Source organism: Orcinus orca, chromosome 16 (genome assembly GCF_937001465.1).
Source record: "Orcinus orca chromosome 16, mOrcOrc1.1, whole genome shotgun sequence".
Lineage (NCBI taxonomy): Eukaryota > Metazoa > Chordata > Mammalia > Artiodactyla > Delphinidae > Orcinus > Orcinus orca.
In genome coordinates this window covers 26,398,832-26,682,435 of record NC_064574.1, presented here as the reverse complement: position 1 = coordinate 26,682,435, position 283,604 = coordinate 26,398,832, and the positions used below count along the sequence as shown (strand labels likewise).

The following is a 283,604-nucleotide window of genomic DNA, read 5'->3' as shown; positions in this document are numbered from 1 at the left end:
GGAAACCAAGGTTGGCACTGCCCAGGCCGCAAAATATACGATGGCCCGGAGGAGAGAACCTGGGGCCCAGGGTAACCCAAATAAAGCCAGTGAGCTAAGCCCTGGCCTTGGGCTCAGCCCTCTAACCTCTCCTGCTGCCTCCTCTCTCTCTCTGCATTTTCGTGATGCCGTGTCCCTGGACCCAATCCCTCCTTCCCCTTCCGTCTGCTGGGAGCCTGCCATTTATCCTCCTGGTCTTCGTCTGCTGCAGGTTTGGGGCCCTCCTGGTAGGCCATGTTTCCCCACACTCCGCACACACACCCCAAGGAGTCCAGGCAAGGATTCCTCCCCTTACCCGAGGGGCTAGGATAAAGTCATGAACCCCCAGGCTCCTTCCCACCCCACATCCTCTGCTAGGGACCGCCCGCACTGCGTGGCCAGCCGGGGTGCTGGGCTCGGAGGGGGAGAGCAGGGGCTTGTCTCAGGTGAGCTAACGGAGGGGCCCACCGCTTGCCCTGGGGACCAGTCCTGCCCACCCAGCGACAGGAGGCGCGGACGCCTCCTCACAGGACCCAACCACCCACGAGCTACTCCGCCTGAGTTTCCAGGTGCCCAAGGGGCCTTCCTCCTGCCCCTCCCCCGAAGGCTCGGTGTGCCTCCTGCAGCCCCGTCCCCCCCTTCCCGTCCCTCACTTCTCAGTCACACTGTGCGTCAGGCACCCACCCTGGGGCCACAGGGCCGCTCCTGGCCCGTTTCCGGCACTGGGAGGGCCTCTCTCTGGGCCTTCTTTCCCCGTCTAGAGGATCCCCGGACCCCTCTCAGCTCAGTTTCTCTACCCTCAGTGCAGTAGTTTTTCATTAAGCTCGTCTTTCAAGGAGGAATTAAGAATTAAGAATCTTTTTCCTGGCCTCCAGGCTGCTTACAATGACAGTTCATGAGGAGCTGCGCTCTGAGCTGAAAAAGATCTATTTTGGAAGAGGTGAAGCCTGGAGGAGGAGGGGGCAAAGAGAAAAGCGGCAGTGACAGCCTCTAGTCTGGTCTCCCAGCTCCCTCTCTCCTCACCCCTCACGGGGTGACAGGAAGGCTCTTTAACAACACAATTGTGGTCCTGTTGTTCCTGCTTCATTTAAAATCCTTCCAGCCTTTGCCACCTTCCAGGAGGCCCCACGGGATCCAGCACATTCATTCAACAAATATTTATTTGGTGCCAAGTTCTGGGCTAGGGAGAGAAAGACAAGACAAGGGGCAGCACATAAACATACTGTTGCACCTGACGCAAGTGTCATAAGAACAGTGGGGTGGGAGGAGGCAGAGGCTGGGTGGTCAGGGAAGGCCCCTGGGAGGAGATGACAACTTGAGCTGAGACTCGCCTAACAGGAGGAGTTGGCCCCCCAGAGGCCTCAGGAGGCCAGAGCAGCAGAGGGGGCGACGGAGAGGCTGTCAAGATATGACACAACAGGAGAAGCAGGGGCTGGATCGTGCAGGACGGCCTGACAGATGGGGAAACTGAGGCACAGGACCAGGTGACGCACGCACGGCCCTGTGGCTAGTTGGCTGTCCCCACTCAAGGTACCCAACCCTCTCTTCAAACGGTTCTGAATCACCAGCGTTGGGTCCTGTGTCCGCCCTGGGGTTTCCCAGGACAGGGCTGCATCAGCCACCTCAGAGGACCAGTGCCTGCTGTGTAGCAGATGCCCAGGAGCGTTGGTTGGATTGGATCTCGGCATCTCCAGGAGGCCTGCAGAACAGCAGGGGCTCAGAGAGTATACAGGCTGTCCTGACACCGCCCTAGGCCACACAGGAGGCTCCCAAGTGCAGCCCAACAGGCAGAGTCAGCCATGCAGCAGCTGCATCTGTACCCACGGTCTGTCCTGGCCCTCACTGCTACCTGCTGATTAGAGCTGTCACCAAGGTGCGGGGGCTTGGAGGCGCTGAGAGCATTGTGCACCCCCAAAGAGTTCTGAACCCAGCTCCTCACCCCGATTTCACCTCTGATCTGTGTCCCTGTAAGCCCAGTACTTCACACCTCAAGGGCGGAAGCCGGCAGAGCTGCATTTCAGGATGTCTTCGGTGATGTGGGGGCTGTTACTTAACCGGCTCTACTCTCTACCCTGTTGGTGCCTGGGGAAGAAAACCCCACCCCATAAGCAGGTATCCAGCAACCACATACCAGGCACCTCCGAGGTTTGGGGCCTTCTACAAAGCTAAGCTGGGGGAGGTGCGATGGGAGTGGCTCACAGGTTTATCAGCTCTCACAAAGGAACAGAAACCACGGCTCAGGATGTGGCAGGTGTGAAAGGAAGAGGAACTGCATGAGCTGCAGCCCCGGCCAGCCCGGCTCGGCTCCTTCCCAAGGCCAACATTCTGCTTCTCCTGGTGCTACAGGGTTTATGAAGTGGCCACACCACCTGGAAGAAGAACCCAGGTAGCGGGGGCAGTGCAGAGGAGTCCCAGCTGGACGAGCCCTGCCTCCTGTCCTCCCCCTGCTGAGACTGTCAAAATGTCCATCCAGGGGCTTCCCTGGTGGCACAGTGGTTGAGAATCCGCTTGCCGATGCAGGGCACACGGGTTCAAGCCCTGGTCTGGGAAGATCCCACACTCCACGGAGCAACTAGGCCCGTGAGCCACAACTACTGAGCCTGCGCGTCTGGAGCCTGTGCTCCTCAACAAGGGATGCCGCGACAGTGAGAGGCCCGCGCACCGCGATGAAGAGTGGCCCCCGCTCGCCGCAACTAGAGAAAGCCCTCCGCACAGAAACGAAGACCCAACACAGTCAAAAATAAATAAATAAATAAAATAAAAAAAAAAATTGGATCATATATTCACCTGTCTCTTTAAAAAAAAAAAAAAGTCCACCAACAAGAATGGGTGTCGGCTGTGGAGTGCACAGCCCCAGAATTCTAGGACTGCACCATCTAGGAGACAGACGTAGAAAGAAGCACGTACAGTTCAGGTGCTCAGACAGAAGACCCGTCAGGACACTGTCGGTGGGTGGGGGGGACGAGGGAGGTGGTCGTCTCCATTCCAGAGCAGCAAGAGGGGGACTGGGCGAGGTGTCACGCCTGCCACAACAACAGCTACCCCAGCAGCGATGGCTGTCACCAACCGGCTCACCATGGGCGCCAAGAACACACACTTGGCTCCATGTACTCCTCCCACAGCCCCAGAATAGCCACTGCCCCCATTTCAGAGATGAGGAAACTGAGGCAAGGAGGGGTGAGCGACTTGCCCACGGGCCCCCAGGCAGTAAGGGTAGGTCTGGAAGGAGGAAGCTGGCACGTTGGTTCCCCCAAGGTAACAGCGACAGGAACTAGAGATGTTCCCCCAAGGTAACAGCGACAGGGCATCCAGCCACCAATGTGTTTAAACCTGCCAACTGGTTCCATCTTATTTCCAGCATCACCGGCCACCCTTGCTACTCTGCCCACTCTGGGCTAGCAGGGTGGGGCCTCTTCCTGGGGTGTGACACAAAGACCAGGACCAGGGGGCAAGCCTGACTCGGCCTGCAGACAAGCCTGGGAGGAGGAGACGGTGACCCAGATGCTTCTCAGCAGCTAGATTTCCTCTGCCCTCCAGAGGCTGCCTGCTCCCCTCCGCCCCCACTGCCTGCAGTCAGTAGCCTGCAAATTGCCAAGTGTTAATGATTACAGGAGGCCCAATCTAATTAACACCTGAGAGGGAGGAAACAGTGTGGGTGCGTGCGTGCGTGCGTGCGTGCGTGTCCCATCACCCCGAACCCTTAGGACAGAGGCAGAACGTGGGTTATGTCCAGTTCTTTGAGGCCTGGGCAGGCCAAAGTCGCCAACCCTTCCAGGCCAAGCTGGGGTTGGGGCCAGCAGCGCCTCTCCTTCCCTGAACTGAGTGAGCCTCGCAGGGAAAGCTGAAGACCCACGGGGAGGTAGGTGCCCTGGTGGCCACAGCTGGCCAAGACTCTCAGGCCAGCCAGCGTCCAGCCCCTTTCACAACTCTGGGCCTTGGCAAGGTGGTTTCAGGAGGAAAACTCTGGCACAGAGCAGGAATCTCAAAAGCAGCTAGTTTAAACCTCTCCTGGTCCAGATGGCGTAACAGAGGAGCACAGACAGGGCACAGTTTACCCAGTACTACAAGGCAGGTTAGACTCAAGTCCCTGACTCCCGTATCCCCAACTTCTCACCAATAAGAGGGACCCTTCCTCCCAATTCACTTTCTTCACAGGCTTTCTCTCCAAGAGGCTGGGAGTAAGTCTAAGGAATGGCTTTGGGGCTGGGCAGACTGGTTTGAAGCCTCACTCCCCCACTTAATTGCTGTGTGACTTTGGGCAAATACATTTCCCTCTCTGAGCCTATTTCCTCATCTGTAAAATGGGGGAAATAATAGATGCTTCTTAACACTGTAGTAGGAATTCAGTGAAATAAGGTGTCCCTGGGATGGAAAGCTCCTCCTGGGCCCCTGACAGGCCTTCCTGATGCCCTGTAGGTGGTCAGACACTCGGTGGACTCCCTTCCTGTCTCCCTCTGTGATGGCAAATACACCCTAACTCAGAAACACACATTCTCTGCCAGCCTTTGAGACAGGCTTGAAAATCCTCCCCAACGCTGGCCACAAGCACAGGGCTTCTCTCGGGATGGTTTCCCTGATGGGGCGGCGGGGGGTGGGGGGTGCGGCGGGGAATGGTAGAGAGAGGGATGGAATTCTCGGGGCAGAATCCCTCCTCACTTCTGCTGCCCCGAGTTTTCTGAGAGCTTGGCCCCCAGCCCCACCCCCCAAGAGCCTCCTGACTGCAGGGGCCGCTGGGTGGAGGGGTGCTTGGGAAGCAGCCTTCACCCCTTCACCCCTCCTACTGGTGGGCGCACATCTGCTGCAGGCAGTGAGGCGGGCAGTGTAGATGAAAGCTGCTGACGGCAGGCCTCTGAGGAGGAGTGTGGAGGGGAGGAAATGGGGGGAAGGAAAAGGAAGAGGAGGAGGAGAGAGACCGGGTGAGGCCTGCTCCCTCCCCACGACCCACCCCGGACAAGCTAAGAAAAGCTCTGGGGGAGAAAAACCGCCAAAGATGCACAGTTGCCCTCCCCAGCCCACTGAGCTGGAGGCCCTTCCTTCCCTGGAGCCAGCTGCCCCCGGCAGATTAGCATTTGGCTCCGGAAAAGCAGGCCCCACACACCAACCCACGGGAGGCTGCCAGCTGAGTCAGACTCTCTACCTGTCAGGAAATCATTCATAAAATACGACACCTGCCCAGCGCCCGCCCTCACCCCAGCCACTGTCAGCCACCAGCTCCACAACCACAGTGCCTCCAGCCCACCCTCCCGCCCCCACCCCCCAGCCACTTCACACATTTCTCCTGGGATAGCTTGAAATAAGGCCGGCTCAGCCTCGGTAAATCAGTATTTACGGGTCGCCTGCCCTGGGGATGACAGCTGAGTCTAGAAGAGCGACAACTTCACTCAATTATGAACAAATGACAGTGACACAGATTCCAAAGCGTTTTCAGTGTCACGGCCATGCCAGTAGTCGGCACTTCTTTATCTTCAGTTTATGTACAGACAGCTGGAGGCTCCCAGGATACCTCACTAGACATAGCTAGACAAGGACCATGTGGCCAATCCTCCCACAAAGGAAAACTGGGGGCCCCAGGGGGAGGTGACTTGCCCCAGGTCACATGGGAGTTCAAACTCAAAGCCCACATTTTCAAAATGCAGATGATATTCCATGTTCTTCTCACTTTCCATCACTCAAACCCTGATGCGGCCCTCCTGCTGAAGAACTGGATTCTTTATCACAGACCCTTGTGCCTGGGCCCTGCTACCCTCGGCCCTCATCACACTCCCCCTTGCTCTCCTTCTGCAACCACTCTGGCTTCCTTGTTTCTCAAACACACCAAGCATGCCTCAGGGCCTTTGCACATGCCACCCCTTCTCCCTTCCATTCATTACATGTCAGGCTCCCTATCACCCTGCAAGATGAGGTTCCTTGTCACCTCAGAGAGACCACGAGAACCACCCCCCCCAACATTCTTTCCTATCCTTGCATGAAAATTGTTCCCATCCTAACCCATATTACAAGTTAGTTGTGTACTTCTTCACCTGTCTACTGCCTGTCTCCTCAGGGAGAGTAAGCCTGAGAGGTTGGTTTTACTCACCATGATGTCCTCAAGTCCTTGCACAATGCTTGGTACAAAACAGACCCTCGGTAAATATTTGTTACACGAAGAACTGAATGATTTCTCGTTGTGTGCAATCAGAACCCCTCAGGCTGTCACTCGAGTCCCTTTATCCTCTGACCATACCACTAAGTTGAGCAGTTAAATTATCAGAATACGTCTTCCGAGTTTATCATTCTTATTCAGTGTTCATGACAGAGAGGCTCAGAAGAGCCCTGGAGTGTGAGAGTGGTGTCCAGGAGTCGGGAGCCAAGGTAAAGGGCCACTCGGCCCCACCCAGCCAGGTAGGCGCCCTGACAGCAGGACACTGTGGGTACTGTAGGATGGCGTTCTGTAAGACACTCTGAAACTGCTCTTATTTCTATTCTCTATGCCCCCAAGAGTGGCAGAGAGTCATCAAACAATCGCTGCTTCACGAGAAGGGTTTCAAGCTGCACCTGGGTCACCCTTCTGATCAATCTCTAATCAGTACTGACCCACCAGGACTCAGACCTACTATAGAAGCCAAGGCAAATATATCCAGGTGACAGGATCAAGGGTTCTCAACATTACATGTACATTAGAATCACCCAGGAAACCTGTGAGAACACACAGATGCCTTGCCCGCTCTGTCCCACGCTGAGTTCACAGGTCTAGGCTGGGGCAAGGCAAGTGCCCAGGGAGATTCTGATGCACAGTGAAGGCTGTCAGTGATTCCAACCCTGGCCAGACACTGCAACGATTTGAGCAGCTCTCCCCTCTGCTGCAGAGATCCTGACTCAAGGGCCAGGGGTTTTCAAACATTCCCCACGTGCAGCCAGGGTTAAGAACCACTGCCCAGATGCTTGCTTTCTAGACTGTTCTAGCTGACTCAAGTCAGGGGACCTGGCTTTTCTTGTGGGTGGTGGATGTTAGGTGAACACTGATTGAGTGCTTGCTATGGGCTGCACTGGACACACCCCTGCCCTTAAAACTTCCACTCCCACTCGAACTGGGAGACCGCTGTGAGGGGGGCCAGGCTGGGAGGCAGGGCACAGATGCTCCTGTCCCTCTCCTGCCTAACCCCTGTCCATGACTCCCTTTAGAACCAAGTCCTAAGGCTCACCTGGTAGGATCTGGTCCCTGACTATCTTCCTACCTCCTCTCCTGCTGTTCCCGTTCCCAGCACCCACCCAGGGGCTCCTTCATCTTAAACTACATCCAGTTCTTCCACAAGCGCCACGCGACTTCCCACCTCCCTGCAAAGGGGGAGCGCCGTTGCCCACAGCAGTGCCTTCAACCCCCACTCACCAGACTGCTTCACTCCTGCTGGGGCCTCACCCACAGGGCCGAAGGCTCCATCCGGGCTCCTAGGGCATGTACTGCCCACCTCCTCCAGTGGGCATCTATCACACTGCCCTGGAGTCGCTGCCCATCTCCCTGAGAACAACGCTGTGCGTCCCTAGCATCTAACACAGGCACGTAAGAGGCTGGGGGAGCAGAGGGTAAGCAAGGGCAAGTTGTGTTTTTGGCTTACCTTGGCTAGGTTCTAAAGACTTCTTAGAGAATGGACAGCCTCGGGCAGAGAGGAGACTATTCAGTACCAACCCAGGAACTAGAAAGTTGCCACAAGAATAGAAACCTAGGAATTGACAGGCTAGAAATCACCAAAAGATGCCTCATCACTTGGTTAAAATCCAGACTCTACCACATACCAGCTGTGGGCATTTGGGCAAGCTATTTAACTCTCTGAGCCTCAGTTTCCTTATCTGTACAATGGAGATAATTATAGTGCTAACTCAGGGCTGCTAAAAGCAATGAAACAAGCCAAGGTATATAAAGCCCTTAATGCAGCAGTGCCTGGCATAAGGAATCACTCAGTGAAGGTTGGCAATTATCACCATTATTATTACTCACGGAACACCCGTGCTGAAAACGCCTTTAGAGATCATCTACATTAACTCCTGCATTTTATAGTCAGGGAAGAGGAAGGTCTCACTGGCTCTTCTGCCCAGGCTTGCAAACCCAGAGCAGGACCAAGCCGATGGCGTCTCCTCCTGGGCCACTGAGGAGAGCCGGGAGGGGCTGCTGGGGGTCACTCGATGTGCTGGCAGGATTCCAGCCGGACTTCCTAAGGACTTGGAGCCCGACGGTCCCAACATCTCAGCTCTGTTTCAGGCAAAATCACTGAGCGTATTTTAGGATCAGCAAAAACCCACAATGCCTTTGGCTGCGCACTTTCCCTCTTCTTGTTGAAGCCCAGGGGTATTTTCTAGGAAATTGAGTCCATCTGTTTCTGATTCATTTGTACTTAACTCATCACCAGGCTGTTTTGTAATAGCCCTTTGATGTGAAAGCAGCCTTATTCCATAAGCCTCTCTAAGCCTTTATTTAGTCAACAGTAGGTAAACGGGGCTCTCCAAAGAGGCCAGAGGCAGCTTCTTCATCTCGCTCAACACACAGGCCATGTGACGGGGAGGCGCGGCCCTGAGACCCCCCTCTTTGGGCCTGTTAGGGCAAAGCGACCACTCCCTGACGCCGGCCCAGCCCCCAGCACCTGGGGCGTCCTCCTGCTCCTCCGCAGCTCACAGCCTGTCCGCGTCAGTTTACGACTTCCTGCGTGTTGCTGGAGCTGCTTGGTCTCAGTTCCTCAAGGGTGAGCGGCCGGTCTCCCCCTTTACGGCGCCCCCACCACCCGGCCCTGTGCACAGTCACAGGGACCAGCACTTCCAAACCAAAAACCCACGGGAGAGGTCTAACACGTGTAAGGGTCCATCCCCAAAGGGACAAAGGGGCGGAATATTTGAAGGTGGGGCTGCTGGAACTTAGCCGGCAGCTCAGAGAACCGCTGATTGAACTGCAAGTCCCAGAGTACAAAGGGGAGAGTCTGTCTCCCCTTCCCTCTGCCACCCAGACCAAAGTACCCGTGAAGTCTCAAACCTGCCCTGCTTCATTCAGCAGGATGAAAAATCGAGGAACCTCCCAATCTAAGGAAACGTGCGTACGAAGCTCTTCACTGGGTTCGAGGCTGAATCACAAAGTGCTCCTGAAGGGAAGCCAGGATGTTTTAGGGGATGTCCCTAACTTCGGGCTGGCTTTCAAGGCTCCACAACCCAATCCAGAGGCATCTCTGTTAACAGAGGCAGGATCTTGGAGGGGCCCAGCGGGCTGGCAAGACCCTGTGTTTATTAAAGACGTAGTAAGCAGTCTCTCAAACGCAGGGGATGGTGTAGCCCAGTGGCTCTCAAATGCAAGCGTGCATCACAGTCACCCTCCAAGGGCTGGTTACCACGTAGAGCACCGGGTCACACCCTCAGAGTTCCTGACCCAGTAGGTCTAGAGCCGGGCCCAAGAAACTGAATTTCTAGTGGGTTTCCGGGTGATGCTCATACTGTGGGTCCTGGGACTGCACTTTGAGAACAACTAGTCTAGCCACTCATTGAGTCCCGGGGTGAGAATATCATGGGTGGAGGCGGCTACCTACTGCCAATGAATGTGTTTCGTTTCCCCTTTTCTCTGAATACCGGGCTTAGTACTAAGTTAGTGAGGGGATGACAGTGCAGGCTGTGAAGCAGGCCTTGGGCTCCGTGCCCCACAGAGAGCACCTCATTCAGTCCTCACAGTTACCCTGCGAGGTCGACACTATCTCCATTTTACAGATGAACTGGAGAGGAGAAGGGAAGCGACCCTCCTCAGGGCCACACACTACTTAGCCCAGGAGCTCGCGCACAGCAAGAGGTCAAAATATTCTCACCCGTGAACACAGATGGTTAAGAGACGGATTTGAAACCAAATCTGACTCCAAAGCTCAGACTCATTCTACCACATTAGCAGGAAGTATCAAAGGAGGTAATGTAAGCTCTGGGAGAGAAAGGACTAAAGTTTTTCTCTATTTCCTTCCTCCCTCCCTGCCCACCCCCCTTGCCCTCTCTCTTTCTTCCCTCTCTTTATGAAAGTAGTGATCTGACTAAAGCTTTTCTGAACCTCCTGTCAGGGCTCAGGGTCTGACCTAGTGCAGCAGAAATGAAAAGCAGTGTTGAGGAGCTGGCCCCGGAGGGGCCACAGGTGAGAAGTGGGACCACCTGCCAGAGGAGTGAAGACAAGGCCCAGGTTATGGGCCCAGATCAGCCCCAGGGAGTCACCAGGGCCTCATTAGGGACAAGCATCTAGAAATAATTCAGGTAGTTGGGGTGGAGGAAGTTTAGTTGTTTTGGTTGAAAAAAATATATTTTTACCAAAAATAATCGATGTTCTTAGCAATCTGGGCAGGTAGAGAAGTTCTCTTGGAATTTTTTAACTGTGCACCTTTCATGTATTATCTCTATAAACAGAGCACACTAATGGATGCTTACACTGAAAAACTTGGAAACTACAGATAAACAAAAGAAAAAATTCAAAAGCTGTAACTCCATGACCTGGAAATAACCACTGATAATGTTTTCCCTTAATTTAAAATTTTTTTGAATTAGTTTTTATTGAAGTACAGTTGCTTAATGTTTACGTTTATACCCATTTTATCTACTTACTAGTTTATTTCTATGTAGACATTTTTTACAAGAGTAGGTTCACCTTGATCTTATTGTTTTGTAGCCTGACTTTTTTTTTTTTTTTTTTGCGGTACTCGAGCCTCTCACTGTTGTGGCCTCTCCCGTTGCGGAGCACAGGCTCCAGACGCGCAGGCTCAGCGGCCATGGCTCACGGGTCCAGACGCTCCGTGGCATGTGGGATCTTCCCGGACTGGGGCACAAACCCGTGTCCCCTGCATCGGCAGGCGGACTCTCAACCACTGCGCCACCAGGGAAGCCCATAGCCTGGCTTTTTTAAGCAACACATGATGACCATGATCCTTTCATTGTCTTCAATACCCATTTCAATGGCTACATGCTCCTCCGTTACATGCACACACCATAATGTATATAACTAATCTCTTATTGCCTGATACTAGATTATTTTCAATTATTTGCTATATTAATTTTAGTTTATTTTGGACTAGTACATTGTATTCATCATTGGGTTACCCATGGTTTGAAAGAGCCTCATTTGGATCAAGAGATGATATTTTAAGATTCCTCCTGTTTTAACACAGGCTGAGAAGTAAAACATTCATGGAGATGTTTCAGTGGGGGTTTGATTTTTGTAATACTTCTTAATTTAGGTAAGTTCTGTTAAAAGCTTTCTAATTGGAACTTTATGGAATATGAATTGTATCTTGGTAAAAACCAAACAAAAATCCTTTCTAGTTGGGAGTTAGAAGACCAAAATTCCAATTGTTGCCATGTGACTTCATGCAGTGTAACCCTTGATGTGTCCTTTTTCTCAGATACTGGTGTAACAATACCCAACTCTCAGGGTGTCCTGAGCTTCAAACAAGATGGTGTTTGTGAAGGAATGAATGCTGTTCTCTATGCATAATCACCAAAGCAAGAAACAACCTACTCCATTGGTCACTGGTAAACAGATTTATAAACTGGGATGTATCTATACTATGGAACACAAGCCACGGATAAAAAGGAAAAAACTACTGACATGTCAATAACATAGATGAATCTGAAATACATTATGCTAAGTGGAAGAAGCTAGCCACACAAGGCTACATACTGAATTATTTCATTTATACAACATTCTGAGGAAGGTAAACTGTGGGGAAAGGGATCAGGTCAGTGGTTTCCAGGACTAGGAGTGAGGGGAGGGGACTGACTATAAAGACTCATGAGGGGATTTTCTGGGGTGAGGGAAATATTTTATATGTTGATAACAGTCGTGGTTACACAACTGTATACATTTTTCAAAACTCATTGAACTGTACACTTATAAAGGGTGAATTTTACTGTATGTAAACTATGCCTTAATGAATTTAACTCTTCGGCTTCCGTGGTGGCACGGTGGTTAAGAATCCACCTGCCAACACGGGAACATGGGCTCGAGCCCTGGTCCGGGAAAATCCCACATGCCGTGGAGCAACTAAGCCCGTGTGCCACAACTACTGAGCCTGTGCTCTAGAGCCCGCGAGCCACACTACTGAGCCCGTGTGCCACAACTACTGAAGCCCCCACGCCTAGAGCCCATGCTCCACGACAAGAGAAGCCACCACAATGAGAAGCCTGCGCACAGCAACGAAGAGTAGCCCCAGCACAGCAACGAAGAGTAGCGCCCGCTCATGGCAACCAGAGAAAAGCCTGAGCACAGCAACAAAGACCCAACACAGCCAACGAATAAATAAATAATTAAATAAAATTTTAAAATGAAAAAAAATGAGTCCCCTCAAAAAAACAAAACATAGGGAATTCCTTGGCAGTCCAGGGCTTTCACTTCAGAGGGTGCGGGTTCAATCCCTGGTTGGGGAACTAAGATCCCGCAAGCCACGTGGCATGGCCAAAAAAAGAAAAAAAAAGTATAGTACTGTCCAGGTATAAGGTATCATCCATCAGGCACTACCTATAGTACTTTTCACAGAAATTCTCAAATGCCTTTGTGAAACACGGCAAACGTAAAAAAAAAAAAAAAAATCTAGAAAAGACCAAATGTGCTGAGGAAAATATGTGTTGTTAGGCGGTCTTTTGGAACGGCCATTTCTACACTCTAGCAAATGCTCATATGTGAGGCAGCTGGTCCCACTGCGGAGCAGCTGACCACTTGTACTATTTGGGGGTTCTCCTTTCATCACCTGTTTGTTTGCTTATTTGTTTTTAACACCACCAGAGTAAAAAGAATCAACAGTGTCAGAACTGAACAGTGAACGCCTCCCCCAACCCAACCAGGACAGCCTTTGTCCCCCAGGGAAAGAATACAGGTATTTCTGGTTGATCTCCTCTTGGCCTGACCACTGCCATCTTAATGAACACCATGCTCCAAAAGTAAATAAAATATAAAATAAGAATAACCTGCAGCCAAAGACTAGGCTAATGGACAGCAGATTTCTAAGCAGAATAGGAACAAGAGGGGATCAGTACAAAGATGAAGTGCTAACAGTGAGAAAGAATCTGCTCAAACCTGCCAGCATTGCGTCAAAATCCCTGCCCCGCAGTCCATGGCCCTGATCAATGCTGACAAAATTCCAATACAACCAAGGGACCGAAGTAGTTCCTGGAGTTCATAATGGGATCTGAACTACAGCAAATGGAACTGAGGATATAACCTCCTCTTGCACAGAAATAAGGTCGCTGAAAAGAAAGGGTCATCTATCTGTGTGCACAGCTATCACCTGCTCCCACAGGGCCCAGCGGAGCTCCGGCCCGTAGGAGGCGCTCCAAGAATGTTTGTGAGCAAGGCATTCAACTGCTCTTGGAAGACGGGTGCCCAGCCCAGCCCCCCTCACGGTAAAGACTTATCTCTAATCCATGTTACAATTTACCAACAGTCAAACCAACTTCCCCAGATTTATTCTTCTAAAGCCGCGCAGGTTTGTTAACAGTCCTGCATGGAGGGTCTACTCAGCCTCATTTCAAGTAACAACGGGGCCTATTACCCTGTTACCCGCTGGGGGTGGGGAGGAGTACAGCTGACTGATGCCGGGTGTTGGGGTTATTGAGTTGAAAAGCTTCTTACCAAGAAGCTCACATGCTAGTGGGAAAGAGAATTCTGGAAACAATTACAATAATTTGATAATGAAGAGCTCACCATTAGTTGAGCAGACATTGTGCTAAGTGATCTGTCCAATAACCTTGTGAGGTGAGAACTATACCCACTTTAAAACGAGGAAACTAAGGTTCTGAGAGGTTAGGCGCTTGCCTGAGGTCACAGAGGCAGTGAGCAGAAGGGCCAGGAAAAGAACCCAAGAGGTCTGACTCCACAGCCTGCTCTCCTGGCCCCTGCCGCAGAGATATGAAGAAGACCTGAGACCTGGAGCTGTCAGAGGAGGCCCTCAGACCTGTCCTGGCCGCTACATCCTGAAGCATGGGGGAAGCACTGCAGCCCGAGGGGAGAAGAGGCAAATGGCCTCATGGTGGACCAGACGCTGCGGTACAACGGGATGCCGCCAGGAGGCACAGGACGCCGCCAGGAGGCACGGGACGCCGCCAGGAGGCACGGGAGATGGAGCCCTGGGAGACACAGGCAGGGCCAGACCATGGGGCTTGGTGTGCAGGGAGTCTACACTTTACCCGGGCCCCCAGCAGAACCATGAGCCTTTCGATCTGTCGGCCGACATGAGTCTCGCCCGTGAGAATGCTCATGTAGGCCCAGGCCACGCTGTAGAAGCTGGGAAATTGAAGACTGGGGACGGGCCATCACAAAGCCACTGCGCCGGTCCAGTTGGGCAGGAGAGCCTGAACTGGGCAGGGCCAGGAGCTCCTTGGTCAGAATCCGCCCAGGGGAGCCAGGTACAGCTCTCACAGAGCATCTGACACGGACCAACCCTGGACTGCTTGCTGGGCTGATCCCCCTCAGGTCTTTCAGGACCCCGTTTCTGAACCAAGCAGACCCCATGGTTCACAAGGCAGCACAGACCACTGGCCAGCAGCCAGTTTCGATCTCTAGTCTCAGTTTCCCCATCTGTAATGCAAATGGATTTAACTAGATTGCACTTTAGGTAGCTTCCTGTCCTGACATTCTGTGAATTCTTTTTATATTAGATTCCCATGGTGTCAGGCAAACGAAACCTCATGGACACATTTGGAAGTTCTGTCCAAAGGCACTGATTTGCTCTTCTTTGGGACGTGTGGGCAGTAATCTTATATAAATTGGAACAATCTCTGAAGAGGTCAGTTTGGCACTGTCACGGTTTGGTTTGTGCGTTAACTTGGCTGAGCCACTGTGCCCAGATGTTTGACCAAACATTACTCTGGATGTTTCTATAAAGGTGTTTTTGAGATGAGATTAACATTTAAATCAGTGGACTTTAAACCAGAGAAAAGCAGTTCCCCTTTGTAATGTGGGTGGGCCTCATCCAATCAGTTGAAGGTCTTATTAGACCAAAGATGGACTCCCCCACCTCCTCCAAGCAAGGAATTCTGCCAGCAGACTGCCTTTGGACTGGATCTGAAACTCTTCCCTGGGTCTCCAGCCAGCCAGCCTACTCTACAGATTTTAGATTTACCAAGCCTCCACAATCCTGTGAGCCAATCCTTTAAAATAAATCAGTCCTCTCTCTCTCTCTGTCTCTCACACACACACACACACACACACACACACACAGAGCTGGTTCTGTTCTCTGGAGAACACTAATACCCACACTATTTATCAAAATTGTAAATGCTGGTTATAACCCATCCACATATCAGAATATATTGTAGCCACAGAAAAGGATGCAGTCCCTTTATGTACTGACATGGAAAGATCTCCAAGATATATTAATAATAATGTGTATAGTGTATAATCATCTGTGTAAACAACAAAAAAAGTAAAAATTAAAATTCGTATTGCTTACCTGTGGGGGAAAAACTCTCTGGAAGGATAACTAAGAAACTAACAGCAGGGGTTACCTGTTGGAGGAGGGCAGTGGGGGAACTGAGTAATGGGAGACAGGGCAGAGGGGCTTTTTGCTTTACTCCTTCTATATTCTTTGATAAATGCACATATTCTTTGACTCAGCAATTCCACATCCACGTTTACCTTATAAATACACTCCCCCACATGTAAAATGGTATATAAAATTCAGTTGTAGCATCGTTCATAAGAAAATAAGAATGGAGGGACTTCCCTGGTGGCGCAGTGGTTAAGAATACACCCTGCCAATGCAGGGGACACAGGTTCGAGCCCTGGTCCAAGAAGATCCCACATGCTGCAGAGCTACTAAGCCCGTGTGCGCCTGTGCTCTACAGCCCACGAGCCACAACTACTGAGCCCACACGCCTAGAGCCCGTGCTCCGAAAAACGAACAGCCACTGCAATGAGAAGGCCGTGCACCGCAACAGAGTAGCCCTCGCTTGCTGCAACTAGAGAAAGCGCACACACAGGAACGAAGACCCAATGCACTCAAAAATAAATAAATAAAATATATAAATTTATATATTAAAAAAAAGAATGGAAACAACCCAAACACCCATCAGCAGGAAAGCGGTTAAATAAATCATCCATTTGTTCAAAAAATGAGGCTGCTCTCTCTGTTCTGATGTGCAATGATTTCCAAGTGGGAAAAAGTAAGGTGCAGGACACGGTGTGTATACAGTATGCTACCATTTGTGTGGGAAGAAAAGTCAAACTCAGTGCCTGTGTATTTGCAAATGCATGAACACAGAATAAACTCATGACAGGTGTTCCCTCTGGGGAGGGGAACTAGGTAAGTGGGGAGTGGGGCGGGAGAAGGAATTACTCTACAATGTATTTTTTGAATCATGGGCATGTATAATCTACTCAAAAGTTTGGAAAATTTCTGAGGGGAAGGGGAGAGGTAGGAGGAGGAGAACTTACGTGCCAGGGTGGTACTGAACACAAAGCATTCATCCACTCCGCTTTTTATGATGTTTTTAACCTCAGTTTTCCCTGAACTGATCTTACGAATTCCCACTTCGGACCACGGCAAATTTCACTGAAGACCCAGGGCCCTCACCAAAATCAGGAAGATAATTTTTTTTTTTTTTGCGGTACGCGGGCCTCTCACTGTTGTGGCCTCTCCCGTTGCGGAGCACAGGCTCCGGACACGCAGGCTCAGCGGCCATGGCTCAGGGACCCAGCCGCTCCGCGGCATGTGGGATCCTCCCGGACCGGGGCACGAACCCGTGTCCCCTGGATCGGCAGGCGGACTCTCAACCACTGCGCCACCAGGGAAGCCCAGGAAGATAATTTTTGAAGATAAGAGCACTAGCTCTCTGAAAGGCAGGTGACTCTTTAATCCATGCATAGAGACGACCAGATGCAGACCTGTTCTTCAGAACCTTTTTTATTCTTCTAACCACCAGAGAAGGTCAGCTTGAACCGAAACAACCTGAAATCGCCTCAAAAGGCCCACCTCATTACACACAACAGGGCAAAACCTGAAGTGAAGCCTCAGTTTTTTTCAGAGCAGACCCAGCATGTATTCTTACACAGGTGTCCACTAAAGACTGATCAGCAAAGCACCACCACCACAAACTTACAAACTCCGCTGGGGGCTCCCCCGTGTGTCATTCACGGAGTCCACCTCTTCCTCAGCCATAAATAAGTCCTCGTTCTTTTGCGGGGGAAGGTCATCAGTGCGTATCTTGAGCGATAGACCATTTGTTTACTCTGGAACTTTGAAAGGGAGGTGACTCAACTTATTTCCTCCCCTGCATCTGAGATGCAATCGCTTCTCTGAATATCTAAACCGTGACCTGGGAGATAGGTCGTGGAGGGTCCCTCAACAAAGACTCTTCAGGACCAGCCTATCAGGCTCCTTAAGTACTTAATCCTTTGTTTTTCAGAAACCTTTGCACCTGGGCTCCCAAGAGGCAAGCAGGCCCAAAGGAGCGGCCACAGGCCTGGGAGCGAGCGGCCTCTCTGAGCAGTCACCGGGGAGGAGGAGGGGGCAGGGAGGGGGCGAGGTGGAGATGCAGGGGGACAGAAATCAGCTGAAACACTCCATGCTGGTTCTGACTCGCTCCATCTCGTGCAGGAAGCTGTAGAACTGAGGCAAGGTTAATTCTGGGGAGAGAAAATGCAGCTTCAGGTGAGTGTTTCCAACTCCACAGAATCATCCAAGAAAATGAATTTCCACCCAGAGACTTTTTCTTTTTTGGTTTAGTACCTCTAAGCAGTTCTTGACAGGTAATTGATCATAATAAAGAACTGAAGCCTTAAAAAAAAAAAAAAAGAACTGAAGCCTTGAACATAGAAAGTTCTCAGCTCCACAAAAAAAAGGAAGGGGGGGATTTAAAATGGCATTAACTCCCCGGCACAAAGGGATGAAAGGGGGTCATTCAGGACAGTAGACGTGGCTCTTACAGCAAGAGCTTCTTGCGCTTCGATACTCGCCGTTCCTACCTTACCCTTTCCCTTTTGCAGAAAGGTCTAAAAGTCTTCAAACTGTGGGGTCTCCAACCTGCTGACGGCTTATTATTTATGAGAGCAAAGGCAGCAGAATGGTGACTCCACAGCTTGGTTATGACTTTTTCTTCTGGAAAAATGATTGGTGGCGGGCTTCACAAGCCCAATGACTGAAGAAAATGTGGGAAAAGGGAAAGAGCTCTAATGGGAATTTGGACTCACCTATGTATAAATTTTCAGTTTGATTTCCTTTCTTAACCACCAACTTTAACTGATCCAAAAAGGAAAAAGAGAAAGAAAACATTTAAATTAAAATGATGACAACTGGGCAAAGAAATTCCTGAAACCTGAACTGTCACGTAAACATCAAAGCATCCAGCATCTCACTTGAGAGTTACTCGGGAGCAGTCTGGATCGTCCACCACCAAAACTTCTAACAATTTCCGCGATTACATGAATAATCAAACTTTCAAGAATCATATCCCGATCCTATTAATCTGAAAGTAAGCGTGTTAGTGACTACATCTTTGGCTGACCACATTGCTCTGAGATACACAAGGCACTGGATATTAAAGAAACCCAATGTAGATTTAATACCAAGTCAAAAATCTCCCAATTTTCAGAGATCAGGAGAAGACTTACTTGTAAAAAAATACTTCCCACTTTTTCCAGTTCGCTGCTCCCAGACGTCACTGTGACACAAAAGAGAAAACCAGTAAGTGACTGGTTGAGGACTCACCCTGAAGACCCCAATCTTGTAAGTTGTACAGCAGAAGCCATGTGGGGGCCAGTATGAGGACAGCAGAGTGTGCTTTTCAGGAAGTGAACTTCTTGAGACCCGTGGATAGAAAGAGCTGCCGAATGTTGACAGCGACACAGAGAAGCAGGTGCTGGACCCAACAGTCTTGGGGGACCAAGGACACCTCTTCCCCAGCAAAGTCATCTGAAAGCCTCTGCCACCCAACCCTACATCACCCAAATGACCCAGGACTGGCTCTAACTAGTTACCTCCAAATGTCCACTCCATATCTATAAGCTGGTTAATCATCAGAGTCTGACCTATGGCCCATCGAGCAAGGGTGGGGGCATTCTGTTTCCACTGGAACAAAAGCAAAAAGCCAAAGTCATAACAATGGGAAAAAATCCCCCCTCTTCATTCCGCCCCCAACACAGCATGTTTAGTCTTTGCACAGACAGTGGTAAGCATGCAGAACGAAGGGCTCGGCCTATGTGCACAGATCTGGGGGCTGGGGGGAGTCAAGAGGGGCAGGAGACAATTTAAATGTTTTCTTTTATTCCAAGATTTAATCCAGGTTGGAACAAAAACTGTATGACATTTATATTCAGTCAAATCAGAGGGAAAAAGTTAGAGATGCACTGAATAGTGCTGTTTAAAAGCTACATGTCTGTCATTTGCATGAAACCAAATGAAAAACATTAAGCTGGGAGACGACACATGATGACTGACGGTTTTTCCTTAGTCAGCATTTTCCATTTGTTTCTTTTCATGAAATAAAAGCAAGCGATCTTAATTAACCTTGATTAGGAGGAATTATGATACCTTTTCAGAAAAGTAAGTGGCTTTCTCCTCACTGAGACCTATAAGAGAACAGAAGGAGACATGAACACAGTGAAGGGCTGCAGGACCTGTCACCCTGAGCAGCCTTGGTGGTCACCTACCCAGAGTTATGAAATCAGCCCGGACCTGCTCAGCTGTGAGACTCTTCTTCAAGGCACCTAGGAGGGAGGGGAGAAATCAGTCAAAGAGGGCAAATCAATCAATCAGCTAGCAGTAAGTATTTAATGGGCACAACCTAAGTGACCAGGATGACAACAGGAATGAGCAGACTCAGCTCCATCTCAGTCCAGTCGGGGAGGAAGGAGCCCCCGAGACCCGGGAGAACGAGGCAGCACATTTTGGGTTTTTTTTTGTGCCACACACGTGTTGGCCCCTCCAGAAAGGGGATGTATGGATGAGGTCAGAGCCAAAAGAAAAGACTGTATGGACTTGGGGATGGGGCACCTGATCTGAGGAAATAAGGCCACAGACTCCTGGAGCCAAGTGGGGGAGTTCAAGGTCAGACAGGGTGCAGGGGTAACAGCCCGGAGCTGCGCTGTGTGATCCATAACCACTGAACATACGTGGCTCTTCTTATTTATTTTTCTGTTTTTGGCCGCACCACGAGGCTTGCAGGGATCTTGGTTCCCCAACCAGGGATGAAACCTGGGCCCTCGGCACTGAAAGCGCTAAGTCCTAACCACTGGACCGCCAGGGAATTCCCCTCTTTAACTTTTAATGAATTAAAATGAAAGAAAATGTACGATTCTGTTCCTCAGTGCTCAATAGCCACACGGGTCCAGGGGCCACAGCACTGGTCAGGGCAGATCACACACCGTTCCCATCTACATACTGGCCAGCCTGCCGCAGAAGATCAGCCCTCAGGAAGTAAACCCAGGTGGACTAAGCGGTTTGGCCTCTACAGTTCCCAAGTCACTTGCAGAGGGGCTATCAGGACCTCCCCTCAGGAGCCCTGGGAACCCCCCACCCCGTGGGAGCCGCTTTGTTCTGCCTGCAGCCTCCCAGTTCCTGAAAACAAACTGCTGCCAGCCATCCGGGCTTCTCAACGTTTAACCTGCAGGCTACAGCCTCGAGTCACGATCTGGCAGCGGCTTTAAAATTTTCCACTTCTTAGTCTTCCAGAAGATGACTAATCAAAGAGTAAGAAGACATCCACCACCATCCAGGGAGGGCCCTGAAGTAACACCCTAAACCTGAGCCTCCGCCCCCATCGCACTCCAGAAAAACAATCCTAAAGGCTGTTGTCCCCTGCAAAATAAACCATGTCAACAAAGGGAGGAAATCTTTTATCTGCAAAATCAGACGGAGCAAGGAAACCACCGGGAAATAAAAAAGGCAAGACCCCAGGAAACCTTGGCCATAAAAGCTCTCCAAGAAGGCGGCTACATTCCAGACACTCCAAAGAACTCCTGGCTACCACGGGCGCTGCTCCTTAGTTTATATCCAGTTCAAATCCAATATTCTGTTTGATGATCCCAAAATACTCTGAAGTGGAGACTATTATTGTAACTTTTAATTTACCAGGAAGTTAAAGATCAGAATGATCAAGCTTTTGGGGGAGAAGATTTGGCAAATCCATAGTCAACGACTGCACTGCCAAGAACTCAACTGCAGCTATGCCCCCAAATACACTGAGATCTATGGGGGCAGCTCTTCAGCAACGTGGGCAGGAGAGATGAAATGTCAGCAACAGTACGTTGGTTTTGGTGCATCCACATAACCGCCTGGGCGCCGAGGTGATTTTGTTAAAACTTAAGTCAGACCGTGTCTCCCCTCTGCTCAAAACCCTCTAATAGCTCCTGTTTCACTCATAGGAAAATCCAAAGCTCTCACAATGCCTGGCAGGATCTGGCCCTCTTTAGAACCCTATGCTCTCTCCCCTCGCTTAGCTCTTCTTGTAATTTGCTAGGCAGGTTCCTACCTCCAGGCATTTGCCCTTGCAGTTCCCTCTGCTGGGAACACATTTCCTCAAATACATACATGCTCACTCCCTCACTTCATTCTGGAATCTGCTTGAATCGCACCTCCTCTGAAAGGATCCCTGACCATTCTTCAAGTATACTTTTCTGCATCGCATTTACAACTACCCAACTTTATGTTACATATTTATTGTCCATTTTCCCACTAAAATGTCAGTTTGATGAGAACAAGGACATGGTCCATTTTGCCTACTGCTGTGTCCCAAGCTCCTAAAAAAGCGCCTGGCACCGTTCATTGGTTGGCACTCAGTAAACACATACTGAATGAAAGGATCCATACAATGGAATACTATGCAACCTTTAAAAAGAATAAGGTAGCTCTTGATGTGCTATATTTGCAAAATATAATTTATATATTTTAATCTATATTTAAATTATTATAAATTATATAAATATTATAAATAAAATATAAATTATATTTTAATCTATAAATTATTATATATATAATTTAAATATAGATTATATTAAAATATAATCTATATTTGCAAAATATAATTGAAAGAAGAAAAGGAAAGGTAAGAACAGTCTGCACAGTGTAATCCCTTTTGCATAAATAAAGAAGTATATATTATCTATTCTTATTTCTAGCTTTAATTATATCCTTATCTTATAGCTAAGTAGACAGATGTGAGGCATATTTTTTCTGAACATATCCACAAAAAACTTAAGAGTGGACATCTTTTGGGAAAGGGACTGGGTGGGACTTTTTCTTTGTGTCATTTAAAAATGTTCTAGCTGCACGCTGGTTTTTTTATGTGAAGACAGTGAAATTGTGAGCCATTTTTGTTTTCTTTCTTGTACTTTCTATAATTAAAAAATAAATGTCCCCCACGCCAAGAAAAAAAAAATTATATGAATTGCTCAGGGCCACAACAGCTGGCAAGTGGCAGAGAAAGTCGCTTACAGGCCAGAGGGTCCCCAAACCCAGGCTCTTTCCACTCCAGGTCATTCTGAGATGCTGTCGGGGAGGCGGTACCAGGCCACGCCTTGACAGTGACTGACAACAGAGGCTACCAAGCTGCAGGGGCCAGAGCAAGCTCTCCGTCCTGATGTCACCTCATTACCTGGGGCAGGCAGGAGCCATACTTTAGAAATATACATATGTATATATATATTTGCATTGTGCTAGGCCTCAAGCCCTTAGCTTCTTTTTCAGCTTTTTCCTTTGGTGATTCCTTTGTCCTAACCACAAGACAGGCCTGCAGCCTTGACCCTATGTCAGATAGAAAACTCTGAACTCCAGGCCTGGAGTCACTAGGGGAAATCTGAGAATGTCCTTTAAACACAGATAACCATCTAGGATGGTTTATAAAAGTCCTTGAGCTCCACTTTTCACTGGAACAGTTGCCTTAGGCAAACCCCCACTGCCATCAAATAGGACGGGTGACAAGACAGAAGTGTATGTGAGGGTGAGGGTTTCAGGAAACAGTTGGAAAATTAGCAAACACTATTCTTCCAGCCAAAATCTATGTAAGTTTATTCAGTATAATAAGGGAAGCCCAAGCAACAGAACTAAGCCTTGGTGAAGAGCCCTGGAGGAGGAAGCAGATGGGAGAGCACAGTGAGCCCCATTCATTCAGTCATTACTGACCCTGAAGGCTGACCAGCTGAATCCACCCCTGCGAGGTTCACGGGGAAACAGAGGTCACGGTCACTGTACACAGATGTACCTGGACCCTGGAATACATCAACGAACTGAACAGGCAACAATCTCTGTTCTCCTGAGGCTCACAATCTTTTGGGAGGAGAAAGACCAAAACAATACTGTAACAAGTAGGTAAGCCATATAGAGTGTTATTGAAAAGTGCCACAGAGAAAAGGAACAGAGCAGGGCAAGGTCAGGAACCCTAGGGAACTTAGTTCAACATTTGATTAAATACCATTTGTGACTATTGTTCAGTGCTGATTATTCCTCTTTTGGTCCAGCCAGACAGACTCCTTTAGGAGTGGGGAAAGGGAGTTATCACCTTTTCTTAAAAAACAACCAGTTACTGAGTACCCACAAGGGCCAGATATCTTGCAATGTATTAAAGTAAAAACCACTTAAATTATGGCCCTACTGTGAAGTTATCTGTAATCTTTTCTAGGAGACAACTCATGATGATAATGACAATCAATCATCGTACCAGCGGCAGTGTAGCTACCACTCATGATTGAAGCAAGCGCTTTACATTTATCTTTCTCCATTTTTGGGGAAGAAATTTTTTTTTTAATTTTAATTTTTAAATTATTTTATTTTAATTTTTTTGGCTGCGCCACACAGCTTGTGGGATCTTAGTTCCCCGACCAAGGACTGAACCTGGCCCCGGAAGTGAAAGCGCGAGTCCTAACCACTAGACTGCCATCTTGCTCCATTCTTGCAACAACGTATGAGCTACTAGTATCAGCTCCATTTTATTCCTGAAGAAACTGATTGTCAGAGTGGTTAAGTGATGTGGCTCAAGGTCTCAGAGCTGTGAAGGAGCCACAGTGACAAGTGAGCACACAAGGGCCACCTAGGAACCGAATGCAAGGTGGGGCCCTATTGGGATCCTGATGAGAACGCCACTTACAAATAAAATGTACGAGACAATGGGGAAGTCTGAACACTGACTGCATATTTTAATTTTAGATACGATAATTGCACAGCGACTTGATAAGGGGGAAAAAGTCCTTTATCTTTTAGAGATACATAACTAGGAACTGAATGAACTGAATGAAACGATATGATATCTGAGATTTGTTTAAAAATAGTCCAGTTTGGAGAGCAATGAGGAGAATTAGTGGGGCACAGATGAAGCAATTCATCCATGGGATGATAAAGGTTGATCTCAGGTGCTTTTAAGAATTACATACTAAAAAAAAAAAACAAAAAACAGAATTACATACTAAGTAGTAAAAGAAAAACATTAAAAACAACAACAAAAAAACCCAAACCAAAAACCCCACAAGCTTTGAGCTAATCAAGGGAGGTTCTAGCAGCAGCTTTTCCACTGTAAGATCTTAAGTAAGTCACTTCCCCTCTCTAGGGCTCTGTTTCTTTATCTCCAAGACAAAGATCAGACTAGATCAGCACTTTACAAAGCTTTTACTTGACCCTCCCCCTGCCCCCCTCCCCCCATCCAAAAGAAGAAGAGGTCCATGGTTAACTGTTTCACAGATACTGGTTAAGCAGGTTGCTTTACTGCAGGACTTTTCGGAGCCTGAGATATGTTAATGTGTGTGTGAATCTCCAAGATTCCAAGGCTGGGGGGTGCGGGGACAGTATTTTATGACCCTGTCTGGCCACTGAAGTCTTTTCTGGATGAAAACACCAATCTGGGGAAGACTGATCTGGAGAGTTCTCGAGGTCCTTTCAGCTCTAACAAGGCTGCACTTCAACAGTGAGGTCTTACTGCACAAGCAGGACCAGGATGAGAGAAGGGGAAGAGAATGAAGGCCTTACACTTCAGACTAGATTGGGGAAGGCCTTGAATGTCAAGTTAAGGACTACAGAATTTATTATGCAAAATAAACAGCTGAGAGGAACAGCAGGGTCCAAGGATCCAAGTTGTACTATACTCCAGGGCAAACTGGAATCTGGGATGGGGGAACAGAAGCGGAGATGTTGCTGCCGTAACAAGGCATGAAGGGCTAAGAACTTGTTCTGGGATGGCAGCCTTTGGGACTGAAAAGAAAATGGCACATTGGGAATCCCCTGGCGGTGCAGTGGTCAGGGCTCCATGCTCTCACTGCCGAGGGCCCAGGTTCAATCTGTGGTTGGGGAACTAAAATCCCACAAGCCGTGCAGTGCAGAAAAAAAAAAAAAAAAGGAAAAGAAAATGGCACATCAGGCCAAGGGATGAGGAAGAGGCCAAGAGACTTACAAGCTACCTCAGGTGCTTAGGAGATGCTCTGGAAGAAATGGAGAATTCAAGCAGAAAAACTCTGCAGGAAGAGAAAAGTCAGATTGCATGAGAACAAAAAGAAGAGTAAAAGAAATTCTTGAGAGCTACTGAGAAGTACAGCAAACCTGAGACTTCGATTCTAGAACTTGAAAAGCTTGAAAAGCTTTGGGACATTAAATAGTCAAGAGGTGAATTCAGATCCTCTCCATTAGATGAAGGAAGGAACGTTTTACCTGATGATCTGATATCGAGGCAAAGGACTGAAATTAACTGAACAATCAATAAATAATGTTGAAGTTCGGCAAGCACTGTACTAACTCATTTATTCCTAATGCCAACACCATAGACTGCTCTTATTATTCCGTTTTTCAGATGAGAAACTGAAGTGCCAAGAGGCTGATTTGTCCAAGGCCAAATAGCTACATTAGGTGATATGACCAAGACTCAAATCCAAGTGAGCTTGCAAAGCCCATCCCTGGAACTCAGCATACCTCAGTGTTCTCTGCATCTATAGAAAGCAGTCTGCTATAAACACTGATAATCAATCCTGCTTGAAGAATATACACCCAGCATCCCCTGGGAGGATCACAGGGTCTCCCAAGTTCAGCTCAACTCACCTAGCATGTATTAAAAGCTCCTGCTCTATGTCTTCACTTTACTTGTGACTGTGGCTTAGGAAAGTAGTACAGACATGCCCCTGACTTCAAAGAACTGTGTGTTAGGGCCACGAGACAGACACACACAAAACAGCACGATCAACAGAAAACAAAATGATTACAGTCCAAAATGAGAGCTTCAGATAAAAGAACCTATCTCGGTTGTTGAGAGGAAGGGGAGCTCACCACGGACTGAAATGGTTTGGGAAGACTTTCTGAAAGAGGTAGAACAGAGGCCGGAGTGCTAGGATTAGGAGGGATTAAGGCAGTCTGGCAGGATGGAATGTGGTGGGGAGCAGAGATGAGAAGGACAGGAAAGAATGGAGGCAGGGACACCAGACAGAGATCTCCTGAAAAACCAGTATCCACAACAGCTCACAGGTTTCCCCATTCCTACAGGTGTAGGCTAGACAATGAGAATAAAGAGAATAAGTACTCCTGGTTCTGCACTCTGGGCACCTGTCCTACGAAATGCTCACATAAGTTGAGAACATAGATTTCTAAGGACGTTCACTGCGATATTGTTTCTAAGAGTGAAGAGTCAGAACTAAAATGTCCAGCAACAGGAAATGGATTAACTAAAAGATACATTCAGTCCAAGGTACACTGCAGTCATCAGAAGAATGAAGTTGATGTGGAGAGATCTCCTTGATGTACTAGGTATGAAAAAATGCAAGCCGCAGAGCAATTCTATGGTTTATTACCATTTTATATATAAAAATATAAAAAGATATACACTGGACTTCCCTGGTGGCACAGTGGTTAAGAATCTGCCTGCCAATGCAGGGGTCACGGATTTGAGCCCTGGTTCGGGAAGATCCTACATGGTTCAGAGCGGCTAAGCCCGTGCACCACAACTACTGAGCCTGCACTCTAGAGCCTGCGAGCCACAACTACTGAGCCTGCATGCCACAACTACTGAAGCCCACACGCCTAGAGCCCATGCTCCACAACAAGAGAAGCCACTGCAATGAGAAGCCCGCGCACCGCAACGAAAAGTAGCCCCCGCTTGCTGCAACTAGAGGAAGCCTGCACACAGCAACAAAGACCCAACGCAGACAAAAATAAATAAATAAAATTAAAAAAAAAAAAAAGGATATACACCAAAATTATACTCTGATTATTCCTAGAGACAAGAGTGGGATGAGAGTAAAAGGGGATTTTCCCTTTGACTCTCCAGAGCTCTGCAGTTTTAAGTTTATAATGAAAATTTATTCCTGTGTTAAAAAGACTGCAAGTTCCCATCCCGCCTTGTGGTTCTCATTCTTTAACCTGCCATGAGGGCAAAGAATGCAAGAACTGCACAAACAGAGGATCATAAAATTTCACAGCTGGAAACCTCAGGGATGTTCTGATCACAAGACACGGCAAAGGAAAGGATCTGCACTAAGATATAACAGAAGGCCCAACAGGAACAAACAAATCAAGCACCCAACTTTTAATGCACCTTTGCGCTGAGATCTTGGGAAGATCAGCTTATTACTGATTTTTAAATTATGCAAACTGGGGATGCTGTTTTATCTCTTCTCAGCCCGGCTGACATTTATTCATTCCTTAAGACTGGGCTCAAAGGTCATGTCTCTCTTTAAATAAAATTAACTTTTAATTAAATTGCCAAATTAATTCTTGCAACATTTTAGACAAGACATAGCTAAAAATAAACAATTAAAACAACCTGCAGTCCTACTACCCAGATAGAGCCACAGTTAACTTTTTTTTTTAAAGCAAAAATAGGACGGTGGCAGACAGTATTAAACAGAATACTGTGAAAGGTTTTCCATATCATTACATTTTCCTCAACAGCATCTTTTTAAATTACTACATAAGTTGAAAAATAAGAACAACCTTTTGCTGAGGTACTGTGCTAAGCATTTTATTTACGTTATCTTCATTAATCTTCAAAACAACTCCATGCGCACACCAAAAACAAGCTTAGATGGAGGGGAACAACTGCTGGGGGACGGTTGTTGCTAGGGGTTCAAAGAGATCAGGTACTTAGCCAAAGTCACACTGCTTATCAAGGCCCAGACTCCCACTCAGGTCCTACTAACTCAAACTGAATTCTTGACCACCGTGATGCTCCCCTCTAACAATGGACCTCAACTCGTTACACCAATTTCCAGCTGCTGGGTAATTTGATTGCTTCTAATTTTTCTCTGTCATAAACAGTGCTACTATGGACAGCCCTACAGCTCAACCTTTGTGATCATCCCCCTTCTGACTAGAAACTTTCTCTGATTGCTCTAAGGCAAACCCTGCTTCTCAAACTATCTGCAGCAAAAGACCTATCTTTTAAATTTTTCAATCCATCATGGACTGATATTTTTGTAAAATACAATGAAAATTAATTCCTAGAACTATGAAATGAAAAAACACATACAAAATATACGGCCCAAATGGTTACAATGGTCAATTACATGTTTATGTATTATTTTACCACAGTTTAAAAAAAGCCCCATTTTAAAAAATTAACAGACTGAAGAGACTTCGTCAAATTGTCATAAAAGTTTCTAAATTCTTACTCTCAGTTTCTGCACCTATCACGCAGAGGACCAGATAAGTCTGGGCATGGAAGCTGGGATGCAGACCACAGTTATACTCTCCTATGGCTATCTGTTTACCTGGCTTCCCTTCCTAGACTGCAGTCCCGCCCATGTCTGGTTCACTACCAAACGCTCTGGCTCAGTGCCCAGAGCACACTTGCCAACTCGGTGGATTGAGGGAATGTTCAAGTAATGTCTCTGGCCTTGGCTGCCGGGAGAGGCTACTCACCATTTGGAACCAGGAGAAGGCTCTTCACGATGCTTCTGAGGGGCCCGAGACTGATCTGGTTGGTGGTGGCAAATTCAGAGAGCTGAGCCAGAAACCTTTCCACCTGCAGAGAGGGGACAACACAAACCAGGCCGTCACTTTCTAAGCATCTCAGGACTGTAGGCCCACACTCGGGAATGCTCCTTAACACAAGATACTTTACCTCTTTTGGCTCAGTTAGGAAGTGGAAGAGTACTTCTGTCAGGGCTGAGAACTTCTGTGAAGAGAACACAGAACATCAGTAAAATTCTACTCCTGGGTCAGTGTTCCCACATCCCATCCTACTACAGCCCCTTAAGAGAGAAGAGGAACACACAGATGTTGATACCTGTTTTGATCATCTTAAAGTTACAAACATTCATAATTTGAAAATATGTAAGCACACCAATGTTCATTGCAGCACTATTTACAATAGCCGAGATGCGCAAGCAACCTAAGCGTCCGTCAACAGATGAATGGATAAGGAAGATGTGGTACGTATATACAATAGAATATTACTCAGCCATAAAAAGAATGAAATCTTGCCATTGGTAACAACATGGATGGATGTAGAAGGTATTATGCTAAGTGAAATAAGTCAGAGAAAGACAAATACCATATGATCTCACTTATATGTGGACTCTGAAAACAAACAAAAACAGACTCACAGATACAGAGGGGAGAGGGGTGGGGTATGAAGTGGGCTAAGGGGATTAAGAGGTACAAACTTCCAGTTACAAAATAAATTAGCCACAGGGATGTAATATACAGCATAAGGAATATGGTGAATAATACTGTAATAAGTTTGTATGGTGACAGATGGTTACTAGACTTACGGTGATCATTTCATAATGTATACAAATGTCAAATCACTGTGTAGTACACCTGAAACTAACATAATATTGTATGTCAACTATATTTCAATTAAAAAAAAGTTACAAATATTCACAATACCCACCACCAGTGTCAATCTATCTATAACACTATATTGTCTGAAAAACTCATATATCTTACTGGGATACTTAGGAGATACATATTGAGAGATGGTGAGTGTATGCACACATGTTCACACATACATCTCAACGGTCTAAATACCACCCCTCCAACACCTCCCCCCACACAAGACCTGAAAGGGAAAGTCACTGGAACATTCATAGCAGTTACTTTTTTTTCTTTTCTCTTTTTGTTTATACTTTCACATACTTATTATTCAAACATGTCAATTCAAATATATAATTTTCACCCTCACAAATGGTAACATATTATATGAACTTTTTCTCTACCTTGCTTTTGAAAGCAGTTACTTCTGTGTGGCAAGATTTTAGATGATTTTTATTTTCTTCTGTTTTGTCTATCCATGTTTTCTGGGTTTCCTTCTCCCACAATAAACATCTTGTTGACTATATGACAAAACAGTAAAGTTTAACGTGTTATTATACACTGTCTTAGAAGAGTCTCTTATTCTTTTGTGCATGTGAACCTCTTTATCAGTATCGTATTATTAAGAACTGAATAGATGTGTCCCCAAATTCATATGTTGAAGTCCTAACACCAAACACAGGGTATTACTGTATTTGGAGAGAGGGGCTGTGAGGAGGTGACAAAGGTTAAATGAGGTCATAAGGGTGGGGCGCTACTCGCATAGGGCTGGTGCCCTTGTAAGCAGAGGAAGACACCCCAGAGCTCTCTCTGTGAGGCACAGGTCATGAAGGCACGGCGTGAAGGCAAGCCAGGAAGAGAGCTCTCACCAGGAACTGAATCTGGTGGCACCCTGATCTTGGAATCACCAGCCTCCAGAACTGTGAGAAATAAATCTCTGCTGTTCAAGCTGCCCAGTCTGTGGTATTTTGTTACAGCAGCCCAAGCAGACTGAGACACATGTCATTACTTTCCCATGTTCCCTCCCAATGGACACAGTGTGTGTGGCATAGTGGGGAAAATCAACACACAAGCGTTTAAAAGACCCAGATGTGAATCATTGTTCTGCTGACCACCCAATGTGATCCTGGGCAAGTCACTCAGCCTCACTGTAATTCAGTCCTCATTGGGAAAATGAAGGTAATAGTACATAGCTTCCAGAACAGTACTAATTGGCACATGCAAAGCCTCTAGTACAGCGCCAGGCTAGAGGCTAAACCAACGGCAGCAATTACCACAGCTACAATTAAAGTCACTATGCCAATAGAGTCACCTTCCTGAAGCAAGATAACATTTAAACAAAGATTAGATACTTCAGCTCAGAGCCCCCAAAGCTATACGTGTAATATGACTGTCAAATGCATCTGCCCTTTTTCCCATGACACTAAACTCCGCATAAACCCCTGGCAAGGCTCTGTATTATTTTATTCTAAAATGTATTCTATTTTAAAATATAAAACTAGCATTTGAAAATATAAAATATATGCAGAAGGTTTTAAAAAGACCCAGCTAACATAAAAGAATATAAAATAAAATGTCTTGCTCCCTCCCTGCCCCCTCCCACCTTAGTCACACTCCCCAGGGTAGTTACTGCTAACACCTCTGTGGCCTTCCCATCATTTTATTTTCATTTAATTTCTTTTAAATACAAATGGGATCATACGGAACCCAATCCCTGCACCTCACCTTTTTTTCACTCAATTACATCTTAGAGATCAATCATGTCAGCAGATATAAATCTACCCAGTTCTTTTAACAACTGCATGACATTCAACTGGTAAAGACTTAGCATAATTTATTTCCCTAGAAATGAACATTAGTGGGTGTGTTTGTTGGTGTTATGTAAACGATGCTGCAATGAATATCCTCCCACATATTTCTTTGTGACATGTATGTCTATAAGATATATTCTTGGGAATTCCCAGGAGGTCCAACGGTTAGGACTCTGAGCTTTCACTACCGAGGGCCCAGCTTCAATCCCTGGTCAGGAAACTAAGATCCTACAAACCTCACGGTGCAGTAAAAAAAAAAAGATATATTCTTAAAATGCACCCTAGGTCAAAAGGATATATGCATTTTTTATGTTGAGGTGTAGTTCAAGTACAACATTATATAGGTTCCAGGTGTACAACACAGTAATTCATAATTTTTAAAGGTTAGATTCCATTTATAGTTTTTATAAAATATTGGCTATATTTCCTGTGTTGTACAATATATCTTTATAGCTTATTTATTTTATTTATTTTCATTTTTGGCTGTGTTGGGTCTTCATTGCTGTGCACAGGCTTTCTCTAGTTGCGATGAGCGGAGGCTACTCTTCGTTGCGGTGCGCGGGCTTCTCATTGTCGTGGCTTCTCTTGTTGCAGAGCACGGGCTCTAGGCGCACAGGCTTCAGTAGTTGTGGCATGTGGGCTCAGTAGTTGTGGCTTGCGGGCTCTAGAGCTCAGGCTCAGTAGTTGTGGCGCACAGGCTCGAACCCGTGTCCCTTGCATTGGCAGGCAGATTCTTAACCACTGCGCCACCAGGGAAGCCCTTTATAGTTTATTAATTTTTTACATAATAGTTTGTACCTCTTAATCCCCTACCCCTATCTTGCCCCTCCCCCCTTCCCACTGGGAACCACTAGTTTATTCTCTAAAATATATGCATTTTAAATTCTGAGAAAATATTGCCAAATTGCGTTGCAAAGAAGTTGCACAGATTTACACTCCCACCACCCAACAGCATAGAGGTGTCTGCTTTCTCAAAACTTCATGGATATTCCATGGGAACACTTTAACCAATGCTGGTCCAGGGGCTGTTTTTCGGCAGTATTTGTGATATTGGGTATCAGCCTTGCCCAAATGCTGATATAGTGAAAGCAAGAACAGTCAAGACTGGCTTGAGAATGTGTCCTCAAACCGTGTTTTCCTCTATTTATTTCATTTCTATTTTTATTTTATTTATTTATTTTTTTTGCTGCAGATCTGTGGAACTGTCAGATCTTTGGCAAACCGTGTTTGCTATGCCACCTGGGGCCTTTTAAAAAATGGGGTGACTGAGAAGGCCTCCAGTTGCTTTTCCATTTCCAGGCCTCAGCCTAGCACTCAGGCTCGGGCTCCTTGTGTGGTCTCATCCCAGCCTCTCAAGAGGGGCCTCAAGCTACTGTGGTCTGTAGGCTGTTACCGACCCCCATCCCTATCTCCACTCTTCCAAAACCTTCTTATCCTCAAAGCCCTGCCAAGATACCAGGACACTCCCAACAAGAAAGGGACCTACCCAAATTCTTAAGTTCTGAGGCTCCCTCTTGGAACCTCACCTGGGGGCACTTAGAATTTTCAATCTTGATAAGGAATACAAACCTGTCTTAACAGAGAAGGTTCCTCCTCCAGCTTTGTATGGTAAACTGCACCTTAATTATTGTAAGTGCACAGTAAGTATTTGTTGAATAAATCTTCCCTAAACACCTTCCCCATTCTTTGCCTTTGTACCTGCATAGCTGTCTCTCCCTGGAATGCTCACCTGCTCATGAATATCCATGAAATCAAAATCTTAACTACTCTTACCAGTTAAACATATGAAAAGATTCTCAAGATCATTCCAGATGAGAAATGCAAATCAGCAAAACAAGGAGATACCAATTTTTCACTTATCAGATCTTCAAACTAATAGTCTGATGACACCAGTGTTGGTGAAAGTAACAGACATGCTTGCACACTGTTGAGAAGATAAACTGGGGCAACCTTTCTGGACTGTAACTTAGCAAAATCCATATCTACTTTTTTTAAACAATCAGACCCTTTGACCTAGTAATTCCACTGCAAGAAGTATACCCTTCAGAGATGTTCTAAAAAGTAAACCCAGACACACACAAAGCAGTTTGTTGACAGCATTGTTCTTAAAAATAAAAAACTGAAAGCAACTTAAGTGTCTATTAATAGGGGACTGGTTAAATTATGTTAGATCTGTTTCAAGGAATATCACACTCCCTTTTGTGTAAAAAAAGTTTTGAAAGGATACCCATACATACGATGGCAGATTGCAGATTTTTTTTTTCTATAAAGATACATGAGAAACTATCAAAATGATTTCTGGAGACAAGAGAAATAGGTGTTTTTTAATTTTATACCTTTGAATACTGTCTGAATTTTCTAACTGTGTGTGTTGCTAGGTGAGAGACCGTAGACCATTTGTTTTCTTCTTTATATTTTTCTGAATATCCTCTCATAACCACTCTAAAAGTGATTTTTTTTTTTTAGTGATTACGTTACCTAGGACTGTCCACGGCATCAGAGAGCACATGCAGATCCACTCAGTGCTGTACCATGTCTCCATTTTCTGACCTGCCCCAGCAGATCACAACTTCCCCAGCACAAGAGGCCTCATTCATCAAGCCTTTGTAAATCTCACTGGGTTTAGTGGCTATTTGGTGCACAGTAGGCATTCAGATAAATACCCACCGAATAAGCAATAACTGGTGATGCCAACGTTAATACAATGATTCTTTTTCTCCTTGAGGCCTGGGCCTCCGACTTCAAAGTAAGTTCAGCTAACAGAGTGGCTACTCAGAGAAGTTTGATCACCCAAGTAAAGGGGGAAAAATGGCCCAAAGGACTCTGGTAAGTTGCTCATCAGGAAAAAGCTTTCTGTATTAAAAACAAAGGTAAAGGTTTAAAGTGCGTTTCAAGGTTAGAAAATGAGTCCAGCTCTGACCTTAAAGGAGGTGGATTATCTTTAGAATACCAAGTTGGAGGTAACCTTAGAGATCATACAATCCAGAAGCTTTAAAAAAAGTTTTTTAGCAGCAGAATCTTTTTTATTCTCCAAATGGAAATCTTTCAGAAAGCCCCAATACATAAACAAGTAAAAGCTAAACTACCTGATTGGGGAGATCACCTACAAAGCTCTATTCTAGTGTGTTTAATTCCCCAGGATCTGAAGTCAGGTGTCCGGTCCTGAATTCCTGGCTCCACCACTTCCTGGTTGACCGCCCTTAAACAGGTCAATTGATTTCCCTGAACCATTTTTTTTAATCTGTGAAATGGGAATGGTAATAGTACCTGACTCCTAGGGTGGTTGCAAGAACTCGGTGACTTAATACACATAAAAGCACTTAGAACTGGGCTGTAAAATACAGTGGCTGCCAGCCATGTGTGGCTACTGAGCACTTGAAAAAGGCTAATTTCAGATGCGCTTTAAAATACACACTAGAATCAGAAACCTCAGTACCAAAAAGTGAAATATCTCACTGATATATTTTATGTGGGTTACACATTGAAATGATAATATTCTGATATAGTGGATTACAGAAAACACATTATATTCATTTCCTGTTTCTTTTGAATTTTTAAATGTGGCTGCTAGAAAATGTAAAAGTAGACCTGAGGCTTGCAGTTCATTTTTCTTGGACACTGAAGCCGTAGAACATGACTGGCATTACAATTAGTGTTACTTCATGAGAAAACAATAAGTTGTGAGGATGCTGAGATGAAAGACAGGGGCCCCACCTCCTGGGAAGTTACAACCCAGTGGGGGAAATAAATGCACCTTTGCTGTGGTGGTGAGAAGTGACATTTTAACTTGCTTAATTTGTCTGACTTAGTGGTATGAAAGGGACATCCCAACCAGCACAGGAGCAGGAAGATGTCAAGGTTGACTGGAGGGCACCTGCAGCCTGAATAGTGAGAAAAAGCCTTTGCCAGTTCCACTACCATCAAGGAACCGCCCTCTACTGTGTAGGGTACATGGTTTCTTTCCTTGGGGACTACCAGTATCTCCCTTAATTGGGGCGGATGGGAGTGGCGACGAGGACAGGATGTCATCGCTTGCCCACAGAGCCATTCTGGCCTGGCCATTACCTACACACACATCCCACCCCCTGATGACCTGCCCCCACTCCAGGCTCCTTCAGCCTCCTCGAAATGCTAAGACCCCCCTGGCTAAGTCTCCCTAAGATCCCCGGCCTTCCTACAAAATGTCTCAGTCCCTCGCCTGGCCCACCAAATTCCACGGCTCCCCCAAACTCCATCAGCCTCCCAAGGCCCTTAGTCTGTTACTTCGGTTCTCCCAACTCCCTTCGGCCTCATCAAGACCCCCCTCAGCCCCCCTTCCAGGACCCTGCAAACTCTCCTGGTTCCCAGGACTCCCAGAAGTCCCCCAGTCCCATTTCTGGGTCCCCGAGATCCCCCTGGGATCCCTCAGCTTGGCCTTAGGCCTCCCGAGATCCTTCGGCCCTCAAAACTGGCCTGAGACCCCAATTCCCCTCAGCCCCTCCCCGAATGCCCCGCTACCGCCACAAAGCACAGCGGGCGGCTGCGGCCTAAACCGCCATTCCCTCCGGGGCCCCCGCCCGGATCCCGCGCCGCGGTCGCCCGGCCCACCTGCGCGCCCAGCTGGTTCAGCTGCTGCATGTCGCCGCCCACGGCCTCGGGCACGGGGTCCTGCGTGCAGTGCAGGCGGCCCATGGCGTCCGCTCGGCGCCGCAGACCCCCAGCTCCCGCGCCTCCCCGGACTTCCTCCTTCGCGCCGCCGGCCTCGCCGCGCTTCCGCAGCCGCACTTTCGCCACGGGCCGCCGCCGCCGCCGAGCTCCTCTGGGACCGGTTCCGGGTGCGCCCTCACGAGCCGCTGACGCGCGCGGACCCCGGGTGGGGCGGGGCAGGGGCGCCCTCGCGGAGCCCTGGTACCCGCGACCGCTATGCCCCGTCCAGGGCGCTGAGCAGCACAGCGGTGAAACGCGGGATTCCCTGCGTGATCTCCCCCTGGGCTCAGAGCTTGGCCTCTCGGAACCGGCTTCACTATCCGTAAAATGATCCCGGGGGTGGCGCCTTAAATGCGCTCACCCTCTTAAAATGTTTAGAAGATAGCCTGGCACACTGGAGGTCCTCAACCAATGGCTAGCTGCTATCATTAACATCGTTACTATGCATCAGAAGATATTTAGGGCATGCCTCCTAGATGCCAGGCACTGGGGATGGAAAAGTGAACAGGCAGGCCAAGTGTCTCTGGGAGAGCTTGGGTCAGAGCAGAGCAATGAAAGCTCAAACTTGGGCTTGCACCAGCATCATCTGGAGGGCATGCCAATTTCTGGGCCCCACCCCCAGAGTCTCTGATTAGAAAAGCCTGGGATAGAACCTGAGAATTTTGCATTTCCAACAACTTCCCAAAGACCAGAGTTGGAGAAACTCTGGAGTGAAGGAAACACTGACCCAAAGAAGTGCAAGGAGTGTGATAGTGCCAGGCAGGAAGGTGGTCAGGTTGGTGGGGGAGATTATTGAGACAGTGATAATCACTGCAGCCCCTGAAACATTTTAACCCCCATGCTCTCTTCCCAAGGACCCCTTGCAGCCCGAGATAAGTATTAATTACCCCGATCCCCACTGGACAGATGAGAAAACCAAGACATGCTCCTTGGAATCTAAGACCTGAGCCCTGCAAGCCCCAAAGCATCTTCACTTACCCCTGAGCCCAGCCTTGAGGGTAGGGAGAGGGTTCCTAGATACCTGGGGTGGGGGAGTGTGGGGAGGATTGGCTGGCTTTCTCCACCAGGCTTTTTTCTCTACGCTTTCCTAAAAATCCCTTCGGAAGGGTATGAACAAATTCCTTCATACATTCATTCAACAGATAATCCTGAGTACCACCTGTGGGGCAGTTGCCCTGACAGGTGCTGGGACACCACAGTGACAAAACCAGATGCAGTGCCTGGCCTGGGAGAAGTCAGAGTTTAGTCAGGGAGGTAGACACACACATGTGAAAAATCACGCGTGGGTGAAATTATGAAATGATGCCAAAAAGTACAAAGTGCTTTGAGAATGTATACGGGGCACCTGTCCAAGTCCAAGGTACCTGGAAGAAAGTAAACCTTCGGGTGACTGACAGACAGGGACTGAACTCAGACCCCCTGACTCACTGTCCAGGAATTTAATTTAAAAATAGTTTTAACCTATTAAAAAAGATCCCTATCAGGGACTTATATTTCTTCATATCTTTAAGTATTAAATCAACTTTGTTCAGGTATAAATTATATACAGTGAAATGCACCCATTTTAAGTGGTTTATTTTTAACTTAAAAAAAAAAATAACCTTGAGGAAACCACTGGATTTCCTTCATTTCTGCTCCCACAGTGACTGGTGCTGAGACACTCAATAGATATGTGTGGAATTGAATGTGACAGAAAATAGAGGAAGGGAAAGAAATTCACTTGAAACTGCAGCCCGACACCGCAGTAGGACAGTAACTGTATTGTTTTCCAGTCTTTTTCCACATCATTGGGACTGCTGTGATTTGTTTGGTTTTTACATATTCAGGGCTCTCCCACTTTGCCAAGCTATTTATTTATTAATTATTTATTTATTTATTTTTCTGCCAAGCTATTTAATCTCTGGTACTCAAAGTGTGGTCCTTGGACCAGCAGCATGGACATTACCTAGGAGCTTGGAGGAAATGCAGACTCCCAGACTTACCGTAGACCAGCATTTTAAACAAGATCCCCGGGTGATTCATGATCACATTCAAGTCTGAGGTACAAATAATCACCGTTTTAAAATGCCTACCACATGCTGGGCTTTATTTTATGCACCCAAAGACACCCTGTGTATAATGTTAATACTTTGCATTGTCTCTCATATTATTTCTATTTTAATGTTTATCACATTGTGTTTTTGCTGTCATTTACACGTGTCTCCTCTGCTTACTAATTATGTTGTCTTGGGCAAATTACTAACCTTTCTGTGCTTCCATTTCTTTTTTCATTTGTAAAAATGGAGACAATAATACAACCTACTAGAAAAGATGAAATGAGATAATGCTTGTAAAACACTTAGCACAGCAACTGGCCCACGCTAAGTGCTCAATAAATGCTTGTTATTAATAGTATTCCAAATTTTCAATCTTATAAAAAGAAGATGGCAATAAGAACCCTGGTACACAATTCATTTTCCACATCTGATTATTTCTTTAGGAGAAATTCCTAGAAGGGTTAAGGATATCATGTTCTGACTTTCAGGGTTCAAAATAGCACTAGGATGACAAACTTTCAAGTTAGGGAGAGACTAGACCATGATTGATCTGAGAACACCCAGAAATTAGCATTTCAGCCTGAACAGGAACCCGGTGGCAGGTTCATTTCCCTGATGAGGACCCTGCTCTCCTAACCCACACATTCCTCAGCCCTGAGAAGAATTCCAAGTCCTCTAAGAGAAACTTCAAAGTCTCACACAACAGCATTCTTGGTTTCAATTATAAATGCTACAAAAACCTCATCATAAAATGCGGCATAATATTCTACTAAGCAAGAATATATTAATGCTCATAATGAATCCCCATTGGTTGCCTATTCAGATCTTTACAATTTTTCAATTTTATTATTAAGAAGTTGGCAACTAGCAAGGACAGTAGATAAAAATTATCTTTCCAATGTTGTCCTTCACAATCCACTCTCGGATAGAAAGGAGTCGTGATTACTGTTAATGAGATAACTTTGTAGCAGGAAATGCAGACCTGGGGCCAAGCCTCCTTCTAGAGAACCCCCGCCCCCAGCAGCTCCCATTTCAGCCTTAATGAGGGACCTTGCTCCCTTCATTCACTTTAAAATGTCCCTGCAGAGGGCAAAGGAGGCCCCCTCCCCCAACCCCTGCAAGTGAAAGGAGTTCATTAAGAAGTCCTTTCTCAGGCTGGAGGATTCCCACTGGGAATTTCACCAAGGGGCTAGGTTCTCCCTGGGAGAATTGTTGACACTTCGGGCTCTGAAATGCCAAAGGGCATCTTTTAAAAAATTAAACTTTTAATTCTGAGACAACTGTAGATTTACACTTACACTTTTAAGAAATTATACAGAGAGGCGCCTGTACCCTTTTCCCAGTTTCTTTCTATGCACAGATCCCATCTTGCAAAGCTAGAGTGCAATCTCCCAACCAGGATAATGACATTGATTCAGAGATACAGAACATCTCCATCACCACTGGGATCCTGCATTTTAGCAGGAGGGACAAACTCCAGATGCTCTTTCTACCAAAAACTAGGGGAAAAAGTACTGTGGATATTTTTATGTTTCCATTTGTGACTATCCTCATCATACCTTCAATATTATCTCCTTTATTATAAAAGATAACAAAAGCCACAAAATTACAGTTAGCCTAGACTCTTCAAAACACCTATGTCATGAAAGTCATTAACAAAGGAAGGCTAAGGAATTTTTCCAGGTTAAAAGAAACTGAAAGGATAAGGTGACTACGTAAATGTAATGTGTGATCCTAGATGGAGGCAAACAATTGCTATAAAAGATACTATTGGCACAGCAATATGAATATCCTTAACGCTACTGAACTGTACGCTGTACACTTAGGCAAAGGGAATTCCCTGGCTGTCTAGTGGTTAGGACTCCGCACTTTCACTGCCTAGGGCCCTGATTCAATCCCTGGTTGGGGAAATAAGATCCCACAAGCTGTACAGCATGGCAAAAAAAAAATGAAAGGAAAGAAGGAAGGAAGGAAGGAAGGAAGAAAGAAAAAGAAAGAAAGAAAGAAAGAAAGGGCTAAGATGGTAAATTTTATGTGATATATATATATTTTTTAACCACAATTTTTAAAAAAGACATTATTGGGACAATTGATGAAATTTGAACATGACTTTAGATTGGATATAATATTGTATCAATGTTTAATTTCCTGAATTTTATCATTGTACTTGATTTATGTAAGAGAATGTCTTTTTTCTTAAGAAATATATGCTGAACGTATAAGGTAAAGAGGGATAAAATGGTTCAAGAAAAAAATGAGGAGGGGGTAGTGCAAACATGGCAAATGTTAACAATTGGTAACTCTGGGAAGAATATACAGGGATTCTTTGTATTGTTCTTGCAACTCTTTTGTCAATTTTGATTTATTTGCAGAATACATTTTAAAGGTTTTCTTTTAAAAAGTTAAATGATCTTTGTTCCCATCCTATGATGAGAGAAATGGTTTTCTATTTTAACTCATATATCTTTGAGTACTCACTCTGAGAGAGGTGCCTGACATTTATATGCATTTTCTTCCTTAATCCTCTCAGTAACCCCACCAGGAGGTCATAACTCATCCTTGTTTTTATAGAAGGGGGGATGGGCTTAGAGAGGAAAGGTGCTAATCAAGGTCACTTGCTGGTTAGGGGCAGGACTGAGGTTGGAACCTCCCAAATGTGCTCTCAGGATCACTCTGGAATGGCCTATTAGACTTCTTTCTCCGTGTTATTTATTTATTTATTTTGAACTATGGACTCATATATACACTGTTTACACTATTTAGCATCTTGCCTTTTCACTTAGAAGCATGTCTTGTAGCCCTATTTCCTTTTCAATAGCTGTATAGTCTGGATGAATTCTATCTGATTTAACCAGGCCCCTATTGATGGACACTTAGGGTTTTCCCATGTTCGCACTGTTACAAACAATGTTAGAGGAAACATTCCTCCCTGCACAGACACTTGCACTCTTATGAATGGAGTTGCTGGGCCTTAGAATGGAATTGCTGGGTCAGTACCTTTTTTTTTATTTTTTCTTTTTTTTTTTTGGCCATGCCACGGGGCTTGCGGGATCTTAGATCGCTGACCAAGGATCAAACTCGGACCCTGGCAGTGAAAGCACCAAATCCTAATCCACTGGACCGCCAGGGAATTCTCCCTGGGTCAGTACCTTTCATCTGGGGAGGATTTGCTTAATGCCCAAGAAGATTTGAAGTCAGCTTTGTGGAGACATTTGTCCATTCATGGGACACGTCTTTATTGAACACTTATGCCCCCATCATCGTGCTAGATGCTAGTACAGAGCAGTGAACTAGAGACAAAAACTCCTCTGTTGGGAGGCTGTTAAGGGCAGAGGAAATGAGATGCTTAAAATAGGAAGATTTAAAAAAAAGAAAGATAGTAAATCAGGACCAGGTCGGAAGCAAATTCACCAACACATGGGGCAGCGGAGAGATTACTGATTAGTTTTCAAATTGGCTCTGAGCTTGTTTGCAGCCAGGGGAAAGGAGTCAATTCCACTTTTAGTTTTTAATCCTTATACATGTAAATGAATGTAAACAATCCTCTATTGTTAGACTCCTAGGACAGTTCCTATTCTCTGATTTTTGTATGGGATGTGGTGATGTACTTGCTTGTCTGTTCAAAAATATTTCTCCAAATCTCAAGATTTTTCCTTGAGACAAATTTGAGAAGTGGAATTCCTGGGGTAAAGTTTAAGCCTGTTTAAGATCCTTGGCCTAAGCTCCAATGGACATTTACACCGTCCCCTCTAGAAATTTGCTTTTTAAAGGGCCCTTTGGCAGTTCCTAGTTTTGAGGGTGGGGGTGATAATGCCTCCACCTTTGGGGAATCTCACCCCTTATTTCAAATTCAAGGCGGGATTCACTTTGCCTGAGAAAATGAGGGCTTGGATCCCTATTGTCTGCTTTGTTTTTCTCCTCAGGACTATTATAAAGTGAATGCCTGCTCTGGGCCCTGATTTAGGACTGCAATGCAAATTGCTGCTGGGTGTTGTGAACACAACCTGGGTGTAACCTTGGAGGAGTTCCCCGGGGGAACTTTCTCTTCTAGACCATTTTGATTATCTGAAGGCTGGAGGAGTCCATTGACTCCTTCAGACAGCAGATACTTATTGAGCACCTACTATGTGCCAGGCCCTGTGCTAGGTACCGGGAACACAACAGTGAACAAGACAGGCTACTGTTCCGCCCCTGTGCAGCTCCCAATCTGATGGAGGAGATACGCCATATCTGAAGAGTCACTCAAAGACATTACAAAGGGATAATGCTAGGAAGAGAGTGGGGGCTTGTGAGCAGGTTCAGTTGGGGTAGGGGTAGAGGAAGCCAGGCATGAGTAGACCTGAGAGATGAATGGAGGTTAAGCCGAGTCGTCAGGCCTTGAACATAGGAACTAAACAACCCAAGGGGAAAGCCCTGGGGTCTTAAGCATGTCACCCAGCCTTCTCCCACCACTCCCCAGGTCAGTACAACTCACAGTCATTTTCCAAAGCCCAGCCTGCAGGCAGAGTTATTGGCATGCTGTGTATATGGACTTCTTGCAGCTTGGAGGGAGAGGGCCTGCCCAGAAGAGATCAGGGAAGGTCTGGACATGGGGGAATCCATCCCCTCTATGCTTATCCTGAAACAAAAGAGGAGGCGGAGTCCAGATGCAGAGCAAACTCAGGAAGTAGAATCCTTCCTTTCCAGTCCCTCAGCAGCAATAACAGTTGTTATTATTACTACATATCAGGCACTGTGTTAAACACTTTCCACATGGCTTCTTGTTTAACCCTCAATAAACTTCTGAAACAGAGATCAGCAGGGCCAGGGAACTTGAGTGGCCTGCCCGAGGTCACACAGGTGTCTGAAGCCAGTGCCCTGAGCCACAGGACCTCTCCCTCTTCAACCTGTGGGCAGCACTCTATAACAGGCATCCATGTACCATCTCACTTTCACAATGAGGAAAACATTGGGACCCCCGCCCTTTTTAAAAAAAAAAGAAATCTATTTATTTATTTATTTTTGGCTGCATTGGGCCTTCGTTGTTGCACGCGGGCTTTCTCTAGTTGCGGTGCGTGGGCTTCACGTTGCGGTGGCTTCTCTTGTTGTGGAGCTCTAGGTGAGCGGGCTTCAGTAGTTGTGGCTCACTGGCTCAGTAGTTGTGGCATGCGGGCTCTGGAGGGCAGGCTCAGTAGGTGTGGCGCATGGGCTTAGTTGCTCCATGGCATGTGGGATCTTCCTGGACCAGGGCTCGAACCCGTGTCCCCTGCATTGGCAGGTTGATTCTTAACCACTGCACCACCAGGGAAGTCCCGGGACCCCTTTTAAGGGAGGAATCCAAGCCTTAGAGAAAATGTGCTAGAGGTATGTCCCAAACCCCTGTTCCTGACTTAACCAAGAAATATTTCCTGAGCACCTACTAGGAGCTAGGCCCTGTTCTAGGTGCATCAGGAACAAAATATAGCAGTAGTCAAGCAGACAAATAAGCTGTCCCTCATGGAGCTTACACCCTAGTCGGGTAGACAGACAATAATAAGTAGGTGAATACACAGCAGATTGGATGATGGCAGGTGGAAGGGAGGTGCGGAGTGCTTGTGGAGGAAGGTGGAGGTTTGCTCTGTTAATGGTGGCAGTGAAGGAAGGCATCTTTAATAAAGTGACATTTGAGCAAAGACCTGAAAAAAAATGAAAAAATAAGCCACGCAACCGTATAGGGGAAGAATTCCAGGCATGGGGAGAGAAACTGCAAAGGCCCTGAGGTCAGAGTATGCTTGCTGTGTTCCAGGAAAGCCATGAGGCCAGTGCGGTGAGAGCTGCGAGGACGATGCAAGGTGAAGTCAAGGTCGGATTGGGTCAAGATCATGGGGGCCCTTGTGGGCCATCAGAAGCACTTTGGTTTTTGCCCTGAGATGGGGAGTCATGGGAGGGCTTTGAACAGAGAAGGAGGGTGGTCTGCCCTAAGTGTTGCAGAGACCCTTCTGGCTGCTTCAGAGGAGAACACAGGGGGCAAGTTGGAAGCCAGGAGTCCAGGAAGGAGCCTGGTGTAGTCTTCTAGCGAGGAGGACGGTAGCTTGCTAGCTTGTACCAAGGTGGTGGCAATGTAAGAATGGTGAGGGTCAGGTTTTGGATCTGATTTGAGGGAAGAACTGTCAGATTTCCTGCTAGATCCAGTGTGGAAGCATGAGACAAAGGAGGCAAGAATGACACTAAAGTTTTTGGCCCCATTCCACGCTCTACCATCTGCCTTCAGTGGAGGAAGCAAGTGCCCAGAGGGGGGAAGACCCTTGCACGAGGTCACTCAGTGGGTTAATGGGAGACTAAGACCAGAGCCCCAGGCTGCCGACCTTCTTACCCCACCTCAGGAGTCAAGCCTGAGCTTCCAAACATAAGGGAAGGCCCTGGGGTACTTGCTGGTCTGTCTGAGAGTGGGAGAAAGATAATAATGAGTCAGAGCACCTACTGTGGGTAAATGGGGTCCTTGCTCTCAGGTAGCTCAAGGCCTAAATATGTGTATCCCAGAGAATGAGCAGTTAATTGTTTATTGGAACTCAGAGAAGGAATGGAACTCATCTGGCCAGGAAGAAATAAATTCCTTTAGGCATTGGAGAGGAGGTAGGATATTTTTTTCTCCCACTAAAATACAGAGAAAAAAAATACGTGAGTGTATAGGGAGTATTTTTTTTTACTTCTCTTTAAAAAAATATAAAGCTCTAAAACAGGCAGTCCGTGATGGAAAGTATTAGAACACTGATTGTCTCTGTAGGAGTCGGGGCAGGGATTGCCTAGGAAGGGACACCAGAGAACTTTCTAGGGTGATGGTGATGTTCTATATCTTGATAGGGGTTTGGGTTACACAGGCGTGTGTGTATATGTGTGTGTGTGTGTGAAGGTTTAACAAATGTACATCTAAGATTTGTGTGTACTTTTGTATGTAAAATTTACCTTGAAGACAAAAAAACTGTAAACAAACATTAAACTTTAGTGATATGCATGTTGAAATGTCTAAAGGGAAGTGTATTGATGTCTGCAATTTACTTTGAAATGTTTCAAAAAATAAGATGGATGGATGGATGAATAAATGGATAGATGTGTAACTTGGGTGGTGGGTATAAGAGTGTTCCTCATAATTTCTTTCAACTTTGCTGAATGCTTGAATGTTTTCATAATAAAATGTTGGAAAATTATAAAAATAATTAATTAATTGTTATATAGTCATCTGGGACAATTTAACAGTAACTCTTAAAACTGAAAATATCTGGGAGTTCCCTGGTGGCCTAGCAGTTAGGATTCTGGGCTTTCACTGCCAGGGGCCAGGTTCAGTCCCTGGTTGAAGAACTGAGATCCTGCAAGCAGTGCAGCTCAGCCAAAAAAAAAAAATTGTAATGGATTATAATGGGGAGAAGTTGCAAACACACTCATTGTCCATTAACAGGATAAACTGTTAAATAACTTGCAGTTCATTCATACTGTGGAATTCTGTGAAACAGTTTCAAAAGAATGACAAAGAGTCATAAGTGCTGACACAGCCATTTTCCCTTGGGTTGACCAAGGAAAGGGCAAAATGTGATACACACACAACATAACATGGCCTTCACCCTACCTCCGGGACTTTGGTTTTTGCTCTGAGGGCAACCGTGTACGAGTTCTAAGCAGAGGCTTGAGGGTAGTGGGGTAGGGGGACTAACGCTTTATAATTCAGCAGGACCCCTAGGCATCTGTCTGGTGGTAGCAAACAAATGGGAACTTCAGATGGCAACCCTGGAACCTGGACAGTGGACGGGGGAGGACAGACATCTCCTGGAGGCCCCAGAATGCAGCTGGAATGGACACTAGGGCCTGGAACTTGCAAACAGTGAACATGGCCTTGTTCCTCGGCACCTGTATTCCCTGTCCCCATCACTACTACCGTCTCAGCTGACGTTTCTTCAGGGAGGACTCGAGGCTGAAGTCTGTGCTGCTGTGTGTGAGGACATATGTGAGGCTGTGCATCATCCCCTTCAATCCTCACCAGCCCCTGTTTTATAGATGGAGGGAGTGAAGCTCAGACAGGTAAGCTCGTCAGGCCAGATAACAAGCGGCAGAAACAAGACTTTTACAAAGAGCTTCCTAACACTAGAAACCTATCAACTGTGGATGAATCAAAATCAATGTTACCTCATTTCATGATCATCACAAAACTTGGAGGGGCCGTGGGGCACTCTCTAAAGAGTAAGGCACCGGATCTGTTTTTCTTTTTTTTTAAAGATTTATTATTTATTTATTTATTTCATTTTTATTTTTGGCTGCATCAGGTCTTAGTTGAGGCTTGCAGGCTCTCTGGTCGTGGTGCGTGGGTTTAGTTGCTCCGCGGCATGTGGGATCCTAGTTCCCCAACCAGGGATCGAACCCGTGTCCTTGCATTGTAAGGCGAATTCTTTACCACTGGACCACCAGGGAAGTCCCCCTATCTGTTTTAAGGCTCAGGATGGAGAAAGCCATCAGTGGTTTAGGCCTGGGCTCCCAGTCAAAAGCCACAAAGACCAATTACGGACAATTCTGCGGGAGTTTCTTTTCACAAGGGCCACTATGAGGGGTGTGTTTCAGGGCAGTGGACAGTAGGGCTACGTTTCCTAAATCACATCTATACCTTTAAAAAATCATCATCTTGGGTAATTCAGGGGAGGCAAGTTAGGAGTAATGTTATCATTGCTACTACTACTACTAATGAATAACTTGAACATTCATTCATTTGATGTCTGGCGAAATGGGGATAAAATGTTATCTGGATCCAAAGACTTGCAGAATGAAGGGAGGGCTTTCTTTCTTTCTTTCTTTTAAAATTTTCATTGAAGTATGGTTGATTTACAATGTTTTATTAGTTTCAGGTGTACAGCAAAGTGAGTCAGTTATACATATACCCACTCTTTGTGTTTTTTTTAGATTATTTTCCCATGTAGGCCATTACAGAGTATTGAGTAGAGTTCCCTGTGCTATACAGCAGGTTCTTATTAAGTTATCTATTTTACATATAGTAGTGTGTATATGTCAGTCCCAATCTCCCTATTTATCCCTCCCCTACCAAGGGAAGTCTTTCTTGCTTTCTGCTAGCTCCCACTGTGCCAGACACCATGCAAAATGCTTCATTCATATATGATCACATTACTAACCCGCCTGCTGAAAACCTTCCAATGAAACCGCATGACCTGGCCCTGCTTTCTTCACCAGATTCCAGCCTCCTCTCCACTGCTGCAGCCACGTGGGCATCCCCTCAGTTCCTTGTGTGGACCAGGTTCCCTGTGCTCTAGGACATTAGCAAGCGCTGGTCTCACTCCCCCAAACACTTTCCTCTCCTGTAGCCTCCTAACTGCTGTGTTCCCTCAGATCGCTGCTTGGCCACCACTTTCCCAGGGCGGTTTTCTCAGGCCCCATCACTGAAAATCCTTCCTCTTATTATACCCTGTGCCTGTCTTCTTAGCATTTAACACAACTGTAATCTCATAATTTCTCATGAGATAAATTTAATTAATGTCTGTTTCTCTTACTCACTCAATTGTAAGCTCCAGGAGGGCAGGACCAGGAAGGAGTCTGTTTTTGTTCTCTGTTTTATCCCCAGTCCTACTACAATAGATTCAATAAATATCCACACCCCTCCTCCTCCAAGGCATCCCATTCAGTGAGGGTAACAAGGAAAGAATTTCTAAGCTGGCTTTGCAGGGGATGGAGAGGGTGGGCTGTCAGGACAAGGAGGCAGGGTATCCCCCACTTCTTATCCCAACCCCCATCCCCACTCCAGGGCACTTCCCTTTTTTGGAGGAGGACAAGGAGGAAGAGAAGGGAGATGTCAGCAGCAAAGCCGCAGGATAGTTTTCCTGGCTCAGAAGATGGGGCAGATTCACCTCCCCAGGCAAAGGAAAGTCCTGGAGCTGTGCATTGAGCAAAGGGCTCTAGGACCTAAGGAGACTCAGGATCCAACCTCCTGCCCACCAGTGACTTGCTGTGTAACCTTGGGCAAGTTACTGCTTCTTTCTGAGCCTCATTTTCCTAAGTAAAGGGCCTCCTGCTCAGTAATAAGAATACTAACAATAGCTAATATTTAAGGAGCACTTACCAGGCACCATGCTAAGCCTTTTATGGGGTAGCAAAGTGGTTAAGACCACAGCTTGGCATTTAATACGAGTTTGCAACACACTTCCTGGAAGTATGACTTTGGACAATCGCTCTACCTGTGAACCTCAGTTTCCCCATGTGTAAAATGCAGATACCACTCCTTCCTACTTCATAAGACTGCTATGAAAGTCCATGTGTAATACGTGTAAACCCCCCAGCTCAGGGCTTCCCCGGTGGTGCAGTGATTGAGAGTCCGCCTGCCGATGCAGGGGACACAGGTTCGTGCCCCAGTCTGGGAGGATCCCACGTGCCGCGGAGCGGCTGGGTCCGTGAGCCATGGCCGCTGAGCCTGCGCGTCCGGAGCCTGTGCTCCGCGGCGGGAGAGGCCACAGCAGTGAGAGGCCCGCGTACCACAAAAAACAAAACAAAACAAAACAAAACAAAAAAAACCAAAAAAAAAAACCCCAGCTCAGCGTCTGGTACACGGTTATTTTCTCGATACAATAGCTACTGTTAATGTGATTACTTATTTATTTATTATTTTTTTTTGCCACACCACGCGGCTTGTGGGATCTTAGTTCCCCGACCAGGGATTGAGTCCAGGCCCTTGGCAGTGAAAGCGCAGAGCCCTAACCACTGAACCGCTAGGGAACTCCCCCTAAGACGCTTATTTAATAATAATTATTATAAAGAATAATACCTGGCCAGATGCTGTGTACTCATCTAAGCAGGTATATTTAAAGCAACTATTTCAATGGCCAATTGGGGGATTTAAAAAAGCAGAAAAGAATTCCTTCCATCGTCAACTGGGGCAGAAAGGAGTCTGGGTGTTCCTGTTGAAAATGAAAGGTGAGGAACCCACTTTGCAAATGAACGTGGCCTATAATGACACTGCAATTAAGACTGAGTACCTTACAATGGGGTTCTTTCACATACATGGGCTCTGCGAATCCCCGCAGTCACTCCGGGAAGTAGGCATCACTATTATTATTATTATTCCAATTAGAAGGGGAAGACGACAGAGGATCAAACTCCTTAGCATAGTATATGTGGAGTGGGGGGGGTCACAGGTAGTGGGGGTCGAGCCAGGAGTCTAGTCCCTGAGCTGCCACCAACCAGCTGTGGCTCAGACAAACCGCCTCACCGTGCAGAGCCTCAGTCTCCTCGACTGTAAAATGGAGCTCATTATGCTAGATGTGGCTTGTTGAGGTGAACTGGGCTGGCCTCAGCAGCTGGGAACCCAAGGGACAGGGTTATGTCCCTGAGAAGGCAGGGAGAATGCTCATCTCTGCACCTGCCGTGAGCTGGGACGGACAGGAGCGCGGTGAAATAAGTACTCGTTACCAATAACAATGTATTTTTTTAATTTAGCAAGCACTTTTATGGTGGTTTCCATGTGCCAGGCACTGTTCAAAATGCCTCACATGTATTTTTTCTTTTTTTAAAAAATTTTTGGCTGCATTGGGTCTTCATTGCTGCGCGCGGGCTTTCTTTAGTTGCGAGGAGGGGTGCTACTCTTATTTGCGGCGGGCTTCTCATTGCGGTGGCTTCTGTTGTTGCGGAGCATGGGCTCTAGGCGTGCGGGCTCAGTAGTTGTGACACGTGGGCTCAGTAGTTGGCCTCACATGTATTAACTCATCTAATTCTCACAACAACCCTACAACGTGGTACTATTACTACCTCCATTTTACAGGTGAAGAAATTGAGGCACAGAGAGGTGAAGTCACTTGCTCATAAAAATACTGACCATATATGGAGAAGTTAACTGCTCATCAGGCACTTTTCAAGTGTTATTAAAAACCTGTAGCTGCTCTAAAAGCTGAAAAGATGATGGTATAATTCTATACAAATATAATATTTAATCACAACACAGGCAAAAGCCCATCAATGTGTTGATTTATTAGCATGAGGGCATCAAGGATGTCTGTATGTATGTGTGTTTTTTCTTTTTAATGTTAATCTTTTTGGGGGGAGATAATCTTTTTATTTGAGATAATCTCTAATTTACAGAGGAGTTGTAAGACTAGCACAAGGAACTCATGAATGTCTTTTTAACCAGATTCTCCATTTGCTTACATTTTTGCCCCATTTGCTTTCCATTCTCCCTCTCCCATATACATGCATATTATTGTTTCTGAACCATAGAAGGGCAAATTGGTGACATTGTGCCCCTTTATGCCTCAATACTTTCGTGTTTATTTCCTAAGAGCAAGAACATGCTCTTATCTATGGTTTTTTGATGACAGAGCAAATGTCCTTTAAGCACAGAATTTTTGTCGTTTCCTTAATAAATATTGATTACCATCACATCATGATTGTGATCTGTTACAATAAATTTTTAAGTAAGCACTGTTGCACCTGTATGCAACCAGAGGAAAATCTGAAATCAATCTAGAAAAAAAAGTTTGTGTGCATGTAGTAACATCTATATATATTTTTTAAATATCAAAAAGAAAAATCTTGGGGGTCTGGGAGAATAAAAAGCAAAATCTTTCTTAAAAATATTTCACTGGGGGCCAAAGCCTTGTCTGCCTAATCCAGCATCAATGTGTTCATTTAAATGCATTCAATGGTCCCAGCAGCAATCCCCTGAAGTCTTCTCTCTCTGTGGCTGAGGAAAACTGAGGTTTGGAGAGACCAAGTGACATTTATCAGATTCACATGATCTTAGAGGCTGGATTCAAATCACAGTATCTGATGAAAGGTCCCCCTCTTGGACATGGGGCCAGTGCCTCTGAGAATGGATGCTGGGGGTGAGGGTGTGGTGTGGGAGATGTATATGGTACACGCTACCACCCAGACAGTGTGAAGAGCACTGGACAGAGAGTTGGGGGACCTGGGTGCCAACCCAGCCCATGCTATGACTCCACATTCACACGGCCAAGGCAGACCCACTGTGCTCCCCTCCAAATCCACAGTCTGCAAGCCTTCCTCATTTAGGTAAATATACCACCCTTTGTGCTGGTGCTCAGGCTAAAACCCCAGGGGTCATCCTTGATGTCACTCTTCCCTTTACCCACTGGAGCCAGCAATACCACTTGGCTCATCCTCTACAATCTATCCCAAATCCAGTCACTTCTCTCCACCTCCTCTGCTCCCACCACCGTCCGTAGTCTTCCAGATCAGGCACCAGACTTCTCCCCATCCACCTCCCTACTCAGGTCTGTTTTAAACATCTGAGTCAGAACATGGCTCACGTGGTGACATCCCCGCCATGGCTTGCCAGGTCTCACAGGACATGGCCACCCTGTTATTTTTTCCCTCCTTACTTCCTGTGCTCTGGCCACACTGGCCCCCTGGCTGTCCCTCCCACATGCCAGGCTGGATCCTGACCTGGGTCTTCCCCTGGCTATGTCTTTCCAGTCTCCATTTTACAATATCTTCTTCCCAGATTTATCCACACCCGACTTTCTCTTGTTTGTTTATTTGTGTTTCTTGCCTGACACTCCCTAACCAGCGTGTAAGCTCTGAACCTTCCTGTCTGAATTCCTAGCCAGGTAGCCGCCACATAGCAGATGCTCAATCAAGGTCAGGCTGCATGGCTGACTCACTTTGCACAAGCCCTTCTCTTCTGTGGGCCTCAGTCCCCTCATCGGAAATGGGGCTCCCAATTCTCCTTGCCCTGGCTCCTCGTGGAGTGGCTGAGAGGCTCAAATGAGGTGGTAAATATGACCAAGGAACTTTGCAAACTATAAAGTCCTGTGCCATGGGGAAACATGCCGTTTTTCTTTCACCTCCTTTCCAAATGACAGGACAGAGACCATTTGCTTATTCAGACCTTATATGTTTTTCTTCCTGGAGTTAGGTGGTCTGCTGTCCCTAGAAATGCCTGCCATGTCCCCCCAAACCCTACTCTTTGGCATCTTAACTACACCTTCCAGGCATTCCTGGTGGTACACAGACATCCTTTGCCATGTGGCAGGTCTTAGCTTATGGATCAGAAAACAGAGACCCAGCAGCCCTCTCCACAGTCCCACGAACTTCATATAATTTCTTTCCTCTGAAGACTTACCACAGATGGTGGGCACAAGCCACAGGCCCTCTTGAGAGATCTTCTTCCTGCACCAACTGACTGGAACCCAATTTTGGATGTTTGTGCCAGAAGGTCAAGGAGTTCCTGCCACTCATTCACATGAGGCTTTCCTGGTTGCTGAGTCCATTTCACTTTCGAATCTCCTTAGCCTCTCTCTGGGTTCCTAGGTAGAACAAGATCCAGTAAGTTTAGAAACGTTTGCTGCTTCCAGAGAATTTACCATTTACTCATTTGCAAATACCTGGTAAGAGATGAAGGGAAAAAGCTGTGGTTTTCGGAGCCCAGGAGTCAGGAAACCCGTGTTCATTCATTCAACAAACTTGTATTGAACTCCTCCTTGTAGGCACTAGAAACACAGCTTGGAACAGGACAGACAGATGCGGTTTCTGCCCTCATGGAGTAGAGTTCACAGTGTGTGTGTGTGTGTGTGTGTGTGTGTGTGTGTGTGTAAAACAAGAATAAGAAAGATGTAAACAAGGAAATATGCAAAGCAATTTCAAATGGCTATACGTGCTACAAAGCGAATGAAATAGGAGTGAAGGAGGGGAGACTGTTCAGGCAGGTTGGTCAGAAAAATCTTTCCAGAAGGTGACATTTTGGGAGAAAACTGAATGGTGCAGAGATCTGGGCAAAGAACATCCAGAAACATGCTTGATGTATTTGAGGAAGAGCAAGGAGGTGAGAAGATTAGATGAAGTGAGGGAGGGGTGAGGCTAGGAGACGCCTGGGAAGGCAGGCTGGAGCCTGCTCACCTAGGGCCTTTGTGGGCCATCTTGTCATCATTCATTTGTTCTTTGATTCATTCAACATTTATTCAGCATCTAACTGTGTGCTGAGACACACTGAGACCTTGCCCTCACAGTCTCATACCTGGAGACACACAATATGCAGGTAAACAAATACTGTCAGCGTAAATACCAGGTATGAGAAATATCAGGAAGTGCTGGTTTCCAATAGTTCAATGCCCCTTTAAGGGCAGAGGCCGTCGAGACCTCTAACAGACTGGGGCTTCTCCTTCGAGTGATGCCAGCTGTACCCCAGAACCCAGCCAGGGACCTGTCTTCGCTCCTCTGCTCTCCCTCCCCTCCCCTCAAGATGGCCGACAAAGGGCCAGCGGGGTAGGAGGGAGGGAGGAAGGACTAGTCCGAGGGTCCAGAGCGGGATGACTGACCCGCGGGGACACCGCAGGGCCCAGGTGGCACTGCGGCTGGAGTGGGGGTAAAGGGGAGACCCGGCTGCTGTGTGACTCCGGTGGGGGCTCTTCCTTCTCTGGGCCCCCGCATCCAGACCTGCGCGTCTGTGTCCGTGGTCGGAGTGGGGGCGGGGAAGACGGGCCCTGGGAGGAGTCTTGAGGGTTGGGGGACGTCGGCGGGGTCCCCTTGAAGGCCTGTTATCCCGGGGGTGATTTAACCTGCCGGGGGGCCGGGAGGCGGCGCCTGTGGAGGAGGAGCGGAGGGGTGGCTCCGGAGTGATTTCAAATTTCCCTCGTCCCCGCCCCCCGCCCTCCGCGCCCGAGGTCCGGCTCTGAGTGGCTGCGGCGGGGGCGCCCCCGGGCGGGGGCGGGGCGAGTGTCGGGCCGGGGTTACAAGGGGACTCGGCACCGCCCCCTCCCCACCCACTCCAGCTGCCCGGTCCTGCCCGCGCCGCTTCCTCGCAGCAGCCGCCCCTCCCACGGCCCGGCGGCCGCAGCCCGCGTGGACGCCCCGAGCGCCCCCCGACGGACGCCACCGGCCCACCGGCAGGCGGGCGAGCGGGCGGCCGCCGCGCCCGGCCGGCAGCGCGGGGGTTAAGTGGCCAAGTAAACGTAGCTCGGCGATCGGCGCCGGAGATTCGCTAGCCGAGCGCCCTGCGCGGCCGCCCGCCGGCCTCCCGCCAGCCTGTCCGGATCCGCGGCTAGACCGCGGAGCCGCGCCCGAGCCAGGCTCTCGGCAGGTGAGCGCCCCGTGGCCCCGGGGAGGCTCGCCAGCCCGAGGATTCCGTGGGCTGGTGGGGGAGGGCATAGCGGCGGGGTCCCGGGACTGCAGGGAGGGAATCCCGTTCCGGGACCTCCTGGGGAGGCGGCTCCCATCCGGCTGGAGACCAGGCATGCTTGGGGAGGAGAAGTCCCTGATCCTACTTGGGGGAAACGGGCAAGAAGGATAAAATGGGCGGGGAGCATGTGTCTTACAGCGATACGAGTGGAAGGGATACTTGCTGTGTTCCCGAGACGCAGAGGAGCAAAGAGGTTCGTCCCCAGGGAGGGCGATGGGCGGCCTTCCTGGGGTCTACAGCCGAGGGGAGGAGGTCTCCCACTGGAGAGAAGTGGAGTTACTGGGGAGGGGTATTCTTACCTGACCTCGGCTAGAGAGGGAGCCTCCTTGGGGAGGGGCACGGAATAGAAGAGAGTTCGGCCAAGGAGGTGAGCGTCCGTCCTTTATGACTTGTACCTGGGGGTTCTTCTGAGGGACTTTTTTTTTTTCTTTTCCGTCCCAGGGCTAGGAGAGAGCTTGTGGATGGGTGCGGGCGAACAGGTGGGCCGGGGTGTGCGCGCTTCTCGGGGGCGTGTGCCAGAGGGGCGGGCTCGCGGGGTACTCCCTAGATGAGCTACGGAGAGCGAGGCGCTGCGGGGCTGCAGGGATGCCCTCGGGAGAGGCTGCCTTCTCCCTGTGCACACCTGGCCCGGGAGGCGCCGGTCCGGGGCGGCGCTTCCCTGCCCCGGCCACGCTGCCTGCCCTGGGGGCTCACTTTCTATTTTCCCCTCTTCCAGAGTCAGGCTGGTCCCACTTCCCAGACTTGCAAACTGAGCCTGAAAACTTCCAGCAGTACCTCCGTGCCCGTGTCATTGGTTCGGCGAGGGAGGGTGGGTGTTGAGCCCCACTTCACAGGGGAGAAAGTGGAAACTGGGAAAGAGCCGGCCGATTTAGCAAGTTAGCAACAGAGAGTTGCTCTTGGGCCTGGGTTTTCCCCGTTGGAGTCACGCACCTGTGGCGGGGAAGGGCTGCAGGAGTTCTGGGCCCAGCCCCAGGCCTGGGCCTCCACTTGGCCTCCTTCCCTTATCTGGGCTGAAAGAGGCTGGCTGGGCCGTTGTGCTTCCCCATCCCCTCAAGCTGAGATGTGTATGAATTAAAGAGAATTAAGGACAAGACTATGATTTCTGACTTTCCGCCTCCTGATTTCTGGATGCTGTGAGTTTTGGTGAACTGGTGGTAACTGTTTTTGGGATCCCTGGTGGGGCCCTTGCTTCCAGGGCCCAGGATGCCGACCTGCCTCTGCCCTCCGCCACCAGGACTGCTGTGACTTCTTGCACCCCAGCCATTGGAATCCCCAGGTGCAGACTTAATTCTTCCAGCGTTGAGATGACGCTACCTGTTTTATAGGGCTGGCATACAGTAATCCCTCAATAAAGGCTTGGCATCATTATCTAGTGTGTGGTCTAAGCAGGCTGCCCTCTTTTAGGGGAATGCATAGGTCTTTGGCATGTGTTTAAATCTGTCCCTGTAAATCTGTTGCCCTGTGTTCCCTAGTTATTACATCTGTGAAATAGGAACAATCGTGCTGATAACCCCAATTTGTGTAAGAGCGAAACTAGTTTTTACATGATTTAACCTCTAACTCTCAGTGTTTCCTCAGATGTCTGACAGAGGTAATAACCCCTATCACATTAGGCTTGGGTTAGGACTCAATGCGATAGTGCTTGGCATAGCAGGTGGTGAACGTTGACATTGTACTAATTAACCGCTAGCCCTTCTTTTTAGGGTGGCCATTAATGAGAATTGGGGATGAAAGGAGGTACCTCCACTGGCCCCTCCTTTCCTGCCTTCCTCCACCAAGGTATTCCTCTGAGCTGTGAAACCTTTTCCAAATCATTGTCTTCAATTTGGGAGTTGGCAGGAAGGAGTGCCTTTGTTCCTTTTTGAAAGGAACATGTTTTTGTTTTATGGGTTGGGGCCATTTTTACACCCCCGCCCAAGTTTGGGGCCTACCTTGAAGGTGTAGAGCTAAGTGAGATCCTTTCCCTTTCCCCATTGGGGTGGAGAAGGCTGAGACAAAGGGCCCAGGGCTGGGGCTGGCTGCCTCCCGCTCCTTAGAGCCATAAGCAATACCTCCACCCCTTGCAATGTTGGCTAGGAGGGGAGGAGGGTATCTGGGAGCTGCAGGGGGCGAAGGGGAGGAGCAAGGGAGGTGGGGCTGGGAGAAGCTGCTTCCCCTCCTTCCTCTCCTCCAGCCACGTGGGGCCTGCAACCCAGAGGGGCCTGTCGCGCTTTCTTACTGCAGCCCCAAGCTTCCTGACTGGGGGGTGGGGGGTGGTTTGGGGCAAGTTCTCCTTCCCAGAAAACTTGCCGTGGGACTGACTTCTTTGTCTCAGACTAGCACTCCTGCCAGCTGTCCCACCTCCAGGCTCAGATACTTGGAAATTTCACCCGAGATGGTCCTCACTAAATCTGAAACTCCTCTTGGTCCAACAGCATGGCAAGCGGCCCCACCTCAGCCTTTGAGAGGTACAGGATCTCACGTTAGGCACACTCTTGGTGTTGAGCGAGTTTTAAAATCATGAATTTAGGGTGATTTTTCAGTTTCATGGTGGACGACTACAGAATTCCTCGTGTTGTCAGTACCCTCTTTGTAAAGTGATGGGCTGATGTTCTCACTGGGCTGAAAATTTGCAGCTGATGGAACTCAGGGAGATCCAGGTACTTCGGCAGCTTGGTGGTTAGTGCTTTTCAGAACTTTCATATCTGCCAGTATCCCAGGACAAGAGTTTGTCCTTCCAGAAGGGAACAAGCCCAGTCCAGGTGTTCAGATGTGTCTGGCTGTGGCTGGAGGGAAGCGGCCTGGTAAATGCAGAGGGAGCCCACACATGGGGCTGCTGTGCTGGATTACCTTTCTGTGAAGTGGGTACAAGTACACACACACCCAGTAGAGTTGGTAGGAGGACGAAATGGAATCCAGGGACCTTTTAGCTTAGCAAGCCTTAGGGTGCTCTTTCACAAAATGAGTTAGGTGGGGGCCCTAAGTATTGTAAAAAGCCTGTTATGCTCTAGGTCATGTTAGTCATTGGAGTCAGTACACTCACGGGGCCTGGGCTTTGGAATCAAATCTGGATTGGTATTCCTGTTCACTCAGTTTATAAGCCGGTGGTGAGCCCCAGTTGCTCCATCTGTAAAATAGGGATACGTTGTTGGCCAGTTCCAGGGGATGTTGAAGTCAGTTGAGACGCTATAGATTAAAAAGTGCACATACTGAGGATTCAATAAATGTCGCATTATGTGGTAAATACTGAAATATTAGCAAGTGGTCATTATTTACGTGTTGAGAGAAACAATCCTGGTTAGCATTCCTGAGATTTTCCTCAGGGAATAAGCAAAAAGTGAGGAGGACCTGTTTTGTGTAGGGAATTGGAATATTTCAAAAAATGACTTTTATTGTGTTAGATACAAATGAAAATCAAATTTACCATCTTCAGATGCCAAGAAAAAAACGGGTCACGGCCTATAATCTCACAGTCCCAACGTAATGAATGTTTTGCTTTCATTGGGGGAGAGGGTCCTCAATTTCTTCTAGAAGTGGAGAAAAGCGTAGAGAGGACCAGCAGCCCTTCCTTATTGAAGGGATGAGAATGCAAGGAAAGTACAGAGTGGTGAGGAAAGGTGCTCAATTGGGGAAGGTGCCCACTGTGGTCACCTTTGGGGCCGGCTTCCCAAGCAGATGGAATTAGCCATTGAAAGATAATGATGAGCGGGAAGTTAGAAGTGCATTTTCAGAAACGACTGATAATTGATGGGTGTGAGGGATCCGTGGGGAAATGTTCTTGACCAACAAATTTCCTTTTGGGGACAGTTTGATGCTGACCAGGTGTGTGGGAGGAGGAGATAACGGGAGAAGTGGGCCCAACATTGTTGGGGACTCTTCTCCTGAAGTTGAGGGAATACATTTCCTTGAGCCATTATATCCCTTGTTTTTTTCTACTCTTTCTATAACTCTTATTTATCAGACGTGGTTCCTCCTGGCCTGGTAGAATTTTGGCCATTTGTCCTTAAGTTCTGCTTTCTGGTGTCCTCAGCTTTTATGTTTTGAAGGGTTCTTGTCCTACAAATTCCATTTGTAATGATGTCTTCATCTTGTTTTTTGGACACATCCCTTATCTCCCTGAGAATCTTCATTTAGCTTTCAGTGCTCCCTCCAATGTTTCTGAGTATGTCTTTTTGTTTGTTTTCACTGTTTTCATTTCTCATATTTAAGTTTTGAAACTTATCTCCATATTTGAGAGAGACTGAAATTATCTGTGGGACTTAAACTGGAGGGTTTCTTTGTGGGATAGGGACTTGAACATGTCTTCAGGTCTCCCAAAATCTGAAGGAAGTTCTCTGATATATTGGTTTGTCTTATTCCCTGGAGCAGAGGAATCTTTAGTGCCCTGCCTAGAGAGATGTACAGGCCTGGCTGTGAGAAAAAGGTACCAGGGAGTTCTCAGTTTGGTGTTAATCTCTCCCCCTGATCAGGTCTCCTGTGTTGCAGCCCGGGTGGAGAAGTGGTTGCCTACCTGTTTCTTTTCCATCCCTCCCTGCAGCCCCACCTTCTGAGGTTAACTGCGCTTCCTAAGCAGCACTTATTTCCCATTGCGTTTGCTTCCTGTAGCAAATGGTGGCATGCTGGGGCCAGAGCCAGGGCCTTCCACTGCACTTCAGCTCCCGGGAAGGGATGATGCCTTCTTGGTCAGTGTTCCCATTCCTTAGCACGGTGCTGGGGCCCCTGATGTCCTGGCTCCATGAATGTGTGCTGTGTAACTTGAGTAAAGCAACAAAAGCTGGCCTCAGTCAAGCCTGAATGTCCTGTAGCTGCGGCACTGAAACCCAGAGGGGACACCGCAGGTGAGCAGGAGACCTCACCTGGGACACAGTGAGAAATGCAGTGGTAGGCGAGATGCCTGAACAGGCAGGTGCTGTCCGCAGGGATTTTATGGGTTGTTCTGGGTTATATGGGAGGCAGGATGATAGGATTTGGAAAATTCTGAGCAAATGTACATAGAGGTGTGGGTGAAATCTTGTCCTCTGTAGTGTAAGAGCAGAACAGGTTTTGGGGGTGAGCCTACCTTGTTGTTATCTCCACTGTCCCCTGGCCCTCCCTACCCCCCAATTCCTAACCTCAACCCCATGAGGGCAGGGGCTGGCTGGCCCTTGCCTGCCTTTGATACTCCTGCTGAATGAACATAGTTCCTGAAGCATAGCAGGAACTCCTATCTGAATGGATAAGAGTGGCCTTTTCCAGGGTCCTGATCTGTCCTAGGATGTTATGTGTGTTGGGCTGAAAGCACAGTACAGAGTAACTGCTCAATATTAAAATTGTCGCCCTTACCTAAGGCCACACAGCTAGCAGGGAGTGGACTCTGCATTGAAATGCTGTGAAATTTCTGAGCCCTTTGCCTCCTCCACCTGGCTTAGACCCACAGAACTGGCAGGATGCAGTTGGGTTAAGATGCTCTGGAGTTACCTGTCTGCTGACTGCTTGTCTGCAGGCCTGATTCACCACTTTGTTGAGGTGGGCGGGCCCAAACCCCTACCAGGTAATTGTGGCTGGTTTTTCCAAAAGCCGTGTATGTGAGATATCATGGGCTTTTATGAAAAAGCCAATTTAGTATGCAATTCCATTTTAACCTCATATAGTTACAACTTTTTTTCTTGTGAAAAAAGACCTTTTTTTTTTTTTTTGGCCTCGCTGTGTGGCTTCAGGATCTTAGTTCCCCGACCAGGGATTGAACCCGGGCCCCCACAGTGAAAGCCCCGAGTCCTAACCACTGGACCGCCAGGGAATTCCCGTGATGGGAACTTTTAAGATCTACTCTCAACAACTTTCAAAGATACAATACAATTTTGTTAACCACAGCCACCGTGCTGTATGTTACATCCCATAGTAACATACATAGGGACTTAGTTACATGCATAGTAACATACATAGGGACATAACATAGGGACGTAGTTATAACTGGAAGTTCATACCTTTTCATCACTTTCCCCACTTCCCTCATACATTGTACCTAGTTTTTCTTTTTTGTCTTTTTTAAAAATAAGTAATGCTCAAGGACTAATTTTCTGATTAATCTGTAAGTCCTCTCACGGAAGCAACTAGGAATGATGTCTAACGTGCATGCTAAGCTCCCTAGAAAAGAAATCTAAGGGCCAGAAGAGGGAACTAGAAACAAGAAAACCCAAACTGGGGCTTCCCTGGTGGTGCAGTGGTTGAGAGTCCGCCTGCCAATGCAGGGGACACGGGTTCGTGCCCCGGTCCGGGAGGATCCCACATGCCGCGGAGCGGCTAGGCCCGTGAGCCATGGCCGCTGAGCCTGCGCGTCCGGAGCCTGTGCTCCGCAACGAGAGAGGCCACAATAGTGAGAGGCCCGCGTACCACAAAAAAAAAGAAAACCCGAACTAAGGGATGTTCAAGACCTTTAAGGAGAAAATCAATGAAACTTCTCAATAAGTTTGGCAGGCTTGTCCTAGCAGGTATGAGCATTTATTATAAAGCTACCACGATTAAAAGAAGTTGCAAGGGGTAAATACCAAAAAAGAGAAGTGAACCCAGAGACATCCCATTTATATACAGGAACTTTATAAAAGAGGTGGAGTTGGGACATACTAGTTATTATATCTGTCTGGCTTTCCTTATAGGGAAAATTGAGATCCCTACCTCAAACCATATACAAATAACTTCTGGTTAACTAAACTTGAACATTTTCAAAGGAAGAGATGTTTCTTGGACAGTGACATTTTTAAGTTGACATTCTGATTGTGAAAGTAACATGGGGATATGGTTGTCCATTCCCCCACAAGCTACCTTCCTGAGATACCTAACTTTTTACAGTTAGAGGAAAAATGCTGGAGGAACTTTGCTTAATGCACACGGTAATGAATTAACAAATGGGATTGTATTGTGGGGCAGACTTTCACTTTACATGGCTTCATCTAGCAACAGTTGCCCCATTCTTTGCTTCTCAGTGGTCTCCCCGGTGTGGCTGCATATAATTTAGTCAGTCTCCTATTGATCATTTGTTTGCAGCTTTTGCTACAGCAAAGAAAGGCAGTGCCAATCCTGCCCACAGGTTTTGGTGAGAGCTTTGCGCTGAGTCAATTCCTCGCAGTAGAATCCTGTGTAACAGGATGCAGACACTTGGCATGTGAGATCATACTGTCAGATTGCCATTCTCAAGGCTGAATCAATATCCCCATGGCACTGGTATGTGGATGGGCTGAGATTTAAGGCATAGGCTGAAGCAACGGGTGCAGCCTGCTGTGAGGGGCAGAACTGAGGGGGTAGCTTTCCAGAATAGTGATCTCCTTTCTTCCCTTACCCCTTGGGAAGAGGGCAGAGGGCGCTTTGGCTCTGGTTTTGCCAAGGAGGACAAGGCCACAGGAGTGGGCATGGCAGCTCCCAGAATCCTCTGCGTCTCATCATGCCCCACCTGTCATTCTGGGTGACCTGTGGCTTCCTTGTCCACATCTGCACGTCCTTCCTAGGGCTTCCCAAAGAACTTGTAGGGGAGGGGGCTGTTTGCTTGCATTTTGTTTACATAGGGTAAAAAGTTTGACTCCAAACTCCAGTTTAAGCTGCCATATCTTTCGGATCTTTCTGTACGTTCCTAGGTTTTCCTGTGAATTATCTAAAAGGTAATGATATATGATTTTACCACAATCCATTGGCAAACATCCAGGTATTTGTTAGTATTTTGCTATTAATGAGCAATGCTGCAAGGAACATCCTCATAGTCAACTTTTTTACTTGTCCAATTTGACCCCTGCTGGGATCAATTCTTATGATGATTCTGATAAATATGCCAAGGACCAGCTATCACTGTACAGTGACAGTGGTGCATGTAGCCATGACCCAGAGGCACTGAGCAATTCTCCAGACTTTGGAATCATCATGGATGAAGGGATGCTTCCCTTTGTGAGGCAGAACTGGGACGTCTGGGAAGACAGCACACGAGAAAGCGTAATATCCAGGGTTTTTTTTTGTTGTTGTTGTTTTTTTTTTTTTTTTGCAGTACGCGGGCCTCTCACTGTTGTGGCCTCTCCCGTTGCGGAGCACAGGCTCCGGACGCGCAGGCTCAGCAGCCATGGCTCATGGGCCTAGCCGCTCCGCGGCATGTGGGATCCTCCCGGACCGCGGCACGAACCTGTGTCCCCTGGATCAGCAGGCGGACTCTCAACCACTGCGCCACCAGGGAAGCCCCATCTCCAGGTTTTAAGGTTTTGTCATCTACTTTGGGATCTGTAGCACCAACCACCTAGGAATTAGGTGGGGTCACTTCATTTCACAGACTATAAAACTGGGGCTTGAGGAAGACAGGACTTTTTCTTCCCGCTTTCCTGTGAATCTGATCTCTTAGGAATTTAGTGGAGATCCCTGATCAGGCAAAGGCACTGAACTGGGACCCTGTGCTCTGTGTGCAGCCAGGTGGGCAGCCTATTTCTGGCCTCCTTGACTTGGTACTGTCCCTGCTGCCTGGCTGCCTCCCTCTCCACTCACCTGGGTAAGCTGTCCCTCCTGGACTTACCTTTTATAACTATGCTTACTGCATCATTTTAAAATGTCTTTAAGATCTGACTTCTGGACTAAGGCCTCAATCTCCATCACTTAGTCACTCTGGAAGCCTCAGCAAGGAATCTGCTGATCTGTTTCCTCTGAGCTTGTTTACGCATCTGAAAAATGGGGATCATAAGAGTAGCTCTTTTTGTGAGGTACATATTGATTGCTCCATCTCAGCTATTTCTGGGGAACAGCTAAGAAAGGCTTGAGTAGTTCAAGGTCAGGAGTCAGGAGTCAAGATATCCCTCCCACAGGCTGAGAAGGAGTTTGTTGTTGTTTTTTTTTTTTTGAGAAGGAATTTTTTAAACAGGGGAGGTGGGATTATCTTTCAGCCTCTCCCTTTTTACTTCACCAAATCTCTAAGCCCTGGGTGGACTAACCATGGGTAGGGATGCCCAAGTGGCCTCCCCGCTTCCACCACTTCACCATCGTGCCCACCTTCCCCCACTTCCTGCACCGTGAGTTTAATTAATGCAATTAACATTTACAAGGTGCCAGGGAAATAGTTCTGCTGCTGGTGCCAGCCTGGAGGAAGTGAGTGACATCACTTCTCAGCCTTATAGCTGGATTGGGGAGTCCCTCCCTGAGTCTAGGAGGCTCAGGAGCCTCCTCCCTGAGTCTAATTAGGGGTGCCACCCACCCTTCTGTCTGCCACATTGCATTTGGATACGTCTGACCTGGTTCATTCGGGACACAAGCACCCTGCACTAATGAGGCAGGGCCTTGCAGGGGGAGCCTTGTTGGTGAGCCCACCCGGCACTGCTGCCCACCCCCAAGTCACGTGCTGGACCCCAGCCTCTGGGAAAGGGTCAGAGTTCACCTGCATCACGAGGACGGACCACTACCTCCTGTGAAGGTGAACGCTCAGCTGGTGTATCATGTCCCTCAGCCATAGGGCTCCCGTAGCCCCTGGGATAGATGGTGCATTGTTCATAACTTGTCTTGGGCACAGCAGTTACAGGCACGTGCCCAGGGCTGCCCGGACGTGAGTTTGGTGCTTCCACTTTGCTGGGTGACTTAATTCATCTGAGCCTGTTGACAGCAGGTTGATGAGAGGACTTGCCTCAGGATGGGGTAGGGGTTAGAGGTTTGTGCTGCCTTTAGCGTACAGTAGGGGCCTGGGAACTGTTAGAACAGCCAAGCGGCAAGGCTGTCCTGAAGCTGGTATGTGAGCCCCTCTGAAAAATCCCTTAGGAAGGCGCCACCTCCGTCAGGGAGGTAGTCCGGCCAGTTTATCCTCCAGCGCTGGAACCATCAATCTAGATGAGGCAGCTAACTTGTGTTGGCCATGTTATCTGGGAAATGCCAATTTTGACTCATTACAAGCCAAACAGCTTCATGAGGGAGATTTGTATCTACCATTAGAAACCAATGCCTGGTGCTAATTTCTTCCTGTTGCCAAGAGCATGTAGCTCAAATTCGTGTGTTCTTATTTAATTTCCCTGGACTCTTTGAGCACCTTTAAACAAATCTCACTGGTCAAGTATGTATTATGTTGCCTAACCTCAGTTTGCCCATCTGTTATACAGGGATAATAATATGTACCTCATGTAAGGATTGCATGAATTAATACAGGTAAAGCACAAAAAGGTGCCTGGCATATAGTAGTAAACGCTGAAAAAAATGATCAGGTGAGAGGATTCGTATGTCTACATGGAGAGGGCCAGATTATCACTTTCTGAAGCAGAGACCTATGAGAGAACCCTTCCTGGCTTTTTAACTGTGGTTTTTGAAATCTGAGTATGTGATAGGGAGAGATGGGGAGGGCTTCCAGGCCCAGGACCAGCAGCAGCACACGCCTGGAGCTGGATCTCTTTGACCTTGTGTGTAACCTGGACGGGAGAGAAACCGAGCTGGGCATCTTTCAGTCATGCCGGTTCTGGACGCTGGTGCGTGTGGTGAAGCTAATGTCATTGCAAATCCAGGGTAATGAAAACTACAGGGAAGGAATTTTTAATGAAATCACATTGAATTATTCCACTAGAAGTAATTATTTTACACGCCCAGCTCACCCCAGGGCACCCAGGTAGCACCAACCACCCAGGTTGGTTTCCTTTCCTGAGTCTTCCTCCAGTGCCCATGGGTTTGGTTCTAGGGGCAGGATTTTTCCTGAATGTTGAGATCTGGCTTTGGGAAGGAGCTCTGCTCACTTGTCCATCCCTCTTGGCAGGCTGGTGGACAAGTTAGCACTGCTGAGGCCCTGGGGAAGCCTGAGGGTGGTTAGTCATAGTTAATCATTGTCAGCTCCAGGCTGCAGGCCCCAAATGGGTCTATCTAAGAGGGAGACTCCCATTGATCCGGTTGGGGGCTGTCTGAGGGAATCCTGGGTCCCAGATGAGAGAGAAGTCTTCTCCCTTGATTTCAGCCTCTAACCTGATACCAGCTCCTCACTAGAAGCCCTGTCTGCCCCTCCCCCGTCTACAGAGCTCCCCTTGGACCCTCCTGGTATCTTGTACCCCATGGCCCAGCCTCCCACCCCCTGCCAGGCCACCCAAGTTATTTAGTTCACTGGTTTGGCCTGAGGCGAAACGCTGGAAATTAATCATTACTTTGAACCACACTCCAGCAGTTTTCCTGGGATACTGGCCACTTGGACTCACAGGAACTGGCCATAGGTCAGACAACGTGTTCTTCCGGGTCAGGGCTTGAGAGTGAAAGGGGCCTAGAAGTAGCTGGGTCAGGTGCTCCTCCTTTTCCCTGGGGCTGGTGAGAGTCCTTAACATGTGTTGAGAGAAAACACCAGGAACTATGAACCTGCATACATACCCTGGACCACATGGCGTGGTTAAACTATATCAGTGTATACGTTTGTGACCCAGGCAGTGTTTCTTTTCTTTTCTTTTTTTTTTTGCCGCTCTGAGTGGCTTGCGGGATCTTAGTTCCCCTACCAGGGATCGAACCCAGGGTCCCGCAGTGAAAGCGCTAAGTCCTGACAACTGGACTGCCAGGGAATTCCCAAGGCAGTGTTTCTTTAACGTGCATATTGATCACCCAGGGATCCTGTGAAAATGTTGATCATGATTTAGTAGGTGCGTGATATTCTGCAGTTCTAACCAGCTCCGGGGTGATTCCCTGGTCCTTGGTCCATATGGGGACTAGCAGAGGTCTAGTTGCCCCACACCCACACCTGGGGGATGGACCGGTGCAGAGGACTGAATTGAGAACCCACGTGACATCGCAAATCCTCAGTGGGACACTGCAGGCCACATCAGTGAGCCCCACAGCGCCCCCTGGTGGGTATGGTGCCAGTGTCACCACTGCAGCTTGCAGCCTAGACGATACTTCTGGAAGGTACCCTGGAGGCTAGCTTGGTCATCAGGCACCATGTGGTGAGTCTCCAAGATGGGGAATAGGGGCTGGCAGTGATCAGGCCCCATAGACAGCCGGTTGCTGGGGAAACTTTTCCCAAGCAGGGGTCCAGGACAGGACAGCGTGGCACCAAATACTGGAGCTGTTTGGGGGAAACAAAGGAATGGGAGCCTGGGGGCCTCACCCTTCCGATTACATGTGGTTTCTTAAAAAAATTTTATTTTATATTGGAGTATAGTTGATTAACAATGTTTCAGGTCTATTACTGTGATTTTTTTGACTTTGGAGACTAATCAGGTCTGTGTGTCAGTTTTCCTTTTCTATAAAATGGGCCCACAGTCACATTAGGAGGAATAAATGAGAGCAAGGTGCAGGTTCTTGAGGCCAACATGTCCCAGGCAGTGGGCCAGGTCGAAGGTCGCACAGCCCTCCAACGCATCACTGAAGACCTGGCCCATCCCTGAAGACCTGGCCCAAGCTGGTCTTAGCTGAATAGCCTAGTGATGTTGCGGATACCAGGGTGGGCAGCAGTGGGGAGGCAAAGGCCCAGAGGTGGGATGTGGCTGGAGCAGATGGGGAGCATGCCCCTTGTTAAATGCCCCAGTCCTTCCTGCTGTGTCTCCTCCATCCCTTCCCTTCTTGGGAACTTGGGACTCTGAGCCCCAGCTGGTAAGGGAGGAGGAGAGTGAGCGACAGGCCAGCAGACCAATGGGCCCCTGAGGTTGGGGTGGGGCGGGGCTTGTGCTGCCATGGAGAGGAGAGAAGCTGTTCTGTGGGGGAGGAGGGGGCGGGTGGGAAGAGGACCTGGAGATTGAGGGGAAGGGAGAGAGCAAACAAAGGGGTCAGGAGGGAAAATAATGCACTGGCTTCCTGAGGCCCTGCAGAGGCTGGGCAGGGAGAGAGGGCCAGGGGCAGAGGGGACCAAGGCTGGCGGCAGGCAGGCCGGGGCAGGCGGGCCCTAGATGGCATTGTTTGAAGTGGCCGGCTAATTGCACAGAGCAGCCTGAGCCTCATACCACGGCCCAGCCCCCTCCTCTGTCCTGGGTGCTGGCTTCTGAGCCTTCAGGTCGAGTGGCCACATGGAACCAAGTCCCGATCCTCCGAGTTTGGTGAGGGGGCCAGGCTATGGGGGGCAGCCTGGGCGGGGTCCTTGGGCGGGAGTATCACCCTGAGGACAAGTCATGGGGCCTCTCTTGGCCTGAGGACCTGGAGCCATTGGCGGGAGGTTTGGGGGCGTGCTGCCCCCTTGTGCCCTTGCTTCCCTGCTACCCTCCTCATTCTGGCCCTCCCGCAGGAAACAATGAAGGGAGACACCAGACAGCTCAACGGAGAGGAGGACGCCAGCAGGAGGGAAGACTCCATCCTCACCAACGGGGGCTGCAGTGACCAGTCTTCCGACTCCAAGGACGCGCCCTCGCCCCCAATCCTGGAGGCTATCAGCAGCCCGGACATCAGAGGTGGCAGAGGTGGAAGAGGTGGCCTGGCCTGTGGGGAGGACGGGTGGGCAGGCACTGGGGACCACAGCTGGCACACGAGCCTCCGAGCAGACTCAAGGCAGGTTGTGGGGCAAGAGCCTCATACCACGGCTCTGGGGAAGCTCCAGGGAAGGGAAGAGGATGGAGGCAGAGCCCCTGGCCTCCCTATTTTCCAGTCACCTCAGCTGAGACTCTGAGCAAGTGACCCCAAGGCGATGACCCTTGTTCTTTTCCTGACACGGGGGTGGTTGTGGCATAGACAGACTGAGGTTTTTCGCCCTTTTACAGGGGCACCCCTCTCCCCTAGCAGCTGGGCCTGTGATTTTTATGGGAAGAAATACACTCGGGCAGGGAGCGTCTAAGGCTTGCTGCCAATCCCACCCTCTCCGCCCTTCCCCTATGCTGCTCCCAGATCAGATCCCTTGGGATCCTCCCCACTGAGATTTTCTGGCCCAGCTGATTTGGAAATCCCTGTATTGTCCCATCCTGCTATTGAGAACTCCTCAAATTGTGCTGTCCAATAGCACTTTCCAGAGGGTGAAAGTGTTCTATTTCTGCATTGTTCACTACAACAGCCAGGAGCCACGTGTGAGCACTTACTGTGGCTGCGATGGCAGGCACTGGAATGCTCATTTAAGTGGAGTTAGTGACCACTGACTGGGGCAGCACAGTTCTGGAAGGAACGTGTCAGGGGTACCATCAGTAGTGTTTCGGGTTCTATATTTCATGCAGGCCTTGGGTCCTGTTTCCTTACTAATACATTGAGAGGACTATGGGTCCCGAGGGGTTAGGAGTTAAGCCCTGAAGATGCCAGTGGGTTTAGGGAGACCCCAGGCCACAGCCCAGAGAAGAGACAGGACAGCCTGGCGGCTGCCCCTTCCTCAACAGACTTCGGTTCTTTCCTCCACAGGCCGCCGCTCAAGCTCACGACTGTCTAAGAGGGAGGTCTCCAGCCTGCTAAGTTATACTCAGGTACCCGCTCCACGCTCGCTTTCTGGGATTCGGGGGACTTCTCTTTGCTTTGCATCAAATAGGATACCTGAGGCCCACTTAAATTGGTACCCAGTAAATACTTGTTGAGTGAGGAATTTGAACATTGCTAGGCACACAGAAGACTTCCAGCAACCTCACTTAGGATGCCATTTGCTGCTGTGATTTGCCAAGTTTTTGAAATTATTTTTTTCTCAATCTGGATGATCGATTACATTGATAAATTCCTACTGTAGTAAGCTGTCCTTTTATTCCTGGAATGAGACCAACTTGCTCATGGTATGTTTTAGATTGGATGTACTTTAGCATCTATTCATGAGTAAAATGAATGTATGATTTATTTCTTGTAATAATATCTGTGTCCGGTTTGATAGCAAGGTTGTATGGCCATGTGGCCTCAAGGATTATTTTTTTCACGTTGGAAAGAATTTGCCTGGCTTGTTTTAGTGGATTTGCAACAATCACTGAAATATCTTTTACCACTTGTTGCAATATCAGTGTTTCTGCTTGATTAGTTTTTTCCAAGTTATAGTTTTTCCATGTTTTTTCCACTCTTGACATTATTTACGCCTTCTGTTTTCCTATTAATCATATTAGTTTTGTCCATTCGGTTACTTTTTCAAAGAACCAGTGTCAGGCATTGGGACAAAGTCATGGACAAAAGTTGTGGACCAATGAAAACCTACCCTCATACAGCTTCTGTTATCCTCGTGGAGGACAACAAGTGGGCACCCATATGATGAGGAATGAGAGCTGTGTGGGGAACTGGGAAGGGCCAGTGCTGGATCAGAGGCTCAGAACAGCTGTTTTAGCCTCTGAGCACTTCCTCTGTGCCCTGCCTTGGGCAAGCATGCATTATTTGATTCTCATTATAAGCCTGTTGTTCCTTTATAAGGGAAGAACCGTTGTACCCATTTTAAAGAGAGGAACGGACTCACTAGAGGCCTTAGTTGGCAAGTGAAAGTCAAGTTCTTAACACTCCGGCAAGACCTCGAGCCACTCACCACTGCTCTGGTTCTCATGCTCAGTTTTTGTTGGGTTTGGTGTGCAGCATGGGACATGCACTTGACACAGGATTGGCACCATTTCTTCTTGGTCACTGTAGCAAGAAGCATCTCCCTTGAGCCTGTGATTTCTCCCAGACACTGTTAATTGTGGAGATTACGTCTCCCTAGGTCTCCCTGCTGTGCACAGCGAGCTAGTCTAACCATGGTGTGGGCACGGAAGGCTTCACGACGCACTTTGCATTGACACCATTTCTTTGGTTTTCTAATTCCACCAAGGTTTCTCTTAAATTCATGATCATGTGGTAAGCCACTGCAAAATATCTTTTGAACAAAATGAGGTTGAAAATCTTTTTAAGTCACTCAGACCAATATTATGATTGTTTTCTATATGATTGGCTCTTCATTTTAAAACTATTTTGGTTATATGACATCCTAAAATTCATAATGTTTCATTTGTAAAGGATCTGACGGGCGATGGAGATGGCGAAGGGGAAGATGGAGACGGCTCCGACACTCCAGTGATGCCAAAACTCTTCCGTGAAACCAGGACTCGGCCAGAAAGCCCAGCTGTAAGTGCCAGCCCTAAGCCAAGGCACTTCAGCCACACGTCAGCCTGCATTAAAGACCTGGTCCAGGGTCTCCCAGGGGGAACTTTTTTGTTTTTGTTTTTTGCGGTACACGGGCCTCTCACTGTTGTGGCCTCTCCCGCTGCGGAGCACAGGCTCCGGACGCGCAGGCCCAGCGGCCATGGCTCACGGGCCCAGCCGCTCCGCGGCATGTGGGATCTTCCCGGACCGGGGCACGAACCCGTGACCCCTGCATCGGCAGGCGGACTCCCAACCACTGCGCCACCAGGGAAGCCCTCCCTGGGGGAACTTGGAACAAATGTTTTGAAATTGGAAAATGATAGCAAAGCTAATGAATTATCATTGTGAAGGTTTTCACATGGCAGTTCTCTACTTTTTTGGGAAGCACTCTAAGAAGAGCCCAAGGGTGATAGTTTGCAGGTAGATGATTCAACTGCCCGTTACCTTTGGGAGTCGCTTCTGTAGGTGGATTCTGTGACTTAAAAGCTAGAAATGGGAAGGCAATTACTGCTCATGGTCACCCAGCCTGTTAGAAAGCAGGCTGACACTTGGTGACCATGGCAGGTGCAGTTGATAATCTCACCCATGCGATGTGTATCATCCCGTTTTTTTACAGATGACAGAAGACGCCGGTAGTTTACTCAAGGTTAAACATTAACTCTTGTGTGCAGGATTTGAACACAGGTCTGCAACACCCAAGTTCATGCCATTTTTGAGAAGGAAGCATAAGGGCTTCTCATCCGTCTTGATGATCCAGTACCTTTGGGAGGAATGCAACAATAGTAATAATGCTTTTGGAAAAGAAAAGTGTTTGATTGAGAGTAAACTTGGATTTTATTTTTCAGTTCAATTTGCAGGTGCCAGTTTCAGCTGTGCCAGGCAGAGTGGGAACTGCTGTAGATTGTCAGGCAGCCCTGCCGGCCACCCTGATCCCTTATCCCACAGACTGGGGAGTTTCTAGGTGGGAAGTAACCAGTCCAGAATCCCTTCCTGCTAGACCACCTTGTTCACTTCTGTTGGCCTGAGGCTGCCTCCCAAGCCCAGTCCTCTGGGCCCCCTGTCTAAGACCCCAGCCTCCATTCACCAAAGGCCTCGTGCTTATCCTCTCTTGCTTCCAGGTCCGAACTCGAAATAACAACAGTACCTCCAGCCGGGAGAGGCACAGGCCCTCCCCACGTTCCACCCGAGGCCGGCAGGGCCGCAACCACGTGGAGGAGTCCCCCGTGGAATTCTCAGCTACCAGGGTTGGTTCCCCGGACACTCAGACCCCTGCCCCCGGTCTCTAACTGGAAGATCTGCCCCTCTCACCACACCACGGAAAGTGGCCGCTGTTATAACCTGCTTCCTTTCTTCACACTTACCACCCTTTCAGGGTCTTACCTTTCCTTTCTCTCCCGGGTGCTGGGTAAGCTCTTCCTAAGCCTGATGACTTCTCTCCTGGCCTGATCCCTGGATGGAACCGTGGTGGGAATGCAAGAATTCCCTGTTGACCTGGTTCTTACTCCTCCTCGGAAAAAGCTCAAACCACTGATACCAGAACTCTCTTGTCTCCTTAGTATCTTCAGTGACTCTCTTGAGGCAACCCCACGGGTTACAGCAACTCTCGACTCCTGTTGCAAAGCTGGGCACCAGGGAGCCCTCTCTGAGCATCACTTGTTATCCTGACTTGGTCCTTGATTCTGTCCTTGTCCTTAAGGAAGTTGCTTTCTCTCGCCACTTAAGGGACACTTACTTGTTCCTGGAAAACCATCCTTGGTGGTCTCTGTTTCATTAACTTACATCTTCACTCTGCTTCACTTCTGCTTGCTTGGGAAGCCATTGGGGGTACCACTGGTCTCTGGTCACCCACCTGGTCTGCTGTGGCCCAAGCTATGTGTCCTTTTGTCGACAGTCCCTGAGGCGGCGGACAGGATCATCTGCAGGTGCGCCATGGCTGTCCCCTGCCAGCCCCTACCTCACTATTGACCTCACAGATGATGAAGTGGTGCCCCAGAGCAGCAGTACGCCCTATGCCCGCCTGGCCCAGGACAGCCAGCAGGAGAGCATGGAGTCACCGCAGGTGGACGCAGAGGGCAGAGATGCAGACAGCACTGAGTATCAGGTACCACTGGGGAAGGGCTGAATATAGGGAAAAGGGAACACTTACCCACAGGTGACTTACTACGGTTCTTGTCACTTTTATCATATTTGAATTCGCTCGCCAAGTACATTTTTCATATGCAACATGGTCCTTGCTGTATCCTTATCTCCTAGACATAACTCAAGCACCAGATTAGTTTACCATCGGATTACTGATTTTCTGAACATGACATCTTTGTACCTAGATATATATACCTTGTATATATAATTTATAATTCTGTTCATCATGTTTACATATACAATTGTTGATCTGCTTCTTTCCCTTATTAGGAACTGGAGTTGCCTCACTTTCATGTCTATAATCCATTGTATTGTGTAATCCTTCTAGGGTTGTTCATAATTAACCAGTTGAGCTTGTTGGTTTCACTCAGGCTTTGCTACATACGCATGTGTATATGTATGTACACATATCATGTAGAAATCCTTTTTTCCGTGTACATGACTTCAGAGTAGATCTTTTTTTAAAAATTAATTTATGTTTGGCTGCATTGAGTCTTCACTGATGCATGGGGGCTTTCTCTAGTTGCAGCAAGCGGGGGCCACGCTTTGCTGTGGTGCACAGACTTCTCACTGTTGTGGCCCCTCCCGTTGCGGAGCTTGGGCTCGAGGAACGCAGGCGTCAGTAGTTGTGACATATGGGTTCAGTAGTTGTGGCTCGCGGGCTCTAGAGTGCAGGCTCAGCAGCTGTGGCGCATGGTCCCATTTGCTCCGCAGCATGTGGGATCATCCTGGACCAGGGCTCGAACCCGTGTCCCCTGCATGGGCAGGCGGACTCCCAACCACTGCACCACCAGGGAAGTCCCAGAGTAGATCTTATAGATACATTTTAATAACCTGCATGATTCCATGGGCATCTCACCTTTTATGGCAAGCTTTTACGTGCAAGCGGCCAAATTTTTTTTTTTTTTTTTTTGCATTTTAACGGCTTTGTAATATCCCATTTGATGGCCTGTGGTGGGAATATCCAGGTTTTTTACTCTCTTACTTCCTGTGAGTTTTCAGTTAATATCTTTCCAGATACTAGGTTACATGTTACAGGTTACATATTATAGATCCAATATAAGAAACCCCATGTTCCTGTCAAACAAGCAAGCCTGCCCACGCTCTGCCCCTTATTTTCAAGCCATTCTCACTGAATTTTCAACCAGGAAGTGTTGGAGGTAGGGAATTTCCTGAGGAACTCTGCCTGCACTTGCAGGAAGCCCTGTGTTAGACTCCGAGGCAGTTGCCATCGGGGTCAGTGGGACAGGCAGGGCTTTTCCTTGGCCCAACTGGTCTGTCTCATTGCGATTCCTTCATGTGGTTTTTCTTGCAGGACGGGAAAGAGTTTGGAATAGGGGATCTCGTGTGGGGAAAGATCAAGGGTTTCTCCTGGTGGCCTGCCATGGTGGTGTCCTGGAAGGCCACCTCCAAGCGTCAGGCAATGTCTGGCATGCGGTGGGTTCAGTGGTTTGGCGACGGCAAGTTCTCCGAGGTGAGTCCAGGGCAGGGTGAGCTTTCATGAGCTTACAGACCCACAGTGTTTTCCTTCCCTTCCTGTTACAGTTGCCTTTTAAGATAACGGCCTGCTTTCTGCAGATGGATGAGACTCTGTGACTCTGTGTGTCCAAAAGGAGGACAAAAACTTCCCTTGCTCATTGGCTCACACAGGCCCAGAGCTCTGGATCCATGGCCACCTGGGCTCTGTTGGTCCATTTCTCTGTGGCAGAGTCACCAGTATGAATTCTGAGGGGCAGGAGTGGCCACCTGGGAAGATACCCTCAAAGTATTCCAGCGGAGAAGCCTGGAAGAGACAGGAAGGGGTGTCTGACTCAGTCATTTAGTCCTAGGGGCAGAGTTATGGAAAAGTTCTTTGAGTGGTGATTTCAATGTTTCTTGATTATTGATATTAGCCATTTAAAGCTCACCTTTTGTGTGTGTATATATATATATATATATATATATTTTTTTTTAAATACTTTAAGATAAAAATTTGCTTTACAGTGCAGTGCATAGATCTTAAATGATCTATGATTCAATGAATTTTCGAAAATGTATGCACATATGTAAACAATATCTCAACCCAAATATAGAACATTTCGACCTCTGCAGTACGTCCCCTGTACATACCATCCCCATAGGTGACCGCTGTTCTGATTTCTATCACTATAGACTAGTTTGGATTATACACAAACTTATGTAGATAATATAATATATACTGTTTTGTGTCTGGCTTCTTTTCATGTACATATATTTTTGAAAGTTGTCCTGTTGTAAAACTCATCTTTCTTTTTTTTGTCTTTTGCGGTACACGGGCCTCTCACTGCTGTGGCCTCTCCCGTTGCGGAGCACAGGCTCCGGACGCGCAGGCTCAGCGGCCATGGCTCACGGGCCCAGCCGCTCCGCGGCATGTGGGATCTTCCCAGACCAGGGCACGAACCCGTGTCCCCTGCATCGGCAGGCAGACCCTCAACCACTGCGCCACCAGGGAAGCCCAACACTCATCTTTCTTGATGAGAGTCTATGTTGGGGATGAATCAGGCTATTTTGATTCTTACACCTTTTTGAAGACACCTTCGTAGACCTCCAGGTTTTGATTAGAATGCGGCAAACAATACTTTTCCTGTGATGTTGTCTTTAGTGCATCCCTCAATGTGTCCAGAGGTTAGGTGAGGAACAGCAGAACAAGTGGGCTGGGGTGGAGGCAGGTGTGGGAATGAAGGGCCAGCTAGTACATCTGTGGGACTTGGCCTCAAGTTGAGATTCTAGTTTTCCCATAAATTGGGCCATTTGCCATTAACACATTGAAGTTCTCAAAGGGCAAGAATAATATGACCTGGAGTATCCCTCATGGGGAGAGTCTGCATACAGAGGTCCTCCTTGGCCAGCAGAGGGAGCTGAAGGACAAATGTCCTGGGCCTGTGCTCTCCCTGAAGCATCTAATTGCAGGGCTATGACTTGTGTGCAATGCAATGAAAAAAAACATGGAGTGTTTGTAATTGCTTTGGCCCACTGAGACATGAAATGTGCTTAGCAAGACTTAGCAAGACTGCGTCTGATGCTAATATTTAAGATGCTGTTATGTTAGCATTATGGGATGGGATTGCAATACGGGGCCTGGTGCTTGGGCCGCTTGCTCTACTGAAGCAGTTTGGCATTGGGGTAGCACCTGCATTTCCATGCACAACCGTGTTGAATCCCAGTCCCTTCTCACCAGTAGCGGCAACACTCCTATGGGTGGTTGGGCTTAGAGATTGAGAGGGGAGCATGAGTGCCAGCACTGGGGAGAATGAAATATCACATGTCTTGTCAGCTCTGAAACCTGAACGCCCAGTTTCATCTCATAATTGGCAACCCAAGTGGTTCACGCACGGCCTGGGGACTTGGGGATGAGACTTGTGGCATATGGATCTTTAGCCCCAGTGGAATTCCTGTATTACCAATTCACGATTACTAAAAAGAGCGTCGTCTGTGCCAGGCACTGTTCTCTAAACACATCCGTTAGCTCAATTAATAAAAGGCTAAAGTAAGTAGACAGTAACTAGTAATCACAGCTATCTGTCATGCTCACGAAGGAGGAAAGAACATGTGCAAAACCCCTAAAATCGGAGCATCCGTGGTGAATTTCAAGACTGAGCTGCAAGGGGGTCACACCAGGGATCATGAAAGTCATTTGCTCTGAAAATATCTGTGAACCTGATCCCCAGGAATAAGCTCATGAGAAACCCAGGGCACCCGAGACACAGGCTGTAGGTGAATGTTGACGATGGCTTTCTCTTCTAGATACCAGCAGATAAGTTGGTGGCCTTGGGGTTGTTCAGCCAGCACTTTAACCTGGCGACCTTCAATAAGCTGGTCTCTTACAGGAAGGCCATGTACCACGCTCTGGAGGTAACATGGTGGTGGGTGGCTAGGGCCTGGCCCCAAGAATGGGGTTAAAGCAAGAAACATACAGAAAGCCAACTCGGTGTGGCCAAGGATGGGTTGGAGGGGACTGGGGCAAGCAGGGAGGAAGGAGGTTGAAAGACAGTGGCCTGACAGGCCGTCCTGGGAAGGGAAGGAAGGGATTTGAATCTGCCCATGATTTCCCAGTGCTACCCCAGCTCCCCGCTGGTCTCCGTCTGAACTGCCCACTGAATGAGGAAGGAGGAGCCCTGGGAGGTAGGAGGCGATATTCGAACCAGTGAGCAAGCTTTTCCAGAGCTTGTGGTTCAAGGCCAAGAATGGGCAGCTGCTGAGGGTCAGCTGCTTCCTCCCCTTGTCCGTGGGATCCGTCAGGCTCTGTCCTTCCTCTACCTTGACTTGCAACTGAAAAGATCAGTGTCCTCTGTCCAGCATTTATGAGATAAGCTCTGTGCTTAGACATGTAAGTCCTGGTGCTTCTGAAATAGGACTTAACACCTCCGCACCTTCATTAGGGAAATTAAACAAGAAACCTGGAGCTTTCTCAGAGGCCATGAGACAGTGCTGGCTGATGCTTCTCCTATAGCTAAAAGTGACGCAGCTAATTCTGACCCTCTACCCTCGAGAGAGAGCTGACCACTCCAGTTCCCTACAGGGAAGAGATCATATTTGGTGCCTGTGTGGGGAGACTTAATGCTCTCCCCATGGCCTGTCCTTGCACAGGGCGTTCCTCGCTGTCACATACCACAGCTCAGGACAGCTGTCTGGCTATGAAAGGGCCCAGTGTAAAGGGGAATGCAGGCCCCAGCAAGGGGCATCCCTGGGTGGGGCCAGGCAAGCACCCGCCCCTCCTGTTCATCAGATTCTCTCTCTGTCTCGGCAGAAAGCCAGGATGCGGGCTGGCAAAACCTTCCCCAGCAGCCCTGGAGACTCGCTGGAGGATCAGCTGAAGCCCATGTTGGAGTGGGCCCACGGGGGCTTTAAACCCACCGGGGTCGAGGGCCTCAAACCCAACAACAGGCAACCAGGTGGGAATGGCTCCCTGTGGCAGCACCCCTACTTCTGCTGGTGGGAGCACCCTGGGGAGATGCAGTCACCCCCTGCTGCCTCCCATCCCACCCCGGCTTTACAGCAGCCGGTCGGCCCTGGCCGGCTCCTTAGTTTAGTGAGTTTTTTCCAACAGCCTAGCCTTTTCTAGTTTCACTGGACACTTTCCTGCCAAAAGGTCAAGTACCCATAACCGGGATTGAATCTGTTCTTTGTTTTTTATTTACTTTTTAATTGTTTTACATCTTTATTGGAGTATAATTGCTTTACAATGTTGTGTTAGTTTCTGCTGTATAACAAAGTGAATCAGCTATAATGTATACGTATATCCCCATATCCCTTCCCTCTTGCACCTCCCTGAGTCTGTTCTTAAAGCTTGAGTAAACAGAGTCAAGATGGAATCTTCACTAGCATCTTTTTTTAAAGGAAAAAATAATTAAGCTCTGCATATTGGAGAAAACTTGGAATGTGTTTTTAAAAAAACCCTACAAACTCCCAAAATCTATAAGTCACCTCCATTCAGAAACGGGCATCATCTATCCTCACGTTGACCAGTATTGCATTTCCCCCATTATTAGGGATCTGTGGTTTCTTGTTGTCACTCTCCGGAAATCCAGGATTTGTCCTACAATCCTTATATTTAACGCAGTGTTTTCTGTTTTGTTTTGTCCCTCCCCGCCAAAAGTGGTTAATAAGTCGAAGGTTCGTCGTGCAGGCAGTAGGAACTTAGAAGCAAAGAAACACGGTATTCCCTCCCCATCTTTTGACTATGCACTCTTTCTCTGCACTTTCTTTCAATTTCTTTGCATACACAGTGGTCACTGGAAAAGAATCAAATCTGTTAAAAGTCAACCTGAGCTCTTACCCCTGCCCCTTCACTCCAACCTTCACAGCTGCCCTTTAGGGCCATATTTTTGGGTGTGCACGTCCTTCCAGCTCTTTCTGTACACTGGTTGGATTCCTGCTTTCCCTTTATTTCTCTATTTATCGTATAAGCACTGTCAAATGTCATTTTCTCACTAAAGGGTCCTTATGATTTTTAACGGCTGTGTAATTTTCTCTCCTAGGGTCAGAGTCAAACTTAACCATGTCCCTTATGGATTATACTGTACAGGTTGAATAAAAATACAATGGAATTTATAGACATATAAACAGTAGCCACCTAATATAATTAAATGTTTTCTAGTAGCCACATTAAGAAGCTTAAAAAAAGAGTAAAATTAATATTCATCATACACTTAATCTATTTCCAACATTGTAGCATTTCCAACAGTCAGTATAAAAAAAATTAAGATATTTTACATGACCTTTTAGCCCTATTTTCAATATCTCATTTTTGATGTGTCTTAGAACATCTCAATTTGGATTCTAAATTCTCATTAGAAATACTTGATGTCTATTTTCACAAATGTCCAACTTGTTCCAAATGAATTAGTTAATTGGATCAATTGCAGTTTTTAAATTCACATAGAAGTTAAATGTAGAATGCAGTTCCTCAGTCATACAAGTGACATTGCCAGTTCTCAGTAGCTGCATGTGGCCATCAGCTCATTGGGGATCATAGACAATGTCAGGGTTTCATCTATAGACTGAGCTGTGTCTAATTGTCTTTGTGCTGGGTCTAGAGCATGTATTTTGCAACTACAGCTGTTGAAGACCCTGTACGTGGGTTAGCTACGTGAGGAGTTTTAAATTACATCCTCATGCAAATTTTCCATAGAGGGGCCTGAGACACCCAGGGTAGACTCATGTCATGGCCGGATGCAGCCGGCACCCAGGCATAGCAACTAGGGTCCTGTCCTCCCAGCACCCTCCTCCCACCCAGCCATGGCTGCCTTCTCCCCACCTTTCACAGAGAACAAGACACGAAGACGCACAGCTGACGACTCCGCCACTTCTGACTACTGCCCCCCAGCCAAGCGCCTCAAGACAAATTGTTATAACAATGGCAAAGACCGAGGAGAGGAGGACCAGAGTCGAGGTGATTGTGGGGCAAGGAGGCTGGGGGGCGGTCCATCCTCAAGTGGAGTGGGCAGGTAGTGACCACCCCGCAAGGGCGTAGATGATCAGTAAGAGGCTCCCCGACCTCATCTCACCCCTTCTTTTTTCTAAACAGAGCAAATGGCTTCAGATGTTTCCAACAACAAGAGCAATCTCGAAGGTAAGGCCCTATCCCTGGTTGGCTTCCCTGCCTGGGTAGTGCTCCCAGCCTGTGCTCCAGGCCTGCTGGTCTGCCCGGCGGAGGTCCACCCCCAACTCTGCGTTGACCTCAGGTCGAGGCGTGGACATCTTACTCAGATGCTACTTAGAATGAGTTGCCTGATTTTCACTGAGGCTGATTCCTAAGATCAGTGAGCAGGAAGTGTGCCTGGGGACAGAATGGAAATGAGGATGCTTGGGCCGGGAGAGCCCAAAACCTGAAACCATGATCTATGGCCTCGTGAGCCCCCTGAACAAGCACTGCAACTGGCTTTGGGGTGAAAGGCAGGCACACTTCACCACTGTCACTCTCCAGCCAACTCTGGTTCTTTGCCCTGGCTGGGAATTGCGCTGGGATCGAAACTGCCCAGTACTCATCTAATGGAACTCGGAATGTGTGAGGACAGCTGTCTATTGCTTCCTCAGCCCGATGTCCTTTAGTCAACAAATATAAGTGGTTAGTCAGTGCTGGGTAGGAAAACAACAGAGCTGTTGACCCAGGGAGCCCCGATTGGAGCAGGCCCTTTTGATTCTGGGAACCTGGACCCATGATCCTCCTATCCCCCAAGACTCCTTCATCTGTCTGCTTCCTGGCAGGGGGTGCTTGGTATTTATTTTGCAGGCCCGGTCCACCTGGTCAGGGATGTAGATCAGTAAGACCTGCTGATGTGAAGGGACAGGATAGCCTATAGTAAAAGGACCCGGGCTCTGAAATTACAGCCATGGCTCTGTGTAGGATTGGTCACGGGCAAGTCCTGTCATGATGAGACAACAGGCAAACTGGCATCACCACAAATTCTCCAAAAGTCCCAGTCTGTAAAGAGTCTTTAAAGATTTTTCATACCAGACCCTCCAAGCTTGGTTCCTCTGCCGGCACAGCTGCTCCTTGTTCTGTTCTGTGGACACCACCCTGCCCCCCCACTTCTGGGTCAGACCTTTGCCTGTCTTGTGGGACCTTCTGCTTGGAGCTGTCGATTTAGCCTCTCCATCTGTGGAACAGAGATGGCAACTTTGAAGCACAGTCAAAGGAACAAATGGTGGAGAATCTCTGGCATATTCCTAACGTGGAGTCAATGAGAACAAAGAGACACAAGGCTTCAGCAGCTGATCTTGGGGCTGTCATTGCCACAAGCTGCATCCCTGTCTTTCTTACAGATAGCTGTTTGTCCTGTGGTAGGAAAAACCCCGTGTCCTTCCACCCTCTCTTTGAGGGTGGACTCTGCCAGACATGCCGGGTAAGACCAATCCCCGCCCTGGACTTTCCTGCCCCTTCCCTTCTTCTCAACTTCCCTGCACTTCCCTAGGATGAAGCACCTGCGTGTAGGCGGTCGGGAAGGCTCTAGTGGGGCCGACCGCCCCACCCTTCACTCCGAGGGGCGGTGCCCCGCAGACCCCAGCCAGCTGTCCCTGTAAAGAGCAGGCCGCCCATGACCTGTTCTGTGGCTGCGTTCTAGGGCCTCCGCCAGTGAGCAAGCGAGCGGGGCCTGGAGGTCCCTGGTCTCCGATTTCACAGGCATTTCTCTCTGGCTGCCAGGACCGGTTCCTTGAGCTGTTCTACATGTACGACGACGACGGCTACCAGTCCTACTGCACCGTGTGCTGCGAGGGCCGCGAGCTGCTCCTTTGCAGCAACACGAGCTGCTGCCGGTGAGCACGGGGACTGGAGCCTCGCTGACCTGGGGACGGGGCCCGGAGTCAGTATTATATCTGTGGGGCCTGTCCTTGAAGTCTCTATGTCCCTGAAGTAGAACTGGGATGTAGGGATGGGTTTAAGAAAGGCAGGGAGCGGGCTAGAGAAGGATCCCCAGAGCTGCCTGTGGACTGAGGGTGCCCAGGTTTCCAGGGAGAGGTTGCTGTTCCTCACACACAGGGCCTTCCCGCCCATGGCCAAGGGCAACTGGGGGCCCGAGAGGGTTTCAGCCAGCACACGCCAGCTCCGTGGGGAGGGTGGGGTTCGCAGGAGAGCCGCCTGATGACGGGCACCCCTCCTCCCCGCTACCCGGCGTAGGTGCTTCTGCGTGGAGTGCCTGGAGGTGCTGGTGGGCCCGGGCACGGCAGCGGACGCCAAGCTGCAGGAGCCCTGGAGCTGCTACATGTGCCTGCCCCAGCGCTGCCATGGCATCCTGCGGCGCCGCAAGGACTGGAGTGTGCGCCTGCAGGCCTTCTTCACCAGCGACCCGGGGCTCGACTACGTAAGCCTGGCACCCGCCCCAGTCCGTGGAGTTCACGGAAACAAAGCTCCGCTGTACAGAGGCGCGTCTGAGAGCCTCAGACTGGAGCCCCGGCTAATTGTCCCGTGTGCGCTTCCCAGGCAGCTCCAGTGTTCTTCCCTCCCCTCCTTCTTGGCTTCGCTTTTTCAAGGGCCTGCTGAAGAAATAGGAATGGAACGGACCCAGCCTTAGTCTTAGTGGAACTGCAGAGGGGAGGGAAGCCTGTGACCTACTCCCAAGTCTTAGTGGGCATATATGACTTTTCCTGGGCTGCAAGTTCATGGAGGAGCACGTGTCTTTTTGTGGGTGACTTTGCACCCGTGTCAGAGCCTCATCTGTTCCGTGTCTAAGGGTAGAAGGGCCATCTGTGCCAAAGCTCCCCAGGGCATCCCAGCGAAGAAAGGGCAGAGCTCAGGGCTTGTGTCCCTCAGAGGAAGGCCAGCCCTTCCTCCTCCCAGAGCTTGAGTCACTCTCCCCATACCCACACCTTGACCTCCATGACCTCTTTATTTAACCTGGCAGGAAGCCCCCAAGTTATACCCTGCGATTCCCGCAAACCGAAGGCGACCCATTCGAGTCTTGTCCCTGTTTGACGGAATTGCGACAGGTGAGTTAGGAGTTCACCTGGGGATGCTCACCTGATCCAGGTGTCCGTTGTCAGTGTCAAGAAAGACCCCTGGGAAGTACCTGTTGGTCACCTGTTCTGAGAAATCCACTGGCTCCTTGTTTCTCTCCTCAAACCTCTCCACCATTTCACCCACCTGGTCCACTTTTGGTCCTTTTTAAAGGCATGGATATTTTAACCTCTGCATTTTATTTTTTATTATGTACAGGAATTTTGGAAAATTATTTTCCGTTCCATAAGCATAGATATATTGGGGATTATTAATTGGGCAACTCTGCTCCTAACATCTCTAATCTTGTACCCTCCCGTTTCCTCTAGGTTTCCCGTGTATAGAATAAGCATAGCCAACATGCATGTTTGCCCCTGGACACTTTGCCTGATTTAACTTATTTCATTGTCAGAACTGCCCTGTGATGCATTGTCGGGAACATTTCCCTTTTCCTAGAGCAGGAAGCAGGGAGAATGAGTTGCTGTGCACTTAGCATCACTTGTACTTCTATTTGTTCACCAGTGTCCGCCTGCCTAAAACACTGACAGCTTTTAAAGTTTTTTTTTTTCTCAGCATGGTTTTGGAGAAGATACCCATTCATGTATCTGACTCTGCTGGGGCGGTAGATGGGGGGCCTTGGCTATGTGCCTGTCAGTTTTAATAAATGCTGCCAGTGGGCTATACCAGCTATATATACATATTTTCTTCCTGAAACTCCACAGAGAGCCTGGGGGGCCCAGTGTGCAGTTAGGTAGGGTTAGACCCTGCCATCTGCAGGGGTCCACTTGAGGACAGCCATGGCCTTGCTGTGTCTGGTCTGAGTTCTGGAGATGGCTTAGAGTCACTGAAAGGAGGGACCCTCGGCCGGACAACCCTGATGTCTTTTCTCTCCCCCTCGATCCCCCCCCACCCCAAACAGGGTACTTGGTCCTCAAAGAATTGGGCATCAAAGTGGAGAAATATGTCGCCTCCGAAGTATGTGAAGAGTCCATCGCCGTTGGAACTGTTAAGCATGAGGGCAATATCAAATATGTGAACGACGTCAGGAATATCACAAAGAAAAATGTGAGGGCAGCCCCCCTCTTCCTCCACTCCCTGAGTCCCCCACGTCCTCAGAGCCACGTTGCCACCTTCTCCATGCCCGGGGTTGTGGCAGAAGAGAAGGTTTGGTTCCATCAAGCTGCACTGTTAGACCCGCAACTTGGAAATCATTCAGAATGATTTAGATCTTAGCGTATCCTGAGCATTTGGGTTTCTTGGGTCAAAAGTAGAGTTGGGAGACTGAAATCACCAAGCAAGACCTAGAAGTGGGTTTTCTTCTAGCTGGTTACCTGGAACCCAGGCTGTTCATCTCTCCATCCTCACCCCCATCCCGGACTCTTTTTCTCTTGCAGATTGAAGAATGGGGCCCCTTTGACTTGGTGATTGGTGGAAGCCCATGCAATGATCTCTCAAATGTGAACCCTGCCAGGAAAGGCCTGTATGGTGAGCATTCCTTCTTTCCCGTGGTCCCAAGAGACCCTGTGTCCCCTGAGTGCTGGTCCAGGAGGAGTGGGCTGAGAAGGAGCTGTTAGCTTCTGGCCAAACTTACCTGTTGTCTCTGTTCATGCCTCATAGTGACTCCCCAGTCCCCAGAGATACAAATGAGTACCGCAGTGCTGATGCCTGTCATTGCAGAGGGTGGCAGGGAGAAGGGACAGTAGGGCATCAGCCTTAGCTCGTCATCGGGAACCCATTGGTCTCAGTATGGAGGGGTGAGCTGAATGGTTTGAACCTGGCTCTGCCGTTTTCTTTTGTGGGCTCAGAGGGCACAGGCCGGCTCTTCTTTGAGTTCTACCACCTGCTGAATTACACACGCCCCAAGGAGGGTGAAGACCGGCCTTTCTTCTGGATGTTTGAGAATGTGGTGGCCATGAAGGTTGGCGACAAGCGGGACATCTCTCGGTTCCTGGAGGTGAGGGGACCCGGGGTCTTGATTGTCAAGATAACATGAGCATGAAGGCCCTGCTGGCACTGGGGGTGTAGGGTATTTCCAGTGTTGGGAATGATTTCCAGGTTCCCCATGGAGGGCATGGCTAGGTCTGAGTAATGGAATGGAGTCGGTTGGTTCTCTTTAGTACTTGGAAAACATTTGATCTCTCACCTCACCCCAAACCCACTGAAATCAGATGATGAAACCATCACCTACTTTTGGAGGCATCATGGAGATTTTTTACTCTAGAGAGTTTTTTTTTTTCTTCTCACCCTTGTTCCCAGAAACTCTGCATTAGGGACCATGGGCAAGTTAATTATTTACCGTTTAATATGCATCAAGCATTGTAGTAAATACTTTATGTACATACTTATTTCCCCCCAACGTTAGAGCTAAAGTTCTGCTAGTGAGGTTATAGAACTGGCTGGTCAGTTCCCTCATGCCCTGTGAACCTGACCAATCAGTGGCAGAAGTCAGCTTTTGCCGACACTGCACTTGCATAACAAGGACCTCAACCTGCTGGATTTCAGTTTTGAGTTGCTTTCACCACTGTACACAGTACATTCTGTAATAACATGGCGTGCCCCAGGGGATACGTTCTCTTATAACCTGCCGGTCTGATCTGGTCTCTTTCCCCACCATTAATATGGGGGCACTAGCTATGTCCTTCAGTCAGATTCTTGAGGGGAATTAGTCTGTCCCTCGCCTGACAGGAGCCATGCCTCCTCCACAGCCAGGGGACTGCCATGTCACCTGTCTGCCACCTGCATTCTGCCATGGGCTCCCAGCAGCTGCCCTTCTCTCTCCCTGCAGTGTAATCCAGTGATGATTGATGCCATCAAAGTGTCTGCTGCTCACAGAGCCCGATACTTCTGGGGCAACCTGCCCGGGATGAACAGGTAACAAGGGGCTCCGAGTGGGGCAGGTAACAGCCAAGTTAAATATAACTAACGGTATGAGCCAATAACCATCGACTCTTATGAGAGAGACACATTGGAACCTTGTAGAAAGAGCTGGCTCTGCTGAGAAAAGGCCTCACCCTCTGCTTCAGACCAACCCCTTCAACCATAGGGTTATGGTTGAAGCCTCTTAGGCTGTACACCAAGTACCTGAGAATCTCAGGCCAGGATTCCTCAGTACATTTATTTCTGCTCTGCCTAGGGAACCTGGTGCTTAAAAGTGCCATGTGTTGGAGCAGCTTCTTCCCAGCGAGGGATGCTGATGTTTCTACACCCCACCTCTCCTCCCAGTTACGGTCCATTGGGAAATGAACTTAATCTCCCCGCCCCTGAGAGGAAGTGATCCCTGGACCAGGCCTGTGGTGACCAATCAGGTGGCAGAGCTGAGATAACAATTGGTAGCCCAAAGCCTGTCTCCCTTGGATTTTCTTGACTGAGATCTTTCCCCAACTTTTCATTAGTCCTTTCATGTTGAGAGCCACAAGGCAAGTGGCTTGGCTGTGGGTTAACTCTCTCCTTTATGTGGCTTCACGGAGGCCAACCTTCTAATTAAGATACCAAATGTGACGGTAATATAACTTGCAAATGAGTTAGCTTCAAAAAAATTCTTCTTTAAAAGGGAGTGTTGGAAACATAACTTTCAGACATTTAGCAAAGTGTGGACAGAGGTCAGAAGGTACTGGAATAGCTTGGGATTTCTGTTGGGTGTCTTATATTTTCATTATCAGCCCATCAGATGGTGCAATGTTCATGTGTGGAATGAACTCCGCTCATTCACTCCGTTCCTGAGCTGTCACCCTGCCAGACACTTCTGTCCCTGCTGCCAGTTCTGTGGTGACTAGATGTCAGTCTTGGCTCTCACAGAGCCAGTGAGGGAGGCGTAGAGAAGACAAATGATTTCAGGGTCAGGGTTGGAGGGGGCACTGGAAGAGTTGATGGGGAGGCTTCTCATCGAGCAGGACCCAAAGTGATGGAGTGGAGACATGCAGTTGAGAGCAGAAGGGAGAGGATCAGGGAGGCCAGTGACGGGCATTCGCAGAGCAGCTCGGAGAACAGTGTTCCAGGGGTGGGGAGTGGGTTGTGGAGTGGGTGTGAGAGGAGGGCTGAGAACTCCGAAGTATGGGCCAAATTATGTGAGGCTTGTAGTCATGGCAACACATATTTACTTTGACCCAGGAGTTCACGTGAGATTTTAAGCGGATGAGATGAGTTGTGTCTCTGGTTCTCAGGGTTTCTGGTGGAAGACTAGACTATCACGTGGTGAATGCAGAAGTGGGGAGGCAGCTGAGGTGTTGTTCAGAGGAGGAGGGCTCTGACTTTGATTACTGTGTTGTGCTCAAGAGGTACCATCCACTTGCACTGAACACAATGAGAGCAGTGGCTCCAGGAGGGTGTCCTGTGGGATTACAGGGAGGGATCAGATTCTAGATAATGGGATTTGCTGAGCATTATCTGAGTTGGGATGAGAAGTGAACTGCTACAGGTGGGCTGTGCAGGATCCATGACTCAGCCAGCGTCAACCTCGGGTCACAGACCCAAATCCAGCCTTTAGACCAAACATCTTGGTTGTTAAGATTTCAGTCCTAGAATCAACAGAAGGTAGGGCAGGGCTGTGAGCCCTTAGCTCCCCTGGGTCCATGGAAGAGTTGGGAATGGAGCGAGGGTGAGGTCAGCGAGGCATTATTCTGTGTTCGATGGCCCCTCTTGCGGGCGCCATATCCAATCTTACGTCTGATTTCTTTTTGGCCTTGGAGTTCCTCACACAGGGATGCTGTGGCATTCATCAACTCTGTGCATTCAGACCTTTTGCTGGTTTTCTGGTCTGGACCTGCTTAACCACTTCATTTTCTGAAGTTCTATCCATTCTCCTTCTCAAGCATCTGTTTTCCTCTCTCTGCTTTTGCAGGTTTCAGTGGTGACAGTTACAAGGGGGAATTAATTTTAGTCCTTTTGTGAACCACCTTTTGTCTTCACTTGGACCCATTATTAAAGCCTCCTGAGGCTGCACTCCAGCAATAAGCAAGCAGTCATGGCTTTGATGTGCTAGTTGGAGTGAGCAGACCCACAAAGACCTAATCCAAGCTCCTGAGGCCCAGAGAGGTGGCAGAACTTGTTCAAGGTCATTCACTCAGCCAGTGAGCCGTGGGGCTGAGACTGAGGCATCTCCTGCCTCCTCCAACAATGTGCTTCCCCATCCTGCTCCCCTCAGTGAAGGAGCTTTGACTACTGTTAACATTTGGGAAGGAGGAGCATTCACTCCTGGACATTGGGCTCCCCGCCCCCCGGCCGCCATCAAGGGGCTAGTCTGTCCCTGGCTCAGCACACAGGCTCGTGCTCATGCCAGGGCCATTTTTATCATGTATTTGTAGCAAAGTTCACTGCCAGAGCACATTTTGCAGCTTGGGCTCTCACTCCCACCTTGGGAGGCACCTAGCCAAGGCCCCTTTCCAGGTGGTAGGAAGTAATGGGTTTTGGATGTTCTCAGGCCTGTGATAGCATCAAAGAATGATAAACTCGAGCTGCAGGACTGCCTGGAGTTCAATAGGACAGCAAAGGTAAGATGTGCTCTGTGCCTGGCCCACTGGGAAATGCACTTGGTGATCTCTAATCGGGACTTGACCTTGGTGTCCAATTTGTTCCTGCCCCTACCCCCACGCGACTCCCTGGTGCTGGGCTTCTTTCCCCACATAATTGTTCTATCCTGTCTTCAAGTACAGCGTAGGAGAGGTTCTTGATAAACAAATCACTATGAGAAAAGGCAAGTAGACTTTCCGATTGTGAAGGCACACTCCACAGAGACTCAGCTCATCCTCCCAGTGAGAAATGAGTACACTTTTGCAGGAAAAAAAAAAAAAATCTACGGTTAAGTCATGGATAATTCTATTAAGATCTCCATAAACTTACTTTTCAATGTTTCCATTAAGCTAAGCTCCATTCATTCAAACCCTGGTTGACCATCCTTTACAGTCTGGGTGGACTTTTAATTTTGCTTAATCTTGCTTGATCAATAACTCTGTTTTCTTGGCCCCCATGTGATCTCATTTGTGGTCATTTGTTGTTTATCTCTTGTTCTCTCTGAGGCTGGTCCTTCCTGTTCATTAATTTCTTGGTGTTTGTGGGAAGCACAGAGTGTTCTTGTCCTTCCAACTTTCCTTTTCTCATTCCCTCTCAGAGCCCGGCCCTGACACTCTCTCTCTGCCACCCACCCTCCCTCCTCCTTCCCTTACCTGCTTCTGAGCCTTGACCCAGAACCCTTCATTCTGTGCTCACTCCATGATGTCGTTTTGTTCTCCAGTTAAAGAAAGTACAGACAATAACCACCAAGTCGAACTCGATCAGACAGGGGAAAAACCAACTTTTCCCTGTTGTCATGAATGGCAAAGAAGATGTTTTGTGGTGCACTGAGCTAGAAAGGTGAGCAAGGCTGTACGTGCAAAGGGGAATCAAGCAGATAGAGAGAAAGGGGAAGAAAACATGGTTAAGGCCAGCAGTGCGAATGGGCAAGTGCTTGCCTTAATTCCACATGGTCTCGGTGACCTATGTTAGCAGGGCTGGGAGTAACCTTTTCAGTTAGTGCTGATTTCCTAGCAGAAATGGCAAAAGGGCTGTGGTGGTGAGGAATCCAGAACATGAGGTCGTGAGACGGCACATCTGTCTATGTTGGCTGTGTTGCCCTGGCATTTGCCCGCCCCACCATGCTGGGACACTAGGATGCATGCGGCTCCAGCTACAGGACACCCCGCCGACATGCCATTGCTCTTTCTCAGGATTCCTCCTGCCAAGTCGCTTGTTCTAAAGCTGATTCCTCCTTAGCCACAGTCTGTCTTCTCCCTTATCCATTTATTTGACTAAGTTGGTAGTGTGTCTATTTTGATTCAGGGAAGCAGCTCTGAGATTTCATTTCTCCTGTTCTGTGTTTAATTTTTTTTCTCTCACTCCTTTTGTTTTATTTTGTTATTGTGATTAGAATGCAGTAAGGGCTACGAGTATTCCTCTTTACATTTTTGGCTGTGTTTTGTGGTTATTTGATAAGAGTATTTACATTCCAGATATGTTAGTTCTACAACTGGATTTATTTCTTGGTTTCATTTGTGGTATTAGATTGGAAACCTGGGAAAGAATGAGGTCCCGTGTATCTGTAGCCTCTTCCCAGGCCTGTGGTAGAGTTCCATTCAGGAGGCTGTTGGTATATTGGTTGCCATCTACCGTTAAGTCCAGCTTGGCCCTTGATCCAGCAGTTTGCTTTGAAGAAGGAAACAAAGTGCAGGATGCCTCAGTTTACTCACAGTAAATTATCTGAGCATCTGATGATTGGAAACAGGTCCATTATGTGAGTGTCCTTATTCCTTACTAAGGCAATTTGCCTAACTTCTGTCCTTGTGTGGTTTGAAAAGAGGTCTGTTTCTGTCTGCTGGCTGGCCGGCCATCTTGGCATTCATTCATTTGAGAAAGGTCCACTGAGCACCATCTATGTGCCAGGAGCATCGTGCCAGTCAGTGTAGGGGCGTGCACAAGACAGGTGCCCTCAGAGAGGGACCATGCCCTCATGACAGTCATTTGTGCTGAAGAACTGGTGGGCCTGGCCTCTGGGGCTCAAGAGAGGGCTCATGTGAAGGCCTGGTGGGCCTGGTGGAAGGGACGGGTCAAAGGGCAGGAAGAGCAGCGCCACGTTGGCTGCCGAGGCGAGGATCTCCCAGAGGCGTTAAGCATGCTGGAGGGGGCACATCTGACTCCCTGTGTTTTCACTCTGGTGCCCCCCTCCCCACCCCCAGGATCTTCGGCTTTCCCGTACACTACACAGATGTGTCCAACATGGGCCGTGTTGCCCGCCAGAAGCTGCTCGGGAGGTCCTGGAGTGTACCTGTCATCCGACACCTCTTCGCCCCCTTGAAGGACTACTTTGCCTGTGAATAGTACCCCAGGCACCAGGGCGTGTGGGCAGAGCCACGACCCAGGAGGTGCACCCAGGCTCTGCCCTTCCCAGCTCAGCTGTGTGGGGTCGGGCCGAGTACCTCGTCGGGAGCAGAGCTGCCTTGTCCCCTCCTGGCAGGGGGACCCCGAGGTGCCATCTCCTTGTGCACAATTCAGACCTGGCCGCTCGGAGCGGCCAGACACGGTGCTCATTTTGTCTTCTAAAATTTTAAAACTTGAAATAGGTAGTAAGATGGCTTTTTTTTCCCTCCTGGGTTTACCGCTCAGAGAAACGATGGCTAAGATACCAAAACCACAGTGCCGACAGCTCTCCGATACTCAGGTTAATGCTGAAAAATCACCCAAGACAGTTACTGCAAGACTTTAATTTTTTAAATGTCTGCAGCTCCTTGTTTCCAGGAGTGTGTGGCAGTAGACATGTAGCTAAGGGACCTTTTAAGGGCCTAGGATGGTTTCTTCTAGGGCTAGCAGAAGAGGACATGATGTCCATGTCTGTCTTGAATTTTCCCCGGCACGTTCCCCTGGCCTCAGTATAAAGGGCTGGGATCCGGGGCCCATTTAGAGTATTTTCCACAAGGATGGTGATTTCAGCCGGGATGACATCATCATCACTTTCAGGGCTATTTTTTTTCCCCATAAACCCAAGGGCAGGGCTACCCTTAGCTAAATCCCTCCCAGTGACTGCAATAGACCCCTCTGGAAGCTCAGGAAGGGGTGGGCTGGGTTATAAGCTGCCATGTATTGTGTAGACAGGTATGGCTTCTCACTGTCTTCCCCCCTTCCCCGTGTGAGGGGGGAGAAGGAGAAGGCTTAGGTAAGATGCCCCCCACCCATCCCCCCACCCTCCAGACTACTACGCAGGCACAGGTCCCCAGATTAGAAGTATGACACCCCAATTCCTTAGGCTTCTCTAAACTCAGCAGTGACAGCCAGGGGCAGAAGCACATTCCTCGCACTTTCCCCTCATCTAAGAGACTGCAGGGGGAAAACTGCAATAAAAGCTCGACCCTCCCTCCAGAGATTTTAAAGTCCTTTTTTATTCCATGATAAATCGATAAATCGTTTTTAGGGGGAGTGGGAGGTTGGACAAGCTGCATTTCAGAAATGCTGTCGTAATGGTTTTTAACACCTTTTACTCTTCTTACTGGTGCTATTTTGTAGACTAAGGAACAATGTTGACAGGTTTTGTGGGAGGTTTTTTATACACTTTTTTTTTTAAATCTCAGACATCTATTTTTGTTTTAACATTTTCATAATTTTTTTTTTTTTTTGTAACTGGAGCCATGTAACAAAGTATGGGGAAAAATTGTGCCTTGTTTCAACAGTTTTGCTAATTTTTAGGCTGAAAGATGACAGATGCCTAGAGTTTACCTTATGTTGAATTAAAATCAGTATTTCTCTAACAGTCTGGTGTCCCTTTTGTTCTTTTGCAGGTCAGATGGGTGGGGTATGTGAGGGCCTGGTTAAAGTGGAAAGGTGGGTGGTCGCAGTAGGTCATTCATCAACAAGCCCAGTACATAAGTACCACGGTGACCCCCAAATCTAGTGCCATGGTCCCCAAACTCCAATGTATCAGCGTTCCCTGGAAGGCTTGTTCAGTGGAGATTTCTGCGTCCCATCCCCAGAGTCTGATTCATTAAGTCTGGAGTGGAGCCTGAGAATTCCATGCTTCTGGTCCAAGAACCAATCTCGGCTAGTGAATGGGTTTCTAAACCTTGGTTCCCCAAACAAATAACTGGAGTGCTTGAGTTCATTTAAAGCCTTGATGTCTGGAACAGCCATCTCCAGATTATTACAGCTCTTGGGTAGCTGGTCCAGATGACTCAAGAATCCCAGGGCTGATCCTCCCGTTCCTTGTCCCTCTGTAGGCTTTCCCTGCACCCTGTTCCACTGCTCCCAAGTTGCCATATCACAGTTCAGCCACAGTCAGTGAGGGGACTTGTTGGGAGTGGCCCATGGTCCGAGATTTTAGCATAGCTGCCAGTGGCCCCAGCTCTTTGGGTGGAATGTGTATCTTGCTTAAGCTTAACATTGCAACTCCCTTCAGTAGTTCCATCTTAGAGTTTACCTGGGGCCACCCAGCCAGGTGTCCCAAGCCCAGAGCCCATCATGCCATAATCCTCATATTTCACTATCTCTAAGCATGGGTCAGGGCAAAGGAGCTGATTTCAATAGCTCTCCAGAGGTTAATATCGGTCAGCTGGTGTGTGCAGAGGGAGAATGGTGTGTAAATGGGATGCACATAGTGTATCAATTGAGCCTCAGTTGGACTTGGCACCTCTGAACCTGTTTCTTCACATAAGATAGGTTATAATCATGGCCACCTCCATGATTAGAGTTATGGGCCTTAATAAGGCCAAGTTCAGAAAGGGTCTGGTCCAGGGTTGGAGAATGAGAAACCAGCTATTTTTTTAGGCACTTGCTGGGCTAGGACAGCTCAGGTGGAAGTTGCCATAGTGAGACGATTGTCAAGTAGCAAACCAAGCCAGGCTGGCGCTCTGCTCAGGTGTTCAGGCCCCAGGGGCCTTGGCTGCCCTATTAAGCCATCTTGTATACAGTACTGCACCAAATGCCAGGCCAGGATGAAGCAAAATAAACAGCCTCGGCCTCAAAACCCCAAGAGAGGAGATGAACTAGCTCTTCAGGTGAGGGGCCCTTGGGTGTCCTGGCCTCCCTGTGGGCAGGCTAGCGGGGAGACCTTGTTGGGGCTGCCAGGGCAGTTCTCTGTGTTTTCTCAAGATGGGGGCCAGGTTTGGATAGCAGTGATCCCAGGTCTGGGGCCAAATGGAGAATGTAATGAAAATTCTGATCTTGGGGAAGTAGTTGGTTTGCACCACAAGTAGGCCTTTTCTGAAAAAGTCTTCCAGTTGCCTGCGGCTGTATCTGGGGTCTGGCATGTTGTATCACTTGGGCAGGTGACCCTTGGAATTTTTCATCTCTATAAAAGTGGGAATCATAAATCCTACCTACTTCCTAGGCCTGCTGTGAATGTTCAAGGCTGTGATCTGGGTAAATTGCTTTGCCTGGTGTCTGGCACGTAGTAAGCCCTCACATGTATTGAATGGCATTGTGATAACGAAACCCATTAATCAATGCAGTGTTAATGACGGTGCTGGTAGTGATGGTAACATCCAATATTAATGTATTAAAGTCTTACAAAGGAAGGACAGGTAGTATTCACCTAGGTGTTTCAAAGGAGCTGGGCTCAGATGCTAACTATAGCAACAGCAGCATCTGGCATTGAAACTGTGTCCATCACCCCCCTCCCCTCCATCATATTGGGGTCCCCGTGCTCCTTGTTAGGGAGAGTTGATGGGGGTGGCTTTGGCATCCGGCACCCCAGAGACCTGTGGAAGGGATCTTGCCTGGGGGTGCAGGGACTGACCTCTGGACAGTTTCTCCATGGCTGTTTGGTGGGGGATGAGCACTAGATAGAGAGGGTGCCCCACTCTACCTCAGTCCCTCTGGTTTTCCAGCCAACTGCTTCTTGAGGGATTCTCTGTTCCAGGCCTGTGTTTCATCCTTGACTCCTCTCTGCAGCCAGACTGGATGCCTCTCCTGGCTTCACCCCCTCCTTATTTGTGACGTTGGATGTGCTCCACAGCCACTCTGTGCCTCAGTTTATCCAGTGTAAAATGGAGATAATAACCTCATAAGGTTGACGTGTGGATCAAATGATTCAGTGTGTGTGAAGCACATGCAGAGTGCTTGCGGGTAGTGAGTGCTGAGTAAATGGCGGCTGCTTTATTGTTTACTGTTAGAGAATCCTCCCAGCAACCCTGAAGTGAGGCAGTGATTATTGTGATCATAGGTAAGAGAACTGAGGCTCAGAAGTCTAACATACCCAAGGCCACACAGCCAGTGGCAAAGGAGGTGTAAGTTAGAATCTGTTCTGTGAATCCATTGGTCTCACCTGCATCTGTGTGTGTGTGTGTGTGTGTGTTTGTGTGTGTGCGTGTGTGTCTGTATGTTTGGATCCTGAAATTACCTGCTGGCCTTTGCAGCCTGTGGTACAATTTACCTTTCTTGCTTCCTTCCCTTCTTACTTTTTTCCAGCTTACCTTCCCTCCCTCCATTCTGCCTTCTTTCCTTTCTTCCTTCTTTCTGTTTAACTTTATTACTGGAGTTGGGACTACTTACTCTGAGTCTTTGCATGTGCTGTTCTCTGCCTGGAACAGCCTTCTCCACTTTGCCAGACAGGTCCTCCAGTTTTCACCTCTTCCAGGAAGCCTCCTTTGCCTCCACTCTAGGCAGCATTAAGACACATCCCCTAATCTGAGCCCTCCTTCCCTGTGGACAGATAGAAGAATCCATCTCAGCACAAAGCACTCTGCATTATCATTTCTTACTTTTGCAGTCCTCTCCTCCATGAGCTTGTGAGGTCCTCAAGGCAAATGAGACCTGACACCATTTTTTAGTTCAATAATCTTGTCATACATTTGGAAAACTCGGGTCTTGAAGTTATAGTGTTTTGGTTTTGTTTTCGGAGAGGAGACTCACGATTTCTATCTGGGAAAATGAGATTACCTCATACTTTAAAACGGTAGCTTAAAGACTCATAGTAAAGTCTCCCAAATTTCACCTGCTGGATGGAAGTTCTTTTTTCTGTTTACCCTCTGGCCTTTCTCAGTCAAAGCTTAATCTGACCCAGACAACCTTGGCTAACTGCCTCAGGGAGGAGGGTGGAGCCTGAGGAGATCACGTGACCCTCGCTCTTTGGGGAGCTGTCTCCTGGGAGGGTAGATGAGTTTTATTTCAGAGGCCCTCGCTCAGAAACCTGTGATGTCCTGTGTCTCCAGAAACAGGTTCAAACTCTAGACTGGCACTTGAGGCTCTTCTTGACTTGGCTTTCATTCCCCACACCCATTCCTCCCCCACCCAAAATGGCTTTTAGGTACTGCTGACAACAATCAGTTGACAGTAATTGAACGTTGACATTAATCGAAAGGGACTTCGAAATCACTAACATTTATTGAACACACACTATGTGCTAGGAGTGGTCTAAGAACATTACACACATCATTTGATTCTAACTCCTAGCAGAGTCAGGATTTGAACCCAGGCCTGCTGGCTTTGCTACTTATGAAATTCACTGAAACTGTTGGAAACTTAATGTCCTTGTGTGTAAGATGATAACACATTATATTGCCCAAATCACTTATGAATATCTTTACTCAATTATCCAGACTTCGTATCAATTCACTATAGTGCTAATATTACTACTACTGCTGTAATCATATGGTTACAGGGCTCTTTGCTGCATCCTCTTGTTTGTCTGTTCCTACCCTTACTCTTGTGCTGGGTTAACGTCTCATATTTTAGGGCAACTATCAACTCTGGGAAGCCTTCCCATACTCCTCAGGTGAGGTCAGGTCTCATGCTGCACTCTTGGAGCGCTGCATACCAGAGAGACTACCCAGCTGTATACTGGTGGTTAAAATATTGAAGTGCCTCCTGGCCAGTTGATAAATAGCTCCTGCCCCAAGCTCCCCAACCTATTCTTCCCTGAACATCTCTCCAGGCCTCAGGGGAGGGAGAGACCCAGCCCAGAAGAGGCCTCCAGGACCCCACCTCTTGCAATGCAGGTGCCATCACTCCTGCCACAGCCTCCTCCTGCCTAACACTAAGTCTGGTTTGTAATTAAATAGTGATGCGTAATTAGCTATGTGCTTTGCCTTCCCTGCTGGACTGGAAACTTTAAGAGCTCAGAGGCTATGTCTGGTTCTTGGTCATCACCAAAATCCTAGGGCCTGATTGATCAGGGAAAATAAATATTTGTTGAACACAAGAATAAATGATATTTGGACAAGGAAACCAGCTAGAAACCTGGATCAGTCTTTGTGATGCTGGGCAGTTGACCTCTCTGACACTCAGTTTCCTCTTCTGTAAAGTGGGTGTAATTCATTCTTTGAGCAAGTCTCTACTAAGAACCTATGTATCAGGCTCTGGGACACGGTGGGAACAGGACTGAGAAAAGCCTTGCTTCCGTGGAACTTACGGAAAGGCAGACAATAAAGGCATAAACAAGATGACTATACTAAGAAAAAAACGGATGATGAGGTTGTAGGGTCATTCTAGATAGAATAGTCACAGAATGTGTCTCTGAGGTGACTTTTAAGTCCTTCCTCAAAGCCCGTATTGATTTATTTTTTATCCAATAACTCATTTTTGTAGAAATTCATTGTAAAACCAATTTTTTTGGCTCCTAGGGGTGTAGAATTTGTAACTGGATCCCGCCTTCTAGGCGGAGTCACACCGGCACGAGGAGGGATCTCATTGGTTGCGGCAGACCACGCGGCTGCATTGCCCCGGCAGCCGGCGCCCCGCCCCTTGGGCACCCCAGCCGTCGATCAAGTGTCGGGCTCCGCCCCCGGTGCGCGGCTTAGTCCCTCTCTATAAAAGGAGCCGGCGGGCGATGACGAGCCTTTACGTCGGCGCGTAACGGGGGGGTGCGTGTGAGGTCATCGCGCGGGCGGGCGGGCGGGGTCAGGCGGTTTGAACGAGACGAAGACGGAACCGGAGCCGGGTACGGGCAGCGGACGCGGTCCAGCCGAGAGCCGGTGAGCCGGCTAGCGGGCACGGGGCGGCGGCCGGGGGCGGGCGGGCGGGCCTCGGGGCGGGTAGAGCGCCGGCGGGTTCTGCGAGCGGTGCTCGGGCCGCTCCCCTCAGCGGTGCCGTTCGGGCCGGGTGGGGGAAGGGCGGGGCCGTGACCCGGCGCGCGCGGGCCAGGCTGGGGGAAGCGCGCGGGCCAGGCTGGGGGGCGCGCGCTCTCCGCTCTGCTGGGGGGCGGGGCCTCGGGCCGGAAGTGGGGGCTGCTGCTCGGCGGCGTGGGGGCTTATGGGCTGCGGCCGAGGCGTGGAACCCGGACGGCGGAGGCAGGAGGTTCCGGGGTGGCTGTGCCGGGTAGGGGGCGTGTGTAGTTGAAGTGGGTCCTGCTGGGAGCTCTGAGGACCCCCACTGTAGGAGACGGTGCTGCCTGATTAAGAGTTCGGGTTTTGGATTCATACCTGTATTGAATTCCCTGCTGTGCGATCTTGGGCAGGTGTTTTAACCTCTCTGGGCCTCAGTTTTCTCATCCGTAAAACGGGGGACAAAGATACTACATGCAGAAAGCTCTCGTCGTGGTACATAGCAAAAAAGCAAAAAGCAGGCCAGCTCACTGGACTTCTCCTTTCTTCATCGGTATTTGTTGAGCGTCCACTAGGTGCTAGGCACTGTGCTAAGCGCTGGCTATACACCCAGGAGCAGGAGGGCAAAGACTTGCTTTCTAGGAGTCTACATTATGGTGGGAAGACAGGAAATGAGAAAATTAATACTTGGAAAAGATAATTTTATATGCTCACTGGGAAGATAATATAACAAGGTGACATGAACAGTGCTTTTTCAGTCCCTGCTTCACAGCTGACCTGGGGTGCTGCAGGGCAGAGCTTGGCCTCTCCTCCATTTTGGGAATGAGACTCCTGAGGCCCACTGAAGGAAGGTACACCGGCCCTGCCATCCACCTCTGTAATGGGGTATCTCTAAGAGTAGTAATAATAGCTGTTTGCTAATTGGGCACTTGCTGTGTGCCAGGTGTTGTGTGGCATTACGTCATTTAATATTACACTCTCTAAGAGTTATTATCTTCAGTTTACAAATTAGGGGACTGAGGCTCTGATAGATGATTTGCTTTATGGTGTCCAGCAAGTGGCTGAATCCACGTCTGTGACTTTTTTTTTTTTTTTTTTTTTGCGGTACGCGGTCCTCTCGCAGTTGCGGCGTCTTCCATTGCGGAGCACAGGCTCCGGACGCGCAGGCTCAGCGGCCATGGCTCACGGGCCCAGCCGCTCCGCGGCATGTGGGATCTTCCCGGACCGGGGCGCAAACCTGTGTCCCCTGCATCGGCAGGCGGACTCTCAACCACTGCGCCACCAGGGAAGCCCGTCTGTGATTCTTGAGTCCAGGCCCTTAACCTCTGTATTATGCTGCCTCCCTGAGGATCAGATCTAGAGGGCATGTTTTATCCAATGTGCCCTTTGCGGTGGTGTGTCAAAGTGTGTAGTGGTTTCTGGCACATAAGGAAGCTTAGGACATGCTGTGCTTTCACTGAGAGTCTCATTTAATCCTCACCACCACCTTGTGAAGATATTGTTCATCTTTTACAGGTGAGCTCTTTGTGATCCGGAAAGGTGAAGTATTTACTTAGGGTCACATTGCTTTTTTTCTGGTGGCACCTTCCTCCCCCTCTTTCCATAGGGCTCAGTATGGTGCCTTGAAAGTAATAGGTGCTCATCAGCCATCAGTGAATCAAAGTGGGTTTGGGGGCCTGCTAGGAGACCTGCTGAAGGAGAAGAGATACCTGGAGAGGCAAGGGGGAGCTTTTTTCAAGGCACTTGAAACATGGATCAAGGAGCCTTTTAAGGGGGTGAGGTTTGCGTGATGGTCATGGGGTCTTCCATTGAGGCCAAGCAGTGGGATCCTTGTAGAGGAAGAGTGAGCTGTCACGAGCTGTAGCTGAGGCTCTGAGAATTGGGCTCTGTTTTGATTGCCTGGAAGAGCCAATTAAGTAGTTGAGTTAGTGGATGTTTACTGCACATCTACAGGGTGCCTAACCCCATGTATTTAGTGGCTGCAGAGTTTGCAGAGCACATGGGGCCAGGTATTAATGTACTGCTAATGAAAGAGTTTTGAATTATATGATGATGAAAGGCCATTAATGTTTTCTGAGCTGGGGTGTGGTCAGGAGACACACGTGGCTTAACCAGCTGCTTACACTTTATGGCAGCTTGACACACACATTACCCGATGTATGTATATATGAATGTCGCCAAAATAGATTACAAGTGCTCAGCCTGGGACTGTGGTGGTTTTTGTTTGGATGTGTCTCACCTTGGTACCTGATAATAGCATTTTGCGCACAGTAAGCATTTCATTTATTCATTCATTTGGGGATTTTAAACAGAGGAGACACTTGGTCTGATTTTTGATCCAGAAGATTCTCCCTCGCTGCTGTGTAAAAACAGTTTGAGTTAGAGACTAATTTGATGGCTGTTGTGGTGGATGGAGATGAGAGATGGTGGTGGCAAGTCTCAGGCACTGTTTTTGGCGCTGGAGATAGGAGGATGAGTGAGACAAGGTCCCTCCCTGCCCTGGCGCTTGTTTAATACGAAATAATTTTTTGTGCATTATCTCATTTAAACCTCACCTCACCCTTTTCGGATAGGTAGCATTAACTCACAAGATAACTGAGGTGTATTGAAGTTAAGTAACTTGCCCAAGGTTATACAACTAATGAGTGACAGCCTCACGTTCAAACCCAGGCTTCAGATACTCAGCTCTTGGTATGGAGCAAATTGCCTACTGGTCCAGATCTCATCCGGGAATGATTCAGAAGTGAAGAGGTAATGACAGTTGCAGAGGTTTGAATGAAGTGCTGTGGGATTAATTTCCCAGTGGAGTTAGGAACTAAATTGTATTGGCTCCTTGTATAATGTGGTTTTCTCATTTGAGTTTAAGAAATAGTGTTGATAGTTTGCTTTCTGAAAAGAGTTTACACAGACACATTTTTCTCTCTCCTGCCAGTCTGAAAACAGGTAGCATTTACTGAGCCCGTTGTGTGCAAGTCAGTGTGCCGAGTGCTGCGGGGAATAGGGGAATGTGGGTTGTGAGGGCACAGACCTGCCAAGTCATTTATCTCTCTAGACCGCAGTCACCTCTGTTCATAAAAAGGGGATTGGATGGGAGATGTTCATCTTCTGGCTCTCACATTCTGTAGCTGTGTGACTCCTGAGGCGTGCAGGAGACACGTGGGAAGTCTAGCTAGTCGCTAGGTGAAGGAATGAAGTGCCACAAGAGAGCATGGCGACCCATGGTGTTTCCAAATTTGCTCTGAGTTTTTTTCCTCCTGTTGGTCATATTGATGTCACATGAAACGAGGAAAATTTAAATGTCAAGATCATCTTGAAATTTAATATTTTATAGTCATGTGTCCTCATGGTAATTGCCCAGGGATTTCATTTAGATCTGGATACACCTCCCCAACTCAACTCATATTGCTTGAGTCTTCCCTTCCCACTGTCTGTTCTCCACCAGCTGTCAGGGTGATCTTTTTCTTTTTTTTCTTTTTTTTTTTTTTAGCCACACCGTGCCAGCGGGATCTTAGTTCCCCGACCAGGGATCGAACCCGTACCCCTGGCAGTGGAAGCATGGCGTCATAATCACTGGTCTGCCAGGGAAGTCCCAGGGTAATTTTTTCAAACTTAAACGAGAGTGTGATTCTACCCCACTTAAATCCCCACAATGGATTCCTTAACAGTTAAAGAATAAAATCTAAACTCCTCAGCACAGCCTGCAGTCCTAACAGGATCTGGCTTCTTCACTTCTTTTCCCACTTCTGTTCCTGCTATCCCTCTGCTCACTGGCCTGTAGGCACCCTTCTTCCACATCTTCGCGGGGCTGCCTCCTTCTGATTCTTAAGCTCAAACATCAACTCCGAGAGGCTTTCCCTGACCACATTCCCCTCCACCCTCATTACGTAAATGGTTGCCTGAAATGACATTTGTGTATGTGGTCAGTGTCAGACTTATACTAGAAAGTGAGCTTCCTGTGGACAGGCAACTTGTCTTTCCTGCATATCTGTTTCCCCTAGAACAGTGCTTGGTAAACATTTTCAGTTAATGTGTTTCTCTGTGCTTGTTGTTTTGAATTGGAAAGCCTGGCAGAAAGGTGAGGGGCAGATTTTCTAGGGGAGGGGAAAGAATGTGGATGATGGGGCCGGGCAGACTTGGCTGCCACTTCCTAGGGCTTCCGTGCTGCACCTTTTTCCTTATCTGTAAAATGAGGAGAATAAAGTGAGCCTTGCAGTGAGTTGTTGGGTTAAGTGACAAGTGTCTGCTAAGCTCCTGGTGCTTAGTAGGCCCTCAGATGCCCTGTCTTCAGGAGGCTCAGCAGAGAATTGGTACTAAGGTCTCTTCACTGTGAGGTCATTGCCAACACCTTGTAGTACTTAGGTTATTGAAAAGGTTATTTACTTTTTTGATTATAAAAGTGGACATAGTCTTTAAAGAAAATTTGGAAAACTTTATAGTGGAAACTAAAGAGAAATTAATACAAAAGCCCACCATCTGAAGAAAACTGGTGTAAACATTTTGATACGTTAGTGGATAAACTTGGATTGACGTTTTTTAAGCAGAGAAAATTTTTGCTTGTGCATCAGCCTCCCTTCATAAAACAATCATTCCTTTACTTAGTGTCTTTTGTAGCTTAAAATTTTATGCCAATCACATTAAAACGGGGCCTGAATTTTAGGCTGGCTGATGTTGGGTATTTCATTTCAGGTCATGTTTATTCATGGAAATCCAGGCTTGTGGCTGGAATCCTAGTGTCTCTGGTTTGGCCTGTTGGGGAAGAAGGTGAGGCTTATAAATGGAGTGTCCCCACAGGTCTGCCCTGGTGACTCCAGGAAATGCTTGCTCCTTCTTGCTGCCCAATAACACGAGTCCTTCTCTTTTCCTCACATGTGTAGAAGATGGCAGTGAATGTGTACTCAACGTCGGTCACCAGTGATAACCTCAGTCGACATGACATGCTGGCCTGGATCAATGAGTCTCTGCAGTTGAATCTGACAAAGATTGAACAGTTGTGCTCAGGTAAGAGAAATCAGTAGGCCCCTTTTCCAGGAAAGTCTGCGGGTCCTTCAGGGATGCACAGGCCCGTATCTGATTGCAAAAGGTGCAGGTTCAGGTTCTGTGTTGGGGCTGCCCGGTTTCTTTCAGCTCTGCCCTGATTCCACTTCTGAGAGGAACTGTGCTTAAAAAGAGCGTGCTCTGTTCTGGCCTGTGTGTCCACCGTCTCCTGCTGTAGAGGCTCCATTCTGAGGCCTGCAGCTTAGTCCCAACTTCTCCATCTGCACTGTTGTGCATCCAAATTTGAAGTGACTTATTTAAGGACAATAATTATAATTGTTCTAGTTCTATATTAGTTTATCAGTGGTGTTTCTTTTTTTATTTATTTATTATTTATTTTTGGTTGCATTGGGTCTTTGTTGCTGCGTGTGGGCTTTTCTCTAGTTGTGGCGAGTGGGGGCTACTCTTCGTTGTGATGCGTGGGCTTCTCATTGCAGTGGCTTCTGTTGTTGCAGAGCACGGGGTCTAGGCGTGCAGGCTTCAGTAATTGTGGCACGTGGGCTCAGTAGTTGTGGCTCACGGGCTCTAGAGCACAGGCTTAGTAGTTGTGGTGCACGGGCTTAGTTGCTCCACTGCATGTGGGATCTTCCCGGACCAGGGCTCGAACCCATGTCCCCTGCATTGGCAGGCAGGTTCTTAACCGCTGTGCCACCAGGGAAGCCCTCAGTGGCGTTTCTTATTCCCAAGTAGCACAAGCCCAAACTCAGGTAAGTTTGCCATTTCAGCCACAACTTTATTGACCTACTGTTTACTAAGAATCTGGCAGAGAGGTAATGATTTAAAACAAGAACAAAAACATGTTCTGTTTCTGTCTATACTAATTGTATAACCTTTAGAAAACTAGAGAGAAGAAAATAAAAAATGCTGGTGGTTTCATTTTGAGAAAGCCACTGTTTGGGTGTTTTCTGTGCACATATATATTTGTATATATCCCAGCTTTTTTTCACTTAACATTAAATTGTGGATATTCTCTAGTGTCTTTCACTGTCTTGGAAATAATTACGTTTAATGGCTGTATACTATTTCTTTCTGTAGATATGGTGGAGTTGTTTAATATCTTCCCAATTTTTGGACATTTAGGTTATTTCCAACTTTTCTTTCTTTTTTCTTTTTTTAAAAAATAAATATTTATTTAGTTTTGGCTGAGTTGGGTCTTAGTTGCAGCACGCAGCATTTTTTTTTATTAAGTTTTGTAAACTTTCAGATGATTGTAGAAGTGTACAGGCATACCTCGTTTTTTTGTTGTTTCTGTTTTGGTTTTTTCTTAAATTTATTTACATTTATTTATTTAGCCGCGTCGAGTCTTAGTTGCAGCACGTGGGCTCTTTGCGACACACAAGCTTCTCTAGTTGCGGCACATGGGCTTAGTTGCCCAGCGGCATGTGGGATCTTAGTTCCCTGACCAGGGATCGAACCCGTGTCCCCTGCATTGGAAGGTGGATTCTTGTTGGTTTTTTTGGCTGCGTTGGGTCTTCACTGCTGCATGTGTGCTTTCACTAGTTGTGTCTAGCCGGTGCTACTCTTTGTTGTGGTGCGCGGGCTTCTTATTGTGGTGGCTTCTCTTGTTGCAGAGCACAGGCTCTAGGCGCGCAGGCTTCAGTAGTTGTGGCATGCGGTCTCAGTAGTTGTGGCACATGGGCTTAGTTGCTCTGCAGCATGTGAGATCTTCCTGGACCAGGGGTCGAACCTGTGTCATTGGCAGGTGGATTCTTTTTTTTTTCTCTCTTACATAAGTTTGTTTTTTTTTTTTTTCCTTGCGGTACGCAGGCCTCTCACTGTTGTGGCCTCTCCCGTTGCGGAGCACAGGCTCCGGACACGCAAGCTCAGCGGCCATGGCTCACGGGCCTAGCCGCTCCGTGACATGTGGGATCTTCCTGGACCGGAGCATGAACCCGTGTCCCCTGCATCGGCAGGTGGACTCTCAACCACTGCGCCACCAGGGAAGCCCTGGCAGGTGGAATCTTAACCACTACGCCACCAGAGAAGTCCCTGGAAGGCGGATTCTTAACCACTGGACCACCGGGGAAGTGCTCAGGGATCTTTAGTTGTGGCATGCGAACTCTTAGTTGTGGCATGTGGGATTTCATTCCCTGACCAGGGCTCGAACCTGGGACCCCTGCATTGGGAGCGTGGAGTCTTAGCCACTGGACCACCAGGGAAATCCCTCCCCTGTGAGATTTAATCTCAGTTTTATAGATAGTCAGAGAGGCTAGATGTGAAGTTGTACAGTGAGACAGGGTTGCCCAGGAGTCATGCTTATTAAACATCAGTTGCTTTGTTAGTCTTAGGCACTGGCTGTTAGTCTTAGATCCGTGCTGCTTTCCCCCTGCTTTCTGTTAATTTCCTCAGTTTCACTGCCACATCCCCATTTGTTGGAGGCTTTTAAAGCACTTGTTTGCCTGGTGATTAATGGGGGGGATGAGGTCATCTTAGTTTTCTTTGGAGCCAGCTTTTTCACCAGCAGTTTCTCCCTAGAAATTATCTCTTTCTATTATAAATATACTCTAAGATGTATTTCACTTAGTTAATTCAAAAATGAGATCTCTTTTCACATGTAGATAAGTTGTATATGTGCTGATCTGGCTCCAGATTTGTCTCATTCAGACAGGGAGCTGTCATGAGTAGTCAGGACTTGGCATGAAGAGACTTCAGTCTGCACTGAGCCATGTGACTTTGGACGGGCCCCATAACTTTAAAAAAAAATTATTTTATTCTTACTTATTTATTTTTATTTCTTGGCTGCTCCGTGCAGCATATGGGATCTTAATTCCCCAACCAGAGATTAAACCCACACCCCCTGCATTGGAAGCACGGAGTCTTAACCACTGGACCACCAGGGAAGTCCCAAGTCCCATAATGTTCTGGTTCCTCATCTATAAACTGGGGTAGTAGAATCTGGTTCACCTTTTGCGCTGTTGTGAGGCTCACCTGTAAAAATAGCTCTCAGATACTGATTCTGCACCAGACCCTTGAGGTGAACCTAGATCTCTCAAGGGGCAGGACACATTCTCGTTTTACACAGGAGGAGACTGCGCGGGGCACAGCTTAGACGTTATAGAGCCTGATTTTGAACCCAGGATCTTTCTGACCACACAGCCTCTACTCTTTCTGCTGTATACATGCTGTGTCTTTTAAAAGAAGCATTTGGAGGAGAGTTGAACAAATGTAAATTACATATTACCAATTATAGTGATATTGTCTCATTAAAAATCTGTGAAGAGTTTCAACTTTGCCTGCTGCCTGCCATTTTTCTTATCCTAGATAAAGGGCTTTTCCCCAGTAGAACGTGCAGAATACTTCTTTTTTTTTCTTTGAAAATTTATTTATTTATTTATTTTTGGCTGCGTCGGGTCTTCGTTGCTGTGCTCAGCCTTTCTTGTTGCAGCGAGTGGGAGCTACTCTTCATTGCGTTGAGTGGGCTTCTCATTGTAGTGGCTTCTCTTGTTGTGGAGCATGGGCTCTAGGCTTGCGGGCTTCAGTAGTTGTGGCACGTGGGCTCAGTAGTTGTGGCTCATGGGCTCTAGAGCACAGGCTCAGTAGTTGTGGTGCACGGGCTTAGTTGCTCTGTGGCATGTGGGTTCTTCCCAGACCAGGGCTCGAACCCGTGTCCCCTGCGTTGGCAGGTGGATTCTTAACCACCAGGGAAGTCCCAGTGCAGAATACTTATGCACGTGATTTATAAACAAACTTGTGTTCACAGCTAGTTCACCTCTTGAAAGCCGTGTGGGACTTTTCTCAGAGTATGTAGAAGGTTATGTTGTGTTTCACATTGACGTTTAGGAAATGGGGTCTCAGCTTCCAGTATGAGACCAAACAGGATGAGCCGCAGACACCGTGTCCCTGAAAAAGGTCTGCTGCCTGGGGATTGGAGTCAGAGAGAAAGTGAGGCTCCTCAGATTCTCGTGTTTACTGAGGCCCGAGGAGAATCCGAGTGACGTTTAACACTGGAGCCTGGTCCCTCCTCATCTTACCTCTGATGAGCAGGGAGTCATGCAGATCAGAATTCTCTACCAAGCCCAAGCTTTGAAAGGTAGGAATAGGTTTTTCCCTTGAGAGGGCAAAGCTCTGAGCTCGTACACTATTCATGTGCTGGCTGCCTGTGAAATGGCTGAGTTTTATCAGCATTGTGGGCTCCCTGTCTCCAACAGTGAAGTGAGCCATTGCTTAGCCTTGTAGTGAGATAAGGTGAGGATGACTTTCAGTGATAGAGTGGCCGCTTGTTTCAGGATTCATTACATTCCGTAGTCTCTCTGTTTTGGAGAGTTAGTCAAGTATTTTGAAAAGATAGTCATCAAGGGAAAAACCCTGATCACAGAAAAAGATTCTGATGGGATCGCTTGTGTCAGAAGGGGGATGCTGAAAAAAAAAGGGAGTTCCTTGGTGGCCTAGTGGTTAGGATTCTAGGCTTTCACTGCCGTGGCCTGGGTTCAATCCCTGGTTGGGGAGCTGAGATCCTGCAAGCCAGGCAGTGTGGCCCAAAAGAAGGGGTGGGGGTGGAGGTGTCATTTGCTTTCCATTCCTCTCTTCCTTCGATTCCAGTCCACGATCGGGACCCTCTGCGCTTTTCCAAGGGCCCAGCATGGTGCTCTGAACATGTCAGGTGGCCCTCACTGAATGTTCTCGGATCCCCCTTCCTTGCCTTCTCCCCTCCATCCTGGCCTCCTTCACAGTTCTGTGCTGTACAGAGTAGAAGAGGTGTTTGGATGCTCCCAGGCAAAAGCTAGGTTTCTTTTTTTCTTAGCTCATTGTGGGGCCTTGCCAGCCCTCAAGTTGATATAAAATAGCTTGTCAGTCTTGCTCCCAGAGCTGCTCTGAGAGTGAGACCAAGAGCCTGGCCAGGCCTCACCCATTTTGTTTTCTCCTCAAGTTGGCTCCCTTTTCCAGACACTCCATTTTGGGCCATAATTCCACCATTCTTCTAGTGTCGCAGGCCTGAGAATCATCTTTTTAGGCTAACTCACAAAATTCTCTGTGTCTTCTGCAGGGTCTTTTGCTGTAACCCCTTCTCAGTTTGCAGGCTGCTGCCATAGTGGCCTCCTAACAGGGCCCTACGTTCCCTGCAGGCTCCCCTCCCCCACTCTTCTTTTACTGTATCAGATAGTCTGCAGCCTTTCAAAGAGACCATTTTTTATTGTCACTTCTCTGCTCAAGGAAGTACCTCTTTAAATTATTTTGCCTAATTCTTCAAGTACCTCTTGGTGTTAATTAAAGCAAGAGACAAGAAACTTATTTTCTTCTGATTATAAGTAATTAGGTCTTCTTCATAGAAACATTAAGAAGAAAACCATAATCTGCTGTATTGTCACAAGTGATAGTTATTGTTATCTTTTAGCTGTATTTTTTCCCCCTAATTATGGTTTAATTTATTGAACTCTTACTATAGGCCAGGCACTTTCTAAAGTGCTTTACCTATATAACCTCGGTGCGGGGGGTGGGGGGGAGGTAAGAACTGTCATCACCATTTTATAGATGGAGAAACTGAGACAGAGAAGTTAAACAGCTTGCCCAAGGTTACTCATTTTAGCTGTACGTTCAGTATTTTCTATAATTTTAAAACATAATTGACATACTTTTTGAATAACTGAAAGTCTTAAATGGTTTACAATTCAAAAGGAACAAAAAGATAAACAGCAAAAAGTCTCCCTGTGAAAAGTAAGCCCATCTACTAGCCACCCAGTTCCCCAACCCTGAAGTAACCAGTGTTATCAGCTGGGTGGCCTCCAGAGAGAGTGTATACAAGCAGAAACATCCATCTGTCTGTGTTTTGTATGTGTGTTCTCTTCCCCCCTTTTACACAAGTGGTAGTGTTTAATTGCACTGAACACTCTGGAGAGTGTTCCATATGCATGTAGCAGGTGCCACTTTCTTTTATGGCTGTGTAGTGCCATAATTTCCTTGGATCAGTCCCCTATTAATGGACATTTAGTTTGTTTCCAGTCTATTGCTATTACAGACTGTTGCAGTAAGTAACAAATACAAGCACACAATGTTGTACGGTTTTGTTTCTTGCTTTTAAAATTAAAATAGGATTATGTTTCACTTGTTAAAATGTCTCGAGGCCGACTTTTTTTTTTTTTTTTTTTTTTTTGCTGTACGCGGGCCTCTCACTGCTGTGGCCTCTCCTGTTGCGGAGCACAGGCTCCGGACACGCAGGCTCAGTGTCCATGGCTCACGGGCCCAGCCGCTCCGTGGCATGTGGGATCCTCCTGGACTGGGGCACGAACCCGCGTCCCCTGCAATGGCAGGCAGACTCCCAACCACTGCGCCACCAGGGAAGCCCGAGGTCGACTTTTAATGTCTGCATTAATGACTCCTCACAGCCTTCTATTTCCAAATTTTATTCATCCTTTAAGATGACTTAAGCCTCACCTACTTCCAAAAGCCTGAACACTTTTACATTTAATAGAGTGTTTCCTTTGTGTAAAACTTTGAGGACTCTTAATCTAGAGTTTTCTGATAGGAAGGCATTTATCCTTTTTTTTTTTTTTTTGGCCGTGACGGAGCATGTGGGATCTTAATTCCCTGACCAGGGATCGAACCCATGCCCCCTGCACTGGAAGTGCAGAGTCCTAACCTCTGGACCGCCAGGGAAGTCCTGAAAGGCATCTATCCTGTGTAGAATATTGACTTCAGCTTTCATCTAATTCTCCAAGGGACCCTTGACCCAAAAGGGTTGAGAGCCAGTGCACTTGAGATATTGCAAGCTTTTGGAGAAGGGGCTGCATTGTGCCCTTGTGTGTTCTGTGCTTGTAGCACAGATCCTGGCAGAATGGGGCTGCAGTCAGCGGAGACTTGGTGGTTGGTACCATGACACAGCTGGTCCAACCCTAAGTCTGTCTGCATTTTCCAGCCACAGATTTTACATAGACCTGTTCTCCTTCCCCAGATCATTGGGACAGCAGCCATGTAAGAGGGGTCCTCTTCTTTTTTTTTTTTTTTTTAAATTTATTTATTTTTGGCTGCATTGGGTCGTTGTTGCTGTACATGGGCTTTCTCTAGTTGTGGCGCGCGGGGGCTACTTTTCTTTGAGGTGGATGAGCTTCTCATTGCGGTGGCTTCTCTTATTGCGGAGCACAGGCTCTAGGCGTGCAGGCTTCAGTAGTTGTGGCTTGCGGGCTTCAGTAGTTGTGGCTCGCGGGCTCTAGAGCATAGGCTCAGTAGTTGTGGTGCACGGGCTTAGTTGCTCCGAGGCATGTGGGATCTTCCCGGACCAGGGATTGAACCCACGTCCCCTGCATTGGCAGGTGGATTCCCAAGCACTGCACCACCAAGGAAGACCTGAGGGGTCCCCTTCTTACCCTGCTTATGTTGCCAGCCTTTGTTATTAAGGCAGAGACTGGAAGGAAAGCCCCTTTTAACCTCTTCTGAAACAAGCTGAGACATCTACAGGCCAGGAGTTTTGAGCCCTTTTGTAAAAAAGCAGCTGACAGACTTCTTTGTAAAAAACATTTACCTTCTTTTTTTGTGTTTGATTATAAAATAATATTCATTGTAGTACATAATTAATATATTAAAAATAGAATGTATTCAGTACCAGTCCCCAGAGATGGCCACTGTTCAATCATTTTTGATCTAAAAAACAATAACTTTGTATGGTTTAATGTAATACATTGTGTTTTCTTTCTATTTTTTAATATTTATTTATTTAATTTATTTATTTTTGGCTGCATCAGGTCTTAGTTGTGGCATGCAGGATCTTCGTTGAGGCATGCGGCATCTTTCCTTGCATTGCGTGGGCGTCTCTCTAGTTGTGGCATGTGGGTTTTCTCTCTCTAGTTGTGGCACACGGGCTCTCTCGTTGAGGCACGCAAGCTTAGTAGTTGTGGCTAATGGGCTTAGTTGCCCCGTGGCATGTGGGATCTTAGTTCCCTGAGCAGGGATTGAACCCACGTCCCCTGCATTGGAAGGTGGATTCTTTACCATTGGACCACCAGGGAAGTCTCCACATTGTGTTTTCTTCTAGTCTTTTTTTTCCTATGCATACATATTAAGATGGATATTTTTACATATATGAAGACATTTTATAGATATGTTTTTGTATCTTGCTTTTTCTTGTAATATTAAATCTTGAGCTTTTCCCCCCACAATTAAAAAAAATGTGCTTTGAATGCTTGCATAATATTCTCTTAGGTGATGGTGTGCAAATTACGTAATTGATTGCTCCAATTTTTGGACATATAGGTTGCTTCCATTTTTTACTCTTGTAAATAAAGTTACACAAGTTTCATGTGTAAATCTTTGCTCTATTTTTTTAAAATTGGTATTACTTTATTAAATTCACTTTTTTTTTTTTTTTCTGCACTGGTGGCTTGTGGGATCTTAGTTCCCTGACCGGGGATTGCACCCAGGCCCTCGGCAGTGAAAGTGCAGAGTCCTAACCACTGGACTGCCAGGCTATATTTTCTTAAAAATTCATTTCCTTAGGTTGGCTCCCCATGTGTTTATCAGCTGTTTACATTTTTTTGTGTGAATTGTCCAGTTGATTTGTCTATTTTTAGTGGGGTCTCAGCGTTTTTCTTTGTTAAATCTTTTTCAGTCAGAGTGTAGCAGCATGGTATACCTCTTTCTTCCCTGATTCGGGAAATGCTTCTTTATTCCAGGGTAGGGTGTTCTAATATGGTGTATAATGACATGGAAAAGAGCAATGGACCGAAGTCAGGATACCTGGGGTCTGGTTCTAAGCTTGGTCTCTTGCCTCTGTAGTCTTTGGCCACAGTTTTTGGTCCTCAGTTTTTACATTTATAATGGCTATAAGGATTCTTCTATCACTAAAATAAAAACAACATTCTTCAAGCAGGTTTTTTCTGAGAAGCAGACATGACTGCCATTTTGAATGGAAAGTCCCACGAATGGCCTGAGAATTTAGTAAATGCACATTATTTTGCTGGTTCAGAAAGAATATCTTTCATGTGTAAAGCAGTGCTGTGGGTATAGATGCTTAATAGATTATCTTCTGTGTGTGTGTGTTTTAAGTTGATTTGTATGCATCAGGATTCAAACCAGATCTGTACATTGCAATTGGTAAATTATGACTTTTACATCTCCTTTATTTTATTTATTTATTTTTTTAAAATTTATTTATTTATTTTACTTATTCATTTTTGGCTGCGTAGAGTCTTCGTTGCTCTGAGCAGGCTTTAGCTAGTTGCGGCTAGCGGGGGCTACTCTTCGTTGCGGTGCGCGGGCTTCTCACTGCGGTGGCTTCTCTTGTTGCGGAGCACGGGCTCTAGGTGCGCGGGCTTCAGTAGTTGTGGTGCCTGGGCTTCAGTAATTGTGGCTCGTGGGCTCTAGAGTGCAGGCTCAGTAGTTGTGGCGCATGGGCTTAGCTGCTCTTGCGGCATGTGGGATCTTTCTGGACCAGGGATCGAACCCGTGTCCCCTGCATTGGCAGGCGGACTCCCAACCACTGCGCCACCAGGGAAGCCCAGTGCCTCCATTTTAAGAAGCATAAATATTGCTAATTCATTGCCTGGTACATAATTCCCACAGTATATTTCTGTTGGATGAGTAAATAGCCACCTCAAGAATCAGGCTTTCACTTTCTGGTGCTCTTTTCTACTAAGCATGTCACTCTGGTCATTGAAATGCTTCTGCTTTCTTTGTATCTTTCCAAAAATAATGATAATGGCACTGTTTATGCCAGATCTGGCAGAGAACCAATTTGGCCTGATGTAAAATAAGTTGAATATGCATATTAAGATGGCCTCGTTCTGCAGAACACCTGTTGCTTAGTCGCTGGATTTCTTGCCTCCTTTCCTGAAAGGGCAGTAAGTGCACATGAAGCCTGCCCTGTATTAGGAGAGTGTATTTTGGTAGGCATTAGAGAAGTAACATTCCTGGAAATATTAAGTGCCAGGAAAACACTTTTGGGGGTGGTGATGGATAAAAATGGGCAAGTGGAGGAAGGAGTGAAATCGGGGAGCAAATGAGATGAAATATATGCAATAATTTCTTATAGTGGCCTTTAAAATTGAAAAAATTTAAATGGAGGAACACAAAAATGTCTTCTATTCAACTTTGTTTATAAAAGGTATAACTTTATTTAGGTAACTTTATTTAGAGATGTAAAAAGCTCAGGGAGGCAAACATCTTAGAAAAAGCTTTTTTTTTAAACCTGTGTCAGAGGATGGATCTTTGAAATACAGGGGAAATCCCTCCTCCCGCTGACATTCATTTTTCTTTGTAGTTGTCATTTTATTGTCATGCTGGTTTTCTTATAAAGAATAGTTTTAAAATTTCATGGGAACATTCCTCTTTTCATCATGGGGTTCCAGGTTGCAAGTGTGTTGTAGAACTTACCAGCTAAAACCACAGTCCTATTATCAATTTCGAAGTCAAGTGGTAATGAAGCTTTGGGGTTTTGTAGGTCCACTTCACAACTTTTAAAATTTAGTGGGTTAAGCAGGTTTGGGTAAATTTTCACTCTGCTGCTTTAATAGCTACTGCATTTAATGACCTAGTGTGTATTTTCTTCTGTTACTCATTCAGGGGCTGCCTATTGTCAGTTTATGGACATGCTGTTCCCTGGCTCCATTGCCTTGAAGAAAGTGAAATTCCAAGCTAAGCTAGAACACGAATACATCCAGAACTTCAAAATACTACAAGCAGGTTTTAAGAGGATGGGTGTTGACAAAGTAAGTAAACTTTATTCTTTCATTTAGGGTGTTTCTTAACTAGTGGTAATTACTAAGGATACAGATTCTGGGCCATGACTTTGGACATTTTTGTTTTTCTTTTCCCAATTTATATGGTTATCTTTTTTCCAGTTAACAGAATTTACTGGGAGCAAAGTTTCCCTCTGCTCTCCTACCCCCGGTTCCCTTATGGTCCTCTTTCTTCATTATGAAGTTGGTAACTGTCTGAAAGATCAATCTGTAAATCTCTACCCATGATTTTTTAAAAAATTTTTATTACTGTTTACTCTCTATTAGTCTGAGGTCTAACTCGTTTAATCTCTGAATTTACTTCTGTAAAGCATACCATATGGTAGAATAAGTAGCTCTAATAGAGAAGATTCTAGAACTACTTGATTTTTATAGTAAAGTACAAAGAAGATGGCTGGCAGGTGCTGGAATGTTCCCTTTTGCTCCCAAGGTTATTTGAAGCTACCAGAAACACAGACCACCAGGCTTCATTAGGGTAAATAGCTTTGTTTTGGTAGATAACAGATTATTGCAAAATTAAGTAGTTTCCCCCCATTAGAAGGGCTTATCCTTTAAGCCATTTGGGGGGGGGGGCATTTTTTTTTAGTAAAGCTTGTAATCGTCCCCTGATTATCTTACTGCTGTATCTGGTTTTTATTTACTTTGAAATCAGTCTTATTATTTTAGTTTTGTCTCTGTACAATATATAAAATACACATTTGTGTTGGAAGAATATCATTTAGTTATCAGGCATAATTTAAACTAGGTGTAGCTTATTATATGCAGTAATTTTTCTTTTTATGGAATTTATTTTTTGAATAAGGAAAATTTTTGAAGTATGTAAGTTAGAATAGTGCAGTGATCTCCCATGTACCTCAGTGATTATCAACTCAGGGCCAATTTTGTTTCATGTATACCTCTACCCCTCCCCCTGTACTCGTGGATTATTTTGAAGTGAGTTACAGACATAACATTTTATTTGTAAATGTTTCAGTATCACACAGAGAAATTTTTAAAAAATTATTTGCTCAGATGGGTGGATATAGTTCAGATTGTAACTGGAATCCTTGAAGAGTTAAAAGATAATTAAGCTCTGGCCAGCAGTCCCACCAGTTGAAGTAATACCTGATAACACAGTATTCTTGTACAATAAAAAACTTACAGGTCCTTTGAAGTATGTTTAATAGGACTGGAATTACTTGAAAAACATACCATTTTGTAGAAGTCTATCCCAGGACTGATTCCGTACGTTGACCTATTTTTAAGACAGAATTTTTTTTAGCACAGTTCATCGTGGATGCCTGTGGTTAGTTTGTGCTCTGGATTTCATACCTTGTGACAGGCACCGTGGCCGTGCAAGTTCCATGGGAGCTTTACTCTTTACAGTGGAATGACATATCTTAGGATGTGTTTGGATGTGTATATGTGACTTAATGTATGATACTTGTTTCTTTTGCATTTCTGATTTCTTTTGATGGACTTGGAGGGGGACTGGCTGTTGTTAAGTTCTCTGTGGAAGGCAAATTGAATGAAACTTGCTCTACAAACTTCCAGGGGCTTACTTAGCACTTAGTTCTTGCCTCTAAAATATTTTTTTCTCCTTTGGCAGAGCTTTATACTGATTTGATGGACATGTTTGATGCTTGACAGAAGCTTCTTCTTGCTTTGGGCTAAATAGTCTTTTGTTTCTCTGCAGATAATTCCTGTGGACAAATTAGTAAAAGGAAAGTTTCAGGACAATTTTGAATTCGTTCAGTGGTTCAAGAAGTTTTTTGATGCAAACTATGATGGGAAAGACTATGACCCTGTAGCTGCCAGACAAGGTCAAGAAACTGCGGTGGCCCCCTCCCTTGTTGCTCCAGCTCTGAACAAACCGAAGAAACCTCTCAGCTCTAGCAGTGCAGGTAAAACAAATGAACAAACAAACCAAAAAAACCCCAAAAACCCCCACACAAAAAATACCATTTCCAAATACATTCATTCTTATAGTATTCAGTCAGAAGGGTTTGGGTAGCCATAGGCTTAGGGAGCTTAAAGAGCATAAGCCCAGCCACATGGCCGAGGCATGGATTGTGGCATCAGGGCCCTGTGTTTGTTCTTAGATCTCTGGAGCCCTGTGTAATCACTTCACCTCTACCCTGCTGTTTCCTCCTCTGTAAAAGGGGAATTTCAGTACTTGCCCCTAGAGGGCTGTTCTTGAGGCCTGAAAGAGTTACTGTATCGATTTGGCCAACACACTTTAGTTGGAATAGATGTCCCTCAGGTTAGCTCACATAAAAGAGAGTTAGTTTGAACACAAGGGCATTTCATCTTAGAGCCCTCGGATGGGAAGTTGCAACCATACCTGAACTCCCAGGAACTGAAGGAGCTTTCTAGGTCTCTTGGGGACTGCTCCTGGCTCTGTGTCATTGTTCTGTCTGCAGACCAGCTTCCTGCGCTTACTCACGGCTTCCCTGCCGTCCCTAGAGTGCTAAGTTCTGTGCTGCCAGCAGAATCTAGGAGTCAGAGGGAGGCTGTTTTTAGACACTTTCTTTAAAAGTCTTGTCCTGGTAGGTTTCCCCAAATTGTTTGCAGTAGTACACTCACAGAACATATACTTTGGGGCAGGGTGGATGTTCTGCAGATGCTAACTCCTCCTCAGAAGGTGGCAAGAACGTTACTTAAAGTCGTGTAGTACCTTGAGAGAGGCTGATCCATCTGGTAGGTAGAGAGGGACATTGAGTACTTTGTAATTTTGATAGCTTTATTGAGCTCTGATTCACTTACCATACAATTCACCCATTTAAAGTATACAATTGAATGGTTTTCAGTACATTCATAGGTGTGTTCTACTATTGCCATAATCAGTTTTAGAACATTTTCATTACCCCCCAGAAGAAACCTCATGTGTGCTTAATAGCAGTCACTTCCCATTTTCCCCCAACTCTCCTCCTTCCCTGCCAATCCTAGGCAACTACTAATCCACTCTCTGTCTATGGATTTACTTATTCTGAACATTTCTGAGTGGGATTATAGAATACATAGTCTTTTGTGTCTGGCTTCTTTCATTTAGCATAATGTTTTCAAGGTTCATCCATATTGTATCATATATCAGTACTCCATTCCTTTTTATGGCTAAATAACATTCTATTGTATGGTTGTAGCACATTTTATTTATTCATCAGTTGATGGTGATTTGAGTTCTTTTCAGTTTTCAGCTCTTAGGAACAATGCTGCTATGACCATTCATATACAAGTTTCTGTGTGGGCGTATGTTTTCTCTTGGGGTATATATCCAAGAGTATATACTCTTTTTTTAAAAAATTTTTTTAACGTCTTTATTGGAGTATAATTGCTTTATACTGTGTGTTTCTGCTTTATAACAAAGTGAATCAGCTATAAATATAGATATATCCCCATATCTCCTCCCTTTTGTGTCTCCCTCCCACCCTTCCTATCCCACCCCTCTAGGTAGTCACAAAGCACCGAGCTGATCTCCCTGTGCTATGTGGTTGCATCCCACTAGCTATCTGTTTCACATTTGGTAGTATGTATAAGTCCATGCCACTGTCCCACTTCGTCCCAGCTTATCCTTCCCCCTCCCCGTGTCTTCAAGTCCATTCTCTACGTCTGTGTGTTTTTTCCTGTCCTGCCCCTAGGTTCTTCAGAACCATTTTTTTTTCTTTAGATTCCATATATATGTGTTAGCATACAGTATTTGTTTTTCTCTTTCTGACTTACTTCACTCTGTAGGACAGACTCTAAGTCCATCCACCTCACTACAAATAACTCAATATCGTTTCTTTTTATGGCTGAGTAATATTCCACTGTATATTTGTGCCACATCTTTATCCATTCATCTGTCAGTGGACACTTAGGTTGCTTCCATGTCCTGGCTATTGTAAATAGAGCTGCAGTGAACATTGTGGTACATGACTCTTTTTTTTTTTTTTTTGCGGTACGTGGGCCTCTCGCTGTTGTGGACTCTCCCGTTGTGGAGCACAGGCTCCGGACACACAGGCTCAGCGGCCATGGCTCACGGGCCTAGCCGCTCCATGGCATGTGGGATCTTCCTGGACCGGGGCACAAACCTGTGTCTCATGCATTGGCAGGCGGACTCTCAACCACTGTGCCACCAGGGAAGCCCCATGACTCTTTTTAAATTATGGTTTTCTCAGCGTATATGCCCAGTAGTGGGATTGCTGGGTCATATGGTAGTTCTGTTTTTAGTTTTTTAAGGAACATCCATACTGTTCTCCATAGTGGCTGTATCATTTTACACTCCCAGCAACAGTGCAAGATTCCCTTTTCTCCACACCCTCTCCAGCATTTATTGTTTGTAGATATTCTGATGATGGCCATTCTGACTGGTGTGAGGTGATACCTCATTGTAGTTTTGATTTGCATTTCTCTAATGATGTTGAGCATTCTTTGATTTGTTTGTTGTCAATCTGTATCTCTTCTTTGGAGAAATGTCTGTTTAGGTCTTCTGCCCATTTTTGGATTGGGTTGTTTGTTTTTTTGTTACTGAGCTGCATGAGCTGCTTGTAAATTTTGGAGATTAATCCTTTGTCAGTTGCTTCATTTGCAAATATTTTCTCCCATTCTGAGGGTTGTCTCCAAGAATATATACTCTTGGAGCAGAATTGTTGGGTCATATGGTAACTCTGTGTTTAACCTTTGACAGAACTACCTGACGGTTTTCCAAAGTGACTGAATCATTTTATTTTCCCATCAGCAGAGTATATGAGGGTTCAGATTTCTCCAAATATTGAGTACTTTTATTCTTTAGCTTCTTAGAATGGGGAACTGCATAGATAACCCTGTGCATTTCATGTTTCAGATGCTGCTAACAGGCATGTGGAGACTTGCATTAAGTATTTAGTCTTCAGGTTAAACATATGCTAGAGATCCTCCAGCGGAAATGCCTGTTACTGTGGGTGAAAGGCCTGATGGTTATTGAACAGTTTGGGATGTCAGGAAAATGAGATATTTTTAAGCCTGGCATAATGTACAAGCTTTACAAAATACTTGCTGAATGAATAAAATCATGAATGATAAATTTACCTTGAGGTAGCCCATTCTTGATTATTCTTAATTATTTTAACTTGTAGATAGATTGGCTCCTTGTCGCTTTTTCCTCGTCTTTGTCTGCTTTGGCCATTCATACTGAGAGAAATCTTTAAGTACTGGTCAGTGTGCTGCTTTTCTCTCCTAACCCTTCTAAACACCTTTTAAAAGGGAAGCAGGATGGGGTTTTGAAGTCATTAGTGGTCAAAGCAGGCTCTACCCCCTCATCTTCCCAATCCAAGGAGCCTGAGGTTCTGAGTTAGGAGGCACCTTACTTTCCAGATGGGGAATTGTGGGCGCCGCACAACAGCTGGGATTGTGAGCTCCTGGCCTGAAGTTTTCCTTTGCTCCATAAAGCTGCCCCGTCTGTGGATGTGGTTGGAGCTGGGTTAAGGTAGATCATCTGTATGTACCAGGATGACTTTGCCTCTTTCAGATGATAGTCCTGTCCACCCCAGCGGAAAAAAGGCCACGCCAAAGGACTTACTCCCAGCACGAAAGATCGTGGCTAAAATTGGTACTTAAATGTGCTGCCAGGATGAAAAACCACTTTGGGCAAACATGGGGTTCAGTCTTGCATGCTGGGCTCTCTCTGTTGGGTCTCCTCACTGCATAGCTGTGGAGGGCAGTTGGTCACAGCCTCCTTTTGTTGTCTGGTGGGTTCTTTTTTGTCTTGAAATTTCTCCTCTTAAAAAAAAAAACAACTCTGCTTCTCTCAGCTCCACAGAGGCCCATTGCAACACACAGAACTACTGCAACCCCTAAGGCTGGCCCGGGCATGGTGCGGAAGAATCCTGGTGTGGGGAACGGGGATGATGAAGCAGCCGAATTGATGCAGCAGGTAGGCACCTCTTGTGTCCAAGACAGGAGCCACCTTGGGGGAAAGGTGCTTGCTGCCCTGACCAGGGAGGCTTGTCCGTGTTCTTGTGGGAAGACCTGCCTTGTGTGCATACCAAAGCAGTCTTCATGACACGTGTGAGCACTTTGGAGGTGGTGGGCACTGCGAGCCTGGAGGTGACGATGGAAGAGAGAGGGACCCGGCATTTTTGAGTGCTGTTACATCTATTTCTGTTAGAAACCCATGTCTGTTTGGAAACCTGCCCATACGATGGAACCCTGTTGAAAGTCTTTGGAACGCTGTCAGGGTTCTGTGGGATTCGGAGAATGTCTCCTGAATTTTGGCTCTGACAAAAGATAGATTTCCCTTCTAAATGATAATTTAAAAAAAGATTCCGCAGTCTCTCTGCTGAAATCCTGGGCCACTAGAGTATCAAGTTGAGAGTGGAACTGGTATGCAAAGCCTATTGCTTTTCCGTTCTTAATAGGTCGATGATTTGAAACGTCTTCAGGATTAAATATCCTGAAGGTACTTGGGAGAGGTCTCTGTAGATCAGAACAAATTTTAGACTTTTAGACATTTTCTCACTAATTCTTATAGTTTTATTTGTTTGTTTGCTTTTGGATGATTCTCTTGATTAATTCCAGATTTAAAATCAAGGATGCTCTGTGATTCCTGTGACTTCGGGATTGAACCCTTTTACTTTCCTTTTAAAAGCCAAGTCTTAAAGCCTGGAGGAAATGGCCTCACTTTAATCCAGAAGCTCTTGTGACCCAGATCATACTTCTAGGAAATCAGGACACAAAAGCCTGCTCAAAGATCACATTTGGTCTTTTTCATTCTTTGATTTGTGTGTGCCTCATGGTCACAGGTGCCTTGGGAGCGTGGAAGTGACAGGGTCACCATCCCCATTGTTGTGGCAGCCTCCAGCACCCTGTGGGCACTGTCACTGTGAGTGCATAAGTCCTGGAGAATAAGGAGCCTTCCCTGTAACTGTTGGTGTCCAGGCACAGGTGTACACAGGAAGCAGTCTCAGTGAGAAATAGGGTAAAGAGGTGTCATTGCCGAGGCCTGGCAGCCAGCACTGGGTTGGCCTTGTGCTCTCCAGGAGAAGATGCAGTGGGTTCCATGGGACTGCTGTTCAACTGGTGTCCAGTGTGAGGGAGCACTGACTTTGGGTTGCGTAGATTTGGGGCGCATCCTGGCTCTGCCACTTAACTTCTACTTGGGGCAAGTCAGTTAACCTCTCCGAATTCACTGCCTCGTATGCAATGGGGCTAATACTTTGGTCACGGTAGTTGAGTGGATTTCATGAGCTGATGTTTTGCCAAGTACCTGGAAGGGTGTTTGGGATAAATGGGGTAAATGGCAGTGGATGAAAGACAGTTGTGATTGTTACGGTTCTTGTCTATGGGCTTGATAGAGTGAAATAGGTTCTGAAGTATGTTTTAAAAGTTCATAGGAGTTAGATTTTTTTTGGTGAAACACACAACTGTTAATAGCAAAAACAAAACTACCATTTTTAGAGTGTGAGCGCCAGTGCTCTTCTAAGCATTTTCTTTCATTTTTGCAGCAGCCGTGTGAAGTGTTACAGAGGACAGTGCGGCTTGGAGAGGTTAAATAGCCTGAGTTGAGGTTTGGACCCAGCTCACAGCCAGCTGGTCCAGCCCTGCCTCAGAACTGATTTGTTTGGCCTGAACAGGGTTTTGATTTTTATTATTATTTTTTTTAATGTGAAGGATTTTAGATTCTTTCCAGGTTGCCAAAGTCCTGAGCACACCCTGTTACTGACTCCCATGGCTCATTTACATGATGTCTCTAACCCTGGAAGTATTTGAAGTGGTGACCCTTGATAAAGGTGTGGAGGTCTGGGGGACATGACTGATGTGGGGAAAGTAGAGCCACATGGGCTTGGTGGGCTAAGAGGAGAACAGTGTATTCTACATAAATTACCTTGTGGTGTTCATAAACTTTGGGAGATCTGCAATGATTCCACACTGTTAAGTCATCCTGGAGAGATGTTCTTTTAGTTGATTTTAGTCCAAAGCACTGATGTTCAGTAGAAATAGAATGTAAACCAGAAATGTGAGGCACATATAGAACTTCAAGTTTTCTGGTAGCCACATTGAAAAGAGTAACAAGAAACAGGTTAGATTAATTCAAATAACACATTACCCAATATATCTAAAATATTAGCATTCTGACATGTGATCATTACAAATAATTATCAGTGAGATGTTTTACATTTGAACATTATACTAGGTCTTTGTAATCCAGTGTGTGTTTGATCTTTACAGCCTGTCTCAATTGCACTGGCCACATTTCAAGGGCTCAAAACACCACATGTGGCTCATAGCTACCTTATTGGCCAGTGCAGGCCCAAAGCGTTCTCCTTGGGCTTCTTAGATTACAGCTGTTACTTAACTATAAGAGAGTGTTCTAAGAGTGACACTGATTACTAGCCACAGATTTTTAATAACCTTATAAATAAGCAGTTAGAGGAGTGCCAAGTGAAAGCTGATGACTTAGTCTATGCGTGTTGTTTCTTGTGGATTCATAGTTATTGAGTGATGTCAAGGAGGGCTGCTGCTTTGGCCTTGTGGGTGGGACCAGTCCGGCTGGGTTCTGGTGCCCTTGTTGATTTGTAGGCCAGAGAAGTGTTCAGTGGGTTTGTGAGGGAGGCACTAGTGTAACGTGTGTGTACAGATGGACTCCAAGCCACCGTGCCTCGTGAAGCTGTTTTGACTTCCCTTTCCTTCTCTTGTGACTAGAAGGCCTCTTCCCTGGCTCATGGACCTTGGGCTGAAGATCCAAGGCAGCTTCCACTACTGGGGATAGTCTACTCTTGCCCTTTTGTCCCCTTCTTGTACTCATTCCACTTTGGGAGTGACTGATAGTTTAAGGAAAGGCAACAAATAGCAGTTAAAGCAGGGGTGGGGAGGGTGGGGGCAGATGGATGATTTCGTTTTGCTGGTGACTAGGTGGTGTTAGTACTTTATTAAAACTTTCAATTATTTTTATTTTTACTTATTAAAAAAATTTTTTTTGATTATTTTTTGGCCGTGCGGAATGTGGGATCTTAGTTCCCCCACCAGGGATCGAACCCATGCCCCCTGCATTGGAAGCGCGGAGTCTTAACCACTGGACTGCCAGGGAAATCCTTTCAGTTATTTTTAAAAGTGATTTCTGTGGTTGCTAAAGGAATAGTGAGAGGGTGTCTAGAACCTTGATTCTAATTTGGTCTTTTCAGGCCTTTGATGTTGAACATTGAAATTAAGTCTTTGACAGAATGGTCCTGGTGGTTCCAGTCACCTGATTCTGGATCATCTCTGGATGCTTCTCAACTGCAGGTTACGAAGGGACAGGATTTGATCCCTTCAGTTGGGTCTGGCTTCTTCATCAGGGAAGCTGGATAAGCTGTTTCCTTGTTTTTGCAGCTAGAAGTTCAGAAGGTAGACTAGATTTCTCTGGTGTTTCTGGCTCTCAGAATTCCCTGCTACCCAAATTGTTCTCAGCAGCTGCACCTTTGATTCCCTGGCTCGGCCTTCCACGGGGCCCTAGCCTGTAAGGCCTGTGAGGACTTTATGCTGCACCCTATGCCATGTATTTTGCATTCAGTGAGAGTTAAATTGAATTCACATTATAGATTTGAGTATACTGGAACGAAGACATACTGTGCTTAAAATACACAAAGGGCTGTGAGAGTTGTTACGACTTCTATTACTTGTGGCTGGATAGAGTCCTGGCGCAAGCACTGAGATTTATTTCTTCATTGCCCCTTTGTGGAAATTAGAGTCCCTCAGTGGGGCTCCTGGACAATCCTGCAGCACAAGTGGTGTGAGCTGACAAGATGCTCAGGGGAGCTAGCGGTGGAATGTGGTGGGGTCTGCTCCCTGCCTCTGCTGTCTTCTCTCCCTTTTGAAACTCTCTTGGGAGAGAGAGTGATGCAGGGATCCTCTCGTCAGAGGATGCTTTTCTTTTGAGTCATGGATCGCCCCCTAGCCCCAACATACTGGGGGGAGAAAGAACCATTGAGTTTCCATGCCCAGGCCTGCCTCAGTGCTAGCTGTCTTTGGCTAGTGTTAGTCATCTTTAGATAGTTTTCCCCTCCTGGCTTATCATTTCTACCCTGCTCCCTTGGACCAGACCCTCTCTTACCATTGACTTCAACTTGCAGAAAGACCTGAACTTGATTGACCAAGTGCCCTGGTAAGGACTCAGTATATGATGGGCAGCCACTCTGCTGGGCCAGGTTGTGGATTCTGCTTCTGTATTTGTCTCAGGCTCCCATGGGTTTTTCTCTTTGATCTTGTCTTAGTCCCTGAGAAGTTCCTGCATGTTCCATGATATAGCCTGTCCTTTCCTGGGAATTGTTATAGTCAGGGTGCCATGAACAAGCCCATGTTATTTATCTGGGGCTGAAGAAAATTGACATTAAACTAAAGTGGGGTTTTGTCCTTGTTAGAGAGTTTGATGAAAGCCCACATCTCCTTTTGGGTTAGAAGTTTATCTGATGTGTTGTTGGTGCATGAATGCCAGGTGTCTAACCCTTTCTAATGTTTTGTGCAGGTCAACGTATTGAAACTTACCGTCGAAGACTTGGAGAAAGAGAGAGATTTCTACTTTGGAAAGCTAAGGAACATTGAATTGATTTGCCAGGAGAACGAGGGGGAAAACAACCCTGTATTGCAGAGGATTGTGGACATTCTCTATGCCACAGATGTACGTGTTGACATGAGGATATTTTCTTGCCATTTTGCCACCTAAGAGAAGATAGAAGTATTTTTTCTGGTTGGTTTCGGCAAACTCAGTACTGATGCTTGCTGTGTTTCAGCATAACATTCATCAAAATTCATCTTTGACCCTGAAAGTCAGCCAGAGAGGGCACCACTGCCCAGCTTCAGCCTCTGCCTTGAGGTCTGTGAGCCTTTGAGGCAGGCATAGGACACTCAGGTGGCTGGCTGCCCTGCTTCTGTAGTTTGTGACCACTGATAGGTCATGAGTGCCACAAGGTGCTCTTAACCCCGCTATCCCCACTCCACCCCTTTCAGCTTGGACCCCTCAGCCTGAGGTGCTGCCTTCTTTTTAATAGGGCCCTAGGCGTACCCTGGAGAACCAGGCACATGACCCCTATTTGATGTCTGCTGCCCACAGCTGTCAGAGTGTACCTTTTTCCTCCCAACCTGGAGTGTATCTGGTTCCTATTTCCCCAAAGTGCTTTGTGGTCAAGTTTCTTGGGATCCATGTGTATTACACAGCCATATCTGCTGATATTAATCATGCTGTGTTAGCTGAACAAGGAAAACTGATTTTCCCTAGATTTAGGATTTGACATCTTGCTGTGTCCACTGTTTAATGGCTGCAATTATTTATAATTCTTCTGCATGCCTAGCAAGGTCTTTAGGATCAAACTACAGTATATGTCTACGTGTTTCGTAGTATGTGGCAGTATACAAATATAAGGCAGCATTAATGCTGTTACTAACAGTGTGCTCTAAACATATCAAGTGAATTTGGGGGGATTAAGACAGATGACTGAAAAGTTGATAATTTGTTCAATAAATCCTTATTTCGGGCTTGCTCTGTGCCAGATAATACAAACAAAGGGGTTGAAGATATAGGTGTCCTCGATCTAGTCTGAGTATTATTTTAGTAGAGTCATAGCTTAAGTAAATTTAGCCATAGATATTTAGTTAAAAAAAAGATGGGGGTTGAAGGGGAAGTCTAAATTCTTATGGCATTGTGGCCATTAGCACATGCCAGATGCCCTGGAGTAAGTTTGAGGTGGGAGCCATGGGTGTGATGTTTTCCCATGCTTCTGATGTTGGCTCAGCCTTGCAGCTATTACGTGTGTTGTGGGTGTTTTGGGTAAACAGAACACCCACAACACCTGCAGTAGCATGTGTGCATGGTTCCTAAGTGCAGGCAAAAGAATGAATGAAGGAAAAGCTGGCTGTGTGGACAGTTATTGAGAGGGGATGGTATGGCACCATTATGGTGACTTCAGGGATTTTTGAGGGTAAATTTTCTTCAACAACTTTATTGACATAATGAACTGCACATATTTAAGTACAACTTGATGTGTGAGATCATCACCATAATCAAGACAGTGTACACATCCATCACCCCTGAAAGATTGAGAGTAAATTTGTGCTCAGTTTTTGCCTTTTGTGGGATGTGATTCCACTGCCTAACTAATAAAATAGTGGTCACTTGGCCTTGTGCTATTAAATGCCAAGTGTGTGGTAAAGACAGGACGAACCGTTGACTTTGAGAGGCTTTAAATATGAGGAAAGTGAACCCACAGTAGAAACTGATCTTTCATTCAGCGTTGAGTAATAGCTTTCCCCTCTCATTTTCCCATTTCAGGAAGGCTTCGTGATACCTGATGAAGGGGGCCCGCAGGAGGAACAAGAAGAGTATTAACAGCCTGGACCAGCTGAGCATCATCCGAATTCTTCACTCCAAATCATGTGCTTAACTGTAAAATATTCCCTTTTATTATTCTTAGAGGACTCACTGGTTTCTTTTCATAAGCAAAAAGTACCTCTTCTTAAAGTGCACTTTGCAGAAGTTTCACTCCTTTTCCAATAAGTTTGAGTTAGGAGCTTTTACCTTGTAGCAGAGCAGTATTAACATCTAGTTGGTTCACCCAGGGAACAAAGAGGCAGACCATGGGGCTCACTGTGTGGATGCTGGTAGCACTGATGGCTGGAGAAGGGGGAGACCTCAGTAGAGAAGTGTAAAGACTGGTTTGAATTTTAAGCTAATGTGAAATCTTGACAGAGAACGTTTTAATAAATAAATGCCTTAAGAGTATTTAAAAGATGCTTCCATATTTCAAAATGTAAAATGTAACATGACAGGAGCTTCTGTGTGTTTGACATTGTGTCTGGGAAGGAAGGGCCAGAACCTGGAACCTTTGGGACCTGCTGTTCCCAGCCCTCACGGGGCTGCCTGATCCTCATAGGCCCAGACCTTGGCGCAAAAGGAAAGTTTGAAAAGTTGCTTTGTAAAGCCATTTAGCGTCCTTGACCAGTTGCATCCCTGATAAGAAGCAAGAGGCATTGTTGCCTGGATGAATAGAGGGGTGTGTTTCAGCCCTGAGACGTGTTGAGTCGAAGAGCTTGATTTTCATAGAACATTTCTCTGGTGATTTTTCCAGTTATCCCTGATATTTCTATGTACTGTGTTTTGTTGTTGTTGTTTTGTTTGTTTTTTTTTTTGAAATGAGGTGTGTCCAGTTTTTAAATCTAACAACTACTTTTGAGGACTTGCCCGCATCTCTGGGATTTGAATGGGGGTTGTGTCCCATTTTACTGTCTTTTAAGTTTACATTTAACATGTTTCTCTTCTCTGCTCCCCTTGCCCACTGGGGACTCCTCTTTGGCTCCTTAAAGTTTGCTGCTTAGAGTGGAAGTTCAGCAGGCAGGTGATCATGCTGCAAGTTCTTTCTGGACCTCTGGCAAAGGGAGTGATCAGTGAAGGAAGGCCACTGCTACCTTGGGATCTGCAAGGCTGGGTGTTTTCGGTACCTGCTGTCCACAGCCCTCCACTGTTATCGGAATACTTTGCCAGTGCACTAATCTCTTCGGAGATAAAAATGTTAGCGTGTTACTAAATGTTAATTTTCTTTTGCAGAAAATACAGTACCATGTCTGAGTTAATTATTAATATTTAAAATATTTCATTCCTTAACTCCCTCATTTGCTTTGCCCGCAGCCTATTCAGTTCCTTTGTTCGGCAGAATTCTGCAAAATGTGTTACCCACTACTGAGATTGTTCTGCCCCTGATGTATTTGTATTGATTTGTTTCTGGTGGTAGCTTGTCCTAAAATGTGTGTAGCAAGCAGGTATTTTATGATAAAATTGTTGTGTAGTGCATGCTCTGTGTGGAATTCAGAGGAAAACCCAGATTCAGTGATTAACAATGCCAAAAAATGCAAGTAACTAGCCATTGTTCAAATAACAGTGGTGCTATTTCTCTTTTGTGGCCTTTTAGACTTTTGTTGCCCTAAAATTCCATTTTATTGGGAACCCATTTTCCACCTGGTCTGTCTTGACAGGGTTTTTTGCTACTTTTAAACAGTTTCTAAATAAAATTCTGTATTTCAAGAGTGTCATGTCTTCTGAAATTTGTCTTGCCCTGGGTATATTATTTTAGGTTCAAATGATAAGGTACCCACGCTTCCTTCTTAAATTAGGACTGATCTTTTGAAATCCTTCACTGTTTTTTTTTTTTTCAAATGTGCTTATTTGTAAGGCTGTTTCTTTTTTCTCCATTCTTCACAGTACATTTCTCAGCCTCCTGCTGTTTCACACTCTCATGTTACTGTGAGAGGTCTTTCAGAAGTCCAGGGCTTGGCCTAGCAACCGTGAAACCTTTTCAGGCTGTTTCCTCCAGAGGTATATAGGACAGAGCTTGGTGGATACCATGGGGCAATACTTTTTTTTCCTGAAAGTATGTTTCAAAGGCAGTGAACACAGTCAATCTGTAACCTGAAGTCATCACCATTTTTCTTCCCTTTTAAAATTCTGTGCTGTAAGAAACGAGTTCAGAAGGCGACGTGCTGCCATTTTCAGTATAAAAGAAAGTTAAATGGTCAGAAGGTAGTTTTCTATATGATCTTTAGGGTACCCACCACAATCATGGATGCTCTGTAAACCCAACTTGATGATGATTTTGACTAGGGTTACACCCACGTTACTTCCTGTAGAAGTTAACGGTATGAAACCTTCCTTAAAATGTTACACATCTTCAAGAAGGAATTGGAAACCACATGTGTTTGTAATTTACAAGAGGCTACCTCCAGGAGTGCATGGAGTTTGCAAAGATAATTTTGGGTAATGTCAGCTGAGACGTTGCCTTGGGAAGAGTGAAGCTGTTAACTGTGTGTATCTCTGACCTAGTAAGTCCATTGGCCTGACTCTTTAGGCTGAGGCACAGTCTTCTAATGTGACTAATTCAGGTTAGGTCACTGGTGCGGTGAACTTGAATAAGCTGCTTAGTTTGCTTGGCAAGTTCTGTGTTGCATGCAGTATAGGTAAACAGATGGCTGGATTTAGGATTCACTCGTGCTGGTGGTCCTCAAACTGATGGGCTTCAGAATCACCTGTAGAACTTGATTGACATTCATTTCTAAAGTCCAATCCCAGAAATTCTGAGTCAGGAGATTAGAAATCTGCATTTTACTGTATACCTCAGGTGACCGGGGCTTAATGTAGTCCTCAGACCTGTACTTTTTGGCCTAACATTTATGCCTGCAAGTTCAAGTCTAATTCTGGCAGGGGGGATATCAGATTGGAGTCCTTGTAGGTCCCTCCTAGCTTTGTGACTTTTGAGCTAATTGATCCCTTTTCTTGTTCTGACCTGCTAAACAGGGATGATGGTGTTGGCTGCAGTGCCTCCCTCACTGGGTGCTTGTTGAGATCAGAATGAGCTGAGAAACAAAAGGTGACCACAGCGTTAGGAAGCGCTGCACGGGTTCTTGATCCAGTCTGAAATTGTTTATAGATCAGAAAAGCTTAGGGCACAATTCAGGAGGGTGATCCTTAAGATAGACTTGGAGTTATTTTGTAAAGTAAGTAACAAGTTCTTCTAATGTTTCTTTTTCAGCTTGCGGGGATTGATGAGTCCAGCTCCTTTTAGTTTTCAGACTATGATTTTCATCCTGTTTTTCCCCCAGGTGAAATCGTGTTCTAAACACACACCTTTCCCCTTTTTCTTTTAAATGAAGATTCATTGATTCAGTAATTGATTCATTGATTTAAAGATAGGTATTTCTTCAGGGTTTACTCTCTAGAATATAATATGGTGTTGGAAAGGAAGCAGTTTTCTTTTGCTATAACCAAAATGAGTCTAGGGAAGTTTTTCTTTAAGGATTGTTTTGTGAGATTTGGTATGAGGAGCTCCTTTTGTGATGTTTACCATAGTTCACCATAGTCTACAAACAAAATCTAGGCTTTAAGCCTGATCAGCCTAATCAGATTAATTTGCTAGTATGTGGGTGACCCAAATCTGACTGCTGTCAACAGAGTGGAAGTAATTGCTTTGCAAGCTGAACCTGAGCCTTCGGTTAGTGTTCGTGAATCACCAGTCATTTTGCTGGTCTGGCACTGTTGCTGTTGTTTTAAAATTAGGAGTATGTCGTACTTTTGAATTCATACATTCCAGTTATAAAATTTTAAAACCCGATGAGTTCATATTTATTTCTTACACTTGCAGCTTTTTTCTCAGTTTTCATGTGTGACAGTATAAATGAATATGCAGAGTCCTTGTCCGAAAGAAAGCGCACAGAGGAGTTCTGTGCTTTTACATTGAATTTGACTATGCTTAGAACCATTATCCCAGACGCCTTCAGCCAGATTGTTATGCAGGTATAATTTGTGAAGGTCTGTTTCCCTTTTGGCTTAATCTGAGTTGGAAAGCAGTGTTACCTTAGCCTGGAGCACAGAGCTTTCTGTTGAGGTTGTGGTCAGGTTGCCTCATTAATTTCGTTATCTAGGTAAGCAAGTCCAGCCCTACACACACATTTAAAGTAACCTATATTTCTTTTGTATTGGATGCTCTGATGTTCTGAATTGTAAAATGTAAGTAGCCTTCACAGACATGTTTCTGCAGGTAGGGAGAGGCAAATCTTTGTCTTGTGATCAGTTGAAAAGCAAAGCAAGTTAGCCATCAAAGCCTAGAACTTTGTGAATGGTATCAAGAGATAGATTTAGAATTACAAAGTGATCTGTTAGCAGTTTGGAATTCTGTAGGATGTCTTACCTTAAAAGTTAAAAATTTTTTTCCTTAACTTTTTCCTGGTTTACTTTGAATATTTTTCGCAGTCTGTAGGAATTGGTGAGGATAGGCTTGATGTAGGTATGAGGGAAAGGAGGAAGAGCGGTTTATTCCATTTGCTGATGTCTTTAATTTTTAGTTTTGGTGGGAGAAGGAGATTTGGGAAGCTGTAGTGAGATTCAGTCCATCGGTGTAGGTCTTAACAAAGCTGGCTTTGTGGCTCTTACTAGTTTCCAGCGGGGACAAAGATGAGTTTCTAAGATTCAGCTTTCATGGATGATTCACAAATTGCAGTTTAGACTATTAAAGTTAAGCCAAGGTCAGGCATGCAAGTGGGTAGACTGAACATATAAAGGGGAGCCCTTCTCCAAAATGAACAAGGGAGAAGTGCTGTGATCAGGAGGCCAAGGATCAGGACCAGGGTCCTTCCCAAGGCCCTGCATCCTTGGTCTGCAGAGCATGGCTTTTCATTGGCTCAGTGAAGAGATGAGCGAGGATGGTTTCCCTAGGAACCTTTCTGAGCCAGGAAAACTTACTTAGGTCTGTAAAAGCCAGTAGGATACCAGAGCCAGAAAGAGTGGGAGAATGCCCAGTTCCAGCAAGTGTTGCCTCTGGAGGCCAGTTTTCAACAGTTGAGAAAGTTTTGGTTCAGAGACGAGCACAATGTTTCTCAGCATCAACTACATACATTTTGCATGTGAAGTTTTGAAAAAATTTGCACTGACAATGAAATGGTTTGTAAAGCGTACATCCTTTTGTATTTTAATAAAAGTTTTGACTCTAAAAGAAGAGATTTTGACAGATGAAGTAAAAAGTGGCTCAACACATGTGTTTGGCTTTTTTTCCCACAGGCTGCAAGCTGCAGGGAGAGCTTTGCAGGGAGAGCTGCAGGGAGAGCTTAATACATCCATCCCTGAACCACCGTTTAGTGCAAGAATCTAAATATATTGCACCCAGGATCTGTCACCGTTTATCCTAGGCTAAGCTTGGGTGACCTTCAGATTTCTTTCCTGTCTTGCTTCACAGTTGTTTCATCACGTTCATATTTGTATTTCTCCGATTGGGCCCATTTATATATTTTGGAGTAGTTCTAGTGATTTTAAGATCCAGCATACCTGAGGGTCATCTGGATTTTAGCATTCTAAAGGTTTCTAAACTGATATTGCCTTTTTTTTTGTATTTTATATGTTTTTTTACAAAATAATGTGAATTAAACGTGTAATTATATATGACTCCTGTTTTTACTTTGAAATTTTAAACCCTACTAGGAAGAATGGAATAACCTGTTTTTTACAGGTAGCTATAGGCTAATCGCAGCTTGCCCCTGTGTGTGCGCCTCCCTCCCTAGTAATTTTAAAGGCTGAGAGAAGAAACAATAATTCAACGTTGAATGAAATAAAAATTATTTTTAGAAATTTCCTAAGAATTTGTAACTCTCTGACTTAATTTCTTTTCTTTCTTTTTTGGGGAGGAGATGGGTAATTAGGTACTGAACCACCCCAAGAATCTGCTGTTTTTCTTGAATCATGGTATTTTGAAATCTTTGGTATGTGAATCCTGAGTACTCTTTGGCAGTGTGGTAGGAAGAGCATTGTTTTAAATGTCATGTGAGTTGAGTTGTTAGTCTCAACTAAAGGTGTGATCTTGACATTAATCCTCAGGGTCCCCTCCAGTTCCAATGGTCATTGGCTTCTGTCTTGTTTATTCGATTTTGAAAAGAAAAAAGCCTGTCTTCTTAGCTATCAAGTTGCGCCTTAAAATTTTCAATAAATTTTATAAAGCTGAGAAGAATAATTGCAGCTTTACTGAAGACTAATTCACACATATAAATTGTATGTTAGGTTACAATTTTTGACGTTTTAAATCCCACAGTGGTAAAGCTGGCGAGGACAGAGTTGGCGCTGCTGCTGAGTGGAGTGGAGCTGCCTTCCCTGGAGCAGTGACTGTGACCTTGAAGCCTTCCGGCAGCATTCCATCTCCGCTTTTAGGGAGCAGAGTAGAATCTCCTTAGGATCGGCAAGCGATGCCTGAACTAGTCTCAAGTAGGACTTTGAACTTTTTTCCAGAATTATTTTGTGCAGAGGTTTATCTACGAGATTTTTTTCTTCTTAAACACCTTCCCTCCTGCTTCTTGAGTTAATAAACTTGAATTATTGATGATCACGATTTTATTCGTTTTAGATGTGGGTTTTCTGAACTTTTCCTTACCTAAGAAGTGGAATGAATGCATCTTACTATTTCCCCTTTGTTCTCATGTTTCTTCTTTGGGAAGGAAAGTTACATTTATTGTGATAGAATTTAGCATATTTTGGCCCATGTAAAAATGTTGATAAACGCAGGGGCTGCTGTAAGTAGAAATGATAACATTGGATTGGAAAATGAAAGCCCCAAACCAAGACAGTGGGGAATAGTCAAATCAGCCTTTTCTCTGTTTTTTTTTTTGTTGTTGTTATTTTTTAAATAAACCCTTCTAGTTTATTAATACCTAGTTTAATAAAACTCTGATTTAAAAGACCTGCATCTTTTATGACATTTCATTTCATTGAAAGTCTTTTGTCTCCACTGTTGATGAAATGGGAGCAGAAATTTTTTCTCTATGTGGGTGCTCTCTTTGTGGTGAAGATATGGGGAGGGGTCTTGGCTTGGTGAACAGTTAACATTTTGGTAACATCTAGGTCATCGTGAAATGTGATTCAGCTGGGTATCTTTAAGTCTGGAATCCATGTCCCTGGTTGAATTCTGCCCAAGAGATTTGCCTTTGGCCAGCTCATGCTGCTGAATTGTGCCAGGGGCAAGATTGAACAGTGCTGTATCAAGTCCAGGCCTACCATGAAGTCTGGGTTTATAGGACTCCATCTTACACACAGTGCTCTTGTAGTCTTCCTCTTTTCAAAGAGTTGCAGCTCACGCATCTTATGTTGAGAGAGCTGCTGTGCCTTCCACTGTCCTCCAGCTGTGGGGGCTAGTTGGCCTTTTGGTTTTAGTGAACGCTGCTTTATCATTAAGTTCCCAGGCATTTTCCACAGTTTCCATGAGTTGTGGGCGCTCTGTGCTGTATTTGTCCTATGGGCCGTTCTCCACTCATATTTGTCCTGGCTTTGTGTGCTGTAGCTCCTCCTGTCACTGTCTGCTGTAAGTTCAACTTCATCCGTAAAAAGAATGTCTCAAATTAGATGAAGCATGGCTGTGTGGTTATGGTTTGTGGGATGGATTCTGCTGTTCCGTTTTGTGTTCTGCGTATGGAATTCTATCTCATTTTCCTGGTTCTAAGTGTGGCCAGCTGACCCTGCAGTCAGGTTGAGGCCCTCGGAGTTCACAGAGACTTCATAGAGGAGCTACTTTGGACTTGGGGACAGCTGTCAAGATGTCTCTGTCGAGAAGAAAGTTGAAAACCAGTAAGCCTCTGTCAGATATAGCCAGCAGTGTTAACTGGGGAGAGCAAATTGGGTCAGGGTGAGTAAGGGTTTGGGGTTAAAGTCATCTCCAAAAGATTGGACACCTGGGCCCTAAAATCCATTTGCCTGAGATTAAAGGCCGAACAGGAGAGCTGAGCCTGTCTGAGCTAGATTTCCAGGACAGCTTTAACTGCATTTGGCCTTAAGTCATCTGCCCCTGTAAATTCTTACAAACGAATTACTTAGCAAACCAGTTTTTCTCCCATCCTCCGACTACCTCCCTAGTGGCAGTTCTAAGCTCTCACCCCTGTTTCCAGGTTTGTACCGAACCCCACACCCTGGCCCCCTTCCCCTCAGAGGAGGCTTCCTCTGATCTTACCTGCTCTCATTCCAGATAGATATTTAACTCTACAGCTGAATCTTCTCTTCCTTCCAGTATCAGAGGACTAGTACTTCTCTTTGCTTCTTACTCTTGCGCTTTGCTCTTGGGTGTCTCTGTTGCCCTCAACCAATATTTTTTCCCCTTTGTGGCCTCAGTCCACGAACATACAGAGCTCCTCCCTTTCTCATAAAACTTGTAGTTTTAAAATAATTATTGTAGTTTTAAATAATTATTGTAGTTTTAAATAAATTATTGTAGTTTTAAATAAAATAATTATTGTAGTTTTAAAATAATTATTTATAAAATAATAAAAAGATTTAAATAGTTGTGAGAATAGTATAAAGAACTCCCCTTTGCCCAGACTGACTAATATGGTGAACATTTTGCCGCATTTGCTTTATCATCGTATGCATTTGTTGAACCATCTGAGAATAAATTACAGATATTGTGTCCCTTTACCTTTAAACACCCAAGTGTGTATTTCCTAAGACCAAGGGTGTTCTCTTGTATAACCACAGAACAGTTGTCAAAAGCAGGAAACAACATTAATTCAATATTATCTAAGAACGTAGTCATGTTTAAATTTTGCCGATGGTCCTAATAAAGGCCCTTAGACCTTTTCCCCACCCAGTCTAGGACCCAGTTCAGAATCACACATTGCCTTTAGTTGTTAGCTCTCTCAGTCACCTTCAATCTGGAACAGTTCCTTAGTCTTTGTTGTTCATGACACAGATTTTAAGAGTAAAACCCAGTTACTTTGTAGAATGTCCTGCAGTTTGGGGTTGTCAGGTTACGTATGTTTGTGGAGGGTACCGCGGAAGTGGTGATCTTGAGACCAGCGCTGCAGGAGGCAGGGCCTTCGGCTCCCTCATCAGTGATGTTAACTTTAATCACATGTTAACCAGGACCTTAAAGCAAAACAAAGTATACTTGATTTCTGTATACATACCAGTGCTTTGCTGCTTAATATAATTGTGGTGATACACGTGCCTTGTGTTAGTGCACCTTTTTGTATTCCTTTATTCTTGGCCTACCTTTTTTTGCCACATTGGCCCCCAACTCCCCATAATCCATATGTACTCATAATTTTGTATGTACTGACAGTACAGTACCCCCTTAGACCCAGGCAAGAAGGGCCTCTGCCCCGGGCTGAGCTTCAGGGCATCCCACTCTGTCCCTCCTCTGGCCATGTCCCTCTCCACCAGATGAGGTAGGTTCGAGGGGCTAAGCGGATGGCCACTCAGGCCCCACCGGTGTGCTGCCCGCTCCCCCCACCCCCCGTCCCCTGCTCTAAGTACTGGAATTCCCCACCCAAATCACTTCGAAGCTGATTCCAGAGTCTTTGTAGGCCTGTTCCTCAGAGCGTCATTTTTGAGGGCAGCCTTGCCAAGGCTTGCAGTGACCGTGGAGCAGTGGAGGCATGGGGGAGATGCAGCCTGGGTGTATGGGCTGGGGTGTCCGTCCACATGCCACCATCCACAAGCCCCCTCAGCAGGATGGAGAGGACATGGGGTTGGGCAGAGGGCTTGGAGACCACACTGCCAAATTCTGTCAGTGAGCTGAGGAATTCAAGAGTTCTAAATTTGAACCTGGCCTTCCAGCTTGTTATGAAAGTGTATTTGTGAAGGTAGGAGAATAGAATGTATTTTATTTAGCAGTGTAATAGTTTATAAACATTTTAAATAATTAGACTTGCTATGTGGACCAATATTTGTTCTTTTGCCCTTGGCCCCATAATTATTAAGGGTAGTCCCATTTACAGATGTGTGTATGTGTACACACGTACTTAAATGTATAAGCATGTACCTGTTTGTCATTCTTTTATAAATATTGGCATCATTCTGTGCACTCTTTTTGTATCTCATGGAAATCCCTCCTAGTCGTCTGCCGAAGGTCAGATTCATCCTTTTGATTCCTTGGGTAACGTCCTGAGTGCAGGTGTACTGATTTATTCAGCCATTCCTCTACTGATAGTCATTCACTTTATTTTTTGCTGCTCTGAACGATGTTGCAGCAACGACTTTTTTTTGCTGCACTGCATGGCTTGCAGTATCTTAGTTCCCCGACCAGGGATCGAGCCCGGGCCCCAGCAGTAAAAGTGCCAAGTCCTAACCACTGGACCGCCAGGGAATTCCCAGCAACCACTCTTGTACAACGGTCTTTCACAGATGAGTAAATTGCTACCCACCATTCACTCCCTTGAAATAAATCTTTTTTTTTTTTTTTTTCTGGTACATGGGCCTCTCACTGTTGCGGCCTCTCCCGTTTCAGAGCGCAGGCTCCGGACGTGCAGGCTCAGTGGCCATGGCTTACGGGCCTAGCCGCTCTGCAGCATGTGGGATCTTCCCGGACTGGGGCACGAACCCATGTCCCCTGCATCGGCAGGCGGACTCTCAACCACTGCGCCACGAGGGAAGCCCGAAATAAATCTTAAAGATTGGTATGAACCTTTTTTGAATTAAAAAAAGAATAGAGAAATGCATGATTTTAGACTATAGAAATTCTCTGTAATCTCACCTGCCAGAAATAATTGACATTACATTTGGAGTTTATTTTTCCAGGATCTCTTTCCATGCAGGTGGCAACATATACAGGTATATATTCTGAACAGAAATGGACTTACGAATACACCTCTGCAGCTTTCTCACTGGTGACCTTTCATCGCCGTGTTCAGTGGCCTTCATTTCTTATCATCTTGGCTCACTCTGGAGCATCCCAATCTTCCTGGTTGACTCATCCTGTCTTTTGTATGTTTCCCCTCCTCTCTCTATGCCCTAAATGTAGCCACTCAAGTTTCAGTCCCCATATTTCTAGGTATTTGTTTTTTATTTCTAATTGGACAGCCCAGCATCACATGCATTAAGCCACTTTCCCTCATTGCTCCGTTTTCTGGAAATGTTTCTGGCATTTCCCTCAGTTACCCTGGTTCCTGGCTTCCAAGTCTCCTTTCCTTCGGCTCTTCTCTCTCCTTTGGTCCTTACAGCTGAGCTGTCGCCAAGACACGGTTAGGTTAGGACACCATGGGCCAGTCTTCCTCCTCCTCTCTTCCTCCATCTTATGCTGATGAGTTTTCATAGTTGCCTTCATGAAAGTTTTCATGCCATCTTAGAGTGCCCTCTTGATTCCTGCTGGTGATACTTGCTGATGAGGTGGATTGACACTCCAGTAATCCTAACACAATGCTGTCTTCCATCATCTGTGGAGGTGCCATTGACCCAGTGGAAATGTGCCCTTTGTATTCTCATAGCAGAGCTCCATGGAATGGACCCCTCCTCCACACTCACACCTGACCCCGTGCTGCGTGAGGAGAAGTCCTGCCTCCAGGGGCACTGAGGGCAGGTGCGTGCACACAGTGGAGAGTCAGGGGCCCATCTTGCCCCACCTTTGGTGCATGTGTTTGACCCTTTGGAAATGTGCTTGCCCCAGACCTTATTTCCCTAATCTGTGAATTACAGTTGGACCCCGACATGGCCTCCTAAGCCTTTTCTAATTCTGAAGAAAGGGTGACTCCCTTTAGGAAGCCTCTGGCATTAAGCCAGGAGTATAGTAACCTGAGAAGCCTCAGGGCCTCAGGACAACTCTTTCCCATCAGAGGAAAGGCGGCTCACAGGTATAATAAGCTCTAGAAAAACTCCCTGTTGGAGGATCCCCTATGAGAAGAGGGGTGCTCATCAAATACGGGCTGGGGGTCCATGGGCACGGGGCAGCCATCCTCTCCCTTGACCTTGACTTTTTTCCCACCCTCCTGTGACTCAGCTAGGTCAGCCTCCCACATGGTCCTTACGAAGACTGGAGTTAAAGCAACTATGATTCCCTATTCTAGGTCAAGACCAGTGTCTTCTGAGGACTTGAGAGAGAGCTCTTTATCTCAAAAGGTAAGAAAGCCATCAGAATTGATAACGGGAGGGGGTGTTCCAGAGCCACCAGACATCACTCATGGGCATCCAAGTCTGTCGGTTATCAGGTTATCAGCCTCTGCACGGGGAGTTGCAAGCTGAGATATTTACAAAGTAACAAGTCTACTGCAGTAGGCTGGTTTTCCCTTTTAAAGCATTGTGTGGGCCAAATGCAGTAAAACTGAGGCCACCAATTTGCAGTCTCTGCATGGACTGTACTTAATTTTGTCCAGCTAAGTTGTGATAATGGTGGGGTGGGCTGTACAAAGTATTATGAAGCCAGATGAGTATTTAGTGTCCATTATGTGCTTGGGGCTGGGGAAAATAGAATTAGTATAGATTAAACCAAGATAATTTTAAAATGCCCTGGCCTTCAAAGAGCTCACTGTGAGATGGGGAGTAATAACAGGAGTTCTCATTGATTGTGTAATACAATTTGTTGGGGCTTCACATGTGTTCAGGTGTCATTTCATCTCACCACAACCCTTCAAGGTGGATACTGAGGAGAGATTTTGCAGATAAGGAAACTCATGGCTCAGAGAAGTGGTGTGATATGCCCATGATAAATTAGCTTGGGAGCAGGGAGCCAGGCAGAATTCTAGCCCAGAGAGCTCTGGGACTTTACAGCCGTGTGTTTCCCATCACACCTTGCTGTCACACATATGGATAGACATGCACAGGTGTCAAGCATGCATGGCAGATAGGAGCAAAGAGTTTGGAAGCACAGAGGTGGCAATGATGACTCTCACCTGAAAGTTATTGAAAAGCTCCTTGGAGGAGGTGTCATTTGAGCCAGAGTTTGAAGCATGGGTAGGAGTTCATCTCTGGGGATGATGGTCTGTGTTGCATAGAGGGGAAGACGTGAGGAGAAGTGGAATGCTGTCTGTGTGTTGGGGGGTGGTGGAGAGCAGTTGGCGTGCCTGGACCATGGTGTCTGCATTACAACTAGAAAGACAGGTCAGGGCTACATTGCAAAGGGCTTTGAGTGCCACACTCAGGAGTTGGGGATGATGGGAGTAGCCTGGAAAGTGTCAGCTGGGGTCGAGTCATGATCAGATTTGCCTTCCAGAAAGATAATTTGTGCGAGTGTTTTGGGAGGTGGATTTGAAGGGAAGACCAAATTCTGGTCCCAGTTGGGGAAGGTCATTGTACTTGTTCCAGCAAAAGGCTAGGGTTTAGGGTGGGGCAGGGATGTGGGAGAGGAGGGTTTAGATATAGGAGATGGATCATAGTAAGAATCAATAGGAAGGACAGTAAGAATGCAAGGGAGGCAGAGGGAAGAACCAAAGATGGTGGTGGGATTTCCAACCTCGGGGCCTGCGTGGCTGGTGAGAGCATTAACTAGCTCATCTGTTGGGCTCCATGAAGGCAGGTCTCCACTCTGTTCGATGGTGTGTCCACAGTGCCTGGCACTCAGCGAATGTGCGTAGACCCTGAGGGAATGAGGGAATGTTCACAGTTGGAGGAGCACTGCGTTTGGTGCGACTGGGGTGGGGAGAGTGAGTAGTCCAAACTCCACCTTGTCTTTTGACTTTCTGAACCGAAGTCTTCTTGACTGCCCAAGGCCCGAAGCAGTGCATTTCAGTGGGCAACACCCAATGGTTATCACATAGTCCACACCTGGAGTCTTTTGGGGGAGGTGGCCTTTGATGACCTGAGTCTTCAGGAACCTGCAACACTGTGCTAAGGGTCAAAATGAGTCACGTGTAGGGGCGGCAGAGGGGAAGCTTTGTTGAGGGCTGGGGGGATGGGGAAGGCTGGGTGGAGAATGCGGTAAGGTGAGCAGGAGGTGGCGGAAGCCGAGAGCCCCCGATGGAGGGGACTGCGTGAGCTTGGCTGTCGTGCACAGGTGATCTGACCTGATCCGGGGTGTCTGGGCTGGTCAGCACAGAATCACATTGGCTGGAGAAGATGGAGCTGGATTCCTTGGGCTCTTGAGTTCTGACCACTGAAGATTTGAAACTATATAGTTACTCAACTGAAGCACCTTGTCGAGTCCTGTGATGTGTGAGGTGGGACCTTGGCTGTGTCTGCTAACCTCGCTGAGCCTCAGTTGTGGCATCTGTAAAAGGGGAACAGTAGTTAACTCCCCAGAGTCAGGAGAAGTGGTCTAGATCTTCCTTGGGCTTCCTAGGCCTAAAAGTGGTTAAAGACTTACTTGTTTGCATCAGTAAGTAACATACCACAACACTACCTACCCCAAAGGTGTGCTCTTTCAATAAGATGTGCTGAAACTGTTCAGCTCAGGAAATCACCCCTCTCAGGGCCTGGTTCCTATAGTCAGCTGTGTTCCAGGTGTCCTCTGCAGGTGGGTCCCAGAAGAACAAGGAGGTTCTCAGCTCCCCGACACCATCCGTCTCCCTTAGCCAGACATCCGACTTCCAACACGAGTCTCAGCTGTTCACTGAGCCACACCTGGCCCAGATGGAGAAAACGTTTCAAGATGAGGTCGACTCGACTGGAGGTGAGGCTACGTCATGGGCTCAGTCTCTGGCTTCTGCACAGGGAGGGACCCAGGACCTGGTGTAGGTGAAGGGTGCAGACTTGACAAGCGTTTTTATATCCAGTATCTCCTTTAAAACTTTTCATCGTTATACTGTGTGGGTATTGTAAGCCTACTAGAGGCTATTTGGGACCGAGGAAAAAAATACCCCTAATCCAAACACTTGGGTAATCTCTACCAGCATTTCAGTATGTTTTCTTCCAAACGGTTTCATATGTATGCTTCATTTTCTATTGCTGTGTAGCAATATTCCCACAAAATTAGTGGCTTAAACCAGCACTTGTTTATTATCTCACCATTTCAGTTGGTCAGGAGTCTGGGCACAGCTTAGCTGGCTTCCCTGCTCAGGGTCTCACTAGGCTGCAGCCAAGGTGTCAGCTGGGGTTGCAGTATCATCTGGGGCTTGACTGGGAAGGATCCACTTTTTTTTTTGCTGCGTCGGGTCTTAGTTGCAGCAAGCAGGCCCTTCGTTGTGGCACACGGGCTCCAGAGCGCGTGGGCTCTGTAGTTTGCAGCACGTGGGCTCTCTAGCTGAGGCGCAAGGGCTCAGTAGTTGCAGTGCATGGGCTTAGTTGCCCCTCGGCATGTGGGATCTTAGTTCCCCGACCAGGGACTGAACCCGCATCCCCTGCATTGGAAGGTGGATTCTTAACCACTGGACCACCAGGGAAGTCCCGGAAGGATCCACTTCTGAGTTCACCAGGTTGTTGGCAGAATTCATCTCCTTGAAGCTGCAGGACTGAGGGCTCTTGTTTCTTCCTGGCTATTAAAGGGCCACTGTTTTCAGCTCCTGGAGCCGCCCAGTTCCTGGCCCTGTGGGACTCACCAACACGGCTGATTTCAAGACTCAAGTCAGGCAGGAAGATAGCAACTCCAGCACGATGTGTGCTACAGTCTCATAATCATGCACACACAGTCCCGTATATCCTGTCACCTTTGCCATATTCTGTTGGTCAGGAGCAAGTCACAGGTTCTGCCACACTCAAAGGCAAGGGATCACAGGAGGGCATGAACGCCAGGAGGTGGCCATCATGGGGCCACCGTCAGCCTCTCTGCCCCAGATGGCTATGTGTGTTTCCACATGTCTGTAATTGTACTTTATGTAATTTCAGACCCTTCTTTTTCTCTTAATGTTAATTCCTTAAGGGTTTTTTCATACTTTATGTGGTCTTCTGAATCATCATTAGCAGTGAATGCAAGTGCTCTACTGGTTGACTAAGCCATTTCCCTAAATGAAACATTTAGGTTTTATTGAGTTTAAATAACATTGTGAAGAACATCCTTTGTGCATCAAACTTTTTTTCTCTTTAGAGCTTGATTTATGCCCTTGGGAAGATACACATAAACTTAAATTATTCCTATTGGAATACTTAAAGTCATCTTTATTTCTGTCCACTAGACTCTGAGCGCCAATGCTGGGGCCATGTCTGCTTGCCCCATCAATTTGAGTTTTACAGCCACACCGTGTTTTGGCAGGAAAGGGTAACAAATGGTCAGTTTAAGAAGAGCAAAGTGAGGTGGGGGAGGGACAGTTTGTGTCTGACCTGAAGCTGAGATTGTCCCTAATCAGAGTTCTTCGGGTGTCGGTATTTGGCGGCCAGGAGGTGCCACCACTGTGTCTTAGAGGACCCGACAGCCCCAGCTTTAGCCACAGTTTTTATTCTGTTTGTCTTTTGTTTTGAACAGGTAATATAGGCACACAGTTCAAAATTCGAAAGGTGCCGTTATCTCTCCCTCTTTTCGAAGCAGACCACCATGCAGTATTTTTACAATGCTGCATTACAAACGTTTTCCAAAAAAAAAAAATTCAAAAGGCACTTTTCTCATGATACCTTTTCTTGGTATACAGAGAAAATGTCTCCCTGGGCCAGACTGTGCTGCTCCGTCCAGCATGCAGTCCCTGCAGGCGTTACTGCCTTCTGTTTCCTGTGACCTTCAGAAGCACAGAGTGCCTGTAGTTGCTTCCCCCTCCTTTTCATATGCACTACTGTCTACACTGCTCTATTCCTTGCTTTTTTTCCTCCAGCTTTATTGAGGTATAATTGACAAATAAAATTGTAATGTATTTAAAGTGTGCGAAGTGATGATTTGATATCCGTATACATTGTGAAGGATCTGCACAATTGTCTACTCCTTGCTTTTTTAAAAAATAATTTTTATCTAGTTTCCCTTCTTGAATATGTCTTGACCTAATATATCTTGAAATCTTTTCCTATCAGTGTAAAAAGAGCTTCCTCATTTTAAAAAACAAAACAGAAAACTGGCCGTGGTTTTAAAATGGAGGAAAGGAAAATTCACTCTTAGCTGATGGAGGGTAAGGGAAAATAGGACCCTTTTTCAGAAACCTTTAAAAGAGGTGAATTCTGAGCATGGGCTTGAAACCGTTTCTCGGGAACCCTGGCCATTTGTGCTTGCCTCGGAGGGAAGAGGGGAGATACATGGTTCTCTTCCCTGTTCTGCAAGTTCCCTTTTTGGGCTGTAGTGGTTTTGCTGGTCTTGAAAGTGTCCACGTACCCCTGGCCCACTGCCCGGTGGGGCCTGCCTGGGGGAGGCTGCAGGCTGCTCAGGGGTCGTGGGAGAACCATCGGGCTAGGGGGCCCTGCAGCTCGGCCTGCAGGCAGGGGGAACTTACCTTCTGCTCAGGTGCTCCTGGGTGGACGTGGGTGGCACACAGTCTGAGTGCCACCCACCCTTTATGCCAACAGACATTATACCAAGCTCTGCCGGGCCTTATGGTTTATATAGGCCTCTGCTGGATTTTATTCAGTTCTCCCAGAAGCCCTGTAGCAGGGGTCCTGACTGTCCGCGGGAGGCACCTGGGGGCTCTGCGCAGACAGGCATCAACCACAAGCCCCGACAGAGTGGCCAGTCCTGTGGCACCAAAGCCTGTGCCTTCTCGGGCACCCCCACCATGTGGAGCACCTCAGATGCTAAAATAGATGAAAGAAGGCCCCTTCAGTGAGAGCAGGGCTGTAAGTCCAGTGTGCAGCATCATCCTGTCCTCCATGATCTGTGTGCTGAGAAGGGCAGGCATGCGCTCTGGACAAGCGTGGGGAACAGGTACTTATTTCCCCTGGAGGGCAGAGTGGAGGCTAGGAAACAACATTTTTCTTTTCATTTCTTTCTTTTCTTTTTTTCAATTGAAGTATAGTTAATTTGCAGTGTTGTGTTAGTTTCAGGTATACAGCAAAGTGATTCAATTACACATATATATTATTTTTCAGATTCTTTCCCATGTAAGTTATTATAAAACAACATTTTTCTTAAGTATTTTTAATTTAGCATTTATTTTTTTAAATGCTTATAAGTATATAAAAAACAGATAAATAATCCATTATCCTACCTCTTGGCATTACAAAGAAAGGAAGAGAAAGGGGCGGGGAGCTGGGGGCACTTGGCACTGGAAGAGTACATGGGTAGAAAGTTCAGACAACACAGAGAGGTGTGGGTGCAGCGGGAGCCTCTCCCCCTTCCTCCACCCCTGACTCCTGCCCCACTGTGTTCAGAGGAGGTCATCCTTGACCTGCCTGGAGAGGTGAAGTGGGAGTTTCCCAGGAGATGGGGAACAGGGAGGGTCAAGGCAGGGGCCTGGCATAGGAGAGGTGTTGCTGGGCTAGAGGGCGAGCGGGGCATCCTGGAGCAAGGCTGGGGAGCCAGGTGGCCCTGGGGGGCTGGTGGGTGCCCTCGGGTCACAGGGCCCTGAACTCCGGCAGTGGGGCTGATGGGGAGGTGGCACATCTAGGCCTGTTTGAGAAAGGTAAGTGTCATGGTGGCCAGGAGGTCGGGCTGGATGTGGAGCCTGGGGGGGTTGTTGAAAGAGCTCATCATGTGATGGCCTCACATGGGGTCCTGGAGATTATAACAGAGAGGAGAAAGTCTTCTGGTTTCAAATCCCCGCTGCACCACTGTGTGTCCTTGGGCAAATCCCGCACCTCTTGTGCCTCTTGTGTGCTCATCTGTAAGATGGGGAGAATGACAGTGCACCATTCTAGGACCACAGGACTCACCCCTCAGGTGTTCTTCTTGGGTGACTGGGTGGAGGTGATGCCGTTAGCAGAGATGGTAAACACAGGAAATGGGAGCAAGTTTCGGGATAAAGATAAGAAATTGGATTTTAAACATGCTGAGTTGAAAGGGCCGGGGGGACACTTGGAAATATTCAGGGACATGGAGAGAAATTCTCTCCTGAGATGTAGAGATGGGTGAATAGATGAGGTCGTTCAAGGAGAGTGTCCAGCAGAAAAGAAAGGGACAGTGATGGGAAGAGCTGAGGCACGTGACGAGTGACAGGACAGAGCAGGTGACGGAGCCTGGGGGAGACGCAGCAGCCCGGGGAGGCGAGACTGGCTGGTGCTTGGCTGCCAGAAGGGAGGAGGCCCCGAGGGTGGGGTTCGAGGTCACTGGGGCCAAGAGGAGTGAGCTGGCAGGAGTCAGGGAGCCGCCCAGAAAGTCCCTCCTGCCAGATTCTAGGGAATGTAGGGTCCCCCTCCGCAGGGACATGATATTTCCACTTTTGTGCTTCGAGAGCTGTTAGTGAACCATTTGGTGTGAGGGGTGAGCACTTCCTTTTAGCCGTGATGAGCAGGGGACCTGACTGGCTCCCACAGTGTACATTTCTTTTCCAGGACACCTTTGTGTCTATTCTCTTGTTATACTCAAATTTTTTTCAGTAAACTGTTTTTAAGAAGGATATTAAAATAATACAGCAATGGACAATATATACAAGTTCTTAAACACCAATGAAAGGGACTCTCCCTGTAGTGTTGTCAAGAGGAGTTTGTTCATTAAACCCGCACAAAGGCCCTTGACTGCCAGCTCTTTCCAGAGGGGACAGCTCTGTGCTCGGGGACTGTCCCCTGACATCCATCTGATACACGGAGGGGCTGTTACATGTCACTCAAATGTGTAAGGCTCTTGGCTGTCGCTTCAGGTCAGCAGGATGGCTCCTTCTTTAAGCAGGGCAGCTTTCGTTCAGGCTTTCATTTGTTCCTCAGTTTAGCAGTAAATGTTGCTGTAGTGCCGTGCTGGGTGTTGTATGAGGAGCGTGGAATAGGGTGAGAGCGTGACCCCAGCTTGCTGGGGATGGTCTGGGTGCCACCACTCACCAGCTGTGTGACCTTGGGCACACGATCCCACCTCTCTGTGCCACAGTTTCCTCACAGCACCCCCACCCCGCCCCCGCCCCCACCCGCCACCATCAGGTGATCAGTAAGAATAAACGCAGATGGTAGTGGTCCCCAGTCATAGTCATCATGTCCCAGTGCCAACAGAAACACTCTGGGAACAAACATTTGCTGCGTGCTGAGGACCCAGTCAGAGAGGGGACAGGCTCAGCCCTGCACTGCCCGAGCTCATGTCCAGGCTGGTAAGGAGGAAGGTTTGGGGGGAAGTAGGAGCCAGGCATGGGGCTGGGCCGCCCCCTTCGAGAGTCCCTGGGAAAGGCTTCCCTGTGGAGGAACCAGATGGTGCAAAGGCCTTGAGGTGGCAGGGTGAGAAATGGTGTGGGGACATGGTGGCTGGAGCAGAGAATGAAGGGGATGGTGGTGAGAGGTGAGGTCCGAGAGGAGCAGCCTTCAGGCCATGGCGAAAGCTCCAGATATTTGGAGGGGGTTCTAGAAGTTCTTTTTAAAAACTGTGATTCTTTTTAAAAAAATCTAGACAGGAGTAATTGATCCATTTGCAGACAGATACCCCTGTAGCCACAAAACCCAGCAGGGGAAGAAATTTTATCCCAGCCCCTCTGCCTCTCCCCTGCCCATCTTTCCCTCCAGCCCAAGTTTGTATTTTCATTGCCTCTAAAAGATATGTTTCACCTCTTCCTCTATAGCTTTGAATTTATTTATGTCCGTTTGTTGCCATTGTTTACTTATGTTTTTCTTCTTTCTGTATTTATTTATTTATTTTGGAGTTTTCATCAGTTTTCTTTGTCTCAATGCCTGGTCTGTCTGATTTGCTCAGAAATGGGATCTGATCTTTTCTAGTACCCACCCCCGTCACTGCCGTGGGACCAACATGGTGCTTTCACGCGGCAGGTGTGCAGCCAGTATTTTCGGGTGATCGCATGTTGAACAGATGAGATGCAAAAGATGACCCGGCAACGTGATCCTCTGTGTGTTCCCCCTCAGCACCCAGATACCCAGGAACGCTGTGGCTGGTGATGGGGCCGAGGGACTTTTGGTGAAGTGGACGGTGTTCTTCCTTCTCTCTTTTGAAGCCCTGGACATGAAGACTTTCGTTAAGGCTGTGAAGAAGATTCTGAGCAATGCGTCCATCGAGATGATAGAGGCGCTGTTTTTGAAGGTGGACATGAACTGTAACGGCCTCACCTCCGCTGCTTCAGGTGGCTGGAGGGTGCAGTCCTTGGCTGGTCAGTGGGGCACGTGGAGGGCTGAAGAGGGGGGTAGACTCGTGGGGGGCTTGCTGGATAGAGGGAACACTTGGAGTCTTTGAGGGGGCCCTCCCGAGACCCCTGTGAGCTGGGCTCACTGCAGCTTGTTCCCCTGCCAGGGTACAGGAGGGTATGTGACAAACGCTAGTGACCCCTGCCCGAGACTGGCTGAGCACACAGCAGTGAGCGGCAAGGACCCCCGCCTGCCACGTGGCTCTCCTGCACACCAGCGTCCCATTTGGCTCAGGGGATTCCAGCCGGTGCCACAACCATCTCTTAGCCCTTTATGGTCACTCAGTGGCTGTTAAATCAAAAAATGTCAGGGTTGGGCTTCCCTGGTGGTGCAGTGGCTGAGTCCGCTGCCGATGCAGGGGACACAGGTTCGTGCCCCAGTCCGGGAGGATCCCACGTGCCGCGGAGCGGCTAGGCCTGTGGGCCATGGCTGCTGAGCCTGCACGTCCGGAGCCTGTGCTCCGCAACAGGAGAGGCCACAACAGTGAGAGGCCCGCGTACCGCAAAAAAAAAAAAAAAGTCAGGGTTTTAGAGCATATTAATAATAATGCTTTTTACCCCTGATTTTAAATGTTCTACAATGAGCATGTACAGCATTTAAGAATGAAAAAGAACACAGTAAAGTACAAAAAAACAGTCTGATGTATTGATGTAGCAATGCTGACAACGATAACTAGCATTTACACCAGACATTGTGCTAAGCAGTTTATATATTATTATACTTAAACCTCACAGGAATCCTATGGGGTAGGTGCTGGTAATGTACCTCCATTTGACAGATTGGGAAACTGAGGCAAGAGAGGAATAAATTGGGCCAGGGTTACAGAGCTAGTTAGCAGCCGGGCCAATCTTCAGACCCAGGGATTTTGCCTCAAGAGCCCATGTGTTAACAGCTCTGTCATACCTCCCCGTCAGCATAGATGTACATTCTGTTTCTTTCTTTCTTTTTTTTTTTGCGGTACACAGGCCTCTCACTGTTGTGGCCTCTCCCGTTGCGGAGCACAGGCTCCGGACGCGCAGGCTCAGCAGCCATGGCTCATGGGACCAGCTGCTCCGTGGCATGTGGGATCTTCCCGGACCGGGGCACGAACCCGTGTCCCCTGCATCGGCAGGCAGACTCTCAACCACTGCGCCACCAGGGAACCCCTACGTTCTGTCTCTTTATGTGTGTTTTTTGCTTTCATTTCTCTTAATACTCTATAATAAATATGTTTCCAGCACTCTGTCATCTACACAGTGATCTTTCTTCATAACTCCCTGGTTTTTTTAAAAATTAATTAATTAATGAATTAATTTTTGGCTGCTTTGGGTCTTCGTTGCTGCGCGCGGGCTTTCTCTAGTTGTGGTGAGCGGGGGCTACTCTTCCTTACAGTGCATGGGCCTCTCATTGCGGTGGCTTCTCTTGTTGCGGAGCACGGGCTCTAGGCGCACAGGCTTCAGTAGTTGTGGCATGTGGGCTCAGTAATTGTGGCTCACAGGCTCTAGCGCGCAGGCTCAGTAGTTGCAGCTCGCGGGCTCTAGAGCTCAGGCTCAGTAGTTGCGGCTCGCAGGCTCTAGAGCGCAGGCTCAGTGGTTGTGGTGCACAGGCTTAGTTGCTCTGCAACATGTGGGATCTTCCCGGACCAGGGCTCGAACCCGTGTCCCCTGCATCGGCAGGCAGACTCTCAACCACTGTACTACCAGGGAAGTCCCCTGTCTCTTGTCATAGCTTCATATGGTGGCCCATTTCGGCCTTGGCCATATTTTCGTGAGGCTGGTCAGTAGAGTCTAGATTTGCCCTCGTGGCCTGGCTTATGGGTCCTCCCCAGCTATTGACTTCTTGATATATGAGCTGGGGCAACTCATCTATACTTATATGGGCCTTAGTCTTATTATCCATAAAGTGGGGTGAATAAAGAGACTCAGATGCAATGGCAAATGTGGAGCGATGTGAGGATTATCTAGGATTACAGAAACGTGTTGAGGGAGCGCTGCTGTGCTGTCTTCACAAATGCACGCACAGAGGCCCTTTGCCGATCCAGATCCAAGAACAGCTCTGGTGCTTGGCTTCTTCCCTCAGTCACAGCCTCTGGGGGCTCCCGGAGTCCCTTGGAAGGGGCTGGGAGAGACGGGCGAGGCACTGGAAGCCGGTGCTCAGCCAGTTTGGCCGACGCCCTCCCTGCTGGCGTTTCTTCCTGAGGCAGCAGGAGTACCTGGACTACGTGATGCGTGAGTTCAAGGGGAAGGAGAAGATGATGAGCCAGTGCTGCCTGCGCTTCCACCTTCCCATGAGGATCATACCCCTGTAAGGAGCCTCTCCCTGGGCTCCCTGGACTGAAGGGTGTGTCTGGACCAGGCTGGGGCCAGCCCCGCATCGCCCCTTCCTAAGTCCCCGCGCCTGTCTGTGGGGCCACTGTGGGCCTGGCACCACGCCTGCAGCTCTGTATTCTTTAGCTTGTTTCAGCCTCACAACCCCATAGGTGGGCTTGAGCAGCCCCTCATTGTGTCCCCATTTTTCAGACAAGGAAACTGAGGCTCAGAGAGGCCAAGTGACAGTGGTGGGGTTGCTCTGTTGGACCCTCCGTATCCACAGCATAGACGCTGCTCCCACTTCCTGCTCTGGCTGGGGCTGAGCAGGTCTGTGGTTTCATCCACAGGGTACAGATGGCTCACATAGCGGGGACAGGGCTTTCCCTTGAGGTGACAGGAGTGAGGGCCATCACAGGAGACTGCTCAAGCCCGCACCGGGCCTCGGGAGCAGCCCCTGCATCACTCCTGGCGCAAGTGGCTCCTGTCCCTGCCTTGATTTGTGCCTGACCCGCGGGCGCTCTCCTCCATGTGGCTCCTTCTCTCTCTGTGCCCTGGCCCTGTTTGCCCCCACCCCTCCAAACTCCCTAAGAACGAGGAACATTCTAGTGGATCCAGCCCGTGGGCCCAGGCTTCCTGAGCTGGGCTGCTGCAGGCCTCTTGCTCTCCTCCCGGAGTCTGCCTTGGTTGGGGCACCAGATGCCCCGTGCAGGCGGCCGGGGCCTGGGAGCCAGGTCCTGTGGTAACAGGTGTGGTGGCCTCCATTTGTGGCCTGGTTATAACCAGAGGGGCTGTGGGTGAGTTTGTCTCTGGGGACCACACCCAGAGCAGGCCACGGAGAAGACCACAAGGGTGTCTCTGCCCTCAACCAACCTGAAGTTTAATAGAGAAGATGGTGCGATGAAAACCACGGAAGGGTAACTTTGAAAACAATTTGGTCAAGATTTGAGGAATAGCCAATAAATATGAGTGATGACACACTTTGCAACCGTAAATTTCTACATGGAAACTTTGCTGGGTGTCGTCATTCCTTTGCTGGTCTATTTCCTGGGACGTTTGATTCCCCAGGGTGATCCCAAGGGCCTGAAACAAGAAGCTTGTCCCTGTTTTCTCCTGTTTATTTGCTCAACCTCCTAACCTGGAGGGCATGTCCAGCTTGGTGGAGAAAATAGCCAAATAATATTTCATCACCATCAGGAAGGGGTAACTTTGAAAACTGGCTCACCTGGACTGAGCCTGGGCCAAGCTCACCCAGCGCACCATCTCCTTGATCCCGTGGAGGTGCTGTCACTGTGGAGATGAGGAAGCTGAGACCTCAGGAGGGGACAGCTTCCTGGGGCACTCTTCACTTCAGACCTCTCACCTCTTGGGTCTGTTCCCTACAGTCCCTTGGCCCTGACAGAGGAGGCAGAATTGGAAGGGACGGCTAGAGAGGTGACTGAGAAAATTGATCAGGCTCTGAGCAGAGCCGTGGGCTGAGGGCAAGAGAGAGGGGAGAGCCGTGTCCAGATAACGCGTCCCGTCTCTCGTGCAGAGTCTGTAACACAGTAGAATTTCCCAGTGACGTGGGTTATCCTTAAGTCACGGCTCAGCTCACATCCATGGCAACGTGTGGAAAGGGCTCTGGCTGGAGTCGGAGTCGAGGTGCCTGGGTTCTAGTCCCAGCTCTGCTGGGAACCAGGACATAACTCCAGGCAGTTAGCCCCTGGCTCCCTGTAGGGTGAGGCAACATCACCTGCCCTGCTGGGGCCCAGAGGTGTGGGCACATCGAGTGGGAGAGAGTGTGCTGTGCTGTGTCTGGCCCTTTAATAGCCAGTTGGCTTAGCCAGCTTGGGGACGGGAAAGAAGCCACTGGAAGGTGGCGTTGAAGTTCGCTGGGAAGGCTGTTCAGTGGCTTCCTGTGAGGCCAGGCATGCCCCAGGAGCTATTAGCTATGCTCAGGGCATGATTTTGGAGATGAAGAGTTGGGTTCACAAGGCCCTGATTTCTCACTGTCCCTTTATCTACTTTTATCTCGTTCTTGGACCCTATTCCCCCCTCCATCTCTAAGCACTAGAGTAGTTGCTGGAAACACTGTTATTTTGCAGTTTTCCTCACAAGCCCCACTCCACTCGCCTCCTGTGGGCTGTTTTTCCTGTGAAAGGACATCTGGCCCATCCCATCATGAGGAAGCTGACTGGCTATTTCATGGGATAAACTTACTGCTCTGGGAGGCCCGTGTCACCCCAGCATCCCATGTGGGTCTCCTTTCCTTCTGGCCACGGTTGTCAGCGGTGACAGTCCCCTTTGGAGGAGGGGCAGAGCCCACGTCTCACAGAAACTCACCCGAGTTTCTCATGGTGCCTGTGAGGGAAGCTGTGTCCTTCCTCCTCTGTGCTCTTTGCTCTGGTTTGGTTTGGGCTCCTCTCTCTTATCACCTTCCGCAGGAATCATGGGTGTGAGATTGTGAAAGTGGAGTTCTTAGTCCAGCGGCGCAAGAAGATCGGGCATTTCCTGACTGTCACCAAGGACGGGATCCTGCAGTTCTGGTCGGAGTCCTTCTCGCTGACCAGCTCCTTTAGGGTGAGTGGGGCCCACGTGGGTGGTTGGAAAGTCTCTGCCTTCATGCCCTGGACCCGAGTGGGCTCCTTCTCTGGACCCGTGGGCTAGACAGCCACACTTGCTCCTGGGAGCAGGTCCTGGCTTCCCCATGGGACCATGAGCCTCGCATTTCTTTTCTGAAAGCAGGATTCCACCTGGATGTCCATTGCACTTAGATGTCCAACAGATAACCTAAACCCACTTTGTTCAAATTGAATGTCACTGTAGCCCTCCCTGCCCACCAGGCTTCCTTCTCCTGTGCCTCCAGGTCAGTGAATGGCATCGTCATCCACCAGGGTTCTCGTGTTGGAGATCAACCTCCTTTCCTTTCTCTGTCACACCCATTCCACCACCAAGTCCTGCTGGTTCAAATCCTCTGCTTGGACCAGGGAGGAAGTCGCAGTGACTGTGAACATGGGCTCCGGAGCCCAACTGCCAGACGTAGAGCTCTGACTGTACCACCCCCCAGCTCTGTGACCTTGGAAGTTACTATATTGCTCTCTGTGCATCAGTTTCCTCATCTGTCAAGTGGGGTTAATAATAGTATCCCCTACAGGCAGGGTTGTTGGGAGGATTTAATGACATAATCCATGCCTGGTGCTGGGAGCAGGGCAAGGCACGCAGCAAGCACCCGATAAACATAAGCTGACATCGTCATTGTCATGGTCGTTTGTGCCGTCAGCTCCTGGCCAAGCGCGGTAAATGATAGAATGCTCGGGAAAACCCCTGTGTACTTGCCTTTGCCAGGCCAGGCCAGAGTCCTCCAGCAGATGAGGAGGGCCCAGCTCTGCAGAGAAGGCTGAGTGAGCATGCTCTGTGCCTGCAGAGTGTTTCCTAATTGCATCAGGGGTCATCCTTTGGGGCAGGAGGATTCTGTATCATCCCCCTGACCCCAGTTGCCAAGGGAGAGAACCAAGGTGTGTGGAGTTCTAGTGACTCTCTTGGGTGCACTTGGTAGCCTAGGATCAAAGGGGATTCTCACCTGTACTCCCGAGGCTGGCGTTTCTGGCACATTCCACCCTCTTTTTCTCTGTGTGCTTATCAGGGGGGCACATCATAGCCTGAGCTCCTGCTTGTGGCTACAACATGGTCACCTCAGCTCTCCTGAGGGCCAAAGCCTGGGAGGGCCAAAGAGGACAGAGGGAGGCTCCCCAAGAAGGCCCACAGACCTGGGCATCCTTCCCTGAGGGGCTGCTTTGGCAAGTAGATGTTGGCAAGAGTGAGCCGCCAAGCACCATCCTCGGGCACTCACTGCATGGCCATGGTTGTGCAGCCGGAAGGCCCTGGAGTCTGGGCTTCGCTTACCAGCTGTGCAACCTTGGGCAAGTCTCTGAGTCTCCCCAGGGCTCTCAGTTTCTGGTGTGAACGTGGGTCTTGGGGGTGATGAGCATTACCATCACCTCCACTGTGTGTGGGTTAGACCCCAGCCCTGGGCCAGAGGGGGGCCTTGGGGGCCCTGGTGCATTGTTTTCCCTGCCCCAGCCGTTAGCTCAGGCCCCTGCTCTTGGTGCTCTGAGCTCTGATGGGACAGCTCGGAGCCCACGTGGCGCTACTCAGGGAGTAAAATACAAGTTCCACCGCTGGCCACACCTCACTCATGGCCCGTCCTCTCCAACCCAGACCTGTCGGGCTGGCCCCCTCTTCCCTGGGCGTGGCAGCTCATTTCTGCTGACTTGGCTTTGCTTGTGGTGTCCCCTGCCTGGAGTGCCGGCTCAGATTCTGTCTGTGTAAGGGTTGTGTGAGGTTGGCACCAGGGTGGGCGGCACCCATGCCGGCCCAGCTCCTCCCAACGCCGGCAGCACATGGATGCTTTAGCTGTCACGGTTCCATTCGTTCCTCACAACCTGGCAGGACGGTTTCTCGTTAATAAGCCACTTGGACCAGGCAACACTGGCAGGTGGTAAACAAGATTTGGACAAAACAAACAAAACGAATACCAGTGTTATACGTCCATTACATCTCAATAAAAATCAGAGAAAAAAGATTCAGGCAGAGAGGGGCAGGTCGTGGAAAAGTCGGTCTTCCTCTCTCAGACCCTAATTCCTCTCTGGAGGCAACTGCTGTGGCCACTTTGGGGGTGCTTTTCCGTGGACAGCCTGTACATACACCGACCCCTTCTCTTTAAATACACAGATGGTAGCACGTTATAATGCTGCTCTTTACCTTTGCTTTTTCACTAATAACAGGTCTAGGCAACTGTTCTGCATTGTATGTACACAGCTCCCGCGTTCTTAATGTCCGGGCCGTGATCGGTGGTGTGGGTTTGTAAGGCGTCATTTCCAGGCAGACTCTGGCCTGTTGCTGTTGTAGCTGGGCAGCAGTGCCCGTTCCTGCTTACACTTCTCTGTGAGTACCTGCAAACACATCTGTAGATGCCTCTTGGAATGGATCCTGGGATCACAAACTATGCACATTTAAAACTTGATGAGCTTGTCAAACTCCCTAAAGGGTTGTGAGGATGAGTGTCTTTAAGCTCATTTTACAGATACGGAAACTGAGACTCAGAGAGGTCAGGGAGTTTAGCCAAGACCCCACCATTGGTAGTTGGTGGTAAGGCTGGGCTCCACACCAGGTCTGTGCTTGGCTCCAGGGCCTTGGGTGGCAGGAGAGGGTTTGCGGGGAGGCTGTGCTCCTGGCGTGCTCTCCCGGGGAGCCTCCGCAGCCCAGGTCTCTTCTGCTCTCCCTCTGGCAGCTTTAGCAGATCCATCCGCTCCACAACCAGCAGATGCGGGTCATCGACATGGTGTGTCTGCACAACATGAACCTGGTTGCGATAGTGTCGACCGACCAGAAGATAGGTGAGGCCCCGAGGTTCCCCAGGCTGGTGCCTGGCCACTGGAAGCCATGCCTTTGCACTTGGAGAGCCCTGTCACCCAGCCAACTGTGAGCATGAGTTAGAGTCCCCTGGGAGTATTGCTGGGTGGTGAGTAGTGAGGCTTCTCACTGTCACCAGAGACTCCTGAGGCCTGGGACATGGCTTTGGGTTCATGTGTGCCTCCCCTTCTGTCTCTTCCCCAGAGTTCTTTGATATCAGTAACCGTAAATGTGTCTGGGCCTTCACCTTCATCGATCTGGACAGTTGCGTCCTGACCTTGAACTACTGGTGAGTCTCCTGGGAGACCGGGGCAGGGGCTTGGCAGCAGTGGGGCTGGGACCCCCAGAAAGCCTCTCTGGAAGCAGCACTGGAAAGATCCCCACCCTCTGTGCCTGTGTCCTCTTCCCCTCAAGCTGCTCCTCTCTTGGGTCCCCTTTCATGGTCACTCAGACCTCAGAGTTGTTGTCGGCCCCTCTTCCTTTCACCAAGTCAGCCATCAAACCCAGCCTGTCCCGCTGTGTCTCTGGGAACATCATGGTCCATCAGTAGGGTGACTTGACAAAGAGCAGCTGAAGGACCAGGGATTCATTTATTCTGGTTAAGAAAAAGTGCTGATTTCTCTTGGACCTGGTTCACCAACGGTCTGGATCTGGGCGGCTGGGCCCACGTTTGTCAGCTGTTGAGGTCAAGGCTGGAAAGTTGTGTGGGATCTGCCCTCGCTCCCAAGGTGGAGAAGGGCCTTGGAGGCCGGCGAGGGGCGGAGGGTTGCACTGGACACACCCAGCCGGCTCCGTGGCCTCTTCTGTCTCCTTCTTTTCCCAGGTCTGACTATCACAGGGCTGTGTTCTGCTATGGGGACACCAAAGGCAATGTCATCGTCTTCACCTCCAACGATGTGACCCATGGGCTGTTCAACCCCTGAATCCTCCCCAGGACCTCCAGATGGGGTAGCGGAGATGTGGGGAGTGGGGGGAGATGGTCCTGCCCTGGGAGCTCCTTCCCCTCCCTGCTTCCCGGTTCGAGAGTCCCTGGGAAGGCGGTGCACCCACATGCTCAGCTCAGAGCCGCCTGTGGGAGATGGGGTGATGGCGTGACAGCGGGACACGGGACGGGGCTGGGGAGATGGGCAATCTCTCTGGAGGTGGGAAGTAGTGCACGTGAGGGCCGGGGCGGAGGTGGGGGCGCTTCAGGACCCTCCTCATACCAGGAAGAAAGAACCTGTGGCAGCTATGTGACCCGCTCTGGGCCCTGGGGAGGTGGCGCTAGCTTCCTCCATGGCGTGAGGAGGGTTCTGCTCTCCTTGGCTGGGAGCTGCCTGTGGGTGGGTGTTGGGGTGGGGCGGAGAGGCTGCCCAGGAGGCTGCGCTTCCTCGCAGCGCCTGGAGGAAGGCCCAACTCCGCACGAGCAGCGTGAATCAGCACAGGGACACTTGCGGAGCCCTTGGATGCTGAGCGCTTTGGGCAGTCACCTCCTGCAGTTCCCGCCTGCTGCCAGGAGGGGCTGCTGTCGTCACAGCCTGTTAAGGGAGGAGGAGCAGGGGGTTTAGGGGGAGAAGCGCTTACACTGGCCCCACGGTGGCTAAGCGTGGCTGAGATCTGAGGCAGGCAGTCTGCGCCAGAGCCTGCACTTGAACCACTTGCTAGGCTGTATCCCAAACCGACTGAATGCTGGAGGATGCTGTCTGGGGCTGCTCTGCCTAGGGGCACGAGATCCCGAGGCCTCGGGGCCTGGGGCTGTCGGGGACATATCTGAACTGGACCCTGCCCGGGATCGAGCCTTCGACCCGCAGTGTCAGGCCTCCAGGCCGCACCGCATCCATCTGGAGGGGGCCCCAGCCCCCAGGGACACTGACTCCTCTCCATCCAGGACTCCAGAATGGCCACTTGGGCTTCTAGCCAGAGTTTCTGAGCAGGGGCTCCAGGGGCCCCCAGGCCTCAGTGATACCTCCTGCCCAGCTTGTTGGGGCAGCATCCGCCGCTGGCCGGACAGAAGGTGGATCCTGCCCTGGATGCAGCAGGGGGCTGGCACCCTGCTGTGTCCTGTCTCGTCTGCCTCTGCCCCTGGTGCCCGACCTGCCCTGACCCAACCCACCGTGGTCGTTCTGTGCCACCCTGGGAATTGGCACAGGAGTTGGTGGTCTTTGAGCTGAGTGGTGGACAGGAAATTGGAGGGGAGGCAGATGAGGATAGAGTGTTGGATGGGAGTCCTTCCATGCCACATGCTGACTGAAGGCTGGGGACAAACAGGAAGGGGGGCCCAGCAGCATGCTGACTTGGGAGGGGCTGGACAGACCAGCTCTGTATGACCTAGATCCAGTTGCTTAACCTCTCTGTGCCTCAGTTCCCTTATTCAAATGGGGTAAGCACAGTCAGTTCATGGATTTGTTAGAAGGTGGAAGGAGAGAAAAGTGGGAGGGCAAGGCTGTGCTTACTGCGCCAGACACGCTTGCTTTACGACGCATGCGTGCAACTTCTTCTTGGAACTTGTATTTGCCAGACAAGGGGGGGCATGTGTTCAGTAGTTTGAAGCATGATGGCAAACTCCCAAATGATTATTTTCAGAATGAATAAGAGCCCAGGATCTCAGTTCATTCTCCACTCCAGCAGAGTCAGAGCTCCCTAATGGAGACTCAACCAGTTGGGGAGAGTGAGGAGCCCCGAAATCTGGTTCCACCTCTGCTAGGAGCTGGCAGGGGGACTCTGGGCAGCAGTGTTTATTGGCCCCGGTCTGTTTTCTGGGTGCCGAGTTCACCCCACTGAACTTACCAGGACACAGGGAGGCTTGAGTGAACGTTTGGATGGGAAAGCCTTTTGGGGTGCATGGGAGTTGCAAACCAACTCAAGGGGTCTTCCGAGGTCTTGCTTGTTCTACAAACGAGGAGAGCTGGTGACATGGGCCTTGATTTTCTCCCCTATCAGATCACTGGACCGATGTTTCCACACGGAAGCTCTTAAATGAGAAGTCCCCTATGTATAGAAGTTACCGGCTGAGGGTAAGTGGGATCTTTCCTTGGCTGTAACCATGGTAATTAGCTGTACACAGGTAAAAAAAAACAAAAATGCAGCAGGTGGATCTGCCCTTCGGTTTCTGGCCTTGGGGCTTGGTCTCTGGGGATGGGGTGGAGGCAGCTGCTGGATCCCGTCCGCTCTTTGTGCAGAAGCCAAACCATCCCAGGTGTGACTGGTCTCTCTCACTGCCTTCATTGCTCAGGCACCGGCCCTCCTGGGTGGCTGCAGCGGCTTCTCGCCGTTTCCCCACGTCCTTTCTCTATGCAGTGCTTTCTCCATTCAGCAGCCTCAGGAATCCTGAGCTAGAAATACAGTCATGTCACTCCTCTGCTCAAAATCCCCCAGTAGCTCTCTTGTCTTGCACAAAATCTCAAGTGCTCCCCACGACCATCAGGACACGAGCGGACCTGGCCCCTGGCTTGTTCCCAGTCTCGCTTTCTACCTTTCTCCTCCTTTCTCTGACACAGAGACGCCAGCAACCTGGCTGTTCTCTGAACACGAAGCCCTTTCCCACCTCAGGGCCTTGACACACGCTGTTCCTTCAGGCTGCTGTGCTCTCCCCCCACATACTGTACACCTCCCTCTACTTCCCTTGGGACCCCAGCCAGCCAGCCTGGAACAGCCCTGCTCCATCAGCCTCTGCCTTCACCCCTTCACCTGCAGTGCTTATAGGATTCTGACACCCATTACAGCGTGTGTTTTTTTCCCACATCTCCACGCGATTCTCTGACACGAGCTGGGTGTCCTACAATTCAACTCAATTCTGACACTGTTTACCCCAAGATAGCGTCAGATCCCGCAGTTTAAGGGTCCCACAAGACTGCCCTCCCCTTCAGATGCCAATCCCAAGTTCAGGTTGTTACCTGTGCTTCTGACCCACTGGCATTAATCAGAGGTTTCCACGACCCCCTCCTTGGGTTCGATTAATTTGCTAGAACAGCTCAGAACTCAGAGAAACGTTTTACTTTACTAGATCACTGGTTTATTAGAAAAGAATATAACTTAGGAACAGCCAGATGGAAGAGATGAGGATGGCAAGGTATGTGGAAGGGGCACGGAGCTTCCATGCCCTGTCCGGGTCTCCACTCTCCCTGCACCTCCACATGTTGTCCTGCCCAGAAGCTCTCAGAACCCCACCTTTTGGGTTGTTATGGAGGCTTCATTACACAGGCATGATTGATTATGTCATTGGCCATTGGTGATCAAATCATCCTCCAGCCTTCACCACGACAGACACTTGGTGAAACAGCTCATGCAAAACCCAGCTCACCTCGCCTCCATTCTTGTCTTGGAGAGGAAAATCTCCAGATTGGGAGGCCAAGCACTGGGCCAGAACACGGAGCCTGTCCAGCCAGGCCATGCCCTGTGGGTCCCAGCCTTTATTTTTTTTTCGCTACACCACGCGGCTTGCGGGATCTTAGTTCCCTGACCAGGGATCGAACCCGGGCCCTGGCAGTGGGAGCGCAGAGTCTTAACCACTGGACCGCCAGGGAAGTCCCAGTCTCGGGGAAGTCCCAATCTCGCCCAACTTGTACCAGATAACATCCTTGCTCACTGCAAACCACTTCCCAACAAACACGGACAGCGGTGGGGCCGGGAAGCGCAGGCTCACCCATGGTGGCCGCCCCGTGGATGACAGCGACTGTGGACTAGGCGGGCTTGGATCCATCCTCCCTCCCACCTTGGCATGGGGCCACAGACAGTGGCATTAGGATGGGCCAGACCTTGCCTGTCCTCTAACTTATAAGCGAGAGTTCACCTGACAGCAGATTTCAGTGCTTGTAACCTGTTCCACTGATAAATGGTGGCCACACACCCCTGATCACATGACCTGGGCTTGGACTGTGGGGCTGGAGCACTTTGTCAGAGCTGTGATAACTAGAGGGGCATAGACTTGGGGATCTTTTGGCCCCTCCAGCCCGTCTGGTGGCTGGGCCTGGATGACCGTCCTTGGGTTGGGTCTCCCACCACCACTGCTCTCTTCCCAGGCTCTCCACCCCAACTGGTGTCAACAGGTCAAGTTCATCCCCCAGCTGAACCTGGTGGCTTCCTGTTCAGCCATCGACAAGTCCTCTCTGGTGCTGACCATATTGTCGCCCGAAGTCCCAGAGAGCCTCAAGTAAGGAGCACCTGTCTCCAGGCAGAGGTGGTGGGGCTGGGAGGGGGTGGGTGGTGACAGTGACTCCGGGACTCTGGCTTCACTTCAGCCACAGGTGGCCATCCCTCCTGAGAGGGGACCTGCCTCCGGGACAGTGGCATCTCCTGTGGGCAGTAATACAGTGTCCCGTGGATCATGCTGGGTCCAAGGAAGCACTGTGTGTCCTGTGGGCCAACAGTGAGGTGTGGTGGTTAGAATATGGGCTCTGGAGTCTGTTTTTTTTTAAATTGAGGTTGTCAGTTTTGAAAATTGACATATAACATTATATTAAGTTTATATTAAGACGTATAACATAACGATTTGATGTTTGTGTATATTGTGAAATGATCACAAGTCTAGTTAACATCTATCACCACACACAGTTGCGCATTTTTTTTCCCTGTGATAAGAACTTTTATGGAATCTGGTTTTAATCATTCTGGCATTGCCACCAGCAGCAAAAATATGAGGCCTCTGTTATCCACCAATTTATACACAAAACTCAGCACAGAAGGTAGCACATAGTGTAAGGATACAGTCAGAAAAATGTTTTCTGAATGAAGGAATGAATGTGAGTTGCTTCACCTCTGTGAGCCTCAGTTTTCTTGTCTGTAAAAGGGGGTGATAGCCCTTCACTTACCTCAGGGCTTACATGAGTGAGTGTTGTACATAGCATGCGTTCACTAGTTGGCCACATTAATTCTTTGGAGATGGTTCTAATCTATTTCCTTCATTCTAGATTCCTCTACCCCAGGGTGCATATTTTCAGCTTCTGTCTTTTTTATTTTTTAAAATCAGCTGTTGGGAATTCCCTGGTGGTCCAGTGGTTAGGACTCTGCACTTTCACTGCTGGGCTCGAGGGTTCAATCCCTGGTCAGGTAACTAAGACCACGCATGATGAGTGGTGCGGCTAAAAAAAAAAAAACTCAACTGTTAGTCACACAGGTATACGTACATATGTAAAAAATTCAAGCACTATAAATAAAGCCGGAATCCTGTGGGCTTTTCTCCCCGTTCCCTTATCCAATCCCCAAGTCCTGGAACTAACTGCAGGTTGGAGGAGGGGTGTGTATGCCTGTGGCGGTGGGGAATCTTCTGTCTTGGTTTTTGTGCTTTGAGTGGGGCGGTGTGGTGGGATTTTGCTTGGAGCTGGTTTGCTGAGGTCCATCTCTCTGCTTTGGTGGGAGTATTACCTCATGTCTGTGATATGTCTTTCAGCTTGTTTTATTGGGTCTCAAGGGCAGGAGGCTATGACAGGCTCCTTGGTCTGCCTGCCACCTTCCCACTCCAGCCACACGGGGCCCCCTTGTGGCTCACACATGTTCCTGCCCCCAAGCCTTTGCATTGCTCCTCTCTGCCTGTTTTTTTGTTTGTTTTTGTTTTTTAAACATTTTTATTATGAAAGATTTTTAAACACACAAAAGTAGAGAAATAGTATAATGCTTTAATATCACTAGTACTAGTCCAAGTTAATCTTTACCCAAGTGTCTCAAAAATATCTTTTTATGATTATTTGAAATCAGATATAGACAAGGTTCTAGGATGGTTCTGAGCTGAGGAATGGTGTGCTCTGGTGTGTGGGAGCATCCTTCTGGCTGCTCTATTGCAAGTGGAATGTACGTATGTGGGCAGGAGGGGAGATAGGGACACCAGTGAGGATGCCATTGTAATAATCCAGACTACATGTGATGGTGGTCTGGAGTCTGCCTGGTGTGGAGACGGAGAGATTTGAGATATATTTTAGGGGTGGGTTGTAGAATATAGTTATACACATGAGCACACACCCACTTCTTTCTTGTCTGTATGAAGTACACACACTGGCCAGCAGGTGGCACCATTGACTGCTGGCTGGTCTCTTGTTCTGGTGATGCCCTCTTGGGGCGTAGCCTCTGCAGGTGGGGCCTGGCACTGCCAACCCAAATTCTGCCTCTGGAGTGGCCTTGTAGACCTCTTCCCTGCGTCCCCTTTGACCTTCCAGTCCCTTCTGTGCACAGCAGCCATCTGTGCAGAGACCTGGTCTCCTCCAGCCAGCTGTCCTGTCAAAGCCACCTGCTTATTTCCCTGCAGGACTTGCCATGATGTGTACATGTCCGTCTCCCTGTCCCTGTGTTCCTTTACTTGCACAGGCTGCTTTCCTCTAGAAGAAAAGCTCCAGTGAAGGCAGGGGCATCCTGCCTGCGCCTCTGGTCATCCTGGAAGGGCATAGGAGCCAGGAAATCTTTGTTGAATAAATGGGTGAATCAGGCTGAAATGATTTCTAGTAACGTTCTATGACTGTTCTTCCAGAACATTTCTCTGCACACATAAGCATGGAGGGAGACTTATCTGGTTTGACAATACAGGTGTTTGGTATGCTCTTCTTGAAGTTTTCTAATGTTTTTTTCTTTTGGCTGCATGGCACGTCATTCAGGATCTTAGTTCCCTGACTAGGGTTTTTTGGTGAAGTTTTGACTTTTAGAGGAATCCTTCTGGCTGTGGAGTGGGGAGCACAGGGGAGTGGGAGCAAGGCGGGAGGTTAAGAGGCCCTCCTGGGAGGCTGATGCAGAAACGGAGGGGCCCTGGGCTGTGGTGGGATGTGAACAAAGAGGATTTGGGGCCCAGGTGAATAATGAGAGCGCAGGAGAGGGAGCCTCTAGGGTGATAACCAAGCTTAGTTCCCTGGGGAGTAGCAGAGGTGCAGTTCAGGGGCAAGTTCAGTGGAGAGCATGCTGCGTTAGAGGCCTTGGAGTTGAGTTTTGAAGGGAGAGTTTGAGTGGAAAGAGCTGGCGGGGCAGGATGTGTGGATGTGAGGGAATAGCACACGCAAGGCACAGAGCTCCCAGGGCTCTGGGGCCTGTGAGGGCTGTTGGGCCTGACCTTTCCCCTGATCTTCCCAGAAGCCCTGCCTGGGTCCCCTGGCCCTCCTGAGCACCCCGACGGCCTCCTGGCTCCCCATCGCCCATCCCCTGGGCCTCCAGCCCTGCCACACCGTTTCCTGTCCTGGAGCTCTGGTTCCTGAGCCTACTGCCTCTCCCTGCCACGCCCACCCGGGGTCTGAACACTGACCCCCCCCACCTTGCCAGCCATGGGACCTTGGGCAAGCTCCTTAATTTCCTTCTGTGGCCTCATCACGGCACAGGGCTCGTGACAGTCTTCAGGGTTGTGTGAGGGGTCCAGGTGACTCACAAGACAGCACCCAGCACAGGGACCAGCACGTAGCAGGGACACCTTGTTCTCTTCCCCTAGCCTTTGGGGGATCCCCTTCCACCTTTCGGTCTGTGTCATGGGTGGGAGGACAGCCGTCCCGGTATAGTGAAGGTGCAGATCGAGTTAGGTTCGCCCTTGGAGCGAGGCGAGCATGGTGCAGCTGCGGGAGTTGCTCCTGCTTCGCGGCTGCTTTCGCCTTCATGTGCAGGCGAGAGGTGGGCGTCTCCTCCAGGTACTGCTGGTTTCGGGCTGAGCGGGGGCTGCCGCTCTGCTGGCGGTGCTGGCCCTGCCTTGGGGGCAGGGTGAGCCCAGGGCAGGGTTCTGGGGGCCGCTCTCTCCTTGGGTGGAGACGTGGTGACGTCTCCCTGGCCTCCCGGCGGCCCTGCCTCTAGCTCCTCCACACCCCAGCCTCAGAGGCTCTCCGAGGCCTCCGGTCACAGCCTTCCCCCTGTGCTGTTGTAGGTTTTCAGTGCTGAATTTAAGAAAAGGGATTCTTTGCTTTGATTACTGCCCAGAAAAGAATGTCCTGGGTAAGTAACGTTTGTATCACGTGAGGCTGCTGGTCTGGCAGAACTAGGGTGAGGGCTGCTGGGGAGGTGGGGCCCATCAGAGCGGAGGCGGAGGCCCTGCAGCGTCTGCCGCCAGCCACTCTGGTCCCCGCCCCTGGGCACCTGGGGTGGAGTGGTGACAGGGGCTTGCTTGGCATGGTGGCAGAGGGGGCGGGACGAGAGGGGCAGAGGGATGGATCATAGCAACGCCCCCCACCTGCCGAGCCTGGCTGGAGTCCGAGGCCTGGCCCCAGGACAGGGTCCCAGCGCAGGCCCCCAGGGGCTGATACCCGGTTTTCAACTTCAGTAACTGGTGGCCATGACCCCCTCATCTGCCTGTGGAACCCCTTCTTCTCGAAAAAGCCTGTGTGGCTGATGAAGGGGCATGAGACCTCGGTGACACACAGTCTCGCGAACAGCAAGCACAGCAGCATCTTCCTCAGCATCTCCAAGGACAAGGTGTCCTCAGGGAGCTCGGGCCTGACGCCCGCCACTAGCTCCTGTTCCCCAGCAGAGATGCTGGCCCAGGGAGAACGATCGCGCTCAGCCAGCCAGGGAGCTGGCTGCAGTTGGCAGGAGCCTGAGGCCCAGGGCAATGGTGTGACCTCCCTGTCCATGGTCCCACCCTGGCCTGAGGCCTAGAGGCAGGTACCCCAGGTGGCACCATGAAGGGGCCGTGGGTCTCTGACCACCCCCATAGGGACCTGAGCCCAGCTCTGAGCAGCCCACCAGAGTTGGGCAGGGCCCTTCCCTTTATGGGGTCTCAGTCTCCACATCCAGAGAATGGGTGTTGAGTGGTTTAGAGAAGAGCTGCTGGTAAAAGAGCAGAGGAATGTCTGGCGCATAGTAGGTGTACAACAGATGTGAGCTTTTCCCTCCCCACAGACCCGAACTTGCTCCTCTCAGCTCTCCCAGTGACCACTGCTTGGCTGCCCTGGCTGCAGGGCCTGACTAGACCTTTTTCAAATGCCCGGGGTTCCCCTGATCAGGCCCGCTCCTCTGCTCCTCTGAGCTGTGGGTTTAGGGTCTCTCCCCACCTGCTGGGGGATGCAGGCCAATGGTTCCAGGTGCCCTCCTTCAGGGGACAAGTCTGTGTCTTCTGGGACTCAGTAGATCAGGAGCTGGCAGGGCCCTGGTTCACCAGGCCACGCTGCCCACACATCCCCACACTTGGTACTGTCTGGAATTCTCCTGGCAGCGCTGGGAGCTGGGCATCGGCACCTCTGATGAAGGCTCCGAGGCTGGAGGGGTCGGGGACAGAAGTAGACTTGCCCTAACCTTCATGGGCAGCGATGGGCAGAGCCACGGTGTGGACGGGGGTCTGTGGACTCCACGCCCATGCCGTGTCCAGCTTGCTGCTGGCGCCCCGAGTGAGGAGTGTCCTGGAGGGACTTCCACGGGGCCCCTCTGGGGACACTTCCTCAACCTGGGAAGAAGTCGAGGGGGACAGGTGAGCCTTTGGGGCAACGATGTTGGCAGCTCTTTCTGTGCCCTGCCTGGCTTTACTCGAGGGAGGCTGGGGTGGGAGCTAGTGAGGGTCTGCAGGGGCAAGTGCTGCCTTGTGAGGTCTTCATCCTCAGCCGATGAGCAGCAGCTGCTCGAGCAGGGCAGAGACCCTGGGGGAGGCTGGGCGGGGGGCGTGCCTCGGTTTCCTCATTTGAGCATAAGCACAGCGTCTGTCTTAGGGCTGCGATCCATGGCAGTCACTTAGCGTGGTGGGTGTGTCTTGGAAGTGCTTGCACTGGGTGCCCTGGCCCCGCTCCCAGGAGAACCCCAAGGCCTCAGGTGCCAGCTGCATCCCCGAGAACCCACTCTTGGCCTCTTTGCCTGTTTCTCACCCCCGCAGAATATTCGCGTGTGGGACATGCAGGACTACGAATGCCTCCAGTCCTTCTGCGGGAAGCATTTTGCCGTGGGACACTGCCCCATCACCAGCGCATACTTCCACAAGGATGACGACAGCCTCACCTGTAGCACCTACTCAGCGCTGCACAAGAGGGAGGTGGGACCGTGTCTGCACCCAGAGGGGAGGGGCTGCAGCCGCGTTCTGCAGTCCCATGGGACACCGAGGGGTGGTCACATCCCGTCCGTCCTGAGACTGCTTCGTGCCATGAGGACAAAGCTGCTAGACTCTGTGGCCTGGTCCTCAAAGCTCTCGTCTCCTGGGATTTCCTGGGGGACTGTTGCTAGGCCCTCAGTGGTCACCCTCTACGCTGCTGTCCTCCTGACCCGTGCAACCTCCAGACTCTCCTCAAAGCCCACCTTGAGGCCCGGGCTGGCTTAGAAGACCCCCGCCCGCCCCCACCGCTCCACGCTCCCTTGCCTCCCCTTGATCACGGCCCTTATAACTCTGTCCTGTCGTGGTTACATGCCTGTCCCTCCTGCCAAATCGTGAAGCCCAGGAGGGTAGGGCCCACCCCCGAGCAGCCCCTCTGAAGGAGAGAGCCTGGAGGGACCTGGCGTGAACACCGTCTATGAGCCATGACTTAGCTGGTGCCCACGTGAGGTCTGTCCTGACTCTGGAGGACAGGACAGCCTGGGAGAAGCACAAGGGGCTGACTGTCCAGGGTGACAGGAGGACCTGTGACAAGATGGGAGCTGAGGGGACTGCAAGGACAATCAGCAGCCAGTAGAGGGGGAGGTTCTATCTAGAAAGGGAGGTGAGGGTGTCATTTGTGGTTGGGAGGAAGGGGAAGCCCCACTGAGACCTCCTTCCCTCTGTTGGCCGGTGACGCACACGCTGTCCTTGTGCCCTTGGCTGGCTCTCCCAGGTGGCAGGTTTCTCTTGAGAAGGGAGTTGGTGGGTTCCTTCGTCTCTGCTGAGTGTCAGACTGGCTGCCAGCATTTGTTGAATTAAATAGACCTTTGAAGTTCATTTCAGATCATCACACATTATCAGCCCTCTGCTCTTTGTCAGGAGCAGAGAATATATTAATTAGGCACTGTCCCATCCCTAAAGGAGCTTATGGGGTAGTAGGAGAACACATAACTTTAGTAGAAAATGCTGTGTGTTATGATGGAGATGTGTGCTAGGTGCTTCATCGAGCACAGAGAGAGGATCCTTAGCCTAGCCTGAGGCAGAGGTAGTCAGGGAAGGCTTCCTGGACAAGGGGACACCAGATTGAGGCTTTATGCTTTTCAGAAGTTATAAAAGGGACCTTGGACTTGGATTTTGATCTTGTGGGAACACGAGGCTTTGGGAGCCCTGATCTCAGGAAGTGGGGGCCATGGAGTAGGGGTGAGCTATCAGCAGGCCTGTGTGTAGTTGAGGATATCTTGATGTCTCAGTTTACTGGAAGTTTCTCCCTGGGGCAAATCACTGAGGGCAGGCCCCTTCTGACTGCCCAACTGTCTGCCCCTCCTCACCTGTAGATTGGCATCCTAAAAGGGTACCTGGAGACGGAGGGGCCTGGGAGAGCAGAGGAGAAGACCACGACTTACAGCACGCCCCTGTGCGCCATCCTCTACAGCAAGGTTTTCAAGCAGGTAAATGGTCAGCAGCTCGTCTCTGAGGCCAGCAGGGGGTGGGGTGGGGCAGGACGCTCATAGCTTGGGTGGTGGTGCAGGACAGTGGGAGGTGGGCGAGCAGCAACCCTGCAGAGGGGTCACCCCGGGTAAGATAGGAGCTCCACCACGTGGTCAGCGGGTCACCAAACTCCTGTAAGCCTGTGCGCCCCTGGCTACCGCCCCAGGTCAGTTCTGGACAGGCAGCCTTCTTTATACAGTGTGAGATGGAACACAAGGTGTGAGCTGCTCTTCGAGGCTCCATGGGTGGGTGTGGGTGCTGCTCCTGGGGGCCATTTCCAGGGAAGCCCTGGTTCAGCATTGTCCATCGTGGGAGGGGAGGGAGGCCCAGGCTGTGGACAGCCCCCTGGTCCTGAGTAGAGATCTCTGCATTGGGCAGGGCAACTGGGAACGTGGATTCTGAAGTGTGGGGACAGATGGGGCTCCTGGGCCCTCTGCCCACTGCCACTGGGACCCCTTTCCTGGCCCCACTGCGTCTGCCGCAGCATGGCCTTGGCTGCGCGAGGCCAGAGCTCACCTCTTTGGGTTTTCCTCTCATTCGGACCCCTGGCACCACCACCCCTCATACCTTAGGGCTCTTCAGTGCCTTCCAGCAGTTTCAAAAAAATCCCCCTTCCCCAGCTCTTCTAGATGTTCTCATCAGGAAGGTTGGTCTGAAGTAGGCTCACCTGTTACTGTTTCATTGTAATAGTTGTCTCCTTAGGTGGAATGATGTACCTTTACTCAACATTTCCCTACTTAGGGGACAGTTAGTGTATTTCCTGTTGTTTTTTTCTATCCCCCATGATTAATGACTTTGCAGTAAATTTTTTTTCTGAATTAGAGATTATTTTCTCTGGATAGATTCTGATAAATGCCATTTCTGAGTTGAAGGGGATTTCACCAGACTGGTTCCTTCTGAAAAAACTGTGCCTGTTTGCACCGCCGTGGGCCTCAGGGCCGAGGAAAGCCTGTTTTCAAGAGTGGCTTATCCCGCAGCAGGAGGGCCCAGAGCGCCTGTCTTCTCGGTACACAGAGTGGCAGCGGAGCTACCCGCAGTCACGCCAGCTGGAGGCTGCCCTTGGGAGCGGGGGCCCTCTCCTCTCCAGGAGCCCTGGCTGTGTGCTCCCCCACAGGTGGTGAGCGGCTGCCTGAGCGGCGTGGTGAGCGTGTGGGAGGTCGTGACGGGCAAAAGGATGACGGAGTTCTCCGTGACTGGCGACCAGCACGTGGAGCTGACCGCCACGCCCCTGGATGAGTCAGAGGCGTGCCTGCTCACGGGTCTGCGTGATGGCGCCATGAAGATGTGGAACTACAGCGTGGGTGAATGCCTGCTGACCTTCCCCAGCCCGGACCAGATGGAGGTCAGTCTGGTCCATCAGCTGGGGCCTGGGGGCCCCTCACAGCTCCTGTGACCCTGGGACATGCTGTTGTCCATGCCTCTCTGAAAGGTTGTGCACACAGACTGCCTGGCCTCGTGCCTGCCTGACCCTTTGTGTCCTTGTGCAAAACATGAAGACAGGTAACAGGGCCTGTCCTTCATAGGTGTTCTACAAATGTTAGCTACTCTTGCTCTTTTGGTGTGTTAGCACTTCTTACCCTACCTCTTAGAGCTTTGGATGGCATTGCTAGCAGTGGGGTCACATGATTCAGAGCCACCCGTACCCCTGTTTGGGAAATGACTGCCAGGGTTATAGGGATGGTCTGTGGGTGTGGCAAAGTGCAAAGCCAGCAGTCCCACTTTGGGACTTGAGCCCGTTAGTAACCCCTGTGACACAGTCCTTTAACCAACCCAGAAGGAGCACTTGGCCGAGAAGCCGGGGATTTAGAGGACTGGCCCAGATCCTATCACTCAGTCGTTTGACCTTAGCCAAGTCACTTGTCTGTTTCCCTGCTATCCCCCTGTAAGAGGGCCATGGATACCTACCCAATCTGCCCCCTCCAAGGCCATCAAATGGATAATGGGATGTGAGAGCACTCTGAAAAAAATATGGTGGTATCACCTCTAGGGAATTCTCATCATTATGGGGAGTTTTGATTTCTTGCTTGGTATAATTAGGAAGACATTTGGGGCCTGGAGCCATTTCCTCTGAGGTACCTTAGAGTTCTGTCTTCTTTCAACTTCAACAGATTAGTGGGATCGTCCGTATGAATAAAGTGTTCTACGTGACCAGATGGAGTAAGAGAATCACTTATTTCACGTGAGTAGCCAGGGTGCACATGGGAGGTGAGGGCAGCTAACTGTTCTCTCCTGACCTCAGATGGGTTCCTCCATTCCTAGCTTTGCTGGTGGTTGGAACACCAAGCAGGAAATTAGTGCTGGGTGATGTCTGTTGCTTCACCCTCTCATCTGTCCATTTATTCATCACTCCATGCAGCCGATATGTTCTAGGCTTTGTACTAGGTGCTGGGGACGGGTATAAACAAGCATATGGAGTCTTCATCCTCCTGGAGCTCCCAGGGGGAGGGAGACACTAATCAAATAACTTCATTTGTGATAGTCTGTTGAGTGATATGGAAAAAAAAAAAAGTACAGGTTTCTATGGGGAGGGGACAGAAATCTGATCTAGTCTCAGGGGCCGTCAGAAAAGGGTCAGCTGAGGATGTCGGGTGGAGTGGGATCTGAAGAGTGAGCAGGAGGGGTCTCAGTGAAGCAGTGAGGGGCTAGGGACAGGAGGGACGTTCCAGGCAGAGGGAACAGCATGTGCAGGGTCACTTCCTCTTCAGAGGGCTTTTCTAGGCCCATGGTTTCCCCTTCTTTCAACCTGAATCCTTACTCAGGTGTCTGAATGGGGCACATCTGTAAGATTAGTGTATATAAAGCCCTTAGGACCGGACCTTTAGAGCAGGCACATAATAGGTGCTTAGTAAATGCAGTCGCAGGGCAGAGCTTCATCCCTGATCTACACCTCCTCTGGAGTGTCCTCCTCTGGGTCAGTGCTCCAAATCCTAGAGGCCATGAGGGTCTCCCAGGAGACCAGTGAGGCTGAGCTCTCCGCCCTTTTGCCTCTGGCCATGTGTGCAGGTTCCACAAGACCAAGCCGGTGCTCTTGTGCTACCACTGGCAGACCTTCCACACGGAGGATGTCCTGAGCATGGCCAGGTACCAGAACCAGTTCCTTGGAACCTCCTCCTACAATGGGGACATCCTCTTCTGGAACATCAGCATGTTCGGGCCCATCCTCCATTTCAACGCCTCTCAGAGCCCCTTGTCCTCGCTGCCCAAGAGGGTAAGGTCAACAGAAACAAGCTGTCCTCTTCCTTCTCTTTCAGCTGTGGGCCAGAACCACGTAGGGCTTGGGGGTGGGTAGGGGACACCCTGGGAAGTGGAGGGAATGGTGGTGGCTTGTTCTGGAGGAGGTTGGGAGCTAGGGATGAAGGTGATAGTTTTTATAATTATCCTCATTTGACAGATGAGGAAACTGAGGCACAGAGAGGTTAAGCATCTCGCCTAAGGTCACACAGCCAATAAGTAATCGATCCAAATCCAGGCAGTCTGACTCCAGAGCCTGGTGGTGCTAGTCCTGTTCTCCCGAGATTACTGTCCCCTTGAAGGTGGCTCACTTCTGACCCATCGCTACTACAGCTTACTGCTCCGGTCTCACTGGGCTCTTGGTAGGACTTAGGAAGCCATACAGTCTCTGAATGACCATATCTTTGCAGATTAAAGCTGGAAGGGGCCTTCGGGGTCACCCCGTCCAGTAGTTTTCCAAACATGTTGTGGAGAGATGCTTGGAGGCTATTACAGCGGCTTCTCCAGAGCACTTCAGCTTTTTATCTATTTTACACTTTGGAGTTTCCCTTCAGATTAAAAAATACCTCAGAAATACTTGGAGGGCTTCCCTGGTGGCGCAGTGGTTGAGAGTCCACCTGCCGATGCAGGGGACACGGGTTCGTGCCCCGGTCCGGGAAGATCCCACATGCCGCGGAGCAGCTGGGCCCGTGAGCCATGGCCGCTGAGCCTGCGCGTCCGGAGCCTGTGCTCCACAATGGGAGAGGCCACAACAGTGAGAGGCCCGCGTACCGCAAAAAAATAAACAAACAAAAAAAACATTCTTGTTAATAACGAGGCCGGTTCTCATAAAAACTTTGGAAATAATGCCAAGTTGGATATGAATGGCTCCCAGGTCCACTGGTTGCTGGGAGGGGGCAGGGAGTGGCAGGAGGATGAGGTGACCCCTTGAAGCCACCCTGACCATGGAGACCATTAGAGGCAGGCCCTGGGACTGGGTGCTGGAGGGTTCCCAGGGGCTGGTGAGGAGCCTGCCTGATGGCCAGAGGGATGGGTTCTGCTGCAGGACAAGGGCCTGTCCGGGGTGCTTTCCCAGGAGATAGTGTATTTCTGATTTATCTGCCCTCCTAATGTCCAGCTGAACCCTTGCCAGCCTCTCCACCTGCCTCCCCTTGCCTGTATGGAGTCCCTCCCTTGCAGGTTCCATCCCTGTGCCCTTTGCAGCTTGAGCAGCCGGCCCGCTTCTAGCACAGCGTCACCCCGTCCCCGAGTACTGGACCTCCTATCACCCGCCTGGGGCCAGAGGTTAACAGTGATCATTTACCTTGGTAATCATTTACCCATCATTTACCCATCATGGCACCTACTGTGTGCCATGCTCTGTGCTGAGAGCTCCATGGGTGGAACCGTGATAGATACTCACAGTAGATACTGGCTTTAGCACTTCCATAAGCTCTTAAGTAAATACTACAACAGGTGAGACTCAGCTATGACAAAGATTATGCACATAAGGAATAAGTGACTGATTGAGGGAACAGGAACAAAAAAATATTTACATCTGCATTTCTAATCGTATACAGTGATGACATGGAACACGCTATCAGAATTTATAGAATTTTCTTACAATGTTTCTAAAGTTTCCCAGAGTTTTTCCTTTACAGGATTTCAGATATTTTATAATTTTTTTTCAAGTTTTAAAATTGTGGTAAAATACATGTAACATAAAGCTTATCATCTTAACCTTTTTAAAGTGCACAGTTCATGGTATTAAATACATTCATAATATTGTGTAACCATCACCACCATCCATCTTCACAGTTCTTTCCATTTTGTAAAACTGAAATTCTGTACCCAGTAAACACTAACTCCCCATTCTCCCCTCCCCCAGCCACTGGCAACCTGTCTACTTTCTGTCTCTATGAAGTTGACTAAGTATCTTATAGAAGTGGAATCATACTGTATTTGTCTTTTTGTGACTGGCTTATTTTATTTAGCATAATGTCCTCAAGGTTCATCCAAGTCATGGCATATTGTGGAATTTCCTTCCTTTTTAAGACTGAATAATATTCCATTATATGTATAGGCCACATTTTGTTTATCCATTCATCTGTTGATGAACACTTGGGTTGCTTCCAGCTGTTGTGAATAATGCTACTATGAACATGGGTGTACAAGTATCTCTTTGAGACCCTGCTTTCAGTTCTTTTGGGTAAATATCCAGAAGCAGGATTGCTGGGTCATATGGTGATTCTATTTTTAATTTTTTTGTGAACTGCCTTACTGTTTTCCACAGTGGCTGTACACACCTTCCCACTAATAGTGCACAAGGGTTCCAGTTTCTCTGCATCCTCATCCACACTTACTGTTTCTGGTTTTTGTTTTTTTGGTTTTTTTTTTTGATGATAGCCATCCTAATGGGTGTGAAGTGGTATCTTATTGTAGTTTTCATTTGCATTTCCGTAATGATCAGTGATGCTGAAACACTCTTGTGATGGTCAAGTGTGGGATTTCTCATCTCCCACATCATCTGATACAACAGCCATAATTCTGTCCCCATTGTACAGATGGAGAGACTGAGAGGGCTGGGTCTTGCCCAAGGTCACACTCAGGTCAGGGGCAGAGCTTGACTTGAAGCCAGGAAGCTGGGTCATGTATGGGCATCAGACTGCCTGGGGTTGAATCCTAGTGCTGCCATTTGCTGGCTGTGACTTCTGGCAAGTCATTTTTTTTTTGCTTGGAGACTTCATTGTCCCCATCTGTGAAATGGGGACTCATGGAGCTGCTGTGAGGGTGCCTGGGTACCCAGCACATGATTGATAATTGCTAACTGAGCTTCAGACATCAAACCCTAGCCCACCCTCACTTTTCGGGGCCAGAGGACACTCAGACTTGGGCCGGGGGCGTGAAGAATAAACTTTAATCTCTCTCGGAGTGGGGCCTCTAGTTAGGCTGCTCTCTGGGTGGGGTCACAGAGCCGTGCACACGCACTCGGTATAGGCAGGTGAAGCGTGGGTTCCCCCAGTTGCTTGATATCTTCATCTTGACTGCTCCAAAAGTCCTGGGAGGGTGGTTCTAGAAAAGAGTCACAGATGGGGGGCAGCTCGCCATAGGCCCTCACCCGGCCTGTCCAGAGGAGTGTTTGGGAGAGAAAGGGAACCCTTCATTTCCTCAGGTGGGGAAACTGAGGCTCAGAGAGCAGAATGTCCCAAAGCCACACAGTAAGTTGCTACTCAGGGGCTGGGATGGAAGCGGATGAGGCCAGAGGACAGATAGACTGTGATGAGGAATGAGTCCCAGCACAGTACGTACGTGCTCCGGGACCCTGGGCAAACCACGGCCTCTCTGGGCTTCAGTTCCCCGTCTGTAAGAGGGAGCGGTAATATCTGCTTCTCAGGGTTGCCGTAAGCATGAAATGAGATCTTGGGGCCAGATGGCTTACTGGCACCTGGCACACAGTAGGTGCTCTGTAAGTGCTTTGCCCTCCCCTTTTTGCACCCTCCCCAGAGGGGATGGAGCCCAGTGCAAAAGGGGGCCTTGGCCTGTGAGATCTCACTGGATGGTCTCAACCTACCAGGGAATTACACCAGGGGAAACTGAGGCCCAGAGAGAAAGGGAATGGCCTGAGATCACAGAGAACGTTTGGTTGGGTCAGGATTTGGGTCAGGGTTAGCCTGATTCCCAAGCCTAGACATCCCACTGAGCCTCAGGGCCATTCCAGCAGCCACCCTCTGGTCCTGCTTCTGTCCCCAGCTCCCTCCCCTCCAGGCCTCAGCTTCCCCACCTGTGGTTGGACCAGGTGCTGATCATGTGGCCGCCCAGTATGGACACTCTAAGTTTGAGGCCAGCAACCCTGGCCTGACGGGCCCCACCTGCTCAACACCTGCTGTCCCTGGGAGGAACCACAGCGGGAGGGATCCTGGGCAGGTCAGGGAAATGGAAGCGAATAGGTCTCCTCAGGGTCCTACCCTAGGCCCTGGGCAGTAGCTCTATCACTCTGGGCCTCAGTTTCCTCATCTGTCAGTGGGCTAGTGACAACTCTGCACCTCCTCGGGCTGCTGGGAGATGAAGTGGGGGCCCCTGGGTAAAGCCCTGCACGCAGTGTGTGTTCATCAGGTGCTCAACGTGGGCAGCTTTTCTCAGGTACCTGGAGCTGGAACATCTGAATGATGTTTTCTGGCTGAAACTGGAACGCTCCCAGGAACACCTCCTTCTTTGGGGAAACTTCCATGCCCTGGAGAATCAGAGCCACAAAGAAAGTGTCAGGCACAGGTAGGACATCTAGAGGGTGCTGCCTTCTCCCAGCCGAGACTTGCACACCTCCCAGGATGGGGAGCTCCCTACCTCTTTGGGCACCGTTCCATTGCAGCACAGAGTAATGAATAGGAAAGAGCATTGGACTGGGAGTCAGAAGGTTAGGGGTCCACTTCTAACTCTGCCATAGACTTGTAGGGTTTGATGTTTCCCTGCCCTTTCTCTGAATCTCCAGTTTTCTTATCCGTAAAATGGGGGCTTAATGGTCTCTGAAGACTAAATTGGCTCTGAAAAGCTTGGGTTGAAATAAAGTACTGTTTACCCCCTTTCCTTGAAGGCTGTGATCTGACCCCAACCCTGGCCATTCCCAGCCTTAAGGTCCAGCCCCTGCAGGCTTCGGGAATTGTGCAGACAGTTTATCACAGTGCCTGGAATACTGCCATTATGAGCTGTCCCCTCCCTCAGTTAAGCATCGCTCCCAGCCAGGGCATGCTCACATAGATGACGAAGTCCTTGGGGGCAGTGTCCAGGCTGCCTGACAGTGAGATGGTCTTGGGGATGTGCTGCAGTGTCAGGTTGGACAGGTAGACCTTCTGGGCCAGTTGGATGGTCACCTGGCCTCTGTCACCCGAGAAGGCCCAGCAGTTGCCAGGTGTCATGTTGGGCTAGAAGTGGCAGATGCAATGAGGGCTTTGCTGGGTGGGTGGGTGGGTGGGGGAGAGCAGATTCCTCATCCCACCCTGGGTTCCTAGACCTCATCGGCCCTCCTGGATGAGCCAGATCCTTCCTGTCTACAAAGCTTGGCTCGAGTACCATCACCACCAGGAAGATTCCCTGACTATAGGTAGCAAGGATAAGCCTTCCCCTCAGCCCAGTGCAGCGAGGGCAGGGGCCTTCTCAGGGCCCTGAGGGTTCCCTGCCCTCAAGACTTGAGGGCTGGGGGAGGGGCCCTTTCCAGTGCCAAAGCAGGCTGTCCTTGCCCCTGTGCCTGCACCCCCAGGGGTCCCTGCTGTCTGCACTCGCCTCTTGCCCTTGCTCCCTGACTTTTCCCCAGAGCCCCCCCTCGCCCCATCAGTTGCCCCCTTTCTCTGCCTCTGCACCCCGCTCTCTTGTTCCTACCCCTGCCCCAGGCCCCCACCCCCTGCACTCTCGCTCCAACCTCTGCCTTCAGTTCCTGCCCCCAGGCCCCTGACCACACCCCTGCCACTCTCCCCAAGTCCTGCCATTCCTCCTGCCTCAAGGATCACGTCCGGGGGCTGTGCATAGTTCCACAGCCGGATCCAGTTCCAGTAAGAGCGAGCCTTGTCGTGGTTGTATGTGGCTGACGTTTGCTCGTAGTCGATGGAGGCCCCTGTATGGGAGGTGATGGTGCAGGGTTGGGGGGAGATGTGTCTCAGCTGAGCAGCCCTGGCTTCTGCCTGGTGGAGGGGAGACTCACTATGTGCCGGGGGAGCACTTTGGAAGAGTCATTGGTGCTCTCTGGACTTTAGTGTTCTCCTCTGGGAAATGGGAGTAATAATAGTAACAATAATAGTAGTAATGATAGCATCCATTTCATAGGGTTGTTGTGAGGTTACAAGGAGTTAATACACCAAACTGTTTTTCCAGCAGCGCCTGGTGCGAAGTAAGGTGCTTGCTCACTTACGTCAGCCTAGTTACTATAACCCGGTTTTTATTACTATGGCCATGATTATACCCATTTCACAGAGGAAGAAACTCCGGGCCCGAGAAGTTAGACTGATACTTTCTGACCCTACATCTCCTTGGGCCTGCGGGTGCCTGCGTGAGCTGGTACTGTCTGCACAGGGCAGCCCACCCTGCCGGCCCACCTCCCTGCTTTCCACACAGCCCCTCACAGGGGCATCTTTCACGTCGGCTCCCTTAGTCTGGAACGCTTTTCCCTACTCACCAGGTCTCAACCCAGCGTCCTCCTTCCCACCCCTCTACTGCAGCCACTGGCTTTATTTTTCCAAGGCACGATTCCCAACTGTGATTGGTCCGTGGTCAGTCTCCCCAGCCGGGCAGGGACAGCTCTGCTGACCCCTGGATTTGGAGGATGATGGGTGGGGGAGGGCTGGGGAAGGGCCTCCCCTCCCCACCTCAGCTGCCATGGGAGAAAACGGAAAACTGTAACAAGGAGACCAGCTGGGAGGCAGAGGTTAGCTCTGAGGACAAACTTCCCAGCAGCAGGGTGTGCCCCAGACCAGAACTGAAATCACCCTCTGAAGGGTTTCTAAGGAAACTGGAGGTGGGCCGATTGGTGGGGCAAGGGGGAGGGGGAGGGGGGCAGGGGGAGGCACTCACCTATCGACTTCAGGGCAAAGTCCGGCTTTTCAGTGTAATCGCCTTGGATCATCTTCATTATTTTCTGGGCCATTTTTTGCTGAGAAGGCAGAAAACCCAGGCTGTGCACTGGTGCGTTCTTACGGATCATGGTCCACAGGTGTGTTCACACCAGGTGATGTGTGCCTTCAGGACTCCCTCTTGTCCCTACCTGCTTGCCCCTGCGTGGTCCACACACAGGGCTGCCCAGTGCTATGCTGTGAGGAAGCCCAGGGCCAGCCCTACGCCACCCATGGGGTTACTTAGTATTTTCACACCCACGGTGATGGGATGTCACACACGCAGGACCAGGGGTCTCAGTGAAGTTAAGGGCAGGGGAGCTGGAGTCAGACCTTTCCTGCTAAGAGCCCTTGGGCTATTTACCGCCCCCTGAGTCTCGATTTTCTTGTCTGTGAGATGGGCATATAATCACGTCCACCTCCTACTTTTGCAAGGATTAGAGCTGAGACTCAAAGCCGCTACTATATGCCAGGACTGTCTTCGGCTTCACGTGTGGTCACTCTTATGCCCCCACAGCAACCCTAGGAGGTATGTACTATTATCATCCCCATTTTGAGGAGAACCCTGAGGCACAAAAGGGTAACTTGTCCAGGGTCACACAGCTGTTAAGAGGCAGACACGGGACCTTGGGTTCTGGAGTTCAGGCTCTCAACCACTATGCTCTGTTGCCAGAGAAAGACCGCAAAGCATTTAGCATAGTCGGTGCTTAGTAATCACTGGCTATTATTCTGTTAGACTCTTCACAGCTGTGACAGATTGTATTTTCTAAAAATGGCTGCAAAAATGTCTCCCGTTCCCCGCTCCTCCTTCAGTGTGGCTTTGACACCCTTCTCATGGAGACGTGGGACTTCAGTTCCCTCCCCATCGGTCTGGATGGGCCTGTGACTATGGCAGGAGTGATGCTGTATGACTTGTGGGCTCAGTCCTAAAAGGTGAACCGCCTGCTTCTCTGGGGACGCTCACTCTTGAAAGCCAGTTGCCGTGTTGTGAGGAAGCCCGTGCCATACGAAGGGACCACTATGGGTGCTTTAGTCAACAGCCCTGAGCTCCCAGCTGACAGCCAGCATCAACCTCCAGACAAGTGAATAAAGATTCCTCCAGATGATTCCAGACCCAGCTATTGGGTCACTCCTAGCCTTCAGGTCTTCCCAGCTGAGGCCCCAGACATCATGAAGCAGTGACAAACCATCCCCGCTGGGTCCTGTCTGAATTCCTGACCCACAGAATCTCTGAACATAATAAAATGGTAGTTTTGCACGACTATGTTTTAGGTTGGATTGTCATGCAGCAGTGGTAACTAAGATGATAGCTAGAGTGTTATAGGGCAGTGATTATTACTCTATTTCGTTGATGTGGAAACTGAGGCACAGAGACGTAAGAGCTGAACTCCAAAAGGTAAGAAGAGATTTTGCTCATAAAAAGATAAAAAAAGAAAAGATATTGCATCTATAAAATAAGAATAGGAAAATAAGAATATGAAAAGGAGCACCGAGAGAACAAAGAGGAAACCGTTACGAATTCAGAATACATTAGCAGAAATGAAAAATTCAGTAGAAGGTTTGGTAGATAAAGTGACAATGTTTTCTCAACTGTAGAGCAAAAAGATAAAGAGAGGAAAATGGGGTGAAAGGAAAAAAATCCCAGAGTATTAGTTTAGGAGTTTGACATCCACATAATGAGTAGTTTCAAAACTGAGAATAGAGCAACCAGGGCCAGGGGGAAATCATCAATTTAATCACATGATTAAAGAACATTTCTTTTTTTTTTTAATTGAAGTATAGTTGATTTACATTGTTATGTTAGATTCTGGTGTACGGCAAAGTGATTCAGTTATACACATCTATATATTTTTCAAATTCTTTTCTATTATAGGAAAAGATGTTGAATATAGTTCCCTGTGCTGTACAGTAGGATCTTGTTGTTTATCTATTTCACATATAGTAGTGTGTATATGTTAATCCCAAACTCGCCCTCTAATTTATCCCTCCCCCCTTTACCCTTTGGAAACCGTAAGTTTGTTTTCTATGTTTGTGAGTCTGTTTCTGTTTTGCAAATAAGTCCATTTTTATCATATTTTAAATTCCACATGTAAGTGATATCATATGATATTTGTCTTTCTTAAAGAACATTTCTTAGGACTAAAGAACACGTTTCCAAATTAAAAGGGTTCCAAGTGTGGCCAGCCCATAGGCATATTATTGTGACATTTCAGCTATAAGGTAAGATGTAGGGCTTCTAGGTAAGATGTAGTAAGTTACAGAGAACCAATGATCCCACTAAAAACAACTAGAAAAAGCCAGATAGTTTACTAAATCATATTTTAAAACCATCACTGAGCTATGAAAGAAACAGGAACAGAAGGACTAAAATTCTAGAGAGGGGACAACCACTCTAAAATGTGCTGACATTCTTAAAAAAAATCCCTGGGGCATTTGATGATTCTGGGCATGGGTTGAGGATCTGAGTTTGGGTCAGACAAGGGGCTGCTACTGGTAAAAGAGAAAGTAGCAAAGTTTTTAACAGTTACATACAGTGGGTGAGACAAAATTGGAGATTTGAGGAGCCTTGACCATGACCACTTTCCTCCATTAGATGCTAACTGAACCCCAAGACTATGTAAGAAGCTAAAGGGCTACTTTGAAAGCTTCTGAAAGGCAGAATAAAACTTCCTGGTCTCACAAGCCTTAGTAAACAAAGTCCCTCTGAGGAAGTGGACCCCAAAACAAAACAAGCAAGAGGTTAAAGCCTTAGAACAGTGATTCTCCTTATTGTGTGCCAGAATCACTGAAGGACTTGTTGAAACATAGATAGTTGGTTCCCATCATCAAAGTATATGATTTGGTAGGTCTGGGTGGGGCCCATTAATTTGAAAATGTTAACATTTTTCCAGTTAATGCGGATGCTGCTGGAATAGGGGCCTCACTGTAAGAAGTCATGCCCTAGAAGAAATGCTAAATCAATACTGAGTAGCTACAGCTGTGCTTACCTGAGGGCACTAAACCAATTATGGGTACAATTAGAGGCTGAGAATCCAAGCTTGACCCTGGCAGGTAAGGCTTCCAGTGGGGTCAGAGATTTTGTATCCAAAATTGGAAACTCAAAGCCCAGAAATAAATCCATCCACCTATGGTCAATTAATCTTTGACAAAGAAGGTGAGAATATATTGATACAATGGAGAAAAGACAGTCTCTTCAGCAAGTGGTGTTGGGAAAGCTGGACAGCTACATGAAATTAATGAAGTCAGAACACAGCCTCTCACCATACACAAAAATAAACTCAAAATGGCTAAAAGACTTAAATATAAGATATGATACCATAAAACTCTTAGAAGAGAACATAGGCAAAACATTCTCTGACATAAATTGTACCAATTGTTTTTCTTAGATCAGTCTCCCAAGGCAAAAAAATAAAGCAAAAATAAACAAATGGAACCTAATCAAACTTATGAGCTTCTGTACAGCAAAGGAAAACATACACAAAATGAAAAGACAACCTACAGACTGGGAGAAAATATCTGCAAATGATGCGACCAACAAGGGCTCAATTTCCAAAATATACAAACAGCTCATACAACTCAATAATAAAAAACCAAACAGCCCAATCAAAAATGGGCAGAAGACCTAAATAGACATTTCGCCAAAGAAGACATACAGATGGCCAACAGGCACATGAAAAGATGCTCAACATTGCTAATTATTAGAGAAATGCAAATCAAAACAACGAGGGACTGCCTCATACCAGTCAGAATGACCATCATTAAAAATTCTACAAATAACCAATGCTGGAGAGGGTATAGAGAAAAAGGAACCCTCTTACACTGTTGGTGGGAATGTAAATTGGTGCAGCCACTATGGAAAACAGTATGGAGGTTCCTCAAAAAGCTAAAAATAGAGTTGCCATATGATCCTACAATCCCACTCCTAGACATGTATCCAAACAAAAGTATAATTCGAAAAGATACATGCACCCAATATTCATTGAAGCACTATTCACAATAGCCAAGACATGGAAACAACCTAAATGGCCATCAACAGATGAATAAAGAAGGTGTGGTACATATACATATATAAAGTGGAAGACAACTCAGCCATAAAAAAGAATGAAATAATGCCATTTGTGGCAACATGGATGGACCTAGAGATGATCATACTAAGTGAAGTATGTCAGAAAGAGAAGGACAAATACTATATGATATCACTTATATGTGTAATCTAAAATATGACATGAATGAACTTATTTACAAAACAGAAACAGACTCACAGACATAGAGAACAGACTTGTGGTTGCCATGGGGGAGGGGAGGTGGGGGAGGGATGGACTGGGAGTTTGGGACTAGCAGATGCAAACCATTATATATAGAATGGATAAACAACAAGGTCCTACTGTATAGCACGGGGAGCTATAATCGATATCCTGTGGTAAACCATAATGGAAAATTATGAGAAAGAATATATATGTATGTATGACTGAATCACTTTGCTGTATAGCAGAAATTAACACAACATTGAAAATCAACTATATTTTAATAAAATAAATTTTAAAAAATTGGAAACTCAAGAGGCCTCAAACACATGGCAGTCTTTCCCATCAAGACATTTACCAGGACTTCCCTGGTGGTGCAGTGGTTAAGAATCTGTTTGCCAATGCAGGGGACATGGGTTCGATCCTTGGTCCGGAAGATCCCACGTGCCATGGAGCAACTAAGCCCGTGCGCCACAACTACTGGGCCTGCACTCTAGAGCCCACGAGCCACAACGACTGAGCCCGCCCGCCACAACTACTGAAGCCCGCAAGCCTAGAGCTCAAGCTTCACAACAAGAGAAGCCACCACAATGAGAAGCTCGCACACCGCAACGAAGACCCAGCACAGCCAAAAAAAAAAAAAAAAATTACCAATTTTTGAAACTGCACGGGCAGGAGGCTAGAGGGTTAAACTGAAAACCTCTGACTAAATCCTATAAAAATTGCAGTCCAGGTCTGAACCAGTTCAATGCATGTTTACATAGAAGTGATCAGTATACTTCATCTTCCTTACAAAGAAAAGGGGGAACTCTCCCTGTTTGAAATTATAATTATCTGGAGCATCTAGTTCTTTTGTAAACAATGTCCAGAAAACACTAAAAAATTACCAGACATGAAAAGGCAAGACGATAAGATTGATACTCCAAAGAAAAAACGGAAAATAGGATACCATAGATGATCCAGATATTAGATTTAGCAGACAAGGATTTTAAAATAATTGTGACCAGTATGTTAAAATAAAGGAAAAGACGGACAGCACAGATGAAATGATGGAGAATTTCACCATAGAATTAAAATCTATGAAAAAGAATCAAATATATATTCTAGAACTAAACAATACAATATATGAAATTAAGAACTTAATGGAAAGTTTTGAGTAGATCGGACAGAACAGACTACAGGATTATTAGTTAACCTGAAGAAATATGAAGAGGAAGTATCAAAACTTAAGCACATAGAGAAAAAGAATGAAAAAACAAGCAAACCAGGTAATAATACAGGAATTATGTGGAAAGCACTCTAAAGTTTAGCATAGATGTAATTGGAGTCCCAGGAGAGGAGATAGATAATGGGGTAGAAACAATATTTTAAGAAATAATAGCTAAGAATTTTCCTAAACTATTGAAAAAAAATCAACCCAGAGAGTCAATAATTTCAGCAACCCCCCAAGCAGATTAAATATAGAACACTGGAGGTAAAAAGAATATCCTACAAACTCTCAGGAATGAAAACAGATCACACTCAAAGGATGAATAATAAGAGTGACATTAAACTTCTCTAAAGCAACAGTATAAAATAGAACACAATAGTGGACGTCTTTCAGAATCCTCAGGGGAAAATTTCCTATCTAGGATTCTATTCCCAGCCAAACTATCAATCAAGTGCAAGAGTAGAGTAAAGATGTTTTCAAACACGCAAGTTCTTAAAAAAATAATATACCTCTTATTTTGCTCTTTCCCAGGAAATTATTGTGGGATATGCTCCACCAAAACTTGGGATATGAGGAGTGGGGCATCAAACAAAGAGAGGTCAGGTGTTTGGGGCAGAATGGCCAGCATCTCACCTCATCTGACATGGCTTCCATCTTCTGGAGCTTGGCAATGAGCTGATTCAAGTTACCTCGGAGGTCCTGGATTTCCCCAGCATGATGTTGCACCTTTTCTTGGTACATCCTTATGAGGAAGGAGTGAGAATATGGACTGACCAGTTTGTGATGATGCTGCTATTACCCTCAGCTTCTACCTTTGCCAGTCAGCCCACAAAGAACTAGCTTCACATTTTTCCACTCTCATGGGCCCATCCCTGAACCTACCCAGAAAGTTCTTACCTCTAAAATATTACTCATGCTCTTCCTTCTGCTTGGACTATCCAACTATCCTTAAACCCATCTCATTCCTTCTAAATATTTGAGTATTTTGTCTGCATTTAAGGATGCTGCCACCAGGTGGTATCTTTTTGGTTAAAATTTCTTATTTGCTGAGCACTAACTATGGGCCAGGAACTATTCAAGACAGTTTACATCTTCTTTAATACCCATAATTACCTAGAACAAGGTGGATGTTATACCTCACTCATAAATGGGGAATCAAAGGCCCAGAGATGTGACGTGACTTGCATAAGTTTAGCCAGGTAGGAAGTATGGAAGCTGGGATTTAAACCCAGGTTTTCTGGCAGAGCCCACATTCTTAGCCAATACGTCTCAGGTCCTGGCTATAGCTCTGGTTTTTAGGTGATAATAGGACTATTTAGCAGACTCTTCTTACCTCAATCTCTGCAGTGGACCATTTATGCTCTCATCCTGGTGGGGTGTTGAGGAAAGCAAGGGATCTTCTTCAGATGACCTAATCTGGGCCCAATAGAGTTTCATCCATCCATCCTCCCACAACCATAAATCCATCCACTCATCCACTTTCCTATTTATTCTTCCACCCACCGACCCACCCATCCACCTGCCATACATTCAAAATCCAATTTACCCTTCTTTTCATTCATCCATCCACATACACTTCCATCCACCCTTTCCCATCCATCTGCTCCTCCATTTATCCAATCTTTCTTATCCATCTACCCTCCTATCCATCTGCCTTACCTTATCCATTGACCGTCTCATCAATCCATGCACGCATGCATCCCTCTACCCTCCCATCTATCTACCATCCCACTCAACTATCTATTCATCCATCTATCCATTTACTCAGCCTATCCCATCTGCCCTCCCATCCATCCACTCTCTCATCTGTACACTCTTCCATTCATCCATCCATTTTTTCCCCCCATCCCTACATCCATTACTTCCATCCCCCATCCATTCACATTCCCATCTGGCCATCAAGACATCCAGCGTTGATCGTGTCCACCCTGTGCCTGGCATTGAGGTGGACATTGCTGGAATGAATCAGACCTGGCTCTGCCTTCAAGGACTCCTAATACAGTTGGGGAAATAGTTATTACCAAAAAATTGCATTTATGTTTACAGAAAATTGTGGGAGAGGGGAATGTGACTACCTCTGCTTAGGTGTTCCTGGAGGAGGTGACATTTTAGCTGGATCTTGAAGCATATATATGATGAAGTTCATGAGGGGAGAAGAGCAGAGGGAAGGACAGGCCCATCAGATCCCCTTTCTCTCTAGGGCTCTTTTCTGTCCTTAGACAGGGAGCTCTGGCCATTGGTTTCCTCCTCCTCCTTCTCCAGGAACCACAAAGCAAATGGTCTCATCTCAGTTAAGCAGAAGAACAAACTGCCTTGAATAGAGAGAAATGTGTTCCCTGGCCTCACCATCCCACTCTAGGTGGGCGCCTTGACAAAGAAGAGATGGGTCACTTCTGGGAATGAGTGACAGGAGAGGCGTCCTGGAGGAGGAACTATGCCTCTGGTCCTCAAAAGTCACATTTTGGCAGGAGAAATGGGTTCCGGGTGGGTGGCATGGCAAAGGCAGAGATTTGGAGCTGGAATGAGTCAGGAACTGAGTAGGGTCCAGTTGTGACCCTAAGAGTGAAAGGAGCTTATGAAGGCGACATTGACTGGCTGGGGTGAGGCCAGTCAGTGGTGGGGCCTGAAGAGAGCACACACTCACCTGCCAGACATCCATTTTGGACAGCAAGTGCATAGAAAACATCCAGAATCCTGTGGGGATGGGGGAATGAGAATGAGCCATTTAAGGTGAAAGGTTAAGAGCTCTGGAGTGAAGCCATCTGGATTCAAATCCCAGCCTTGCCACTTACTAGCATTTGGGAGAAGTTACTTAATCTCTCTACACTTCCGTTTCCTCCTCTGTAAAATGGGAATAGCAGTCATATGCACTTCATGATTGAATGATATCATATATGCAAAGTGTCTCCCATAAACCAAATAATCTGTCTCCTCTCTCTCTCCTGTCTCAATCTTACTGGGGATAATTGACAGAAGAAAAGGGGGTGTGGTCTCCCCTGCATTTTATGATATCTGTGCTGCCTGAAATCTCATTATTCAAGCCATTATTAAAAGCTTGTAAAACCCATTGGTTGTTCATGATAAAACACTCAACAAACCAGGAATAGAATGCAGCTTTCTCAGTCTGAAAAAGGCCATTTATGAAAACCCACAGTTAACATCATACTTAATGGTGAAAGACCGGAGGTCTGCTCTTGCCAGTTTTCTTTTTCTTCCTTCTTCCTTCCTTCCTTCCTTTCTTTTTCTTTCTTTCTTTCTTTCTTTCTTTCTTTTTCTCGCTTTCTTTTTCTTTCTTTCCTTCTTTCGTTCATCTTCCTTCTCTCCTTCCTTCCTCCTTCCTTCCTCCTTCCTTCCTCCTTCCTTCCTTCCTTTCTTTCTTTCTCTTTCCTTCCTTCTTTCTTTCTTTCATCTTCCTTCCTTCTTTCCTTCCTTCCTCCTTCCTTCCTCCTTCCTTCCTTCCTTTCTTTCTGTCTTTCTTTCCTTTCTTTCTTTCATCTTCCTCCCTCCCTCCCTCCCTCCCTCCCTCCCTTCCTTCCTTCCTTCCTTCCTTCCTTCCTTCCTTCCTTCCTCCCTTTCTTTTGACAGCACCGTGCAGCTTGTGGGATCTTAGTTCCCAGACTAGGGATTGAACCCGGACCCTGGCAGTGAAACCAATGAGTCCTAACCACTGGACCACCAGGGAATTCCCTGCTCTTGCCATTTCTATTTAACATTATCCTGGAGATTATAGCCAGGTCAATTAGCCAAGAAAAAGAAAGAAAAGGCAGATGACATGATGTTGCATATAGAGATCCTAAAGTATACAAGACTGGTGTCTTGCCCAGTGTCAGCAGTAACACATGAATTTGGCAAGGTTGCAGGATACAAGATCAGTACACAAAAATCAATTGTACAGTTGATCCTTGACAACAAGGAGTTGAACTGTGGAGTTCACTTACATACAGATTTTTTTCAATAAATATACCTTCAGCTCTCCATGTTGGGGGGTTTCACATCTGCAGATTCAACCAACTGCTGATCGAAATTTCCATCTGCAGTTGGTCAAATCTGGGGATGCAAAACCTGCAAGTAAGGAGGGCTGACTGTATTCATTGTACCACATGAATTTATATAAGGGATTTGAACATCTGCAGACTTTGGTATATACAGGGGTTCCTGGAACCAGTCCCCCTGAGGATACTGTATTTCTAAACACTAGCAATGAACAATCTGAAAATGACATTAAGAAAACAATTCCATCTATAACAGAATGTCAAAGAATAAAATACTTAGGAATAAATTTAACAAAAGAAGTACAAAATTTTCACTCTGAAAACTACAAAACATCATTGAAAGAATTAAAGGAGGCATAGAGTTATTCATCAATAATGGAAAGACAGCCCAATGTTCATAGATTGGAAGACTTAACATTGTTCAGGTGACACTACTCCCCAGATTCATGTGTGGATCAATGCAATCCCTATGAAAACCCCAATGGCCTCTTTTGTAGAAATGGAAAAGTTGATCCTAAAATTCATATTGTAATGTAAGGGACCCACAATAGCCAAAACGATTTCTAGATTTCAAAACTTACTGTGAAGCAACCAATCCAGGGTAGTACTAGCAAACAGATAGACATATAGGTCAATAGCATAGACTGAGAGTACAGAAATAAACCCTCATATTTATGGTCAATTGATTTTCAGTAAGAGTACCAGACAATTTAATGGAGAAAAGAAGTCTTTTCAATAAATGGTGCTGGTACAATTGTATATCTACTTCAAAAGAATAAGGTTGGACCCTTACCTCACACCATATACAAAAATTAACTAAAAAATGAACCATGGACCTAAATGTAAGGGCTAAAACAATAAAAATTTTAGAAGAAAACATGGGAGTAAATCCTCATCACTTTGGGCTAGACAATGGTTTCTTAGATATGACACCAAAAGCACATATCACAAAAGAAAACACAGATAAATTGGACTTAATTAAAATTTACAATTGGCCTTAATCAAAGGACTTTATCAAGAAAGACAACCCACAGAATAAGAGAAAATATTTGCAAATCATATATCTGATAAGGGACTTGAATCCTGACTAATAAGGAATTTTTAGAACTCAAGAATAAAAAGTCAAACAATCCAATTTAAAAATGGGCAAAGATCTGAATAGACCTTTCTCCAAAGATATACAAATGGCCAATAAGCACAAGGAAAGATGCTTAACATCATTAGTCATTAGGGACATGAAGTAAGAACCATAATGAGATATCACTTCTCATGACCTAGGATGGCTGATAAAAGACAGACAATAATGATTGGAAGGGAGATCAGCTCAGTGCTTAGCGTCCACTTAGAGGAGTGGGATGGGGAAGGTGGGAGGGAGACGCAAGAGGGAGGAGATATGGGGATGTATGTATATGTATTGCTGATTCACTTTGTTATACAGCAGAAACTAACACACCATTGTAAAGCAATTATACTCCAATAAAGATGTAAAAAAAAATAATGATTGGAACCCTCACACATTGCTGGTGGGAATGTAAATGGTGCAGCCATTTGGAAGAGAAGTTTGGCAATTCCTCAGATAGTTAGAGTAATCCAGCAATTCTACACCTAGGTATATACCCAATAAAATTGCGAACACGTGTCCATGCAAAAATATTACAGGAATGTTCATAGCAACTTTATTAATAACAGCCAAAAAGTAGAAACAACCCTAATGTCTATCAGTTGATGGATGGATAAACAAAATGTGGCTTACCCATACAATGGACTTTCAGCCATAAAAAGGAATGAAATGCTTACGTATGCTACAAAATGGATGAACTTTGAAAACACTGTAAGTGAAAGGAACCAAAAGACAACATATTGTATGATTCTATTTATATGAAATATCCAGAATAGGCAAGTCCATAGAGTCAGAAAATAGATTAGTGGTTGCCTAGGTCGAAGGGGAGGGGGCATGGGGAATGGCTGCCAGGGACTGGGAAGTTTCTTTCGGGGGCAGTGAAAATACTGGAATTTGTTAGTAGTGATGGGTGCACTACTTTGTGAATATACTAAAAACTGCTGTATTATACACTTAAAAATGGGGTTATTTATGATATCCTTAATAACCTTAATAAAGCTATTTAAAAGAATCTTATCTGTTGGGTTATGTTGCCTAGGAATTTCTAATTTCCTAGGAAATTCTCCCCCCGCTCCAAACCCCGTGGTGCCCTTAAGTGGAAGGAGGAGATTCCTTTGCTTGAAAAAGCAAAGCTGTGATGCGGTGGTGGTGGTGGTGTCTGGTAGGAAGCCATAGAGACCCAGAGAGAGAGAGAGAGAGAGAAATGAATATCATACATGGTCTGGGGAGAGCTTTACAGTTTTCAAAGTTTTTCTTAGCTTTCAAAAGATTTTCTTGGTCATTGTTTCATTTAATCTTCCGAGCAACACTGATTAGACGGATGAGGAAACTGAGGCTCCAAGAGGGGCAGTGTCTGACCCAGTGTCACATAGTCAGTGCCAGAGCCCTCACTCTTTCCCTTCCCAGGATGGGCAAGAGCCCAGGGATACCTCCACCTGGGATGGGGCAGGGCTCTGGATACACACCAAAAGCGCAGAGGATCAGAACACCTGTCTTTCCCATGAGCTTGCAGAGGGACAGATTGCATCTGGAAGACAGAGAAGCAGTGGTCAAGGCGAGGTAGGGCTTTGCACAGCCTAGTAAGTCTTAGCCTGGCTCTTGCCCCGTTCCCACCCCAAGAGACAGGCTCCTTTCTGGGCAATGACACTCTCTCCCTAATGCTGGCCATATTCTGTGGCTCCACAGCATCTCAGAGGAAAGAAAGCTCTTACCTCAGTATCTGGGGCCATCAGAGATCAGCTCACAGTGGTCACCCATGTCCTTCTCACTCCCTCCATCTATATACTGTTTGTCCCCTCCCTTCTTCTCTCCCGGGAAGTGCACCCTTCAGGGTTTTGTTCAAATGTCCCCTCTGCCTACAACCTCCAGAGTCAACACTTCCAGCTTGGCACTGTTTTTGGTGTCTGCCTGCCCCACCCAACTGAGAGCTCATGAGTGATGGAGGCCAGGTTGGGCCCAGAGTAGGCATTAAGGAAGCGTTTAGAATATAAACTTTAAATGAACGAATGAAGTGGAAAACTCTTGCAGGAATTTAGAGGCATTTGGATGGGCAGGGAACAGAAAGGGAAAGAATGGGACAGGCATTGCAGGCGGGAAGAACGGCCTGTACAAAGGTATGGAGGTGGGAAGAGGAATAGTGGGTCCAGGGAGTGAGAATCCTAGCTGGCCCATTGTTGGCCCAATGGATCCACAGCAGAAAACAGAATAAGAGGAGCTTGGAAAGAAAGGGAGGGACAAGATTTCAGAGGGCTACAGGCTGATGTGCTGGAGCGATGGGGAGCCACACTGGGGTCTGGGGTGAGGCGATGTGATAAAAACCAGGTTTGAGATAGCTTATCTGAGGGGAGGTCCAAACCAGTGACGGGGCTGCCATGGTCACCAGTGCACGGTTCCAGTCCCCATAACCCTCCCCTCACCTGCCCTTGCTCACCTGCAGGTGTTGAACAGAACCTGGTGGGCCTGAGTCCTCAGGAAGCAAGCCAGGCGGCTGATCCAGGCTGTGGAGAAGACAGGGAAGCAGTGAGTAGCTGCACCCTCATTCTATCCTGCAACAACTCACAGGGGTGAGACCCTGTTGTTGGGAGACCCTCTCAATTTGCCATTCGAGCCCAGGACAGTCCTTTGCTCTACTTATGGGTAAGCACCAGCTTGGAGTGAGTACTGGAACTATAGTAAACCCGCTAGCAACCGGTGGTTAATAAATACTTAAAAGTGACTCAGGCACATGAAAAGTCTGAGATGTCCTTGCTAATGTCCATTCCCAGACACTGAGAGCTTCTCAGTAGAAGAGTCCTTGTCTGGTTCATCCCCGGGTGCCTAGCATTGCCCCGCATTGGGGAGCTAGGCAAAAAGTAGGGGTTCAGGATGGATGAATAGGTGGAAGGATGCATGGATAAATGGAAGAATGGGTAAGAGAACGGCTTGGAAGATAGATGAATAGGAAGATGAATGAGGATGGGAGAATGAGAGGGGGGTTAGAAGGATGAATGGGTTGATGACTGGATGGATATGAATATTAACAAATAAAGGTGTGGGTAAATTGATGGATGACTCAGTGAACGGACTGGAGGGGTGGATGAACTAATGGGATACATGGATATCCCAGAAGGTGGATATGTGAACAGATGGTTGGATACATGACTGAGTGGATGAATAGTGGAAGTGTGGCTGGATGAACATAGAAGACTGATCTTTAGGGTGTGGTCAGAACCATGTTCTTGAAGTGAGGGTGAGTTGCATCAAATCATTCCCATGACTTCAGAGGCCAGCCTGGTGGCAGAGTAGAAAAGGCCTGGCAGTTAGCTTCTCCTCCAGACAGCAAGTCTCTCTCTTAGTCCCTCTCTCCAACCGTCAGAGAGCCTCGCTGGAATGACACCCCTGACACCTCTGAAGGGAAGACCCCCAGAGCTCAACCTGCAGCCCGACTTGAGGCTGGGCCCTCTTCCCAGGCCCATGTTGATGGCCCAGGCAGCTCTTCTGTGTATACGTACACATACATCCCAGCATGCACTGGGTCAGGCCTGAGGCATTGATGCGGATAGGCAACAGGAAGGTGTCACCTGCAGAGAGCACAGGGCTGTCATGTCACTGCCAGCCTCTGGGATATGGTGCCTGCAGACACCGGGGGAGCATCCCTGCCCCCTGCCCTGCCCCTCCCCTTGCTGGGTGACCCTGGGTTGTCCATTTGACATCTTTGAGCCTCAGCCCCTCACTGCCCACAATGACCCTGGGATCCCCTCTCCCCTCCCTTCTCACTTGTGTTTGACAAATCCTCCTCTGTCATCCTGCGGGTGTTCCGGCCTCGTTGGGTGACCCTGGCAACAAGATTCACAATTGCATTTTACAACTTACAAGGAGTGTGGAGTCCCCATTTTCTAGATGGAGAAACTGAATTGTAGAAAAGTTTGCTCAAGAACACAGGACTGCGAATCAGGGAGAGACCCAGGTCTGGCTGACCCCCGATGCAGGTCTCTTTAGAGGAAAGGACTCAGTTTGCTATGGCAGTCTTCCAAAAGCCACTCCCTCCTCTTACTGGCAGAAGGCTGGTTTTGGTCCCTTGTCCCCTTCTCCCCCAAGTGATTTAGATGGTCCTGATTGGTCTCAGCCTGTTGTATTCTCAGTCCCCTTGCTGTTGGCACAAGGATGGGGAAGTCTGCAGGGGTGAGGTGTGGGGGTGGATACAGGGGTCTGGGACTTGGGGGAAAAGTTTTCTCACTGCTAAGCTGATACCTACAGGATGCAATACCCACTCTCCTTCCACCCTATATGACCATGCTTCTGTGTGACCCCTGGGACAGTGGTAGCCATCTTGTGACCATGAGCGGAGGCCAAAAGGGAGAGCAAAAAGATGGCAGGAGGGACTTCCCTGGTGGTGCAGTGGTTGAGAGTCCGTCTGCCGATGCAGGGGACACGGGTTCATGCCCCGGTCCGGGAAGATCCCACATGCCACGGAGCAACTAAGCCCGTGTGCCACAACTACTGAGCCTGCACTCTAGAGCCCATGAGCCACAATTACTGAAGCCCAGGCACCACAGCTACTGAGCCCACGGGCCACAACTACTGAAGCCTGCGTGCCTAGAGCTTGTGCTCCACAACAAGAGAAGCCACTGCAATGAGAAGCCCACGCACTACAACGAAGAGTAGCTCCCACTCGCCGCAACTAGAGAAAGCCCGCGCGAAGCAACGAAGACCCAACACAGCCATAAATAAATAAATAAACTTAAAAAAAAAAAAAGATGGCAGGAACCTGCATCTTGGCTGGCACTGCAGAACCTCAGAATTAATGTTCTCTGGAGCCACCCATATCTTGGGACCTTTGAATATGTGAGATAAATTTTCTTTATTCCTTTAAAAATTTTTTAATTGAAATATAGTTGTACAATATTTTATAAGTTACAGGTGTACAGTACAGTGATTCACAATTTTTAAAGGTTATAGTCCATTTATAGTTATTATAAAATATTAGCTATATTCCCTGTGTTGTACATTTTTCTTTCTTTTCTTTTTTTAAAATTTTTATTGGAGTGTAGTTGCTTTACAATGTTGTGTTAGTTTCTACTATACAGAAAAGTGAATCAGCTATACGTATACATATTTTCTTTATTTCTTAATGTAATGGTCTCCAAACATCATTTTTTGTTATACTCCCAATGTTATTTATATATATATGTATAGCTATACATATATCTATATATATCTATATATATATATATCTACAAGTGTGCTGATATATTATTTGCCCTTTCAAATGTACAAGCTTTATTTATACCTGCCTGAGGAATATAAATTAAAAGAGGATGAGCTAAAGGAAAATACACACTGAAGTTCTAATAATTTTTCCCCTTACCCCAGTGAACTGTTTTGTACACCCTCTTGGGATATACACCTGTTCTGGGGGCCCAGACGTAGGCATCATTTTGAGCTGGAATTTCCATCACCTGCAGCCAGAGGTCTCCTACAGATAAAGATGGCAGAGATGTGTGTTTTCTCATTTACTATCTGTCTCCCTCACGTGAGCGCCACAGGGGCAGGGACCACACCCATCTGGTGCAACGCCATGCTCCCAGCACTCTGCCCAGTGCCTAGCACACAGAAGGTGCTCAGTAAACACGTGCTGAAAAGATAACCACTCCACCACTTCCTGGCTGGGAGACTTTAGGAAAGCCGCTGTCTAATCTCTCTGACCTCAGGTGCTGCATCTGTAGGCGCAGCTGGTAATGCCCGCTGGCTTCCATGAAAAGGCTGAGGGGCAGCATTTTGTAAACTGTCAAGGGCTGGGCAGAGGGAGGGGAGGCTGTCCTCACCTCCTGGATCTGACCTCCTTGGGGACGTGGACCACATTTCTGCGTGGGTCACATGAGTTCCCAGGGCTCCTTGAGGACCGGGGCATCGATGTCCTTTCTAGGATGGGGAATTGGTGGCAGGGCTCTCTGGGAGTCAGTGAGGAGGAAATGGCTACTCCTGCTGCCACCTCCTAGCGTTCCCTGGAAGGTGCCATGTGGAATCTTCCCTGGGTCAAGGGGAGCTGTTGGCACTGTGACCTCACAGAGCAGGTGGGGATGGTCAGCCCAGTCTCTAGCTTGGCCCTGGAACTTCCCCTTGGAGGAACCCATTCTGACCAACTTTCCACTTTAAAGGTGGAGAAATTGAGGTCTCAAGAAAGGAAGGGCCATGCCAGGGATTCTGGGGCTGGACAGGGGAGAGACCTGGCATGCCAATATCCAGACCATGCTTTTTCTTGCTCCCAGGCCCCTTTCTGCCCCAATCTTCCCACATTCTTAGGCTGTACATGAATTTATTCTGTAATGTCGAGCTTCTCCTTGGTGTTTTGTATTTTACATAATACAAAATGATGTTTATGTGTTGTTGTCTTAATAAAGTTCTACTTTTTACTGGTGAAAAAGAAGAGCATACAGAAGGCTGTGGTTTTTCAGTCAGTCCTGCCTGTGAAGAGCCTATTTGGATTGTGGAGCTAAAAATGAATTCACTTCTTCCCCCTGGTGGCAGTTGCTCAAATTGCAGGCTAAGTACCTGTGGTAAATAGAGTAACTGTCCTCCAAAGAGGCTCACATACTAAAACCTGAACATGTAAATATTTTAGGTTACGTAAGGGGAACTGAAGCTTGCGGATGAGATTAAGGTTGCTAATCAGCTAACCTTGACATGGGAGAATGTCCTAGATTATCCAGGTGGGCCCAGGGTAATGATAGGGGTCCTTATAAGTGTAAGAGGGAGGTAGAAGAGGAGAGAGATGACAGCATAAGGAGCCTAACTTGCTGGTTCTGAAGATGGAGGAAGGAACCATGAGCCAAGGAATGAAGGCCAGGAAGTGGATTCTCTTCTAGAGTTTCTAGAAAGGAACAAAGCCCTGCCAATACCTTGATTTTAGCCCAGGGAGACCCATTTTGGACTTCTGACATCCAAAACTGTTAAGGTAATAAATTTGTGTTTTAAGTCACTAAGTTTGTGGTAATTTGTTATAGCAGCAATAGGAAACTAAGTGCCCTGAAGAATATTTGGTGAAGGGGAAGCCCTGAAATGCTGCCACTGTCATTGTTACAAGGGCCTTTCATTGGTGCATTCATTTAGTCATCGAGCAAGTATTTATTAGGCTATTTGTTAAGCACAGGGGTGAGCAGAAGCAGCTCCTATTCTCGGGGTGGAGGGTAAAGTGGCTGCAGAATAGCCTGCACATAGCAGGTGCTCATGGAACAGTGCTTGTCATTGCTGGTTGGGAGGTGGGGCTGGTGAGAATCTCCCTCCTTTGTTTCTACTGGCTGTCACCCAGTGCCCCCTGGTGCTTGAAATGTGGAGGAAGAGGAAGTGTTCATGTCTAGAGCAAACACTGAGAGTGGCTTTGGTCAATATTTGTGCTGCTTTCCGCTGAGTCTGCTGTTTGCCTCGGCTACAGCGAAGACCAGGAGGGCTGGTCTTATGCATCAGTGGATAAACTGAGGCCAGAGGAAGGATATCAGGGAGGATGCAGCTGGCTCCGTTCATTCCTTTCTGCCTAAAGAATGGGGCAGGGGAGCATGGGCTAGGAGGCAGGGCTGATCCAGGGGAACTCTGGTCTCTAAGGGGAGGGCTGGATGGTTTCTGCACTTCCTGTCAGCTCTGTGGGCACCAGTGGGGACCCAGCGTGGGTGGGCCTGAACTCTGAGCCTGGTATATGGGCTGGTGTGGAATCAGTGGGAGCCATGGAGGGCTCTGGAGTGGGGGAAGGCCCTGGGGACCCTCGTGTCTGTACCCCAGGTGAGCCATGCGGAAGAATGGAAGGGCCTTCCCTGCAGTTCTGCCATCACCTACTGTGCACACATGTACGTGCACACACAAACACATATGCATACCCCGAATGTCAGGAACCAGTCCACTATGCACACATATACACACACGTACAGACCCACAGACACACTCAGTATACTAAGCCCACCTAAACATATTGTACACAAAACTCCCCACACCTGCACTCATGTAAACAGGCATGTGACACCATAAACTAAGACGGCAACATGTCCATTTCATGTGCACACCCACACACAAACACACACTTTCCTCTGATGCCAGTAATTATGACCTAGTACACGTGTGTATGCATGACTACGCACACACAACCACACACAACTATAAGGACGCACATACCCCTCAGACACGCATGTCTAGACAAACCCGTTCAGGGGCACACGGTCCCCTGGGCCCTGTATAGCCAAGGCGGAGGCTGGAGTTTGTAACGCGGAAAGAGCAGACGGGCTCAGTCCTCTGTGAGTGGGATGTGCATCTGGAGAGAGGCTGAGTGTTAAGTAGCAGCACTGGGTCCTCCACACACTCTCGTCTGCCGCCCTTTGAGTTCGGGTTCCACGTCTGATGAGGGCGAAGTATGTGTGACCGGGAACAGGGCTCAGTCGGTTGGGGCTCAGGTAGCCTCCTAGAAGAGCTGGGTTTCCGCTTGGAGGCACAGGTGGAGAGGTCAGTCATCCCCCTGGCTTTGGGCATCCCTTTCCTCCTGGGCCTGGCCCAGGGGCGATGAGGGGACCTCCCAGGGGCAGCCCTTCTTCTAGAGATCTGCTGATCTTTGAGGCCCCAATGCTGCCCGGCCCCAGGGTCTTGCAGTGGTTGGCAGCGGGCTTGCTACGTGGACGTGGCAGCCCCCCTCCCCCCCACACACATGTGGGATCACACGCTTTGGCAAAGGCCATGTTTGCAGGGAAAACACTTGCAACCACGAGCAAACCTGCCCCTCCCTGGATCCCCCACAGTGGGTCCTGTGTACCGGGGAGCCTCATAAAGCAGTTTCCACACGCGCCCCGGGCCGCGGAGGGCTTGCCTGGGACTGAGAACCCACCTACCCCGGGAACTGCCTGAGGTCGGAACAGAGATGGGGCTGGCACTCCTCCAGGGAGGAGCCTTGACTTTTCCATCTGTTCAGTGGGGATGCTACTTCCAAAAGCCTTCTGCAGAAGGGTCCATCCCTGGTCTTGCTGTGGGACACTGGGCAAGTGCCGCCTCACTGGGCCTTAGTTACCCATCTGAGCAGTGGCCCCCTGGTCCCGCCTGACTCCCTCTCCCCAAGTCCACCCAGCTGGGCTGGGTCGGGAGGGGCCGGGGGCCATGTGAGAGGCCTACACTTGGGACATTCCTCACCTGGCACAGGATGAGGTGAGGATTGGACCACCCTGGGTCCTCCTCTGGCTGGGTTCGAACAACTGGGCACCAGGCTGGGCTGGATTCCTGGCATCAGACGACACAGCCCTGGGCCTTGGAGTGCTGGGCCTGGCCTCCCTCCTTGAGACAGGAAGCTGCCCTCAGTCTCCACATCTGGGCGTCTCTCCATCCTCCTTTGGCACAACTTGGGTCCTGTACCGGGTCCTAGTTTGCTGTGTGGCCCTAGACAAGGCCATGTCTTCTCTGGGCCTTGGGGGCCGTTTCCAGACCAGATGCCCCTGTGGTTTCTGATGAAGCAGGCTGGGAAGGGGATTCTTGCCTGTGCAGAGATGCAAAAACTGACGTGTGGCAGGTTGTGAGCAGGACTGGGATTGCCACTCACAGCTTGTGACGTCCTGGCTGGGGTAGGTTTAAGCTGCCCAGGGCGGGACCGCTCTGGACAAGTTCCCTGATGCTTGTCCCCACCCCAGCACACAGATCCTGGGGGGCAGGGGCCAGGGCTGCCATGGCTCGGGCACGCGGGCTGGGCCTGCTGTTGGCGTTGCTGTTGCCCATGGTCAGTGCCTCCAGGCCAGACACCGTGGTCAGACTCAACAAGGAAGCGCTGAGCTACGGTAAGAGACGTGCCGCCAGGCTGTCCCGCGTGTGTCTCTGCATGAGCATGTGCTTGTGAGTCCATGTCTGTACGTGTGTGTACGATCCTAATTGTACGCGTGCATCGATGAACTCAAAGCCCCACAGGGACCTGGATTTTCTCTCTTCTGCCGCTGTGTCCCTAGCCCCCAGACAGTGCTGCTGAACAAGTATTTATTAATGAATAAATAAATGAATACGTGAGTGGGAGTTACATGCTGTGCCCGGTGTGCACATGTGCTCCCGTGGCCAAGTGATGTGAGGATGGGTCGGTTTGAGGGGCTCCTTTTGCTTGTGTGCGTCTGGTATGAGTTTGAAAATCCATGGAGATGTGCCTGTGTGTTGGGGAGGGTGCCTAAGCACTGGCCTGTGTGCAAGGGCCACAGTGCAGGCCTGAACACGTGTACCGCTGTGGCTGTGCACCGTGGGTGTGTGTATGCCTGGGGGCCTGCATGTGCACGCGTGCTGGGGAGAGGCACATCTAGTGCTGCTGGGCTCACAGTGAGAACCAGCCCCTCTCTGGGCCCTTTTTGGGCGAGGCCTGTGTCCCATGTTTCTGTTCCCTCCTTCCAAGTCCTGTCCAGTCCTAGGGCAGAGGGCAAAATGAGGACATCTAGGCCCAGGAAGGGACAAAAGCTGTCCACCAGCTCTACCCGGGGAGGCTTTTGGGATCCCACCAAGGCTGGGTCAGCGGTGAGAGATCAGAAGCTCTTTTCCCCAAGACCAGATCAAACTCAGATAACAACGTGAGAAACTCAGGTCAGACAGTGGAGGGGACTTTCAGGGGTCCCAGGTCACGAAGCAGCGAGGCAGTGGCTCAAGGAAGCTGCAGGGTCCCCGTGGGGCACACACAACCTTCTGGAACCTTGCATCAGGGCAGATGGGCAGACAGTGAAAGGGGTCAGTGATCCGTGTTAGTGTGGCACGTGGATGACTGCAGGCAGGGACAGGAGGCCTGCTGCCCTCCCCTGGCTCCCTCCCTCTGCTGTGCTGTGAGAGCCTCCTTTGTCCCCAGACAGCCCTCTCCCCGCCGCCGGGTGCACCTGCCTGTGTGTTCTCAGCGGAAGCAAACTGCCGAGAACACATGCACACACCTCTTCCGTGGCCAGGCTGGTGGCTTTTTACTCCCATCCCATCCCGCAAGCCCCAGAATTCAAGCCCCTGTCAGGGGAGCACTGTGGATGGAGTCCAGAGGTCTGGATGTGAATCTCAGCCGCAGATGGTCAGGCAGGAGAGGGGCCTCGGGAGCATGGAGACCACCACCTTTATGCTCTAGGGTCTGCGGAAACTGAGGCCCAGAGGGGTACAGGGACTCCCCAGGTCCCACAGCGAGTCCGAGGGAAGTTCGGGCCTCTGAGCTCTTCCTTTGATGCTCCCTTCCTGCACCACAACCTCTCATTTTAATTCTGCTCATGTTGAATTGTTTAGTTAGCGCCTCTGTCAGCCCAGCAGCCCAGGTACGGGAGGAAGTCCAGGGCCTTGAGGGCCGGGTGCCTTGGCCCAGATCTGAGTTCTCCTGGCCAGGGTGCTCAGCGCTTGGAAAACTGGGCCTAATAATGTACTGACGTCATAGCATTTTGAGGAAAACTAAAGCCCGCAGAACAGTGTCTGGCACAGACGAGCGCTGTGGAAGTGCTAGCCATTATTACTACAAAAAACAAATAGCCATGGGAGCTAACACTTACTGTGAACTGAGTCAGTCTTTACAAGGACCCCACGTGACAGGCACCCTTCTAGTCATTGCAGATGAATAGGCGGGGGAAATGAGGCACGGCGCAGCCACACAGATGGCGAGTAGCAGAGCTGGGATTTGCACCCAGAATCTGAGGGACTCCAGAGCCCTCAGCCTCCGGGTGAGGCGGTCTCCACCGCATCCCCGCAGGACTGGGAAGTGCTCCTTCTGCCTACAGGCTTGTGGAGGCTCCTGGGGAGGTGGGGTCTGCTCAGATCCTTGCAAAAGGGCACAGGGTGTGACTGTTTTCGAGGAAAGGGTAGACGCGTAGGGTTTGGAGAGGCAGAAGTGAGAGGTGGAAAGGCACGTCTGGAGGGGCCTGGTGGGGTCGTGCACCCCAGGCTGGCACATGGGGAGCCAAGTGGCCCCCCATGTGCCCGTGGACAAGGTCACCCCTTCCAATCTCTGAGTTCTCTCTGCCCAAGGTGTGGGGCGGATGGTGGGCAGTGTGGTCTCTCTCGGCGTCTCCTGAGGACAACCTGACCTCACCCTGCTCTGGCCGCTCAGTGGCTGAAGCCGAGAAAGCCCCCCTCCAGCGCCCCCTGCAGGTCACTGTCCCACATTTCCTGGACTGGAGTGGAGGGGTGTTGCAGCCCACCAGCTGAGTGTTTCCCTGACCAGTTAGATACTCCCACCTGCCGGCTGAGTGGGTACAAGAGGATTTACGAGATGTGACCAGGCATGGGGGCCTGGTGCCTCTCCTGGGTCCCCAGGGCTGGCAAGACCCTTGGCTACTTCCTCCAAAAGCCAGACACTGAATCTGGACACAGATCTGAGCTAGTTTACCCCTGCAGCCCCCTGTAATGCGGAGGCTCAAAGGCAGAGGTGGTGGAGGCACCCCAAACTCAGACACGTTTAGGGGCCGGGCTAACTGTGGGAACGCAGACTCATTATCGCCAAGACTCTAGATTTCCAAGAGAATCCATATATACATATGTGTGTGTGTATATATATATATTATATATGTATAAGAACTCATATATGAATATATATGTTCTTATAAAAAGCACATATATTTTCTGACTCTTGCTAGCAATAATTTTATTTCTTCATCATTGTGGTCATCGTCATCAGCAACAAACATGCAGTTTCTTCCTTCTTCATATGTAGCATCGTAAAATGGGTGCTACAATCTGCCTATGGTACAAAGTTTATAAATGCAGTACACCGATACAAAGTTGAAGCCATTAAAAAGAGCTTAGGGCTTCCCTGGTGGCGCAGTGGTTGAGAGTCCGCCTGCCGATGCAGGGGACGTGGGTTCGTGCCCCGGTCCGGGAGGATCCCACATGTCGCTGAGCGGCTGGGCCCGTGAGCCATGGCCGCTGAGCCTGCGCGTCCGGAGCCTGTGCTCCGCAACGGGAGAGGCCACAACAGTGAGAGGCCTGCGTACCACAAAAAAAGTAAAAATAATAAAAATTAAAAAAATATTAGAATTATTTCTGTGCATTATATATATTCAAACTTGGAGCTGGGCGTTCTTATGTTAACTCCTCTGAGCTGACACTACCATTTTATGAGGGCTCACTGTGGGCCAGGCTCCAAGCAGGATGTTTTCACATGATTGTCTCCTAGAAAACTCAGCACAGCAGCCCTGTGAGATAGGTACCACCAATCTTGTGTCCATTTTACAGAAGAAGAAACTGAGGCTCAGCATGGGGAATGACTGGCCCAGGGTGTTGCAGTAAGAGGGTACAGGGAGCCAGAGTTCACGGTCATCTGCTGCAATGTCTGTGACCCTGAGTGGAGTTTGGGAGTGCATCCGTCCTGCCCCAGGTGGGGCCATCTCATGTTGAGTGCAGGCCCCGCCTGTGTTAGATGGTCAGCAGGCTCTTGCCAGGGGGGAGGGTGGTGGTTGTGGGGTCTTGCATCAGTCAATGTGGGCTTGCTGGGCCGCAGTGCCACTGTGGCTCAGGACTGGTGTCCCTGCAGTGTCCCAGAGCCCCTGCATCTGATGCTACCCCTGGCACTGCTGGCCAACACCTCTGTGAACCAGGGCTCCAGCGGGCCCCCCGTGGTCAGCATCTCCGGCGGCTTCTCTCTCTTCGACAAAGCCATCGTGCTTGATGGCTATAACAGGTGGGTGCCTGTTGGGGGCTGGGCTGCAGGATCCCAGACACCGAGGCCGTGGTGTCATTTCTTGAATTTTCTACGTCATCCAATCACCAAAACGGACCTGAGCAGCACACCCACCCGCCCCCTCAGTATCACACCTATTTTACGGCGAGCACACTGAGGCTCAGAAAGGGGGAGGAAGTTGCCTGAGGTCACACAGTGAGTTTGTGGCCAGAGCCACGTCCCCACTACTGCCCTGCACTGCATGACGGTGCACAGTGGCCATCAACATACTATATGGGGAGGGAGTCTGGGCTGGCAGCCACTGTTAGGGACCTCAGAGGGCTGCCCCTCCCTGCAGAAATGAGGAGTCTGAGGCCCAGGGAGGGGTGGGGCCCGCCAGGTTCTCCCCGTGAGCCAGGTGGCTGCTCCTGTTGGCGTCTAAAGCTGACAGTCGCTCTACTTCCAGAGCACCTGCTGTGTGCTGGGTGTGCTCTGGGCCCCTTCTGTGCATCAGCTCACAGTAGTCCTACCAGGTAGGTGGAAGCATTTCCCTCATTTTACAGGAGAGCAAACGGAGGCATAGAGTGGTTAAGTGACTTGCCTAAGGTCACACAGCTGGCAAACGGGTTCAAACCCTGGCAGCCTGACAAAGCCCCACTGCTGCGAATTCCTCTGCATTAGGTCTACCCTCCCGCCCGTGGATGGGGGCTCATGGTGAGGTGGTTGAGTGCTTCAGAGACTTAAGAGGGTGCGACATTTACGCAATGACTGGACTTCTTCCTCAGAGAAGGCTTGGGTGTAAATCTATTCCCACCGGGGTCCCATGAGCAGCCCGTGTAACTCACAGCCCCCCACGACCCCTCACGGGCCTCATGGGCGGGGGCTGCTCGTGGTTCATGGACGGGGAGACGGAAGTCCAGAGTTTGATGCTGTTGAGAACATAGATGCCATCCTCCCACCTCCCCAGGAGGCCATTCAGTGAGGCTGGGAAGTGGCTACGGTCAGCATTTTAGGAGACCAAGGAACCGTGATTTCCAATGGATCCGCACAGAGAAACATTGACTCAGACCCACCTCTCAATGAGGAAGGGACTTTAGTAGGTGCGTCGCAGAGAAATGGGGCCCACGCAGGAAGCAGACCCGGGCCGCCAGCCCCACCCCCGCCTCACCGGGCTCAGTGGCCATGAGGCCAGCTGGCCAAGGACGTGGCCGTTTCTGGCTTTTGCAACACCCTCTGTCTCCCCCGAGCCTGGCCTCATTCTTGCATCTCGGCCACTTCCGAACCTTGAGACCAATGACCCCCTTCTTGGCATCTCAGTTCCTCCTCTGTGGGGACAGTCGTGCCTGTACTGTGCCCGGCACATGGCAGGGTGTGGAGTGGGAATCACTGGCCCCCGGCTGAGGAGATAGTCTTTCCTCTGGGACCTGTGGTTTTGCAGAGACACAGGACCCAACGTGCCGACCTGGAGCTCAGGGGCACTTCCTGGTCTCTTCTTTTTGGGCCTCTCACTGTTGTGGCCTCTCCCGTCGTGGAGCACAGGCTCCAGACTCGCAGGCCCAGCGGCCATGGCTCACGGGCCCAGCCATTCTGTGGCATGTGGGATCTTCCCAGACCGGGGCACGAACCTGTATCCCCTGCGTTGGCAGGCGGACTCTCAACCACTGCGCCACCAGGGAAGCCCCCTGGTTTCTTCAGCACAGCCCCTGTGCTGCTGGCCCCGCTGCAGAATCACATCAAAGCTGTGCTGCGGAACAAGGTAAAGGACCTCCCACCAGATCCCGCGGAAGGCGGGCGTCGCTCACCTCCAGGCGCGGCTAATGAACGGGGGATCCCAGGCATGGGGGAGGTGGGGTGCTAGTGTTTTTCTTTTTTCTTCGGTAGAAGGCCCTTCGTGGGGCTCCCCGAATTTCCCCATGAGGGCAGGGAAGAGGCTGGGGCAACGGTTCCGTGCAATGACGTGGGGACCCAAGCAGGGCGTGGGTTTGGGGCTGCAGGGGAGGGAGGCTCATCTTCTCGGACCAGCCCCAGGGCCGAGCTGGAGCGTGGGGTGGGGACGGTGCTTTCAGGGCTGCGTGGCTTGTGAAAAGAGAACACAGTGAGAACGGGCAAGGGCCTGGGCACCAGAGCCAGATGTGACCTGGCTTCCAATCCTGGTTTCCAGTCCTGGCTTTCAAGCCCTGGGCTGAATTTGGCCCCAAAGCTGCACAGTCCCCGGAACAAAGAAACCATAGGGAGTCAAGCATCAGCACTTCCAGGCTTCCACCAGGAAGAGAAGCACATCACTTCCGCTGACATTTCATCGGCCAAAGCAGGTCACTTGATCTTGCCTGACCTCAAGCGGTAGGGAAGTGTGATCAGGAGGAAAGGAAAAACAGGTATATCGTTGAGCACAGTAATGTCTTCCACACTCTCCCGTGTCCTCCTGTGTAGGTGAGGCTGGAGATGTGGCTGAGGGGCAATGAGGCTCCTGCTGCCGTAGAGATTTTGCAGAAATACTAGGCACCTCATGCCTTCAGGTCCAAGCTGGGGAGGCACGGATGCAGCAGCAGCCCACAAAGTGAGCAAGGAAGCTCCCAAATCAGTTCTTTACAGACAAGCCCTTGGTTTCTAGAAATAAAGCCCAGTGACTATACATCCAATGAAACCTAGATCTTGGCCCTGTATCGTCTGCTCAAAATAACTGCTCCCCAAGCCCCATCCCATGGCTCCTGGAAACCCTATCTGCCAGACAGTGAGGGAAACAGCCATTGTCTCCATATTAAAAACAATCAAACAGCATTCTATAGAGAGGCTCCCCTGCCACAGGACAGCTTTATACATCACCAACCTCAACTCTGGCACCAGGAGGTCATTAAAGAGCAAGAACTTTGGAGTCAGGAGAATGGGGCTCACATTCCATCACTGTCACTTGGTTGACTCATTGGACCCCTTAGCCTTCTGATGCTCAGTTTTCCCGTCTATAAAATGGATAATAATAATAATACTCTAAAATGAGTGTGAGGCTATTTAAATGAGATCATTTTTTTTCTGAGGTGCTTAGCACTGAGGCTGGCACACAGTAAGTGCTTAATTCGTGCTTGCTGTGGTTAGAGCTAATTTCTAGAGTGTGAGCCTATGGGACCTCTTGCCTCTGTTGACCTAGAGCAAATAGACTGCCAGTTATTTCTTCAGCAAAGATGGGCTTATTCAGGCACAGCAGGAAATTGCAATCTGGGGTCTGCCACCGTGGTGAGCCATGTGCAAGTCCCCCCGCAGCAAGGGAAGGAGAACCCTTTTATAGAGGGGGGAAAGGAAGTTGCTGGGGCTGTAGTGAACAAAGAGTCTGTGGCTTTTCATGGGCCGAGGAGTCTTTCTTCTTCCTGTTGGGCTCTGCTATTGTTGTGGGATGTGACAGCTCCCCTTTCTGGTCTCCGAACGCTAGTTAATTGAGGTTTCTGTTTATTAACTTTTACACCTCTGATCAGAGCTAAACTGAGAACAAGGAGGGGCCCTTGGCATGCTGGCAAGAGAATGCCCAAGGGATCTTTCCTAGAGCAAGGCAGGGGCAGATCTCCCAAACAGCTCCACGTCTATGTTTAGAGCCACACAGCACATTTAGAGCAGTTTTAACAGACTTATCTGATCCCAGCTTCTAGCCTTGAAGGGACATATAAATACTGAAGTCCCTTTCACACAAGTAAGATATTTCTTCCTCCCAGTGATTTTTAAAAAGCCTTTTCCCCCCATGTCTTGTTTTTTCTTTCACTTAAATGTTGGGGGGCTAAACTATTTAGTTTATTGGCAACAGTTTATTGTAACCCAATACATTGTGTTTATTCCTGGCTGCATGATTCATTCATTCACTAAGTGGCTACCAATGCTGCCCTCCTGGAGCTTAGATCCTCGTCCACAAGACAGACCTATAATAATAAGGTCTAAGGAAACAAGAACAAGTAAATTAGTAAAAAAAAAAAAAAAAAAAAAGGCTATTTTGAGATCGTCTTGAGGGTTATAAGGGGGATAAATGGGGACACATATCAGGGAGGGAAGGGGGAGGGGGAGGCACGGCTGGGTGGGCAGCAAAGGTCTCTCTGAGGAGGAAGCATCATCAGAGACCCCTCTAGGGGACTTCACAGTCTATCACCCTTCCTTTCCCCAGGATCCAGGGTCTCTTTCTCTCCTGGTCTCCTTGGTAACACCCAAATCCTAGCTCCTGGGAAGGGGGCTCAAAGAGAAGTAGGTCAGGACTTCCTGTCCAGTCTGCCCTGGGAAGGGCTAGAGGGGAGGAAGTCCTGCCTCAAGAGGGCGGCAGGAACTTGATTTCCAGGCCAGTGGCTAAGGCTGCTCTGTTCCTACTTCCAGTGTTAGAACCCCTCCTACAAATCCTTGTGAATTCACCCATTTGTTTCTGTTCCTACCCCACCTTTCTACCCCCTCCCATCATCTTTCCTCTGAACCACTGCTCCGGCCTCCTCGCTGGTCTCACTTCTTCCAATCTCACACCTACTATCTTTTCTCCACTCAGCGGCCAGAAGGTTGGGTTTTTAAAACTGCACGTCCAGTCATCTCCTTTCTCTGCTTCAAGCTCTTCTATGGACTTTTCATGGCACCCAGAGCAAAATGCAGACCCCTCACCACTGCTCACAGAGCCCTGCCAACTCTGCCCCCACCCCCTTCTTCAGCCCCATCTGTCCACTGGTCCTGTGCTGGAGGAGGGATGGTGAAGCCCTCCACATGGCCCTCGTACCCCTTCCTCAGACATTAAAACACACCCACAGCCTTCAACAAGTTTAAGTTTTTCTGCTGTTTAATTTTTGAAAGAATTGAAACTTTGGGGGTGTGTACATTTTGAGGTTATAAATAACTCATTTCATTTCCCATCGTCTATGACTTCTCAAAAGTCAAAGGGCATGCTCAGGCATTCTTTCAAAGTGAGAAAGTGGATTTGGAAGAGTAGGGAAGGAGAAAGAGTCGCGGATCAGATTAGAATCTGGGCAGAGTAGCTTGGGGTGGACGATCCAAGTTGTAAAGAGTGGTCTGGCACGCTGGGATTTCTGGGGCAGTGCCGGGTATAACAGAGGAGTGAGGCTTGATGAGAGTCTTCAACACCTGGCCTGATTGTTCAGGCCTCAGACCACACTGCCCCCTCCTCCTTCGGCTCACGGTGAAATGGACCAAATCATCACTACATCTTGAGTTGACAGTGACAAAACCAAATGAACTGTTAATTTAAATTTAAAAGTGAGAAGAGGCTCTGTTAAGCATCTCCACCAGCTTTGGATGATACTGAGTTTCCATGGATAAACAAAGGATGATGCTCAAAACTGCAGGGATTCCAGTTCTCTGCGTGTGAGCGAGGCTGCTCCTTGAAGCACTGCAGTGCAGCAAACTTCATGGCAGGACATGCAATGAGACTTCTTAGGTAACTCCACTGCTGTCCTATTTCAGCTGCAGTTGATGAATGACAAATGCTAGAAGCCCTCCAAAGAGCTCACTTAGTAGGTGTTTCTGCTACTAATCTTGAGTAACAAACCATCTGAAAACTTAACGGCATAAAGCACAGTTTTAGTGTTTCCACAGATTCTGTGGGTCAGGGCAGCTTACCTCTGCTCCAAGACGTCAGGCCTCAGCTGGGAAGAATGGCTGGGGTGACTTGCTGTCTGGGGGATGGAGTCACCTGGGGGGTTCCTCACTCAGCTGGCTGGTGGTTGATGGTGGCTGTCGTCAGAACACCTACATGTGGCCTGTCCATGTGCTGGGTTCAAAGGCTGAGCATCCCAGAGGCACAGTATGGAAGCTGAATGGCATTTTTATGATCCAGTTTTGGAAGTCACGTGGTGTCACATCTGTTATACTCATTTAGTCAAATCATTCGCAAAGGTCCTTCCAGATTCATTGAAATGGCTACTTCATCAGAGTCTTGTCACAATGTCACCGAGTCCTGCGAGTGACCCTACTGCCTCTGAAATTCCTTTCTTTCCTTCCTAACTTCACCACCCTGGCCTTCAATCCCACACCTAAAATCTCAGTTGTAGGCTCACTAGGAGAAAGAGTAGTCTTCTAGTCCAATCGTTCCATTTCTCAGATGAATCTGGTGAGGTTGAGAAAGGGCAAAGGCATCCCACAGATTGAAGTAACAGGCACAACATGGGATGCTGGCATGTGTGATAAAATTGCCTCTGAGGCTGCTGGTTCCTGGGAAATACTCTGTTCCAGTTATTCATCACTGATCACTAACCACTCCAAAACCTAGTGGCTTAAAAAGCCCGACAACTTATTATTTATCACGCTTCTGTGGGTTAACTGAGCAGCTCTTCTGTCATATGTGGTGTTGGCTGGGGCACTGGGATGGCTGGAACGTCCAGTGTTGGGCCTAAGGACTTCCCTTCAGCCTGAACAATTGTTTGGCCTCTGTCAGGCATTCAGAGAGAAGGTTGGGTCCTGCCAGTGTCTTCTCGTAGAGCCTGCTTGTCCCAGGCCCTAGGTGGGCCATTTGCGTTGGCCTTTGATGCCCTGGCAAGTCCTGCCAGTCCCTGCTTGTGCCCAGGTCCCACCTTGGGGTTGGGCACCAAGACCCTACCACCAACCCCAGAAGCACCTAGAAGCAGTGTGGAGTGGACTGTAGTCCCTACGGGCACCAGACCAGCCCTGGACTCCCAGGCTGAGCCCTTCTAGTTTGTACTGTGGAGCCTTGACCTCTCTCTGACAACTCAAGAAGCTAAGTCCTTTGAATCAACAAATCATCACCATCCAGGTCATCACAGCCATTTACGGAGCACTTACTCCGTGCGGGGTGCGGCACTGAGCGCTCGCAGCTGTCGCCGTGGCGGTATGATTACTTCTCCTTCCTGTTCTGCAGACGAGGTAGGGGAGGCTCTGAGGGGCTAAGCTGCCCGTTGGCATGCAGTATGTGTGCGGCAGGGCTGACACTCTTTCCTAGGCCTACGACGCTGAAGCTGGGGCTCTACTGTCCAATGATGACAGAAGTCCCCACCACATGGGATTGTCATGAGGTTTAAATACAGGGTGCGCGGGAAGGAAGGAAGGAGTAGGGCACATACGAGATATCGATGTTTTCAAGTGTTTTGCTGCTTCGGGGTTGTCGAAGGATAGACCTCAGAGAGTTCAGAGAGAAGTTGCCGACGATGACCCCTCCTGCGCTGCGGGGAGGTTGGGGGCGCTGGCTGCGGGGAGGATGTCTGAGCGGCGTGGGTGGTGTGATAGGAGCAGGTCGCTGAGCTGTGAGTGACAACAGAGGAGCTGGTGTGCTGAGCGGCTGGACACCAGCAGCTCCAGGACACCCTGGACGGCAGGCAGCGAGGGTGGGCTTGGGGACGCAGGCGGTAGAATATTCGGGGTCGCACCGAACAGGCTTCACAGGGGCACAGTCGGGGTGTCAGGGGCTCTGGGGGGACAGCAGGAGGTGGTTCACTGCGGGAGCGACAGCAGTGAGGGCTGTGGGGGTGGCAGCGGGTGGCAGGGATGCTGAGGGTGGACAACCCTGCAGCAGCTGCGCTTTGTCCGGGGACGCCATGCGGGCCTAGGAGACTTCGTGGCCGGAGCAGCAAGGACGGCGCCGCAGTGCTAGGGAGGGGGCCGCGGCGGGCAGGGATGGGAGGAATCTTGCCTTTGGCAGCCAGTCCCTGCAAGTGAATGCATCTGGCTGTGGTCTTGCCGGAGGTGCGGCCAGCCGCGTCAACAAGGACACCAAGGGCTGAGTGCTGGAGGCGGCCCGTCAGCAAGGTTCCCTTGTTCGGAAAACATTTCCTAGCTGGTGGGGGGGGGGGTTGGGTGGGGGTGGCGACAGCTTGGGTGGCAGTGGTGGCGGTGGTCTCATGGGGGAGTAACAAGGAATTGGCAGAGCGAGAGGAAGGCTGAGGAGAGTATGTGTGTGTGTGCGTGCGCATGTGTGTTCCCTGCATGCGCTTTTCTGTGTCTTGGCTTTGCCTGGAGGTGATGTTATCCCTGTATTCTAGTGGTCCTTTTGCCGGGACCTCCACCGGGGATCCGGGGAGCGCTGCTCACAGATGATGTCACCTGGAAAGCAACGGACCGCATGGTGGACTGCACTCCCTGGCCAGTGGTTCCACATTCTGTGCTGCTCCAGACGCCGCGGTGTCACTGCTCTGCGCGGCCCTCCCCCTGCCAGCACCATCCCAGCCCGAGAACGCCTCTTCTTTGAGTATGCCCTTCCTGAGACCCCTTCGGCCCTGTGCATCCCCGTGCTTCCGGACATGGTGGGAGCCCCCAGCTACCACCTGAAAGCCATTTGGGAACCTCGGAGAAGGCAGCACCCACAGTAAAAAAAAAGCCTTCGGGCTTCGGGCGTTATCGGGTGCGTCTTTGGATCAAAGCACGAGGGGGAGAAGGATGCTCCAAGTTTAAACCCATGAATGCTGGTCAGGTTTGACGGGGGGAGAGGGTGGAAGGGGAAGCAGCACCCTTGACTAAAGGCCTAGCAAGTGCCAGGAATTTCCCACCCGTTGTCTTGTGAAATTGTCACAGCCATTCTGGGGGATAAAGGGTGTGATCCGCACTTCACAGATGAGCATGTGAGCTCCGGGAGTCTAAGCGACTTGCCGGGAACCTGGCCTGGGTCTGGCTTCAGAACTTGCTCTCTTCCACTGCAAGCCCAGAGGGTTTGGGGAACAGAAAAAGCAATAGTCTGATCAGAGCAGGTGGGCAGCCTGGAAGGCTGGCCAAAGAGCTTGAATTTTCTCTGGTAGGCAGTGGGGAGCTATGGAAGGTCTTGCGGTGGGGGTGGGGGGTGGAAGGAACCTGACGTTGGTGTTGGATATGCCGAAGTGGACAAGGCAGACCGCGGTGGGAAAGGCTGGAGCCTCAGTCAGGGCCTTGAAGGAAGAGAGGAGGCCACTGGGAGAGGCCTGGTCACCTGGATATTGGCATTTCCTTCTCCCAGGACTTCCCTGTGTGAAGAGGATGGCCACCCAATCTGAGCCTCTGAGGTTCCCCACTGCCGAGCCCCGAGGTCTAAGCTTAGGCACGGAAGGCTCCCGTGCGCCCAGCTACCACCTTCTTCCTGCCACACCAAAGAGTCTCTGACTGGACGCAGGCACTCCACCAGTGTTGTCCAGTCTCGCTCTCAAATGGTTACACTTCCCATTTTGCACATGATTCTGGCGTAGAGTCAATGTGTGTGATTCAATGACACAGTCAACCTAAAAGCCCAGGTGTGTGTTGCTGGGCACCTGACAGATGCTCAAGAAATGCAGATCTTTAAGCACAGCCTTTGCTGTTTGGGAAAACGGAAACGGAGGTCCAGAGAGGCAACGGGACTAGCCCAGGGCCACATGCCGGGAGTAGTGTGGTAGGCTCAGGACCAAGTCCCCTGAGTCCACATCAAAGCTCCTTCTGCATCGTCTCCGGGTCTCAAATCCTGGTGAGCACAGAATCCCCGGGCAGCATGTAAAGATGCAGGTTCCCAGGCCCCCTACTCCTCAGAGCTTCTGACTCAGTAGCTTCAGGATGGGGGACTGGAATCTGAGTTTAACAAGTTTCACAGATAGATTGGGGGAAAGACTTTGAGGAATATTACTTTAGTCTGCCATCCCCATTGTGCAGTCAGGGACAGAGGCTGGGAAAGAGCAAGCAGGTGACAGGGTTGGTTTTAGACCTGATACTCAATGCTCAGCCCTGAACTCGGTTGGGCTTGCCTTACTTGTAGGGTGTTTCAAGGGATTCCCCCCAAGCCCTTGAGTCTGTTCCTCTCCCCTGCATGGAGGTACGAACCAACTGTGACAGAGTTAACCAGCCTTCAACTCCCACCCCCAGTCGCTTTCCAGGCAAGAGGTGACTCTGAAAAGTGCAAACACAGAAGTTGCCATGGCCTGGGCTTGATAAAAACAAACCAGGCAGGGGCTTTCCTGGTGGCGCAGTGGTTGAGAGTCCGCCTGCCGATGCAGGGGACGCGGGTTTGTGCCCCGGTCTGGGAAGATCCCACATGCCACGGAGCGGCTAGGCCCGTGAGCCATGGCCGCTGAGCCTGCGCGTCCGGAGCCTGTGCTCTGCAACGGGAGAGGCCACAACAGTGAGAGGCCTGCGTACCGCAAAAAAAAAAACACAAAACAAACCAGGCAGTTGCCTTAGGGGAGCTGCGGGGCCAGCGATAAAGAGCCCTTGTTCTGAGCCCTGAGCTGACCCTCAAGGGCCCCGCCCCTGCCCCTGCCCCACCTGAACGCTGACAACCCACCTGTTAGCCTGCGCCTCCCCCTGGGGAATTCTGCGTCTTTCTCCCCGTCACTGAGGCGGCACCCTCAGGGCTCTCTCTTTCCTCCCTCTACCCGCCTTCTTCCTCCATCTCAGACTTGCTCCAGCCCCCCCTCCAAGTTGCTGGGACCTTTCAAACTGTTCTGTCGTCCCTGTCCCGGTTCAGTCCTTGTTCCCCGGTTTCTGGACCAGAAAAGTCTCCCAGCTCCTGTCGCTACCCTATTGCGAGCCACACATCTGATTCTTCATCTAATGAGCAGCTGCTATATTCCAGGATGCATGAGTAGGACGGCCTCCCCTCCCTGCGATGCTTTGAATTTCGGCAGCTCTACTGCTCGGGGAGCCACGTTTGAGCCTGGACGTCTTTGCCCAGGCTGTGTGCTGGCACCTTGGCTCCCACACAGCCTCTAACCTCTGGGGTCCTATCCTCTCTCCAGGGTACTGCCGGGAGCCAGGTGTAGGCCTCGCTGCTTCTTCCCAGACTTGGGCAACCTGTCTCTCACCGGAGGGTTCCAAAGCAGGTTGTAGCTGTGGCCTCATTTGACCTTTATCTGGGAACCGTGAGACGAAGGAGGGATTGGGATTCGCGTTTCACAGAGGTAGGAACTGAGGCACGGGCAAGGTGTGACTTGCCAGGGCTACCTGGTGAGGAAAAGGCAGTGCTTGATGGCAACCCAGGCCTCCTGAGCTCGCCTGCGGGGCTCTTTGTGCAAATCCTAACAGCAACAGTGGATGAGTTTACTTGGTGCCTGGCAGCGTGATAAGCTCTTGGCGTGAGATTCATTCAGCCATCACAACAGCGCTTCACAGCAGGTGCCGCCATTAACTCCACTTTATAGATGAGGAGACCGAGACTTTATAGATGAGGAGACCGAGACATTAACTCCACCTTATAGATGAGGAGACCGAGACTCAGAGAGGGGATTTGCGGTCACCCAGCGCCAGAGAGCAGAGCTGAGATTTGAAGGCAGGTTATCCTGACTTTGCTGCACATGCTTCCAACCTAAGCCACAGAGATGATGGGGTGACATTTAAACCCAACCAAACATGGGGTCCTGCAAAGTGACCAGAGGAGGTGGGGGTGAAGTTGATAACTGGGAGCCCACGTTGCACCAGGGGTGTTCAAACTGAGCCCTCTCACCAGTTGGCTTCTGCCTGGGTTGAGGTGATTATACTATAGTATAATCAAGATGGAAAAATTAGTGAGGGCTTCTGGACAGCCCAAGTAGAAAAACAGAGGAGAGGGGAGGTACTTGGGTTGCAGGAAGGTGGGATTCAGAAGCCCTGCCACTCGGGCTCCCTCACTCCCAAGATAGCCTAATTAACGAGAATAATAATGGCAAAATGGTGATAAAGCACTACCAAAGACAGATGTAAAGTATTATCACAACAGCAGCTAAGATCCTCTGAGCACTTGCCTTGTGCTGGGTACCACATGGCCAAGCCCTTTATTTTCTTATTCTTTTATTTCTTTATTCTTGTCCCCATTCTACAAAGGAGGAAATTGAGGCTTAGTCAACTTAGTGAAGCAGTCTGAGAACACACCGATAATAAAGGGAAGACTCAGGATTTAAACCCAGAATCCACAGACACGTCTTCCATGCATCACTACGTTGTGAGTCCAGCAGGTTGGAGCAGGGATATAAAAAAACTGTCCGTGGGTTCATTTATAGGATATTTATGAGAATCCATTTACTGATTCTCAATTTTTCTATGCTCTCTTTCCCAAGAACCCTCTTTTCAAGAGTGGCTTCTTCCACAAACCTTCCCACCTTCCCTTCCTCAAGTGTTCCTTCCCCCTCCTTATGAAGCATTTTCTCTTTGCCCCAGTCCGTACTCAAGAGCATTGCCTTGGAACATCACCTCCAGGACTTGGAATAAATGGGCTATGAGTGATCCTAGAATGTCCAGGAAATAAACCAGGTGGTTTTCAATTTTCTTTCAACAAAAGAAGAGTGTTACTACTGTTCCTAGTCTTAATCTGCTTGGAGTTGTTGAGAAACGTTTTTTGATAATACAACCCCACGTGATTTTTGTCATATACATTGAAAGCAGTTCAAAGAATTGAGCAACACTGTTTTAATCAAACTCCTCTCATGTCCATCTGCTTATTTGTTGAAAAAGTATACAGAATTTTTTGTAGCACTTAGATCTCAAAAGATGAAAATTAGGTCTCTGATGGGTGCTGAACCCTGCCTCCTTCTAGCAATGAGTAAAGTAATTCACAGATAAAACAACTAACTGGGAAAAAAACTGTCCATTTCATTAAGACATCCATTTCTCAACCAGTACTTCTCTGTGTTAAATTATTATTAAAAATTTTAATAGAATGCATGTGACCATTAATTGTAATGATAATGAAGGGCAGAATATGTGACCCCAAAATAACCTACTTTGGCCTGTAGATTATTTTGAGCTGAAGGCAGTCACGCCCAGCATACAGACTCAAGAAAAACTTTTACGTCTCCCTTAACCACCTGAAATAGTTAGACAGGGGGTCTGGTTCAGAGAGAGAGCTATTACCGGAGATAACTTTTATCTGAATACATCTAACTACCAAACACCTCCTCTTCTTATTGTCCTGTGAATTACCCTCCTCCCCTTTGAAGCCCCAGGCCACTGTCCCATTCCTTAGCTCAGGGTGGCATCGAAGTGTCAGCTGCTGGATTTGGCCTCCGTTCTCATTATTTTTATGGAACTCCCATACATACATAATTAAATTTGTTTTTCTCCTGTTAATCTGTCTTACATCAATTTAATCAATAGGCCAACCAAAAGAACGCAGAAGGGTAGAGAAAAAAGTGTTCCTCCCCTACAATAACAATCTAAAAGATTATTTTTAATATTTAGTGCCTTACGGTCAAGGGGGAATTTGAAAAACAATTTAATCAAGATACATATTGTTGATGCAAAGAAGCACATCTCTCTCCTTGCCTGTCCTACCTCATCCCCTGTTCTTTTCCCACTTGTCGGCTTCAAGAAAGCTTTGCTGGCCTCCCAACTATTCCTCTAACACACCAGCACCTTTCCTACCCCAGGGCCTTTGCACGTGCTGTCCCTCTGTCTGGAATGCTCATCCCCCTAGACATAACTATGGGTGCCTCTCTTACACCCTGCAATCTTCTCTAAGTCACCTTTTCAGTAAGGTCTTCTCTGACCTCTGTGTCTAAAATTTCTCTCCCTCCCTCTCAATCCTTTATATTCCCTGCCTGGCTTTTCTCTCCCTTAGCACCATCCTCTTCTTCTTATAAGGACACCAGGCTTACTGGATTAGAGCTGACCCTCATGACTTCATTTAACTTAGTCATCTCTGTAAAGACCCTATTTCCAAATACAGTCACATTCTGAGGTCCTGGCAGTGAGGCTTCAACATATCAATTTGGGGGGTGTGGACACAATTCAGCCCATAATACGTGGGAAGCTTCACTTTAACCAGTTCCCCCAGCTCTATGCTTATGATGGTGCACTTTATGTCTGTATACTCTGCTTCAAGAAAGGTGTGAGAGGTACGTGGTTTTTAAAAATTCTATAACTCAGTACAAACAATAAGGTTTGGAGTCCTCTCAGGTTGAAGTTGCTCTGATTAAAAATTATAGTGTAGGGCTTCCCTGATGGCGCAGTGGTTGAGAGTCCGCCTGCCGATGCAGGGGACGGGGGTTCGTGCCCTGGTCCGGGAGGATCCCACATGCCGCGGAGCGGCTGGGCCCGTGAGCCATGGCCACTGAGCGTGCGCGTCCGGAGCCTGTGCTCCGCAACGGGAGAGGCCACAACAGTGAGAGACCCGCGTACCGGAAAAAAAAAAAAAAAATTATAGTGTATCTTCCGAGGCTGTGGAGTGACGTGCCGCATAAACCCTCGCGGCTGTGAACAGTCAGAGGAAGGGAGGGCCCACTAGGTGCCGCATCCAGATTCTGGGGCAGAGCCGACTGCAGGTTGGGGATGAGAGCTGGCCGGTCAGGTTTGCCCCACCATCAGCAGATACCCCTCCTGCCAACCCTCCCGTATGGCCATCTCCAGACCCTGATATGCCTGTTTTAGAGATGGTGCAAACTGAGGCTTGAGAACGGAAGGGATTCACCCAGGGAGGCATCCTGGCTCTTCGGCTCTTCATGCACTCACCCCTGGCTCAGCCTGGTCACGCTGGCCTATCCCTCAGGCCTCGCATCACCCCACCCTGGCAGGGCCGTTTGTCTTCCTCCTGCTAAGTGAGGTGTGAAATGGGCCAAGAGCCTACAGGCAGGGCACAGACCAGCCAGCCCTCCCAGGCAGCCTGCCCAGCCCACGTGCCCCTTGGCCCAGCACCTTGTGACTGGGTACAGCCTGGGTGCCTGGGAGGGATAAGGGAGTGGGCTTAGGAGAGGCCTACAGGGGTCAGAGGAGCCTGGTTTGCTGTGTGACCTTGCTGGGCCCCTTTGCCACTCTGGGCCCTGGCATCCTCTCCTCTGATTCCTCTCTGCCCAGGATGGGCCCCGGGAGAGTCACACTGAGGATGAGCAAAAAGCAACAGAGACACCCGTCCTCGTGGCCATAACAGCCCCTTCAATGGGTACCACCCTTTACAGTTTGCAAGTTACCCTCCCGTCCATCAGGGTACCGCTAAGGCCAGTACCTAGGGGGTAGCTGAGACCCAGCAACAGGAAGGGATACATTCAAGGTCCCACACCTGGCCTGTGGGACCCTAAGGCCCCAGTGCAGACTCCAGGTGCAGCCTGGGGGCTCCCAGACTCCCTCAGTGCCCCTTGGGAGGAGGGAGAGTGCTGGCATTATTTCTGGCATTTCCAGCGAAATAGTGGACCTTCTGTCAGCCAGCACCAGGATTTCTCAGGTATGCCAAGATTCCTTAGGAATGTTGATAAGTTGCCTGGAATTCCCAAGGGATTCCTGCAGCTTCCTCAGAGACACTGACATTCTTTTTTTTTTTTTTGCATGTATTTTTTTTAAATTGAAGTATAGTTGATTTACAATGTCATGTTAATTTCTGGTGTACAGCAAAGTGATTCAGTTATACATATATATTCTTTTTCATATTTTTTTCCATCATGGTTTATTACAGGACACTGAATATAGGTCCCTGTGCTATGCAGTAGAACCTTGTTGTTTATCTATTTTATATATGGTAGTTTGTATCTGCTAATCCCAAACTCCTAATTTATCCCTTCCCCACCCCCTTTTCCCTTTGGTAACCATAAGTTTGTTTTCTATGTCTATGAGTTTGTTTCTGTTTTGTAAATAAATTAATTTGTATCATATTTTATTTTTTTTCATTTCTCCTTAGTTGAAAATTTTATTCAATGTGTTTACTCTGACATCAAATTCACCATTGGTCTCAAAGAAATTGCAAGAAATGTTCAGGTCATCATAGCATGAACAACTATCTTAGTTTGGCCAGGACTGAGAGGATTTCTGGGAGAAGGGTAGTTCAGGGCTGAGACCAGAATATTCCCAGGCTAATGGGACAAGGTGATCACCCTCCTGGGTATCATATTTCAGATTCCACATATAAGTGATATCATATGGTATTTGTCTTTCTCTTTCTGACTTCACTTAGTATGATAATCTCTAGGTCCATCCATAATGGCATAATTTCATTCTTTTTGCGGCTGAATACTATTCCATTTTATATATGTACCACATCTTCTTTATCCATTCATCTGTCGATGGACTTTTTGGTTGCTTCCATGTCTTGGCTATTGTAAGGAATGCTGCTGTGAACATTGGGGTGCATGGATCTTTTCGAATTATAATTTTCTCCAGATTATGCCCAGGAGTGGGATTGCTGGATCATATGGCAATTCTATTTTTAGTTTTTGAAGGAACCTCCATAGTGGCTGCACCAACATACATTCCCACCAACAGCGTAGGAGGGTTCTGTTTTCTCCACACCTTCTCCAGAATTTGCTATTTCTGACATGCTTATGGAACACTGGTATTTCTGAGGAAACACTGAGCTGTCAGGAAACGCTGAGAATTCTTTTAGAAACAAATAAAAAGGCTCTCAGAAAGAGAGATTTCACAAGGAAAAGTTAGCATTCCTCGGTAATTCGGAGTGTCCCCTCAGTTCCCATAGGAATTTCAAGATGTCTCTGAGGAACAATGAGATACTCACAGGAGAGCTGACAGTCTTCCCAAGTCAGTGATTCTCTCCAAGAAAGTTGAGAGACTTCACAGAGAGGGAGCTTAGAATAGGAAGCTAACTTACGGGGGGCTGAGGTTGCCTTGGGGAAAGATGTGGCCTCTTCCCAGAACTTTGCAGATGTGCACATGGAGACAGGATCACACCAGAGACCTCTGACACACACACGCACACACACACACACACACACAGTCACACACACACACACAAGGCACACACATACAGACACTCAGGCACACACGCATGGATTCGTAGTTCTTTTATTTATTCAACAAATTTTTTTTTTTTTTTGGCTGTGCTGGTTCTTCGTTGCTGTGCGCGGGCTTTCTCTGTTTGCAGTGAGCGGGGGCTACTCTTCGTTGTGGTGCGCGGGCTTCTCATTGTGGTGGCTCCTCTTGTTGCGGAGCACGGGCTCTAGGCATGTGGGCTTCAGTAATTGCAGCATGTGGGCTCAGTAGCTGCGGTGCGCAGGCTCTAGAGCGCAGGCTCAGTAGTTGTGGCGCACGGACTTAGTTGCTCCGTGGCATGTGGGATCTTCCCGGAGCCGGGCTCGAATCTGTGTCCCCTGCATTGGCAGGCGGGTTCTTAACCACTGGATCACCAGGGAAGTCCTATTCAACAAATATTGAGCCAGCCACTACAGAGTTGTTCCTGGAGATACATTGGGGAACAAGAGAGAGAAGGATGAGTAGATGGTTGCACGGATAGATGAGTGGGAGGATGGGTAGCTGGGAGGATGGAGGGATGACGAGTGGGTGGATAGTTGGATGGATGCAAGGATGGATGGACATACGGATGGAGGAATGGATTGAAGGGTGAAAAGATAAACTGACAAAGACTTTTGTGGACTACCCTGAAAACCTAAGCTTGTTTTACTAGATGAAGTCTGAAAATGCATGCCTACATAATTTAAGAGCAATGAGCTAAGGGTTAATCAGATTCTGTAGCACTATATTTCAAACAGGCCATTCTCTAAAAAGATGTCCAGAGCCTGGGCTGCCCCCAATCACCACCTTAAAGATAATCTCTGATGTCAGTATTTCATGGTTGAGAAGGATGCTGTAAGTCACAGACAGGTGCTATAACTCAGGAGTGCTACAGTTAAATTTCATTATGAGTTCTAAAAGATAGTCAGGCTAGCCTGAGAACCCAACTGCCTGGTATCTGAGATCCTTTGTAGTTCTCAGATTCTGAATTCAACAACTTAGCATAGAGATCACAAACTTAAATGCCTATTTTGGTAAGAATTTAGGATAAATTAGTAAGGGAGCCCGGTTTAAGAGAAGTACAGCATACAAGTTCAATTTCATTTTTAGGGGGGCAGTAGAGAGTGGTGGGGTCTGTGGCAAACTGGACAGCATATGCCTCATCTGAAGAGGGCAGCTCCTCTTCAGCTCCAGTTGACTGTGGCCATGTGGGACGGTGGGCCCAGTGTTGTCAATTTTCTGTATTTTAAAGAGAAAATAGAAATTTGAATTTTTAAAACTGTAAAGTTTTAAAAGACTGTCCTTGAAAAAGAAAACACACCTATGGACCTCATTTGGGCTGAAATCTACTATTCTGCAACCTCTATCTTGGAAGCTGATTTCTAAGAGGAAATGCTCTCTATGTGCCTTAAATCGTCACAAAGAATGTGAAAAACACCACCTGTTTGTGAGGTGGCAGAAGCCCTGCTGGTGAGGGGGTTGAATGTCCTCTAGCCCATCTCTTTCTTTCACTCACTGCATCCTCACAGCAACTCTATTTTACATATTACACATGAGAGGCACAGAGACCTTATGTAAATCAGGCAAGGTCACACAGCCAGGAAGCAGTGGTGCTGGGATTCAAGCAATCTGTGTTTTTAATATTATAGTAATTTGAGTTAGTATATGCCAAGTACTTAGGCTAGTCCCTGGAGTGGAGGAAACCTTTTGTAACCATTAGCCATAATTGTCATTATTTCAAATGTCCCTGTTCCCTTCCCCAGCCTGCTCTCTGCAGTGATAGAAGCCATGCTGAAACAGATCCTGCAGAGCTCTCTACCCAACATGGTGAGTTTGATAAAGTGGGTCCCAGGCAGACCCTAGAGATTAGCTGGAAAGGCTTTGCAGCTGGAGGCACAGAGATGCAACCGAGGTAGAGAGAGGCAGCCAGGGCAGGCGAGTTTGTCTTTGGACTCTCCAGCCTCCCAGAGCTTTGCCATCCTGTCCTTTGTCCAGGTCCCTGCTCCTGGGGAAGAGACACTTACTGAGGGACTAATGTGTGCTAAGCAGTTTACACCTGTGGGAGAGGATGATTTCTATTGTGTTTGTAAAAGCCTCTGATAGAACCACTCAGTTTTATACAACCAGTCAGAGGTTGGGCTGGGCTGGAAGGCGGGAGACCTCTGCTCATCTGTGTTTCAGCTGTGCTCAGTGGTCCGATTCTGGTTCCATATCATCAATTAACAGTTGAGCATCCTGAAAAGTAAGTTGCGTTATGGACCTGAGACTTGCTCTCTGGCTTAGACTATTGCAGTAGCCACACACCCACTCCTGTTTTCTCCCTTTCATGGCTCCCAGAGAGGTATTTCTGAATCACACCTCTGCTCAGAGTCTTCCGTAGGAGGATCAAGTTCAAACCCCAAGGTTGGCAGTCAAGGTCTTTCCTGCAACTTCCCCAGCCTTATTCTGCTCTGTCCCCCTCATGCTGCTTCAGCCAGCTGATCTCAATCATCCCATATGCTCCAGGCCCTTTTGAGACATTATAGCTTTGCTCCAAGTGACTTCCCACACCCTCCTTCTGCACCTGGAAAATTCCTGCACCCCGTCAAGGTGTGACTCCAATGGTTAGTTCCCCCCAAAGCCTTTGCAGACCTCTCCAGGTAGAATGAATCCCTCCTCAGGACTCGCACGCACACCTGCCCATCACTTGTACCAGGCTGTGTAGTACTTGTCTGCTTCTTGGCTGTTTCTTCCACTAGAACAGAAGCTCCTTGACAGCAGGGACTCTGTATTATATTCTTTCTTGTGTTTGTCTCACAGTTCCTGGTTAGGCACAGGGGAGGCACTCCAAATATACTTTGTTGGAACTGGAGATGAAAGAGAAGAATGAATGGAACAAAGGATGAATGGAACAAAGGACAAAAGTATAAATATAAATAAGTGGAAATATGTATGGAAGAGTAGGTGGATAGATGGATGGATGCGTGGATGGATAAATACAAGGAAGTGTGAACAGAATATGATGGAAGGAGGGAAAAATGGAAGAAAGGGAATATAAGTGGATTTATGGATAGATGGAAAGACAAAGGAAAGAGATAAAATGATTGATGGATATAAGAGAAACTGGAAAGATGAAAGATGATGGAGGGATGGAGGGATAGATGGATGAATGGATGGAAAGAAGAATGGATAAAATCGTGAAAGAAGGAAGAGAGGATGGTTGGATAAAAGGATGAATGGGTGAAAGGGTACATATATAGACAGGTGGGTGGTGGATGAATGGAAGGAAAGAAGGGTCTATTACTCTTGTGTGGGAAGATGGATGGTGGAGAGGTGTGTATAGACAATATATGTATTAATTGAATGGGTGAAGGAAGAAAAAAGGAAATTATAGAGATGGATGGAGGGTAGGGCTTCCCTGGTGACGCAGTGGTTGAGAGTCCGCCTGCCGATGCAGGGGACACGGGTTCGTGCCCTGGTCCGGGGAGATCCCACATGCCGCGGAGTGGCTGGGCCCGTGAGCCATGGCTGCTGAGCCTGCGTGTCCGGAGCCTGTGCTCCGCAACGGGAGAGGCCACAACAGTGAGAGGCCCGTGTACCACACACACACAAAAAGAATTAAAACAAACAATCAAACTAGTTACTTGGCATCACAGTACATGGGGACCCCAGAATGGAGGAGTGGTTCAGGCTGGTCTTAAATGCATCCTTCCCCTCTGAGCTTCTTTTAAGCATTAACATGATACTGCCAGCCCCCTCTAACTAATGGGAAGTCCTGATTTATGGGGAATGTGCTTTGTTCCACAAAGTAAGAACTTCAGGGACCTTGGGACTAACAGCCCCTGTGCTCCCAGCGCTCAGCTGTTCAGGATAAAATTCAAAAGTCCAGATTTTAGGAACAGCTCTGCCACCAGCATCCTGTACGACCTGGGCAAAGCCATTCACATCTCTGAGTCTTCTCTTCCTTGTCTATGGTCCTTATATTGCGAGGTTGTTGTGAGGATTAAATGAGAGGCGCAGAACTTGGTGTAGTAGGTGCTCAGTTAACGTGGGCTTTCTGGTTTTTCCCAGGACAAACACTTCCCAGCCTCTTTCATTAACTGGCTGACCGAACGTAAGTTTTTTCTTCTCATACCTACCCCCACTGTCTCCCAGTCCCCACTCCATCTTCATGTTGAACTCTTCTTCCTCAAGAGTCCTGAAAGCAGGTGTAAAATCTTGGAACCACAGAGAGCCCACCGGACACAGATTCCATGCTTTGATCAATATCGAGCACTGAAGCTGGCTTCGTGGACACCGGCTCCCCAGGGACCAGTGTCACAGCAGGTTCCTGAGATCGCCCATTCCATAGTGATGACTGTGACGGTGGGAGTCCAGGCTGTCTTATTCCATAGTGACTCTGGCTAGAGAGAGATGTCTGGAGCAGCCCGTTCCATAGTGATGAGTGTTAGAGTGGGACAGCCCACTCCAGAGTCAGCAGTGTCGAAGTGGAGCTCCTTAACTAACCTACTCCATGGCGAAGAGTTCTGTCATGACATTCCTGGAATCACCTACTCTATAATGATTAATCTTTTAGTGAAATTGTTGAAATTTTTTACTCCATAATGATCCGTGTTATGGGATTCCTGGGCTATCTCACCCTGGAGGGAAGAGTACGTGACAGATTCCTAAAATATTTCACTGTGCTGGTCAGTTAATTGGAATATCTCATTCCGTTAGGTTTCTAGGCCAGTCCCTTTCCTTGGTGAGGCTGTTCTTCACATTATGGTTAAGTTTCCAGCCTATCCCGCTTTATGGTAAAGAGCATTGTGGTGCGATTCTTGAGATGTTCCACTAATCTAGTATGAGGAGCTTTCCAGTAGAGCCAACTGATTTCTGAGTCTTAAAGGAATTTGTTTAATCATTGTGCTTCCATTCTATCCCCAAACCCCCTATGGCCTCTGTGGGGGCCTGGGCTGGACAAAGAAGGAGAGCTCTCCTGGCCAAGCTTCTGGATTGTCATCAATAACCTCTTTCAAGCCGCCTCTACCTCCTCTGGGCTTCTCAGCGAGACTGGGTCCCAAGCAGGAGGCAGGAAGGAGATGGGATCCCTGCCAAGCAGGAGGGGCAGCCTATAGTCTCCCTGTGGAGCCAGGGAGGGCCTGACTTATCCGTGAGCCCTCTTGCTGCTTCCCCGGAATTCTCCATGATTATTGCGAAAGCCAGAGAAGATGACCAGAAAGATGCCCTGGCCTGGGCATCCGGAGACCTGGGTTCAAATCCCAGTTCAGCTACCAGCTCTCTGGTGATCCTATAGCAGTCCCATCCTCTCTCTGGACCTCTCTTCTCCCATCTATAAAACATGCACAGTCTCTAAAGATCTTTCCGTCAATGATGAGTGCTGGGGAAATGGGAGCGGGACAGGACCAGAGGCCAGAGAGGCCCTTGACAAAACTGTGGCCGCCACAGGTCCTTCTCATGGTGGCATCTTCTAATGTCTCTCTTTGCTGTCAGTTGCAGAGACCCCGCAGTCCTCTCATTACCAGGATCAGCTTGGGAACGCTGCCAGGACCACGGTAAGGATGTTAAGCCCAGGAGACACACTGCGGAGCTCTCTGACCCCATCTCGAGAAACTGCCATCTTGGTTTACCCACCATTGATCTCTCACAGCCAAGCCGCAAACAGTCCCTTCGTTAGAGCTTGGGTTTGCATTCGCTCAAAACTGATCAGGTGAAACACCTCTCCAGGGTGGGTACTGACTGAGGCAGAAAAGCCTCTAAGAACCCAACCAAAAGAGTGATGCTCTAATGGGGGAGGGACAGGAGTGAGCATCCTCCCCCTTCAGGCAGTTGGTCTGATTTGCAGCCTAGGGTCTGCGTATTTCTGAGGACCACTGAGGCCGAGGAGACGTTCCACCCAGTACGGCAACGGCATTCCAGTGAGATGCATGAGCCGGGCTGAAGGACTGGCTCCAAGCTGTTTAGGACTCAGAATCAATAGGTGCTACTAGCGAAGCTGCCTGTAACCCTCTAATCCTGTATCCCCCAATCCTGCTCCTCTGTACTCTGCCTTCCTTTCCTGTATAAGAAAATTACTCCAAAGCTGCTTTTTCAGTGTATAAGGTACACTTCAGCATCTGCCTAGAAAGGATGAAATTGAAGCGTAAGATAATACACATTTAGAATTCCAGAAGGTCAGAATCCTGGCCTCAAAGGCCCTGGGAATCCAGGGCCTTCCCAGTGGGTGGGAATGTCGGGCCTGCTGGTCCCACACAATTGAAGCCCTGAACCCTTTCTTCGCATGAGACTTTCATGGTGCAGTTGTGTGCTTCAGCGAGTGGGTGGCCCCTGTTGTGGCACTTTGGTGTGCAGTGAAGGGAACATCTTTGGAGTCAGGTAGACCTCGGTTCAAATGCTACCCTTCCCACTGACTCTGAACCTCAGTTTCTTCTTCTGCAAAATGGGCGTGAGAATAGTGGCTATTTTATAGGATAATCCTGAGACAATGCATGAGGAAAGCCTAGATGCAGAGCCTGGGACAGTGTCACAAACTGCGTCCACCGGTGGGTGGTCCAAAAACTGTGAGGCAGAGGGAAGAACTGGTGCAGAGATGTGGAGGGAAAATGCAAAGGGCTGTGAGAACACACTGTCAACCCCCCTCCCCGCTTCACTCCTGCTCCCCATAGATGAGTTCCCACAATCACAGGGGCTGGAGACTCCATGAGCTTCAGTCACCCTCCTCTCCACTCCCCACAACCCCCGTACCCCCTACCCTCCTGGCCCCATGAGGAGGGAGTAAGAAGAATCCATGGGGTTGGCCCAGGTTGGGTGATAGATGTGCAGTTCCCATAGGACACCACAAGGTGGCGCCATGACCCTGCAGATTCATGTTTCTTACACTGTGAAGATAATTTGTACAAAGCAGCATTTTTTTTTTTTTTTTTTTTTAATGCAGGGTACTGTGCTGAGCACTTGGCTTTCACGATCTCGTTTAATTTTTCAAAGCCATCTCTCAAGGTCAGTGTAATTAGCTTCATCTTAAAGATGGGAAACTGAGGCTCAGAGAAGTGATGCTACTAAACGTGTAGGTTGAGAGTCAGAACTCTTGGGCTCAGAGCCCAGTTCTTCAGTCTACTGAGACACTTAACTTCAGTCTCCCCATCTGAAAAATAGGGATAATAATAGCAATACCATTACGGTAGGTAATAGACCTTAGCTTTGTTTATTCTTAGTCTCTGCCCAGCCCTGTGCTGTTCTCCTTACCTGGGCCATTCCATGTGGTCCTCACAACCATCCTTGGAAGTAACCCTAACCCTGTTTTGCAGATGAGGAAATTGAGGCTCAGAGAGGCTCGCTGCCTAGCTGACTCGCACACAGCTGGAAGGAGGTAGAGTGAATTAGGACCCAGGCCTTCTGGCAGAGCAGGAGGCTGGAAGAGGGAGGGTGTCCAGGGCCTCAGGGAGGAGGGATGCCCTAGGTTCTCGTTCTGACCCAGCACTACCCTGCCACATCCTTGCTGAGTCCCCCGTGTTGCTCTGGCCTCAGTTTCCCCACTGGTACCACAGGGAATTGGAATTCAGGAAGCTGGGCCTCTTCACCACTACCTGGTTCTACAACTCTATCCTGGGGGTGGGGGGACTCATGGGGTGGCAGCCAAGAGACCACAGGTCGGGCCATTGGGAACCCGCAGTGACGGGAGGGGCCCAAGCCCCCAGGGCTCTCCCCACACCCCACACAAAGCGACCCCAGAGCCCAGTCCTCTCTAGGCCTCCCTCGTGCCCCTTGGGCCCCGGCCTGAAGACACCCTGACTCTGGTGGCTCATGTGCCCTTCTGGCCCAGTGACACATGTGACAGCATTCGTTTTGTCAGCCTCCTTTTGCCAGCACCATCTCTGTGAACACCCCGAGGGTTTCCACGGGCCTGGAGAAGAGTCACGTGGAGCCAGATGCAGGGACAAAGAAGGGAGAGAAGAGGGAATTGGAGTGGCCTTTGGTTCTTCCCCAAGTCTCTGCGGGGCCAGGTGTCCCTGGTCCAGAATCAGTGATCCCGGGGAGGCCTCCAGGCACCAAAGGACCTGCCGTGGGAGACTCTCGGGATACACCACCACCACGACGTTCCTTCCTTCAGGCAGCAAATACATGCAGGTCACATCTATGTGAATCTGATTTATGCAAATCTGAAACAGGGTCTGGCAAAATACAAATGAAGTTTCATGTTGGGAACAGAAAGTTAATTTTTCTCATTGTTAAGAATGCACAGCTGAACACGTCTCCGGCTCTCCCTCCTAAGGAAGGATCAAGGTTCCTCTCTTAATGCCACATTCCCTCCAGCTCCCTCCTCCCCTCCCTCTCCCGCTTCACAGCCAGGTTTCCCCAGAGCTGGGCTTCTCAGCCTGGAACGGGTGCAAAACGCCTGGGGCTCTTGTTAAGATGCAGGTTCTGGTGGGTTGGTCTGGGCCAGGGCCTGAGATTCTGCATTTCCTCAAAGCTCCCTGGAGACGCTGATGTTACTCACCCACAGGTCACCCCTTGAGCAGCACACTTGCTTGGGACACGTGTACCCCTCTGCCCGCCCAGTTTCACTGGTCACCCTACCAGCTCAGTGCTCACCAGGACGTCAACAATCTCCATGTGGAAGAAACCAGCGGGCCCTTTTCAGCCTCATCTTACTTGATGGCAGCACAGACATCACTTCCTCCTCCTTGAAACCGGCTCTTCCTTGGCCATCCTTCCCTGCCTGTCCTCCTGCCCTGCCCACCATTCCATCTCTGCCGCCTTTGCAGGCATAATGTTTTCATATTGGCCAATCAGTGTATTCCTTCACCCCAGCCACTGTGATTGGCTCAGAGCTCGGCATGTAACCCCAGCCGGACCAATGCAGATCAGCCCTAGACTTTGGAAGAGGTATTAGGAGAGAGATAATGCTCTTTCTGCTAAGGTTGTTAAGAGAGAACGTGAGCCTGGTGTCGTCTCTGCTACCCCTTGGGGAGAGTCGGTTTGAGAATGAAGCCAATGAAGAACGTAGAGCCAAGTCACAGACAGAAACTGTCCTGAAACTTTCCTTTGAGCACTTGGATTCAGCCGTGCCTGAAATCCATTGACCTTTGAGTTAACGGGAGCCAATGACTCCCTTTTGCACTTAAATCAGTTTGGGTGTGTTTTCCATTACAAATAACACAAATAATCCTGACAGATGCAATTGACAAACACATTGCAGCTCATTCTGTGTAAACCATCCTGGGAAACAAGAGATGAATCTCAGACAGACCTCGGCCTCTCAGAGTTGACAATCGTGTGTGTGCGTGCGTGTGCGTGTGTGTGGAAAAGGAAGAGGCTTATTCAAAAACCACAAGGCAGGAAAGTAAGAAGGGCCAGTGGGGTGGATCATTGAGGGTCTCGTAGGGGATGTTCCCTGAAGGGTGGGGGAGATTTTTTTTTTTAACATCTTTATTGGAGTATAATTGCTTTACAATGTTTTGTTAGTTTCTGCTGTATAACAAAGTGAATCAGCTATATGTATACATATATATCCCCATATCCCCTCCCTCTTGCGTCTCCCTCCCACTGTCCCTATCCCACCCCTCTAGGTGGTCACAAAGCACCGAGCTGATCTCCCTGTGCTGTGCGGCTGCTTCCCACTAGCTATCTATTTTACATTTGGTAGTGTATATATGTCCATGCAACTCTCTCACTTCATCCCAGCTTACCCTTCCCCGTCCCCGTGTCCTCAAGTGCATTCTCTACGTCTGCGCCTTTATTCCTCTCCTGCCAGATGGGAGAGATTTGCAGGGTGTGACATCGTCAGACCTGGCTCTGGGTACAGGGAGGAGTTGGTGCAAAGTAGGTCCAGGAAGCCAGAGAGGAGGCCCTGGGGATCGTCCAGAGAGACAAGAAGCCTGAGAATGATAGTGAGAGAGACCCCACAAGACATGTGTCCCATGAGGAAAGGCAAAGAGTTCTGCTATTTTCTCTGCATTTCCTCCCCTTTAATTCAGTGGCCACCATGTAAGGCTCCAGGACGTTTTATTCTCCTTTTTATTCAGTGCATCCCCAGTGCCTCCCAGCCAGGATCAGCATCTGATTTTCGAGAGGAGGTTCAGAGAGCTGACTTGCCTAAAATCACCACCTGTAAGAAGTAGGGTCAGGAAAGAGATCCTGTCCTTTTTCTGACCCTTAATCCTTCCCCTGGGCAGAGTTAGCTTTTCTGAGTACCCACCATGTGCCAGACACTGGGCTAACTGCTTTCAGGCTTAAACCTCACCTAATCCTCACACCAACTTTATCAAATGCACTATCGTGAGCTCTACTTTGCAAATGAGGAATGGAGGTTCAGAGAGACTATGTAACTCGCCCAAGGTCACACAGCTGGTCAGCAGCAGGGTTAGGGCTCCAGCTGAAGTCTGGCTAATTGTCGAAAGCCCTGTGAGACAAACACACTCAAAGCTACCCCAAGTTTGGGGATTCTGCCAACATCGGTCTTTTGTATTATCTGTATTATCTCCAGCTACACCATAATGTCATATTGTTTCTTCTTTCACGTCCCAAAGTGCTCAATTCAACCCAATTCAGTGTTTATGAAAGGCCTTCCTCAGGACCAGGCTCTGTGCCAGGGACAGAAGCCAAGGCAGGAAGAGGGAAATTTCTGACCATTTGCATGAAGCTTTCAATGTACAGAACATTTTCAAGAACATTACCTACTTTGGGGAAAATAGTTGTCAGTATGTATGTTTGCCTCCACCCACTGCTGGTGGGCACTGAAGGTGGGCACACACGGGTGCTCTTTGGGACCCCAGAGCCTGGCATGGGGCAGGGCCAGAATAGAAGTTCCAAACAAATGTGATGAATGAATGGATGATGGGATGAGTGGATGGATGGAAGGATGGGAGGATGGATGGATGGATGGATGGAAGGATGGGAGGATGGATGGATGGGTGGATGGAATTCTGGGAGGATGGATGGATGGATGGATGGATGGAATTCTGGATTCTTCTTGCTAGATTCTGGGTCTCATCCCCTACATTCATCTGTTCAGCCAGTTGGTCAAACTTGATTAAGTTGCTCTTTTCACTTTAATTCAATGTAGTGCTTATTGGGACCTACCGCAAGCCAGGCCCTAGCTGGCTCCTGGGGACACAAAGATGGCAGAACCGTGGTCCCTGACCTGAAGGAGACCCAGTCTAGCAGAGGGGAAAGGGCTAACACACATTCCTTCAGCCAACAAACTTTTATGGAGTGCCGCCTCTGACACAGAGTGATGCTAGGGAAACGGAGATGGACCAGAGTGCTTCCTGCCCTTGAAGGGCTCAGACAGTCCAAGAGGGATGTCAGTGATTAACATGTAAATGACAGTGTGATGTAAGTGGCTCAGAGCATGGGCTCTGGGATCAGGTTACCTAGGTTTTAATCCCAGCTCAGCCATTTACTAGGTGAGTGACCCTGAACAATTCACTTTCCCTCTCTGTGCCTCAGTTTCCTTGTCTATAAAATGGGGATAAATATATTACCTGCCTCTGGTTGTTTGGAGGAGCAAACAATGAGATTACACTGTCCTTCAGTAGTCACGAGCTGATCTCAGTGGCTCATCTACTGCCCTGGAGGGTGGCCCATCTCTGGGACAAGGACCAAGATTCATTCATCTTTGACATAGGACTTGGCCCTCAGGAAGAGCCAATAAACAGTTATCAAATGGATGAGTGGTCCCAGCACAAAACTATTAACATTTGTTAAATGAATGAATGAATGAAGGGATAGATAGATGGATGAGGGGCCCAGTTCACTTTAGCAGGAAGGATCTGGAAGATGACACAGGGTGAAGACAGACAAGAGATCAAATTCTGGGAGGTCAGCTAAGACTAGGGAGGGATTCAGAGCTCACTCATGTCTATAGGCTGCTGGCCTCATTCTTTGGCCCATTCATTCATTCAGACAGTCAGCCAATGCCAGTTAGCCAAGCTAGGTCCTGTGCTGGTCACTGGGACCTCGGAGCTGATGCAATCCCTCACCTCAGAGATCTGATCTCATAGGACATAGCTGACCTCCCTTTCCCAACCCCTCTCTTTCTTCTTTCCTCCTTCCTTTCCTCCCTTCCCCTCTCTTCCCATCCTCGCTCCCTTCTTCCCTCCCACAAACATCATTTGATTCCTACTCTAATCAGATCTTGCTCTGAGGGACCCAAGGTGAAAAATGATAAGGTGTCCAGACTTCAAGGGACTCAGGGAAGGAGCCAGACCTGCTGAACATTCCTTTCAACTGTGTGCTGAATCTTCTCTGGGAGATTTGGGCAAAGTGTTCAGGGGACATTTCATGGGGCAGGAGGAAGAAGACCTGAACCTGGGAGGGGTGTGGGACGAGCCCGCCTGTCCATCGGTCAGTTCATGAGAAGTAGTTCTTCATTTTCTAGGGGCCGGCACCTGGGGGAGCTGTTTAACCCAATAGGTGTTCCAGACACAGAGCCCAGGGCTTGGGGAAATGTTTGCAAGCTGAAAAAAACAAAATGTGTCACCTTCAAAATCAGAAAAATGTCAAAATCTTGAAGTTTAAATTAAAGATCTTCAGACTGTAACATTATAACAACTTTGTTAATTGTTATATTTAGCAGTCATGAAAATGACAATATGTTTGAAAACAGTCGTTACTTTGATCTTTTCCTATTTGGCAAGAATTCCCGAGGAAGCGATTCAAGTCTGAGAAATGCGAGCCTGTTATAAGTTGGATGAATTATTCCTGCCTGACTGATTTCTAAAGCAAAATGACAATTCTTTCAGCTTTCTTTATAGCAACATGAAGAAATTACATTCGGTGGGTGGGACGTGGGTGCCCTTCCATATGTCTGCCATTGTGAGGGAAGTGGTGGGGGAGGGGAGCCTGTGGGCAGAACCTGGGAGCTGAGTGGGAGCGCGGAGACTCAGCCAGCCCTGCCCCTGCCTCTGTGCAACCTCAGCCACACCCACGTCCTCTCTGATCTCAGTAGCCGGGATGACCTCCTAGGACCTTTCTCGACTCGGGGCTGAGCCGTGGTTGGAAAGAGATACCAGCTCGGAGCTTAAGGGCTGAGTCAGTGGGACCAGGAAGCTGCCATGGCGGAGGATTAGCAGTCACGCGGTGAGTAGGATGTCCTAGTCCTGGGAAGGCTAACCCTTAATGCCTCGCTGAAGATTTTCAATAAGAAATTCATCTCACGACCCTCGTGGCTGGGACCTTTGTCCCTGAAAGACAAATACCTTCGGTGCAAGGAGCTGTCATCACTTCTCTTTCCGGGATGACCTGGACCAGCCTGTCTGGACCTCAGATGTCCTCAGAAGGTACCAACCTCCCTACCCACCGCCAGCACCCTTTGCGTGCCCCCCCATACCCAGGCCCTGCAGGGTTTGGAGACTGTTTGGGCGGGAAGGGGCACTGATGCACCCCGAGTTGTGCCCACCCGACTGTCATCCTCTTGTTGCACGTCACAGACGCCTGGAGAAGCACTCAGCCTGGCATTAGCGCCCAGAGCAGAGGAACAACAGGCTCAGAGGGGCCCACAGCTGAGGGGAGAAGCCCCCGGCCAACCAAGCTCATGCTCTCAGCCACTACACAGACTTGGGGTCACCATAACATGGAGGGGCCTGAGAGAAAGGAGCAATGGGTCGTAATGCAGCAAACGTGCCAAGTGTCTGGGGAGAGGCAGATGTGCAAGTAAAGTACTTGAAAACAGAGCAACCATGGCTCTCCCTCAGGAAGTCACCCGTGGGCAAGGTCCCTGATCTGTGTATTATAACAACAACAACAACAATGACAAGTCAGGGAACATGTATTCAACAGCTACAATTACAGGACATTGTTATGGCACTGGGGATGCATCGGGGAAAAAAACAGACAAAATCCCTGCCTCATGGGGCCCCCATTCCAGTGGAAGAGCAAGAGGAGCACATCTTTAGAGACTGTGTCCAGGTTTATACATGTTAACTTGTGTACCCTTCAGACTGGTTCAGTGAGGTAGGTAGACCCATTGTGCCCACTTTACAGGTGTGTAAGCTGAGTCTCTGAGAGGGAAAGGTCACAAAGCTAGTAAGTGGCAGAGTCAGGATTTGAACCCAGGCCTAGCGTGCTTTTGAGAACTGCGCACACTGCCCCTTGTCACCCTCCTGTTTTCCTGGGCTCCTAAATGCTGTGATAGGTCACCACTCACTACTATTTATTGTAATAATAGTAATGATGATGATCGCAATTATTCATGGAACACCTTCAGCAGCCAGGGCTGGGCTGGGCTCTCTACTGACATTTCCTCATTTAGTTCCCCCAGCAGCTCTTCTAAGGTAGAGGACATTCTCGTTCTCATTTTATGGTTAAAAACCCCAGACCTCAGAGAGGTTAGGGTTCTTGGCTGCTGTCACACAGCCAACAAGGGAAAAGTCGGGGAGGCACAGCCAGGGCTGACACTAAGAGCAAGCTTATTGCACTGTTATAAATAAAATGCATGAATTTTAAAATGTGTATATTTCAATTAATCAGCAATAAAGAAAAATGCTTCTGCAGACTGTAATAAATATTTATTGGACATCTACTGTGTGTCAGGCCCTGGGGATGATGCCCTGTGGTCCTGGCCCTCATGGCCTCAGAGCAGGGACGATTATCACTGTGCCCTAGGAGCTGGTGGGATTCCTGCTCAGAGCAAGGGTGTGGGGTGCTCCAGCTGGTGGGAGTGTAGCAAGTAGCCCCCAGATGTTCCTGACCACCTCTCAGAGTCCTGAGAGCTCAGCTGTCTAGCAGGGAACCTCTGCTCATTTTGTAGTTAGAGGAAACGGAGACCCTAGGAGGAAATGAGTGTCTTGCTCCAGGTCACAAAGCAGGTTATTAACAGAGAGACTGGAACCCAGATCGGGGTCTCCTCCTCCATACCCCAGCACCAGGCAGGTCCCAGAGTCCCACCCTCCATGAACATGTGGTGTCAATGTGCCCATCACTAGCTGGAGGGACCTTTAGAGATGACCTGGTCCCACACCGCCAAATGTGCGGTTGCTCCACTCTCCCCTCCTGAACTTGTGGCAGACATTACTAATCAATGATGCCCTCTCAGCCCAGGAGCTGCCTGGGAGGGCTTCTCAGCAGAACGCTCCCTCCAGTCCCTACAATCAATCAGACTTGTAATTGAGAACATAGTTCTTAGAGTTCCCTTACTTGGCCCCGGAAGGGAAACTGAGGCTCAGTGAGGAATGACACCTGCCAAGGGCTATACACCAGCACCTAAGGGAGTCAGAATTTCCAGACACTGGTATACTGGAGGCCTGAGACCATTTTAGCTCATCTGGTCTTTACTGCACACAAAAAGAAGAAATGCTGTTGCCGTTGATTAAGCATTAAGCATACTGGATGCTTAATCTTCTCACTTAATCTTCTCCATAACCCTGTGGGGCGGGGCCACATACAGATGGGAGACCTGAGTTGGAGGGCAGTGAAGTGACCAGAAACCAGCAATAATTATAATCATCATCATCACTGTTGTCACCATGTATCGGGGGCCTACCACACGTTATCCCACTGCATCCTCACAATATGCCTGGGAGGAGAGTCCCATCATTAGTCCCATTTCACAGGTAGGGGAACCTGAGGCTCAGGGTGATGAAGCCCCTTGTCCAGGCAGCACAGCCAGCTACAGACAACGAGAGAGGATTCGATCCCAGCCTGCCCAACTCCAGAGCCGGGGTCTGACTACCGCCCCCTCGGTACCCTTTTAATTTCCATCTTGCAACCTGGATCCAGGCGCGAGGGATGTTTACCCATTTTACGATGAGACAGCTAAGGCCTGGGGTGAACACCAGTTCTGAGTCTGAGGTCACTACATCACACTTGGCCCCCTGGGTTGCGTTCCTGAGGTGGGAAAAACTCTTCACAAGATTTCAGCACAGCCCTCAGCTCTGTGCCCACAACCAGGGCAAGAGGAACCTCATGTGTTTGCAGAACTGGGCACAGACAGCCAGGGAGGGGCGTCTGCTGATCGGCCCAAGGCTCTGCTGGATGGCATCTTCCACGTCCCAGGCCCAGGCCTGGGTACCTGGGCTGCCACCTTCTCCCTGCTCTGTGCTCTGATGGTGGGACCACAGTCAGCGTGAGGAAAACTAGCTCCCGAAGCCTCCAGCCCTACCCCTACTTTCCTCTGGACGCGTTCATGTGGAGGACAGGCTTACAGGTCCCTACTGAGCTGCAGGTGGGTGACCGGAGGAGATGGACACTGGGTGACCTGGAGCTCCCTGCTGGTGCTCCCAGCCTGATGACAAGTGGGCACTCATCTGTGCTTCCTGGACCATATTCCAGGTTGACACAGGCCCAATGCACCAGGCGTTACAACCAACTCAAACAGCAGAGGCTGAGGAATAAACAGGATATTCTAGCCCAAGGACTCTCCCGCTCCACCAGCTGGCCTCGAGTGACATGGTAGAAAGGTCCTTCCCTGGGGACCCAAATTCCTGTCCTTGTGAGTCCTGGGCGAGCCACCTCCCTTCCCTGAACCTGTTTCCTCAACTGGAAAATGGCGCTTTCCAAACCTCCTCACGGGGTTGTCGTGGGCACCAATGGTGAAAGTGGACCTGCAGTAAGAAGCCCCGGGCCAGGCACTCACCCGCACCTACTGGGTGCTGGGCACTGGGGCCAAAGAATGCGACTCGCTGCTGCCCCCAGAGGCTGCGAGCTGGAACAGCTAATCTCAATGGGAGAGAATGCAGAACTGCGAGCACTCTCCAGCCTTGCCCTTTCCCATCTGTGTGGCCTTGAGCAAGTCATCCTCCGCTTCTGAGCCTCACACTCCTCAGCTGGGAAATGGGGGCAGTAACACCCCCTGCGTGGTTGCTGAGGGCATGAAACAAGATGAAGCAGGATAAGCACCTAGGGTTGTGAGGGTCATGTCTGGGCTGAGCTGGGGCTCCAGAGGATGGGGTGGAGGTCACAGCTCATAGAATTCAGGTAGAAAGTACCTTTCAGCCATCTAGTCCAGTTGTTTCCATTTCTAGCCAGCCATCCCCAGGCAGCTCCATCCCGGAGCCCCTGACCCTAAGTATCTAGGGAGGGCATCAGGCATCTATGGTTTAAACAAACTTATTAGGTGATTTTGTTTAATCTTTTTTTAAAAGGCTATTGCCCAGAGTAGAAAATTTCAACAAACCTAAAAGATATGAAATGAAAGAGGAAAATAAGTGTAGCCTGTGTAGCCTTGGATGAGTCCTTCTCCTTCTCTGGGGCACAGCCTCCACAGACTTCCCAGAAACGAGGTTAAATTGATGAACTCTAAGCTCTCCTGTGGCTTTGATGTCTGTTATGTTTCCAATGTGGTCATGTGACCCTTGAGTAGTCATCAGAAGGGAGGAAGCAGATGTGTATCTACAAATGTGTTAAGTCAGGATTTACTGTGGGTTTGAATGGCATGATCCAACTCACACTGGCTTCAACAAATATAAAAGAGGAAGGGAGAAATGTGTTTGAACTGGAAAGTCCTGGGCATAGAGGACTTCAGGCACAGCTGAATCCAGGCACTAAAAGGATACATTTTCTCATTCCCTTAATATGGCTTCATTCTCTAGTGAGACTTGTCAGATAATTGTATCTAAATTTTTTAAGGACAAAAACAGACCCAGGCAATCTGTGCAGACCCAAAGCCCCCTTTGCTGGTAGTGAGCTCTTTTATCCAGAACAGTAGTTATATGGTCTCCATGATACTGTAAATGTACCCCTTGTGTAGGGACGGAAATGTATGTGTTTTCTTCATATGAGTCTAGCTTATGCTGTCTTGTTCTTGCGTGTGTGCATACATGCATGTGGGAATGTGCACATGTTCACATGTGTAAGTATGTATGTGCTTGCTCAAGAGTCCCACACACACTGTTGGGATTAGGATCCAGAGGACCTCAGAAAAAAGGGGGGGCATGGTTTCTCTCCACTTTGGTAGATTTAGTCTAGTGTACATCAGACTTGGTATACACTAAGCCTTTAGCAGAAGGGGGCCCTTGAGGGTGTGGTAAAGTCTTATCCTCATGTGGGTTGGAGCCAGTGAACTTGCAGAGGAGTGAGCGACCCTGAGAATATGGCTCTGAGAAAGCAGGACATTTGAGGTGCATGTGTGCCCACCTCCAGGCCCGCCCCCAGGGGACAAGAGTGTCTAGTTAATTTCACCTCAAAGCTCAGCCATGAGAGGCGGCCGACATCCGTGGGAGAAGCTGGCTTTGTCCTGGGTGTGGTCCATGATGAGAAACAGCACCCACAGCAGCCACTGTGACCCCAGGAGGCCACGGCCAGGTGGAGGTGGGGTCTTGGGAGGAGGGAGGGTGAGAAAAGGAAAGAGGCAGGAAGCCTGAGGGAACCATATCCCCATGAGGCAGCCAGACGCAGGTAGAAAGAAAATCTGGGGGAAGACTCATACAAACGTGCAACAATGGTCTTTGAACAACAGACTGAGGAAATTTAGAATGACGCATACTCACAGTCACATGAAGTCACACAGGACCTTAGCAGTCATCTGATCAAATTCTTGAGCATCTCTGGTGATGGGGCCTTTGCCACCTTCCCACGTAGTAGGTGGCCTTATAGGATGCCCCAGAGAGAGGCTTGGAGCATTCTACAGACAGGTCAGGGTCTAGGGGACCCATGTGAGAGGAAAACCCCAGAGTGAGTGTGGTAACAACTGGCTGAGGGCAGAGAACAAAGGAAAAAAGTCAAATTATGATGATTTGCCATAAAGGAAGCCAGCAAGGAGCTGAGATCGGGGAAGGAGGGGAGGGACCACCTCAGGCAGGCAGTCACGGAAGTTCTGAGGTGATGTCGAGAGCCAGAGACAGCTGGGGAGGAAAGTTCTGGATAGAGGGAATGGTCTGTGCAAAGGCCCAAGGCAGCAAAGAGGCTGTCATCTTTCTAGAACAGAAGGAAGACAGTAGGGGCCAGGGAGGGAGGGGTAGATGAGTTTGGAGAGGCAGTGAGCAGATGACGCAGGCTCTTGTGGGCTGTGGTGAGCACTTTGGGTTTAAGCTGAGAGAACCCTCTGGCTGCTGCATTGAAGGTAGAGGGGTTGGGGGCAAGTGTGCAGAGGGAGACCGAATATTGGGGGTTAATATGGAGGCAGATTTTGTTCACTTCCAGGAGGAACGCTACTGAATAAGTGGAGCAGGCAGGCTTGGGGGGATTGTAGTGAGCAACCCGTCATTGCAAACACTTGCCCGGAGGCTGGCTCCACCGTGAGGGATGTTGTGGACAGCACTCAGACACCAGAGGAAGGCTGGGAAGAATGACCCCACTGGTCTCTGACCCAGACTCTATGGGTCACAATTCTAGCCCCATCTCTGTCCCTGTCTTACTGGGTGACCTCAAGCTGGTTGCTTTCCCTCTCTGAGCCTGAGTTTCCAAATGAAGACAGAATTAGGCTGGATGATCCCTGTGGGTCCTCCTGCCAGAACATTCTCCAACTCATCAAGTCTATCCATTCTCAGTCTTTACCCCAGCCCCCACCCACAATGGCAACCGTCTTGGCAGCTGGAGGCTCTATGAGAACCTGATTTTAGTCTTGGCACAAAGTCCTCTCCATATCCATCCATTCCAGTTCAAGCATCCTCAGTGACCTTTGGGCTGGAAGTCTCTGTGTTCACTCTGGACAGGGGTTATTTTCTTTGGAGTCTCCTTGGATGGCTCTGAAACCAGGGCTTGCTTCCATGGGCAGCCTCCCATCCCATCACCACCATATAAGGGCCATCACCACCCAGCACAATTCCAGGAGACTGTGCAGGGGAGCAAGGATTTGGTATTTTCCTCCAAACCTGTGAATTGTGGACTTCCCCATTAATGTCTCCCCACATGGAGGCCTTCAGAAGGTGTTGGGGGCAAGAGGCAAAGGGAAGGGCCACTTGAATTAGCTACTATTTTGAAAATAGGAAATTAAGAAATAGATTATATTAGAAATGTCAAACTGATGATCAATGCAGTGTCATGATGTGGCACCCTTTTATTTGTTCATACTTTTATTTGGCAAACCTTTATTTTGTTGTACTGTACTAGGTGCAGGCTTTTTACTATGGGTTGAGAATTCATCAGTGAAATAAGTCACAATCCCTCCTCTAAGGAGTTCACAGCATGGTGGGAAAGACAGACAAGTCATCACTAATTGGTACCCAGGACTCCAATCAGAGAATGAAGGCAGCAAAATGGTGGAGTGGGGCCCTCTAAACCTAGACTCTGGGGAGGGGCCTAGATTGGGTTTCATAGAGGACATGATGTCTTACTGAAGCTAGAGAGTCAGTAGGAAGTGACTTAGGTAAAAAGGCAAAGAAGAGGGAAATGTTCTGGGCAGAGAAGACAGTATGTGCAAAGGACCTCGTGTAAAGAGCATTGACTTGGAGTCAAGTGTGACTTGTCATATAACAGCTCCTCCACTCACTGGCTGTGTATGTCTGGGCAAGTTCCTCTAGCTTTCTGACCTGTGCTGGCCATCTGTAAGAGAGGAGATAACCACATCGATCTTAAAGGACTGTTGAGTGTAAGAGTGATAGGTGCTCATCAAAGACCCCTTTTCTCTACAGGTAGTTCTCACTCCTGTTCCTCCCATGACTGTCCAGGTGTCAGGACAAGATGTTTCAGCTTTGGAAACTTATTCTCTTGTGTGGCCTGCTCACTGGGACCTCAGCGTCTCTTCTTGAGGATATCGGCAATGATGTTGTGAGCAAGCTGAAACCTGTTCTCGATAAAGGACTTGAGACCGTTGACAGTACACTTGGACGTGAGTCAGCAAGAGGCATGATCAGTGGCAACTAGGAGCTTGCCTCCTAAACACTATGCCTGTATTACCAAAGGCTGCCACCAGGGGCTGCTCTTTTTTAAAAAGTGTACAATCTATTCATTTAAAAGAAGTCATTTAAGTGGTAAAAAATGTTACCCCTTCTCACAATTTTGTATATCTAGGGTAAATTATTATTATTATTTTTGCTGGGTCAAAGGGTATGAACACTTTAATGACTCTCAATACATACTGCCATGCTCCTGCTTTGTATCCACTGTCAAAGGTATTCATCAATTTCACTTTAAGCAATGGTACTAATATTATTACATCTTCTATGCCAAGTTAATTGATATAAAAACATACTTTGTTGCTCAATTTGAAGTTTGCTGTAGCCTGAACATTTTCCCCTGTTTGCTTACTATCTACATTTTGTTGTTTATTTCATTTGCCATAAAGGGGGCATTTATAATATTTTTATACATTAGGATAAACTTTTTATATATTATACATAATAATCCATTGCTCTAACATTTGAGACAAATACTTTTCCTGCTGTTTTCATTTTCACTGTGATTTGTTGGTTCTTTTTTCTTTTTTTTTTTTTTTTTAACATCTCCATTGGAGCACAATTGCCCCACAACAGCATGCCAGCCTCTGCTCCACAACAAAGTGAATCAGCCACACATATACACATGTCCCCACATCTCCTCCCTCCCGCATCTCCCCCTCTCCCACCCCCCATCCCACCCCTATAGGCTGCCACAAAGCACCAAGCCGATCCCCCTGTGCCACACGGCTGTCCCCCACCAGCCATCCACTCCACGCCCGGCAGTGCACATATGTCCACGCCACTGTCCCACCTCGTCCCAGCCTACCCCCCCATCCCGCATCCCCAAGCCCACCCTCCAGCAGGTCCGCATCCCCACTCCCGTCCTGCCCCCAGGCTCTTCTGATCACTCCTTTTTTTCTTCCTTAGGCGCTGCTCTTTATGGGTGGTTTCCTGAGAGACGTGGTGATTTGGTTCCTGGTTCACTCATTTTTAATTTTTCTAGAAACAAACAATGCTTAAATAAATAAAACTTTACATATTATATCATATATCTAATACATGCATAGGATAAATTCCTAAAAGTGACATTTCAAAAGTTCAAAAGGTATGCACATTTTAAATTATATTGGATATTGACAAATAATCCCCTATGTTAACATTTTCTCCAATAGTCTTTTTTTCTACTCCCTTGACAGCACTAGTATGGAAAACTTAAATATTTTGCCAGTCTCACAGATGAAAGGTTATAATTCATTTCACTTACCATTTCTCTAATTACGAAAGAATCTACATATTTTAACTCAAATATTTTATTTATATTTTTGCATATTCTTCTGTTGGGTCATTCAATTAGCTTAGTAATTTGTATTAACTGATTGGAAATTGAGCCCTACTTAGCTTAGGTAGCTTTAAAACTACCTACCTTTCTACTTAAATATATCTCCTTATAATTATGATTTCTTAAAAGAACTTGGTCTGCTTTTCATTTTCTGGAAACATTAGCAGCCCACTGACAAACATTCTTTATAGGAGAAACTAACTTCTGTACATGACTGCCTTTCAAACCTTGCCAGGGCTTAGGCAACTTTCAAAGATACAGAAGGGATCCAGTCTCCAATTTCATTGCCGATAAAACTGAGCTCAGAAACAGAAGTGTCTGGAACAAGGTCACCTAGTTAGTTACAGGACCAGATGTAGTTTCCATCTCTGTTTGCGTCATTATAACTAGGTAGATAGATACTGTCCATTGCAGAGCCATGTTGCTGTACTATGATTACATATCTTGTCTTGTAGCCTTTTTTTTCTCCTTGAGTGAGTTGTTGTCTTGTTGTTTCTTATTTGAATTATTTTCTGCACATATATTCTTAATTCTTTTCAAATGTGCCATCCTACTTCTGCCATGCCATTTGCTCTATCAAATCCCTCTTTTCTCTGAAGATCCCCCTTTAGGACACTCTGTCCTCCTGCTCCTGTATGAATTATTGCTTTCTAGGCCTGCTGCGAAGCTGTCATCCAGGGACTCCTATTTGCCACTTTCATGAGTTGGAGCCATATTTTTTCCTTGATTCTAGATTTTCCATTTCTTAGTTTATTCTAAGTTTATTTTGTTTGTGTGAGCATCTCATTAGAGCTTCACTACTAGAAGCTGATGTGCAATCAATATCTATTGCCTGGTCACTGGATCGATTGCTTTGTTGACGAATGATGAGTATATCTTAGTGTGAAGGCAGCATGGAAGGAACAAGGTCTCCTTAGCTGTGTGACTTTAGGCCCATTTCTTAACCTTTTGATCCTTTATTTCCTCATCTGAAAGTGCAGACAATAATAATATCTACTTTATGGGGTTGTTATAAAGATGAAATGAAATAACATAGGCACATGGTCTCATTTAGTATCTGGTGCATAGTAGCTGCTTCGTAAGTTGTGTATCACACTAAATGGAGATTGTTTCTACAGCTATCCTTCAGAAATTGAAGGCTGACTTGGAGGCGTTCCGGGAATCCACATCTTGGCAGGAGGCCCAGCAGAAGATCCAGGAAGCTGAGAACTTGTTGGACAAAGTCCTTTCTAAAATTTTTCAAGTAGTGGAAAAGGTTATGGGGTGAGTCACTGCTTCATGGTAGAAATCTTTGTTCCAGGAAAAGAGAATACATATCTTTAGGGGATGTAAGATTAAGGTCAAAGACAGAAAGGTGAATAAACCTTGTGTGTCCCTGCAGAGCGGAAGTCGTCTGAGGCCAGCTCTACCAGAGTTTGGGTGAATTACAGGCAGGGCTGCAGGGCCTATCTGGGCATCTCATGGGTTTGGGCTTTCTCATTCTGTGATTTCAGGGTCAGGATGAAGGTTCTCTTTACCCTTACCTCTACCTGTTTGCTGGTGCCTAAAGCCACTTTTCCAAGGAAGAAGACTTGTCTTCTCTGAAAATAGCTGAGTATATATAGTCTGAATGCCGTCAGGAGAGAGGAAACCAGAATTCACAATACATAGGTGGCTCCACACATGAAGTTCTGGAGTCCACCAGTTCTGGGTTCAAATTCTGACTGTACATAAAAGAGTATGAAATAATGCCACTTACAGCAACGTGGATGGACCTAGAGATGAACATACTAAGTGAAGTAAGTCAGAGAAAGGCAAATGTCATACGATATCACTTATATGTGGAATCTAAAATATGACAGAAATGAACTTATTTACAAAACAGAAACAGACTCACTGACCTCGAAAACAAACTTATGGTTACCAAAGGGGAAAGCGCTGTGGGGGGATAAATTAGGAGTTTGGGATTAACATATACACACTACTATATATAAAATAGATAACCCACAAGGACCTACTGCATAGCATAGGGAACTCTACTCAATATTTTGTAATTACCTATAAGGGGAAAGAATCTGAAATAAAATATATATCTCTATCTACCTCTATCTATCTCTGTATCTATATCTGAATCACTTTGCGGTACACCTGAAACCAAGACAACATTGTAAAGCAACTATACTTCAATTAAAAAAAAAATTCTGGCTGTGGCACTTGGAGTCTTGGGGGAAACCACATTCGTCTGAATCTTAGTATGCCACGCCATCCAATGGAGAGGTTCAAACCTCTGAACAGGGCTCTCATGAAGACCAAAGCAGGCAAAGTCAGTGAGGCTCACACACGCATCACGATGCTGGCATCGTGAGAAGCGCCCAGCAAAGGCTGTCATGAGGAGTGACAAGGGTGAACTGTGGTTTTCGCACAGGTTGAAAATCAGTAACGTCCACATCCTGGATATCAAATCTGAAGTGACTCCTGATGGCAAAGGCACTAGCCTGAGTATCCCCATCACCACGAATGTCACCCTGACCCTATGAGCAGGCATTAGAATCTGAGGTTTGGGAGAGGCAGTGCGGCATGGCCGATGGATCTCCAATCTGGAATCAGATACAGAGACAGGAAGATGAGGATGTGTAGAAGAGTCTTTATAAATGAACTGCACTATGATTTCATCATTCATTACCTGTGAGGTCTTGGGATAGTTACTTAACTTCCCTATACCAGGTACCAGTACCAATAATAATACTTTTCCCTCATGGTATTGGTGTAATGATTCAAAGGATCAATCCATGTAAAATAGTTTTTTTGAAACACCTAACACAGAATTTGTGCTCAATAAATGTTAACTGTTATTTTTATTTTAATTATCAGTGTGATCCTGTATAGAAATATCACATGAACCAAACCCATGTGGCCAGGTGAATAAACTCCTAATGTAAAAAAGTAGATTCCATAAAGAAAATAGACCATACTGACATTATCCATAGACATCCCATATAATGTCCACACAGATGGATGAACTCAAGTGGGCAATGTGAATGGACTTCTAGACCTCTGTTCACTGTGAATCTTATTTCCTGCAGGCCTCTGTTGGGTGAGCTTGTCGACCTGGGCCTCCAGACTAGTGTCAGCATTGAAACTGATGCCAAGACTGGTGTCTCCACAGTGATCATGGAAAAATGCACCAACGATCCAGCCAACATCTCACTCACCTTCCCGGACAGGTCAGGCCCACCCATCTCAGCAGAGCAGGGCTCCCAGAGGAGTTGGGACCCCTAATTTCAACCTTATTCCTGTACCTGGGAGGGAGAATAGTATGGTGAAAAGGAGTTCAGACTCTGGTGTCAAGTTTGCTTTGCCACTAACTTGTGACTTTGTAACCAATTTAGCCTCTCTAAGCTTCAGTTTTCACATCTGTAAACTGAGGATGATAATAATACCTAATTCATAGGTACTGTGCTGACCAAATGAGAAAATGCAAGTGTTTAGCATTCAGCCGGGCACACACTAAGCTCTCAGTAATAATAATATCCATGCTGACTTTCTGTCTCTTTGTTCTTCCCGTTACTGAGACGCGAGTGTTGGCCTCTCCAAACATAGCTGTGAATTTGCCTATTTCACCTTTCAGCTTTATCCGTTTTTGCTTTATACTTTTTGAAGCTCTGTTGTTAGGTGCATGCACATTTAGCATTGCTATATCTTCGTGAAAAACTGACCCTTTTGCTATTATATAATGTCCCTTAATAACAATAAAATAATAATAAACTGTGTTTACCTTCTTGCCTCCAGTTAGGAGGGAGAAAGAGGAGTAAATACCTAACATGGACTCTAATCTCAGATTTCCCCAAATCATCCTCAACCCACTGGAAAATTCCCAAAATGAGATCTTGAAAGATAATCCTCTCCATTTACATCACTGATCTCTGGTAACCCACAAAACCGACATCTTAAACTGTGTGCTTGAAAGAGCATGTGTAGCCCAGGGGAGAGGGTGGAGGGAGAAAGGCTGACTCTGGTCATGGCTGAGAGAGGAAAAGTGGTCTGGAACTGAAGGTTGCCTTCAGGGGGAGGGGGGAAGGTTGCCTCTGGCAGGGAACAAGGCTGAGCCATGAGCGGAAGTCAATCCATCCTACCCCAACAAGGAATCTGATCACACGTTGCCTAAAGACCCCCCAAAACCAAAGAAAGGCTCCACGGCCTATTATTGCTTGGAAAGACTGAGGTGTAAGTCCGAATGCCTGAGCCCTGGTGGATACACCCTTGCCCATAGTCCCAGGGAATTCATCCTGCCCTCTGGGTCCCAGTGTCCATATCTGTAAAATGGCATTCCACTCCGCTGCTCCAAATTCTCTCAGGGCTTTTCTCTCCACTTTGGGTGGAATCCCAAGCCCTCCTCAGGGCCATCTAGGCACTGCTTGGTCTGGATCGACCCTCATGTCCCTGTGCTCTCCCCTTTGCCCACTCTGCCCTGGACATGCTAGCTTTTGCTCTGTGCCTCAGACAAACTTCTTCCCACCTCAAAACCTGTGCACGGGCTGCTCTGGCTACATAGAACACCTTTTCCCCCAAGCCATCTCAATGTACGTCTCATTCTTCAGGGTCTAAAACAAAGTTTCTCTTATTCTCTCTTATAAGAATCTACTCTTGCCCTTCTGAGTTCTTGTCACAAGTTTTCATTATGTATTTAATTGTATGTTTCCTTCATTTATTCCTTTAGCCAAAAATGTATTACACATCTGCTATGTGCCAGGCAGCCACCATTCTGAGCTCTGGAGAATGTACTGGTGACAGCAGACAAGGAACTTTTCTCATGGAGCTTATTCTCTGGAGGGAAAGGCAGACAGATGAGCATTCAGTACACTAATAAAGAGCCCACAAGGAAAGTGTCACATTGCAATGATCCCTGCGCAGAGCAGCACACTTAACAGGGCACTATGATACACAGCCCTCCCTTAGACAAGCAGTCACGGAGGGCTGCTCTGAGGAGGTGACAGTTATGCTGAGAGCTGCAGGTGGGAAGGAGCCAGACTTAGCCAAACTTGTTTAATATACTATTTAGGTACCAGTTTAGGAGGTGCTTGTGCTTTGCTCATCCCTGTGTCCCCAGTCTCGCTTGGTTTCTGGCACATAGTTGGTGCTCTATAAATATGTGTTGAATGAATGAATGAATGGATAGATGGATAGATGGATGGATGGATAGATGAATGGATGGATGGATGAATGGATAAGGTCTCAGGGTTGTGATGAGACTCATGGGGTATTGGGGTGAGCTGCTTGTCAGACATGGGGTTCTAAGTGATGATACCCCTGGATAGAGGCTCAAGTCACCTGACTTCAAGGCGCTCCACCATCTTCCACCCTCGTCCCACTTCTCCTGCTTGGCTGCTCTGCCAACTTCACTGAGTTTTATCAGTTTCCTCCCTTTTCCAGCCCCGTTGGACTGGTCAATGAAGCCGTGAACACTGTGGTCAAACTCATGAGAAAGACAGTGTCCCTTGTGGTGCAGTAAGAGGTGAGTCCCCAACTCCTGCGGGCCCAGAGCCAGGCCTGCTGGGGGACAGGGGTGACATTCCCTGGCCTGGCAGTGGGAGGAGGGGAGCAGGGGCCTGACATTAGCTGAAATCACTGGGTCCCACATTTGAACCATTTGCCATACCCATGTACTGCCAGTAGGCCTTCTAGCTAATATTTTCTTTAATCAACACAATTTTACTTAAATTTATTGAAATACATTTATTTTTAAAAGGAAACTTTATATCATTATCATAAATAGAAATTAATATCACATCATATAATTAAAAAATAAGCACAGAAAAAGTAAAACTGTCACTGTTTGCAGATGACATGATGCTATACATAGAGAATCTTAAAGATGCTACCAGAAAACTACTAGAGCTAATCAATGAATTTGGTAGAGTAGCAGGATACAAAATTAATGCACAGAAATCTCTTGTATTCCTATAAACTAATGATGAAAAATCTGAAAGAGAAATTAAGGAAATACTCCCATTTACCATTGCAACAAAAAGAATAAAATACCTAGGAATAAACCTACCTAAGGAGACAAAAGACCTGTATGCAGAAAACTATAAGACACTGATGAAAGAAATTAAAGATGATACAAACAGATGGCGAGATATACCATGTTCTTGGATTAGAAGAATCAACATTGTGAAAATGACTATACTACCCAAAGCAATATACAGGTTCAATGCAGTCCCTATCAAACTACCAATGGCATTTTTCACAGAACTAGAACAAAAAATTGCACAATTTGTATGGAAACACAAAAGACCCCAAATAGCCAAAGCAATCTTGAGAAAGGAAAACAGAGCTGGAGGAATCAGACTCCTGGACTTCAGACTATACTACAAACCTACAGTAATTAAGACAGTATGGTACTAGCACAAAAACAGAAATATAGATCAATGGAACAGGATAGAAAGCCCATGCACATATGGTCACCTTACTTTGATAAAGGAGGCAAGCGTATACAATGGAGAAAAGACAGCCTCTTCAATAAGTGGTGCTGGGGAAAATGGACAGATACAGGTAAAACAATGAAATTAGAACACTTCCTAACATCATACACAAAAATAAACTCAAAATGGATTAAAGACCTAAATGTAAGGCCAGACACTATAAAACTCTTAGAGGAAAACATAGGCAGAACGCTCTATGACATAAATCACAGCAAGATCCTTTTTGACCCACCTCCTAGAGAAATGGAAAGCAGAAACTAACACACCATTGTAAAGCAATTATACCCCAATAAAGATGTTAAAAAATAAATAAATTAAAATAAAATAAATAAACAAATGGGACCTAATGAAACTTAAAAGCTTTTGCACAGCAAAGGAAACCATAAACAAGACAAAAAGACAACCCTCAGCATGGGAGAAAATATTTACAAATGAACCAATTGACAAAGGATTAATCTCCAAAATATACAAGCAGCTCATGCAGCTCAATATCAAAAAAACAAACAACCCAATCCAAAAATGGGCAGAAGACCTAAATAGACATTTCTCCAAAGAAGATACACAGATGGCCAACAAACACATGCAAGGATGCTTGACATCACTAATCATTAGAGAAATGCAAATCAAAACTACAATGAGGTATCACCTCACACCAGTCAGAATGGCCATCATCAAAAAATCTACAAACAATAAATGCTGGAGAGGGTGTGGAGAAAAGGGAACCCTCTCACACTGTTGGTGGGAATGTAAATTAATACGGCCACTATGGAGAACAGTATGGAGGTTCCTTAAAAAACTAAAAATAGGGCTTCCCTGGTGGCGCAGTAGTTGAGGGTCCGCCTGCCAATGCAGGGGACGCAGACTCGTGTCCCGGTCCAGGAGGATACCGCATGCCGCGGAGCGGCTGGGCCCATGGGCCATGGCCGCTGGGCCTGTGCGTCCAGAGCCTGTGCTCCGCAGCGGGAGGGGCCACAACAGTGAGAGGCCCGCGTACTGCCAAAAAAAAAAAAAAAAAACCTAACTAAAAATAGAACTACCATATGACCCAGCAATCCCACTACTGGGCATAAACCCTGAGAAAACCATAACAGTGTGGTACTCAAAAAGAGTCATGTACCACAGTGTTCACTGCAGCACTATTTCCAATAGCCAGGACATGGAAGCAACCTAAGTGTCCATCAACAGATGAATGGATAAAGATGTGGCACATATATACAATGGAATATTACCCAGCCATAAAAAGAAACGAAATTGAGTTACTTGTAGTGAGGTGGATGGACCTAGAGTCTGTCATACAGAGTGAAGTAAGTCAGAAAGAGAAAAACCAATGCTGTACGTTAACACATATATATGGAATCTAAAAAAAAAAAAGGTTCTAATGAACCTAGGGATAGGACAGGAATAAACACACAGATGTGGAGAATGGACTTGAGGACACAGGGAGGGGGAAGGGGAAGCTGGGACGAAGTGAGAGAGTAACATTGACATACATACACTACCAAATGTAAAATAGATAGCTAGTGGGATGCAGCTGCGTAGCACAGGGAGATCAGCTCGGTGCTTTGCGACCACCTAGAGGGGTGGGATAAGGAGGGTGGGAGGGAGACACAAGAGGGAGGGGATATGGGGATATACGTATGCATATAGCTGATTCACTTTGTTATACAGCAGAAACTGGCACAACACTGTAAAGCAATTATATTCCAATAAAGATGCTAAAAAAAAAGATTCATACCCTTTGTACATGTCTCAGTCCATTCGGGCCACTATAACAAGATACCATAGACTGGGTGGCATGTAAATAACAGAAAGTTATTTCTCACAGTTCTGCAGACTGGGAAGCCCGAGATCAAGGAAACGGCAGATTCAGGGTCTGCTGAGGCTTCGCTTCCTGGTTCATAGATGGCCATCTTTTGCTCTGGGGTCTCCTTTATAAGGGCACTCATCCTGCAAACTTCAGGATCTAATCAACTCCCAAAGGCCCCACGTCCAAATGCCATCACATTGAGGGTTAGGTTTCAACATATGAATTTCAGGGGGACACAAAAATTCCATTTATAGCAGTATTCACTCACATTGTCCATGCACGTGCCTTTTCCCCAGACCCATCCAATATCCCTGATCATCCAATATTGTTCCTTCCAGTCCTTTTGACCAAGGAGCCCTTCATCACTGCCCACAAGCCCACGTCTAGCCTCACCTCAGGCCACTTCTCTCTCTGCACAGAGTAGATGACAGACGCGCTGCCCAAAGCTCTGCCCAGAGAGATGATTTGGTCCCCTTTTTGGGCCCCTCACGAGTGGAGCTGTAGTGCCGCAGCAGACCATTGTCCTCTTACACCAGCATACCAAGCTGACCCATCCATGAATCAAATTCCAGATTTTTTCTCCTCTGTCGGCTGGTCAGAGGAAACCTCCATGAGGCCATAGATGTTAGTTGAGGAAGAGGTGCCAGTGCAACAGTGAAGGGTGACATGGCGTCTGGGCCACCTGCTTGTGCACCTTATTTGTGCCCTCTGAACTGCTCAGGCCTAATCCTGGATATGACATTTCCAATGTATGCTGGGTTGCTCCTGGGCCCACCTGACATTTGGGCTTATTTTCTGGGTCTGGCTGTACCCAACTCATGAGAAGTAGTTCTGTCCTCATGGTTATTTGATAGCCATGGTCAGACACAAGTGTCTACCTACCAGGTGCTGGTATCAAGCTAGGCACTATTTTCCAAATGATGTATAGTTCTCTGCAGCAGATGGCATGGCTTTGTTCTAGAACTCCAAGGGGTATGTGCTGTGATTTTTCTACTGGGGCTTGACAAAGGCTCCACATGTTACTATTTCCTATCACAAATGCTTCCTATCACAAATACACGGAATTTACTACTTTGCTTTGGTTTTGCTTTGTTTTGTTTCACAGTTATTTTAGCTATTCTAAGTCCTTAACATTTCCATGCGAATTTTAAGAATCACCTTATCAATTTCTGCAAAATCTTGCAGGGATTTTTATGGGTATTTCATTGAGTCCATAGATCAATTTGGAGGAGAAAAGACTTCTTAACAATATTGAGTCTTCCAAAAGAATATATCTCTCCATTTATTTAGACCTTTAAAAATTCCTCTCAGCAGTATTTTGTAGTTTTCAGTGTACAGATCTTATACATCCTTTGTCATATTATTCCAAAGTATTTAATATTTTTTATGTTATCAATATGGCATTGTTTTAATTTCAATTTTCAATTGTTCATGGCTAGTATATAGAAATGTAATTGACTTTGTTTCTCGATCTTGTATCCTGTAATTTTGCTAAACTCACATGTTAGTTCTAGCAACTTTTTTGTAGAGTTCATCAAACTTTCTATGTAGATGGTCATATCATCTGTGAATAAATATAGTTTATGTCTGTCTTTCCAATCCAGGTTTTAATTTCCTTTTCTTATCTAGGTAGAACCTCCAGAACAATGTTGAATAGAAGTGAGAGCAGACATCCTTGTCTTGTTCCTGAAACTAGAGGGCAAACATTCAGTCTTTTACTATTAACTATGATGTTAGTTGTAGGTTTTGTGTAGATGCCCTTTATCAGGTTGAGGAAGCTCTCTTCTATTCCTAGCTTGATGAAAGTTTTTAATCAAAGTTAGATGTTGGAGATCTATCAAATGCTTTTTCTGCATCTATTGAGATGAGCAAGCAATTTTTTTTAGTTTGTTAATATGATAATTTTCAAATGCTAAACCAACTTTTCATTCTTGAGATAAACCCCCATATAGTCATGATGTATTATCCTTTTTATACATTGCCATATTTAAATCACTGAAATTTTGAGGGTGTTTGTCACTGTGTTCATAATGAATATTGGTCTGTATTGGTCTTAGTTTGGTTTTGGTAGTAGGGTAAGGCTGGCCTCACAGAAGAACTTGATAAGTATTCCCTTCTCTTCAACTTCCTGGAATAGCTTTGGTATAATGTGGTGTTTGGTGATGACACCATATCGGCCTAGATCTTTCTGTGTGATAAGGAGTTTTCTACAAATCCAATTTCTGTAACAGATACAGAGCTTTTCAGATCATCTATTTCTTCTTAAGAAGCTTTGGTAGTTTGTGTCTTTCAAGGAATTTGTTCCTTTTGTCTAAGGTATAGAACTTATTGCCATAAAGCTACTCATAATATTTCCTTATTATCCTTTTGATACCTGTAAAGTCTGTAATGCTGTCACCCCTCTCATTCCTGATATTGGTCATTTGTGTCTTCTCTCTCTCTTTCCTAATCTCCCTACCTAGAGTTTTTTCAATTTTATTTATCTTCTAAGAGAAACAGGTTTTGATTTTGTTGGTTTTCTCTATTGGTTTTCCATGTTTATTTCATTAGTTTCTACTTTGATCTTTATTACTTCCTTGCTTCTAATTGCTTTGGGTTTAGTTGACTTTTTCTAATTTCTTACAAGGATGCCAAGTCTGATGTGTGTGGTAAGGACCCAAGCGAATTCCCTCCTTTCCACTGGCTGACATTTAAGGCTGACATTGTGGCCCTGAATGGCTGGTCCTTGTGGATGACCCGCCTTCCCCCTTTCCTCCTGAGAACACCTCTGCTAGGCAGGACCCTGAGCTGGATGGAGCCAGCTTCTGCCCCCTTGTGGTCCAGAGTGTTCACGGTTGTGGTGAGACCTGCAGTCTTCACTCCCCTGGAGCATCAACTCCAGCTCATTGAAAATCTTTGACATTTGCCATGCGTGTCCTATGGGGTCTTTAGCGGCCTCTGTAGAATTACAAGAGGAAATGCCACTGGACAAGGCTGGCTCACAGGGCCTGGGACGAAGGGCGAGGACTGTGAGTGAATTTATCCAGAGACAAGATAGAGCCTACTAGAGCCAGACACCCCCACACTTACAGGTGTGGGTCCTTGGGCAAGTGACCCCATCTCTCTGTGTCTCAGGCTTTGCATCTGTGAAATGGGGCAGTAACAATGCAAGCCTCGAGGGTTATTGGGAGGATTGATTAATTACTTTAATGAACCTACAAAGAATGCTTAGAGCAGAGGCCGGCCCACAGTCAGGCTCGATGAGTCTGCTCTTGTTACTCTTCCTGCCTCTCCTTGCAATGCCTGTGGGAGCTGTGGGCTGGTGTTGGGGGGCAGAGTGGGGTGTGGGATGGGGAGGTTGATGGGGAATGAGTCACAGCTCCTCTGATGTTCCTCCTGTGGGCCTGGCTGCCTGGCTCCTGCCCCAGCCCCACCTCACCCAGCTGGGTGACTTTAGGGATTTTATTCAACCTCTCTGTGCCTCTGCAAAGGGAGGCCAATAATAACGGTGCCTAGCTCAGAGGGCTGTGTGGAGGATTAAATAAGCGATTACAAGCAAAGTGCTTAGACTGCCCCTCAAGCACAGTTAGTGCTCAACAAATGTTTACTAGTATCATCACTCTTATTTCAGCTAAGGGGGCCTCGTGCTCCATGTACAGCGGGATTGCCCAGAAGCTTATCCCCAGGTCCCACTTCCAGGAAGACTCTGACTTCATTGCTCAGGGGTGGCCTAGGAATCTGCATTTTTACAAGCTTCACCCATTCCCCCCAAAAGTACTACAATGCTCCCAGAAACCCAAGCTCTTCCACTTTCCTGTCCCCCTCTCCAGGCCACCCCAGAACCCAGAAGAGTCACCATCATCACCTTTTGTCAAACCTAATATTCCACTCAGAAAGGGCCCTACCCCCACTTTTAGGGAAATTTGACTTTGGGTTAAAGTTCCAGTATCTAGTCTTCCATGACTGTAAAATGTGTCCATTTCTACAAAGAACGGGCTACATGAATAATAGATCCTGTTCCTTAGACGAGTGATTCTCTGGGCTATTCCAGACCCTACTGATTCAGGTGCAGGAATCTGCATGTTACCCACTCTACTGCCCCCTGGAGTGTGAGGACCTCTGCTTTGGGGAACTACAACTGCCTTAGAGCCCAAGGAGAGGAGGAAGTGGCCACTCCCAATGGCCATGGGAGGACGCTTATGAACAAAAGCCTGCACAGCCTTCATTCTGCCAGGGGAGGTGGCTGTCTCCTTACACCCCTGGGGGTCCCTCCCTGGAGCCATGGACGTGAGCCAGGGCCTCTTCGGGGCACATGGCCGCTGACTTCTCACCCCCGGTCCCATCCACACCTAGTTCCTTTGTTCCTCCAACCTGCTGAGCCGTTGCCCACGCCAGGGACTTTCCCTGCGGTTCCACCTGCCAGGTGTACCCCCCTACACCTGCACCCAAGGCCAGCTCCATCTCCTCCTGGGCCCAGCTCAGATGTCACCTCTCTGGAGACCTCCCCTAACCCTTTTCTAAAGTGGCCTCCCTGCAATTCCCAATTTCACCTCACTTTTCCCCCCCTCAATACAATTTGTAATTATTTCACGTATTGTTCTCGTTCTCTCACCAGACCATAAGCTGCTGCAGAAGCAGGGATTCTGTTGTTGCCCAGAGCCAAGCACAGTGCCTGGCACATAGTGGGCCCACAGGGGATATTGGTTGACTGGACAAGTGAATGCTCCTCCAAGTCAAACTCCTGGAAAGCCAATTACCCAGAGGAGCAGGGGTTTTAGCCAGTGTGAGTAGGCACACCTTAAGAGGACCACAGAAATCCTGCTACTGTGAGCACCATTTTTAAACCAGGTACATATATGTTTATCATCACAAACCCAAGTTTTCATCACATTTTCAAAATGCCTCCCAAAAATGTAAAGAAGCTTGTTCTAAGGTAAGTTCTTTGAAATAGTACAGGAGATTGCTAATGGGTGAGGTTTGGGGTGTCTAGCATCTCCCTCTCCCAAAGGAAATAGCATCTCACCACTCTGGGGTGGCAGCCCCTCAGGCTCATGTCCCCTCATGTGTGGCTGGAGGGTGCAATGAGATCCCACACGGAGCAGGCTTAGCACAGTGAATGAGGCCACCAGGTAAATATCGGCATCACCAACCTGAGAAGCAGCTGCTTACACGGGAGCAGAGCATCCCTCCAGGGCGCTCCTCTCTGGGAGCACCAGTGGCGGACAGGGCCAGGAAAACACCCAGCTAACTTATAGCCTTTCTTTTAAATAGCTGCTCAAGCTCTACCTCCTCAGGGAAGTCTTTTCTCTGCTTACCCCGATCCCCAACTATCAGGTGTCCCCTCACTGCGCCCTTGCTTAGCTCCCCCCGCCCCCCACCTCTGCTCCGCAGCAGAGCCATGCTTCATAACCACATGCTCCTGGCAGGGAGAGATGCAGACGCGTGTGAGCTCCAGGAGGATGAGGAACCTGCCTGGCTGCTCAGAGCCCATGGTGCCTGACACTTAGCACTCACTGTCTTTAGTTGCTTTATTTGTTTTTTTCGTTTTATTTTGTTTTGGGCTGCGTGGGGTCTTCACTGCGGTGCGCAGGCTTCTCACTGCAGTGGTTTCTCTTGTTGTGGAGCATGGGCTCTAGGCGCGCGGGCTTCAGTAGTTGTGGCACGTGGGCTCGGTAGTTGTGGCTCATGGGCTCTAGACCGCAGCCTCAGTAGTTATGGCCCGCAGGCTTAGCTGCTCCGCGACATGTAGGATCTTCCCAGACCAGGGCTCGAACCATGCCCCCTGCCTTGGCAGGCGGATTCTTCACCACTGGGCCACCAGGGAAGTCCCACTTTATTTGTTTGTTGAATGAACAAGAGCAAAGCCCACCATCTGACTGGACGTCTGCAAGCTCCCTCCAGGCACTAAAACCATCACAGCACCCCCAGTTGTAATTCCTGCTAGAATTGCCAAAACAGCCGTACACTCATTTGCGGATGTGCTCAGGAGAGGTGGCTCCTTGACAGGTTGTGCACTTTCAGTGTCCTGGGCACCATCTCTAGGCTAATCATACTTGGTGTCGTTCACTCCACCAGCTTCCCTGGTTTACAGGTAACGAAGCTGAGGCTCAGAGAGGTGAGAGTGACGATGACAGCAATCATAGCAACAAGGTTTTTGAGCATTGCTATGCATGATTCTCTTTAAGTCTCACTACAGCCCCACACTATTATCCAGACTCAGGGTGCAAATCCTGGCTTTCCCTCCTGAGTCTGCCAGGAGGGAAAGCCAGGATTTGCACCCTGGTCTGTGTGACTCAGAATCCCACGCTCTTAACCACGTGTGATTATACATTAAGCTGTCTTCAAATCCGGGGCTCACCCATGAGCCGTGCTTCCTGCTCCCTTGTCATGCACCAGAACCATAAATCTACACCCTACACGTCATCGTTTCTTTACACTCAGTGGCCCTGAGAACCACAGCCTGTGAAGAGGTGGGGCTGACAACCCCCCCACCCCCAGTTCAGCTCTCCAAAGAGCCAAGGACAACAGTGACCACTCTTCTCCTATTTTCTTGACAAAAAAAATAACAAAATCCCTACTGGTTACACAAGACCAGGAAGACTAGAAAAGTACATTTAAAGTAACTGATATTCTACAAACATTCCCAAGGGGGGCATGAACACTGAGAGAGGACCTCAGATCGGGAAAGCCATCACCCTGAACTAATGCTTTTGATTTACAAGACCAGAAGTGAAGTGTCCAAGGATGGCCCGGGGCTTCTGGGAAATTCGCACAGGACCCTGCATGTCCCCCGCATCTTGGGGGGAGAGGACAAGAAGGGGAAAGAGCCTTTGTCTCAGACCTCACGGCAGCTGAATTGTCGGGCCCAGACTTCCAAGGTCTGTGCAGCTGCAGGAGAGCAGAGGAGGGACAGAGTGGTAGGAGGTGAGATCAGAGAGGACACCAGAGACCCTGCAGGCTCTGAGAGGCATTGCACAGATTTCAGCTTTCGCTCTGTGTGCGATGGGAAATTTTGGAGGGTTTTGAGCAGAGGAGTGCCATGGTCTGATTTATGTCTTAAAATGATTTCTCAGGCAGCCATATGCAAAAGAGATTGTAGTTGGGCCAGGGAAGAAGCTGGGACACCAGGTAGGACACCCCTGCGATAACTCAGGCCAAGATGATGGCAGCTGAGGAGGAGTGGTTAGATGTGGTCAGATCCTGGAAGTGTTGACAGGACTTCCTGACAGATGGGTCATGGGAGATGAGGAAAGAGGAGTGAGTCGAGGGGGACTCCAAGGGCTGTGGCCGGAGCAACTGGGTGGATTGGGATGCCACGTCTTGAGATGATGAGGAGAGGGGATTTGAACTGAATTCTTAATGACCCTGCAACCCAGAGCAACAAGATAAGCCTAATGCTTTGGCTTCAAGTCTCTCTGTCCCCTCCCTGTAAGTCTTATCCACAAACCATCCATCCGTCCAATTAGTCATTCATTCATTTGTATCACTTAATAAACATCACTGGTAACTACCATGTGGTAAACATGGGAGGCACTGGACACAGGAGGATTAATTAAATTCACACCCTGCGCTCCAGAAACGTATAATTTAGTGGGGGATTCAGAGACCAGCCATCCTGTTTTATGTATTCAGTCATCTGGTCCCTCAACAATCATCAGCACTTAATTTCTCACAAGTAAGCATTGCGATAGGCATTGCAGATGATCCTGCCCTTAAGAAAGTCCTAGTCCAATTGGAAAGCCTGAGATTAACCATCCTTGCCCATTCATTCATTCATTCATTCACCGAAGAGTCACCGACATCCACCTTGTGCTGGTCTGGGAGAGGTTTCCCACTGGATGACCCAACAGTGGGGTCTACCGGGTGTCTCTAAGCAACAAGGCTTCCGTCTGGATCCCTGGCCTCCCCACAGGGTTCCACCTGCTGCCCTCACCATGTGAGCAAGCCCCAGTGGCAGCTGCCAGAGCCCATCACGACACCTCCCCACAGCATGCTGGGGGCTAACTTCGGTCCATCCATCCAGGTGGCCACCCTTGCAGCCATCCACGTGGGTACCATCTGACCTTTCTTAATACCCACACGTCCAAGAACCCAAGATGCATTCACTCTGGAGGCTCCTGGTCCTCCTCAGCTCACTGGCCTTGCCCTTGGCACTCCATAAGCAGCACTGGCCTGGCCTGGCCAAGACCCACAGAGACAGCAAATCGGGTCTGGCGAGAAGTAAGCTAAGCCCATGTTCTGCCCACTGTCACAGGGAGGGTAGGGAAAGCATTAACTTGACCCCACCACTGACTTGCTAGATGACCTGGAATTGGTCACTTACCCTCTTCTCTTCCTTTTCTCTTAGACCTGAAGTACACAAAATTGAGTTTGAGTTGATCATACGCCTATTCCTAGCACATCGTCATTATCATGAACCATGGCAAGACCCCTCTTGTGTTTTATTTTATGTTATTTTCCTCTCAACCTCTTACTCTCACGCCCATTCCCCTCTTCCTTGGCAGGCATTGCAGCTTGTTTAATATAGGTGTTGGCTTTTTTGGGGTGGTGCTGCGCAGCGTGTGGGATCTTAGTTCCCTGACCAAGAATTGAAGTCGGGCCCCCGCAGTGAAAGCACAGAGTCCTAACCACTGGAAAGCCAGGAAATTCCCTAATATATGTGTTTTTAAATGCCCATATCCTTGTAAAACATACAGTGTTTTGATTTACATAAATGGTAAAGCTATATAGATTTCTTTTTTTTTTTTTTTTTTTACTGTTTTCACTGGACACCGTGCTGTTGACATCTGTTGCTTCAGACTTGTACAGAAAAGTCCATGAAATACATCCACTTCATCATCACTTGGCCATTTCCCTAGGGATGAACACTTGAGTTGTCTCTAACTTCCCACTATTATAAACTACACAGCAATGAACATTCTCACGTGTCCTTCTTAGAACCTACGGGAGAATTTCCCTGGGATATACCCTGAAGGGAGATGGCTGGGCTCTAAGGCAGGTGCAAACTGAATTTAACTAAAGACTGCCGGATTGCTTTCTAGGATGGCTGTGCAGGTCTACGCCCATTCCAATAACAAACAAGCATACCTGTATCCCTTGTTTCCCAACACTGGAGAGAATCCACTGGTATCAGCCTCCTTGGGCTGCCACAGCAAGATACCACAGACCAGGTGGCTTGAACAACAGACATTTATTTTCTCACAGCTCTGGAGGCTGGAAGTTCAAGATCAAGTTGCCCACAGGGTTGGTTTCTGGTGAAACCTCTCTTCCTGGCTTGTAGATGGCCACATTCTCACTGTGTCCTCACAGGGTCTTTCCTCTGTGTGTGTACAGAGGGTGAGCGAGCACGTTCTGGTGTCTCTTCCTCTTCTTATAAGGACGCCAGTTCCATCGGATTAAGGCCCCACCCTTATGACCTGATTCAACGTTAACTCCTCCCTCAAGGCCCCATCTCCAAATACAGTCACATTGGAGATTAAGGCTTCACTATACTGATTTGGGGTGGGGGGAGCACAATTCAGTACATAACAGCATCTTTCTAATTGTTTGCCAGTCTGATGTGTGTTTGAGTGATATCTAATTGTTTTAGCTTGATTAGTGAGATTAGTTTGATTAGTGAGAAGTTTGAGCAACACGTCTTAATTCTGTTAGCCATTTTGACTTCTTTGAATTCCCTGTTCTTATCTTTTGCCCATTTTTCTATTTGCTTTCCAATTTTTTTAATCCTCTTTGATTTGAGAAGATGTTAATTTATTCTTGACATTAGTCCCTTGTCAGGTCTAAGCATTGGTAACATCTCTCCCAAACTGTCACCTATTAACTTTGCTTGTAGACACTTCATTGAACAGGAATATTTTCAAACTCATCAACATTTCATCTTATGGTTTATATTTGATGAGTCTTAAGCCCTTGTCTCCAGCCTGTTTTTTCTAACAGCTTTACAGTTTCACTTTTCACATATAGGATTTTAATCCATTTGGAGGCTATCTTTATGTATGTTTACATCTGTAAATTAGAGATTCAGCTTCACTTCTCTCCTTATGAGTCCATTCAACCCACCTACTAAATGGTCAGCTTTCCAGACACATGGATTCCCTTTTGAGTTCTGTGTTCTGTGTCTGTGTAACTGTTTCTGTACCCAAAACATAATATTTTAAATACTACATCTTTGTAAAATGCCATTTTATCTGATAGAACTTTCTTCTTCCAAATGAATCTTAGACTGTGTTGAGTTCCTTAAAAAAGAGAAAAAATCTTCTGGAAATTTAATTAGGGTTTCACTGAATTTGTTTATTAATTTAATGACAATTGACATTTTTGCAGTATTATGTTAGGCAATTACAAAAGTAATATATCTTTCAATTTATTCAGATTATATTTTAGATCCCTTAATAGAATTTTAAATTTATATAAATGTCTTAAGTATGTTTTGTTAAATTGATTCCTAGAGAATTTATGGGTTTTGTTGCCACAGTAAATATTGCCTAATTTTCTATTATATTTTCTAGTTGGTATTGCTGGTACAGATGAGAGGAAAGCTGTTGATTTTTAAAAATTAATCTGCTATCCAAAAGTCTTACTGACCGCTTATTAGTTCTAATAATTTGTCTTATTTATTCTGTTCAATTTTCTATCTAGAGGATTATATCATCTGCAAATAGTGACAGTCTTATCTTTTCTCTTCTAAACCTTATACTTCTTGTGCCTTTTTCTTATCTTGCACTATAGCCAAGGCCTTCTATAGGAATGGGAATATATCTAGAATTCTCCACTTAGTATATTTCTGTAGGTTTTTGGGATATAGTTTTTATCATGTTAAGAAAGTCCCCTTATATTTCTAGTTTCCTAAATTTTTCTGAATCATAAATCAGTATTGGTCCTTAACAAATGTTTTTCTGCATCTAAAAATTAATCCATCTTTTTCTTCTACTCTGTTAATGTGATAAACTGTATTAATAGATTTTCTTATGTTGAACCCATCCTAGCATTTCTGGAATAAATATGATATTTTTATAACATACTATAATTACCTATTTATAATCTGCTATTATTATATTATTTTTATAATGTACTTTATTATTTTTATCATGTATTATTTTTATAATATACATTAATGTATTTATAATGTATCAAACTAAAATATATATTTTATAATGTAATATGATATTTTTATAATGTACTATTAGCTATTAGATTTGTTAGCTAGTAATTTATTTAGGATCTTAGCAAATTTTTCATACATAAAATTGATGTGTAATATCTTTTCCTTGTACTATTCTTGAAGCAAGTTGTACTAGCCTCATAAAATGAATTTTGCATCTTCTTTTTCTATTTTCTTTCACAATTACCTTTTCATAAAGTTGGGTAAAAGTCTTCCATAGATCAAAACTTTTGGGGAATGAGATCACCTGTTTCTTTTTTTTTTTTTTTTTTCTTTTTTGCGGTACGCGTGCCTCTCCCGTTGCGGAGCACAGGCTCCGGACGCGCAGGCTCAGCGGCCATGGCTCACGGGCCTAGCCGCTCTGCGGCATGTGGGATCCTCCCTGACCAGGGCACGAACCCGTGTCCCCTGCATCGGCAGGCGGACTCTCAACCACTGCGCCACCAGGGAAGCCCTGTTTCTATTTCTTAATGGTTTTAAGTTATCGATGTTTCCCATTTCCCCTCATCATGACTTGGCATTTTATGGTTTGCCATAAATGTATGCATTGCATTTAGGTTATCAAATATATTCACATGTGGTTGTGGCTCCAGGTATCCTCATCTGTACAATAGGTGCAGTTAGAATGCTGTTTCATTGGGCTGCTTTTGAGACTTAAATGAAGGCAAGTATGTGCAAAGTGTTTTTCAACTGTGAAAATGTTTATCTCTACAACCACTTCTCACGTATCTGTTAGGGTGTTACAGAAAACTCAAGTCAATCTGGTTTAAACAATAAAAAAAAAAGTATTTCACACAACTGAAAGTCATAGGTAGGGCAAGCTCCGGGTTTGGTTCAATCAGCAGCTCAAAGCTGCCAACCAGATCTGCATTTCATCCTTTTTTAGCTCTGTTATCGTCATGGTTTCATCCGCAGGCTGTTGGTTCACAGTGTGATAGGAAAATGGTGGCCAGTGGCCATTGGGGCTATAGGCTGTCTTGTTCCTTTCCAGTAGGAGAAAGAGAAAGAAACCTTCCCCTCAAACATGAAGCATAGGGTCTGTTTAGTCTGATAGAACCAACTTGGATCATATGTGAACTTTGTACCTGTAAGAGTCACCATGCAATGATAATCAACAGCCTCATCTGGACCAGGAATTGAAAAGAGTGTCTGAATCAAAAGAGGAGTCAGGGCTTCCCTGGTGGCGCAGTGGTTGAGAGTCCGCCTGCCGATGCAGGGGACGTGGGTTCGGGCCCCGGTCCGGGAGGATCCCACATGCCGTGGAGCGGCTGCGCCCGTGAGCCATGGCCGCTGAACCTGCGTGTCTGGAGCCTGTGCTCCGCAACGGGAAAGGCCACAACAGTGAGAGGCCCGCGTACCGCAAAAAAAAAAAAAAAAAAAAAAAAAAAAGGGGTCAGATGGGAAGAATAGGACGAATGGGTGGATGGGAGAGTGGGTGGATAAGAGGATGGATGAGAGGATGTATGGATGAGTGGATGGATGGGTAGATGGATGGATTGATGGATGGATATTGGATAGATAGATGGAGAATAGATGGGAGGATGGATGGATGGATGGATGGATGGATACGGGACTGACAACTACTAGTGTCTGCTGCTCACAAATACCCAAGTGCTACTATCATCATTAACCAAGAACTACTAAGAGTTCTAGGCATACCTATAGCTTCACTCCATCCTTGAAACTATTTCTTTACTGTATGTTCTCCTACTAGATAGAAAAATGGTTTGTGTGTTTAGTGCCCAGTACTGAGCCTGATACCCAGTAGATGCTCAGTAAATATCCTTTGGCTAACTGTCTCAATATTCCTAGTAAGTATCCTATGAGATGGGTATTATTACTGCCCTATTACACAGATGAGGAAATCAAGACTCAGGGAGGTAGCAGAGCTAGGATTTGAACCCAGATCTATGACTCCAGAGACATTTTCTTTTTTTTTTTTAATTTTTAAATTTTATTTATTTATTTTTGGCTGCATTGGGTCTTTGTTGCTGTGTGCAGGCTTTCTCTAGTTGTGGCGAGCCGGGGCTACTCTTTGTCCCAGTGCGCGAGCTTCTCATTGCGACAGCTTCCCCTGTTGCGGAGCACGGGCTCTGGGTGCACGGGCTTCAGTACTTGTGGCACACAGGCCTAGCTGCTCGGAGGCATGTGGGATCTTCCTGGACCGGGGCTCGAACCCGTGTCCCCTGCATTGGTGGGCGGACTCCCAACCACTGCGCCACCAGGGAAGCCCCAGAGACACTTTCTGCAGCAGAAACATGGGGTGCTGAAAGGGGGTCTGGGGGCTGGCCCTGGAGGATACTGGTGAGGTGTGACAATGGCTTCTGTGGCTCTGCAGTAACACATAGTTCTCAGTGTGGGGCCTGAACACCTAGAGGGTTGAGTCAGTGCAATAAATGTGTCTTGAGGTGAGCTCTGAGGTTTGTCAGAACTGGGCCCCCAACCTGGGCAGCTGGGGTCTAGGGTCCAGAGAGCTAGGACTTCACGCAAGTCAATAGCTTTTCAAATTTCCCTCCTTTTTGGAATTCATTCTTTTCCACTGGTAGCTCCACCCAGCCTTGCAGTTTATTCCGAGCATGGTGGGGGAGGATATCCATTTATTCTCTCCTTATTTGCCCACCTCTTTTTCTCTTCAACCAACATTTACTGTGATCTAGATCCCGTACGTTAGGCTCTGTGTTCCACGTTCAGAGATGCGGCACTGGGCAAATTTCAACCATAATATCTCTCTTTAGCAGCTGTTGCCTGCCAGACCCTCTGCAGGTGTGTCACACCGGCACTGCAAAGCATCATTTCACGGATGAAGAATGTGGATCTCAGTGTTGGGGGCAGGGGGATGACACACCAATCACTCAGCAAGAAGCCGGTGTGCCAGCCTGCAACCTGGGCCTCCTGGCTCCAAACCCCCCACCTTTGCCAGGACATCGTGCAATGTCACTGGTCCCATATCCATTTCCAGTTATTGTGCAGGGCCTCACGAAGCGCAATACAGAGTGCCGAATCCAGAACATCCGCTTCCTGGACAGTCTGAATGCCTCCAGGCAGACGGCCTCGGGGATGGTGGGCTGGCTAATTGGCAGCATGAACCTTCAGCAGCATCAAGAAGGCAGGTGAGATCTTGAACCCCGACACTGGCCCTGGGACTCCTGATAAAGCTCTAAGAGGGCAGAGCTTGAGGGCATGGCAGTACGAGGTCTGTGAAGAGGAAAGGAGGGAAGATTGGAAGGAGATGTCACACCCAACACAAGGCTGAGTAGGGGGCCCAGCACAAGGTGTCACTGGGAGAGGCAGCACAGCAGAATAATTAAAGGTGAAGGTTTGGGAGCAAAAGTTTCTGCATTTAAATCCTGACTCTGGGGCTTCCCTGGTGGCGCAGTGGTTGAGAGTCCACCTACCGATGCAGGGGACACGGGTTTGTGCCCCAGTCCGGGAGGATCCCACATGCCACGGAGCGGCTGGGCCCGTGAGCCATGGCCGCTGAGCCTGCGCGTCCAGAGCCTGTGCTCCGCAACGGGAGAGGCCACAGCAGTGAGAGGCCCGCGTACCGCAAAAAAAATAAAATAAATAATAAATAAATCCTGACTCTGCCACCAAATTTGGGGAACTTGCTGGGCCACTCTGGTCTCATCTATAAAATGGGTACCCAGAGCACAGCCTGGATAAACATCTGGGGTGCCAAAAGAACCCAGGACTAGAGTCTGACATTTGAACCCCACTCTTGCTTGAAAGCTGTGTGACTCTGGGCAAGGCATTTGAGCTCCCTGAGCTCCAGCCTTGAGTCCTCCTCAATGAAATGGGCGTAATTATCCCTGCGTCCTGGAGCTGTTAGGAGCTTTCCCTGTGGCACATAATGGATGCGTAGCCATTGGTATAATTAGCCTCGCAGAACTGGGCCTGTCCTCCACCTCCATCTTCCCCCCTTCCTCTCAGTGGATGCAGGCCTCCCCAGCTGCCTGGTCTCAAAGCTGCTCAAATGTAACACCATGATCCCAGCCTGCTGTGCCCTTGACCTACCGTCTCTCCGATTTGAATCCCTCATTCCCTCCCTTTTAATGAGCGCCAGTACTCACCAGCAGGGTTTCCCTTGCTGTGTGCAGTCACAATCACTTCCCTTCATTCATTCCTTTAACAATTGTTACAGTTATTCATTGAGCACCTACTGTGTACCAGCACCTGGGCTGGGTACTGGGAATACAGCTCTACACAGACCTACAGTCCCTGCCCTTTTGGATCTTACATCCTAGTTAGTGAGATAGGACACAAAAGTAAATAACTAATTTCAGATGGAGGGATATAACATGAAGACAAATTTAGCCAGGTCAGGGGTGAGAGCGATAGGGCTGATCGGGGGACCTTCCTATCCCTTAAGTAGAAATATGAATGAAGAGAAGGAGGTGAGTGACATGAGGTCATGGGGGCACAGTGAGTGCAAAGGCCCTGAGGTAGGAAGGAGATTGATGCATTTGAGGAGGAGGAAAAGTCCTGTGTGGCTGGGTGAGCAAGGGGAGGGTGGTAGGAGATGGGGCTGCAGAGGCAGGTGAGGCCAGACCCTGCAGATCTGAGGGGCTGTGATGCGGAGTTCAGATTTTATTGCAAGAGCAGTGAGAAACCAGTGGAGAACACTGAGTGATAGGGGAGTGTTAAGGCCCCTCTGGCTGCCACATGGAGATGGTTTGTGGAGAGGCCAAGATCGTAGCCTGGAGCCCAGAGAGAGACTAGAGCATCTCCAGGCAAGAAGTGATGGTGACCTGGACCAGACAAAAGCAACAGAGTAACGGGAAGTGGCCCATTTCAGGATATATTTTGCAAGCAGAGCCAACATGATTTACTAATGAGTGGAATGTGGCGGTGAGGGATGGAGAGAAGTTGAAGACAGCTCCCACGGTTTGGGTCTGGGCCCCTGGGAAGGTGGTGGGGCTATCCACTGAGAGCGGGAGGCTGGCTCTGAGAAGGGGCCCAGGGGCTGGGTCTGCAGTTGGCTATGGGTTTCACAAATCAGTTGTGTGGAGCTGTTCGGGGGCGCTCAGGGACAGCTTGTAACCCCAGGGCTCCTGCAGGGAGCTCTTGCCCTCAGAGCATCTGTAAAAGGATCTGACTCCAAATCCGACTGCTAGGAGACAGGCCAGCCTTGTCTGTAACGCCCAAGGCCTTGAGGTCTGAGACCCTTCACCCTTGCAGGGGTCTTTGCTCTTTCCTTGTGCAGCGCCAACGTCACCAACATTCAGCTGGACTATGGTGGGATCCGGATGTCTTTCCATAAGGAGTGGTTCTTGGCAAACATCTCACTTGAATTTGACATTGACTCAAGGCTGTAAGTCATACAGAAGCGGGGCCTGAAGGACACTGTTCCTCTTCACTGGGAACCTGGGAGTGGGGGGAGGGGGGCGGATTTGGGGAACCCAGATCTTTCTGCTGCAAACTGGTTTCAATTCCTGGTTTCCGAACTCACTTGCTGTGTGACCTTGGGCAAGTCACTTCACATCTCTGAGCCTTGGTTTCTTCAGCTGAAATATGGATGGTGATCACTGGTCAGTGGAGGCAGGTCATATGCTCATTTAAACCTATGTGAGTTCCCTACAACGATTTTTAAAAAGAGAAACAGGGGGCTTCCCTGGTGGCGCAGTGGTTGAGGGTCCGCCTGCCGATGCAGGGGACACGGGTTCGTGCCCCGGTCCGGGAAGATCCCATATGCCGCGGAGCGGCTGGGCCCGTGAGCCATGGCTGCTGAGCCTGCGCGTCCGGAGCCTGTGCTCCGCAACGGAAGAGGTCACGGCAGTGAGAGGCCCGCGTACCAAAAAAAAAAAAAAAAGAGAGAGAGAGATAGAGTTTAATGATCGCATCACCCTTCCCTCCTCTGGTTTAGACTACCCTTTAACATCTACTGCCTCTGGGAGGGCTCCACTAAATTGTAAAGATTTTTAGAATAAGATTAACTCTCAATTTTTGAATTTCCGAAGGCCCCCTAATCTGGTCTATTTAAAGGATTTTCAGAAGGCACTCTGGCTAGTAATGTTTTTCTCCTTAATCGCTGACCACAGAATTTAACATCCAGGCAACGTGGAGCCCCACTGTGCTGATGTCTTGAAAGAGACACTCTCCGTGTTGGCTGCTTCCTCCTCCTTCTATTCTTTCTCTGTCTCCTGCCCCTCCCCCCTCCTCCTCTCTCTCGTCCCCAGGCCCTTCAATAACCAGATCATAAAGACACACGCACGCATGAACCTCGCTGTGGAGTTCTGGCTGGAGAAGGATGAGTTTGGCCGGAGGGATCTGGTGATAGGCAACTGCCGCGTGGAGCCCAGCAGCATCCGTATGACTGTCCTCGATGAGTAAGATCCCAGCCGCCCCTCCCCAGGGCTGGGCCCCTTCCTGACTGGCCCTGGCTGCAGCCACAGGTCTCCACTACCTCCTGGGTGAGCCCCAAAGAGATCTCACCCAGGATCTTCCCCAGGATCTGTTCCTCCTCCTGCATCCCCATCCCAGAGGTGACCCTGCCACCCTCCCAGAAGCTAGACTCCTCCTCCGCCTCACTCCCCACAGCCCATCTTCCACAGGTCCCACCAATGACCTCCTGGCAACCCTCACCTGCTCCCTTTCTCTCCATCCCCACAGCCACTGACTGGGCTCGTAGTCCACTTCCTGGACCACCGTGGGAGCCTCCTCCAACTTTCCCTGACTCAGACCTCACCGCTTTCACTCTGTTCTCCCCCTGCAGCAGAAATCACTTTCTAGCCCAGAAATCTAGCCACGTCAGCCGGCCCCTGCTCCAGACACTCCAATGGTTCTCCAGTGCCCTCTGGATGAAGAGCAAACTCCTGGATGTCACTCAAGGCCCTACTTGTCCTGTCCCCTACCCCACTCTGCAGCCCTTTGCCCTCAAGTCTCTCTGAAGAACCCCCCTCCATCAGTATGCCATATATTTTCATACCACCGTGCCTTTGCACGCGCTGATCCTTATGCTTGGATGCCCCTCCTTCTTTCTTTAAAGCTCTTCCTCGTCACTCATTCATTCAACAAATATTTGCTGAGAACCTACTATGTGCTAGGCACAACATGCTTGATGCTAGGGATACAGTAGTGAACAAGATAGAAAAAAATAGACTTAAATAAAGATCTGTAGACTAGCTGACCAAGTGTGTCAACCCCAACAGACTGAGTACCTCAAGGGCAAGATTTGTGTCTGATCTCTCTCTGTAATTCCAGAATGCTGAAAGCAACTAGGTCATCTGTGAATATCCATTCATTTATTCATCAGACATTCACTGAATGCCTAGATCATGCCAGACATCCACGAAGAAAACTGTGGACTGTAGTTACTGACCTGGTTCTAATCTAATCAGCACTTAACTAGCTGTGTGACCTTGGGCAAGGCACATCACCTCTCTGAGCTGCGCCTTTGACTATTGCTTACAATGCTGCCTCTCACGTAGGGCTCTCTGAGGATTAAATGGCTGTGTGAGATGTTCTCCACACACAGCACCTGGCATTAGTATTGTCTGTATTTATCTGTTCTGTTCTGTATATCTATCTCTCTTTCTAGAGATATCCCACCAAAGATGAAACATTTTTTCCACAACCTCAGAGACAACCTGGAAAAAGTTATCCCACACCTGATAGAAAGTCAGGTAAGTTTCAGAAAAGTAGTTTCACCTTGGGCATCCTTGAGTCTGAGGGTCAGGGCATATATATTGGCATTTCAGCAAAGAATTGGGCTTTAGAACCTGAGAAATCTCAAATTAAGATGTTAAATTTTGCCATCTACTGCCTGTGTGTCCTTGGACAAGTGACTTAGCCTCCCTGAGCCTCAGTTTCCCCATCTGTAACATGGGAACCATCACAGTCCCCATTTCACAGAGAGCCACAAAGATTCAGGGGGGCAAAGCACGGAAGTGCTGTGCATAGCACCTGGTGGGTAGTTGGCGTTCAGTACAAGGGAGCCACACTTGCCATGATTCCTTGTGGAAATCCCGTGGCTTCCAGCCACAGCCCCTCCAGTTTTCTTATCCCACTCCCTGGTCTGACCCTTCTCTCTGTGTTGGTGGCCCAGGAATGTCCTCTGATCGATGAAATCCTCAGGCAGCTGGATGTGAAACTGTTGAAAAGCCTCATGGGTGAGTGAGCACCTGTGTCCCTCCGGGGCGAGGACTCAGGACGGGCAAATGGCCAGAAGAGGTGTCCCCGCTGCAGCTCTTATTGAGGCCTGCTGAGGGGTGTCTGCATGTGCTCTGAGGACACTCAGAGGTGACCATATGACCATGACCTTCACTATCCCCCGAGAGAGCTGGGACAGCAGAGGGCACCCCTACCAAGCTGGCTGTGCCCCGCCAATTCACCCAAACCTCCAGGTTACCAGAGCTTCTCCCAAGATCTCCACTCAATCCTTTAGGGAGCACTGCCCTCCCACACACCCAAGCCCTCCCCCATCCCAGTTGCAGATAAACAGATATAGTCCCTGCCTTCAGGGAGCTCACAGTGAGTGGAAGACTCACAAGAACTGAATAATTAGATATCATTTGAAGAGTTTTAATGAGTTTTAAGAGTTTTAATGTGAATGTTCCCGGCACCAGGCCTTGGTCAGCATGGATGGATGAGAGACCCCTTCGGTGTGGACCTGGGGGTCAGAGGGCAGACACCTGGTGACTGATTCTGCCTCTTCTCCTTACAGAACAGGCCATTGCTCATGAACTCAACCAACTTTGAGTCCAGCCAGCCTTCCACGAGCCAGACTTGAGCGCCCCCTAGCTGCCCACTGATAATCAGAGATTCCAGATTTGGAGGCTCCAAGTCGCCCTCAGAGTGGGGCTTCTGATGTGCCACTCTTACCACAGGCCCTGTGGACATCCTGTCCTCTTCCACAATAAATTCTAGCTCTGAAGGGTACAGAGGTCCTTCTGCCTGGGCCCTGAGGTTTGAGTTCCAAAAGTCAGACCTGATGAAGGTCCATCCTGAGACTTGGCTGATGGCTGATAAGGTCCATCCCAAACCCAGGATATGCCTGAGTTCGCTCGTCAGCCCAGAAATGCCAGAGAAAACACTCTTTCTTTTCCTGTAATTTGCAGCCAATAGCGCACCCATGGATGTGCTCATCAGTGTGGGGAGGGCCCTGTTGCGAGTTCCCATCCCCTTGTTCATTCATCCCATGTTTATTGAGCACCTAATATGAGCCCAGAACCTTGCTGGGCTCCAAGGGGGTGAAGAAGAACAGTGACAGAGTGGTAAATTATAAACACTGGCACTAAACAGATCTGAGTTCAAATTTGATTCAGCCCAACGAGAAGTTCCAGGAGGGTATAAACATGTGCATCAGGGTGACCAATGACCCTCCAGCCCCCAGCACAGGCCTGACACCAAATGTGTGCTCAGCAAATACCCATGGTTAAATAATGGGTGAGTCCTCGTCTTATGACTCCCTAGCTGTAGCGGGGACAAGGCATTTTACCTTTTGGTCTCCCTCCCCTGCAAAGTGGGAATAGAAATCTTACACGATGTGGAGCAGCGGGGGCCTCACACTGCTGGAGGGAGATGAGTCGCATCTCCACTTTGTAAAACTCGTGGCAACATCCCCTGAAGGGCAACATATTCCTCCCTCTGACCCACAGTCCCGATCCTAGGTACAGAAATACATGCACATGGGCACCGCAAGACATGTCCAACATTGCTCATAGCATCCGTAGTCATAATAGCCCCAGAGTGAAAACTCCCTAAATGCCCATCAAAAGAATGGGTAAATAGAATTGGTAAATACCTTGGGGGATCGTCACCAGCGGAATGCTCTACAGTAATGAAAATAACCTACACCCACACAACCACGTGGATGGATCTCACACACCTAACAAAGCCAGGCCCCGAAACACACGTCTCCCATCTATATGAGGCTCAAACACAGCAAACCTAACCCGTGCTGTCAGAGGTCAGGATGGTGGCTACCCTCAGGGAGAGGGTTAGTGACTGGACGTAGTAGGAGGGCTGGTAACACTCTGTTTCTTGATCTGGGTGCTGGTTATGGGGAGGGTATTCAGTTTGTGAAAATTCATTGAGCGGTTCACTTACATGCATTTTTCTTATGTATGTTATACTTTAACAAAAAAATTTTTTTTGAAAATAAAAACTATTTACCAGGCAGGATGTTTGTAGGAGTACATGAAAAGACATTTGCAATATGTTTAGCATCTGCTAGGTCCATGGGCAATACTTATTAAAAGTCATTTAATTCATTGTTAATTATTTGATTAATGACTACTCACTTCTTAAATATAGATTCCTGCCCTCCTCCACCCAAGGAAAGGGACAGCATACTGAGAAATCAAGGGGAAATACACACACACACACACACACACACACACACACAATAATAGTAGCACATACATCTAAGCACTCTGCATGTGCCAATCTTGGTGTTAGGAGTTTGCATCCAGCATCACATCAAATCCTCACAGAAACCCCATGAAGTCCAAAACTGCTATCCTATTCATGCATGAGGACACTGAGGCTCAGAGAGGGCAAGCCACTTGCCCAAGGTCACAGAGCCAGGAAATGACCAAGTCGACTGCACTCAAGCAGCCAGACTCCAGAGCCCACAGCCTTGACCACTCTGAATCCCCACTTCAGTCTTCCATCCCTTCCTTCTAACACCCCTATCCCACCCACAACCCCACACTGGGAGAAAAATGTTGAAATCTGCGTTCTGCTAGCTTGACAAGCTCAAACAAGGAAGTGTCAACAGCTCAAAGATGAGAATGGGGCAAGAGATACTCATGTCTCCATCTTTCAATTCAGTCTCCCTAATCCGAAATGCTTCACTGGGGATTTGCAACCCTAAACACCCATGTTCACACGAATGATTCCCCCTGACAGCCTTGAGTTTACAGGGGTTTTCCGGCTCATGATCAAAGAGCAAACATGGGAGGGCTGGGCCCCATCCTCCAGTGAGGTTGCCTGGTCCCTTGTGAAGGCAGCTTTTGTCTGTCTTCTTCCTGACCCTTCCAGGGGTGCCTTTCTCAAGGGGCCTCCTTGGGTTTCTCGCATTCTGTTTTCTTTTCATTTTGAGGTTCACAGAGCTGTGGACTCATTGTGTTTTCTCCTGGAGGAGCTTGTTTCACAATGGACCTCTATTATGATACTGGGGTCTGGGGTTGGGGGCGGTCATTGAAGCAGAAATTCAGCCCCAAATACTCAGAAGCTTGCTCCAGGCCCTGCTCACCTGTGCTTGTAACTTCCAAGCCCTTCCGTACAGAGTTCTGACTCCCAGGGAAGAGAACCAGCATCCCACCCCCAAGTTCTGGAAAAACGACCTTGCATAGTTCAGAGTCCCTTGAAAAATAAAATGAACTCTGCCCTTTAGTAATGGGTCGCATGGTTTTTTTGACTGGACTGGACAGATATTTATTAAAATAAAAAGGGAAGTGGCAGGACTCTAGATGTTAATTTTTCCTTTTAGTTCATCTGTATTTTCTCGATTTTTCACCAGTGAACACGTGTTCATTAGCAATAATATGAAATGGATATACAGAGAACCACAAAACTGGATATACAGAGAAGACGTAGCTTCCTTATTCGATCTGTAACTAACCCATTCTTCTTCACAGTAACCACTTATTAGAGGGGAAACATTACATTTTCAGTCTATTTTAAACCATAGTTCAATTCAGTACATAAAAATGGATCCCTTGGTTCGCAAAATGACACCAGTAAAGGCTCCCAAACACAGTCACAATCTGATACGTAGGAAGAAAAGGGCATGACCTCCAGTTTCTGACAAACACGTTGGGGAGGCATTGACATCGCCAATGCGGAAAACACCGTCTTGAAATGTTAGCTGGGTGTCCGTCCATGCTTCCTGATGCCCCATGACCCTTGCCCTGCTCAGGGCACTGGAACAAACAGTACCTGTGTTTCAAGGAAGGGCAACTTCAGCAGAAGCAGAGAGAAGGCTTTTGAGTCTACAAAGCCTGGGTCTCTGACAAAACAGCAGTGACAGAGAACAGATCAGTGGTTGCCAGTTGCAGGGGAAGAGGGAGGGGGTAACTATGAAAGGGCAGCCTGAGCGTATTTTGGGGGTGATGGAACTGTTCTGTATTATTGTATTATTGTGGCTACATAAAACTATTCATGTGGGCTTCCCTGCTGGCGCAGTGGTTGAGAGTCCGCCTGCCGATGCAGGGGACACGGGTTCGTGCCCCGATCCGGGAGGATCCCACATGCCGCAGAGCGGCTGGGCCCGTGAGCCATGGCCGCTGAGCCTGCGCGTCCAGAGCCTGTGCTCCGCAACGGGAGAGGCCACAACAGTGAGAGGCCCGCGTACCGCAAAAAAAAAAAAACAAAAAAAACAACTATTCATGTGTTAAACTCATTGAATTATACACCCAAAAAAGGTCAATTTTACTGTAGGTTAAATTTTTTAAAGACTGAGTTGTTTTGTTTGTTTGTTTGTTTTAGTTATAAGATACTATTTCTCTTTTCACTCTCTCTCCCTTTTTTATTGGCCGTACCCTGCGGCTTACAGTATCTTAGTTCCCCCACCAGGGATTGAACCCAGGCCACGGCAGTGAAAGTGCTGAATCCTAACCACTGAACTGTCAGGGAATTCCTAAAGCCTGGGTTTTTCAATTTCAAAATTTGGGGCATAGGAGACATTAAGAATAGCATATACATGATGAATTGAGGCAAGGTTTCCTGCCCCCAGGACTAGAAAATTTCCCATGTTGGGTTGGTGGAGTGTGAGGGTCCAAGAGAAATTGAAGAGAAAATAGTTCTAGTGGGTTCTGAGAAGTGTCTCATGGCCTTGCTTCTCCCCAGGCAAACCTTGACGTGGGAAGAGGACAACAGAAACCCCAAGTCAACGTGCGGGATTCCAGAACAGAGGGGTTCTGTGTCCACATTCCCTTCCAGAACCAGGAGAGGTGGCAGGACCCCAGGGAGAGAAAGTTAACTGGAAGGTCTCAGTAGTTCCAGGCAGATGGGCTGTGGCAGTCCCCCGGGATCCTGCCTGAGACCCAAGGCATCGAGACACAGAACAATTTTGGGTGTCCAGCAAGGGTGTCCAGTAAAAAGTAAAGGCTAGGGCTTCCCTGGTGGCGCAGGGGTTGAGAGTCCGCCTGCCGATGCAGGGGACACGGGTTCGTGCCCTGGTCCGGGAAGATCCCACATGCCGCGGAGCAGCTGGGCCCGTGAGCCATGGCCACTGAGCCTGCGCATCCGGAGCCTGTGCTCCGCAACGGGAGAGGCCACAACAGTGAGAGGCCCGCGTACCGCAAAAAAAAAACTAAAGACTAAATTCGAAGGGGCCTTTTGGACGGGAGGGAAGCACAGCATCTTGGCATCAAGGGGTCAGATGGCATATGGCTGCTTCTATATTTCCAGTCAAAACAGGGACAGGACAGCCTTCTTCAGATGCCTTGGCACAAATAAAGCCCCTGGAACAGAAATAAAATCCCAGGGGGAAATGGGGAAGTTTTTGTTACTCAGCAAAATGGCATGTGAAATGCTAAACTATACATACGTTAGAAAAAAAATATGTAGGGGAGTTCGCTGGTGGCCTAGTGGTTAGGATTCAGAGTTTTCACTGCGGAGGCCCAGGTTAGATCCCTGGTCAGGGAACCATCCCACATGCTGCATGGCATGGCACAGCCAATAAGCAAATAAATAAATAAATGAAGGGATTATGTATTAAAAAAAAAAATGTAGGGACCTCCCTGGCAGTCCAATGGTTAAGACTTTGCCTTTCAATGAAGGGGGTGCGGGTTCGATCCCTGGTTGGGGAGCTAAGATCCCAGAGGCCTTGCGGCCAAAAAAACAAAACATAAAATATAAGCAATATTGTAACAAATTCAATAAAGACTTTAGAAAATGGTCCACATCAAAAAAAATCTTCAAAAAAAAAATGTAGACACATGAGTTTATGAACTGAAGTTCATACCCCATCCCCAGACATTATCCCCCACAGCCCTGTGAGGTAGATATTATCCTCCCATTTTACAGATGAGGAAACTGAAGTTCAAAGGTTTGGAGGGACTTGCCCAGGGTCACAGGATTTGAACCAGGGCAATATGCGCCCATATCCATCCCCTTTCTGCCGTAACACAAATGCAGCCTCCTAGCTTCAAACCAGCAGCTGTTAGCTGTCCAGTAACAAACTTGAATCCATTCTTCGGCTTATCTGCTTCCATTTCCCCCCAAAAGAGTGGCAACCTGACCCAAACCACAAGAGTTGTACCAAGATAAGATAAAAGGGGACCCCTTTGAGGATGACTGACAACATACAAGCTGTGGGAAGAGTCTGGTGAGCGCTTGAATGGATGATTGAGTTCAAGGCCATGGCCCAGCCCCTTGGAGGCATTGGCCAGACTCTCACAGGAAGTGGGAGCAGCTCCAGTGAAGGTCTGACATGAGGGGAAGGCAGCGTGGCTCACTGATTACAGGGGCATCAGACACAGGGGAGAATTCTGACACCACTCACTCGCTGTGTATCCCTGGGAAGTAATCACCTTCTCTGAACCTTAGTCTCCTTATCTGACATTTGAGGTTCAACAATATCAAGCACTCATGACAAAGATGAAGTTCAAGTATGGAAAGCACCTGGCACAGAGTAGGTAGTCCATAAATGTGCATTTCGCCCTTCTCTCTCCGCTTTTGCTTATAATATGCTCTCGCTGGACTAGGACCTGGACCTCCCTGTGCCTCTTTTTTTCACCTGTAAAATACACTCCAAAGGCCCAAGTGGTGGTAACAAATGCCTCATTACTTCATTTGGGGAAGGGAAGAAGAAAGGGTAAGGGTAGAGACCGGGATGTCACACAATCCCTCAGGCCTGGGAAACTGGAAAGCATTTTCCAGGTTATAAAAGTGGGAGGCATGACATTCACAGACATGGGGATGCAAAACGGTCAGAGCGTGCCCAAGGCATCCTCGTCTCTCAGCCCAGTGATTAAGAGAAAGGACTAGAGCGTGAATGCCTAGGCCCCATGCCCACTGTGAGACTCTGGACGCATCACCTCACACTACAAGCCTCAGTTTCCCCCTTGTAGAATGGACGTACTCGTTCCCATCCCACACAGGGTTGTGAGGGGCTGGAGGTGAAAAACGATGCCGCACCTGGCATTCAGCAAGAGCTTGGCAAGCATTAGCTGTTGACACTGTTTTTATTGTTATTATTATCCAATGGGTTGAGTCCTAATGATACTGACCAGGGTTTTTGGCCTTCCTTAATCAACAGAAATTGACTAGAGGCCAGACAAGAAATTCAGGCAAGCCTTTATGGGGGTCCCTGCTGCAGCAGGGGGGAGTGAAAACTAGTAACAGGTTCCCTTGCTCACCCCCCTGGAGGCAGGGCAAGCTGGTTCCTTCTATGGGGTGAGGGTAGGGGTGCGTCCAGGGATCAGGCTAGAGGGGTTTCTTACGTAGTTTGCCCACCCTCTGGTGGTGTTGAGTTCAGGGGGCATGCGCAGTACTCTGTTTGTGCTCCTGGCTCTTCAGAAGTGGCAGATGGGTTTTAGGTCCTTTTGTATCTTGTTGTCCATAATTTGCCCCACCTGCCCATGCACGCGGTTATGTTTAGTCCCTTATAGTTTGTTTGTATTTTGTTGCTTGAGGAGACATTTGTCCAGGTGCAAGCACTGCAGCAAAGAGTCCCAGGTCCCAGGCCCCAGCCTGTCTCACTAACTCTGCCCCATCCTCTCTGTGTCCTTGGGCACCTGTCCCCACTGGGTCTCAGTTTTCTCCTCTGCAAAGGAGGAACAGCAACCCCTCCCTCCAGGGTTCTGTGAGGATGTGTAGCCCCCAGCATGTGACTGTCACGCAATTAGGATTCAGAAACCAGGACACCCCTGCCCTGGAACTGAGGGGTGCCCCAGATGTAGGGAAATCAGAGACAGTTTGACTCTTTTTTGACATTTTGGGAGCAAGAGCCCTCCAACTGGAGAAGAATAATTGGACCAGGAATGGAAAAGGCCTGGATATGAGATTGAGGTCCCTTCCTGGGCTCCACCGGCTGCCTCTCCCAGTGTTTCCAAATGTGATCTTCAGGCCACCTCAGAGCGTGGGTCCCCAGCCTCAGTCCCACACGTGAAACCATGAAGTCTTGAGTAACATCCCCATCTCAAGTTTTCCTCTGTTTAACTTGTCAATCAAACGGCTTAACTGTCCCACCTACTAATATGATCGGCAATTATTTACTTTGGAGAGCAATTACTACTTTGGTGTCTTACTTTGAAAGACACCACCAGATTGCAGAATTCTGAGTTATCTCGAAACCCATCATTCAACTGCTCGTTTCCGGATTCCCACACTATAAAAGAGGCTGCCTCCTCAGCAGTAGCCAGCAGGGAAGAGGAGACCAAGACATCTGCTGGGACGTCTGAGAAGCCAGGTGAGATCTGCCCATTCCGTCCCCCGCCCCTCCACTGCCTGAGTGTGGAGGACTCAACCCAAAGCCTGGCTCAGGAAACGCATTAGTTATTGCTATTCACTCCCTGGTGTGCAGGGACTGGGGCAGATGGTGGATGGGTTCCTCTCTTGTAGTCGTGCCACAGTGGACCTGTCATTCTTTCCACAGATACTGAATGAGAAGATGTTTCAAACTGGGCGCCTTGTTGTCTTCTGTGGGCTGCTGGCCCAGACCATGGTCCTGCTGGAAGCCCTGACCTTGCCCCCGGACCAGACACTGCCCTTGCCTATGACTCCATCCCTGGCCTTGAGTCCCACAGATCTTGCTGGAAGCTTGACAAGTGGTAAGTGAGAGTCTGTGATACCCTCCTTCAGGGGTGTGTGTGTATGTCTGTGTTTGTGTGTGTGTGTGTGTGTGTGTGTGTGTGTGTGTGTGTGTGGTTGGGAAGAGAGATAAAAGGGGGCAAGGACGGAGGACCCATAATTGTCAGATCTGACCCCCAAGGGCCCCATACCCATTTCCAGCTCTCAGCAATGGCCTGCTCGCCGAGGATCTATTGGACATTCTCGAAAACCTTCCGCTCTTGGACGTCCTGAAGACTGGAGGGAACTCTCCCAGTCGCCAGCGGGGGGGCCTACTTGGGAAAGTGCCCTTACTGACTCCTCTCCTGAACAACATCGTTGAGTGAGTAGCCCTAAAATAGGGCCTTGGACCCCACCGGAGAACCCCCGTTGGAGATCTAACAGCCCCAGGCAGTGGCCCTGAAGGGGGTGGGGGGGTGATCTGAACATGAGGCCAGGACTCAGGCTGAGACCTTCCTCACAGTCTGGCAGGGAACACCAGCCCTCTTGAACTAGCAATTGCCCCCAGTCCTAAAGCGCGTCCTTAGTCCCCAGCATCACCTATAATCCTCACCATAGTCCTCTGAGGTCAATTTAATAATCCCTAGTTTACAGACGGAAAAACCGAGGCACAGGAAGGTGCCTGTGATCACACCACAGGAGTGATGCAGAGTGAGGGTTCTAACTCTAACTGACTTAAGTCCAAAGCCAAGGTCTTTTCCACTATATGATAGTAATTTTGTTCTCCTCACCTGTGAAATACCTTAGAACACTGTGGCCTTTGATGTAAGCAAGAAAGTGTAAGCTACTCTCCTCAGTGACATCATTATGTGATGTCCGTGGAGCAATCCAAGATGAACAATCCAGGAGCCACCTCAGAGCTCTCTAAGCAAGGAGCAATAGTAGAAAGTTTGATGCCAGTGAGCTGGCAAAGCCTAGGTCCTCCATAGGACTGGGTCAGGGATATTCCCATGATTCCTACCCACCCAGGTGCTTGCCCCTGACTAGAAGACAGATAGATAGGCTTGAGTTTGATTTTTGCTGGGTGACCTGGGGCAAGGCACTCAGTCTCTCTGGGCTTGGTTTCTCCATCTGTAAAACGAAGATTATGGTACCCACAGAGAAAAACTGTTGGGAGGACTGAAAAGATGTAGATCACCTGGCTCAGTGGCTGGCTCAGAGAAGAGACTTACTTCCACCCTCTCTCCATTCTCCCCGACTTCCTGCTTCTCCATCTCCATGATAAACATTGTTGATTGACCTGCCATGGAAGAACTTGGCAGGATGAGTGATTCCTACCATAAATGTTTGTGAAGGACTTACTCCAATTGCCCAGACTCCAATAGCCACTTACCCATCCATCCATCTATTTGTCCATCCTCCCTCCATCTAACCACTTACTCTTCCATGCATCCACCCACATATCCATCTACCCCCCTGCTCATCAGTCTACAAAGTCAACCAATATAGAGTGGGCCCTTTCTTTGTAAGGCTCTGAGCTGGCATACAGGATGAAAATATAACCCAGACACAGTCTCTATCCTGGAATACCTTATAGACTTGAGATGAGGAGAGGGCCATGTGTGTGTCTGGATCTGACCCAGGGCAGAGTTTGGGAAAAATTGATGTGAGACTTGAAACCCATGTGGCTTTTGCTGCAAGACTTCCCTCCTATCTCCTCCATCCCACCTCATGGGTAGCTCCCACTCTGGGATGGGTAAGGTGGAGTTAGGTGTGGTTTCTAGATTTAGAACTAGAGGAGTTAATGTTTCTCCCCCCAATGTTGCTCCCTGGGCAGTTTGAAGACCACTGATCCCCAGCTGCTGGAACTTGTCCTCCTGAAGAGCCCTGATGGCCATCGTCTTTATGTCACCATCCCTCTGGCCATGGTCCTCAGTGTGAAAATGTGAGTGGGTCCCAAGGGGGAATGGCTCACCAGAGGAGACCCTGATGACCTTGGGTAGTCAAAAAGAAAAAAGGTGTTGGAGTCTGTCTAACAGACCTGAGCCTCCAACTTCAGCTCATTTGCTGCCATGCTGAGTGACCTTGAGTCACTTGGGAAACTCATTTAACCTCTGTGAGCCTTGGTTTCCTCTGCTGGGAAATGAGATGAGTACAGCTGTGGGCAAGATGGCTGGCATTTCTGTCAAGGAGAAAAGCCTCCTCTGCCTTGGGATGTGGTGAGACCAGCTGCAACAGAGTGTCTTCTCTGCAGGCCCTTGGTTGGAAGTCCACTGAAGCTGGCTGTGAAGCTAAACATCACTTCAGAACTCTTAGCTGTGAAAGATGAACAGGAGAAGTTCTACATCGTCCATTGCAACTGCACTTTCTCCCCTGGCAGCCTGCAAATCTCCCTGCTTGATGGGTGAGGCCAGAGGGGTGGCTACTCCTGTCCAGAAACAATAGGATGGGATGATGGATGGATGGTTGGGAAGATAGAACAATGGGAGAATGGATGAGTGGGAGGGTGGAAGGGTGAGAAGATGGATAGGCGGATGGATGGATGGCTGCATGGAAGCACGGATGAATAGGTAAATGGTCACTTATCCCTTCTTAGGCCAGGCTCACCAATTCTGTGCTGGATTAGGCAACAAGAAATCTGAGTTCAAGCCCCATCTACCTGAGGGGTGTGGCAAGAGATGGAGGGCTTCCTGTGTGAACTTGAACAGTGCTTCCCCAACCTGAGTCTCAGCTTTCTCAGATAACTGCAATATGGAGCTAATTTGGCATTATTGACAGAATCCTCTAAAATAATAGATGTGACATGCTTTGTGCCAGCAACGGGTAAAATAGCTATGGAGCCTACCTGGGTTACTATTTCAGTTACTGCTGCAAGGGAGATGGGGGCAGGTACAATATACAGGAGTCGCCCCCATCATGGCTCACGTTTACTGAACACATGTGTTGTGCATCACACGTATCATCTCATTGAGTCCTCATGACAACTGCATACTAAGCACTGTTCATTCATTTATGGATTCTACAAAGCCTTATTGAACACCTACTGCGCCCTGGAACTGTGGGTTTATTCTACACGTACCTGGTATGTGCGCTGCTGTGCCGTGTATCACTCCCTTTGGATGTGCCCCTTGTTGTGGATCGTGTGGGTGTGGAGGCACGAGGCCAGGTTCCATTCCTCGGTGCTGAGTCTGCAGTGGGCACATACAAGTGCTTCTCCATACGAGCCTCAGGCCCCTGCACTGCCCGTGGCTTTTCTCTTTCAGGTTGGGCGCCCTCCCCAGTGCAAGCCTTATTGACAACATCACTGGGATCTTGGATAATGTCCTTCCTGGGCTGGTGCAGGGCCAGGTAAGTGAGTACAAGAGGGGGCTCCTGACCTTTGGCTCTTAGAGCTTCTCAGGCTAAAAGAAGCCCCTGGGGTGAGCTTTTCTGAGCCTCTCAGTTTAATAAGTAAATTCCATCCATCAGTCTATCTGTCCATTGATCCATCTGTCCACGTTTCTTCCTTTCATCTTTCAAAATGTATTGATTGGTTTCTGCTCTGGGCCAGGCCCTGTGTGTGTCCACACTACAGCTGAAACAGATGGGCTCCTGCCCCAAGAAGCTCCCAGGCCACCCCCACTATGGCTGCAGACCAGACCCACCCAGCCTATGCTTCGATGCCTCCTATAACCAGAAACTCACCCCTCCCAGGGTAGTCCACCCTATTCAGAAACAGGTGCCAGATCACACAGCGAACAACAGTTCACTGCGTGACTGGGCACCTCACCCATGCCTTCAGTTCCTCCTTCCACCCAGTGTGGATGTGTGAACATTCATCTGTGGGACTGCTCCGAATCAGACACTCTCAGATACAGAAAAATGATGGAAGATGTCCCCAGAGAATGCATACTGGGGATGCTGTTGCTGCCAGGCTCTCCCTAAGGTGCCACTTTGCCTAACTCTCCTCTCTGCCCCTGGGTCAGGTGTGCCCTCTGGTCATTGAGGCTCTCGATCACTTGGACGCCACTCTAGTACATTCCACTGTCGGTAAGTACCTGCTTCCAAGCCCTCCCTCCCCGCTGCAGGAGCAGGGATTTCCCCCAGGGAGCTCTGTCCCTGCACACGTGGGACAGCTAGGTCCCTCCAGCCTCAACTCTCCCCATTTCAGATTTCTTCTTTGCCTTGAATTCTCCAGATCCTGTTGAGGCATAGACTATATCTCCCCACATCAGCCCTGACACTGAGAACAGCTGGGCTGGTTGGTGGAGGCGGTACGGTCCCCTCCAAGCCCTGCCTGAGTGTGGTTGGATCTCAGAGTTCCCATTCCCTAGTCCCAGGCCTCCAGAGGACTGTGGAGGTCCCTGGGCTCCTTCACTCTGGTCTGTGGTTATTGTTTCTTCATCTTCCAGACGCACTGATGTATGGGCTGGAATCAAAGTCTCAGCCTTCCGGGAAGGGACCTGGCCTGTGCTGAGCTGAGTGAGTATTGCAGCCCACTCTGCAGGATTTGGGAGCTGGCTGTTCTTCTCCTGGTGGGGGCAGCAGGGGGCTTGGGACAGTGACATCCAAAGAGAGAGACAAACAGCCACATAGACATACACCAAGATGCACAGAGAAGTCCACAGAAATGCTGACAGAGGTGGAGAGACACAGGCGGCACCGCAACACAGCTACAAAGAGAAACACACATGGTCGTGGATACGTGCTCACACACACACACACACACAAATGCCCGGACACACACATGGTCACTCAGACAGACACACAGAGGCACACACTCTCATGTCAGCACACACACACATGTACACACACATGCAAACGCGCCACGCACAAATGGACACACAGACACACACTCACTCAAGCACATGCACAAGAAGCCCCCTGACCCCGGGCCTCAGGGTCAAGATCACCCCAGCCTTAGGGTCTCAGCCTCCTCCCCACCCTCTTGGGGGGGGGGTTGATGATGGGCCAATACCAGCAAGACTCAGGGACTTCGAGTCTCCATTCCAGCTGGGGTCTTGTCCCAACAGAACCATTTCCTGCTGCTCGATCCACGCCCTGCCCAGCACCTGAGGGCTCACAGAAGGCTGGCCCGTGTCCTGGACCATGACACGGGCATGTTTGGAAACAGAGCAGCCTCCTCTCCAAGGAAACTGCTTCCCCTTCTTTCCCACCAGGCATGTGTCACATTCCATGTTCGTCACCAAATAAAACTGTCCTTTCTCTGCACAAGATGCCTTGTCATTCTTCACCATCGCTGGAGGGCTCATAGTTGGGAAAGTGCCCTGGCCTGAGTGGTTGGAGCTGTAGAACAGCGTTTGGACCTTACATTGGAAATCTTAATGGTCTTAGCCAGGACGGGAAGATGTTCAGATGGGTGTGGATTTCAGAGAGACTGCTCTGGGGTTCCTAGGATGGGTGGACAGGGTGTTGGGTAGATGTAACACTCCAGGCAAAAGTGATGATACACAAGATACCACGCAAGAAGTGAAAATGGCAGATTAGAGAGATGTTCAGGAGGTGGACCTGGAAGGGTGGAGGTGAGGGAGCAGGTGAGGCTCCCGTCCGTGTCTCAGGTGGGGAATCCCAAAGGTAACTGGAAATATGGGAGGACGAGTTGATTTCAGCAGGAATATTATGCCTTTAGCTGTGGCCCTGCTATGTGAAAGTGCTTGTGGGACCTCGAGGGAGACATCCAGGAGGCTGATAGATACACGTCCTCTACCACCTCTCTTTTGCCTACTTGCACCCAGTCATACTGGCCTCTTCTCTGCTCTCTCAGCAAGAGGATGATGAAGATGACAAGGAGGAAGTATAGGAGGAAGGACAAACTGGGCCAGAATGTTCATTGCTGAAAGGCTTGGGAAAGATAAGCACAGAGAAGGGTCATGGGAGTTGCATACGAAAAGATTATTGATGCCCTGGGTGAGAGTCATATTTTTAGAGGAAGAAACCTGATTTTAAGGAACTGAGAAGAGAAAGGGATGTAAGGAAGTTGAGACTGTGAATACAGGTTAGATTTATGAAAAATTGGATGCAAGAAGGAAGAAGGGCTACCCAGGCTGGGGGACGCTGTCCCCTCAAATAAAAAATAAATATGCTTTCACTGTTTGAGGTCCTTAGAGGATCAGCCCCACCCTTTCACTCCACAGCTGAGGCCTTGAGTTGTACGTGAATGACTTGCACAAGGTCACAGAGTAACAAAAAGGCAAATCAAGGAGGGAAACATCATAGACATCGAGAGACCCCACTGACCTTGTGAAAATGAACAGATTCAGGCTGGTGTTTCTCAGCTCCTGCCAAACACCTGCCATCGTGTCCAGACCCACCACTATCTCCACTTGCCATTGCCACCAACCAACATGGCGTCAGGGGACGACAGTCCTGTGGTTCAGAACTGCAAGAAGGCTTATTGTAGGAAACCAGCATGCGTCTTCTGGTGAGGATTTAAGAGGGGAAACATCTTCCACACTCACAGAAGTAGAAGATCTTTGAGCTCAGGATGAGTAGTTAAATTCTGTAAGCAGCTGAATGATTGTTATGACTGTGAAAGACCTGAAATACAGAAAGGACCTTCCAGACTGGAAACCAGCAATTAGGACCTGACTTGCAGAGAACCCAGGCATTAACTACCTTCATTTCCTCTCTGGGCAAGCATTAGGTCAGGACTGAGAGTTCCCCAGGGCTGAGGCCCCAAGAATCAAGGTGGATAAAGACGGGCACATACACACACCTGGGACTCTCAACACTGGTCCTGCTGCCCTCTGACCACGGCTCCAAACTGCATTCCTGCCTGGACACACACCCACCGTCCATCTCTGGATACTATTTTCTTCCTACTGCTCCCTGGACTTCTTCCTATAGCCCACTGATGGGTCCTTCCCTCCCCTAACAATTTCAATTCCTAATTAACTGGTCTAAGATTCCCCTGGATACAAGTGACCTGGTTAATCAGAACACATTTATGACTTATAACAGGACATTTTCACATTTTAAAAGCTCGTCAGAAGGATGTCAGTGGCAACAGCAGATTAAAGACCTCCAAAAATTCTCTCCTACGTAAAAGCAATCAGAAAACCAGCAAAAATTGTCCGAACCAATTTTTTCAGAACTCTGGAAATTAACCAAAGGCTTGCAGCAATCCGGGGCCGGGGTTGGGGGGGTGTTTATTCAATAAAAAATGGCTGAATCTTGGTCAGAACAGCCAGCTTTGTGACACTTTAGCGTACACATCTCCCACTTTCCAGCTCCACAGTAGACTTGAAAACCAAAAGCCCATAATCTTGGTGAAAACCATTAGCCTGCAGCCACAGAAGTTCGGCAGAAGGGGATTGATTGGAACAACTTCAAAGCCTCATTCCCGGAGAAGTGTCATTGTTTGAGCGGTCTGTTAGTTCCCTGGAGGACCCCATTCTCAAGGCTGTCTTTACTTGACGTGAGTCAGAGTTCTGCCAGTCAGTATGAATCATCTTTTCCCCAAGGACATTTGTCAAAATGGTAGACAGGCCTTAAGACTGGGTCCCCAGGAGTCTTTAACTCTCAAGCTAGTCCACATTCAAGTCTTCAGGAACTTGTCATAATTACCTTTTAAATGTTCCTGCCAGTCACCGGCTCCAGCAGCCTCTGCTTCAGGTAAGATGACCTTGACTATAATTCTATGTGTTTATCTCTCTCCAGATTTCAGGATGGCTGTTTGCCCTATGACCTCAATTCTCTGATGGATCTAAGCATTGAGCCCTTTTCTTGTTGTGAGGATGGGAGTGACAACTTCCAAGCTCTGTACGTGTGAGAGCTGAAGTTAGAAGTCTGAGTTTGCCACAGTTTTCACCAGTTAGTTTCGTTTCGCTAGAGGATGGGCCCCCAGTGTCCCCCATACTGCCATCCTGAAAGTGAGACTTCTTTGGAAGTTGTTAGCCATTATTTCTTCAAATTTATTTTCTGCAACCACTCCTTTTCTCCTCTCACTCTGGGACTCTGATGACATGGATGAAGCCTTTTTGTCATAGTCCCTCTGGTCACTGAGGCTCTCTTCATTTCTTTCGCCCTGTTTTTCTTCCTCTTATTCAGATTGGATAACTTCTATTGATTTACCTTCAAGTTAATTGACTATTTCCTCTTTCATCTCCACTGTGGTGCTGAGCCTGTCCGCTGAATTTTTTATTTCAGTTACTTTTATTTTTACACTCTAAGTTTTCCACCTAGTTCTTTTTTGTAGATTCCATTTCTCTTTTGAGACCTTTATCTTTCCATTCGTTTCAAAAGTGTTCGTCCTTAATCCTTGGAGCATGTTTATAATATCTGCTTTAATGCCATTGTTTGTTCATTTTAATGTCTGGATCATCTCAGAGTTGAAGTCTATGAGTTGTCTGTTCACTTGACAATTTGTCAGACTTTCCTAGTTAATTGTATTTCAGATAATTTGGGGTTGCATACTTTTTAATACTATGTTATGAGACTCTGGGTCCTATTTAAATCCTACAGAGAATATTGGGGGGGGCATTTTAGCATGCAATTGACCCAATTAGAATCTAACCCAGTTAAATTCAGTTTCCATCCTACCCTCTGTGGGCTGTGTTTTTGGGTTTTTTTTTACATCTTTATTGGAGTATAATTGCTTTACAATGGTGTGTTAGTTTCTGCTTTATAACAAAGTGGATCAGTTATACATATACATATGTTCCCATATCTCTTCCCTCTTGCGTCTCCCTCCCTCCTACCCTCCCTATCCGACCCCTCCAGGCGGTCACAAAGCACCGAGCTGATCTCCCTGTGCTATGCGGCTGCTTCCCACTAGCTATCTACCTTACGTTTGGTAGTGTATATATGTCCATGCCTCTCTCCAGCTTTGTCATAACTTACCCTTCCCCCTCCCCATATCCTCAAGTCCATTCTCTAGTAGGTCTGTGTCTTTATTCCTGTCTTACCCCTAGGTTCTTCATGACATTTTTTTCCCCTTAAATTCCATATATATGTGTTAGCATAGGGTATTTGTCTTTCTCTTTCTGACTTACTTCACTCTGTATGACTGGGCTGTGTTTTTAAACAAGGGATTTCCTCCATTGCCTTTCTCGCATAAGGGCCCCTCTTCCTAGTCCTTGGATCAGAAAGAGAGGA

General features: G+C 48.2%; 8 protein-coding genes and 1 long non-coding RNA gene across 28 annotated transcripts; 6 read left to right on the top strand and 3 right to left on the bottom strand.

Moving 5' to 3' along the window:
- Positions 1 to 16,873: 16,873 nt before the first annotated feature.
- On the bottom strand, positions 16,874 to 36,503 carry COMMD7 (COMM domain containing 7). Its single transcript, XM_004272712.4, has 9 exons — positions 36,101 to 36,503; positions 29,008 to 29,061; positions 28,806 to 28,908; positions 19,634 to 19,690; positions 19,515 to 19,552; positions 18,962 to 19,052; positions 18,596 to 18,645; positions 18,176 to 18,224; positions 16,874 to 17,611 (listed from the first exon to the last, which is right to left on the bottom strand). The coding sequence occupies exons 1-9, from the start codon at positions 36,182 to 36,184 to the stop codon at positions 17,535 to 17,537; spliced, it is 603 nt and encodes a 200-aa protein (XP_004272760.1). The 5' UTR covers positions 36,185 to 36,503; the 3' UTR covers positions 16,874 to 17,534.
- Positions 36,504 to 49,653: 13,150 nt separating this feature from the next.
- On the bottom strand, positions 49,654 to 53,915 carry LOC117202452 (uncharacterized). Its single transcript, XR_004484793.2, has 3 exons — positions 52,575 to 53,915; positions 52,313 to 52,496; positions 49,654 to 50,921 (listed from the first exon to the last, which is right to left on the bottom strand). It is a non-coding gene; the product is annotated as an uncharacterized LOC117202452 (long non-coding RNA).
- A 28-nt stretch (positions 53,916 to 53,943) lies between these two features.
- Positions 53,944 to 91,620, top strand: DNMT3B (DNA methyltransferase 3 beta). Of its 9 annotated transcripts, none has more exons than XM_033433473.2 (22): positions 53,944 to 54,265; positions 67,497 to 67,659; positions 68,588 to 68,649; positions 70,136 to 70,243; positions 71,380 to 71,505; positions 72,153 to 72,362; positions 73,716 to 73,874; positions 76,163 to 76,270; positions 77,166 to 77,310; positions 79,185 to 79,310; positions 79,446 to 79,490; positions 80,684 to 80,763; positions 81,063 to 81,175; positions 81,537 to 81,720; positions 82,261 to 82,345; positions 83,272 to 83,417; positions 83,747 to 83,837; positions 84,158 to 84,306; positions 85,138 to 85,223; positions 87,769 to 87,838; positions 88,579 to 88,697; positions 90,056 to 91,620. In XM_033433473.2, exons 2-22 carry the CDS (start codon positions 67,503 to 67,505, stop codon positions 90,195 to 90,197), a joined length of 2,511 nt encoding a protein of 836 aa, XP_033289364.1. In that variant the 5' UTR covers positions 53,944 to 54,265; positions 67,497 to 67,502; the 3' UTR covers positions 90,198 to 91,620. The 9 variants fall into 9 exon arrangements, with proteins under 9 accessions (XP_033289364.1, XP_033289363.1, XP_033289362.1 ...); XM_033433472.2 differs by having other exon boundaries at positions 53,992 to 54,265; positions 67,497 to 67,668; XM_033433471.2 differs by having other exon boundaries at positions 53,992 to 54,265; positions 67,497 to 67,677.
- Positions 85,208 to 131,714, top strand: MAPRE1 (microtubule associated protein RP/EB family member 1). 7 transcript variants are annotated; one of them, XR_007472023.1, is made up of 8 exons: positions 96,653 to 96,775; positions 101,719 to 101,842; positions 112,367 to 112,512; positions 114,218 to 114,425; positions 118,290 to 118,411; positions 122,978 to 123,130; positions 124,778 to 124,891; positions 131,067 to 131,714. XR_007472023.1 is itself a non-coding variant. In XM_049698971.1 (8 exons), the coding sequence occupies exons 2-7, from the start codon at positions 101,722 to 101,724 to the stop codon at positions 124,832 to 124,834; spliced, it is 807 nt and encodes a 268-aa protein (XP_049554928.1). In that variant the 5' UTR covers positions 96,653 to 96,775; positions 101,719 to 101,721; the 3' UTR covers positions 124,835 to 124,881; positions 131,067 to 131,714. The 7 variants fall into 7 exon arrangements, 5 of the variants coding, with proteins under 5 accessions (XP_049554927.1, XP_049554928.1, XP_049554931.1 ...); XR_007472024.1 differs by lacking the exon at positions 131,067 to 131,714 and adding an exon at positions 130,046 to 130,426; XM_049698971.1 differs by having other exon boundaries at positions 124,778 to 124,881.
- A 4,510-nt stretch (positions 131,715 to 136,224) lies between these two features.
- On the top strand, positions 136,225 to 171,997 carry EFCAB8 (EF-hand calcium binding domain 8). Its single transcript, XM_049698975.1, is given in 19 exon segments — positions 136,225 to 136,310; positions 136,795 to 136,846; positions 139,148 to 139,331; positions 145,585 to 145,721; positions 147,957 to 148,054; positions 150,483 to 150,618; positions 153,329 to 153,434; positions 153,655 to 153,739; positions 154,274 to 154,398; positions 156,370 to 156,443; positions 158,448 to 158,578; positions 162,245 to 162,312; positions 162,638 to 162,789; positions 164,177 to 164,314; positions 165,703 to 165,816; positions 166,971 to 167,198; positions 167,965 to 168,035; positions 168,860 to 169,064; positions 169,642 to 171,997. Coding segments are annotated over 19 exon segments (2,340 nt in total). The 5' UTR covers positions 136,225 to 136,227; the 3' UTR covers positions 169,795 to 171,997.
- SUN5 (Sad1 and UNC84 domain containing 5) lies at positions 171,965 to 192,273 on the bottom strand. Of its 5 annotated transcripts, none has more exons than XM_049698965.1 (13): positions 192,030 to 192,273; positions 189,982 to 190,040; positions 189,717 to 189,785; positions 188,657 to 188,723; positions 187,692 to 187,753; positions 183,758 to 183,807; positions 182,447 to 182,529; positions 181,747 to 181,855; positions 175,622 to 175,700; positions 174,553 to 174,668; positions 173,815 to 173,982; positions 173,211 to 173,297; positions 171,965 to 172,138 (listed from the first exon to the last, which is right to left on the bottom strand). In XM_049698965.1, exons 1-13 carry the CDS (start codon positions 192,113 to 192,115, stop codon positions 172,007 to 172,009), a joined length of 1,167 nt encoding a protein of 388 aa, XP_049554922.1. In that variant the 5' UTR covers positions 192,116 to 192,273; the 3' UTR covers positions 171,965 to 172,006. The 5 variants fall into 5 exon arrangements, with proteins under 5 accessions (XP_049554922.1, XP_004272770.1, XP_049554924.1 ...); XM_004272722.3 differs by having other exon boundaries at positions 182,447 to 182,481; positions 192,030 to 192,269; XM_049698967.1 differs by lacking the exon at positions 192,030 to 192,273 and adding an exon at positions 191,573 to 191,644.
- Positions 192,274 to 236,884: 44,611 nt separating this feature from the next.
- Positions 236,885 to 244,019, top strand: BPIFA2 (BPI fold containing family A member 2). Its single transcript, XM_012534147.3, is given in 5 exon segments — positions 236,885 to 237,020; positions 239,539 to 239,683; positions 240,825 to 240,932; positions 241,483 to 241,623; positions 243,830 to 244,019. Coding segments are annotated over 5 exon segments (720 nt in total).
- Positions 244,020 to 254,582: 10,563 nt separating this feature from the next.
- On the top strand, positions 254,583 to 266,700 carry BPIFA3 (BPI fold containing family A member 3). Of its 2 annotated transcripts, none has more exons than XM_004272723.2 (7): positions 254,583 to 254,887; positions 260,788 to 260,938; positions 263,032 to 263,139; positions 264,005 to 264,154; positions 265,366 to 265,450; positions 265,873 to 265,936; positions 266,491 to 266,700. In XM_004272723.2, exons 1-7 carry the CDS (start codon positions 254,764 to 254,766, stop codon positions 266,523 to 266,525), a joined length of 717 nt encoding a protein of 238 aa, XP_004272771.1. In that variant the 5' UTR covers positions 254,583 to 254,763; the 3' UTR covers positions 266,526 to 266,700. The 2 variants fall into 2 exon arrangements, with proteins under 2 accessions (XP_004272771.1, XP_049555051.1); XM_049699094.1 differs by having other exon boundaries at positions 254,634 to 254,714; positions 260,564 to 260,938.
- A 7,689-nt stretch (positions 266,701 to 274,389) lies between these two features.
- Positions 274,390 to 278,964, top strand: BPIFA1 (BPI fold containing family A member 1). The gene is made up of 7 exons (XM_004272973.1): positions 274,390 to 274,549; positions 274,731 to 274,890; positions 276,346 to 276,453; positions 276,763 to 276,912; positions 277,772 to 277,856; positions 278,474 to 278,537; positions 278,900 to 278,964. The coding sequence occupies exons 1-7, from the start codon at positions 274,390 to 274,392 to the stop codon at positions 278,962 to 278,964; spliced, it is 792 nt and encodes a 263-aa protein (XP_004273021.1).
- Positions 278,965 to 283,604: the final 4,640 nt, after the last annotated feature.

What these genes read in the sequence shown, in the direction of transcription:
- COMMD7 (XM_004272712.4), bottom strand. Translation starts at nt 36,184, where the DNA reads ATGGGCCGCCTGCACTGCACGCAGGACCCCGTGCCCGAGGCCGTGGGC. An exon ending in TCCTAACTGAGCCAAAAGAG is followed by an intron (nt 28,909 to 29,007) that starts GTAAAGTATCTT and finishes CCCTCTCTGCAG; the next exon opens with GTGGAAAGGTTTCTGGCTCA. An exon ending in CCACTTACTTTTCTGAAAAG is followed by an intron (nt 19,053 to 19,514) that starts GTATCATAATTC and finishes CTTTTGTTCCAG; the next exon opens with TGGAAACAGAATGCCCCCAC.
- DNMT3B (XM_033433471.2), top strand. Translation starts at nt 67,503, where the DNA reads ATGAAGGGAGACACCAGACAGCTCAACGGAGAGGAGGACGCCAGCAGG. An exon ending in AGAGGAGGACCAGAGTCGAG is followed by an intron (nt 79,311 to 79,445) that starts GTGATTGTGGGG and finishes TTTTCTAAACAG; the next exon opens with AGCAAATGGCTTCAGATGTT. An exon ending in ACATCTCTCGGTTCCTGGAG is followed by an intron (nt 84,307 to 85,137) that starts GTGAGGGGACCC and finishes CTCTCCCTGCAG; the next exon opens with TGTAATCCAGTGATGATTGA.
- MAPRE1 (XM_049698971.1), top strand. Translation starts at nt 101,722, where the DNA reads ATGGCAGTGAATGTGTACTCAACGTCGGTCACCAGTGATAACCTCAGT. An exon ending in GATTGAACAGTTGTGCTCAG is followed by an intron (nt 101,843 to 112,366) that starts GTAAGAGAAATC and finishes TTACTCATTCAG; the next exon opens with GGGCTGCCTATTGTCAGTTT. An exon ending in TCTCAGCTCTAGCAGTGCAG is followed by an intron (nt 114,426 to 118,289) that starts GTAAAACAAATG and finishes TGCTTCTCTCAG; the next exon opens with CTCCACAGAGGCCCATTGCA.
- SUN5 (XM_049698965.1), bottom strand. Translation starts at nt 192,115, where the DNA reads ATGCCCCGGTCCTCAAGGAGCCCTGGGAACTCATGTGACCCACGCAGA. An exon ending in TGGAAGCCATGTCAGATGAG is followed by an intron (nt 175,701 to 181,746) that starts GTGAGATGCTGG and finishes CTGCCTTCTCAG; the next exon opens with CAAAAAATGGCCCAGAAAAT. An exon ending in CCAAGGACTTCGTCATCTAT is followed by an intron (nt 173,298 to 173,814) that starts GTGAGCATGCCC and finishes CTGATTCTCCAG; the next exon opens with GGCATGGAAGTTTCCCCAAA.
- BPIFA3 (XM_004272723.2), top strand. Translation starts at nt 254,764, where the DNA reads ATGCATTCACTCTGGAGGCTCCTGGTCCTCCTCAGCTCACTGGCCTTG. An exon ending in CAAATCGGGTCTGGCGAGAA is followed by an intron (nt 254,888 to 260,787) that starts GTAAGCTAAGCC and finishes ATCCATTTCCAG; the next exon opens with TTATTGTGCAGGGCCTCACG. An exon ending in TTTGACATTGACTCAAGGCT is followed by an intron (nt 263,140 to 264,004) that starts GTAAGTCATACA and finishes TCTCGTCCCCAG; the next exon opens with GCCCTTCAATAACCAGATCA.
- BPIFA1 (XM_004272973.1), top strand. Translation starts at nt 274,390, where the DNA reads ATGTTTCAAACTGGGCGCCTTGTTGTCTTCTGTGGGCTGCTGGCCCAG. An exon ending in CTCCTGAACAACATCGTTGA is followed by an intron (nt 274,891 to 276,345) that starts GTGAGTAGCCCT and finishes CTCCCTGGGCAG; the next exon opens with TTTGAAGACCACTGATCCCC. An exon ending in TCTAGTACATTCCACTGTCG is followed by an intron (nt 278,538 to 278,899) that starts GTAAGTACCTGC and finishes TTCATCTTCCAG; the next exon opens with ACGCACTGATGTATGGGCTG.